The 278,258-nt window shown below is 49.9% G+C and overlaps 14 protein-coding genes, 6 long non-coding RNA genes and 1 pseudogene across 51 annotated transcripts; 13 read left to right on the plus strand and 8 right to left on the minus strand.

Annotated features, from left to right (window-relative positions):
* The first annotated feature begins 5,619 nt into the window (after nucleotides 1-5,619).
* On the plus strand, nucleotides 5,620-14,649 carry LOC103567263 (myeloid cell surface antigen CD33-like). 4 transcript variants are annotated; one of them, XM_008543902.2, is made up of 7 exons: nucleotides 5,620-5,786; nucleotides 5,854-6,234; nucleotides 6,442-6,720; nucleotides 6,948-6,995; nucleotides 8,284-8,380; nucleotides 8,667-8,748; nucleotides 14,164-14,649. In XM_008543902.2, exons 1-7 carry the CDS (start codon nucleotides 5,753-5,755, stop codon nucleotides 14,302-14,304), a joined length of 1,062 nt encoding a protein of 353 aa, XP_008542124.1. In that variant the 5' UTR covers nucleotides 5,620-5,752; the 3' UTR covers nucleotides 14,305-14,649. The 4 variants fall into 4 exon arrangements, with proteins under 4 accessions (XP_008542124.1, XP_070489415.1, XP_008542125.1 ...); XM_070633314.1 differs by lacking the exon at nucleotides 14,164-14,649 and adding an exon at nucleotides 9,653-14,155; XM_008543903.2 differs by lacking the exon at nucleotides 6,948-6,995.
* Nucleotides 14,650-30,332: 15,683 nt separating this feature from the next.
* LOC139073692 (myeloid cell surface antigen CD33-like) lies at nucleotides 30,333-39,024 on the plus strand (annotated as a pseudogene).
* An 8,862-nt stretch (nucleotides 39,025-47,886) lies between these two features.
* LOC103558380 (sialic acid-binding Ig-like lectin 10) lies at nucleotides 47,887-55,656 on the plus strand. The gene is given in 12 exon segments (XM_008531339.2): nucleotides 47,887-48,255; nucleotides 48,335-48,718; nucleotides 48,859-49,143; nucleotides 49,455-49,502; nucleotides 49,632-49,895; nucleotides 51,501-51,548; nucleotides 51,677-51,934; nucleotides 52,019-52,303; nucleotides 52,589-52,682; nucleotides 52,821-52,845; nucleotides 52,848-52,937; nucleotides 54,887-55,656. Coding segments are annotated over 12 exon segments (2,085 nt in total). The 5' UTR covers nucleotides 47,887-48,218; the 3' UTR covers nucleotides 55,154-55,656.
* Nucleotides 55,657-56,112: 456 nt separating this feature from the next.
* LOC139085520 (uncharacterized) lies at nucleotides 56,113-68,597 on the minus strand. The gene is made up of 2 exons (XR_011543871.1): nucleotides 67,559-68,597; nucleotides 56,113-60,013 (listed from the first exon to the last, which is right to left on the minus strand). It is a non-coding gene; the product is annotated as an uncharacterized lncRNA (long non-coding RNA).
* Nucleotides 68,598-70,048: 1,451 nt separating this feature from the next.
* C9H19orf84 (chromosome 9 C19orf84 homolog) lies at nucleotides 70,049-72,041 on the plus strand. Its single transcript, XM_008531341.2, has 2 exons — nucleotides 70,049-70,149; nucleotides 70,792-72,041. The coding sequence occupies exons 1-2, from the start codon at nucleotides 70,115-70,117 to the stop codon at nucleotides 71,339-71,341; spliced, it is 585 nt and encodes a 194-aa protein (XP_008529563.1). The 5' UTR covers nucleotides 70,049-70,114; the 3' UTR covers nucleotides 71,342-72,041.
* A 1,299-nt stretch (nucleotides 72,042-73,340) lies between these two features.
* Nucleotides 73,341-79,557, plus strand: LIM2 (lens intrinsic membrane protein 2). Its single transcript, XM_070633320.1, has 5 exons — nucleotides 73,341-73,574; nucleotides 73,607-73,673; nucleotides 77,765-77,914; nucleotides 79,010-79,144; nucleotides 79,360-79,557. The coding sequence occupies exons 1-5, from the start codon at nucleotides 73,341-73,343 to the stop codon at nucleotides 79,419-79,421; spliced, it is 648 nt and encodes a 215-aa protein (XP_070489421.1). The 3' UTR covers nucleotides 79,422-79,557.
* A 7,381-nt stretch (nucleotides 79,558-86,938) lies between these two features.
* NKG7 (natural killer cell granule protein 7) lies at nucleotides 86,939-88,065 on the plus strand. Its single transcript, XM_008531344.2, has 4 exons — nucleotides 86,939-87,295; nucleotides 87,386-87,532; nucleotides 87,619-87,753; nucleotides 87,848-88,065. The coding sequence occupies exons 1-4, from the start codon at nucleotides 87,133-87,135 to the stop codon at nucleotides 87,904-87,906; spliced, it is 504 nt and encodes a 167-aa protein (XP_008529566.1). The 5' UTR covers nucleotides 86,939-87,132; the 3' UTR covers nucleotides 87,907-88,065.
* Nucleotides 88,066-88,070: 5 nt separating this feature from the next.
* On the minus strand, nucleotides 88,071-91,548 carry LOC139085522 (uncharacterized). 2 transcript variants are annotated; one of them, XR_011543872.1, is made up of 3 exons: nucleotides 91,408-91,548; nucleotides 91,027-91,172; nucleotides 88,071-90,294 (listed from the first exon to the last, which is right to left on the minus strand). It is a non-coding gene; the product is annotated as an uncharacterized lncRNA (long non-coding RNA). The 2 variants fall into 2 exon arrangements; XR_011543873.1 differs by lacking the exon at nucleotides 88,071-90,294 and adding an exon at nucleotides 90,505-90,841.
* On the plus strand, nucleotides 90,134-91,538 carry CLDND2 (claudin domain containing 2). Of its 2 annotated transcripts, none has more exons than XM_070633318.1 (4): nucleotides 90,134-90,302; nucleotides 90,608-90,745; nucleotides 91,048-91,167; nucleotides 91,418-91,538. In XM_070633318.1, the coding sequence occupies exons 1-4, from the start codon at nucleotides 90,134-90,136 to the stop codon at nucleotides 91,489-91,491; spliced, it is 501 nt and encodes a 166-aa protein (XP_070489419.1). In that variant the 3' UTR covers nucleotides 91,492-91,538. The 2 variants fall into 2 exon arrangements, with proteins under 2 accessions (XP_070489419.1, XP_070489420.1); XM_070633319.1 differs by having other exon boundaries at nucleotides 91,075-91,167.
* A 700-nt stretch (nucleotides 91,549-92,248) lies between the features above and the next one.
* Nucleotides 92,249-107,446, plus strand: ETFB (electron transfer flavoprotein subunit beta). Its single transcript, XM_070633317.1, has 6 exons — nucleotides 92,249-92,442; nucleotides 100,382-100,540; nucleotides 101,049-101,207; nucleotides 103,230-103,292; nucleotides 105,714-105,872; nucleotides 107,233-107,446. Exons 1-6 carry the CDS (start codon nucleotides 92,386-92,388, stop codon nucleotides 107,401-107,403), a joined length of 768 nt encoding a protein of 255 aa, XP_070489418.1. The 5' UTR covers nucleotides 92,249-92,385; the 3' UTR covers nucleotides 107,404-107,446.
* A 2,653-nt stretch (nucleotides 107,447-110,099) lies between these two features.
* On the plus strand, nucleotides 110,100-119,328 carry VSIG10L (V-set and immunoglobulin domain containing 10 like). Of its 3 annotated transcripts, XR_011543874.1 has the most exons (11): nucleotides 110,100-110,264; nucleotides 110,347-111,186; nucleotides 111,582-111,875; nucleotides 112,017-112,301; nucleotides 113,016-113,270; nucleotides 113,742-114,020; nucleotides 114,873-115,169; nucleotides 115,324-115,516; nucleotides 116,835-116,948; nucleotides 117,174-117,328; nucleotides 118,125-119,205. XR_011543874.1 is itself a non-coding variant. In XM_070633322.1 (10 exons), the coding sequence occupies exons 1-10, from the start codon at nucleotides 110,225-110,227 to the stop codon at nucleotides 118,194-118,196; spliced, it is 2,631 nt and encodes an 876-aa protein (XP_070489423.1). In that variant the 5' UTR covers nucleotides 110,100-110,224; the 3' UTR covers nucleotides 118,197-119,328. The 3 variants fall into 3 exon arrangements, 2 of the variants coding, with proteins under 2 accessions (XP_070489423.1, XP_070489424.1); XM_070633322.1 differs by lacking the exon at nucleotides 115,324-115,516 and having other exon boundaries at nucleotides 118,125-119,328; XM_070633323.1 differs by lacking the exons at nucleotides 113,742-114,020; nucleotides 115,324-115,516 and having other exon boundaries at nucleotides 118,125-119,328.
* A 1,315-nt stretch (nucleotides 119,329-120,643) lies between these two features.
* On the minus strand, nucleotides 120,644-137,446 carry IGLON5 (IgLON family member 5). Its single transcript, XM_070633324.1, has 8 exons — nucleotides 137,244-137,446; nucleotides 128,777-128,855; nucleotides 127,595-127,827; nucleotides 126,076-126,195; nucleotides 124,688-124,822; nucleotides 124,372-124,492; nucleotides 123,687-123,841; nucleotides 120,644-122,254 (listed from the first exon to the last, which is right to left on the minus strand). The coding sequence occupies exons 1-8, from the start codon at nucleotides 137,320-137,322 to the stop codon at nucleotides 122,166-122,168; spliced, it is 1,011 nt and encodes a 336-aa protein (XP_070489425.1). The 5' UTR covers nucleotides 137,323-137,446; the 3' UTR covers nucleotides 120,644-122,165.
* Nucleotides 137,447-147,287: 9,841 nt separating this feature from the next.
* Nucleotides 147,288-164,095, minus strand: LOC103558386 (SIGLEC family-like protein 1). 14 transcript variants are annotated; one of them, XM_070633336.1, is made up of 10 exons: nucleotides 163,912-164,025; nucleotides 161,031-161,097; nucleotides 158,301-158,403; nucleotides 157,828-157,909; nucleotides 157,668-157,736; nucleotides 155,529-155,819; nucleotides 154,915-155,196; nucleotides 154,666-154,768; nucleotides 150,070-150,209; nucleotides 147,288-149,166 (listed from the first exon to the last, which is right to left on the minus strand). In XM_070633336.1, exons 6-10 carry the CDS (start codon nucleotides 155,548-155,550, stop codon nucleotides 149,117-149,119), a joined length of 597 nt encoding a protein of 198 aa, XP_070489437.1. In that variant the 5' UTR covers nucleotides 155,551-155,819; nucleotides 157,668-157,736; nucleotides 157,828-157,909; nucleotides 158,301-158,403; nucleotides 161,031-161,097; nucleotides 163,912-164,025; the 3' UTR covers nucleotides 147,288-149,116. The 14 variants fall into 14 exon arrangements, with proteins under 14 accessions (XP_070489437.1, XP_070489430.1, XP_070489435.1 ...); XM_070633329.1 differs by having other exon boundaries at nucleotides 163,811-163,951; XM_070633334.1 differs by lacking the exon at nucleotides 163,912-164,025 and adding an exon at nucleotides 163,650-163,817.
* On the minus strand, nucleotides 164,093-178,445 carry SIGLECL1 (SIGLEC family like 1). 3 transcript variants are annotated; one of them, XM_008531345.2, is made up of 6 exons: nucleotides 177,960-178,445; nucleotides 170,664-170,747; nucleotides 169,081-169,362; nucleotides 168,847-168,952; nucleotides 167,619-167,775; nucleotides 164,093-166,579 (listed from the first exon to the last, which is right to left on the minus strand). In XM_008531345.2, exons 2-6 carry the CDS (start codon nucleotides 170,686-170,688, stop codon nucleotides 166,460-166,462), a joined length of 690 nt encoding a protein of 229 aa, XP_008529567.1. In that variant the 5' UTR covers nucleotides 170,689-170,747; nucleotides 177,960-178,445; the 3' UTR covers nucleotides 164,093-166,459. The 3 variants fall into 3 exon arrangements, with proteins under 3 accessions (XP_008529567.1, XP_008529569.1, XP_070489427.1); XM_008531347.2 differs by having other exon boundaries at nucleotides 165,065-166,579; nucleotides 178,231-178,445; XM_070633326.1 differs by lacking the exon at nucleotides 170,664-170,747 and having other exon boundaries at nucleotides 165,065-166,579; nucleotides 177,960-178,383.
* On the plus strand, nucleotides 165,990-172,138 carry LOC139085523 (uncharacterized). 2 transcript variants are annotated; one of them, XR_011543876.1, is made up of 4 exons: nucleotides 166,681-166,842; nucleotides 170,218-171,091; nucleotides 171,678-171,808; nucleotides 171,930-172,138. It is a non-coding gene; the product is annotated as an uncharacterized lncRNA (long non-coding RNA). The 2 variants fall into 2 exon arrangements; XR_011543875.1 differs by lacking the exon at nucleotides 171,678-171,808 and having other exon boundaries at nucleotides 165,990-166,842.
* A 13,104-nt stretch (nucleotides 178,446-191,549) lies between the features above and the next one.
* Nucleotides 191,550-200,791, minus strand: LOC103558388 (sialic acid-binding Ig-like lectin 5). 2 transcript variants are annotated; one of them, XM_070633338.1, is made up of 9 exons: nucleotides 200,314-200,791; nucleotides 199,815-200,093; nucleotides 199,538-199,585; nucleotides 196,389-196,637; nucleotides 196,019-196,303; nucleotides 195,617-195,713; nucleotides 195,198-195,279; nucleotides 194,980-195,057; nucleotides 191,550-192,631 (listed from the first exon to the last, which is right to left on the minus strand). In XM_070633338.1, exons 1-9 carry the CDS (start codon nucleotides 200,789-200,791, stop codon nucleotides 192,449-192,451), a joined length of 1,779 nt encoding a protein of 592 aa, XP_070489439.1. In that variant the 3' UTR covers nucleotides 191,550-192,448. The 2 variants fall into 2 exon arrangements, with proteins under 2 accessions (XP_070489439.1, XP_008529577.2); XM_008531355.2 differs by lacking the exon at nucleotides 194,980-195,057.
* Nucleotides 199,638-201,233, plus strand: LOC103558387 (uncharacterized). The gene is made up of 2 exons (XR_546698.2): nucleotides 199,638-199,862; nucleotides 200,429-201,233. It is a non-coding gene; the product is annotated as an uncharacterized lncRNA (long non-coding RNA).
* A 7,587-nt stretch (nucleotides 201,234-208,820) lies between these two features.
* On the plus strand, nucleotides 208,821-212,101 carry LOC139085524 (uncharacterized). Of its 2 annotated transcripts, none has more exons than XR_011543878.1 (6): nucleotides 208,821-208,947; nucleotides 209,221-209,338; nucleotides 209,631-209,702; nucleotides 210,029-210,176; nucleotides 211,317-211,432; nucleotides 211,965-212,101. It is a non-coding gene; the product is annotated as an uncharacterized lncRNA (long non-coding RNA). The 2 variants fall into 2 exon arrangements; XR_011543877.1 differs by having other exon boundaries at nucleotides 211,929-212,066.
* Nucleotides 212,102-212,104: 3 nt separating this feature from the next.
* LOC103544532 (sialic acid-binding Ig-like lectin 14) lies at nucleotides 212,105-218,829 on the minus strand. The gene is made up of 8 exons (XM_008511358.2): nucleotides 218,313-218,829; nucleotides 217,814-218,092; nucleotides 217,537-217,584; nucleotides 214,368-214,625; nucleotides 214,052-214,099; nucleotides 212,680-212,937; nucleotides 212,438-212,573; nucleotides 212,105-212,311 (listed from the first exon to the last, which is right to left on the minus strand). Exons 1-8 carry the CDS (start codon nucleotides 218,785-218,787, stop codon nucleotides 212,269-212,271), a joined length of 1,545 nt encoding a protein of 514 aa, XP_008509580.1. The 5' UTR covers nucleotides 218,788-218,829; the 3' UTR covers nucleotides 212,105-212,268.
* LOC103544531 (uncharacterized) lies at nucleotides 216,960-218,565 on the plus strand. The gene is made up of 3 exons (XR_011543879.1): nucleotides 216,960-217,096; nucleotides 217,707-217,878; nucleotides 218,428-218,565. It is a non-coding gene; the product is annotated as an uncharacterized lncRNA (long non-coding RNA).
* Nucleotides 218,830-249,527: 30,698 nt separating the features above from the next.
* Nucleotides 249,528-255,540, minus strand: LOC103567268 (myeloid cell surface antigen CD33-like). Of its 7 annotated transcripts, none has more exons than XM_070633348.1 (8): nucleotides 255,394-255,540; nucleotides 254,950-255,327; nucleotides 254,468-254,746; nucleotides 254,195-254,242; nucleotides 252,777-252,873; nucleotides 252,416-252,485; nucleotides 251,091-251,261; nucleotides 249,528-250,042 (listed from the first exon to the last, which is right to left on the minus strand). In XM_070633348.1, the coding sequence occupies exons 1-8, from the start codon at nucleotides 255,431-255,433 to the stop codon at nucleotides 249,902-249,904; spliced, it is 1,224 nt and encodes a 407-aa protein (XP_070489449.1). In that variant the 5' UTR covers nucleotides 255,434-255,540; the 3' UTR covers nucleotides 249,528-249,901. The 7 variants fall into 7 exon arrangements, with proteins under 7 accessions (XP_070489449.1, XP_070489445.1, XP_070489444.1 ...); XM_070633344.1 differs by having other exon boundaries at nucleotides 251,091-251,258; nucleotides 252,407-252,485; XM_070633343.1 differs by having other exon boundaries at nucleotides 252,407-252,485.
* Nucleotides 255,541-278,258: the final 22,718 nt, after the last annotated feature.

Genomic DNA, 278,258 nt, shown 5'->3' on the forward strand with positions numbered 1-278,258 from the left:
TTTATTTAACTCATTAATTGGAGATACAGGCATAAATGGACGAAGCACAAATTTATGTGGAGTAAAAGGATGTTGAAATGAATTTGTGAATGCATGAGAAACTGGCTTGTTGGAGCGATTCAAGTGGCCCCCCAGTGGACAGAATGTGCATGTCTGTGCACATGAACTATTTGCACTATTAATTATCTACAAATTATAGCAGTGTAAAATAGTTCAAAGGCAATAAAATACTAGAATCAGATAACTCCGGAAGGGTGTGCTCTAAAGACGGCACTGTTTTCCATTGGAAACAGCCAATAATCTCATCTTGATTATTCTAAATTTCCTTACAATTCTTAAAGGAAATGTTTATTGGTTATGTGATGTATGCCAAACATCCTTCCAGGCAGAGTGGATTCAGCAGGAAGTGGAAGAGATATAAGATCCTTTGTGAAGCTTACATTTTAATGGTGGTAGAGACAGCAAAGAATAATTAAGTAGATTTAGTATTACATTGGCTGGTCATAGGAGTTTTGGAGAAAATCAAAACAAGAAAGACAGAGAATACGAGATAAACTATACTCTTTGATCTTTTGACCATGAACATTGCCGTCAAGAAACTGATATTTGAGTATGTACACGTATGCACACATGCAGTAAGCACCTAAGAGACGCACACACACAGGTCAGACAAGCACACACAGAGACCACAGGCACACATATAGATACACACACAGACACATATAGACTTCAAATATATACACAGATGCACCCACTTCAGACGCACACACAGGAACCTCAAACACAGGCACACACATATATACACAGACCAAAGAAACACATTCACACACCACAGACATACACATAAGAGACTACAGACACAAACACATGCATCTACACAGACCCACATACCACAGATACACAAAAGCCACAGCCACACTCACATCACAGCCACACAAAGTGAGGCGTCAACCTTTGGCTCCCTGGGAAGACTGGGGCCCTGGTTCTCAAGCCACCTAGAGCCAATGTCCCAGCAGGAGAGAAAGGTCAGGGATGCCCTGTGTCTCTGGGATACTTCCTACCATTTGCACAATCTTTTCATTCTCAAACCCACCTCGCCTGTCCACTGACATCCCCATTCACCTGTCCTTGCTGCCCATGGTCCAGTGGACCCCATGACCTCACAACCCTGGCTGCTGGCCTGTGTTCGGAGCAGCAGTTGCATCCACACTTAGGCTGACCACTAGGGAAAGGTCATGGAGGTGTGGTTATCTTTCTCCAGTCTTTGGAAAGACTGAGCCATGAAGCCAGGACAGGTGAGAAAGGAAATGAACTCACCTGTGAGGAGTGGGGAGTGAATAAGTAGGCGGCAAAGAGGAGTGGGCTCTGGGGTCACAGCCAGTGTGGAAGGCCCAGGTGCTAAGTGGCTTCTGTCCCTGAAGCTCCCCCTTGATCCTGCTCTGAGGATCCCATGGGGGTGTGAGTGGAAGTTATGGGAAACACAGGGAGCCCCTAAGAGGTGTCTGAAATGTCCTTCCCCTGCTCCTGGGCTCGTTCCAGCCCCGATGAAACATCCATTTAGATACTCCAGCCCCTGCCCAGACCCCAGGCTCCCTGAGGGAGCTCCTGAGATGCCCTCCTGGAAACTTGTATGTGGATGAAGGAACATGGGCAGGAGGGAACCAGGGTCCCCTGCAAGTGACTGCAAGGAGCAGTGTTAGCTGCAGAGCTTATCGGCTGGCCCAGTTACCATCCACTTCCCCAAAAGAGGAGGAGGAGGAGGAGATGTGTTGAAGGAGTCCAGACTCGAATTTCCTTGGACCCTGAATCTGAGAGGTCAAAGAACTGACTGAGGCAAAGGAACTGGCCAGGGGCTGCTGCCAGAGCTTCAGGGGACTCCCCGTCTACTCACACCATGCCTTTGGCTCTGGTCCTGCTCTCTGGAGGTATGAACTTACCTCCCAGACAACCGTGCTCCTCTTCCACTCCCAGAACACCTCTCCCACCCCCCCCCCAAAGAAATTCTTCACTCCCTCCTCTGTCTCCCATGGCCCTGTCTGTCCTCCATGCTGGGTCATCCCTGACCACATAGGCTGTGAATGTGTCTCTGTGCTCCCTACCGGCCCCAGCTGTTGCTCCTCCAGGATGGGCCTCATCTAGCCCAGCCCCCCAGGACACTCTGCTCAACAGATGGGAGACAGGTGCCCAGGGAGCAGGAACAGCAACAGGCTCAGCCAGCAAAGGGACCAGCACCAGCAGAGGCCTGTGGAGCCTGTCCTGTCCTGGGGAGAGGAGAGGAAGTGTGGTGGGGGTGAATTAAGAGCCCTGCAGAGTCCAGAGCTGGTGCACAGAGGAGCAGCAGAGCTTCTGCCAGTTACCAAAACTTTCTCTTCCCTTTTCCCCTCCCATCCTCACAGTGGCCCCATCCTGCAGACTGGCCACTGGCCACTGTGTGGTCTGTGTCCATGGTGAGTCAGACCAGGCTGCTCGGAGCACTTTACTAGTATGAACACGTTGAACCTTCTTGGTGACCCCACGTATTAGTCTGATCATGCTGCAATAACAAAATACCACTGATGGGGTGGCTTCAATAAGAGAAATGCACTTTCTCACAGCTCTAGAGGCTAGAAGTCTGAGGCCAAAGTCTCGGCAGGACCAGCTCCTTCTGAGACCTCTCTCCTTGTCTTGCACACAGCCACATTCCCCTCCCTGTGTCTTCACTTGGTCTTCCCTCTGTGCATGTCCTAATCTCCTCTTCTTATAAGGGCACCAGTTCCATTGGATTAGGGCCCACCATAATGACCTCATTTAGCTTAATTACGCATTTAAAGGCCCTATCAGACAGACAGTCCCATTCAGGGGTATTGGGGGTTAGGGCTTCAACATATGAATTTTGAGGGGGAGCACAATTCAGCCCATAATGCCATGTGAGCATAGTCACCTGGCTGTGCACAGAGTGGTTAAGCCCCTTCCCAAGGCAGCACAGCAAGTGTTAGGGAGCCAGTCTCAAGCCCAGGTCCATTCAGCGGCAGAACCCATACCCCTGACACCTTCACTGGAGGCCTCAGATGAGGAAGCCACAGGGAAATCTTGACCACCAGTTGCTTCTTAGTGAGGGTGGGACTCAGAACAACCACTGAGGAATGGGCAGGGCCAGACCCTTGATCTGCAGGATGGCCACAGCTGCATCTGCAGAAAATGCCCACTTCTGTCCTCGTATTGGATTCTCCCACAGACAAGGACCAAGGATTGGGATCCCTCCATGTGACCAATGAGAAAACTGAGGCTTGGAGGGGAAAAAGACCAGACCCCCTACCTCCAAAGCCAGGGTTTCCCTAAACTCATGCTGTGCTGTCATCTTGCTCCAAATGCCTTGTTGTCAGGCCTGGCCTGTGCAGTCTACACCAGGGGTGCCTGGAGCAGGGGGCTGTGATCAGGTCAGGAAGCCCCAGGACCATGTGTGGGGACACCTCATGCCCCCTTGGAAGCCTGATCCCGTTCACTGTGGCCATTTACACCTGGGAGCTCGCCTTCTGGCTGCACAGAGCAATAAGCTTCCTACAAGCCCCTGCCTGCACTTCCACCATCACACACTGTCCCAACAGGAGCTGGAAGGGCCTGGGGTTGCTCTGCCTCCTCAAGTGTTGGAGACGTTCTCAAGGACCGAGAGAAAGTCTATCCAATTGTCCCCTTTGACTCCACTCCCCTGAAAGGAGTAGATGCTTGAGATGCAGTTGTGTTCATTCATTGACTAATCATCACTTCTTTCACCCGGTGTTGGGGGCACTCTTCCCCATCTTTCTCACCTCAAGGTTCCCCTGCAGCCTCCTTCTGAGCCCCATACCTGGTGGGACTGAGCCAATGGGACATCTAGAAGGTGTAATTGGCCAGGTAGTGCTTGCTTTCCTGGGGTGGAATGTGGGGCACGAGGGACAGGCTGGTGAAAATCTCAAATGTCTGTCGATAAGTGAATAAATAAAAGATTACAGGATATCCACGTAATGGAATACTACTTAGTAATCAGACGCTATGAACTAAAGAACCGTGCAACTTGATCTATTTCAAAAATAGTATCTTGAGTGAGAGAATCTAAACACAAATGAGTACATTTCTAGGAAATTCTCAAATAGATAAAGTTAATTCACCAAGATAGAGAGTTTATCAGTGGTTACCAGGGGTGGACGTGGGGGCAATGAGCTGCACATAGGTGTGGGTTATCTTTTTTGGGGTAATGGAAACGTCTATCTCCTGATTGTGGGGTCATAATCTGGCTGTATATGTGTGTCAAAATCCATAAATGTAAATTTCAAGTGGGTACATTTTATTTTATGTAAATTATAAGGTTCCTTAAAGAAAAACAGTGAGAACTCACTGACCCTTCCAGTCCATGAATGTGGTATAACTTTCTTGACTGTGAAACCAGTTGTATTGGGGTTTCCATTATGTGCCACATTACTGCTTTTTTGATAACCTAGAACTAGTATTATTTGACTTACTGGAGACTCAATTCCTTACATATCAAATCAAAGTGCAAAATCTCTCTCTGTCAGTAAGTTTGAAGGAACAGTTATCTACTTACTACTGTATTTGAAAGGTTTTTACAAACAGATGGTGGCAAATGTATTTATGTCACAGGTGTCGAGGATTTCCCAGACGCACATGATACAGAGTGAGATGCAAACCACAGGAGCTGAACCTAAAATTTTAATTGTAGCTGTATCTATCTTCCACTCAAGGTCTTGGAAACATTTTGTCTTGTGAGCCACATGTAATCGTGAGAAGATGTTTATATGACAGGAAGTGCTCATCTGTATGATGAAGCTCTAAAAAAAATTCTCTCCAGTCCACAAATCACTGAACGGCCACTTTCAGGGAAAAGGAGTTTCCTCGGCACTGGCTCCTAGAACATGTGCTCTCGTTTTTGTTTTACATGAAGATGCTACATGTTTTTTATTTTGTAGATGCCACTGTAACTTCATGAATCAGCATACTAGAAGTGAAAAAATAAAATCCCATACTCACATTTTAGAAAATACTCAATATCCTACTGGCACACACAGGAAACTCACCAGGGGCTGTAGCTGTAAAGCCCAAGAAGACAGAGTGTCTAGGGAGGGAGTGACACCACCAGGTGGGGAGCATCTCCGGGGCATGGACCAGGTGGGTCATATTCCTTCTTATCTCCAACCATCCTAACACCGAGATGCTCACTAAGTGTTTGGGGAATGAATGAATGAATGATTGAATGATTGGCTGCTGCCTTCATGTCACCTGGAAACTCTTTCTTTCCTCTGTCCCAGACACTCACAGAGACCCTAAAGAACCCTACACCAGGCAGGACCAACCACCTGAGCTCTAGATGAGGCCAGACCCTCCAAGATCAGGCAAGAGGTGGCCAGCTTCTTGGTGTAGACCAGAGTGCTCAGAAAAGCACCCCAGATGGGAGGCCCCTAGAGTCACCGTGTCTCATCCTCAGATGTCCTCAGAGATCCTGGTCAGGCTCTGGGGCAGGAGGAACCCCCACATTGGGACAGGGTATAGGGTCTGCTCCTTGTCTGCTCCTCTCTGGGTGGGTCTTGGGTTGTCTGGGTCATGAGGTGTCTGCCTGCTCTGCAAAATAGGGGACAAGCTCCAGCCTGCACTTCCTCTTCTGGGAATGGCCAAGGTCACTGGCTCCTCCTGAGCTTCCTGTACGTCTCCCAGCAGTGCTGCCTCCAATTGCCTTCTTCTCCTTTCAGACCCAGGACTGACGTCCAGACCTTGCATCTCAGAGATGCTGCCACTGCTGCTGCCTCTGCTTTGGGCTGGTGAGTGGACTGAAGGGAGAGGGGGCAGGTGGGGAGGGGGCTGACGCTGACCCTTGCTTCCCCTCAGGGACCCTGGCTCAGCATGAAAACTACCAGTTGGAAGTGCAGGAATCCGTGACAGTGCAGGAGGGCCTGTGTGTCTCCGTGCCCTGCTCCTTCTCCTACCCCCAGGACAAGTGGAATAACTCTGCCCCAGCTCATGGCTACTGGTTCCAGGAAGGGGCAAATGTACAGCAGGATGCTCCTGTGGCTACCAACAACCCAGCTCGTAAAGTGCAAGAGGACACCCAGGGCCGATTCCACATCCTCGGGGACCCCCGGACCTACAACTGTTCTCTGGACATCAGAGACGCCAAGAGGAGGGACAATGGTAGATATTTTTTCAGGGTGGAGAGAGGAAAGGAAAAACGGAATTACAAATCTATCCATCTCTCTGTGTCTGTGACAGGTAAGAAGCAGGTCCCAGGAATCACCACAGGGGACAGACACAGGGGTCCCAGCGGAGGGATGGGATGCAAGCCGTCTTCGGGGAGGAGATGGGGATGCAGCATGTTCAGGGCTCAAAGAGAGGAGCTGGGCCACAGCCTGAAGCTTCTCTCAGAGCTGCACCTCAAACTCTCACTGCTTATCCCTGTGCCTCCCCTCTTCTTACCAGCCCTGACCTACACGCCCCACATCCTCATCCCGGGGACTCTGGAGTCTGGTCGCCCCAGCAGCCTGACCTGTTCTGTGCCCTGGGCCTGTGAGCGGGGTACACCCCCCATCTTATCCTGGACATCAGCTGCCCTCACCTCCCTGGGACCCAGGACCCACCTCTCCTCAGTGCTCACCCTCACCCCAAGGCCCCACGACCTTGGCACCAACCTCACCTGTCAGGTGCAGTTCCCTGCAGCTGGTGTGACTGTGGAGAGGACCATCCAGCTCAACGTCACCTGTGAGTGCTGGGCCAGGTCTCCTGGTCCCTGAGAGTGTGGGGGGGCAGGAAGGCCAGACTGGCAAAACTTGTTCTTTTATCTTTGGGGCCTGGCTAATTAGGGGACCTGAAAGGATGCAAATCCTGTCCCTCCTGCATTTCTGTGGCTCCTGGGGGTTGAGAGGACGCCTACACTTCTCTCATCCCACCCTCCCACGGGAGGGGGAAACACCCTCTTCTCATCTTAGGTCCTCCAGAGAACCCAGAGATGTGTGCCTGCCTGAGGGATGGCCCAGGTAGGAAGGAGCCCCCTCCCATGGGACCTTGACTGGGGTGGGGTCTCTGCCACGTTGGGTCAGAGCTGGGCTGTCAGAGCTCAGATCAGGGCTGGGGTTGGGAACTGTGGTTGGACTTGAGAAATGCCCATCGGGGTTCCTTCCTCAATATCCTCCAACTCCAGTCTTGCCAAGAAGACTTGCAACTTCCTCCTTCCCCATCAGAAATGTGCTCTTTATCTTCCTCCAGTCACTGAAAGCCTTGGGAGAATTTATTACTGACTTTATTTTTTTAGAGCTGTTTTAGGTTCACAGCAAAATAGAGAGGAAGTTAGAGAGTTTCCCTTGTACCCGCTGAAATTTCCCACACATGCACGGCCCCCCCACTATCAACATCCCCCACTAAAGGGTGCGTTTGTTACAACCAATGAATCTACATGGACACGTCATTATCACTCAAAGTCCATCTTGGTGGTGTACATTCTATGGATTTGGACAAATATGTAATGACACGCATCCACCATTGTAGTAGCATACAGAGTAATTGCATTGCCCCAAAATGGTCTTTGCGCCCTTTTTTGACTGTCAAACCCCAGCCCTCCCCTGATTTCTCTCTGGAACCCAGCTAGCCCTACTTCTTTATTCCCATGGGTAATGGCTTCTGGTCCCCTCACTGGACAGTGAATCCTATTAGGGCCTTCTCAGTGGTTCCCATCAAACTGTTGACAGGTGATACCCAAGGACACATCTCTTACCCTGGGTGTTGGGCTCCCAGGAGGCATGCCCAGGCAGTGTATGGAGAGGTATCAGGGTCTGACCCGAAGTTCTGAGAACTCCCTGCTTCCACCCCTTTCTGGTGTCGTGAAAGATGACCTTTGACCTGAGGGATGTGGCCAGTGGAAGAGAGCAGAGGAGATTTGGACACTCTCCCTGGAAGGAAGGAGGGACAAAGGCTTCTGTATCCTTTAGAGCTCTGTGTGTGTTTCTCCATTTTGAATTCCCCTGAGGCCCAGACCCTCACTCTCCTGCTGTGGCCAGGTCTGGGAGCTGTTGCAGAAAGACCCTGGGTGGAGAAGAATCTGGGTCTCGGAAGAGATGGAAGTTTCTGGACACGAATGTCAGGGCTGGATAAGAGGTGTTGCACAGACAGTGCCGTTATGGAGAAGGCTGAGGTCCTAATGGGTGGGAGAAGCTAGGGGCTGAGCTCTGCATGGGAGGGAATGTGGGCCCCTCTCTAAGTGCTGGAGAGGAGGGCACACATGTCTGTTTATAAAGATTGGAGTTCATCTAAATTTTCTCTTGCCCTCAGGGGAACTGGGGACCAGGGCAGGAGTGATTCAAGGGGCCATTGTAGGAGCTGGTGTCACCGCTCTGCTCGCTCTCTGCCTCTGCCTCATCTTCTTCATGTGAGCTGGGTTGGGTGTGGGCCAAGAGTTGGAGAAGAGGAGGGTTGTGTGGGACCAGAGCAAGGGCGGGGGTGCAGTGATGGTGAGAATCCAGCTGAAACTCTTTGAACCAAGCATGAGTGTGTTCCCAGCCCTGGTTCTGGAAATCCAGGAGCTACATAGGGTGGCTGGCTAAAAAGTCTTGTTATGAAGGCTCCTGGGCTCAGCCCATCCACAACCTGCCTTAGTCCCTCATGCCAGCCTCAAAAGAGTGACCTGTGTCAAAGACCCTGGTGTCTCCCACCAGAGTGAAGACCTGCAGGAAGAAAGCAGCCAGGACAGCAGTTGGAGTGGATGACATCCACCCTGCCATTGAAACATCTTCCCTGGTGAGTGACGTGGGCATCCTGGAATGCACATCTCCCTGGGTGGCCCACAGTCATGCTCCATTAGGCATGTCCAGAAAACAGTCCATCACCTTCCTGCTTGTTTGAAAATGTAAGTTTTATTATTACAGTCATCTGCCACATAACAATATTTCAGTCCACAATGAACCACACATACAATGGTGGTCCCATAAGATTAGTACCATACAGCCTAGAGGTGTAGTCGGCTATACCACCTAGCTTTGTGTAAGTACACTCTAGGATGTTTACACAATGATGGAATCACCTAAAGATGCATTTCTCAGAATGTATCCCAGTTAAGCAATGCATGACTGTATTCGCCTATGTGAGGCCAACAGATCAAGAGACAGTCATTATTCACAGTTCCCAAGAGGATGGGGAAATGCCACACCACACAGGGCCATGCAAGGAAGCACCAGGGTTAGTCAGGAGGCATAGGGAGCAAGGAGAAAATGTGGGCAGGAACCTTGATTGTGGTTTCCATGGGAAAGGCAAGGTGAAGACAAGTAGGTTTAGGACTGGCTGGTTTGAATAACTTCAGCAGACTCTGGGGTGCAGGTGCTGTCTCTAGTGTCTGGTACCTGGCCTGCAGTGATTAGGGTGGGAGGATAGTCTGGAGTTTAAGACTTGATCCAGGAAGTGGTTGGGGAGAAAGCTTTGGACTTGGTTTGCAATATGTGAGGCAAGCTTGGGGTGGGCCCTTTACCATTTTTAGCAATTGGCTAGCCCCAGCAGGGGCAGTTCCATGGTCAGAAAGCCTTAGATGTCAAAAATCAGGAACTCGTGGTTAACGTGCCTCAAAACATACGTATTCTGGGCTCTCCATCTCACCGATGGCACTCCTGTCCTTGGCCCCCAACCACAGACTTGGTCTCTTTCCCCCCAGTTCTCCATGACCTCTTCCTGGTCCTACAGGCTGCAAAGCGTGTCTGTGATTCTGTTGAATACAGCTTAACACAGCCACGGCCTTTGAGCAGAGCTCCCCTCTCAGTCTTTATCCTGCTGCAGCCCTCCCACCTCTCCACCCCAGCACAATGGCATTACCTCCATAATGAAATGCACCGCTTCTCCACACTGCCATACGACGAGCGTCCAAACAATTTGGTCTGGCATTTGGTGCAGGAAAACTAGAGTCACCTTCACTGCTTCACTCCTCCCACACGGGCTTGCTCACCTCACGCAGAGCAAGCTTTTTGCCTCTCAGAATCATTGCTCGGCTGTCCTCTCTTCCTCACGTGCCTATACCAACGTGTCCTACTTCTGCTCATCCTTTGAGCTCTGACTTTATGTATTTATTTAACTCTGACTAATGTGGACACAGCTACAGGATTTTTGAGCACATGGTCAAAATCACCTGAGCATTCATCTACTCATTCAGCAACGATCTCCCACTTGTCGATTGTTTTGTGGGATGCAGCAATACCTGTACTTTGAAAAATTCACAATTTACAAATGCAAAATGTACCTGCTGTCAAGGACTTACATTTATTGTGGATGGGATGTAAATAATGAACAAGGAAGTAGTGAAAATTTACAGGAAATAAGTGCTCCGGAGGGAAATGAAATGAGCGAATGGGGAGGGATGGTCTGGGGTCTGGAGCCTTTGAGAAAACACCTGCGGGAGGTGAAGGAGTGTGATGTGAGCCCTGAGAGAGGATCACTGAGGGCTCTAAACAGACAGAACAGCAAGTGCTAGGGCTCTGAAGTTGGGGCATCCCTAGTGTATTGGAGACATAGCAGGTAACACAGCGTTCCTAAAGTAGAGCTCTATGGGGTTGGGGAGGGAATGAGGATGGAGAGGCATGGAGGTTGCAAATATCACAGGGTTCTTCAGTTCACCATCATCACGTATGTATTTTGAGAAGATTGACAATTTCTGTGTGTGCCTCTGTTCGTACTCACACAAAACATTTCATTTCTGACACCCTGCGAGTGGAGGTTTTCCCCACACCAAGCAAATCGCAGTGCCATCAGCTGATCGTCATACAATTTAAGTCAATTGTGACACTGTCTACTAGGATATACCATCAGATTCCACAGGGTAAGAGCTCAATCCCACAAGATTGCCCTTCACCCCCACTTCAGATGTCAATCACAAGTCCAGGTCGTCACCTGTGCTTCTGACCAACTGGCTGTAAATTGCAGGTTCCTGCGACCCCTCCTTAGGTTCAATCAGTTTGCTAGAGTGGCTCAGAGATTTCAAGAAAACAGTTTACTTTCTGTGTATCAGCCTATTGTAAAAGGATATGAGAATGGATTTCGATGAACAGCCAGATGAAGAGATGCATAAGGCATGTTATATGAGAAGGGGCAAGGAGCTTTCATGCCTTCTCTGGGAGAGGTACCCTGTCAGCACTTCCACGTGTTCACCAACCTGGAAGCTCCCTGAATCTCACACTATTGGGATTTTTATGGAGGCTTCACCATGTAGACGTGAGAGAATATTAACTCCATCTCCAACCTCTCTCCTCTTTGTGGAGGATAAGTGATGGGGCTGTAACTTCCAAGCTTCTAATCATGGCTTGGTCTTTCTGGTGACCAACCCCCATCCACGGGTCATTCAGAGTCACTTCATTAGAACAAAAGGCACTCCTGTCACCCAGGAAATTCCAAGGGATTTCGGAGCTCTCTGTCAGGAACCAGAGTCAAAGACGAAACATTAAAACAGGAACTGGTGGCTTGCATATATATATATTCTATTATTTCACAGAAATGACCCGGCACTTATTTTAATGAGATCACTTTGGGTGCTGTGTTGAGAAGCTCTGTAGCAAGATAGAGTAAAAGACAGGAGAATAAATAAGGAAGACACTCAGATAATCTATGGAAGAGATGATGCAGACTGTATTAGTTTGCTGGGGTCGCCATAACAAAATATCCTAGACTGGGTTGCTTAAACCTCAGAGATTTATTTTCTTACAGTTCTGAAGGTTGGAATACAAGATCAAGGTGCCAGCAGGGTTGGTTTCTCCTGAAAACTCTCCTTGGCTTGCAGATGGCCACCTTCTTGCTATGGGCTCACCTGTCTTTTCTCTGTGCACCCACATTCCTAATATCTCTTCTTCTTCTTATAAGGATATAAGTCATTTTAGGCCTTACCCAAATGTCCTCTTTTATAATTAATTACCTTTTTAAAGGCCCTATCTCTACATAGAGTCACACTGGGGTTAGAGCTTCAACATGTGAAGATGAGGGAATGCAATTCAGTCTATAAAACAGACTTAGTCCAGGGTAACAATGATGAATCTGGTGTGAAGGACTCAGATTCTGGACACATTTTGAAGGAGGTGCCAACAGGATTTCTTAATGGGATGGTAGAGTACATGTGATCAAAGAGAGCTCACTGCCTATACCCCATCGATGTCAAAGATCAGTCCATAGATCTTCATAGAGGTCAGAGATGCCCATAGATGCTCTAGATGGCCATGATGTCAAACGTGAATCCACAGATATCTGCAATATTCATAGATGTTCCTAGATGTCAAAGATGACTTTATAGAAGTCATACTTGCCCATAGACATTAAAGATCTCCATAGATGTCAGAGATGACTCCATACATGTCATAGATGTTCATAGATGTCAAAGATCCATTGACATCCATAGACGTACATAGATAGCCATAGATGTCGATTAATGTCCATAGATACCAAAGATGACTCCAGCACAGTTACCTTGAGAAACTTAAAGAATTGAGCTGTCAATTCCTGAAATTTCTAATTCTGCAGGAGGAGCATATTTTCGGGAGATGATAAAATTTTTATCTTGTTACTATAAGTTTGAGGTACCTCTGAGACTTCCGAGTGAAGATGGAAAGTTGTTGGCAAAAGTTTGGAGCCCAGTAGAGGGGTCCAGGTGAGAGACACAGAGGTTTTGGAGTCCTCTGCATCAAGATCTGATAGTGGATGGAACCACAAAGAAGAGAAGGGGTCCACAGACAGAGTCCTGGGAACCACCAGCATTTAGAGTCAAGGACATAAGGTGAAAACAGCAAGAAGACCACTGAGAAAGAATAAATGACCAAGAGGGTGTAGGGTTGGGCCCTGGTGTCCAAGAGGAGATGGAGCTTCAAGGAGGAGAGAGTGCTCATTTGTTCCAAATGTTAAGAAGTCCAGTATTCTAGGGTCTGAGAAATAACCATTTAAATTTCTCTAAGTGGTATCACAGCTGATCCTAACAAAAGCAGATCTGGTGGCCTGGAGGAGGCAGATGTCCTGATTGGACTGAGTGTATGAGAGAATTGGAGGAGAGGAAATGGAAAGACACTTGAGAAATGTCGCAGTCAATCTAGAGCTGAGCAATGAGTCTGCAGCAGAACATGGTCGTCCTCCTACATCCCCTGGAATTTCCTGAGCGACAGCACTGTCTTTTGTTACAATGAGGTGACTCTTGGCGAGATCCTGGATAGAGATTTTCATCCCAGACTCCACTTCCAGTCACTGGAGAGGTACTGGAAAAGTAGTTAATGATTGATCTTGCCTTTGTGGAGAAGCCTCCATGAAAATCCCAAAAGTGTGGAGTTCAAGGAGCTTCCAAGTTCGTGAACACATGGAGGTGCTGGGAGGGTGGTGCTCCCAGAAAAGACATGGAAGCTCCATGTACCTTGTACCTTGCCCTATGCATCTCTTCCTCTGGCTGTTCATCTCTGCTCTTTATCATATCCTTTTATAATAAGCTGGTACACAGTAGGTAAACTGTTTTCCCTAACTCTCTGAGCCACTCTAGCAAATTAATTGAACCCAAGGAGGGGGCTGTGGAACCTTCAATTTATAGCCAGTTGGTCAGGAGCCCAGATGGCAACATGGACTGGTGGCTGGTCTCTGAAGTGCTGGGGGAGGCAGTCCTGTAGGACTGAGCCCTTAGCCAGTGGGATATGATGCTATCTTTTTATAGCCTCAGATTTTCAACTGTAGGACACCCAACTGGTGTCACAGAGCATTCCTTGTTGTGGGGAATAAAACCCCACACCTCTGGAGTCAGAAGAGTTGTGAGTGTGATAGTAGAGAGGGAAGGAGAGACACATAGGAGGAGTAGATTTTCATAAACACCTTCTTGTGTATCCAGCGCCCGGTGCATAGGAGAACTCAGCGAGACCATGATCAGTATCTGTGTGACCTTGGGAAGTACCTAGCCTCTCTGAGACTTAGCTTCTTGCTCTGTATAATAATAATATTTTCCACGTGAATCTGTGTGAGTGTTCAGAAGAATAGGAAAGCAACCAATAAGTGCTATACTTGTTGGATAATTATATTAATGGGATTTAAGAAATGTTTGATAAAAGGAAGGAAAAATGAATAAACGTTGTGTCAGAATCAAATTCACGTCACTGACCCTCTCTCTCTTCTCCCTGCCCCGCCCCCATTCCTGTGCTCTGACCACCTTTTTTCCTCTCCACACAGGGTCACCAGCAGGAGCCCAAGTCAGACAGCCCTGCTGACCCCAAGTGCTCCGCAGGGACCTCCTCCGCCTTGGAGATGGAGGAGGAGCCGCATTATGCCTCCTCCAGCTTTCACAGGGTGAATCTTCAGGAGGGCACCTAAAGGACCCAGTGAGGAACCAATGGGAGCATCAGGCTCAGCCAGAGCATCCATATCCCCTACAGGAAGTGGGGTCCAAATTCAGGTTCTTGGAAACTTAACATCCCCATAGGCAATAGGTTTATAAACTATTGTATGTTAGTCTCCTGCTATCCTGGAACTACTTCAGGCTTTGCAATCAGAGAGACCTGGGATCTAATCCATGCTCTCTTATTTATTAAGAGGAAAACATCAGGGAAGCCACCCTACCTTTCCACGTCTAGCTTTGCTGCTTTGTGAAATGGATGTAAGTCCTACCTCTCAGGGTTGCTGTGAGGATTAAATAAAAGTACATATGGGAAACACCCAGCAGAAGTCCTGGCACATTGTGAGAGTTGGGTGCATACTGGTCCCTTCTCCCTTGAACAGAAAGTCCATAGTGACATTTCAACCAGAGGTCGGGTGTGCTCTGTCCCAAACACCACATCAGCCACATGTCAGTTCACTCTCTACTCAAAGCCCTCCCGTGGATCCCCTCCCTGACTTGACCTCCAGCATCACCTCTCTCCACTCCTGAATCTTCCCTTTCTAGCCTCCCTGCCTCCTACTAGTCCTACAATGAGAAAAATCAGATATCAGTGTTTAGAAAATTTCCTAAAACTCACGGATGACTGTAATTAAAATACTTACCTATCTCCTCAGCTCAAAAGAATAATTTACAAGCTTCTCAGTTTGACATTCTAAGTCAGGGTCAGGAAACTTTTTTAAAAAGAATCTGGTAGCAAATATTTTGGGTTTTACAAGCTGTGTGGTCTCTATCACAGCTATTCAACTCCATGCTTTAGCACAAGAGCAGTCACAGAAGACTGCAAATAAATTAACGTGACTTTGTTCCAACAAAATTTTACATACAAAGAACAAAGCTGGAGGCATCACAATCCCTGACTTCAAAACATACTACAAAGCTACAGTCATCAAAACAGCATGGTATGGGTACAAAAACAGGTGCATAGATCAATGGAACAGAATTTAAAGACCAGAAATAAAACCACACATCCATGGACAGCTAATCTTCAACAAAGGAGCTGAGGGCATACAATCGAGAAAAGAAAGTCTTTTCAACAAATGGTGCTGGGAAAACTGGAAAGCCACATGTAAAAGAATGAAAATTGACCATTCTTTTTCACCATTCACAAAAATAAACTCAAAATGGATCAAAGACCTAAAGGTAAGACCTGAAACCATAAAGCTTCTAGAAGAAAATATAGGCAGTACACTTTGACATCAGTATTAAAAGGATTTTTTCAGATACCATGTCTTCTCAGACAAGGGACAAAATAGAAAGAATAAACAAATAAGACTTCATTGGCTAAAGAGCTTCTTCAAGGCAAGGGAAAGCAGGGTTGAAATAAAAAACAACCCACCGATTGGGAAAAATATTTGCAAGTCATATATACAACAAAGGGTTAATCTCCATATATAAAGAACTCACACAACTCAACAGCAAAAAATCAAACAACCCAATCAAAAAATGGGCAGGAGACATGAACAAACATTCCTCTAAAGAAGATATATGGATGGCCAATAGGCACATGAAAAGATGTTCATCATCACTGATCATCAGGGAAATGCAAATCAAAACTACACTAAGATATCACCTTACACCCATTAGAATGGCAAAAATAACCAAAGCAAATAGTAACAAATGTTGGAGAGGTTGTGAAGAAAAAGGAACCCTCATACACTGCTGGTGGGAATGCAAACTGGTGCAGCCACTATGGAAAACAGCATGGAGATTCCTCAAAAAATTAAAAATAGAACTACCATACGATCCAGCTATCCCACTACTGGGTATCTACCCAAAGAGCTTGAAGTCAGCAATTCCAAAAGTCCCATGCACCCCTATGTTCGTTGCAGCATTATTTACAATAGGCAAGATGTGGAAGCAACCTAAGTGCCCATCAATTGATGATTGGATAAAGAAGATATGGTGTGTGTATATATATTATATATATATATAATAGAATACTACTCAGCCATAAAAAAGAATAAAATCGTCCCATTTATAACAACACGGATGGACCTTGAGGGTATTATGCTAAGCGAAATGAGCCAGATAGAAAAGGACAATCTCTGTATGACTCCACTCACATGTGGAAGTTGAGCATGTGGACAAAGAGAACAGATTTAGCGGCTACCAGGGGAAAGGTGGGGTGGGGTGTGGGCACGAAGGGTGAAGTGGTGCACCTACAACAGGACTGACAAACAATAATGTACAACTGAAATTTCGCAAGGTTGTAAACTATCATAAACTCAATAAAAATTTAAAAATAAAATAAAATAAAAAATTTTATATACAAAGGTGGGCAACCCGTGGACTATAGTTTTCTGATATCTATTCTAGGTTGTTCTTTATCTCACCCTGCCTACTTCTCTGTTGCCATAGGTAACCCATAAATCCCTCAAGTCTTTCACTAAGTATATGTATTTTGATGAATTCCTCACTATCTTTGTGCATCCACGTCGTTCCTCCAGGAAGGCCCATCACCATGTTATCATCTGGCTAACACCTTCTTATCCTTCAAAATGAGTTGAGAAACATATGTCTTGGTTGTAAAGGTAAAGGGAAGCAGGAGCTCATATTCTTCCTCCCAGAAAAACCTAATATTTAATTTTAATAAAAATCAGTTGAAACGAAAAGAGCCCAAAATTCACTAACAGCATTCAACCTGTCACAGAGAGGAAACCTTATGACATAAGTTCATAAAAAGACACATATAAACAATACGGAGATTCTGATGTGGTGTAACACATGCCTGATGCTTAACTTCCTCCTGCCCTACATCCAGAAAGGAGAGGTGGGTCAGACTTCTGTTTATGACAATATCAGGGTGAGTCATATGTTTCAACCCATGTATTGAAAATGTTAAAAATTCACAGACCTACAATCCAGACCGCACGGCATCGACCCATTGTCCCCTGCTTTTCCCCTCTATTCACAACTGTAAATCCTGTAAATGGTGCAAGACATAACCAAAGGAGAATTCTGGAAGGTGGTAAGAAGGTGGTGAGCTGATTTAGGACCCCAGGACTGGAGGAACAATACAAGCAGGGCATCTCGGTCCCCCACCCAATAGAGTCAGGACACTCAGACTCACCGTTTCCCAAATACTGGCTGAGAAAAGGAGGCAGCCAGGCAGGCTCATCCCTCTCCTGGATGAAAGGATAACCCCTCTGACTATATCAGTTGAGTCCTACACCACCAGCGAGGGGGATCCATTGGAGCCAGAAATAAGTGTCCAGGAGGCAGTTACCTTCCCCTCATACCCGACACTATCCTCTCCTTCCCAGAGGCGCTGGGGCAGGTGGACAGAATGGAAGAAAGGGATCGAAGCACAGTGTCTGATACTCCTGACTCTGACACTCAGTATTCTCCTTGGTCCGATGTGAAGACTAGCCTCCTCACTCTCATAGTTCTTGTTTATTTTGTTTTGGTGAAGCTGGCATGAAGCAAGCTATTTAAAGTAGCAGTACAGATGTTGGTAAACAGAGCACCTGAGCAAGAACATCCCCTTGCCAAGAGGCTGAGCCAGGAATCAGATAGACATTGTCCACAGGAGGCACAATGCGTGAGAGGGGACAGGGGAGGTGGGAGAAGGAGCAGAGAGAGGAGACCAGCACCACCCACTCCTGATTGTCTGCTCCTCCCCTGGTTCCATCCATCCCCGACTTCTTTGCCCTCCTGGCCCCAAACTGGGACCATAAGCCGCTTCTCAGGCCCATCCGCAGAGCTGGGAACTACCTAAGCTCAATCAAGTCCCTGTTTCAGCACCACGGACAGCACCAGATCCCCGCAGCCTGGGTCTCCCCAGGGGTCACAGTGCCACCTGGTGGATGGAGCCTCGTGGGCGGCTAAACATTCACCAGCCACCCATGCAGAGTGGGAGGAGCTTGGGGAAGGATCCGGTCACTTCCTAGGTCAATGACGCTGGTCAGGGGTATGCAGGACCTTCCAGTGTGTGCCGCCATCCTCAGATTGAGGGATGGAGTGCTGTCCTGAGGTGAGGATGGTTTAGCCAGGAGTGTCCCCAGTAACTGGATGGAATAACAAAGCCAGTCCGAGGGCATCATTGATTAGAAAGCATTAATCCCTCACTTAGGGGGTCACTATGTTATTATACAGCTGTTGGAAGGCCTTAAGAGAAATAAGCATTCCTTTTAATTTTGTAGCTGTCCCCCTATCCAGCCTGAACAACTGCAGGAATGCTTTCTGTCTTTCTCCATCCGAGTTGATTTTCACTTTCAGTCTGGGACAGATTTTTCCTTTTTCCACGTTTTCTCACATTTCTGTCTGGAGCCTTCTGGTCTCTCACTAGTTGGTCTCAGCCTCTCCATGGCTCCCACCCTATATCTGACCAGACACTTCCTGCAGTTACTAGCCCAGGCTGTCCTGAGCCCCAGAGTCATGAAGCGGCAGGAAGTCTGCGTCCTAATACAGCTGGAAACAGGAACTTCACGCCCTCCCGAAATTCCCCTAATGTGTGCCCCTCTGTCAGTCCTGACCCTGCTCAGGTGTCCCCACTGGGAGCTGGCTTTCTCCTCCCCTGCGGCCTCTCCAGGATCTGCTACATCAGGCAATCAGAGTCCTCTCCAGGTAACCCCATATCTCAGTTTCCCAACACCAGAACATTGCTCGCCAGCTCATCACCCCCAAAGCCTGCATTCTTCAGGGCTCTGACCTCACTCCTGTTTTTTGTGGTAAGGTTGGGGCCTCAGAAAAGGAGGGATGAGAAAATCTTGAGCCCCATTACCCCTCTGGAAAGGGGAAGATCCTGCATATGGGAGCTCTAAAGGAAAGGGCATACATGGGGATACCATGATCATTGTCTACCAAACCTCTCTCCGCATCCCCAACGCACCCCTGCACATCAGGGAAGCACTTTGCTGAGCGGGCCCTGCCCCTACACAGAGAAACAAACTAACGAACTTGTTCACCTCTCACTTCCGGGCTCCCAAACTCTTCTCTGTGGTTGTGAGTGAAGAGATGGAGGGAGAGGAAAGATACATACACGTAAGTTTCTTTACCAAAATTAAAGCAATGCATTATGCAAGAGCCTGCTACTTGTGTATTTACCTGATGTAGACTTGGGAAGCCTGTCATTGGGCACATATCCATCCCCTGCTATGTAAGTTATCATTACTGTGTGCAAAGCAAGTCTACAGTGCTTGTGAGAGACGCACATTCTTGTCTCTAAGGACTCACTTTCTATAGTTGGAACTTAACTACACAGTTAAGGAGACTTGTCTTCTCACCTGCTCTCTGCCCAACTCCAGTCTGTTCTACACAGAGAAGCCAGAGTAAATTCTAAAAACCCAATGGTGTCCCTTTTCTGCTTCTAACTCTCCAGTGCCTCTCACTTGCTAAAATGGAAATAGCCCAAAGCCTTTAAATTGAGCCCAGGTGTTACATGGTCCTCCTTCTTTGATCCACAGGGACCTGTATCTAGTGCCTAGAACACACTGCAAACCAAAAAGCCAACACATGCTCAGAAGCACAAGTACACACAAATTTGTTCATTTATTTTATCAAAGGATAATTTTTTTAAAAGGTAACATCATGGCTCATACAGATATAAAATTAACGCGTGTTAAAGATTTTCTTATTGTGATATAAAAACACATAACATGGGACCTACACTCTCCAGTAACTTTTAAGTGTAGAGTGTCATTAACCATAGACACTGTGTTGTGCAGCAGAGCTCTAGAACCTTTTCCTCTTGCATGACTGAAATTTATATCCATTGAATGGAAATTCCCCATTTTATTTAACTCAAAAAGGGAAAACCAGACAGAAATGGAGGAAGCACAAATGTATACGGAGTAAAGGGATGTTGAATTGAATTTGCGAATGCATGTGAAACCGGCTAGGTGTGGGGATTCAAGTGGCCCCACAGCAGACAGAATGTGCATGTCTGTGGTCATGAACCATTTGCATTGCTATTAATTATCCACAAATTACAGCATTGCAAAATACTTCAAAGGCAATAAAATGCTAGAATCAGATAACTCTGGGAGGATGTGCTCTAAAGAATGCGCAGTTTTCCATGGAGACAGTCAGTCATTTCAGTTCGCTTATCCCAAATTTCCTTGCAATTCATAAAGCAAATATTTACTGATCACCTAATCTACGCCAAGCATTCTTCTATGCAAAGTGGCTTCAGCAGTAAATGGAAGATATACAAAATCCTTTGTGAAGCTTACATTTTAATGGTGGGAGAGACTGGCAAAGAATAATTAAGTAGATTATATGCTTATTATATTGACTGGTGATAAGGAGTCTGGAGATAAATGAAACAGGAAAGGTTATATAGGGAATATGGGATGGATCCTACTGTTCAATATGTTGTCCATGGCCATTACCACTGAGAAACTGACATTTGAGTATGCACACGTACGCACACACACAATAGGCATTTATACAGACACACATACACTCAGCTCAGACACACAAAGACCATAGACACACATATATACACACAGACACATAAACACTTCAAATATACACACAGACACACACCTCAGACAGGCACACAAAAACTACAAACACAGACACATACAGACAGACACACAGGCCAAAGAAACACACACACATGCATCGCAGACACACACACAGAAACAAAATGCAGACGCACACACCACAGATACACAAACTACAGACACAAACACACACATATACATAGACACACATGCCACAGACACACTCACACAATAGACACACAAAATGAGACATCGGCCATTGGCTCACTGGGAAGACTGGGGCCCTGGTTCTCAGACCAACTAGAACCAATGTCCCAGCAGAAGATGAAGGTCAGGGATGTCCCGTGACTCTGGGCCACTTTCTACAATTTGGGCGACGTTTTCAGTGTCATAACCCACCTGCCCTGTCCATTGCTGTCACCATCCATCTGCCCCTGCTGCCCATGCTCCAGTGGACCCTGTGGCCTCACCGTCCTGGCTGCTGACCCGTGCCTGGAGCAGCATTGTGTCCACACTCAGAGTGACCACTGGGGAACGGACAGGAAGGTGGGATTGTCGCTCGGCCTTTGGAAGGACTGAGACATGAAGGCAGGACAGATGAGAAGGGAAGTGAACTCACCTGAGAGGAGTGGGGAGCAAAGAAGCAGAGCAAAGAAGAGTGGGCTCTGGGGTGACAGCAGTGTGGGAGGCCCAGGTGCTAAGTGGCTTCTGTCCCTGGGGCTCCCCCTTGGCCCTGCTGTGAGGATCCCGTGGGGGTGGGAGTGGAGATCATGGGACACTAAGGGACCCCTCACAGGTGTCTGGAAAGCCCTTCCCCTGCTCCTGGGCTCGTCTCAGCCCCGATGGAACTTCCCTTTGGATACTCCAGCTCCCGTCTTATGACTCCCTCAGAATCCTAACACCACCCGTCCACTCTGCCATTTATATCGGGGAGCTCACCTTTTGGCCCCACAGAGCAACCAGGCCTCCTACAAGCCCCTGCCTGCACTTCCACCATCACACACTGTCCCAACAGGAGCTGGAATGGCCTGGGCTTTCTCTGCCTCCTCAGGCGTTAGAGAAGTTCGCAAAGACAGAGACAGAGTCTGACACCTTGTCCCCTTTGACTCTACTACCCCGCAAGGAGTAGATCCCCGAGATGTGGTTGTTGTGTTCATTCATTCATTAATCACCACCTCCCTCACACAGAGGTAGAGGGACACTTCCCCATTTTTCTTGCCCCAAGTTTCCCCTGGTGGCCCCTCCTGAGCCCCACACCTGGCGGGACTGGCCCTGTGGGGCGTCTAGAAGCTGTGATCGGCAGGGCAGTGCCTGCTTTCCCGGAGTGGACAGTGCTGTGGGAGCGACAGACCACGGACAAGGAACCAGAAGCAGTGGGTCGGGTCCTCCTTGCTGTGCAACCCTCATCGGGACCCCATCTGGAAAGTAGGAGTTGTAATTCTCCAAGGACCACACCAGCTCCAACAGCATGTGGGTTTCAAGTTCCTCTTCTGCTGTCAGTCACCTTTCTGACCTCAGCCTGGGCTTCCTGCTGGGGCTTCCTCTCAGTCCTGTGACACCAAGGCCCTGTGGCTCATCCACAAAGATGTTGCTGCCCCTGCTGTGGGCGGGTGAGTGGGTTGAGGGGAGAGGGAGTGGGTGGGGCAGGGGGCTTGAGCTGACCGTCATTTCCCCAGAGGGTCCCAAGCTCAGGATGGGAGATTCCAGCTGCAAGTGCAGGGGTCTGTGACGGTGCAGGAGGGCCTGTGCGTCCATGTGCCCTGCGCTGTCTTCCACCCCCAAGCCAATGACAGTAACACTGACCAAGCTTATGGCTGCTGGTTCTGAAAAGGGGCAAGTCCACACCAGGAAACGCCTGTGGCTACAGACAACCCAGATCGTGAAGTGCGGGAGGAGACTCAGGGCCAATTCCACCTTCTTGGAAACCCCCAGATCTACAACTGCTCCCTGGACATCAGAGATGCCAGGAGGAGTGACTCTGGGACATACTTTTTTAGGGTGGAGAGAGGGTCTTTTGTGACATATAGTTACAGAGAGAACCAGCTCTCTGTGCATGTGACAGGTAAGGAATGGCGTCAAGAAGAGGACACATGGATGGGTCTGAGGGCCCCCAGGACAGCGCTGGGAGGGAACCCCCTGCTCTTCATCCTGGGAGGGACCCAGAAGGACCCAGCAGGACAGGATGCTGAGGCTGGCTGGGGAGGAGATGGTTGGCCTGAAGTAGAGGTTGCTCTTAGGGTCACGCTTGGGGTCCCCTCCTCCAGGCCCTGGGTCTCTGTCTCTCCCCTCCTCAGCTCTGATACAGTCACCTGATGTTCACATCCAGGGAACCCTAGAATTTGGCCACCCCAAGAATGTTACCTGTACTGTGCCATGGACCTGTAAGAGGGGAATGCCCTCCACCTTCTCATAGGTCGGGGTCACCCTCACCTCCTGGGATCCCAAGACTCCTGCTCCTCAATGCTCACCGTCACCCCAGAGCCCCAGGACCACGGCACCAACCTCACCTGTTGAGTGACCTTACCCAGAGCTAGTGTGAGCACAGAGAGGAACAACCAGCTCAATGTGTCCTGTGAGTGCCAGGCCAGGACAGCCAGGTCCCTGAGGGCAGTGGGTGTGGGGGAGGGGAATGGGGACTCAAGGCCTGGGGTCGTGAGTGCTGGGTCCTGCAAGCTGGCTCTGGGGAGGAAGGAAAGAGGACACCCAAACCCACCTACTCTTATTTCTAAAGTTTTTGGGGAAAAGGTCAACTACCACCTTCCTGCCACTGAAAATGGAGCAATTATGTCTGTCTGTCCAGATGTGCCCCAGAACCTGACCATCAGCATGTTCCAGAGAGATGGGTGCAATCTCTCCTCTCTTGGGGCTGTGGTGGAAGTGGGATGGGTCTGTCTACTCCCTTCAGAGCGGAGCTGGGGTTCAGAACACAGACGGGAGAAAGGCTCAGGCCAGGTGTGGGGACAGCAGAGGTGGGAAGACCCCCACTTGCTCATCAACTTGCAAACTGGTCTCACCGCACCAATGACCCTGCTCTCAGGGGGTTTGCGTGGCCTCTTCCACGTCCAATGGATGTGCTGTCCCCATGCCAGGGACACATCCTTGCCCCAAAGCCAGCCTTCATTCTCCGTAGGATCTGGACCCCGCCTCTTCCTCCAGCCTCCCTGGATCATGTCAAGGCTAGTGTTTAAAATAGTAAGCATGAAGTGTGCCTTAGTCTGCTCAGGCTGCCATTACAAAATACCCCAGACTGTGTGGTTTATACAACAGGAATTTATTTCCCACAGTTCTGGAGGTTGGAAGTCCAAGACTAGGGTGCCTGCTATTTGGTTCCTGGTGAGGACACTCTTCCTGCCTTCTAAACAGCTACCTTCTGGCTGTGTCCTCACAGGGCTGAGAGCCAGCCCCCTGGTGTCTCTTTTTATAAGGGCACCAATGTCATCATGAGGGCCCCACTCTCATGACCTCATCTGACCCCAATCACCTCCCAAAGGCCCATCATCCAGATAGCTCCAAATACCATCACACTGGGAGTTAGGGTTTTGACATAAGAATTAGGTAGAAATGCAATTCACTCCCTAGCAAAACTAAGTAAGAATAAATCGGTATTCAGAACCCTGTGTACCTCCCTCTTGGTTATCATCCCAAATATGACCTATGCATATACACTTAAAATCACACACGTGGGGCCGGCCCCGTGGCCAAGTGGTTAAGTTTGTGCGCTCCACTTAGGCGGCCCCTGGTTTTGCTGGTTCGGATCCTGGGTGCGGAGGTAGCACCACTCATCAAGCCACGCTGAGGCAGCATCCCACAACTAGAAGGGCCCACAATTAAAAATATACAACTATGTGCCAGGGGGCTTTGGGGAGAAAAGGTAAGAATAAAATCTTAAAAAAAAATCACAGTCGTATGTACACGTCATACTATACGTGCTGCTTTGTATCTTTACTATTATTTTTAATAAGCTTTTCATACAGAATTTTGTATTTACGTAGTATAGGGAATTTCCTTAATCTTTTACCCAGCTTCTCTTGTTGTTAAAATCTGACATCACCTTAGTACATTTGTTACAACTGAGGAAGTGACATTGGTTCTATTCTATGAACGAAACTCGCCTTTTTCTCACACTCAGTCTGTCTTGGAGATCCTTCTGCATCAGTACATAGGAAACCTTCTCCATTCTTACTGATGACTCCATGGTTTTCCAATTGGAAGTTTATTATACTATAAGGTATTTAATTGGTCCCCCGTTGGTGAAAAATTATGGTATTTCCAGTCTTCTGCTCAGACAAATGATATTGTCATGAATAACTTGTACAAACATTCCTCACATGTGTGTGTGTCTGTCAGATAATTTTCCAGAGGAGAAAGTCTTGAATCAAAGGGTGTGTGTGTAATTTCTACAGATGTTGTCAAGTCCCACTGCATAGAGATGGTTCTGATGCATGCCCACCTGCAATGTGCCCACTTCCCTGATGAAGATGTGCAACCTCGCTGACATCCTAAGTGGATTCACTGTCATTTTAAGTTGCAATTTTATTTTATGCATTATGTTTAAGAATGATTTGTACTTCTTTGCTGTCTTTTTCTTAATTATTTGAAGAAGCTCTGTTCATATGAAGGCCATCAGCTGTGTTTTAGTTGAAATGATTGATTTCCGGTCTATTGATGGCATTTTGACTTAGCAAGTGGTGATTTTGCCAGGGAAAAACATACATTTTTCTTCTGAGTGGCTTTTAGTGGTGTAATGGTGTTGGCTCTGAAGGTTTGGCAAGAACTAATCGTGTCCATCTTTTCCCAAGTCTGGGTTCAGTGGCCTCAAACTGGGTGCTTGAAATGGGCCAAAGTGGGAGTATTTACACCAAGGAAATTGGTAAATGTTACAGGTCAGGACTCCCCCCACCCCCACCCTAAGTAAGCTGGCAGTTAAACATTTACGAGTAAACCACTGGTTGCATTTGTCAATATTTTCTTTCCTCCCTCTGACTTACCACCTTTCTAATCTGGTTTTTTAAATCTCCCATAATTTCTTCTGCTGGCCTCACATACGAACACTTCCCAACACACTCATTCTCTTAAACCTCACAGCACGAGTTATTTTCCCATGAGCATACATGGTCATTACACACCCCAGGTACAGTTGCAACCTTTTTTTAATTGAGATCATATTGGCTTGTAACGTTGTGTAAATTTAACGTGGGCATTAGTATTTATCAGTTTCTGTGTAGACCTCACCATGTTCACCACCACCTAGTTTGTATCCATTGTTATACATATGTACCCCTTTACCCCTTTTTCCCTCCACCCACTCCCTTCCCCTCTGCTAACCACTGATCTGTTCTTCTGTCCATGTGCTTGTTTATCTTCCATATATGAGTGAAATCATACAGTGTTTGTCTTTCTCTGTCTGGCTTATTTCACTTAACATAATACCCTCAAGGTCCATCCATGTTGCCACAAACGGTATGATTTTGTCTTTGGTGCTCTGTGTTAGGTGCATATATATTCATAAGTGTTATTTCCTCTTGGCGGAATGTCCCTTTTATCATTATATACCGCCCCTGTTTGTCTCTCATTCTCTTTTTCACCTTGAAGTCTGCTTTCTCTGATGCAAATATGGCAACACCTGCTTTCTTTTGCTTGCCATTTGCTTGGGGTATCATGTTCCATCCCTTCACTCCGAGCCTGTGTTTGTCTTTAGAGCTGAGATGTGTTTCCTGCAGGCAGCATATCGTTAGCTGTTGGTTTTTAACCCATCCGGCTACTCTGTGTCTTTTGATTGGAGAATTCGATCCATTTACACTTAGAGTGATTATTGATCTGTGAGTGCTCAATACTGCAGGCGCTCTCAATACTCGCCTCCCCCAGACCCTCCTGCGCCGTCACTGACTCCCGTAGTTGCAGCTGGAATATTCCACTCTGAGCCCCAGAACCTGCAGGGAATCGATGGTCAGACAGAGTCCCCACCCCACCGGCCCCCTCTGCCCTTGGCTCACTCACCTGCCCACAGCAGGGGCAGCAGCAGCATCTCTGAGATGGATGGTTCTGTGTGTGAAAAGAGAAATGGAAAGTGAGTGGGAGGGGATGTTTTGGGGACAGTGAGGAGCAACGCCAGCTGCAGAGCTCATCAAGCGGCTCAGGGTGGCCACCCCCTCCCCAAAAGAGGAGGAGGAAGAGGAGAGATGTTGGAGGAGTTCAGGCTTGGACTTCCTTGGACCTGGAGCTGAAGGTTGAAGAACCAGCTGACGCAGAGCCTCAGGGGCTGCAGCTGGAGCTACAGGGGACTCCCCATCTGCTCACACCAACATCTTTGGCTCTGGTCCTGCTCTCTGGACGTACAAACTTAGTTTCAAGACAACATTGCTCACCTTCCACCCTCTATGCACCAGTGCCATCCTCCAGGCACTTCCTCACTCCCTCCTCGGTCTCCCACAGCCCCGTCCTCCCCACAGGTCAGCCCTCACCACACTGGGCTGTGACTGTGTCTCTTGTTCCCACTCCTGACCCCAGCTGGTGCTCCTCCAGGGTCGGCCTCACCTCAGCCCAGCCTCCCAGGACACTCCACTCAACAGATGGGAGACAGGCACCCAGGGTGCCAGAGCAGCAACAGGCTCAGCCAACAAGGGGACCAGCCCCAGCAGAGGCCCGTAGAGCCTGTCCTGTCCTGGGGAGAGGAGAGGAGAGGAAGTGTGGCGGGGATGAATTAAGAGCCTGCAGAGTCCAGAGCTGGTGCACAGAGGAGCAGCAGAGGTTCCTCCAGTTGCCAAACCTTTCCCTTCCCTTTTCTCCTCCCATCCTCAGAGCAGTTCCATCCTGCAGACTGACCACTGGCCACTGGCCACTGCGTGGACTGTGTCCCCTGTGGGCCGGACCAGGCTGCCTGGAGCACTTCACTTGCATGAACAGACTGAATCTTCTTGGTGACCCCCTGCATTAATCTGCTCAGGCTGCCGTAACAGAACACCACTGACTGGGTGACTTAAATAACAGACATCGTGCTCGCGCAGTTCTGGAGGCTGCAGGGCCGAGATCAAGGACTCGGCAGGTCCGCTTTCTCCTGAGGCCTCTCTCCTCGGCTTCAGGTGACGCCTTCTCCTCCCTGTGTCTCTACACCGTCTTCCCTCTGTGCGTGTCTGTGTCCTAACCTCCTCTTCTAACAAGGACACCAGTCCTGCTGGATTATGGCCCAGAGTAACGATCTCATTTAACTTAATTACCTCTCCCCCATCTCCAAAGACAGGCACGTGCCGAGGTCCTGCGGATTAGGGCCTCACATATGAAGTATGAGGGTGATGCAGTTCAGGCTGTAACACCCCGTGTGCACGGGCACCTCACTATGCACAGCGCTTAAGCCCCTTCCCAAAGCAGCACAGTGGGCACGAGGGAGCCACACTCAAGCCCGGGGCCATCTGGATGCAGAGCCCCCACCCCGACCCCCTCGTTGGAGGCCTCAGATGAGTAAGCCGCAGGGCAGTGCTGACCACCAGGAGCTTCTTGCTGAGGGTGGAACTCAGAATGGCCACTGAGGAATGGGCAGGGCCAGACATGTCTGCAGAAAACATCGAGCTTTTTTCTCGTATTGGATTCTCCCACAGACGAGAGCTGAGAATTGTGATTCCTCCATGTGACAGATGAGAAAACTGAAGCTTGGAGGGGAGAAGGGCCAGAACCCCTGATTCCAAAACTGAGGCTTCCTCCCAACGCCATGCTGTGCTGTCATCTTGCTCCAAATGCCCGGCTCTCAGGCCTGACTTGTGCATTCAACACCAGGTGTGCCTGAAGCAGGGGGCTGTGAGCAGGTCAGGAAGCCCCAGGACCATGTGTGGGGGTTATATCCTGTGACACCCCCAGAATCCTGGCCCCGTCCACTCTGTCATTTATACCTGGGAGCTCACCTTCTGGCTGCACAGAGCAATCGGGTGTCCTACAAGCTCCTGCCTGCACTTCCACCATCACACACTGTCCCAACAGGAGCTGGAAGGGCTTGGGGTTTCTGTGCCTCCTCAGGTGTTAGAGACGTTCTCAAGGACAGAGAGAAAGTCTGTCACATTGTCCCTTTGACTCCACTCCCCTGAAAGGACTAGACACTCAAGATGTGGTTGTCGTGCTCAATCACTCATTAATCATCACTTCCTTTACCTGGAGATGGGGGGACCCTTTCCATCTTTCACACCTCGGGTTTCACCCACGGGCCCCTCCTGAGTCCCACACCTGGTGGAACTGACCCTCCGGGGCATCTAGAACCTGTGATTGGCCAGGCAGTGCCTGCTTTCCCGGTGTGGACAGCAGAGGGGAGGGACAGGCTGGTGAAAGTCTCAAATGTCTATCAATAGGAGAATAAATGAAAGATTACAGAATATCCACATAATAAAATGCTACTTAGTAATCAGACATTGTGAGCTACAGAAACATGCAACTTCATCCATTTCAAAAATCCTATGCTGAGTGAGAGAAGCTAGAGACAAATGAGTGCATTTCTAGGAAATTCTCAAATAGACAAAATTAATTCATCCAGACAGAGAGTATGTCAGTGGTTGCCTGGGGTGGAGGTGGACGTGGAGGTGATGAGCTGTGATAGTTGTGGGTTATCCTTTCGGGGTGGTGGAGACGTTCTGTCTCCTGATCATGGAGTCATAACTGGGTTGTATACATTTGTCAAAATCCACAGACATGTCACTTTCAAGTCGGTACATTTTGTATTATGTAAATTATAAAGTTTGTTAAAGAAAAACAATGAGAACTCACAGAACCTTCCAGTCCATGAACATGATTTAAGTTCCTTGACTGCGAAAGCAATTGTATCGGGTTTCCACTTTCTGCTACATTGTTACTCTTTTTGACAACCTAAAACTGGTGTTATTTTACTTAGGGGAGACTCACTTCCACATAGATCAAATGATGGTGCAAAATCTCTCTCTGCGAGGAAAGTCGAAGGAACAGTTCTCGAGACCCAACTGTATTTGAAAGATAATATGAATGGCGGCAAATGCAATTATGTCGCAGATGTCAAGGATTTGCCAGACCCGCAAGACACAGAGTGAGATGCAAAACCGCGTGACCTGAACCCAAAATTTTACCTGTGGTTGTAGGTTCCACTCATGTTTGCTGGAAATACTACACCTTGTGAGACACTTACAACTGTGAGAAGTTGGTTTTCACGACCGGACATGCTCATCTCTACGAGAAAGATCTAAGAAAATTTGCTCCAGTCCACACAACACTGAACAGCAGCATTCAGGGAAAAGAAGTTCCTCTGCACTGGCTCCTAGGACATCTGTTCTCCCTGAAGTTTTCCATGAAGATGCTGCACAGTTATAATTTTGAAGATGCCATTGCAATTTCACGAATCCACATACAATAAGTAAAAACAAAACTTTTCCATACTCCTATTTTTAGAAAATAACCAACATCCTACCAGGACACACAGCAGACTCCCCAGTGGCTGCAGCTCTGAAGCTCAACAGGACTGAGTGTTTGGGGAGGAAGTGACTCCACTGGGTGGGGAGCATCTCCTGGGCATGGAGCAGGTCAGTCAACTCCCTTCTTGTCTCCAGCCTCCCCAACACAGAGATGCTCACTAAGTGTTTGGAGAATGAATGAATGAATGAATGAATGAATGATTGTCTGCTACCTGCACGTCACCTAGGACCCCCTTCTTTTCCTTGGCCCTAGAGCATCACACAGACTGTAAGGAATCCTACACCTGGTAGGATCTGCTCCCTGGTGTAGACAACACTGCTCAGAAAAGCACCTCAGATGGGAGGTCGTTAGAGACTCACCGTGTCCCCATGCTAGAAGGAATCCCTGTGATTTTGGCAGGGCATGGGATCTGATCCTCATCTGCTCCCCTCTGGGTCGTCTCAAAGTGTCTGAGCTGTGGGCTGTCCACCCGCTCTGGCAGAGGGGGACAACCTCTGGCCTGCAGTTCCTCTTCTGTGAATGACCAAGGTTGTGGGCTCCTCCTGTTTCCTTGGGTCTCCCGACAGCATCCCCTCCCTCTCACCTATTTCTCTTTTTACACCCAGAATGGACATCCAGAACCCTCCAACTCAGAGATGCTGCTGCTGCTGCCCTTGCTGTTGGCAGATGAGTGGGCCGAGGGAAGAGGGGGTCAGTGGGGTGAGGTCTCTGCCTGCCCATCTTTTCCCTGCAAGGTCCTAGGCTCAGAGTGAAATATTTGGGCTGCAAGTACAGGAGTCAGTGACGGTGCAGGAAGGTCTGTGTGTCCGAGTGCCCTGCACTGTCTTCTATCCCCAGGAGGGCTGGAATGACTCTACCCCAGCTCATGGCTACTGGTTCTGGGAAGGGGAAAATCCATGCCGGGATGCTCCTGTGGCCACAAACAACCCAGATCATAAAGTGCAGGAGGAGACCCAGGGCCGATTCCAACTTTTGGGAGACCCCCAGCCCTACAATTGCTCCCTGGACATCAGAGATACTAGAACGAGGGATAATGGGAAATGCACTTTTCAGGTGGAGACAGAAAGAACAAAATGGAATTATAAATCTAACCCTCTCTGTGCATGTGACAGGTAAGGAGTGGGCTCCAGGTCACACTATCGGGGAAGGACCTGGGAGACACAGGGCAGAGCTGGGGTGGGACCCTGCTCATGACAGGATGTGGGGCTACAGTGTGTCAGAGCTTAGAGGGAGCAGCTGAACCAAAGTCTGAGGATTCTTTAAGGGCCACACCTAGGACCCTCCCTCCTAATCCCCATGTCTCCCCTTCTCCTCACCAGCCATGACCCACAGACTCCACATCCTCATCCTGGGGATCCTGGAGTCTGGCTGCCCCAGGAACATGACCTGCTCTGTGCCCTGGGCTTGTGAGCAGGGCACACCCCTCCTCTTCTCCTGGACATGGGCTTCCTCACCTCCCTGGGCCACAGGACCCTCCTTTCCTCGGTGCTTACCCTCACCCCACGGCCCCAGGACTTTGGCACCAACCTCACCTGTCAGGTGAAGTTCCCTGCTGCTGGTCTGACCTTGGAAAGGACCATCCAGCTCAACACCACCTGTGAGTTTGGGGCCAGGACACTCACATCCCTGAGGTGTTGGGGGCAGGAAGGCCATGCTGGGGACCTAGAAGACACAAGCTCTGCCCCTCCTGCATTTTTGTGGCTTCAAGTGGGGGGTGAACTTATCTCCCCCCATCCCTTCCTCTCACTGCAATGGGAATCCCCTTTTCTCATCCTAAGTTCCTCAGAGGACCCAGCAATCAGTGTCTGCCTAGGGGATGGCGCAGGTAGGAAGGAGCCCCCTCCTGGGCTATAAGGAGCAGGACCTTTTCCAGCTCAGGGGAGGGCGGGTCCCTGCCTCACCCTGGACTCACCCCGGTGACCAGAGAGCCCTTTGTGGGTGAACCCAGTGGTCCCTCCCACCCTCAGCCCCAGTGGCCTCTGTGAGCAGCTGTCCCCATCCGCCCCTCACTCCCCTCAGACTTCACCCCACCTCGGCTCCACAAGGAGAACAGGGCAACATTCCCATGGCAGAGCCTGCCTCTCAAGGCCCCTCATCTTCAATCTTTGGACAATTGCTCCATCCTCGACTTTTTATTTTCCCTAACAATCATTAATTTAAGTATTTTTGAACAAGTAACATAATCACCTGTCCAAAACTTCAAAATGCACAGCAGAGTCTGTCCTCAGATGCCCGGTCTCCTCCAGGGAAGTGACCAGTGTCCACAAGCTGCTCTCAACCTTGACTGCTTCCCCTACAGGATCTCAAGGGTCCTTTGGTGTTAACAGCACAGATGTCCTCATTCTTCTCCCTGACAGTGGAGTTTTCCGTGGTTTGGATGGATTCCGATTCTGCATCTTCTGTTCATGGGAAAATCATGGTGTTAAGTTTATTCAACCAACAGCAAGGCTGCAATCAGCAATCTCCTGTCTCCTGTCACACGTGTGCGTTATGTCTGTGGGATAAATTCCAACAGCGAAAGAGCTGGATCACGTGTTCTTTCTGTATCGAGACCTACGGCCGCGTTGTTCTCCAGCTAGGGCGGAAAAGTTTACATTCCCAACACGGAGAGCTGAAAGTGTGCTTTCAGCAACCCAGTATGGGGTAAAACCTTCACTTTTGGCAGTAGCAGGTGAAAATCAGTATCTCCCTATAGTTGTTTTTATTTATATGCATTATTTTATTATTGAGGAAAAATTCACTAAAATTAAAGTCACTATTTGATCCATTTGCAAGTGTAAAATAGTTGGTTTTCAGTACATTGACAATGATGTCCAACCATCACCTCTATCTACTTCCATCCATCAATGTTTTCATCACCACAAGGAGAAGCCCTGTGCCCGTGCCACTCTCCGTACTCCCCTCCCCCAGCCCCTGAAACCCCTACTCTGCATTCTGACTCCATGGATTTGCCTATTCTGGACATTTCATATAAGTGGACTAGTACAAAATGTGAGTTTTTGTGTCTGGCTTCTCTCACTTTACAAGAGTTTGAAGCTGGATCCATAAATCTTGTATCAGTAAATCTTTTTTTTTAATTTCATTTATTATTTTTTTTTTGAGGAAGATTAGCCCTGAGCTAACATCTGCTGCCAATCCTCCTCTTTTTGCTGAGGAAGACTGGTCCTGAGCTAACATCCGTGCCCATCTTCCTCTACTTTATACGTGGGACGCCTACCACAGCATGGCTTGCCAAGCGGTGCCATGTCCGCACCCGGGATCCAAACCTTCAAGCCCCGGGCCGCCGAAGCGGAACATGCACACTTAACTGCTGTGCCACTGAGCTGGCCCCTTTTTTAAAAAATTATTAGTTTATTTAATTTATTTATTATTGAGTTCATAATGGTGTACATCAATGTGAGATTTCAGTTGTACATTATTTCTTGACTGTCACCACATAAGTGCTCCCCTTCACCCCCTGTGCTCATCCCCACCCATTCCCCTGGTAACCACTGAACTGTTTTCTTTGTCCATGTGTTTGTTTATTCTCCACATATGAGTGGAATCATCTGGTGTTTGTCTTTCACAGACTGGCTTATTTCGCTTAGCATAATTCCCTCTAGGTCCTTCCATGTTATTACAAATGGGATGATTTTGTCTTTTTTATAGCTGAGTAGTATTCCATTGTATATATATATACCACATCTTCTTTATCCAATCATCGGTCGATGGGCACTTGGGTTGCTTCCATGTCTTGGCTATTGTGAGTAATGCTGCAGTGAACATAGGGGTGCAGGTGTTACTTTGGATTGCTGATTTCAAGTTGTTTTGGTAGATACCCAGTAGCAGGATAGCTGGATCATATGGTAGTTCTATTTTTAGTGTTTTGAGGAATCTCCATACTGTTTTCCATAGTGGCTGCACCAGTTTGCATTCCCACCAGCAGCGTATGATGCTTCCCTTCTCTCCACACGCTCTGCAATACTTGTTACTTTCAGTCTTAGTGATTATAGCCATTTTAACAGGTGTAAGGTGGTGTCTTAGTGCAGTTTTGATTTGCATTTCCCTGATGATTAGTGATGCTGAACATCTTTTCATGTGTTTATTGACCATCTGTATATCTTCTTTGGAAAAATGTCTGTTCATCTCCTCTGCCCATTTTTTGATTGGGCTGTTTTTTTTTTTATTGTTCATTTGTGTGAGTTCCTTCTATATTATGGAGATTAACCCCTTGTCAGATACATGATTTGCAAATATTTTCTTCCAATTGGTGGGTTGTCTCTTTGTTTTGATCCTAGTTTCTTTTGCCTTGGAGAAGCTCTTTAGTCTGATGAATTCCCACTTGCTTATTTTTTCTTTTGTTCCTCTTGTCTGAGAGGACATGGTATTTGAAAAGATCCTTTTTAGTTAGATGTCAAAGAGTGTACTACCTATATTGTCTTCCAGGAGTTTTATAGTTTCAGGACATATCTTCAAGTCTTTGATCCATTTTGAGTTTATTTTTGTGTATGGCATGAGATAGTGGTCTACCTTCATTCTTTTGCATGTGGCTGTTTAGTTTTCCCAACACCATTTATTGAAGAGACTATCTTTTCTCCATTGTATGTTCTTGGCACCTTTGTCCAAGATCAGCTGTCCGTAGGTGTGTGGGTGTATTTTTGGCCTTTCAGTTCTGTTCCATTGATCTGTGTGCCTGTTTTTGTACCCGTACCATGCCGTTTTGATCACTATGGCTTTGTAGTACATTTTGAAGTCAAAGATTGTGATACCTCCAGCTTTGTTCTTTTTTCTCAGGATTACCTTAGCAATTTGGGGACTTTGATTGCCCCATGTGAATTTTAGTATTCTTTGCTCTGTTTCCATGAAGAATGTCATTGGGATTCTGATAGGGATTGCCTTGAATCTGTAGATTGCTTTGTGTAGTATGGACATTTTAACTATGCTTATTCTTCCAATCCATGAGCAAGGAATCTCTCTCCATCTCTTTAAGGCATTATCAATTTCTCTCAGTAATGTCTTATAGTTTTCATTGTTTAAGTCCTTCACCTCCTTGGTTAAATTTATTCCTAGGTACTTTATTCTTTTAGTTGTGATTGCAAATGGAATTGTATTCCTGAGTTCTCTTTCTGTAAGTTCGTTAATGGAGTATAGAAAAGCAACTGATTTTTGTAAGTTGACTCTGTACCCTGCAACTTTACTGTAGTTGTTAATTATTTCTATTAGTTTTCTAATGGATTTTTTGGGGTTTTCTATATATAAGATTATGTCGTCTGCAAACAGCGAGAGTTTCACTTCTTCCCTCCCTGTTTGGATTCCTTTTCTTCCTTTCTCTTGACTAATTGCTCTGGCCAAAACCTCCAGTACTATATTGAATAGGAGTGGTGATAGTGGGCATCCTTGTCTTGTTCCTGTTCTCAGGGGGTGGCGCTCAGTTTTTGCCCATTGAGCGTGATGTTGGCTGTGGCTTTGTCATATACGGCCTTTATTATGTTAAGGTAATTTCCTTCTATCCCCATTTTGTTAGGAGTTTTTATCATAAATGGTTGTTGGATCTTGTCAAATGCTTTCTCTGCATCTATTGAGATGATCGCGTGGTTTTTATTCCTCAATTTGTTGATGTGGTGTATCACATTGATTGATTTGCGGATGTTGAACCATCCCCGTGTCCGTGGTTTGAATCCCACTTGATCCATGATGTATGGTCCTTTTGATGTATTGCTGAATTCAGTTTGCCAAAATTTTGTTGAGAATTTTTGCGTCTATGTTCATCAGCTATATTGGCCTGTGGTTTTCCTGTTTTGTGCTGTCCTTGTCAGGCTTTGGTATCAGAGTGATGTCAGCCTCGTAGAATGTGGTAGGACGTGTTCCATCCTCCCTAATTTTTTGGAATGGCTTGAAAAGGATAGGTATTAAGTCCTCTCTGAAAGTTTGGTAGAATTCTTCAGGAAAGCCATCTGGTCCTGAGGTTTTATTCTTTGGGATGCTTTTGATTGCTGTTTCAATCTCTTTCCTTGTGATTGGTCTATTCAGATCGTCTGTTTCTTCTTGACTCAGCTTTGGGAGGCTATAAGAGTCTAACAACTTATCCATTTCCTCTAGGTTATCCATTTTGCTGGCATATAATTTTTCGTAGTATTCTCTTATAATCCGTTGTATTTCTGCGGAGTCTGTTGCTATTTCTCCTCTTTCATTTCTGATTTTGTTTATTTGCGCTTTCTTTCTTTTTTTCTTTGTTAAGTCTGACTAGGGGTTTGTCAATTTTATTTATCTTCTCAAAGAACCAGCTCTTTGTTTCACTGATCCTTTCTACTTCCTTTTTTGTTTCAATGGCATTTATTTCTGCTCTGATTTTTATTATTCCTCTCCTTCTGCTGACTTTGGGCTTTGTTTGTTCTTCTTTTTCTAGTTCAGTTAGGTGTAATTTGAGATTGCTTATTTGGGATTTTTCTTGTTTGTTAAGCTGTGCCTGTATTGCGATGAATTTCCCTCTTAATACAGCTTTTGCTGTGTCCCATATGAGTTGGTATGGCGTGTTATCATTTTCATTTGTCTTCAGATTTTTTTATTTCTCCTTTAATTTCTTCAATGATCCATTGCTTGTTCAGTAGCATATTCTTTAGTCTCCACATCCTTGTGCCTTTCTCAGCTTTTTTCTTGTAATTAATTTCTAGCCTTATAGCATTATGATCAGAAAAGATGTTTGTTATTATTTCAATATTTTTAATTTGTAGAGGCTTGCCTTGTTTCCCAACATATGACCCATCCTTGAGAATGTTCTGTGTGCACTTAAGAAGAATGTGTATTCTGCTGTTTGTGGATGAAATGTTCTATATATGTCTATTAAGTCCAACTGTTTTAGCTTTTTGTTTAGCTCCACTGTTTTCTTGTTGACTTTCTGTCTGGATGATCTGTCCAATGATGTGAGTGCAGTGTTGAGGTCCCCTACTATTATTTTTGATATCTTATTTTAGGTTTGTTAATAGTTGCTTTGTGAACTTTGGTGCTCCTGACTTGGGTGCATAGATATTTATAAGCCTTATTCCTTCTTGATGTAGTGTCCCTTTGGTCATTATATACTGCCCCCTCTTTGTCTCTCTTTACTTCACTTATCTTGAAATCTACTTTGTCTGATATAAGTATTGTGACACCTGCTTTCTTTTTTTTGCCATTAGCTTGGAGTATCGTCTTCCACCCCTTCACTCTGAGCCTGAATTTGTCATTGGAGCTGAGATGTGTTTCCTGGAGGCAACATATTGTTGGATCTTGTTCTTTAATCCATCTTGCCACTCTGTGTCTTCTTATTGGAGAGTTCAATCTGTTTACATTGAGGGTGATTATTGATGTATGAGGGCTTAATGGTGTCATTCTGTCACTCGTTTTCCGGTTTTCCTGAATTTCCTTTGTCTCTCGTCCTGTGTGTTTTGGTCTACCCGTTAGCTTGTGCAGTTTCTTATGCTGTGCTTCTTAGTTTTTTCCTTATTTATTTTTTGTGTGTCTGTTCTGCTTTTTAGTTTTGGGCTACCCTGAAGTTTGTATTCAGAATCTCATGCATAACATAGTCCATTTTCTGATGGCCTCTTATTTATTTAGTCTAAACTGACTCTGTCCCTTTCCTCCTCCCCTCCTAAGTTATTACTCTCATATCTTATTCCAATTTGTGTTGTAAATTTGTGGTTAAAATGACAAGATTGTCTTTGTTTTTGGTATTTTCCTTCCCTTTAGCCTAATGCTATGCTTGAATATTTGCTATCCTATTCTGATTCTATCTGTCTCCTTACTCTGTGTTTTGTGGCCTCTTTCTCCCTTTTTGTTCTTTTTTCAGGTATGAGGGCCTTCTTGAGGATTTCTTGTGGCTACGAAGTCCCTTAGCTTTTGTTTGTCTGGGAAAGATTTAACTTCTCCCTCATATCTGAAGCATATTTTTGCTGGATAGAGTATTCTTGTCTGAAGATTTTTATTTTTTAAAGTTTTGAATATGTCATTCCATTCTCTCCTAGCTTGTAAGGTTTCTGCAGAGAAATCTGCTGAAAGTCTGATAGGAGTTCCTTTGCAGGTTATTTTCTTCTGCCTTGCTGCCCTGAGTATTCTTTCTTTGTCATTCATTTTTGCCAGTTTTACTGCTATATCCCTTGCAGTAGGTCTTTTTACATGGACAAATCTAGGAGATCTGAAAGTTTCCTCCACACACATTTCTCTCTCATTCCCTAGATTTGGGGAGTTCTCTGCTATTATTTCTTTGAGCACTTTCTGCTCCATTCTCCTTCTCTTCACCTTCTTGGATACCTATAATTCTTATGTTGCATTTCCTCATTGAACCAGATATTTCTCAGAGACTTTCTTCATTTATTTTTAGTCTCAGTTCTCTCTCCTCTTCTGTCTGGAGCATTTCAACCCGTCTATCTTTGATTACGCTGATTTGCTCCTCTACGATGTCCACACGAGCATTCAGGGAATCCGTATTTTGTTTTATCTCTTCCATTGTGTCTTTCATCTCTAGTATTTCTGATTGATTCTTCTTTATAGTTTCAGTCTCTTTTGTGAAGTAGCTCCAGAATTCATTGACTTGTTTGTCTATATTCTGTTTTACCTCATTGAGTTTTTTAAAGATAGTTATTCTGAATTCATTGTTGTTTAGTTTACTCATGTCTGAGTCCTCAGGACATAATTCTGGGTATTTATTGTTTTCCCTCTAGTCTGGAGTTTTAACGAACTGATTGAGGCTGGAAGTATGGGTTTCGCCCATTGTGCTATTATTCGGTTGCAGTTACAGCCTATCGCCACTGGGTGGGGGTCGAGAGCAGCGCATTCTGAGCCCTCTGCCTTCAGCCAAGATGGGGCAGCAAAGTGCAGGTCAGGGAGGCGGGGGTGTGCTTTCTCTTACACACAGTTCCAGGTTTCCAATCAGCTCTGGCTACCTGGTCTCCTGGGGTCTTGGCTTGATAAGGTCACCCCCCCCCACCCCGACCATGAAGCCTTTTGCCCTGTTAGAGGGCTTCCCTCGGCAGCGATCCCAGGCTTTAGGGGAGGGAGTCACGTTCTCTCTTACCCCATTCCAGCTACTCCAAAGGAGTCTCCAGCCTCTCCGCCCTCTGTCGTTTGGCTGCCGTGACTCTCCGAGGATTCCTGTGCTATTAGGATCTTTTCTGTTGGAATATGGTTGCTCCTGTTTGTTGTATGTTGGAGGGGAGAGAGTCCGCGGCAAGCTCACTCCATGACACTCTCAAAAACTCCAAGGAGTTTGCGTTTTTTCCTAAATATAATGAGAGGCCACTGAAATCTTTAAGTAAGAGAGTGACTTGGTCTGATTTATATTTTAAAAATAACTCTCTATAAACCAATGTTACCTCATTAAAAAATTAACTAAAAAAAAGAACTGTGGTGGCGTCTGTGTTGAGAATGCACTATGGAGGGAGCAGAAGCAGAATAAGGAGAATCATGGCTGGATGGCTGCTGTCGTGCAGAGAGTGATGCTGGTGGCTTGGACCTGGACCATAATTTCCAGTTGAGGGTGGGTTTTCTGTCCAGGGGGCAGGTGGAAATGTCAGAGGTGTATTTAATTGTCACAACTGGGACAGAAGGATGCTACTGGTGTCTAGTGGGTAGAGATCAAGGATGCTGTTCAACATTCTCTAACACTCAGGACGGCCCCACTGCCCAAGAATTATCTGACTCAAAATGTCTACAGTGCTGAGATTGAGAAATGTTGGATTACAGTAACGGTGGTGGAATTGGAGTAAGTGGATAGTTTATTTAATATTTAAAAAGTTGAACCGACGGGTCTTGGGGACAGGTTGTATATGGGAGTGAGGCAAAGGAAGACATCAGAATCATGCTGGGTAAGGGCAGATGTTGGTACCTCATAACAATGATATTCAGGCTGCTGAAGAGGAGGTTGAGGTGAGAAATAGAGAGGGCTGCACGTTCATGTGAAGCATGTTAGGTCTGAGATGTGCATTACCTATTCCCATACAGATGTCAAATAGACAGGGAAAGGTCAGGGCTGAAATATAATTTTATGAGTCGTCAGCATATTTCTTTAATGCTATTGTTGTGTGATTTGCGATCATTTGCTTTGGTTTGTTTTTTTAACTTTTTATTTTGAAGCAACTATATGCTTACAGGAGGTTGCAAAGAAATGAACAAGGAGCTCTCATGCACTCCAGCCTCCCCAACTGTTATCTTACACAACTATAGTACTATGTGGGAATCAAGGAGTTGACATCAGTAGTGCAATTCTGATTGCCAGTCCCAATTGGGGCAGGGGGTTTCCAACACCACCAGGCAATTCTCCAGACTCTAGCCAGGGGTTCTATAATTCGACTCAATTCCAACACTGTCTACTTGGAGATAGCATCAGATTCCACAGGTTAAAGGCTCAGTCCCACAAGACTGTCCTTCCCTTCCCCATTCAGACACCAATCTCAAATCCAGGTTGTCACCTGTGCTTCTGACCAACTGGCTGTAGATTGGAGGTTCCCACAATCCCCTCCTTCGGTATGATTAATTAGTTAGCATGGCTCACAGAACTCAGAGAAACATTTTACTTACCAGATTAGCGATTTATTATATAAAGATATAACTCAAGAACAGCTATGATACCAGTCAACACAAGGTTGACATAAGGGAAACCATAGTGTAGAAAAGAAACCATATTGTAACTTTGAATGACCTCTGATTAACTAAGCCACGCATGCTCTGTAGATTTTATGGACCCTCCCAGATGCTATAAGATGATAACTTTGTTCTTCTGAGTTCCTTAGGAATGTGATCACCTCCAGACAGAGAGTCTGTGCTGATGGCCATCATCAATGACAACTTAAAGATCAGGATATAGGCAACTGCTCCAGTCTCTGATGCATATCCAGTAAAACAAAAGACTGTCAGCAACTGAGACCAGATGTCTGCCCCGACCTGGAGATCTTATGGAGGCCCCACTGGGATCAGGTCTATTTTTCAGGGACTGTTAAAATTTGGGTTGTCTATACTCCTTATCCTTCTGATTGGACACTTGATTATAAAATGTGCTTTTTAGATGTTGAGAAAGACACAAAAGTCTAATAATACAAAGATGTCAACCTGAGGCCGGGAACAAGAGAATATTCCCAAATGAATGTTAAACCATGTCATTCCTCTAACCCAGATCTATGCCCAATTCAGCAGGAAGAAGCTAGATCAGTCGTCACCCCAAATCCATCAAGAATGAGGAATACCAAAGAATAAGGGGGATTGAAACGAACAGAGAGTTAGTCATTGATGATTAAATAGCTAGGAACTATAGGGTTTTTTTTCCTTTTTGCTTTTAGCTGTTTAACCTGCCCACTGTTAACTGTGCTGTTTAGGCAATATGCTATCTGAGTCCCACTAGGTTCCTATAGATAACTTCTCCCTGGAGCCTGGATCACCATGATAATGGGTGTGTCAGCTGTTCTTCAGGAATTAGGACCCCTTGTCCACTTCAGGCCAGTTGAGACCACCAACTCATCAACTGGGCCCACACAGATATCCAATAGGCGATCTTTTGATGTCAAGAAGCTAAAAACTCCAACCTCAGGTCATGCTAATGCCGCCATTTTGTGAACATGGCTCCTATGAAGAGGCATGGAGTCTGACTACGCTTGCACAGATCATCAATTACCGCACCTCTCCTCACCTCCAATCTTCTATCTCCACATTTCCGACCACCTTGCCCCCTATCCCATAAATAGCCCTGAGTCCCTATTTTTAGGGAGGCAAATTTGAGACTTGTTCTCACTTCCTTGCATGGTTGAGTTGTGATTAAACTCTGTTTCTTTTGCAATCTCATCATCTCAGTATTTGGCTTTCTAGGCAGCGAGCAAAAATGAACTTGGTGTGCTAACAGCTAGGTGGAAGAGACGTGTAGGGCAAAGTATGGGGAAAGGGAAAGCTTCCATGCTCTCTGTGGGAGCACCACTCTCCAACCCAGAGGCTCTCTGAACCCAGTCCTTTTGGGTTTTTATGGAGGCTTCATTACATAGCCATGATTGATTAAATCATTGGCCATTGGCAATTCATTCAACCTCCAGCCTCTTTCCTCTCCCCCTCCGTGGAGGCCAGGGGTGGGACTGAATGTTCTAACCCTCTAATCACATGGTTGGTTCCCCTGGCAACCAGCCCCCATCCTTAGGTACTTTCCAAAAGTCACCTTATTAACATAAACGCAGTTGTGGTGGAAAGGTGCTTGTTGTGAATAACAAAGCATCCATTTCACCTTTATGGTTCTGAAGTGATTTCAGGAACTGAGGACAAGAGACCAAATACTATAACAAAAGATGTTCCCATTGCTCTTATTGAAGCCTGGTACCTAGGGGTAGCGTAGATATTAAACCAATTTGCTGTTTTTCCTGTTTAACTTGAGGGGTGACTCAGGGGTGTTGAGGATTTGGGAGCTTGTTTTGCAGAATAAAGAGAGTGCCTTTGAAGAGGTTGGAATGGCCCTCAGCAGCTGTTGAAGCCCAGAAGTCAGATTGCCCAGGGGCATATTGGAAGCGACCCCTTTGTTTCCCTGAAGCTCCTCCTGCCACGCCCCTTAGCTCTATAAAACCCCCTTGCTTTCTGTTCTTGGGGAGGTGGATATGAGTGAACCCAGGCTCCCACCTACTCGTTTTGGCCTATTCAAATAAATCTTTCTCCATTTTTAAGCACCAATGTCTCAGTGTTTGGTTTCCTATGCATCAGGCACACACACTTGAGATTAAGAGGGTCAGTATCATTATTGCTCAGGAAATCTCAAGAATTTGGGGAAATGTGAGCCAGGAACCATGGACAAAGACCAAAATAAATATTTATTATAAACCCCAATATCACAGGCAGCATGTATTTTTAAAGTCATGGATGAAATAGGACATTGAGGAAAAGTGGTCCCGATGCATTCCAAGATTTAGGAGTCAGAGGAAGAGCCATGAAGGGAGATGAGGAAGTATGTCTAGAAAGATCATGGGAAAAGCGAGGAAGTGTGGTGTCCTCTGTACATTAAGTGCAGGCACCTTCACAAAGAATAAGTGGATGGTGCCCCAGGATGTGAGGAAGGTAGCAGTTCTAGGTGACATGGAAGCCAGACTGAAGCATTTCAAGAAGGAATTGTTACCGTACCAGGTTTGTTTTTCCCACCACCCAGAAAGCTAAACACCGAGACGACAAGATTGCAGAAGAGAGAGGATTTTAGTCACAAGGCAGCCATGTGAGGAAGCAAGAGCATGAGTCTCAAATCCACTTCTTCAAAAATGAGGGCTCAGGGATATTTATGAGGTAGGGGGGCAAAATGGTCTGAAATGTGGAGATAGATGATTAGACGTGAGGAGAGGTGAGGTAATTGATGATCTGTGCAAGCGTAGTCAAGCTTCATGGGTCTTCGTAGGACACATGTTCATAAAATGGTGGTGTTAGCATGATCTGAGGGTGAAATTTTTAGCCTCTTGATGTCAAAAAGTCACCTATTGGACGATTGCACAGGCCCAGTTGATGAGTTGGTGGTTTCAACCGGCCTGAAGTGGACAAGGGGTTCTAATTCCTGAAAAACAGCTCACACACCCATTACCATTGTAATCCAGGCTCCAGGGAGATGTTATCTGTAGAAACCTAGTGGGAGTCAGATAACATATTGCCTAAACAGTACAGTTAACAATGGGTGGTTAAACAGCTAAAAGCTACAATCAGTAATTGCAAAAAGGAACAAAAGCTTTAATTCCTAGCTGCTTGACCATCAATGTCTAACTGTTTTCCAGTTTCAATCCCATTATTGCTTGGTCATTCCTCATTCTTGAGGGATTCAGGGCAATGACCAATCTAGCTACTTCCTGCTGAATTCGGGCTTAGATCTGGGTTAGAGGAATGAAACTGTTTAGCAGTGATTTGGAAATACTCTCTTGTTCCTGACTTCAGGTTGACATTTAGCATTATCAGAATTTTGTACCTTGCTCAACAGTTTTGGAACAACATCTAAAGGCACATTTTATAATCAACTATCTGACCAGAAGGATAGGAAGTATAGACAACCCAAATTTTAACAGTCCCTGAAAAATAGACCTAATCCCAGTGGGGCCTCCATCAGATCTCCAGGTGGGGGCAGACATCTGGTCTCAGTTCCTGACAGTCTTTTGTTTTGCTGGATATGCATCAGAGACCAGAGCAACGGCCTATACCCTGATCTTTCAGTTGTCATTGATGATGGCTACTAGCATAGACTCTGCCTGGGGGTCATCACATTCCTAAGGAACTCAAAAGAACAAAGTTGTCAACTTAGGGCATCTGGGAGAATCCATAAAATCTACAGAGCATGCATGGATTAGTTAATCAGAGGTTATTTAAAGTTACCATATGGTTTCTTTTCCGTAATATGGCTTCCCTTATGTCAACCTTGTGTTGAGCACGTATCAGAATGGGTGACTGAGGGGCCGGCCCAGTGGTGCAGCGGGTTAAGTGTGCATGTTCCACTTCGGTGGCCCAGGGTTCACCAGTTCGGATCCCAGGTGCAGACACGGCACCACATGGCAAGCCATGCTGTGGCAGGCATCCCACATATAAAGTGGAGGAAGATGGGCTCAGATGTTAGGTCAGGGCCAGTTTTCCTGAGCACAAAGAGGAGGATTGGCAGCAATTAGCTCAGGGCTAATCTTCCTTAAAAAAAAAAAGCATGTCCCACCAGCATTTCTGTGTGCCAGCCTGTTCTCCCTAATCTCTTAAATTTTCCCCAAATCCTGAATCGGAGAGACAGGTCTGAGGGCACAAGCAGGTCAATCTCACAGAATAAAGCTGATCTCTTCCCCAAAGATGATGCAGTAATTAATTGGCTATTTATGCACATTGGGCAAGAGAACCCCATTTTGTGCGGTAACATCAGAATTCACCACCCCAAAATGTGTCCCATTGGCTAGATTTTTTTTTTGTTTTTTGAGGAAGATTAGCCCTGAGCTAACTTCTGCCAATACTTCCTCTGCTGAGGAAGACTGGCCCTGAGCTGACATCCATGCCCATCTTCCTCTACTTTATATGTGGGACTCCTGCCACAGCATGGCTTGCCAAGTGGTGCCATGTCCACACCCGGGATCCAAACTGGTGAACCCCATGCCACCAAAGCAGAATGTGCGAACTTAACCACTGCGCCACCAGGCTGGCCCCTGGCTTGATTATTTTTAAGAACTAAAAAACTCCAGAGGAAACTTTGGCCTTTCCTCTAACTGCCTAAAAGAATTTAAGATAGAAAGCCCATCCCAGGAAGGAACTATCACCATAGAGAACTCTAGGTGGTCAGACAGGAAGGCACCCGGCAAGGCCCATTTTTATCAAAGTTAGATGCCCCAGCAAACATTTGTTTACCAAATATTTGCTTTTACATCTCCATGTAAATTGCCTTCCTCCCCTTTGAAGTCCCAAACCCCTACCCCCAACATCCTCCTTTGTCTTTAACTGAAGATGGTATTTAAGGTGGTGGCTTTGGCCAGTTTGGTGAGTTACTCAGATTTCCTGGGTTTCTCCCCTGTATAAGTGTTATTAAACTTTGTTTAGGGGCCAGCCCCATGGCCGAGTGGTTGAGTTCACATGCTCCGTTTCAGCGGCCCAGAGTTTCACCAGATCAGATCCTGGGGGTGGACATGGCATTGCTCATCAAGCCATGCTAAGGTGGTGTCCCACATAGCAAAGCCAGAAGGACCTACAACTAGAATATACAACTATGTACTTGGGGAGTTTTGGGGAGAAGGAAAAGAAAAAAAAGATTGTCAAAAGATGTTAGCTCAGGTGCCAATCTAAAAAAATTTTTTAAATTAATTTAATTAAAAAAATAAACTTTGTTTGACTTTCTCCTGTTACTCTGTCTCATGTCAATTTAATTCTTAGATCAGCCAGAAGGACCTAGAAGGTAGAGGAATCGTTCTTCCTCCCCTACAGTTTCAAAGGGATCTCTAACCCTGAGGGTGGCCCACATTCTTATGAGGGGTTGTGGGGCCTCCAGGTGAGCCTGGAGAGCCCCAGGGAGTCAGGCTTGGCACCTTTCAGCCCCAGGATGGCAGAGGGTCCTTCCTCCCTTCTCCAGCGGAGGGGGCAACAGGGAAGAGTGGTGTGGACAGACCCACGGAAGGACCGAGATGTTGCCATTCTCCTGGCCCCCACCCCAATGGGTCCCACAGAGGGGTGGAAATGTTCAAAGGCACAGTGGAGCTGGGCCTAAGCTGGGGGGTGCTCAGTTCTCAGTGCATTCAAGGCAAGCCCCCAGCAGGACGCAGACTTCCACCCCTCCCTCTCCTCTGTGAGCTCCGCAGAGTGGAGGGGGTGATGTCTCTGACTCAAGGACTCCCCTAGGAGACGGGAACCCAGTCCCCTCGTAGGAAGCCCAGGTTGGGAGGTGGGGATCCAGGGATCAGAATGAAGAGGAAGGGGTATGTTATGGACTGAATGGTGTCTTCTCCCCTCAAAATTCCTATTTTGAAGTCTTAACCCCCAATACCTCAGAATGTGACTATTTTTGGAGGAAGGGTCTTTAAAGAGGTAATTTAGTTAAAATGAGGTCATAGGATGGGGCCTAATCCAATAGGATTGGTGTCCTCATAAGAAGAGGAGATTATAACACAGACACAAACACACAGGGAAGACCATGTGAGGACACGGGGAGGAGACAGTCATCTACAAGCCAAGGGGAGAGAGGCATCAGAGGGAAACAACCCAGCTGACACCTCCATCTTGGATTTTCAGCCTCCAGAAATGTGAGGAAACACATCTCTGTTGTTGAAGGCCCCCGATCTGTGGCGCTTTGTCGTGGCAGCCAGAACAAGCGAACACAGTGGACGTGAGGACAGGGGCAGCTGGCGTTACCTCCTCCAGGAGACTTCCCTGACTTCACCAGGAAGAAGTGACGCTCCCCTCCCCCAGACCATAATGAACACCTGTGGCAGCATGGGGGGAGGGACATCTACGAGCACATTGCCAGTGCTTTTCCATTGCTAAGGATCTCCCTTTAACAAACTGGGTCCCCTTGAGGTCAGACACTGTGTCTGACTTCCCTGCGTGTCCCCCGTATGCAGGATGGCGCCTGCCACACACGAGGTCCCAGGACATGGAGGTCGAATGGAAGACCTCAGTGTCTCTATGTGTCCAAAACAGAGTCATTTCAAGCCGAGGGGGGCAACGTCTGGGGGAGTCTATCCCCCTCACTCCACATCCCCCTCACCTCTGGGTGCAGGTGCTCTTCTCACAATGGGTGTTACAAGCGAGTGTGTCCCACTGCGTGGTGGCAGAAAAAGAAGGGGAACTTGGGAAGTGGACAAAGGTCTTGGGGGTGGGTGTTCCTGGGGGACGGAGGTCAGAGAGCCCACCAGGGAGGATGAAGGGGTCGGATGAGACGAGGCCTAGGGTTGCCAGATGTAGCAGATAAAAATGCAAGGTGTCCAGTTAAATTTGAACTTCAGATACAAAGAACGATTCACTTTTTCAGTATAAGTATGTCCTGTGCAATCTTTGGGATATACTTCTACTGAAAAACTTCTTCGTTGTTTATCTGAAGGTCAGCTTTAACTGGGCATCTTGCATCTTATCTGGCAAGACCAGCCCTGCCCCCTCCCTCCCCTGCACCCACCACCATCACCGGGGGCCCCTGTAAGAAGGCCTCACTGGGGACTTTCACTTCTGCTTCCTCAGTGACCCAGGCCCAGCGGGGGTTGCCCCTGCCCTCCACCGGCGCCACAGCCAGGCCCCAGGGCTAGACACACTCCTTCCGCTCCCTCCCCAGAGGTGCCTGGGGAGGGTCCAGCTGAGTGAGCCCAAACACAGGCCGGGCCTCCAGGAAAGACTGAGAGCCCAAGTGGGCGAGATAGGGGTGAGGAGATACGAGAAGAGGAGAGGACCTCCAGTGGGACTCCAATCAGAAGCTCACTTCATGCATCGGTGCTCCGGGGCTCAGCTTCCGCCCGCCCGCAGTGGCTTCTCCTTCTGCCCCTGAACAGCATCTGCTGAAGGAGCCTGTCTTGGGGCCGGGCCAAGTGCCTCCTAACGCAGAGATGCTCCTGTCGCTGCTCTTAGCCTGGCTGTGGGACGGTGAGTGGGCCCAGGGCCAGGAGGGGCCCGGGTGGAGGCCGGGGCTGGGGACGCAGATTGAGTCTCTGTCTCGCCTTAGGGTCTCGGGCTCAGGCTCCAGGATTCCACCTGCAAGTGCAGGAGTTGGTGACGGTGCAGGAGGGCCTGTGTGTGTCTGTGCCCTGCAGCGTCTCCTACCCCCAATTTGGCTGGACTGACTCTACTCCAGCTCACGGCTACTGGTTCGAAGAGAGGACCCACTCGGGCACTGGTTCTCCAGTGGCCACAAACGACCAGAATCGACAGGTGAAAACGAGGACCCAGGGCCGATTCCAGCTCGTGGGCAGTCCCCAGAACCAGGACTGCTCCCTGGTCATCAGAGATGCACAGAGAGAGGACAGCGCGGCGTACTTCTTTCGGATAGAGAGAGGCATTTATGTGCAATTCAATTTTTTGCAAAACAAATTCTATCTGGAAGTGACAGGTATGGAACTGGCTCCAGGTGGAATGGGGTGGGACCTCTCCTCCCTCCCCACCCCCTGTGTCTAATACTGGGCAGGGGCTGTGGGGCATGGACCATCGGTCACCCCCTGGGGCTAGGGTCATACCCTGTCTCTGTCCCAGCCCTGACACAGAAGCCAGATGTCTACGTCCCCAAGACCCTGGAGCCCGGGCGTCAGGTGGCACTCATCTGTGTGTTTAACCCAGCCTCTGAGGAATGCCTAGTCCCTACTTTCTCCTGGAAGGGCGCTGCCCTCTCCTCCCAAGAGACCAGTCCAAGAACCTCCCGCTTCTCAGTGCTCACCCTCACACCGAGACCCCAGGACCACAACACTGACCTCACCTGTCGAGTGGACTTCTCCCGAAAGGGTGTGAGCGCAGAGAGAACCGTCCGACTGAATGTGGCCTGTGAGTCTGGCCGAGGGCTGTCAGGGTCTGCAGGCAGGTGGGGCAGGCGGGAGAAGGGGAAAGACGCAGCTGGGCAGTGTGCAGCTCTCAGCGGGGCCACAGAGAGGGAGGTGTGGAGTCCTGGGACGCTGCCTCAGGCTGGGGAGCAGAGTGGGGATGCCAACTGGTCCTCCATGCACAAGTGTGTCTTTGGCACTCATTTGTCACTTGTCTTCTCCAAGGGTAGTCACACATTTTTTCTTCCCCGGGGTTCTCTCCAGCTGCGGGGACCCAACGCTCCTCCCCAATGTCAGCTCATAATCTCATTGCAGATGCCCCCAGAAACCTGGTTATCAGCATTTCCCAGGCCAACGCATCAGGTACTGAGAGCCTACTGGGGCAGGGCCAGGCCCGTCCTCTTTGGGGGATGAAAAGGTGTCAGGAGGGCAAGGGAAGCGGTGTTCCTCCCTGCAGCACTTCTCTTGTGCTCTCTCTCTCTCCCCTCACAGCCCTGAAGCCCCAAGGAAATACCCTGTATCTGGAAGCCCAGAAAGGCCAGTTCCTGCGGCTGCTGTGTGCTGCTGACAGCGAGCCCCCCGCCACACTGAGCTGGGCCCGGGACGACCAAGTCCTTTCTTGGTCCCACCCCTCAGGCTCCAGAACGCTGGAGCTGGTGATGCCCAGGGTGAAGCCTGAGGATGCCGGGCGCTACAGCTGCAGAGCGGAGAACGGGCTGGGCTCCCAGAGCCGCAGCCTGCACCTCTCTGTGCAGTGTGAGTGGGACCGACAGGTGCTTGGATTCTGGGAGGGGAGAAGGGTGAGGACGCAGGGGCTTGAGGTGGGGTCCCAGAGCTCTAAAGGGACCTTGAACCCCAGCCCTATGGGACTAAGGATTCCAATTCCAATTCCAACATGGGTTGGTTTTTTTCCCATACCACCAAGCAATTCTCTGTGACACCAGCTGGGTGCCCTACAATTCAACTCAATTCTGATGCTATCTACCTTGAGATTGCATCCGATCCCACGGGGCAAGGGCTCAGTCCCACAGGACTGCAACCATCCCTCACTCCAGACACCAATCTCAAGTCCAGGTTGTCGCCTCTGCTTCTGACCCATTGGCTATAGATCGGAGGTTCCCATGACTCTCTCCTCAGGTGCAATTTATTGCTACAGCAGCTCACAGAACTCAGAAAAACATTTTACTTTCTAGATCAGCAGTTTATTATAAAAAGATATAACTGGTGGCGCAGCGGTTAAGTTCACAAGTTCTGCTTCGGCAGCTCGGGTTCACCGGTTCGGATCCCGGGTGTGGACATGGCACCGCTCAGCAAGCCATGCTGTGGTAGGCATCTCACATATAAAGTAGAGGAAGATGGGCACGGATGTGAGCTCAGGGCCAGTCTTCCTCAGCAAAAAGAGGAGGATTGACAACAGATGTTAGCTCAGGGCTAATCTTCCTCAAAAAAAAAAAAAGATGTAACTGGGGAACAGCTGGATGATGCACAGGGCGAGGTATGGGGAAAGGGCACAGAGCTTATGTGCCCTTTCCAGGCAAGCCACTCTCCCCGAATCCCTCCGTGTTCACCAACCCGGAAGCTCTCCAAACCCCATCCTTTGGGTTTTTATGGAGGATTCCTTACGTAGGCAGGATTGATTAAATCATTGGCCGTTCATGATTGATTCAAGCCCCTCTCCCCTCCCTAGAGGTAAAGGGGGTAGGAGTGAAGGTTCCAGTCCTCTAATTATGTGGTTGGTTCCCCTGGCAACCAGCCCCCATCCTTACCTGACCTCCAAAAGTTGCCTCATTAATATAAACTCCGGTGTAGTTGAAAGGGGTTTATTATGAATATCAAGACACCATGGGGCCGGCCCCGTGGCCGAGTGGTCAAGTTCGCGCGCTCTGCTTCAGTGGCCCAGGCTTTCACTGGTTGGGATCCTGGGCACAGGACCACGCTGAGGTGGTGTCCCATATAGCACAACCAGAGGCACTCACAACTAGAATTTACAACTATGTACTGGGGGACTTTGGGGAGAAGAATAAAAAAAAAAAAGAAAAAAGATTGGTGACAGTTGTCAGCTCAGGTGCCAATCTTTAAAAAAAAAAAAGACACCTTTATGGCTTTTATCACTTAGAAAATTCCAAGGGTTTTAGAACTCTGCACCAGGGACGAAGACCAAATATATGTTTTTCTTATAAATCACAACGCCACAGGGACCAGCCTTTCTTCCCCATCTGTTCTCTTGAGAGGTTTGTGTCACTCAGTGGGGACCTCAGTATCCCCTCCCTGCCCCGCCCCCCCATCATCGCCAGGGACGGTTCCTTCTGCCCGAGCGAAGCCTCCGGCCGGTTGAGACCCCATGCTCTGTCTCTGTTGCAGATGCCCCAGAGAACCTGAGAGTGCTGGTCTCCTATGCAAACAGGACAGGTAGGAAAGGGGGACAGAGTCAGGGCCTCTGGGTGCCACAATGGGGGCCCAGGCATCTGGAATGTCAGCGTGCCAGTGGGTCCCTGTGCCCTCAGCTGTGCATCTGTCCTGCCTCTTCCCTCCCCTAGTCCTAGAAAGCTTCGGGAATGGCACGTCCCTCCCGGTCCTGGAGGGCCAAAGCCTGCGTCTGCTCTGTGTCACCCATAGCAACCCCCCAGCTGGGCTGAGCTGGGCCTGGGGGGGACAGACTCTGAGCCCCTCCCAGTCCTCAGACCCTGGGGTCCTGGAGCTGCCTCAGATCCAAATGGAGCATGAAGGCGAATTCACCTGCCGAGCTCAGAACCAGCTGGGCTCCCAGCACTTCTCTCTGAGCCTCTGTGTGCACTGTGAGTGAGGTGGGGTGGGGGGGTGCAGCACCTGAGTCCTGGGGAGGGGAGCAGCACCGCTGACCTTCTCATCCCTCCCCACAGACCCCCCACAGCTGCTCAGACCCTCCTGCTCCTGGGAGGACCAGGGTCTGCACTGTGGCTGCTCATCCCGAGCCCAGCCGGCCCCCTCCCTGCGCTGGCAGCTGGGGGAGGCTCTGCTGGAGGGGAACAGCAGCAACGCCTCCTTCACCATCACCTCCAGCTCCTCCGGGCCCTGGGCCAACAGCTCCCTGAGCCTCAGCGTGGGGCTCAGCTCTGGCCTCAGAGTCAGTTGCAAGGCCACGAACGTCCACGGGGCCCAGAGAGCCACTGTCCTGCTGCTGCCAGGTCAAGGGGCCAACTGCATGCCCCCTGGAGGGCGGGGGCTGAGTGGGGCAGGAAACAGGGTCCTGTGGTCAGAGCAGGAGCTGGGGATGTAGAGGGGGAAATCCACATTGGAAGGCCTGACCCCTGGGCCTGGGGTGCAGCAGGGTTTCCAAGAAGTACTTGGAAAAGAATTGCAGGTCAGGCACCTGGAATGAGAGCTGGAAGTCTGAGGGTCTAGCGGGGGTGGGCATGAAGACCCACGTTGATGGGACGGGCTCAGAGACGTCTGACGGTTTCCTCGTGCAGATAAGAAGGGGCTCATCTCCAAAGCATTCTCCCATGGAGTATTTCTGGGAATTGGCGTCACGGCCCTCCTTTTCCTGTGCGTCATCCCCATCATGTGAGTTCAGAGCAGGAGAGCGATGGGGTCTGGGCCCCGGGAACTGGGCTGGTGCCGGGGTACACACCAAGGTGGGCTGGTTTCCTCAGGGTGAAGACTCTGAGGAGGAAATGGACCCCGGCAGGGACTCGGCCCCAGGCAGAGGCTCAGACCCCGGCAGAGGCTCCAACCCAGGCGGAGGCTCGCAGGTTCAGGGCCTCGCGGAGGAGCACCATCCTGGATTACATCAATGTGGTCCCTAACGCTGCTGCCCTGGTGAGTGGCCAGGATGGGATCTGCTGCCTTTTCTTCCCCTCCCCTAAATCCTGCGCCCCATCTCCGATTCCTGCACACGCTCCTCCCCTTCCCTGTCCCAACCTTCGCCCGAGGGACGTCCAGGTGGAAGAAGCTTGGGCGTGGGATTCAGATCCTGACTCTTGAGACCTCTGCGAAATCGCTCACTCCCTTCGAGCCTCCGTTTCTTCCTCCGCTTCCTTTCGAGAGTTGGTTTGAGGGTTAGAACGCGTCCGCTGGCTCCATAGGTAGCAGCTGTTCCATTATTACCACCATCAATAACTGATATACTAATGATTAACATCCTTGAGAGGCAGGACGTCTAATGATCGAGACGGGACGCTCTGAAGTCATCCTGCCTGGGTTCAATCCTGCTTTTGTTGCTACGTGTTCTTGGACAAGTCATGGAACTTTTCTGTGCCTCAACTTCTTTAAGATAGGGAGAATAGTGGTACCTACTAACTAGGATCATTCTAGGTGTTCAATATGCTCATACGGTACCAGTAAAACTTTTAGAATCGTACCTGGGACCTAGTAAGCGTTCGGTAAATGCTGGATATTTTCAGAAGAGAACATCTGTACGCTGACGACTCCAAAATTTACATGTCCCAGACTCACCCCTGAACTGGAGACTCATATGCAGCTGTCTAGGCAGCATCTCCATTTGGATGTCTAACCAAACCCATGGCTAACTACATCAGTCATGCTTCTCCATCCTCCCCATCTCGGCAAATAGCACTATGTCCGCCCAGCTGCTCAAGCCAAAGCCCTGCAGCCATCTTTCCCTCCTCTCTTCTCTATCACCCCACAATCAACCCATGAGCAAATCTCCTCTACGGTACAGCCAAACCACTTCTCGCCCCACCTCCCCGGTCCATGCACTGACATCTCTCCCCCCACACACCCCCGCCACCTGCTGTGTGTCCTCTCTGCTTCCGCTCACCACCACCCCCCACACCCCACTCCCTGCCCCAGTCTACTGCTCTGTACATAATATCCTTTTAAAACCCAAAGAGGCGGGGGCCAGCCCCGTGGCCGAGTGGTTAAGTTCGCGAGCTCCGCTTCCCACGGCCCAGGGTTTTGCTGGTTCAGATCCTGGGCACGGACATGGCCCTGCTCGTCAGGCCATGTTGAGGCAGTGTCCCACGTACCACAACTAGAAGGACCTACAACTATAAACTCACAACTATGTGTTGGGGCATTTGGGGAGAAAAAAGCCGGAAAAAAAAAAGAGGATTGGCAACAGTTGTTAGCTCAGGTGCCAATCTTCAAAAGAAACCAAAGAGGGGGGCCAGCCCAGTGGTGCAACAGTTAAGCGCACACGTGCTGCTTCAGCGGCCTGGGGTTCACCGGTTCAGATCCCAGGTGGGGACATGGCACTACTTGGCACGCCATGCTGTGGTAGGCGTCCCACGTATAAAGTAGAGGAAGATGGGCATGGATGTTAGGGCCAGTCTTCCTCAGCAAAAAGAGGATTGGCAGCTGTTACCTCAGGGCTAATCTCAGGGCCAATCTTGTGGTGGTCTCCTGTGCGTGACAGCACGTATGTAACTGCACATTGATAAAACTGTAGAGATGGAGCACAGATCCATAGTGAGGGTGAGGGACGGGAGGTGATAAGAGGGACCATAAAGGGATAGCAAGAGGGAGATCTTTGCGGTGATGGACCAGCTCTGTATCTTGATGGTAGTGGCTGCGCACATCCACCTGTGTAAGTTTGCAAGGGCTGGCATAGCAAAAACCACAGACTGGGTGCCTTAGTGACAGACATTTCTTTATTGTTTGTTCTGCTCCAAGATGGGAGGCAAGCTCAGCGAGAGCAGACTTTTCCTCCCTAACGTAACCCCAGGTCCTCAGTCAGTGTCTGGCGCACGGTAGGTGCTCAAGTGTCTGTTGAATGAATGAAGGAAGGAAGGATGTTTTCCCCTTAGGCTCGGAATCGCAAGGACAAACCAAGCAGTCCTGCCCGGCCCCCACCTCCAGATGCTCACTGCCCGGAGCCCAGGAAGAAGCAGAAGGAGCTGCGTTTTGTTTCCCACGGTGGTCCAGGACCCAAATCAGCCACTCAAGCTCCAGAATCGGAGAACGACCAAAAGGAGCCCCACTATGCTGCCCTCAGCTTCCCAGGCTTCAGACCCTGGGCGCCCCGGGTGCCCAAAGACACCCGCTGGGAGTACGCAGAAGTCAAGTTCCACTGAGGAACTGGGGCTCACATCCGGGCTAGGGAGAAAGGCAGGGCGATGAGGATGAGGGAAAGAGTGCCAAAGCTCTCGCTCTCTTTTTAAAAAATCCCTCCAAGGATGGTTCATCCCATCCCAGACCTGAGCATCTGGCACAGCTCGATGAGTCTCTCTAGAGTGGCCTTCTCCGAATGCACTCTTCTGAGAAGCAAGGAAAAGCTCTTCCTCTGACCTACCGAGGCACCACCCTAGCCGATTACTCACAATCTCACAGCTTCTCAAAGGTGTGAGGGCCTTTAAAGATGCTTCAGCAGTCATCTGTGCGGTCAGCAAGCTAACCTCACGGGTCAAGCCTGGCCCCATACCTATTTTCGTACTACTCGTGAACTAAAAAACTTTTTACATTTGAAATACTTGGGGGCAGGGGAGGGGAATCAAAAGCAGAAGACTGCTTTGTGACTCGTGGAAAGGATACGAGATTCAAATGTCGGTGTCTGTAAATAAAGTTGTGTTGGAGCCCAGCCGTGCCCATCCTTTATGCACCTACCGTCTGTGGCTCATTTTATACAGGGTTGAGTCACCGGCCTGCAAAGCCTCAGATATTTAGCACCTGGGCTTCACAGGAAAAGTCTGCGGAATCCTAACCTAAAGGAAACTCACCCACTTCTTTCTACAGAAGAGGAAACAGAAGCAGAAGTCCAGAAAGAGTTCAAGAGTAGCCAAGGCAGGGGCTGGCCCGGTGGCGCAGCGGTTAAGTGAGCACGTTCTGCTTCGGCGGCCCAGGGTTCGCCGATTCAGATCCCAGGTGCGGACATGGCATTGCTTGTCAAGCCATGCTGTGACAGGTGTCCCACATATAAAGTGGAGGAAGATGGGCATGGATGTTAGCTCAGGGCCAGTCTTCCTCAGCAAAAAGAGGATTGGTGACAGATGTTAGCTCAGGGATAATCTTCCTCAAAAAAAAAAAAAAAAAAGAAAGAAAGAAAGAAGGAAAAAGAGTAGGGAAAAGAGTAGCCAAGTCAAAAATGACTAGCTATGCGACTAGATGGGAGGTTCCCAAGGGGAGGACCCCCAAGGCAGGGAGACCACACAGAGGGTGGGGGTGAAGGCGGCCTTGGACCCACAAATCCAAGAAAGAGCAAACACGTGGAGGCACAGAAGGGGCACATTTGCAAAATGGAAAGAATACGAACTGACAGCGCGCTCTGAGTCAGCCAGCTGGTGAACAGAAAGGGTGAGAGTCTATGTCTCAGGGCGGGACATGTCCCTTCTCCTGCCCCACCTCCTCCTTCCCCAGAGCTCAGACTTCTGACTGCTTCACAGAAAGCTTTCTCGGGGGACGGTTCCTACTTGTCAGGCAGAAACCGAAGGAGCCTGGAAAAGATGCTGGCTTTTGCATTAAAAAAAAAAAAGTGATAAATTACACAATTGGAAGACAGGAAGAGCTGGGGAAAAAAAACGGGTAAAGCAGGTCAGGTAGGGTTTTCTCAGGTCAGAGATCATCCCTAAGTGGCAGTATAAGATAAAGAGCACCCACCAGGATCACATTGGGAGCCGATATGTCTAGTAAAGAGCATCTCCATTGTGAAGATGTCTGAGACTCAGAGAGGTGAAGTAACTTACCTAAAGCCACCCAGGGGAAACCAGCAGAATTAGGAGTCCCGCCCGTGGCTGTCTGACTCTAAAACCGAAGCTTTCCCCTCTTTTTTGCAATCCCACCTGATGGGGCGCTCTTGAAAGGACTGAGAACAGCAGGCCGGCACCCGGGGCGCGTGGTTTGCTCCGTGGAGGAACTGAGACGTGAAGACCCCGTCTCTGACCTAAGTCAGAGTCAACAGGATCAAGATGCTACAGAGCAGGGGAAGGGTACGAAGGGAAGGGGTATCATTTTAAAAGGTGATGACTCAGACTGAGAGGAAAAAGTCAGTAGTGGACATGTTCACATTTTCCAAGAACGTGCAGAGGTGTCTGGCCGGGTGCTGAGGCATCCATCATGTCTGAGCGTGAGAATAGAGCGTGGTCACAGATAACACCCCCTTCAGCTAAACCCTCTCGAGTTCCAGAGCTGTTTGTTTGTGAAAATGTTTATAACACTGACTAAGGCATATTGAGCCCCTAACCCAGGCCCTGTCATTTAATGCTCATATCATCCCCCTTAATATTCACAAAAAGCCTTAAGGGCAATTTTGGCCAAACAGTGGGGAAATCTCCCTTCATCTTGCCAGGCCCTATTTAGCTGGTTCTTTTAATAAGGCTGCAGGAAAAGGTTCAGAACTTTAAGAGAGACAGATGTTAGTCCAGAAGAGTTCAACAGAACCTCTTTTTTTGTGTCTCTGAGGAAGATTGTCGCTGAGCTGACATCTGTGTCCATCTTGCTCTATTTTGTATGTGGGACGCTGCCTCAGCATGGCGTGATGAGCGGTGTGTAGGTCTGCAGCTGGCATCTGAACCCGCAAACCCTGGGCGGCGGAAGCTGAGAGCATGAATTTAACCACTAGCCACCAGGCTGGCCCTCAAGGAAACCTCTTAATTTGTCTACTTAAGATAATAGTCAATAATAATGAGCCATTTCCTGCACTGGCTTCTTAGTCACTTACTGACATCACTTCTTTATCTAATTGTGTTTATCCTTTTAAGGAGTAAAGACATCAACCCACCACACCCACACCCACCCCCGCCATCATCTCAGAAAGGCAGAAAAAAAAGCTCAATGGTGGCCAGCTCCATGGACGCAGCCTAGCCACTGCTTGCTCCTGAGATGAGGTGACCAGGTAGCCTCTCTTTGTGTCTGAGATGACTGACAGGCCCTATGTCCAAGCACAACTTTTCTTCTCATTAGAGGCACCAAGAGGCAGGTTCTGACTTTCCTCCAACATAAATATTACAAAGAAGTTGACATGTAAAACTTCTCATGACATAGAGCAGCTCATAATTTTATTCCTTTTACTAGTCATAGCTTATAAAAATTCCCAGCTGGGCAATTTGAAATCAACAATCCAAAGTAACATATGCAGCGCTACGTTCATTGCAGTGCTATTCACAATAGCCAAGACATGGAAACAACCCAAGTGCCCATTGGCTGATGATTGGATAAAGAAGCTGTGGTGTGTGTATATATATATAATGGAATACTACTCAGCCAGAAAAAAGACAAAAATCATCCCATTTGCAACAACATGGGGAGGACCTGGAGGGAATTATGCTAAGCAAAATAAGCCAGTCTGAGAAAGACAAACACCAGATGATTTCACTCATGTGTGGAATATAAACAAGCACATGGACAAAGGAAACAGTTCAGTGGTACCAGGGGAAGGGGGTGGGGGTGGGCACAGGGGGTGAAAGGGAAGCACCTATGTCGTGACAGACAAGAAATAATGTACAAGTGAAATTTCACATTGATGTGAACTGTTATGAACTCAATTAAAAAAAAAAAAGACAATTCCCAGTTGTGAATGAAATGGCCCAAGCTTTGTGGTATGGAGCTCTCCTGGTGACAGTCTAAGTCAGTCTGTTTCCCAGATGAAGATCACTCCACAGCAAATCGTCTCAAAGGAGGAGGAGCAGGAGAAGAAGAAAGAAGAGAAAGAAAAACAAGATTTTGAGTTGCAACTTTCCAAGAGTTCCTTTATGCAGATATTATCTCTATTATACAACTGAGCAAACTGAGGTGGAGAAAGGCTCCAAACATGCCCACACAATTAGTAAGATTCAACGCCAGGCAGTCTGACCCCAGAGCCAGAGCTCTTGGTCAAGACCCCATACTGGCCTCCTGGTGGATTGCTGAATGGAGGACATCTCAGCAAGAGGCGTGGCAGGTGCAGTATATGGAAAGGACAAAGCACTTGCACTGGTGTCCAGATGCCACCACTTCTTCCCAGAATAAGTGTGGGCAAGTGACTTTCTCTCTCTGAGCCTCGATTTCCCCACCTATTAAAATGAGGGTAATACCCCTATCTCAAAGGGGCGTCATCATGATTGAGGGAGAGAGCAAAGATGAAGGCTCTTTATAAACTGTAAACCAAAACCAGACATCATGTGATTCTCTGAGGATCAATAAGTACGATTATCTAAGCAGGGTGGGTATCCTTCTTTGACGCAGAACAGAGAATGTTCTCAAGATGCAAATCTTGCATTTGTTTAATGGCAACTATAATATTTTAAATTTTCCCAGCTTGTAGAAGGGGTTGATGCAAATAATCAATAATCAATCTATAGAAGAGAAAGATAGAGTGATATTTATCGAGCCTGATGTGAGGGCTAGCCCAGAAGCGGTCTCTTTCTCAGACAAGAAAGCACTGTGGGGAAGCGTGGTTTCCAGCACGGTTATAGACGTTTGAGAACAAAGAACATACATCACGCATGACAGGAACACAATTTTTTCCAGTCACAAGGCGATGTTTGCCACAGTTTAGCACATACACAGCAGGTCAGCTTGACCTTGGTTCTCTGGGAAGAAAAGCTCATCTTCAAAGAAGTCCTGGCATCAGCGTCAGGGAAAAAGAGACATTCATCCATCTCTGTAAAGAGGGCATTCTTCGTTTTGAGAAAATATTTGAAGCAGGTGGAGGATGCAGGTTTGGTGGGCCATAGTCAGGCTGCTCTGGGAAAAACAAGTTTTAAGCTGAATAGATTTAACCCACATACCTTGATATGTGAAAACTTCTTATTATTCTTCTTTTCATCAAAGGTATTAACTGGGGCCGGCCCCGTGGCCGAGTGGTTAAGTTTGCGCACTCCACTGCGGTGGCCCCGGGTTTCGCTGGTTTGGATCCTGGGCGCGGACATGGCACCGCTCATCAAGCCATCCTGAGGTGGCGTCCTACGTGCCACAACTAGAAGGACCCACAACTAAAAAATACACAACTATATACCAGGGGGCTTTGGGGAGAAAAAGGAAAAATTAAAAAATCTTTAAAAAAAAAAAGGTATTAACTAACTAACCCAGTTTAATTCGCCATGGCATGCCAGTCTGCAGGGGCATGCAAACAGCTTTGGAGGATAAGATGGAGAGCAAAAGACAGTGCCACGCTCGCTGTCTCCTTTGCTCTCTCTGTTCTCCCCCCGTCACCCTAGGAGCCCTGATGGGTAGTTCCCGGTAACTCATGACACGATATGGAGGCCCTCTCGGACACATTTTGCCTCCTAAGTGTACCAATGCCTCCGGGTGCTGAGTAACATTTAAAAAACTGAGTTAACTTCAAGGACTGATGTTGGCCACCGGAAGTCAGTCTACGCAGAACAATAGAATTGTCTGACCTGGGAAATTACAAGATTGTGTTGCTACAGCAACAACTTTGACCAGGGGTCAGTAACATTGAAATACTGTCTTTTAAGCCCCTGACTTCTGCCATAATGACGGGGACCTTGGAGGAGGTAGGGGAGGGTGTTGATATCCATTCCTCTCGGGGAAAGCGATGTTGTGTAAATGAGAACAGCAACAACAGGCTTAGAGTCAGAAGACCCAGCTCAGACTTTCTGCATTGCCAGATATTGGCTATAACCCGTTAATCGGAGACTATCAACTCCAGGAACTAGAAGTACACAGAGTTCTATGTTTCTCATCACTGACTCAACTGTGCTCCGTTAAAACTCTTTTTCTCGGCCCCTGACAGTGTCTCAGATGTTTTATAACTTTCCGGTCTGTTCTGATTATTAAAACTCAGCCTGGTCTTCAATCTTCACCTCAACCTCGATTTAAACCCCATCACCTCCTCTGTCCATCCAGCAGAGGTTTAAGCTGGGACTTGACGCCTTGGAGAAGAGCTGGAGACCACCTGTCCCCAACACACCTTTTCTCCATTCCCATTTCAAGCCCTGGTTCCTCAAAGTATTGGCGCTTAGAGGAAGGAGAGGTATGAGGACCATACTATGTGACTCCTGACCTAACTGGCCACAGCTGTGGCCTCTTGTTGGCTGACGCTGCTCTCTGGCCAACCCTGGCTGGCCCTCTGCGTGGCAGGTATCCAAACACTGGCTCTCTCATGGAGCAAAAGTGGACTAGGGTGGGCCAAGAAAGTTCCTTTCACTTCTGACCCCAGATGTGTGGATTTTCCACACATTGAGCAATTCATTGACACCAGCCGGGTGTCCTACAGTTTAACTCAGTTCTGGCACTATACACCCGGAGATGGCAGCAGAACCCACAGGTTAAGGGCTCAGTCCCACAAGACGGCCCCCCTCAACTTCAGGCGCCAATCACAAGATCAGGCTGTTACCTGTGCTTCCAATTCATCGGTTATAAATCGGGGTTTCCAGTACCCCCTCCTTGAGTTTGATAATTTGCTAGAATGACTCACAGAATTCAGGGGAACCCTTACTTACGTTTACCAGTTTATCGTAAAGGGATATTATTGTTCAGGAACAGCCAGACGGAAGAGATGCCCAGGGCGAGGTACGGGGAAGAGTGCAGAACTTCCATGCCCTTGCCGGATGCACCCCCCATCCTAGCACCTTCATGTGTTCACCAACCTGGAAGCTCCTCAGACCTCATACTGGTGGGATTTTCATGGCGGCCCCATCACAGAGGCGTGCTTGATCGTTAACTCCATTTCCAGCCCCTCCCCTTTTCCTGAAGGATTGTGGGTGGGGCTCAAAGTTCCAAGCTTCTAATCGTGGCTTAGTCTTTCTGGTGACCAGCCCCCATCGAGGAGCCCACCCAGAGGGGCTTCATTAGAACAAAATGCTCCTTTCACTCATGAAATTACAAGGGTTTTAGGAGCTCTGTGCCAGGAACCAGGGGCAGAGACCAATATATATATTTTCTATTATTTCACACACTTTCTCCAGTTCCAGCACTGGCAGACGCCACATGGCCCTCTTAGGTGAGGCACCTTCTAGCTGGCTGAAGCGTAGCTACCCTCCTGGGTGTCCTCTTGCCTCACACATCCTAACCATGCTGGACCATGGGGCCAGCTGCACCAGCCCTGCCCTCACATTCCACATCAGCGACAAGTTCAGAGATCCCAGGCCACCAGCACTTCTGAGCAACTGGCAACAACTTCGGGGGTTCCGACAACCTCCTCAGGTTCAGTAACTCGCTCTAACGGCTCAGAGAACTCAGGAAAGTGCTATCTATATGATCACAGCTTTATTATGAAGGATACAAATCAGGACAAGCCAAAAGAAGAGATGCACAGGGGGAGGTCAGGGAGGGTCCCAAAGGCAAAGCGCCATGTCCTCAAGATGCACCGCCTTCCTAGCACGTTGATGTGTGTCACCAACCACAAAGCTCACCTGAGCCCTGGTACGCAGAGTTTTTGGTGGGCTTTCTTCATGCAGGCATGATGGAACCACCGGACACGGGATGTGGGGGAACTCAATCTCCAGCCCCACTTCCCTCCCGTGAGGTCAGGCTGACATCACAAGACTCAAAGCCCTAACTACATGGTTGGTCCTTCCAGTTTCCGGCATGGACAGCCCCCTTCTTGGAAGCAGCTAGGGGTCCCCCATGGGATGCCTTCTTAGCATTAACTCAAGTGTGGACCGGGGGCCCCACCAGAAATAACACACACTCCTTTCACTCAGAATGTTCCAAGGGTCTAGAGGGTCTCTCCTAGGAGCCAGGGACAAAGGCCAGACAAATTCTTCATTACACAACAGAAGCCAACTATTTTTCACCCTAAATAACAGGTGTCCTGTTCCTCCTCCTCTGAGACTGCCCTCAATACTTTCTTCCCCAGAAGCCGTCACTACACCATCCACCTCATTCTTCACAGGTGGATCTCCACCTAATTTGTCACGTCAAAATTCCTTCATTTTCCTCAAGGCTCCAAGAGGATACAAAACCCAACGAGGAATGTAGCCAGAGCTGCTAAGAAAGGACACATATTTAGCTGTGTGGCCTTGGGCGAGTCCTTAACCTCTCTGTGCCTTGTTTCCTCATCCGTACAAGAATAATAATACCACCTCTCAGGGTTGTTGTGAGAATTCAATAAAAGCACTTAGAATAGAGTCTAATACCTTGTATGTCTTCAAAAATAGGTATTAGTTTATTTCTACTGTTATTATATCATCATCACCAGTTCTAGAATCCAGTATGTGGAAGAAGAAAAAGAAATCAAAATGACAGGTTCAATCCTGGCTGGTTTTGTTGCTTGTTTGCTAACATGACATGAGGAACTTCTCTGAGCCATTATTTATTGATCAGTAAAATGGGGGGGTTGCTCATCTAACCATCAGTGACCCCACAGCAAAAGTATTCTCAGGTCTAAGGAGCCGGATCTTTTCAGTTTTTCTAGATAAGGCCAAATTGTCCCCCAGGAAAATGCTGGGTTGTATTTTTTTTTGAGGAAGATTAGCCCTGAGCTAACATCTGCCACCAATCCTCCCCTTTTTGCTGAGGAAGACTGGCCCTGAGCTAACATCCGTGCCCATATTCCTCTACTTTATATGTGGGACACCTGCCACAGCATGGTGTGCCAAGCGGTGCCATGTCCGCACCTGGGATCTGAAAAAGTGAACCCCGGGCCGCTGAAGCGGAACGTGTGCAATTAACCGCTGCGCCACTGGGCCGGCCCCTGGGTTTTTTTTTTAAAGGTTATTATGACAAATGGGCAAGATGAGAATTTGAGGATTATAATATTCTGCATCTTGTTTATGGTGGTTACACGGCTCTATGCATTTCTCAAAACTCAGGGAGTGAATCTTACTGTATTATACGTAATACAAACACAAAATACGTTGAGCACTTTTTAAAAGATGAAATTTAAATAACGTAAGTGAAAGTGTCTACATGATCTTTCTTTTGGGGCCCCCTTGGCCTCCAGACCCCCACTGCCACGTCAGCAGATGCTTCTAGCAAATCCTGACGTTCAAGCAGTCTGAAAACCATTCGTGGCAGCCACATAAACCCAGAGAGACTCATTCCAGCTCAGACCTCAGCCCACAAGTCTGACCGCTAAAGTCACTCTCACGCCAACAGCCTCCAGCCAAGCAGCCCAGCCATTTCCCGCACAGGTGACAAAACTGCGTGGCTGGGAGGCTCCAGGGAGACTCGGGCCCAATGAGTGACTGCTGGCTAAAGGCTAAGCATGTTGGACTGGAGTCCAGCAATGTGGCCCCTCAGTTTCCTCATTCAAGCAGGAGAGCTCTCTCCATGTATCATTCGAAGGCGCAGGGAATCAGGAGCACAAATTAGAGTGTGGACCAGGCTGGGGAGGTGTTAGGGGAGGGTCGGGAATCCTGAAGTCAAGTGGATGATTGAGGGACTTCTGTGTGTGATGGCTGTAGAGAGAAGATTCTTGGGGGGCCCCAAAGTTGATTCTAGGGGAGGCGTTTGTGAGGGTAAGAGCAGGCCGGCCCAGATGTGGGGGAAAGGGAGAGCCCAAGAGGTTACGCTCCTGAGGGAGGAGGCACAGGAGAGCCTAAGAGTGATGGCCTGGATGCTGAGGATGACCCGGGGTGCCTGAGAGTGGGCGGCAATGACGGTGGAAATTGAAGAAGGGGGGCTTTTAGGAGAGTGACTGCGGGAGGAAGGGAAAACTGGCAGTTGGAAGAATGGGATGTCAAAGCAAATAACCCATAAGCAATCTATAAATCAAAATTGGAGTGAGTTTATTATGAGCCAGATCTGAGGACTAGCCTGGAACCTTCCTTCTCCAAGGAAGGAACGGTACAAAAGAAGTAGGGTGTACAGAGTGTTTGTATAGTCATGGAACAAAGAGCATACATCACATATGATAGGAATGTCCCTTTTACAACAGTCACGAGATTGCCCTGTAGATTGATGGGCACAGCAGGTAGCAGGTCTGCTGTCTCCAGCTGGGTGGTCACAGGTGAGCAGAGCAATGAGTCCCTAGCCCAGGGAGAGATGCTTATCCTTAAGGAAATGCCAGTGTGGGGGGAGTTACATCCTTATCTTAAGGGCATTTGTTCTTGTCTTTGGGACATAGCAAATCTTAAAGCAGATCTACAACACATGCTCCACAGCCATGGCAGGCCCTTTTGGGAAAACAAGGTCAGGCCGAATTAGTTTTACACCAAATGGCTTCCTCATATACACCAATATCTCCTATTGCTTGTCACTTATGTATCAGGGAGGAATCCAGAGGACTTGAAAGTGAAACTTTTGATCTAGAAGACGTTGGGTTTCCAGGAGCATGAGGGAGTCAGCAGGAAGAAAATTTCCCCTCAGAGTGGGGAAATTCGCAAGGCTGGGGGCAGCCCTGACAATCACCTTGTGAGCCTAGAAGGTAGTTTCTGCTCGCTGAGGGCTGCGGGGACCGTCTGGGTGTTGGGGAAGTGCTGTGTGCAAGTTCTCAAAATGTGAGGAAGCCCTGAAGGTGACTCCCTGAATACAGGGGACTCTGAAAAAAAAGATGACAATGAAAGGGATGATCCCAAATGTGTGTTAAAAGGGGAGAAGCAGCTCCAAAGGAGGGAGAAGACCTGAGGATAATCCCTGAATAGTCCTCTTGACAAATGGGGGCGGGGGCTAACCAGGAGAGGGCAGCCCCTAGGGAGGCAGAGCAGGGTTTACAGGGCAGGGCTGACCCCCCTTTATTATGAAGGACACCCTGCGGTACCCTGAGTGTGAAGGAGCTAGCAGTGAGGTGGGAGGCCTTAGGGAGACAGCAGGATGCCTAAGGGGCAGGGAATCCGGCAGGGGAGGAACTGGCAGAGAAGACCCCTAGCTGGCTTAAGTATGACCTGTCAAATTTCAAAAGTGTCAATAAAACACCTGAAAATTGAGGGTATTATGTTGAGTGAAATAAGCCGGACAGAGAAAGACGAACTCTGTATGACTCCACTCATAGGTGGTAGTTAACATATAGACAAAGAGAACTGATCGGTGGTTACGAGGGGAAAGGGGGGGCCAGGGGAGAGCACAAAGGGTGAAGTGGTGCACCTACAACATGACTAACAATAATGTACAACTGTAATTTCACAAGGTTGTTAACTATCATAATCTTAATAAAAAAAAATTTTAAAAACACCTGAAAAGATGGGGGTGGAGGAGGGGAGAACGGTAGTGAGGGTTAGGCCCTAAGGATTAGGAAAAGGAAGGGGAAAGAACATGGACCTGAAGGTGGAGGTTTCCCTGGAGACCACCTCCCCTGGATCCTGAAGGATGCCTGGGGCCTCCTGAAGGAGTGGGGGCCCCCAGCATGGCCACTCCCTAGAACTTGCAGGGTTCAAGGACTTCCCAAGGGAATAGTGGGCCTGGAACAAAGAGGAAAGGGGCTAAGAGGAGGGGAGGCTGGACTCCTGAAGGTGGGAGGTCGGGATCCACATCCCTAAGGGCCTAGAAATTGGAGGAGGGGGAGGGAGTGCACAAACAACAGGAAGTGTAGGAATCCTGACTCTGTGGGTCAGGGACCACTCCTTGGAGTCTGCAGGATTTTCCAGGTCCTCCAAGGGGATTGGGAGCTAGAAATAAGGGGTAGTTAGTGACAAGAGATTTTCACAAATTGAGGTATATGAGATAGCTATTCTGGTTCAAAACTGATTCAGCTCTAATTCAAAAAGCCTGATTTATGGCCTATCACACATACATTATACATCCGCTTTAATCATTAAAGAATTCACTAAACCTTATCTGAACGTAAAAGGCGCTCTAAAATAAGAAGGCATACTTCCCCTCCTTCGCCCACCAGTATCAGTAGCCCAGATTAGTACTACTGAAGATAAGTTCCCTTTCCTAGACATCAGGGTCTTGTTGACCTGCTAATTTGCAACTGAATACTTCTTTGAAACTTTGATGACTATGTATCCTGGGCCAGTTTAATGTACGTTCTTTGTTCTAAAAAAGGTTCGAAAACGTACTGAAAAACCATGCTTCTCCAGAATGCTTTCTCCCTTTGTTAGACTGCCTTCCCAGATTGTAGTCCTCAAGCCTACCTCTAGAGAATGGTTATTGGTTATTTTGCATCGACATTAGGAAGTATAACTCCTGGGTCAAAGTCTAAGGGTGACCCCTGGCCCTTGCAGGGGCTGGAGGGGATCAACGAAGTGAGAGCCTCCACAGGTGGAGAGATTCTCCAAGGAAGGGAGGCAAGGACGACCTCCTGGACCTGAGGGGTGGAGGGAGGATATAAGGGTCGGGGTGGCAGTGAGAGGAGCCCCCAAGACCAGGAGGCCCTGACACCCACCCTGCACTTGGAAGGGCCCCCAAGTTGGAGGGGTTGAATTAGTGGGTAAGGCTCGAGGGAGAGGGCGGCCCCCCCACGGCATCGCACAGTGTCCTGGAAGGGACAGAAGTGGCGGGGAGCGGGGCTTGGAATCCGCGAGCCCTGTGGGCTGGGGGCCCTGAAGGCCGGATTTGGGGACTTTGACAGTCCGAGGACTGCAGGGGGCAATGAAAGGAAGAGTCTGGTCCTACGGCGGGGACGGGGCAATGGAGTTCTTGGGCACGCCCAAAAGACCCCGACGTGGGATTCCCCTCTCAGCCCGGGGCCCCTCCCCCTTCCAGGCTTCGCTCGTCACCTCCAGATCCGGGCTGGGTCCCCGGGACGCCGCCGCTGCCACCCTGCCGGACCGCCGACCACACAAGCCTCTAAACGCCGGAGTAAACACGTCAGATACCGTCCCGAGAAGATGCGGGAAGGGAACGACCAATCAGAGGGCGAGACGGAGGCTCGCGCTCAGGAACGTAGCCAATCAAAGAGTGAGGGTGTTGGCTGGCTGTCCTCACGGCCGCAGGGAGGGCCTCGGCCGCAGCGCGAGCTCACCCGCCAATCAGAGCCGAGGAGGATGTCTCGCGCAGCTATACGTAACAGGGAGTGGGCGGGGCTCAAACCAACGGTCGCCCGAGTTCCTCCGCGATTCGGAAGCTTTGCTCCCCGCCCCCCCGAGACGCAGGAGTTGATTGGTCGCTTTTCCGAACTTGCCTGTCAATCTTGGGAGCTGGGCGAAAGGCATTTCCTTAGAGACGCAAGATCCCGCCTCCGCTCTCCCAGCGTGGCGGGGGAGGGTCTTAAAGGGCCAGGTACCTGGCGACTGATGAGGTTGGACCCTAGTCGCAAAAATAGAAGAAACAATGACAGAACAAAAACGGAAGCAATCCTTTTATGCTGGAATTGAGCGGTAAGCGCTCGAGATGAAACAGAGACTCGAAAAGCTGAAGCAACTTGGTCTAGGTCACGTGCTTGTAATTAGCGGGGCGGGGATTCGAACCCTGATTTCCGAGGCCTGTCTCGACCTAAGCTGCCTCTTTGGGATAACCAATTCAACGTAACCGATGAATGAGACCCAGATCCTAATCGTAGTCGTTAGGAAAGCCCCCCTTCTTGATAAAAGTCTTTCGATTCCAGCCACTTGGCCTTTGCTCACAGTGTCTTGTGCATCAAATACCCACTCACCCTAGAATTTGCCCCAAGGCCGTCTAATAAAGGAGCCTCCCCTCGAGGCCCTTGCCTGCAGGAAACAGTGTTTTCCTGGTCCTGACCTCACTCTCCACCCCTCCCCTCCAGGCAAGGTCCAGGCTCAGCCCCGTACCCCCCGTTGTCGTTTCCCGTGTCCCTGTCCTCCCCCTCCCGTTTTGTCCCTCCCAGTGTCTGGGCTTTGGTCACCCTAGAATGTTAGTGTCCATCTCTGTATCTGTTCCCCACCCCGCAAGACTGAGAGCCCTTCGAGGGCAGGTACTGGTTCTGCATGATAGGTGTCAGCAGCAGCATCCAGCACAGGACTGGATTCGAGAGGACTCAGAAAGTGAGAGCTAGTATCTGGGATTTCTCATCCATAAAGTGGGATGTTGTGACCTTCTTGGAAGAAAATTCATATTCAAAGAGCTCTGCTCAGGCTAAAAACTTTGCATCATCCCTGATTCCCCATTCCCGGCCCCCAGCAGTCCTGCAGCAAGTCCTGATGGTTTTTCCTCCAGAATACGTCTTAAAGCACAGACTCTGGAGCCAGGCTTCCTCGGGTTCAAATCCCAGTTGTGCCTCGTACACGCTCTGTGACCTTGAGTAACTTACTTAGCCTCTCTGAGGCATAGTTTGATCATGTGTGAAATCTGGATTAAATAAGTTACAATTATTAATTAAAATAGACCTCTGTTTTATAAAATAACTGACGAGCATCCTTCAAAACTGTCAAGGTTGGGAAAAACAAGGAAAAACTGAAACACTACAGGCCCGAGGAGACTTAGGAGCTGTGCTGACCTAAGGGTATCCTGCTCTGGATTCTGGAACAGAAAAAAGAGGACGTTAGTGTAAAAACTGGTGAAATCCAACTAAAGTCTGGAGTTTAGTTGAGAGTCATGTTGGTTTCAAACTTGTGACCAATGTACCACAGCGATGTAAGAAGATAACATGAGGGGAAGCTGGGGGCGGAGTATTTGGGAACGGTCTGTGTTATCTTTGCAACTTGCCTGTACATATAAGTTTTCCACAATAAAAAATTTATTTAAAGTAAAAAATGGACCTATGCCTCTCCGCTTAGCTCATTCCTTTCTAGCCCCTCAAACACTTGTTCCACCCTCTGTTCTCCCCACCGGGAATACTCAGTTCCCAGGTCTTCTGGCTCCTTCCCACAGAAGCCTTCCATATCCGTCTCACCTAAAATAAACCCATCTCCTTGCCCTGTCTTCACATCTTCGCAGTATTTATTCTTATAGGAAATGTACTATTTGTGTCTTGTCTGCCTCTCTCGCAGCAAGTAAGTTTCATAAGAGTAGGGGCCACATTTACCGTCCGGGGCTGGATCCCCAGCGCCGAGCCTGCAGCCTAGAATATAGCATGTAGGACTCCCGGGTCCGAGGGAGGAGGGGCTGGGGTTCTGGACTCCCGGGTCCGAGGGAGGAGGGGCTGGGGGCCTGGTCTCCTGGGTCTGAGGGAGGAGGGGCTGGGGGCCGGGAGAGTGGGGGCTGTGACTTGAGGTAGGTGGAGTTAAGGAATTAGATCCCCCGCGACCCGCCCCGCAGGCCCCGCCCCATTTCCGACAAAGTCCCGCCCACTTTCTTCCGGACCCCTCCCCGCCTCCCTGGGCTCTAGAGACTTCGAGGGGAAGGTGCTAGAAGAGACTTCGGAGACCCCTGTGAAGATGGAACAGCAGAAGGAAAGGACTGGGCCAGAGGGGTGAGAGACACAAGAACTCCCGTTGGGGGGAACAGACACCCAGAGAGAGTATCAAAAAAGAAAAAAAAAGTCTCAGGTGTCATCACGCAGAAACAGAATCTTAGAGAATCTTGGTGACACAGCTGAGCGAGATACTTAGAAATAAGGGGAGAGCTAGAAGCAGCTACTCGTGAAACACGGAGAAATTTCAAGAATGAACCAGGAGAATTTCAGATGCCAGCAACAGGCGTAGGGCTGGAGAAATAATAATAATAATTGTCCACGTTTCACTGAACGCTCTCCACACCTAACCCTTGAATACGCACCTTTGGTACCATCAAAAGCCATCTTTCGGTATGAGAAATTAAGGTTCAGGGTGGAAAAATGATTGGCCCAGAGACACACCGTGAGCGAGGCAGCCTGGAATTGGAACTGAGTTCTGTCTGACGCTGAAGCTCCTACAGAGCTGTGTGTCTCTCTGTAAAGAGAGACAGGAGGAAACTAATAGAGAGAGAAGGGGGTGAGGAGGTCAGAGGCGGACACAGAACTGAGCGCGGAGAGGGCTGGACTCCCTCCCAGGAGAGGCACAGAAGTAGTGAGGCTGCTGTAAGGAACGACTCATGCAGGTGGTGAGACCCACTGACCTGTCCTTTGTCATTCTAGGAACAACCTGTCCCCGCTGTCATCTGGGACTGAGTCGTCACCTGGCACTGAGTTGTGGCCCCCGGCACTTTTCCCAGCCCTGCCAGCTTCTCTCCTGGGCACCCCAGACCCAGCCCACCTGGGGCTCCCCGAGAGCCTGGCCTCTGTCACCATCCCCATCCGCCTGGATGCCCTCTCCTACCTCCTGCACAGCGCCCTGCTGGGGGCCTACACCCTTCAGCAGTCCTTGCCCTCCTGTCCCTGCTCCCACCAGGCGTGCTGCACCGGGCCAGGCACTGCCAAGAGGCCATCCAGGGGACGTGGGGGGTGGGAAGTCTGGCACAGGCCAGGCCGGGGCCGGGGCCAGGGCCAGCGCCGATGGGGACCTGGGAGGGCTGAGCGGCCAGAGAGGAGCTGGGCGGGGTACTCTGGGGCTGGCCCCAAGACCCCGCTGATGACGCCACCACCACCACCAACACCGCCTGCCCAGGATGCAAAGAGGGAAGCCCGCGGTCTGGAGACACCCCCGGACGGGCCACCTGCTGCTGAGGACTGGGAGGCAGAGTATTAGGAGCTCCGGAGTCCAGCACCCCGGACTCTGGAGAGGGCCCGTCGGGGTCACCAGGAGGGCTGTCCTAGAGCCCAGGGTGACTTCAGCCCTGTCAGAGATACCCCAAGAAGCATCATGTTCCCAGCCCTCTTCCCTCAAAACCATGGCCTCAGGAGTGAGGCCTGCAAATCACCTGGTGAAACCCGGACCTGACTTAGGATTCCAAGCCAGAAAAAACCCTGAACCTTATACCCAGGCCCAAATCCATGCCTCTCCAGGTTCCTGACACCATCCTCAGCAACAGTGACGACCCCACCCTCATTCTCACCCCCCAGGGCTCTTCCAACCCCAGCCCCAAAGCCATTCTCACCTCCCTCAGCAACCCCTGGGCCATGTCCACTCTCAGGACCATAGTCCCCATCCCGTGTATTCCCATTCATGTCCCCATCTCCACCCCAACCCACCTCATTCCCCACCTACCTCACGCCAGCCCTGCCCTCATCCTTCACTCAACCCCAAACCCAGCCCATCTTCAACCCCAGCCAGCCCCATCTCGTCCTCCACCTCCTTCCTGTCCCAGCTCCAACTGTCATGTGTCCTGTGACCCCACCCTGCAAAGAGCCCCCTGACCCGATACATCCAGACACCTGCAGCCCCCACCCCATCTCCTGCCCTTGGGGGTGAGGGGCCCTGGTTGGACAATAAATGGATGATTGTTTCTATGTCTTGTGTCTCTGTGTGTGCTTAAAGCTCAGGCTCACCCAGGGGGTGAGCAAGGCCTGGGAAGGGTGGTAGGGTCGTTGGGAGGGTCACAGAGAGAGGCCAGTGGGGCCAGGGGCTGCAGCGGGGGAGCGCCCAGATGCCTGCTTCAGCGAATTCCAGCTGGGGCCTCTGCCACCACTGCACTTCTGCCTGCTGGAAGCTGCTGGGACGAGGGGCCATTGTGTGGGGAGGCTTAAGGGATTTGGGGGAGCAGGGGAGCAGAGAGGCCAGCGGCCTGGCTCGGCTCAGTGTGCACAGAGGGGCCGAGGCAAACGGAGGGCTCAGGGCAGGCTCTGCCACTCAGGTAGGGACCAGGATGGGACCTGGGGTGCCCCTTCCTCCCCCAAGACCTAAGGGTCCAGTCCTCCAGCTCCTTCCTCTCCCAGGGACCTGGTGGGACCTAGCACCCTCCTCACCTAGGACCCAAGAGTCCAGGCTCCCAGCCCCCTCCTTTCCCAAGGACTCAGTGTCCCAGTGCCCAGTCCCCCCCGGCTTAGGACCTGGAAACCTAGGCCCCCAGCCCCTTTCTCAGCGACCAGGGGTCTAGGTCCTCTGTCCCTTCTCCCTCAGACTCAGGAGTCTGGAGTCCTAGCCGCACCCGACCTAAGATGGAGGAGTCTGGGCCCCCAGGCCCATCCTCCCCCAGAAGCCAGGAGCCCAGACCCCCAGCTCCTTCCTCTTCGAGGACCCTGGAGTCCAGGACCTCAGCCCCCTCCTCCCTCAGACTAGGAGTCCAAGCCCCCAGCCCCTCCTCCCTCAGACCCAGGAGTCCAGGCCCCAGCCCCTCCTCCCTCAGACCCAGGAGTCCAGGCCCCCAGCCCCTCCTTCCCCAGACCCAGGAGTCCAGGCCCCCAGCCCCTCCTCCCTCAGACCCAGGAGTCCAGGCCCCCAGCCCCTCCTCCCTCCGACCCGGGAGTCCAGCCCCCAGCCCCTCCTCCCTCCGACCCAGGAGTCCAGGCCCCCAGCCCCTCCTCCCTCCGACCCAGGGGTCCAGGCCCCAGCCCCTCCTCCTCCCTCAGACCCAGGAGTCCAGGCCCCCAGCCCCGCCTCCCTCAGACTTGGAGTCCGGGACTCTAGTCCACTCCTCCCCGGGACCCAGGAGTTCTGTCTTCTACCTCTTTCCTCTCCCAGGGACCTGGTGTCCTGGTATCCAGCTCCTTCCCACTCAGGCACAGGAGTCCAGGCCCCCAGTCCCCTCTTCTGCCAGGACTCAGGAGTCCAGCTCCTGCCCCGTCTCTCCCCTTCCCCACAGATCACCATGTACAGCTTCATGGGTGGCGGCCTCTTCTGTGCCTGGGTGGGGACCATCCTCCTGGTGGTGGCCACAGCGACAGACCACTGGATGCAGTACCGGCTGTCGGGGTCCTTCGCCCACCAGGGCCTGTGGCGGTATTGCCTGGGCAGCAAGTGCTACCTGCAGACGGACAGCATCGGTGAGGCTCTGGGGCAGGGTCTGGGCCACGCCTGGGGTCCGAGCCCCCACAGGTCAGGGGTCAGAGCCCCTCACAGGGCAGAACCTCACAGTCAAAGGGCCACCTGTTTTGCAGATGGAAAACACTGTGGCTCAGAGAGGGAAGGGGACAAGCCCAAGGTCACTCAGCGTGGAAGGAGCAGAATTGGGATTTCAGGTTTTCTAGTATGTACAATTACAGAACATACTGATTTAGGAGTTAAGTAGAGAGGTGACATTTCTTGGCAGGAATAGATGTCAGGTACAGCAGTTGGGGCTGGGGTTGTCAGAATAGTGTTTTTTATTTTTTGAAGATTTCGTTTTTCCCTTTCCTCCCAAAGCGCCCTGGTACATAGTTGTATATATTAGTTGTGGGTCCTTCTAGTTGTGGCATGTGGGATGCTGCCTTAACATGGCCTGATGAGCAGTGCCATGTCCACGCTCAGGATTCGAACTGGCGAAACCCTGGGCCGCCGAAGCAGAGCTTGTGAACCCAACCCCTCGGCCGTGGAGCTGGCCCGGTGGCGCAGCGGTTAAGTGCGCACATTCCACTTCAGTGGCCTGGGCTTTGCTGGTTCGGATCCTGGGTGCAGACATGGCACCACTTGGCAAGCCATGCTGTGGCAGGCGTCCTACATATAAAGGAGAGGAAGATGGGTACGGATGTTAGCTCAGGGCCAGTCTTCCTCAGCAAAAAGAGGAGGATTGGCAGCAGTTAGCTCAGGGCTAATCTTCCTAAAAAAAAAAAAAAAAAAAAAAGAGCTATGTTAGGTACTAGGGGAGACAGAAGCAACACGAACCCTAAATTTGCTAAATACTGGATGAGGTATTTTTAATCCTTGCTGCGTACCATGCCATGTAATGTACATGTGTGTATATATATGTGTGTATATATGTATATACATGTATAGATTACAATATATATTGTAAAAATGGGGATAAAATAGTACTTACACTATAGGGCTATTGCAACCTATATTATAATAATATATATATTCTATGTATCTCTATGTATCTCTTACCATATATATTTGCGTGTATTATACACATACATGTATATGGAAAGAGAGATACATAGATATATATATAGTATATTACATAATACATATTATACTATATACATTATACATTAATAAATTAATAATATATGGTATATTACATATTATATATCCAATAATAGTAGTAGTCATAATAATAATAATACCTGGCACTTGTTGAGTGTTACTGTGTGTTACATGATATTCTGAGTACATTCTGTGGATTAACTCCCTTCAGTCTCCCAAGAACACAAGAGGGCGGTTCCACTGTGTCTGGGAACAGACACGAGACTTGACCTCAAAAAGCCAAACATTGTCTTGAGGGGGTTTGAGAGGAGGAGCTGACCCTCCCTGAGCCCCACAACCTGACAGGCCCATGCCAGGAAATTTCACCTACCCCACCTCGCTGAACCTGCCCTGAGAGAGATGCAGCAGGTGCCCATTTGCCAGAGCGGTAAACTGAGGCAGGGAGTGGTGGAAAGACTTGCCCTGGGCCGCCAGCTTCAGAGCCCAGTCTGCCTGACTTTGTGCATCCTTTTCATTTCCGGCTGTCTCCTTTGTCTCATTTCGACCATCTCTCCTGCTTCAGACTAGGGACACCCCAAGGGACATCTCTGAGTCCCCTCTGCATCTTCTCTCTGCTGGGGAGGGGAGAGAGGGAGAGTGATGGAGATCCTCAAGTTCATTTGACACCAAAATCGAGAACCACGGGGCCATACCTCATTCCGATTGATCCTTGGGTATTTATCCAAACAGCTGGCTTAATCTGCTCATCAATGGTAATCTGCTCACCATAATTGGAGCAGAAATCCTGAGCCTGTTTCCCAGGGGCCGAACCCAGGCATGGATGTGTATGCAGAGTGTTTTTAAAGTTTCTAAAGTTGTTGCCAGGACTAAAAAATCTGGAGATTTTACATAAAAGTCTAGACTTGCAGATCTTTTTGAAAAATCCAATTTGGCGCGTCTCCCTCCTGGTCCACAGTGGTCAGCTGAGGATGAGCAACAGCTGTCCCCTTCAAACGGGGTGGACCAGTCAGAGTCCCTTCAGGAGGCAGAAACCACACAGTGCCTTGAATAGAGACGGTTTTCTGTAAAGTTGGAGCCGAGAGGCAGTAAGTGACCATTGGTACATGGGACATACTTGTCTGGTTCACGCAGTCTGCGGTCTCCCAGCACATCTTGCCCTTATTTGCAGCTGCAGTGAGGCCTCAGAGGCATTTGCGTTTTCCACCCCCGCATGAGCACAACCACAGGAAAGAAATAGGCTACAACGTACCCATAAGTCCTCCAGACTTTTTTTTTTTTTTGAGGAAGATTAGCCCTGAGCTAACTCCTGCCAGTCCTCCTCTTTTTGCTGAGGAAGACTGGCCCTGAGCTAACATCCATGCCCATCTTCCCCTGCTTTATATGTGGGACACCTACCACAGCATGGCTTGCCAAGCGGTGCCATGTCCGCACCCGGGATCTGAACCAGCAAACCCCAGGCTGCAGAAGCAGAATGTGCGCACTTAACCGCTGCGCCACCGGGCCGGCCCCAAGTCCTCCAGGCGTTTAAATACCCAGAGGCATCGCATTAATTTCCTGTGTTTCCATAACGAAGCAGCACATTGGGTGGCTTAAACAGAAATTTATTCTCACAGTCCTGGAGGCCGGAAGTCTACTATCAAGGTGTCGGCAAGGTCGGTTCCTTCTGAGGGTTCTGAGGACGTGTTCCAGGCCTCTCCCCTCGCTTGTGTGTCCATCTTTGGTGTTTCTTGTAGATGCATCACCCTGGTTTCTGTCCTCAAGTTCACATGGGGTTCTCTCTGTGTGCAAGTCTGTGTCCAGATTTCCCCTTTTATGAGGACATCAGTCATCTTGGATTAGGGGCCCACTCTACTCCAGTGTGACCTCATCTTCACTCATTATGTCTGCAACCGCCCTGTTTCCAATAAGGTCATATTCTAGGCACTGGGGTTAGAACCTCGACATATGAATGTAGGGGTGGGAGGAGACACAGTATAACCCATAACAGCATCCATGGAGAAATAGCCAGGGATTTTTCTCACTGAGGTTCGTGCAAGACAGAAGACTACATTTTGCAAAGATCTGAGACTTTCTTTTTTTTTTTTGAGGAATATTAGCTGCCAATCCTCCTCTTTTTTTTTTTTTTTTTTTGCTGAGGAAGACTGGTCCTGAGCTAACATCTGTGCCCATCTTCCTCTACTTTATATGTGGGACGCCTACCACAGCATGGTGTGCCAAGCAGTGCCATGTCCGCAGCTGGGACCCGAAGTGGCGAACCCCGGGCTGCCAAGAAGCAGAATGTGCACACCTAACCACTGCACCGCTGGGCTGGCCCGAGATCTGAGACTTTTTACTTTTCAATAAGAAAGTACTGGTCCTGGTGCTCTGAGGAACAGACTCACCATGCAGTTAAGAGTGAGGGCTTTGGAGCTTGGGTTTTAACGCCAGCCCCACTGCTAATTATGGGACCGTGGGCAAGTCGCTTCACCTCTCTGAGCCTCAGTTTCTTCACTTGAAAAATGGGGATAGGTGCCAGCCCAGTGGTGCAGTGGTTAAGTACGCACGTTCTGCTTTGGTGGCCCGGGGTTTGCCGTGGCAGGTGTCCCACATATAGAGTAGAGGAAGATGGGCATGGATGTTAGCTCAGGGCCAGTCTTCCTCAGCAAAAAAAGAAAAAGAAAAATAGGGATGAAAATAATGCTCACAGCATAGGCTCTTGGAAGAAACAAATAGGACTTTTTGAGATATGGGCAAGCAGTATGAAGGAAATGAAAGAGAGCAGAGGAGAGAGGATAGAGAGTGAATAGCAGGAGGATATGGGGAATCAGCATTCATTCAGTCATTCAGTCATCCAACAAACATTTCTCCACATGGAAACAACCCACTTCCTGTCCTCAGAGAGCAATCAGGTGGAGGGGCAGACAGATAAAGAGTGTTCCAACCCAGAGCAGGGAGTGAGGATGATACCTGGCAGGTGGAGGGATGTTTCCTAGGGGAGGGGACTTGGGAGCTGGGCTTTGGAGGATGAATAGGAGTTTGCCAGGTGAAGAGGAGGGCATTTGCAGAGAGGTGAAAGAGAAGCTGGGTCAGGCATATGGAGAGAGGCAAGGCACTCTGGCCCTCAGAGGTAGCAGCATTCACCACTGAGGGCAGGGGAGGCGTGAGAGTGACCGTGGGGTGTTCCCACAGCATACTGGAATGCCACCCGGGCCTTCATGATCCTGTCTTCCCTGTGTGCCACCTCCGGCATCATCATGGGCATCCTGGCCTTGGCTCAGCAGCCCTCCTTTGCCCGCCTCTCCCGGCCCTTCTCCGCGGGCATCATGTTTTTTGCCTCCAGTGAGTGGACCCCCTTAACCCTACCCCACTCCCCACCCCCAACTCCCTGCCCATCTCACACCCAACCCACCCCACCCCCACCCCTCTCATCCCCGACTCCTTCTCCCTCTCAACTTCGTCTTCACCCCCAGTGTGGACTCCAGGACTGTTTCTAATTCCGGCTTATTCTGACACCAGCCATGTGCTGCAATTCAATTCTGGTACGAACCACCCAGAATTGGCGTCAGATCCCACAGGTTTAAGGGCTCGGTTCCCAAGCCTGCCCCTACTTCAGCTGCAATGTGGGTCCCCAGGCCACCTGTGCTTCTGACCAACTGGCTACAGACTCCAGGGCTCCCCAGGACCCACTCAAGTTCAAAAATTTGCTACAACAGGTCACAGAACTCAGGAAAGCACCACACTTCCAATTACAGTTTTAGCATAAAGGATGCAACTCAGCACCAGCCAAATAAAGACATGCACAGGGAACAGCCAGAGAGGCGTGAATGCGGAGCTTCCGTGGCCTCTCCCGTGGGCTCAGGCTGCGTCGCCCTCCCGGCACATCGATGTGTTCACCAACCAGGAAGCTCCATGCGCTTCGGCATCCAGAGTTTCTATTGGAGTTTCATTACGAAGGCGTGACCGACTGAATCACTGGCCACGTAACTGAGCTCAAACGCCAGCTCCCTGCTCCTCCCCAGGGCTGGGCTGACATCCAGTGGCTCAAAGCCCCAACCCTCTGCTCTCACCGTTGGTCATTCCAGTGAGCAGCTCCTAACCTGAGTCATCTCAGCTCAGCAGCATAAACTCACATGTGATCCCAGAGGCTCTAGGATGATAAAGGCGCTCCTATGACTCAGGAAATCCCAAGGATTTATACTCTCCCTCCCAGGAAGGAGAGACAAAGACCAGTCAGATTCTTTATTACCTGGTGCAACCCCGCCCATGCCTGCCCGTCCCCATCCAACCTATGCCCCATTCATCACTACTCCTACTTCCAACTCAACTCCCGTCCTCACCCCAATCCCTACCCGTGCCCACCCCACCCCTTCCTCAGTCTCGCTCCCACCCCCACCTCCAAACCCAGCCCAGCCACACTCGCCCCTCTTTCCCCAGCCTTTTTCGTGCTGTTGGCCTTGGCCATCTACACTGGAGTCACCGTCAGCTTCCTCGGTCGCCGCTTCGGGGACTGGCGCTTTTCCTGGTCTTACATCGTGGGCTGGGTGGCCCTCCTCATGACTTTCTTTGCAGGTACGAGCGGGGCTTGTGGGTGGGAAGGTCAGCGGCAGTGGCAGAGTGGGCAGCGCTACAGAGGGCAAGACGATGGGGTGTCCCCCACGGGCAGAGCACTGAGCCGGAAGGCCGACTCCAGGGAGATGGGGAGTGGTGGGGTGGGGATTGGGGTGGGAGCAGGGGCTGGGAAGGCTTTTGAGGGGGGAAATCCATTGGGATCTCTTGTCTTGTAGGTATTTTCTACATGTGTGCCTACCGGATGCATGAATGCCGGCGCCTGTCCACTCCCCGCTGAGCCCACATCCATATGCATCCCGGACCCACCTGCATCTGGAAGTTATAATGAGGTCACTGAAGAGGAGAGGGAGGGTCCAGAGGCCTGGACTCTGGGTGGGGGCCCCGGACTCCTGTGTCCCAAGGGGGAAGGAGGAAGAATGGGGCCTGGTGGGCGGCAGTTGAGAGGACCCAAGGCCCCACCCATTGGGGGGGTGTTAGAGAAATGGAATGTGCGTTAGAGCGACTTTTTGGAGTCTAATAAAACCGTTGTGAAACTACTGAAGTGTGGTCCCCGAGGGGCTGGAGAGAAACAGGTGGGAGTCTGGTGGATGGGGTTGGGGGTCGTATTACGGCAACCCAACCTGCTCAGTTCTGTGGGCATGGGACGGAAGCAAATCCCACAGTCCCCGTCCAGGGGTTCATTACACTTCAACTTCAGGAAACTGACATGTAAGTCCAGTTCGGATCCCGATTCCGATGCGTGTGTGTGTTTAACCCCACACCACCAAGCAGTTAACTCAATTCTGATGCCATCTACCTGGAAATAGTGTCACATCCCACAGCTTCCAGGCTCAGTCCTACAAGACTGTCCCCCGCCCCCACTTCAGACACCAAACACAAGTCCAGGTTGTCACCTGTGCTTCTGACCGACCAGCTATAGATCAGAGGTTCCTACGACCCTCTCCTTGGGTTGATTAATTTACTAGAGTGGGTCACAGAACTGAGGGAAACATTTTACTTCCTAGAGCACTGTTTTATTATAAAAGGATATTATAACTCAGGAACAGCCAGTTGGAAGAGATGCATAGGGTGAGGTATGGGGACAGGGCGCAGAGCTTCCACGCTCCCTGAGCAGACCACACTCTCCAAACCTCCGCATGTTCACCAACCTGGAAGCTCTATGAACTTGGCCATTTTGGGTTTTTCTGGAGGCTTCATTACATAGGCAGGAGTGATTAAATCTTTGACAGTTGACCGATTCAACCTCCAGTTCCTCTCCCGTGGCCGGCCGGAGGTCAGGAAGTGGGACCTCTAATCACCGGGTTGGCTCCCTGGCAACCAGGCCCCACCCTTAGGTGCTTTCCCAAAGTCACCTCATTAACATAACAAGACATATTTACAGCTCTCATCACTTAGGAAATTCCAAGGGTTTTAGGAGCACTGTGCCGGCAACAGGGACAAAGACCAAACAGGTATTGCTTATTATTAATCATGATTTCACAGCAGGACAATCGGATGCCTGAAGAGACCTGTGATAAAGCCACTGCCCTGGCTCCTCACCCCATCTCTGGCCACATCTCCCAGCCTTCTCTTCCCCTCTCTGGTTCGGCCCCTCCAACAAGACGCATCAGAACTCTGACCTGCACCTCGGCCTCCAGCAACTGCCTCTGCACACGCCCTTCGTGACCTTGACCTTCTCTTCATTCACTCATTCATTAGTTCATTCAATAAACGGATGCCAACGGCCATGAGATTTACTGATGTCGATCATAAAATAATAAGACTGTTTAGCAAGGCCGATTCTATCAAGAAGAATATTTATTACAGCCTATGCTAATAACTTATATTAACAGAGGCTTACTCCCTAGAAATAATATTTATTGGGGGCCTCCTCAAATAACAGTAATGCCGTATTTATAGAGGCTTCCTGCATAATGGCAACTGAGGCCTTCTCTAATAATAATTTATTGAGGTCTATTTAAGTAGGAATATTTACTGAGGCTTATCCCAGTAATCATATTTATAGGGGCTTCCTCCAGCAAGAATAGGATGTTGTACTTGTAACTGCAGACTCATATCTCTAACTCCTTACTCAACATTCCCACTTGAAAAGAAGAGGCACCTCACATCTCTAACACTGAGTTCCTGATCTCTCACAACCCCACATCTGCTCCTCCCATGGTCTCCTGCATCTTAGTAAAGGATTCCATTTTTATCCAACTGCTCAACCCAAAAACGCTGGGAGCATCCTCAGCTGCTTTCTTTGTTTCATCCCACATCTGATTCATCAGCAAATACTGTTGGCTCTTCCTTTTTTTTTAAAAAAAAAAAGATCGGCACCTGAGCTAACAACTGTTTGTTGCCAATCTTTTTTTTTTTTTTTGCCAATCTTTTCTTTTTTTTTTTCTGCTTTTTCTCCCCAAATCTCCCCAGTACACAGTTGTATATTTTTTCAGTTGTGAGTCCTTCTAGTTGTGGTGTGTAGGGCACCTCCTCAGCATAACCTGATGAGCAGTGCCACGTCGACACCCAGGATCCAAACTGGTGAAACCCTGGGCCGCTGAAGCGGAGCACGCAAACTAAGCCACTGGGCCACGAAGCCGGCCCCCGTGTTGGCTCTTTCTTAAAACTATGTCTGGAAGTTGACTCCTTGCTCATCCACAGTCACCACGGAGATCCAAGTCACCATCATCTCTCAGCTGGCTTACTGCCACGGCCTCCTAACCAGCTCTGCCTCTGCCCTTACCCGCCCCCTGCCCACTGTGGTCCATTCTCTACACAGCATCCAGAGGGAGTTTTGTTAAAACGTGATTCAAATCCTGTCACTCCTCCGCTCTAAGCCCTCCAGTGGCTCCCATCTCAGATGAAAAGCTAAAGTCTGTCAAGGTCGTACAAAGTGCCATGTGTTCTGGACCCTGCTAATTCTCTGACTTGATCTGCCCTCCCTCACGGCAGTTCAGGGGTCCCCAAGACCAGCCTCGGGTTCTGACTCACTAGAAGGAGTCACAGATAAATAGAGAAGCTTCCTCTATTCTATATGTGGGATGCCGCCACAGCGTGGTTTGATGAGCAGTGTGCACGTCTGCGCCCAGGACCAAACCTGTGAACCCCGGGCTGCTGAAGCAGAGCTCGTGAACTTAACCACTATGCCACCAGGCCGGCCCAACAAAGACACTCTTATCAGGCAGGACAATCCAAGGACATAGAGGTTCCCTCCCAGGAGCTGGGCAAGGCTAACCCTTTCTTTGGTCAAGGTTAATGCTCTGCTCCTCACTCACTCTGCTCCAGCCTTGCCAGCCTCCGTGTTGGTCCAGGCATGCGCCCACCTCTGCCTGGACCACGCTTCCCAGATGTCTTTCAGGTCTTTGCCTCAAAGTTACCTTTTCACTGAGGTGTCTCTGGCCACCCCACCTATAATCACATCCCTCCCCTCCTTCTCTGCTTTTGCCTCCCCACAGCACTTTTCACAAACATACTACATATTTTTCTCAGATCTATCATATTGTCTGTCTCTCCAGCTGGAATGGTGATGCCACCAATGCAGAAATGTGGTTTTGGTCATCTCTACATCCTCAGTGCTTATAAGACGGCACCTGCACACGGTAATGACTCTAAAGAATATTTGTTGAAAACTAAATATTTATTCAGGCCCATTGATAATGATATTTAGGGGCTGGCCCTGTGGCCGAGTGATTAAGTTCTCACCCTCTGCTTTGGCAGCCTGGGGTTTACCAGTTTGGATCCTGGGTGCGGAACTAGCACTGCTCATCAAGCCATGCTCTGGTGGCTTCCCAGATAGCACAACCAGAAGCACCTACAACTAGGATATGCAACTATGTACCGGGGCTTTGAGTAGAAAAGAAAAAAAGAGGAAGGTTGGCAACAGATGTTAACTCAGGGCCAGTCTTCCTCACCGAAAGCATTGAAAAAAAATGATATTTATCTACTTAGATTATTTATTGGAGTTTACCCTAATGATATTTGATGAGGATTTTTAGGCTGCTTAATTTTAAAACGGTTTATGACGAGGATTTTTAGGCTGGTTACTTTTAAAACTACAGATAAGAAGCAGGCTCTGAGGAGTGGAATTTGTTTGCCCTTTGATCAGAGACAGTTGCATTTGTGAAGGAAATCTCCATGCCTCCCTCTCTGCGCCAGGAGGAAGAGGGGATGGCCTTATCTCTGGAAACTCTTAATGGGGAAGGCAAGAACTTAAGTTGTTTACTGTCTGGCAACCTCATGTAACTGACCCCCCACCCCAAAATCCTTTGTCTTTAGTTGAAGATAATATTTGAGCGGTGACTTCTGCCATTTACTCAATCCGGTTTGATTCTTATCTAAAAGTTGTGGGACCGCACAACGGCCAGACCCTACCGGCACTGGTACCATTTTAACTTTTTTTTCTTTGTCTCGTAAAGAGATAACTCACATACCTATGACTTAAATTTAGACCTAACCCTCAACTTGGGGCAGCAGCAGAGGCAGCAGCAGGAGCTGTGACTGCCCGTGGGTCCTGTCCCCACGCACCAGCTCTGACTGCCTGTGGGTCCTGTCCCCATGCCAGCGGGGGCAGCAGTAGGGGCTCTGCCTGCCCATGGGCCCTGTCCCCATGCCAGCGGGGTCAGCAGAAGCGGCGGCAGCAGAAGCTCTGACTGCCCATGGGTCCTGTCCCCATGCTATTCTATACTATTCTCTAAATAAAAGAGCACTACTGCCTGATGTGGATTAAGGCTGCCCCAGCTAGAGAAGCCTAAGGTGACCTGGCCTACATGCCAAACTATATGACCCAGTGGACTTTTTTTATGGTATGAATTAGGACTGCCCCAGGGAGAGAAGCCCAGGGCATCCTCACCTACATGCCGATCTATATGGCCAGATTCGTATCTAAAGTTATATGACCACACAATAGCCAGACCCCATCTGCACTGAAATCATTTAATGACTTTTTACATCATCTTTTCTTTTCTCCAGTAAAAATAAGTCACGTACCCATGCCTTATAAAATTAGCCCTAACCCTCAACTCGGGGCAGCAGCAGGAGTTCTGACTGCCCGTGGGTCCTGTCCCCACGCACCAGCTCTGCCTGCCCATGGGCTCTGTCCCCATGCCAGCGGCCGCAGCAGAAGCGGCGGCAGCAGAAGCTCTGACTGCCCATGGGTCCTGTCCCCATGCTATTCTATTCTCTAAATAAAAGAGCACTACTGCCAGATCTTAAGAGTCTAAGAAATCTTTCTTTTGACCCTCGGCTCACCAACCCCGCATCACTGCCAGATCTTAAGAGTCTAAGAAATCTTTCTTTCGACTCCTGGGCTCACCGACCCCGCATCAATATTCACTGAGATTTAATATATTTTTATCATCATAAGAGACCACATTAAATATTATTGAGTGGGCCTCAATAGAAATGATGGCACCTTCCATAATAACTGTTTATAAACAGCCATCACTTCTTTGCTCTAATAGAATGTAGGCTCAGTGAGGGCAAGTCTGGTGTGTCTTGTGCATTGCTGTGCCCCAGGGCCTAGCATAATGCCTGAACTATAAGAAGGGCTGGTTGAATTGAATATCTCCAGAGGCCTCCTATGGGCCAGATCCTATGCTGGGCCCTGGGGGCCCCCAAATTAATCAGATTTTGTTCCTGTCTTCAAGTTCTTGGGGTCTGGAGAATAAGAAGTGGTGGAAGGAGAGACACTGTGGATCAAGCCAATAAAGGAGGGCCGGAGAGATAATAATTTGGTTGGGGGTGTGCATTCAGTGCCCTGGACTGAGCATGGGGCCTTGGGACTGGGGGACCTCAGCTTGGAAGACAGAAACAACAGAATGGAGACCAGGTCCCCAGGTCATCAGGGAGCTTTACAACACCTTGCCAAGGACAGACATGGAGGTTCTGTGGGACAACTCCCTCTTCAGTGTCCTGTTCAGCTGCTGCTCCTTTGGGCTCTTCCTGGTGGCCTTTGTCTGCCCCTACTGGCTTGAGGTGTGTGAACCAGGGGGCACCAAGGACCTGGGCCTGTAGTCAGCCAGTGATGCCTATGCATGCAGAAGCCTGTGGGAGCCCGGCACAGGTCATGTATGTGCATGCATTTGTGTGTGCAATGGTGGTGGTGGGACTCAGGGAGATGAGAAACAGGGTTACAGCCTTGGACCTAGAGGTGGGACAAAGATGAAAATGGGGGTTTGGGGTGGGAATTATAGGGGGTGGGGAGAAGCACGAAGAAGGAAGTGAGCGTGGGACTGGGACTGGAAATGCAACCTGGCATGGGGATGGGAATGAAGACAGGGTTAAGTCTAGGGACGAGGATGGGTTTGGGTTTGGGGTTGAGTTTGGGCTTAGGTTTGTGAATAAGAATGGGCTTAGGTTGGACGGTGAGGGTGGGGTTAAATTAGAGGTTAGAGCTGGGGTTAAGGAATGGGTTATGTTTGGGTTTGGGGATGGGATTGAGTTTAGAGTTGAGTTTGGGAATGAGAATGGGGTTAGGTTTGGGAATTGGCATGGGTTGATTTTCGGATTGGAACTGGGGTTATGTTTGTGGTTGGGGATGGGGTTGAGGATAGGATTGGAGCTGGGGTTAAGGATGGGGTTGGGTTGGAGGGCAGGGATGGCGTTGGGTTCAACGAAAGGGATGGCTTTAAGGATCCCTTAGGGGTTGAGTTTGCGATGGGGTCAAGATCACACATGGGCTCTGTGATCTGACTGCCCCCTCACTACACACCCATGGCCCAGACTCCCTGAAGCCTGTCTGGCCAGAGCCAGAGCCGTGTCCACAGCCATTTTTGCGCCGGCTCCCTGCTGCTCAGGACCTGGATCCACCCCTGGCAGCCTGTCCTCATGAGCATGTTCTCAGCGTGGCCAGTTACCGCATTAGTGAGGGTGTGAGTGACAGATGGGGGGCCTGCAAGTTGGTCTCCACTAAAGGAAGAAGACCTGGCCTCTTGGGTCCCTCTGTTTTTTCCCCTTGCCGGTTGTCCAGGGACTGCTGACTCAGTTTGATTTCATGACAGAGGTCCTCTTTCGGGCCATTCTCTGTTTCATAGAGGTCAATTTTGCCTGGGTCTCTCCCTGGGCTGTGCCCCCTTCACCTTATATTTGCTCACATATCAGGTGACATTTTGCTCGGGACCTGATGCTGGTGCGGGAGGAGGGGTCTCGTGCTTGGAGGGCTGGAGGGTCCTGCACAGACACCCTTGTGCCACCTGCGCCCCCCAGGCTCTGATCTTGATGAGGAAGCCCACTACACTGGAGGCCCCACTCAAAGCAGCGCTGTGTGTGAACGCACTTATCAAATGAGGATGTGGGTGTCTTCCCCTCCACAAACTTTTAGAATTGTGATTCTCCACCATTTGCTGGCCCTGGGCATAACTTCAAGCAGGGATCCAGGAGTCTGAGTTCCCGACCTGCCTCTCCCTTCCTCCCTCAGGACCTGGAGTCCAGGCCTCCAGACCCTTCCGCCTTCAGCCCCAGGCATCTTGCCCTCCAGCGCCCTCCTTCTATGGAGACCCTAAAGTGGGTACCCCGCCCTCCTAGAACGGAAGGTGGCAGAACCCACAGCAAAACATGACACATCCCCCAACTATCTCCTCTGGCCACATTCCCCCTCCTATTTAACTCACACTCTGGCCTCATGCACCACCTTCCACCCCCGGGCCCCCAAGCTTTTCTCTCACTTCTTCCAGGAAGCCCCCTCTGGTGTTGAGGCCTCTAAGGTAGGCCGCAGACAGAGGCAAGTTCTGAACCAACACCCCCACCACCACTGATGATTGACACCCTCAGTGCAGTCCACACCACACACTGACAGGGGAACAACCTTGGGGGAGGGGAGGATGCTGTCAGCACAACCCAGGAAGGGAGGGTGTGAGACAAGTCAGCTACCGGGAACTGAGTGAAACCAAACCAGCCTGGGCTTCAGGAGCACTGGTGCCCACTGCTTGCTGGCTTCTCTTTCTTGAGCTCAGAGGACCCAGGAGTCTGGATCACCAGCCCCTTCATCGCCCTGGACCTGGAAACCCAGCATGCCCCCCATGGAACCCTGTCGGTCCCTGGCCCTCCTCTCTGGCTCCCTGGGCCTTCTATCTGTCCTGGTTGCTCTGAGCACGGATTTCTGGTTCGTGGCCATGGGGACCACATCATCTCACTCGGGCCTTTGGCCAAAAGAGCATCAGGACCCAGTAGCAGGTAACAGGGAGAGATCTCTCTTACGGGCCAGGGTTGGGTGGGGAGAATGACCAGACGGGACAGGCATTCAGAGGTCTTGTTTCTGAGCAGGCTACATCCACGTGACTCAGGCCTTCAGCATTCTGGCTTCCCTGGGGGGTTTGGTGTCCGTGAGCTTCCTGGTCCTGTCCTGCATCCCCTCACTGTCTGTCCCGGGCCGTGGGCCCCTGGTCTCGTCTGTCACAGCCTTTGCTGCAGGTAAGGGCTCTGGGCTGCCCTTGGGCACTGGGGACTGCCGAGTTCCTACAGAGGGGCTGAGCCGTCTCTCTCCTCTCCATCCTCAGCCTTCTTCGTGATGGTGGCCATGATGGTCTATACCATTGAGCGGTGGAACCAGCCTCTAAATCCCCAGATCCAGACGTTCTTCTCCTGGTCCTTCTACCTGGGCTGGGTTTCAGCCCTCTTCTGGGTCTGTGCAGGTAGGTGACTGCTGCCCTGGGAGCTCGGGAGGGCCAGCTGGGGGCTCTCAGGAAGCAGGGCGGGACAGGTGCTAACCTCTCTATGCCACCCCAGGTGCCCTGAGCCTGGGTGCTCACTGCAGCGCCCCCCTTCCTGGCTACGAAGCCGTGTGAGCTGAGGGCGAGAATAGCAGGACGGGTTTGGAGCACTGTTCTCTGAAGGCATCGCCAGGAACCATGGGATTACACGATGCCCCCTCCAGCCCTCACCCCCAGCCCTCCCGCAGCCCCCTGCATTTGTTTCTTCATCTATTCAACAAAAATTGGCCGAGATCTGGTTATTCCAAGATTAATTCAATCACGACATAAGCCAACCATACGCCAGCTCCATGGGAGGCGACACCAGAGGAGTCAAGCCTCCCGCCAGCCCTCAGGGTGCTCCCGGCCAGTGTGGGGACCAGTGTGGGGACCTGCGTGGACTCAGGCACTGCCCCAGGTCCATCTCCCTTCTCTGCCCTTGTCTCTCTCCCTGTCTCCATCTCTCTTCTTCGCCCTTCCTTCTCTTTTCCTCCCTGTCTTTCTCATTTTAGCTCTTTCCTTCCTGCTCCCTTGCTGATGTTGTCACCCTCGCTGATGTTGTCACCCTCGCCATCACCCTAGTCCTCCTTGCCCATTTCATTCATTCATTCATTCATTCCTTCAGTTGGTTTTTCCTGACCACATCCTTTCCACTGGGCCTTGCTGGGATGCGGACATGAGTCAGACCTGGGCCTTGCCCACCAGGGGCTAAAAGTCTGGTGGGGGCAGGTGGCTAATACAGGCCAGACAGCAGAAAGGGCGCGGGAGAAAGACTGACCCCGTCAAAGACGGTGGAGATGAGCTTTCTGGGGAGAGGGTGTTTAGCGACTTCTCGAGAGCCAAGGAAAGGTAATCCAGGCAGAGGGACCCAAAGGTGGAGGCGTGGAATGGCTGGAAGGTTTTGGAGGATGGAGAATGGCGCTTTGTGGCCGGAATGTAGAACAGGGGGTGGAGGAAAACGAGGATGGAGAGGTGGGGGGTGGGAGGGGCAGGGCCTCTAACACCACACTTGACTCTCTCCTAAGGGTAGTGGGGAGCTAGCAGAAGGTAGTGAGCAGGAAGAGAGTCAGCGTCAGCTCCAGATGCCAGAAAGACTCCTCTGGGACGTGCCGGGAGGCCAGAATGGAGAGAGAAGCTTGGCAATGCAATAGGTGGGACAGGAGACAGGAAAAGGCCTGACTTGGACCAGGGCACGGGATGGAAAAGAAGGAGTGAGCCAGAAAGATTTGGGGGCAGGAGGAAGCAGACTTGGGGATCCCAGGGCTTTGTGGGGGTGGCAGGAAGGAAGGGGGCAAGGATAGCGCCCAGGGTTCTGACCCGATGAACTGGGTGGGACGGTGGGGTCATCCCTGGCTTGGTGGAAGATGCTGAGCTCAGCTGGGAGGTGGTCTAGCGTCAGGCGTCTGGAAGACATTCAGAAGTGAGGACTCCAGTCTAAGGCTCGGGAGAGAGATCTGGGCTGGAGATGGAGTTTGGGATGCCACAGAGCATCAGTGACCCCCGGAGCTGCAGGAGCGAGGAGGCTCACCTGGCAAGAAGGTGGAGGATGGAGCCTCAAGGAAAACTGGCATTGAGAAGTAAAGGGAAGGAGGAGGAGGAGCTGGGAGGGCACAGTCAGAGAGGGAGGAGAAGCTTCTAGGACACGGTCTACCATGCCATGGCCCTCAGGCTCCCCACAGACCGGCTCCCATCCAACTCTCAGCTGTCACTTTGCTAGGAGAGCTGCCTCGGGGGGTGTGTGTGTGTGTGTGTGTGTGTGTGTGTGTGTGTATGGGTGGGTGGGTGGTTATCTCTTTAAACGGCTGCTGCGACAGACGGTTCTGGAACTCCTGCTGCCTCACAGAGACCCAGTCTCCCTTCCCCCACCCCTCTGTGCTCTGTGTCTAAGAGGCCCTGGGAGTTGGGTGTAAGTCACTTAGGTAGGTGTGTGTGGGGGTGGGGGTGGGGGTGGGGGGAGGGCACTGGACAGGCCAAAGGAACATCCCACTGGGGGATGGACGTCTCTGGAAGACTGGGAAGTTCCTTGGGAGAAGGTCTCCAAGTCCCCAGTAGGAGCACCAGGGCACGGGGGAAGGAGGTCTTGGGTTTGGGAGGGACCTAAGCGAGGGGTCCCCAGGCAGAGGTGCTGGGGGACGGGCCTGGAGCACGGGAGGACCTGAGGGAAAGGGGTCTCCAGATCCCCAGAAGTAGGGGCCCCAGGCAGGGGTCTGGGATATGGAGGGACAAGAGGGAGGGGGTCTGAAGGAGCTGGGAGACGGACCTGGGGTCGGGAGGGGTGTTGGCTAATCCGGCACGTGTGGCCCCTCGGCAGCAGCCTCTCTGGATGGGGGTGAAGCGGAGTCTTCAGAGCGGGGGCACCTTGCTGGGCCTCTTGGGCAACGTCTTGACGATTCTCTCCACTGCCACCAACTACTGGAACCACTCCACTGGGGGCCACAGCGGCCTGTGGCAGGAGTGTAACGGCAGCCTCTGCTCCAACATCCCCTGCCAGAGTGAGGCCCCGCTCGCCCAGATGTCAGACCCCCACTGGACAGACAGGCCCTAGCACTGACCACAGCTGGCCCCATCTCCTGACACAACCGCTGGGCACATCCTGCGGTGCCCCCACTCCCACCCATTCCACTCCAGTCTCAGATCCTCCTGCCGCGACATTAACAGCCCCTCATGACACAGTTTTCAAGCCCCGATGCAAACCTCTGACTCTGCTCCCAGTCCTGCACCGGCGGGTGTGTTGGGGCGGGGGTCGGGGGGGTCGGGACGGAGCCAGCGTGGGGCTGATGCGGCCCGCTCTCCCCAGCCATGCTGGCAGTGACTGGGGCGTGCATGGTGCTGGCCGCCGGCTGCGGCATCGTGGGGTTGGTGATGGGGCTGCGGATTCTGTGCCAGGAGGGCAACTCGCGGGGCCAGACCACGAGCGCCATCTTCTTCCTCTGCGGTGAGAGGCAGCGGGCCCCCAGGCATAGGGGGTTGGAGGGACCGGGACCCAGGGGTCGCGGCTGGAGGCACTGGAGACCCAGAGGAGGGGGCGGAGCTGGAAAAGCAGGGCCAGGGGCGGTGCTGGGACGATGGGCGTGGAGTGGCGGAGCAGGGACTGGGAGGGGGAGGCGGAGGCGTGGCCTGGTGGAGCAGGGACCTGCCGGGCCAGAAGGGAGCGTGGCTAGGGGCAGTGGGCGCGGTCTGCGTGGGGCCTGGTTGCAGCCCCCGGGCCAAGCTCACCTGGCGGGTGGGGCGACCCAGGCCTGCTGCTGCTGATCGCCTTGACAGGCTACACGGTGAAGAACGCGTGGAAAAACGACATCATCTTCTCCTGGTCCTATTTTTTGGGGTGGCTGGCCTTACCCTTCTCTGTTCTTGCGGGTAACCTGGACAGTGGGAAGAGGGTGGACAAAACTGCCTAGAGGACCCCCCTTCCCCGCAGAGACTCCCCAGCCCCCTACCAGGAAACCCCACAGTGACCCTCTAGGAACTCCCCAACACAGTCCTCTCCTGACTCCTGCAGACCCCGCAGAGATGCCCTTGAACCCCAAAGCCCAGTCCCCGGGGCCCTCCTGGTCATCCGCCCCAGGACCCACCCTCCTCCACCCGCCCTCCGCTTACCCCCCGCCAGGCTTCTGCTTTCTGCTGGCGGATATGATCGTGCAGGGCACGGATGCCATCAGTGGATTCCCCGTGTGCTTGTGACCGCAGCCTGCCTGGGGCAGAATAAAGGACGCGCTTCCGCCGCCGCAGCTCCGAGTGTCTTTCTGGGGACGTGAGGACGCGGGCACGGGCGACATGAACGGACGTGGGAACATGTACATGAACAGGGACTCGGGCACAGGGGTACATGGAGGCTCAGGGAGGAAGAACATAGGATATGAACCTATAGGGAACGTGGGGCCATGGGCGGGGGGGGGGGGGGGGCGGGCACGGGCAAGGAAACACGAGCATGGAGTGGACAAGGGACACGGATTTGGAGGGGAACGGGGACACGAGGGGAGTGGGGTCAGGAGGGGACATGTGCACATAGAAGGGATGTAGGGACACAGATATGAGGGAAAGTGGAGACACGGACAAGGGAGGACAGATATGGAGGGAGGTAGAGGCGTGATCATGGGACAAGGAACGTGGAGAAAATGGGGGGACACGGACACAGGAGGACTCAGAGGCGTGGGGACACGGGCACTGCGTCTTGGAGCGGCGAGGAGGAGGTAGGGAACTGGAGGAGCGGATAGGTCCGAGGGCGTTGGGAAAGGTCCAGGACAACCGGGAGCAGCTCCACTCCGGCGCCGCTTCCTTCCCCCGCCCGACCTTTCCCCTAGTTCGGGGTCACGCCCCCTTCACAAAGCCCGCTTCCCCTTTCCCCCGGGTCCCGCCTCTCTCCCCGGGATCCGCTCCCCATTGGTCTGCAACGGTTTGCCACACCTCCCTCCCTTCCGGCCTTCCGATTGGTCCTCTCTCGGGGCGGAGGCGGGCATTGCAGCGGTTGACTGGCTGGCGGCGTGCCGCGCAGGCGCAGAGAAGGACGGCGCCTGGGTGTCTGGACCCCGAGGCCGAGGCTGCGGACCGACCCGGCGAGGTGGCTGCGGCAGGAAGATGGCGGGGCTGCGCGCGCTCGTGGCTGTCAAGAGGGTGATCGACTTCGCCGTGAAGGTGACCGGGCCCCCTCCCACCTCCCTGTGTCCCGCGGCCGTGTGCGTCCAGGGTCACGAGCGCACACCGCATGCGGGGGTGTCTCCTCGTAACCTCTGATCTCTGTCGCTCTTCCCCCAAACATCAAAGTCACACCTGAGGGCAAAGGTCAAGGACTGAGAGTCTGCCCGCCTATCCCTCCTCACTCACACCCCGCCCCTCTGGAGTCATGGCCTCGTTCCCTCTCCCTAGTTCTGGACTCACTCTCTGGATCACTGGTGCAGGGCGAGTTACCTTCGCTATTTCTTACCTGCTGGGGGAGTCGTGGTCCCTGTTTAATACACGGAGAAACTGAGGCACAGAGGGGCCACTCAGCTGGGAAGGGGCAGAGCCGAGATTCCTATCCAGGTTCCTCTGACTCCTCCCTGCGAGTGCTTTGCACGCAAGCCGAGCTTTCACCTACTGGGCTGCATTGCACACTGTTGACTCCGCATAGGAACCAGCTATAAGGGAGGTCAGACAAGGCACTGCGGGAGCCCAGAGCCGTCTTTCATCCTATATAGATAGCCATAGGGTGAGCCAGGAGGCTTTAGCTAGAAAGGGACGGAGGCGTGGTTGCTAGAGATGAAAGCCAGTCTGATTGAGTTGGTGGACTGGTTCATGTGCTCCATGAGAAGGGTTGGGGACAGTGTCTCCGTGGCCTGGCTTGTCCCCGGAGAGAAGCTGGTCTGGACAGAGGTGAATCAGACACAGTCCCTCCACTTTCTCCCAATACTTACACCAGACAAGGTGGTGACTGTCTATCCATGTCTGTCCCCCATCAAACTGGGAGCCCACCTCCGTGTCCCCAGCCTTGCCCAGCAAGGGGCCTGGCATGCCCCGAGGCTTTGGGGTGGATGAATCCAGGGCTAGGAAGTTGATGCTGCTACTGCCCCTGCCGGCCTGCGGGGGTGGGATGAGGAGGAGGGCCCAGGAGCCAGACCCGGGCAGGAAAACTTCAGTGATCGATAACAGGTCTCCTTGAGTGGGTCCTCACTGTGCACCAGGCAGCCATCTAAGTCCTTGACAGAGATGAGCCCATTCAGTCCTTTCAATACCCTCTAGATATTAGTAATCCTGATGGACAGATGAGGAAACTGAGGCCCGAGGAGGGTCTTTTACCTGCCAGATCACCCAGTGAGGCCACGAGAGTCAGGATTGAAACGCACTCGAGTCCTGCTCTGGTCTCTGTGCCCCTCGCATCTCCACTCAACAGCCACTTGCCTCCTGACAGCTCTGGCGGGCGTATGGCAGGGCTGTGGGCTCCAGCCTTTTGGACACGTGCTCGTCTTGGGGTCCTGGGACCCAACTCTCCTGGTTGCCTCCCGCCTCCGACTTTTCCTTTGGGCTCCAGAGCCCCTGGGCCTCCCTCTGCCCTAGCCCTGGCCCCTGGCCTGAGATGTCTGGGGTGGTATCTGTTTCTCCCACCAGGTAGGCCCGTGTTCGACTCGGCTCTGGGTCCCAGCATTGCCCAGCGGGGGGCCTGGCACATGGGTGCCTCAGGGAGCATGAACGTGTCCTTTATGAGCTCCTATCTTGTCCCCAGGTTTCGGTGCTGCCTGCCCCTCCCACAGGGCCCCAGGGTGCCCTCTGTTACATCCTGTCCCACTGGTTGTGTCTGTGGACATCCCTTTCTCAACAACCAAATATTCAAACACTGCCAACCACCTAATCACCAGGCCAGGCCCGTGGCAGCACCTGCCCCTCCTCCCCTCACTGCCCACCACCTGTCCTTCCTCAGCCCCCTGCCTCCTGCCCTCTCCTCTCTCTGCCCTGTCCCCTCTTCTCCATCCTCATGGCCCCAACTGTTCAGGCCTCATCTCTCCCTCCTGGACTCTCGCCCTAGTCTCCTCCCTACCTTTCAGTCTCTCCCCTTCCAGTCCGACCCCTCCCAGCTTCAGGGGTCTTCCTGCACCCAGAGCAGACCCCGCCCCTCCCCTGCTCAGAGTCCTCCTGTGGCTCCCCAGCCCCTCAGCCTGGCGTTCGAGACCCTTCGTGGTCTGGCCCTGGCCCCCTGTTCAGCCATCCATGTTCCCCTGTCCCACCCTCACCTGGGTGCCTCCACTGCTCCCACTGGCTTGTGCTTTCCTCATAGAACAGGCCGCTTCTTGCTGTGGGCCTTTGCCCCTCCTGTGCCTTCTGCCTGGGTGCCCTTGCCGCTCCACCCTCCAACCTCTGCTTCTTATCCCTCCCTTTGGAGATTCTCTGGCATCACCTCCTCCAGGAAGCCCGCCGCCCCACCCCCTCAGGCTCCTGCAGCCCTCTGGGCTTGCCTGTCTCAGCTTCCCCTCATAGTGGATTGGGACCCTCTTTTTCCCAGATGTCACCCCTACCCCTAGACTGGCAGCTCCTTTTGGGGAGTGCAGGGTCTGACCCACCTCTGTGTTTCCAGCATCGCTTCCTCACCTCCTTCCAGTATTTACTCAAATGTCGCCTTCCCTGTGAGGCCTTCCCTGGATGCCTTCTTAAAATCACAGCACCCATGGTCCCTGTCCCCTTCCTTGCTGTATTTTCCCCCATACTCATCACTTTGTAACCCACAGCGTGATATACCCATCTATTGCTTTAGTGTCTGTCTCCCCCTCTGGAATTGGAGCTCCAGGATGGGGAGGAGAGTCTGTCTGATGCAGTGACTGCCGCCTTAGATGGTGGGTACACTGATAGAGCTGCTCGGAGCGGGGACTCCGAGCCCAGCCACCCGGATCTGCTTCCTGCTGTGTGCCCTTGGGGGAGTTGCTTAACCACTCTGAGCCTCATTTTCCTCCCCAGTACACTGGAGATAGTGGTAGTACCTCCTTTATTGGCTTGTAGTGAAGATTAAACAAGCTTTTAGAACAGTGCCTAAGGCCGGCCTGGTGGCACAGCGGTTAAGTGCGCACGTTCCGCTTCGGGGGGCCTGGCGTTCACCGGTTCGGATCCCTGGTGTGGACATGGCACCGCTTGGCAAAAGCCATGCTGTGGCAGGCATCCCACATATAAAGTAGGGGAAGATGGGCATAGATGTTAGCTCAGGGCCAGTCTTCCTCAGCAAAAAAAAAGGAGGAGGATTGGCAGCAGATGTTAGCTCAGGGCCAATCTTCCTCAAAAAAAAAAAGGAAAGAAAAAAAGAACAGTGCCTGGTACATAAGGGTTGGCTGGTCCTTGGTGAGTATTGTTATTATTGATAGTCATAGTAATGTAAGTTTATTTAGTCCTTTCTTCAAAACGTAACACATGTTCTGCCCAGTGTGTGTGTGGCTGCGTCTCTGGAGGTGTGTGTCTAGGACATTAATAGCCAATCTAGTGATAGCCAGCTCCGGCGGGGGGGCCCGTGTTCTGGGAGGCTGATGAAGCCGGCCCTTGACGGCTTCTTTGAAGCCCCGGGAGAGGCTGGAGCAGTTTTGCGTTCATAATTTAGTGTTCCTTTTCTTAAAGGGGTCTCTCCAAAGAATGGAAACTTCAGGCCCCAGAAACCCTATTTCCATCTCAGGGCCCAACCCCGGCCAGCCACCCCGTCTGTCGGTTCTGGGAGCACACGGCTTTTTCCCCTACTTACTCCTCCTGTTCTTGGCTTGGCTGGCACCTCTCCCTCAGGCCACACATGTCACCTCCGTGGGGATGTCGATCTTCTCCGTCTGCCCCAGATGAGGTCTCCTTTGGAAGGGTCTCCTCGCACTGACCACCGCCTTAGCCGTCTGTGGCTGGCATCGCTCCTGGCCGCCCTCTGCCTGTCTGGCCTTGGCTGACCTGGTAGCTCTGTGTCCTGGTCACTCTGCCCCAGCACACGCACAGTGACTCACCTGATAAAAAAGTCTAGAGGACAGAACTGACCAGAAATCCTTGAGCTGTGTCGGGGCTTCAAGAAGAGCTGTCAGAAATCACGTTATAAAAAGCCGCTTGGATAGAGTGGGCAACCAATGAAAAGACCGACTCTCTTACCTCCGAGGGCACATTTGGCATCCTGAAGAGACTCATGGTCCCCAAAACTGACCTGAGGTTACACCCTTGGTCTTGCCACTTCCTTGCTGTGTGACCTTGCTCAAGGCACTTGGCCTCTCTGTGCCTCAGTTGCCCCATCTTTTAAAATGAGGGTGGTCACGTCAGGAACCAACCTCCTGGGCTATTAGGACTGATCAATGAGTTCATGGATACGAAGCGCTGGGAGCGTTGCCCGTCAGGGCTGTGGCTGTTTCCGCAGAAGGTTAACACGTTGCATATTTGAGAGAAAGCCTGGGAGCTTCATGCGGAGTCCTCTGCCTCACTTTATAAAGCGTCATTATTAAAAAAAAAAAAAAAAGGACTGCTGCTGACTTTTCAGGCTACCCATTGTTTCCTGACTTATGTAATTTAACTAAACAGTGTTTCTGAAGCTTGAAAGCAACTCAAGCTTAAAAGGTCTTCATGGAGAAGAAACGCTGGCAGGTGTCCTTGGTGCCCGAGGGTTGTCGCCCCATCTCCTGGGACTCAGAGCCCAGGTCAAGAGTCCTCCAGAGCTGGAGCAGGCTTCGGCTCCCACAGCCCCGGGCTCACCCACACAGGCCTGTTATGGATTGGGGGCGGCCCTGCTGTTTCAAGGGGAAAGTCCTATCTTGGATTTTTTTTTTTTTCTTTTTTTTGAGGAAGATTAGCCCTGAGCTAACTACTGCCAATCCTCCTCTTTTTGCTGAGGAAGACTGGCCCTGAGCCAACATCCGTGCCCATCTTCCTCTACTTTCTATGTGGGCCGCCTGCCACAGAATGGCTTTTGCCAAGTGGTGCCATGTCCGCACCCAGGATCCGAACCGAAGCAGAACATGTGCACTTAACCGCTGCGCCACCGGGCCGGCCCCTAAAATGACTTTTTAAAAATGAAATATTGGTGATAAAAAATGATAGCTGCCCTTTTTCTCTTTCTCTTCCTCCTTTGAATGTTACCGGTCCATGAGACACAGCCAGACTGGGAAGCCCCTGCCGGAATCCCAGATTCCCAGCTCTGATTCTGTCCTGCTGATGGGAGGAACAGCCACACCCCCACAGCCCCACAGAGAAAGACGCAGGGAGATCGAAAGAGAGAGCGTCCCACTGTCCCCAGCTGGGCCAGGCCGTCACCTCGGGTCTGCTCTGGCCAAGCCGTTGGGTGGCAGCCACATGGGAGAAGAGAGTGGGGGCAGGTCCTGGGCCAGATCATGCAGGCGCCTCTGGGCTCGAACTCAGCATCTTCCCGGCTGTACTGAGACCAGAAGCAGGCGAGTCCTGCCTGGCTCTTCCCTCTCCCTCCCCCAGCCAAGCACCGAGTTCTGTCAGTTCCACCTCCAGAGACCTCCCCAGTCTGTCCCCCTCTGTCTCCCCGTCATCTCTTATTTCCATGACTAACAGCCGCCCGGCTCTCTCCTCACTTCCGCTCCTACCATTTTTCCAGTTTTCTCCACCAGGAATCCAGAAGGATCCTGTACAAACTTAAGTTGGATCCACCCCCGTCTTTAATTTTCGTTGTTATTCTTTGGCTCGAGAGCCGCTCCCCACCGTGGCCTCCTGGCCCCTGCAGAGTTGTATTACTCTCCTGTGGCTGCTGTCACTAGTTACCACAAACTTAGTGGCTTAAAACGACACAGATTTGTTCTTTTTACCGTTCTGGAGGTCAGACGTCTGAAATCAGTCTACTGGGCTGAGATCAAGGTGTCAGTAGGAGGCTGTTTCCTTCTGGAGGCTCCAGGGGAGAGTCTGTTTCCTGGCCTTTTCCAGTTTTTAGAGCCGCCTGCATCCCTCGGCTTGTGGCCCCTTCCTGCACCTTCAAAGCCGTCAGTGTAGCATCTTCAGTCGCTCTCTGAGCCTGACACTAACTCTCTCACCTCCCTGTTTCACTTAGAAAGACCCTTGCGGACCCACCCAGATAATCCAGGATAACCTCCCTCTCTCAAAATCCTTAACTTCATCACATTTGCAAAGTCCCTTTGCTATGTAGGTGACATTCACAGGTTCCAGGATTAGGATGTGGGCATCTTGAAGATCTGTTATTGTGCCCACCACAACTGTCCAGCCTCTGGTGGCCTCTCTGGCCTGAGGGCACAGTGGGCTCCTCTGGCCGATCCAGCCTCCTGAGATCCCTCAACCCCTCCCTGCTCCTTCTACCTCAGGGCCTTTGCACATGCTCCCCACCCAACACTTTTCCTCATGTTTTACCTACTCAACACCAGTTCATCATTTGGGCCTCAGCTAAGGTGCCACAGCTTTAGGGAAGCCCTCCCCGACAGCCTCCAACATCAGACTAGGTTGGGCCCCCATCGATCTGTGTCACAGCTCCCCAACTTCTCCAGGGAATTGCCAGGGGGGATAGCAGGGGACTTGAGTGCTTGGGGCCCGGAGTACCGCTGACTGGCCATGTGGCCTTGGGCCAGGTACTTCAATTCTTCAGCTGCCCACAGGGATGATGCCAGCGCCCCCCTCATCGGGCTGTCACCAGAATTAATGAGCTAGGATACGTGTAGTTGCTTAGAGCAGGGCCCCTACGTGCTGTTTCTTCAGTGCCCAGGGACCGTACCATCCCTGTTCACTACCGAGAGGACTGCGGTGGGCTGAGAAGTGGCCCCCCTGGGATATCCCGGCCCTGACCCCTGGAACCTGTGAATGGTGCTTTATTTGGAAACAAAGTCTTTGCAGACGTGATTAGGGATCTTTAGGTGGGGAGATTATCCTGGGTTCCCCCGAGTGGGCCCTAAATGCCGCCTCCAGGATCCTTGTAAGAGAGGCAGAGGGAGAGGGGACACGCACACTGAGAGGGCCCTGTGGAGACAGAGCGGAGACGGAGTTGAAGATGAAGGCAGGCAGCCCCCAGAAGCTGGAGGAGGCAAGAACGGACTCTCCCCACAGCCTCCGCTGGAGGGACCGCGGCCCTGTGACCCCTCGACAGCAGCGCTGAAACTGATTTGGGGCTTCTGGCCTCCGGGCCCGCGAGACACGAAGGCACCGAGTCTGCGGTCTTAGAGCAGCCACAGCAGCTCAGAGGAGGATAGTGTTCGCACCCGCCTTGCGCTAGAGGCTCCCGCCCCGGGCCTCTCTCCCCGCGGGTGGCGGGGTCCCCAGAGCACACCTCGGTGCCGGTGCCGGGGGGCGGGTGGGGGGAGGGAAGGGATGAGCCGGCTTGGCCTGCCCCCGCGCGCTGTTTGCCTGCCTGGCGGTGGGAGGCCTTTGGTACTGGTGTTCAGACTAGGTCGTGACCATGCGTTGGTCATGAAACGCACGTAGACGGCTGGCATTTAAAAGCAAAGAAGAGGGGCCGCCTGGTGGCGCAGCTGTTAAGTGCGCATGTCCCGCCTATTCGGCCCGGGGTTCGCCGGTTCGGATCTCGGGTGCGGACGCGGCACTGCTTGGCAAGCCATGCTGTGGTAGGCGTCCCACATGGAAAGTAGAGGAAGATGGGCACGGATGTTAGCTCAGGGCCAGTCTTCCTCAGCAAAAAGAGGAGGATTGGCAGTAGTTAGCTCAGGGCCAGTCTTCCCCAAAAAAAAAAAACAAACAAAAGAAGAGGAAATACCATGTCACGGTTCAGTGTATAAAGTCGGGGTAATAAGGTGTGCCGAACCTCGTGTTGCAGTGTATTTACATTGATGTGAAATATCGGTTATGTATTTATAATATACGCGGGGAGGTCATAAAATGTGTTTCTCGCTGTGGGTTATGGTAATCGGAAATCTGAGAGATACTATTTCAGGTCCAAGGACCAGTGACAGTAGGGACGAGCATGTCGCATGTCTCTGGTGCTCGGGGAATGTCTGGATGAGAAATGAGGGTGACTTTCCACCCGCCTGTCAACTCTAACCCTGCTGCGTCCCTGGAGCTGTGGGACCCCAGACAAGGCTGTGCCCCTTTCCGGGCCCCTGTGGTCCCATCGGCTGAGGGAGGGTTGGCGCCACGGCCCTTAACTTCTCGCCTGCTTCCCCCTGCCCCTTCCTGTCCTGGTGGGCAGATCCGGGTGAAGCCGGACAGGACCGGTGTGGTCACGGATGGCGTGAAGCACTCGATGAACCCCTTCTGCGAGATCGCGGTGGAGGAGGCCGTGCGGCTCAAGGAGAAGAAGCTGGTGAAGGAGATCATTGCTGTCAGCTGTGGGCCCGCCCAGTGCCAGGTGCTCCGGGGAGGGAAGCTGGGACCCAGAGTCCCAGGTCTGAGGGGGGAGGGGCTGGACTCCTGGGTCTGAGGGGGGAGGGGCTGGGGCTGGACTCCCGGGTCTGAGGGAGGAGGGGCTGGGGCCTGGACTCCTGGTCTGAGGGAGGAGGGGCTGGGGCTTGGACTCCTGGGTCTGAGGGAGGAGGGGCTGGGGGCCTGGACTCCTGGGTCTGAGGGAGGAGGGGCTGGGGGCCTGGACTCCTGGGTCTGAGGGAGGAGGGGCTGGGGGCCTGGACTCCTGGGTCTGAGGGAGGAGGGGCTGGGGCCTGGACTCCTGGGTCTGAGGGAGGAGAGGCTGGGGGCCTGGACTCCTGGGTCTGAGGGAGGAGGGGCTGGGGCTGGACCCCTGGGTCTGAGGGAGGAGGGGCTGGGCCTGGACTCCTGGTCTGAGGGAGGAGGGGCTGGGGCTGGACTCCTGGGTCCTCCTGGGGCTAGAATCCAAGTCAAGCGCCTCCCTTCCTTGGCAGGAGACCATCCGCACCGCTCTGGCCATGGGCGCAGACCGAGGCATCCACGTGGAGGTGCCAGCTGCAGAGGCGGATCGCCTGGGTCCCCTACAGGTGGCCCGGGTCCTGGCTAAGCTGGCAGAGAAGGAGAAGGTGGACCTGGTGCTGCTGGGGAAGCAGGTAGGTGTTGCCAGCCCCTCCCCAACCCCATCCCTGCTCCGGAGGTGGGGAGGGCGGGAGGTGAGACTGCCGGTGGCCCAGGCCTGGGGCGTCCAGACGTCCCAGGATGAGCATCTTGGGACTTCACTGTCACCCCTCTTAGAGAGCGTGAGCAGGGGAGGGCGGTGTCACTGTGGGCCTTAGAAAGACCCCTTGTGGTCCTGTGGGGTGAGATTGGAGCCCCGGAGGCCGTGCTGATGGTCCATGTGGGAGACACGGAGGCCTGGGCCGAGGCAGAAGGGACAGAGCAGAGAGACAGATGTGGCAGGAGGGACAGGCAGTGAGGTGGGGGGAGGGACAGTGCAGGGGTCTGGTTTGGAGGCGCAGAGGGGAGACTCTGCAAGAACAGGTCAGAGGGCAGCAGGGGACGTCGTGTGGGTTCAGGATGGAGGCCTGAGCTTGAAGCAGACTTGGGGCTTTGGAGACACTGGGGAGCAACAGGAGGGTTGTGCGCAGGGGCGACGGGGTCAGCTCTGGGTGCAGGAAGACCCCTGTGGGGCCGAGGAGGGGCCTGGAGGGAGAGAGACCAGAGGCTGGCCGTCTGGGGAGGACATTGAGGGCTAACAGAGCGAGCTGTGGCGAGGACTCAGCTAGAACCCTGCCCGCCGCACGGCACGCCCGGGTGACAGGCACGCGTTCCGGCTCAGCTGTCCCCTCAGGAGACCCGGGACACCCTTCCGGGAGGGTAGCTCCCCCACCCCAGCCCATTTGAGGACAGACCTCGTGGTGGCCTCACCCAGGGCAGGGGCAGAGGATGGCCATTGGAAGAGCCACAGACAGACAGGAGTGGAAAGGGAGGGATCAAGAGACAGGGGGTTAGGGACAGAGGCTGAGAAAGAAGGGCAGAGACTGCACAGTCAAACGGGGCACAGAGACAGGGCGTGGGAGCTGGAAGTGGGGCCCCAGCAGGGAGAGACAGATGGGGATTCTAGTGGGCTGGATTAGCCTCCTAGGGAGAGGAGGCGGCTGATGGGACCCATGTGGGCTATAGGAGGTAAACTGAGGCAGAGGGCCTAACCATAGAATACGCCAAAAAGTCACAGTCTGGCTCAGGCTTGGGGGGCCCAGTCTCACACCAGCTCCCCAGGGCACGGGTGCTGGTTGCATGGCCTAGTGAAGCCTCCTGCATTTGCTGGTGGGTCTCAGACTCTGCTGTCCTACCTGTGCTGGTTGTCAGGGACAGTTCCTAGGGCTAGGGCCTCCAGCTGGAGAGACGCCAGGTGAACTGGTCAGGACCTTCTTTGCTGTAGGTGACAGAATTACAATTCAAACTAGCTTATGCCAAAAATCGAATTTATAAGCTCATGTAAGGTGAGCTTCAGGCACAGCTTGGTCCAGGGTCACACATGAGCCCTAAGCTCTGCTCCTCTGTCTTGGCTTCAATCTCTGCATCTCCAGGCTCACATCCCACTGGGCTGGCGATCCCAGCAGAAAGAAAAGAGCCTCTTTTTCAAGAGTTCCAGCAAAGCTCCCAGGGCTAACTCTTCATTGATCCAGCTTGAGTCACGTGCCCATCCCTGAACTAATCCTTGGGATCAGGAAATAGAGCATTCTCCTTGGCCCAGATCCTGTTCATCCAGTTCCCGGGGCTTGGCTCATGGAAGTCTTCTATGAATATTTATACAGGGGCCCAAGATCTGACATTGTGGATGCCAGATGCCCTCACATGTCCCTGGATGAGTGACTGGCTGTTTCTGGGCCTAAGCGAGGGGATGGGATCATTCTAGAAGAGGAGTCAGCAAACTGTAGCCTGTGGCTACCACTGATTTTGTAAATAAAGCTTTATTGGCACCCCCACACCCATTCGTTTACGTAGACACGTATTGTCTGTGGCTGCTTGTATGCATAGCAGCAGAGCTGAGTAGCTGTGACACAGACCGTATGATACTTCCTGTCTGTTCCTGCATAGAAAACCTTTGCCTGTCTAGGCGAAGGTACATGCGAAGCCCCCTCATCATACGATCGTCTCTCTTCCCCACTCAGGCCATCGATGATGACTGTAACCAGACCGGGCAGATGACAGCCGGATTTCTGGACTGGCCTCAGGTGAGGCTGGAGTGGGGAGCATCTGTTGAGGACCAGGCCTGGGGGCTCAGGGCACAGCCACCCCTGTCCCTTCAGGAGGGAGGCAGGCATAAAGCGGGAAGGAAGGAGGAATGCACAGCTGGGGCACCAGGCCTCACCGGGGCCTTCATGTGCTCCCTGCGCACCAGCCCTGCTGTTCCTCAACCACACCAAGCTCATCTCTGCCTCAGGGCCTTTGCACTTGCTGTTCCCTCAGCCTGGAACACGGTTCCCTCACATTGCCTCATGGCTTGTCACTTTTTCCTTCAGGTGTCTGCTCAGAATCACCTCTTCAGAGAGGCCTTCCTTGCCCACCCCCCATATGAAATAGTCATGCCCTTCCACACTCCACACTCCTGAATCCACCCTGTGCCAGTCTAACAGAAATGCAAGCCACATAAGTTACGTAAAATTTTTGTTAGCCACGTTAAACAAGTAAAAAGAAAGAGGCAAAATTAATTTTTATAATATTTTATGTAACCCACTATATCTAAAATAGCACTTCAACAGGTAGTCAATATGAAAAATATGGAGCTATTTTACATTCTTTTTTCTTTTTGTACGAAGTCTTTGAAATCCAGCGTGTATTTTATATGTACAACACATCTCAATTCAGATGTGAAAGTTCCCTCAGAACTACTTAATTTAGATTCCTGAAATTCACAGTAGAAAAAGTAGTTGAAAAGTAGAAAAGCGGTCACACACCCAAGTTGTTCCAAACAGACTTAAATGTTTTCCAGTAACTACACTGTGTATCATTTTTTAACAGTTTTATTGAGATGTCACTGACCTACAATAAACTGCATTTATTTAAAATGTACAATTTGATAAACTTTGACACAGGTATACACACCCATGAAACCATCACCACCATCGTGATAATGTATCTCACTTATCAGGGCTTTTTTTAATTTTTATTTTTTGAGGAAGATTAGCCCCGAGCTAACACCTGCTGCCAATCCTCCTCTTTTTGCTGAGGAAGACTGGCCCTGAGCTAACATCCGTGCCCATCTTCCTCTACTTTATATGTGGGACACCTGCCACAGCATGGCGTGCCAAGTGGTACCGTGTCTGCACCTGGGATTCGAACCAGTGAACCCTGGGCCGCCGAAGTGGAACGAGCGCACTTGACTGCTGTGTCACCGGGCCAGCCCCCCACTTATCTGTTTTTCAATTTTAATTAAACAAAATGAGAAATGCCATCCCTCCCTCGATCGCACCAGCCACAGTTCATGTGCTCCGAAGCCACATGTGGCCGGGGGCGCCCATGTTCCTTGGTTACTGGTGGTCTTCCGTGAAAGCCGGGGCCTCGTTGGTCGTGCTCACAGTGTATTCCCGGAGCCAGGCTCATGGGGCCCCCGGATAAGACTGGGGATGATGCACGATTCCACCTCAGGCCTGAAAGGTTTGTCCAGTGAATAAGGGAACAGAGAGAAGAGATGGCTCAGACAAAGAGGGTGTAAGTATGTCAGGAAATGTTGATTCAGCTGAGGGGCGGGAGCCTCGGCCAGAGACAGGGCACTGGGTGGAGAAGATGGGGTCCCAGAGATGTTTCGAGGGTTGAGGTGAGCACACGAGACTGTTGTCAGCCCAGCAGAGGGGCCTTGAAGGGAGCTCTTGGGGACAGGATGGTGGGTGGGTGAGAGCAAGACCTGGAGCCCAGAACCAGACTGCCAGCTCTTGGATTTTCCACCTGTGGGTGACAGTGGGCACGTTTTTTTTTTTCTTTCTAAGATTGACACCTGAGCTAACATCTGTTGCCAATCTTATTTTTGTCCCCCCTTCTTTCTTCTCCCCAAAGCCCCCCAGCACATAGTCATATATTCTCGTTGTGGGTCCTTCTGGTTGTGGCATGTGGGACCCGCCTCAGCGTGGCTTGATGAGCGGTGCCATGTCCGTGCCCAGGATCCGAACCGGCGAAACCCTGGGCTGCTGACGTGGAGCACGCGAACCCAACCCCTCGGCCACGGGGCCGGCCCCAGTGGGCACGTTTTTGAGCCTCTCTCTCCCTCAGTTTTCCTCATCTGTAGAGTGGGGATAATAGCATTTGCTTCATAGAGTTCTTGTGAGGATCTGGTGACTTAATCTGAGTAAATTGCTTAGAATGGTGCCCAACACTCCACACCTGTTGCTTGTTACCAAGGTGGGGAGGCCCAGCCGGCAGGCTCAGGAGTTAGGACCTACACCGGGGCTCCCGGTGAAAGTAAAGAACCCCCCACCACCGCCCCGGATTTTTGAACCCCCCTTCTGTGGCTTCCTCCTGTTTTTGAGCTCAATGTCGTGGGGCTCTCCCTCTTCCGTCCCCTCATCCGTGCGTGCACTCAGCAGTGGCCCGTGGAGGACGGCTCTGTGCCTGCCCTGAATTAACCTCGCCCACTCTCCCCCCATGTCGCCCCTCCCCAGGGCACATTCGCCTCCCAGGTGACGCTGGAAGGGGACAAAGTGAAAGTGGAGCGAGAGATTGACGGGGGCCTGGAGACCCTGCGCCTGAAGCTGCCTGCCGTGGTGACCGCCGACCTGCGGCTCAACGAGCCCCGCTACGCCACGTTGCCCAACATCATGGTGAGCGCTTGGCAGATGGGTCCCTGAGGGCCTGGTTATGGGTGAGTGCTGCAGCCCCAGCGCCTGCCTAGTGGTCAGAAGGGAGGAGAGGATCCAAAGGACATCTCATCCCAAGGAAGGGGATCGTCTCTTGGTCATTTTGGCCAACAGAGAGTTCACTGGGTCATTTCTGCCAGTGGTGGGCATTCATGGGGGCTGCTTGGCCAACAGGGAGGGTTTGCTGGTTACTTCAGCCAACAGAAAGCCTTCACTGGACCATAAAAGGGTTCCCCTGTCCTTCCAACCAACGGGAGAGGTTCGTTGTGTACTCTTAGCCAAATAAGGATTCATTAGGTCGTCTTGGTTCATTAGGGAGCTGCCCCTGGTATTCTTTGCCAACAGGAAGGAATCATTTAGGCCATATGGCTAATTAGGAAGGGTTTGTGGTCTCTCTTGGCTAACAGGAAGAGTTCGCTGTGATGGCTAGTCGAATGGGCTCATTGGGTCATCTCAGACAATAGAAGGGTTCATCAGGTCATCTCAGCCAATAGGGAGGGTTCAGTGGGTCATCTTATCCAATAGGATGGGTTCAAGAGTCATCTCAGCTGTGAGGGAGGGTTTATTGGGTCATCTCAGCCAAGAGGGAGAGTTCAGTGGGTCATCTCAGCCAATAGGGAGAGTTCAGTGGGTCATCTCAGCCAATAGGGAGGGTTCAGTGGGTCATCTCAGCCAGTAGGGAGGGTTCAGTGGGTCATCTCAGCCAATAGGGAGAGTTCAGTGGGTCATCTCAGCCAATAGGGAGGGTTCAGTGGGTCATCTCAGCCAGTAGGGAGGGTTCAGCGGGTCATCTCAGCCAATAGGGAGAGTTCAGTGGGTCATCTCAGCCAATAGGGAGGGTTCAGTGGGTCATCTCAGCCAGTAGGAGGGTTCATTGGGTCATCTCAGCCAGTAGGGAGGGTTCATTGGATCATCTCAGCCAGTAGGGAGGGTTCATTGGGTCATCTCAGCCAGTAGGGAAGGTTCATTGGGTCCTCTCAGCCAACAGGGAGAGTTCAGTGGGTCATTTTGGCAATAGCCCATGGAGTTATGGCTGCCAGATGGATGAGTTTGCCAGTCTATTCCAGCCAGTGAAGGGCTTCCCAAGGAGGTTGACCATTGGAGGACTCCTGCAATAGGAGGCTTCCCAGGGCATCTCAGCCAGCAGGAATTGTCCATACCAAGTGTGGCCATCTAGGAGGTCACATGTGTCCTGGTCAGGGGGCAGGTCCCAAGGCTTCAGCCAGTGGGAATGGTTCTGCAGACGTGGCACCCATGGAAGCGGGCTGCAGGAGGCTGGGCCAGGGCCAGGGCAGCCCTGTGAACCGTGGCCTCCCGTGTGCAGAAAGCCAAGAAGAAGAAGATCGAGGTGATCAAGCCCGGGGACCTGGGCGTGGACCTGACCTCCAAGCTCTCAGTGGTTAGCGTGGAGGACCCGCCTGAGCGCACAGCTGGCGTCAAGGTGGAGACCACAGAGGACCTGGTGGCCAAGCTGAAGGAGGTTGGGCGAATTTGAGCCTCTTCCCTGAAACTTGGCAATAAAAGTGTGACGCTCCTGACGTCTGTCTCTGTTACCTCATTCCCTGGAGACCTGTTCTTTGATTCATTCAACAAATATTCACTTAAAGTGTCCTGTGTGCTGCGCTCTGGGCTGGGCAACGCCGGGGACCCAGGTGAGTCGCAGCCAGTCCCTGCCTTTGAGATGCTTCCATGTTGATGGGGGGACAGACATGGGCCAAGGTATGAGATGGGGTGCTGTCTGCTGTGAGCAGAGGCAGCTCTGGGCACTTGGGGCATCTGACCTGGCCTGTGGGGTCAGAGAGACTTCCCAGGGAGATGGCGCCTAAGTTGAGTCTGGGAAGACAGACATTGGTGAAGTAGGGGAGAATAGGGACTTTGATCCCCCAAGGGTTTGCTGGGGACTCCCGGGTGCCAGGCCCCCACCGAGAACTTGAGATGCAAGAAGGGATGAGGCCGGAAGCACAGACATTCAACACCCAGCGCGGGGATGAGGACCTGGGGCCTGGAGGCAGACTTCGTGATTTCAGACCCTCACTCCCACAGTTACCAGCTGTGAGGATGTGAGTGAGTTACTTCCCATCTCTGAGCTGCCGTTCGCTCATCTGGCAGATTGAAGGAGTAAGAACTTAGTGTAGTGTCTGGATCCCGAGGCCCCAGGTTCAGATCCCAGCCTGGCCAGACCCTGGCTCTGGGGGGAGCCTCGGCACCTTCCTGCTCTCTGAGCCTGGGCTTCCTCCTCCATCAGATGGCGTTAGTAATAATACCCGTGTTCTGGTTGTCTCTTGTGATCTAAAAAAATCACCCCAAAACTTGGTGGCTTAAACTAACAATCATTTATTTTGCTCATAAATCTGAAATTGGGGCTTGGCAGGGACACCTCGCTTCGCTCCTCCGAGCGGCATCAGTTGGGGTGGCTCACATGGGGCCGGACGATCCATCTCCAAGGTGGCTCAGTCACATGGCCTGCGAGCTGGCTGGGGCTGTTGGCTCGAGCTGGCCGTTGACCAGAGGCCGAGATTCCTCTCCGTGGGGCTGCTGGAGCTTCCTCTTAGCATGGCAGCTGGGTTCCAAGAGGATACGGAAAGTGGAATATGCCAGTCTCTCGAGGCTAAGATGCACAAACTGGCATGAGGTCACTTCCACTCTATTCTCTTGGTCTAGCAAACACAGAAACCACCCAGATCCAAGGGGAGGGGACATAGGCCCTACTCCTTAAAGGGAGGAGGGTCGAATTTGCAGCCGTCTTTAAACTACAACACCCCCCCAGAGGGTTTTGAAGGATTAATTAATGTAGCACCCCCCAGAAGCACAGCTAACACACAGAAAATGCTCGCTATATATTATTACATTATTATTAATAGCAGCCTGGCCAGAACTGTGCCTGGGTGAACTCAGAGGACTGGGAGCTGTGCAGGGGCCCTAAGCCTGGCATGAGGTGGTAGGAAGAGCTTTCAGAAGGAGGGAGCAGTCTGTCCTTTGCTGAAGCCCAGCTGCTCCCTCTGGCTGGGCAACCTCTGGTAGGTCCCTTGACCTCTCTGAGCCATAGTCCCCTGGCCTGTAAAATGAGGATAACCACGTAGCTCATAGGGTATCTGGATGGGTTGAGCCTGATAATGCCTGGGAAGCATTTTTCCTGGTTCCTGGCACATAATAAGTGGTAATTATTATTATGGTTCTTAATAAGGTGAGACCTGAATGACAGGTTGTGGTGTAGCCAGGATTGGGGGAGCGGGGCAAGGCGTGAGCAAGAGCATTCCAGGCAGAGGAAACTGTGCCTGCAAAGGCTGGGAGGGGAGAGATGGGGCATATGAATGGCAGCGTGTTCAGAGTAAGTGCTGGCAGCAGGGAGGGAGTGGGTGGGTCTAAGCTTGGCAGCTTGGATGTCTCCTGAGGGTGCTGGGGGACAGCTGTAAATGGGGGAGGGGCAGGGTCAGTTCTGGGGGCAGAAAGACTCAGAGGCCATGAGGGCATCCATGGCTGGAGGAGACTGGAGGCTGGAAGGAGGAGGCTAGTGAGGGGGCCTGTGCTGGGGCCTGGCCAGTGGGAACAGAGAGGAAGAGAGGGGGCAGAAGGGGTGGAATTCAGAGAATGACAGCAGAGAGGGGGAGGGCAGAGGGAGGAAGGCTCCCAGCCTCTGCATGGATGGTGGAGCCTGGGGGAAGTATGGGGTTAGAGGGAAGGCACTGGGTTTAGTGGGACGCAGGGCGTGTGGGGCCCTGGGGAGCACAGAGGCAGCTCTGGGTCTCAGGAGAGACTGGGTGGGAGAAAGCCAATTGACACTTGGTCTGCGGGCAACAGGGAGCCATGGGAGGGTTTGGAGCAGAGGAAAAGCAGGGTCAGACGCGGGTATCTGAGGCTGCAGGCAGGACAGAGTGGACCAGAGGCCAGGAGGCTGGGGAGGAGGAAGCCTGAGCTGAGACCAAGGCTGTCAGAGGTGGGGCTCTCTAAAAGGTCATCTCACACTCCTCCAGGAAGTCTTCCTGGCTTTGCTGGGGCTGCTGCCAAGTTTGCAGCTAAGACTCAGCTCTCACCATCTCCCCCCCTCCCCCCACCCCGGGCGTGGAACTGCAGGGGTCAGAAGCTGGATCTCCCCTCAGAAGGGACCAGCTGATGAGGATGAGTAGGGTGGGGCGAGCAGCTCTGCCACCAGACCTGGGTGGGGGATCCTGGCACCTCCCACTGGGTCTGGCTCCCTTCCCTGCCCAGGAAGCTACCAGTCCTGTCTGACTCGCCCGACCCAGGAGGTACGAGGGACAGGGAGGGACAGGTGCTGGCTCTGGGTCTCCTCCAGTGTCCTCCCGGGTGCGGCCAGCACCATGGACACCTCACGGGCTCTGCGGCTCCTCCTGCTCCTGGGTAAGCTCCCTGCTCAGCCCTTCCGCGCCAGTCCCCCTTCTCAGCAACGCCCCCCAACACCCTCCCCTCCTCTCCCCTGCAGCCTCTGGAGGAGGGGTCCTCGCCCTCAGAACCTCTTCTGGAGTTCAGCGGACCAATTTCTCCTCGGACTCAGAAGGCTCTTCCCGGGGCCCGGGTTCAAAACTTCCCACCATCAAACCCCCCAGCTGGAAATTTCCGGATCAGTCTCCAGATTCAAAAGCCTCGGCTGATATTCCCCATGCCGAATGGGTTCCCGGGGCCCTGAATTCGAGCTACGTGCCTGGGTCCTTCTGGTCAAATGTTTCTGCTGAGGCCCGAAATTGGACCCTGGATCCCACCTTCTCTGAAACCCCCGCCCCTGAAGTATCTTCTGATGTCTCGGGTTCTCAAGTTCCTGCCAAAGACACGGAGCCTTCCTTCTCTGTTAAGACCCCAGCTGCAAACATTTCTGCTCAAGATACTAAAGTATCTGTTGAGGCTGCAGTTTCAACGTCCTCCCCCGGGGATCTGGATCTTGACTTCTCCGCCCAGATCCCCGAATCTAAAGTTGCTGCGGAGGCCCGTCCAGCCTCCAGCTTCTCCCAGCAGGTGGGGGGGCCTCTCTCAGTGCTGGTGGGGGCCACCATCCAGCTGCCCCTGGTTCCAGTCCCCAGCCCTGGACCCCCTGCTCCTCTGGTGGTCTGGCGCAGGGGCTCCAAGGTGCTGGCAGCAGGGGGCCTGGGGCCAGGGGCCCCTCTGATCAGCCTGGACCCGGCAAACCGAGGCCGCCTACGATTTGACCAGGCCCGAGGGGGTCTGGAACTCACTTCTGCCCAGCTAGAGGATGCCGGGGTGTACACGGCTGAAGTCATCCGTGCCGGAGTCTCCCGGGAGATTCGGGAGTTCACGGTGGGTGTGTATGGTAAGTGGGAACTCTTCAGGCAGGACGCTGTTCTTCTGAGGATATGTTTAAACCCGCCCAGAGGAAGGGTCCCTGGTCAGGGGAGAGAGGACTTCTGGGTTGGAGGGAGGGAGGAGAAAAGGGGCTGAGGGCCAAGATAGGAATGCTTGAGGGAAGTTGGACCTGGGGATCAAGGCTCCTGGGGGCCCGGAGAGGAGAGAGCTAGGACCCAGACTCAATGGGTCTATGAGAAGAGGAGGCCTCTTGGGGCTAAGAGGGGCCCGCGGCTGGGTCCCAAGGTCCTGAGTGTAAGGGGTGGAAGGGGCTGGGGCTTGGAGTCCTGGACCTAAGGGACTGGAGGGGTGGGGGTGGGGGGAGGCTGGAGGCTGGTCCTGAGCTCGTTCCCCCTCTCCCAGAGCCCCTGCCCCAGCTGTCGGTGCAGCCCAAGACCCTGGAGACAGAGGAGGGGGCGGCCGAGCTCCGGCTGCGCTGCGTGGGGTGGGGACCGGGTCGCGGGGAGCTGAGCTGGAGCCGGGACGGGCGCGCCCTGGAGGCTGCGGATCCTGCGGGAGCCGAGCCGCCCCGGGTCCGGGCAGAGGGCAACCAGCTGCTCATCTCGCGCCCGGTGCGCAGCGACCACGCCCGCTACACGTGCCGAGTCCGCAGCCCCTTCGGCCACAGGGAGGCCTCGGCCGACGTCAGCGTCTTCTGTAAGTGGGGGGATCCGCGGGTCGGGGCAGGGATCTGGGGCCCGGGCTCTCGAGTCCCAGGAGAGGAGGGGCTGAAGGTCCAGCCCCCCCGGGTCCTGGAGGACTCCCGGTGACTGCGATTCCCGCTGTCCCTCCATGCAGACGGCCCGGACCCGCCGGTCATCACGGTCTCCTCGGACCGCAACGCCGCCCCCGCCCTCTATGTCACCGCGGGCAGCAACGTGACCCTGCGCTGCTCCGCCGCCTCGCGGCCTCCCGCCGACATCGCGTGGAGCTTGGCCGACCCGGCCGAGGCCGCGGTGCCCGCGGGCCCGCGCCTCCTGCTGCCTGCGGTCCGGCAGGGCCACGCCGGCGCCTACGCCTGCCTCGCCGCGAACCCGCGCACCGGCCGCCGGCGCCGCTCGCTGTTCAACCTCACGGTAGCAGGTGAGCGCGGCCGGGGCGGGGTGGAGGGGCGGGGCCAGCAAGGAAGGGCGGGGTTCCCAGAGAGGGCGGGGCCCGGAAGGAAGGGCGGGTACTCCCCATAAAAGGGGATGGGATGCTCAGGAGAAGGGACGGAACCAGCAAGGGCCAGATGGACGTGCGCGATGGGGCAGGATGGCTAGGAGAAGGGACGAGGCCAGCCCTGAGCGGGCAGAGATTCCTGGGCAAGGAGCAAGCACAACAAATTAAGCGGCAGAATTAAATGGCAAACAGTGGGAGCCAGAAAGGAAGGGGACTAAGTTGCTTGGGCCAAGTAAGTGGGATCAGCAAAGAAATTACCTGGAGAAGGGGGCGGAGTCGTAAGGGAAACGGGCAGGATCATTCTGGCGGGGGGTGGGGTCCACCATGAAGGGCGGAGATATCTGGCTAAAAGGGCCGAGTGACCGGCAGAAGGGGTGGAGCTAGCAAGGAAGGGGGCTGTTACATTTGGAAGGAAGGGGGTCCGTGTGCAAAGATGTAGTCTCCTTACTCAAGGCTGGCAGCGTGGCTGCGGCAGCCCACTGGGCCGGCGGGTTGCTGGGGAAAGAGAGCCAGATCAGCAAGAGAATTGGGGCGGGCTAGGTGAAGAAGGGGTGGGGTGAGCGAGCGGAGACCAGGCTAGAGGGGAGACAGTTTGGCTCCCACTGTTTGCCTTAGACCTCTGGCTTCGCTCCATAGATCTGCCCCCTGGGGCCCCACAGTGCTCAGTCGAAGGGGGTCCCGGGGACCGCAGCCTCCGCTTCCGCTGCTCGTGGCCCGGTGGGGTCCCTGCTGCCTCCCTGCAGTTCCAGGGTCTCCCCGAAGGTGTCCGCGCAGGCCCGGTACCCTCTGCGCTTCTGGCCGTTGTCCCCGCTCACCCCCGGCTCAGCGGCGTTCCCGTCACCTGCCACGCTCACCACCTGGTGACCACACGCACCTGCACCGTCACGCCAGGTGAGAACGGGTGGGACTTCTTTCCCGGTTCCCGAGGAGGAGGGGTTATTTCTCAGCTCCTTCAGGACATGAGAAAGGGGGAGCTCCTAACTCCAGGAACAGGGGTTTCCTTTTGCTTTAAGCCTGTAGTAGAACCAAGGTTTTTCCTATATCCCGAGGAAGGGCAGGGACAAAATTTCTTCCCTGGACCCAGGAAGAAGGCTGCCACCTTCCCACGTAAATGGGTGAAAATAGTGAGTTTCCCAGTACGGGACCCAGCCTGTAGTATGTACTCAATAAATCCTCGTTAAGGAAATCAGATAATGAATGAGTGAGTGAGTGGGTGGGTGAATGAGTGAATGGGCAGTACTTCCTCATCTGGCTAAGCTGCTGGGGCTTCACTGCTATTGGATTTACCGAAGGGCCCAGGACTTGCTCTTTGACTCCAGGGTAGGGGCTTGACTTTCTTGACCGGATTTCTTGCACCTGCAGAAGCCCCTCGAGAGGTGCTGCTGCATCCGATGGTGGCAGAGACACGGTCAGGGGAGGCAGAGGTGGCGCTGGAGGCCTCTGGCTGTCTCCCACCTTCGCGAGCATCCTGGGCCCGGGAAGGGCGCCCCCTGGCCCTGGGAGGTGGGGGACGCCTGCGGCTCAGTCAAGATGGGCGGAGGCTCCTCATTGGCAACTTCAGCCTGGATTGGGACCTGGGAAATTACTCCGTGTTGTGCAGTGGGGCGCTGGGTGCTGGGGGCGACCAGATCACCCTCATTGGTGAGTCCCATTGGTCCTCCATCCCTGTCTTCCCTCAGACCCGAGAGTCTGGAACCCCAGCCCCCTTCTCCCTCAGACCCGGGAGTCCATCCCCCGGCCCCTCCTCCCTCAGACCCAGGAGTCCAGGCCCCCGGCCCCTCCTCCCTCAGACCCAGGAGTCTGGAACCCCAGCCCCTCCTCCCTCAGACGCAGGAGTCTATAACCCCAGCCCCCTCCTCCCTCAGATCCTGGAGTCCAGGCCCAGCCCCTCCTCCCTCAGACCCAGCAGTCCAGGCCCAGCCCCTCCTCCCTCAGACCCGGGAGTCCAGTCCCCAGCCCCTCCTCCCTCAGACCCAGGAGTCTGGAACCCCAGCCCCTCCTCCCTCAGACGCAGGAGTCTGGAACCCCAGCCCCTCCTCCCTCAGACCCAGGAGTCCAGGCCCAGCCCCTCCTCCCTCAGACCCGGGAGTCCAGCCCCCAGCCCCTCCTCCCTCAGACCCAGGAGTCTGGAACCCCAGCCCCTCCTCCCTCAGACCCAGGAGTCTGGAACCCCAGCCCCTCCTCCCTCAGACCCAGGAGTCTGTAACCCCAGCCCCTCCTCCCTCAGACCCAGGAGTCTGTAACCCCAGCCCCTCCTCCCTCAGACCCAGGAGTCTGTAACCCCAGCCCCCTCCTTCCTCAGATCCTGGAGTCCAGCCCCAGCCCCTCCTCCCTCAGACCCAAGAATTCAGGTCCCCAGTCCCTTCCTCTTATAGACCGCAAAGTCTGGGTCTTCAGACCCTCTGTCCCTGGGACCTAGGAATCCAAGCTGCAGCCCCCTTCCCTTTCCCCTCAAGGACCCAACGATCCAGCCCTCCTCCTTGATCCCGGCAGGACCCTCCATCTCCTCATGGAGGCTGCAGAGAGCCCGCGACGCAGCAGTGCTGACTTGGGACGTGGAGCGCGGGGCCCTGATCAGCGGTTTTGAGATCCAGGCACAGTCAGAGCAGCCTGACCTGGGCAGAGCTACCCTCTACAAGGACTGGGTCTCCCTGCTCATCCTGGGGCCCCGGGAGCGGTCAGCGGTGGTGCCCCTCCCTTCTCAGAGCCCCAGGACCTGGGTCTTGCGTATCCTGCCCACCCTGGGGGGCCAGCCAGGGACCCCATCGCAAAGCCGAGTCTACAGGGCCGGTGAGTTGGGGCTGTCGGAGCTTTCTCCTGGGCCGCCTCCCTCAGTCTGTTTCGATGGCTCCTCCTCCTCTCTCTGTATTAGTTTTCTGGGGCCGCCATAACAAAGCACTATGAACTGAGGGTCTTGAAACAACAGAAGTGTATTCTCTCACAGCTCTGGAGGCCAGACGTCTGAAATCAAGGTGGCAGCAGGGCCGTGCTCCCTCTGAGACTCTGGGCAGAATCCTTGCTTGCCTCTTCCAGCTTCGGGCGATGGCCATCACTCCTTGGCTTGCAGCTGTATCACTCCAGTCTCTGCCTCCAGCTTCCCACAGCCTTCTCCTCCCTGTGCACCTCTCTGTCTTCTTGTAAGGATACCAGTCATATTGGAGTAGGCCCCTACCTAAGGACCTCATCTTGACTTGCTTACATCTGCAAAGACTCTGTTTGCAAATAACGTCACATTCACAGGTGCTGTGGGTTGGGACATCAATATATCTCTTTTGGACACAATTCAGCTCATAACACTCCCCAACTTCTAAGTATTGGCTGTGCCAGGGCTCAGGCCTCAGATCTCTTCTCTACCTATGTTTCTCCCCAGTGTGACCCTGTCCACGCTCATTGCCTTGAATATGAACGATCCCCAGCCCAACCCTCTCTTCTGAACTCCGGGCTTGAAAAGCCACCTCCCTACTTGACGCATTCACTATGGATGTCCAATCGGCAGCTCAAATTTCATATGTCTAAAATAGACCTCTTGATATTTTTTCCCCCCAACTGCACCCCCCCCCCAACTCTCCCATCCTCCCCGTCCTGGTCATTGGCACCATCCACATGCTTAAGTCACCTCCAACATCCCAAATACCAGGAAGCCTTGTCAATTTTCCTGACAAAATTCTTTCCCGATCCATCCACTTCTTTCCCTCTCCACTCCAACACCCTAGTGAGACACCACCGTCCTCTCTCTCCTGGACGGCAACGGCCATTCATCTGGTCTCTTTAGGCCCCCTCTTCCTCTCCTACAATCCATTCTCCAGGGAGAAGCCAAATTTATGCAAATCAGATCGCGACACTGTTGCCCTCCTTAAAGGCCTTTCATGAATTCCTACAAGACGCCCCCTAGGCTGTGGCCCCTGCTAACCCTTCTAACTTCATCCTCTACCTCTTCCCCCCTCATTCCATGTCCTCCACCCACTCTGGCCTTCATCGAACACAGAAAACTCTTCCCTACCTCTGAGCCTCTGCATTTTCTGTTCCCTCTGCTTAGAACACCCTTCCTTCCCTGGTATAGCATGCCTGGCCCCTTCCTTATTCTCCAGTCTTTGCTCAAATGTTACTTCCTCAGGGACCTTCCCTCACCACCCTTTCTGAATGTCACCTCCTCTCCCATTATTTCTATCATAGCACATTTATTTTTCGTCTTAGAGCAATCTGTAATTATGTTATTTATTTGCGCATTCATTTCTGATTTTTCTCCTAAAATTAATCCCCACGAGAGTGGGTATCTTGGTTTGATCACCAATGGATCTTCACCACCTGGTAGAATGCCAGGCACAACACAGTTGCTCAGTAAATGTTAAAGGAATTGAGTGCTGGGGTCCCAGATTCCTGGGTTTTGAAAGAGTGGGGGCAGGGGGCTTAGGAAACAGGTCCAGCGCTTATCCTCCTTCTCTTTGTCTGTTCCAGGCCCCACCCTGAGCCCCGGGGCCATCGCTGGCATCGTCCTGGGCTCCCTACTGGGCCTGGCGCTCCTGGCAGCACTTCTCCTCCTGTGCATCTGCTGCCTGTGCCGCTTTCGGGGTGAGTGAGGGACCAACTGGGAGGGCCCCTAGAAAGAGCCCCATTGGAACCTGACTGAACCAATCAGCACAGTGATAGGTCATCCATCCTGCCATTCTGCCTCCATATCAGCCAATTAGAGTAAGGCTCCACCTCTCTGACCAGCTTCCCTTACCATTGGCTGGGTCGCATATTGGAACAGCCAATCAGGTGTTTCTATTTCTCTTCCTCCTCCCTCTTTCCTAGGAGAGGCTCCTAAGAAAAAGAAGTGTCCCCCGGCCTTGACCCCTGTGGTGCCCCTACCTGAAAAGAAGATGCAGAGTGTGACCCCAGTGCGGACCCCACAGCCTCTGCCCCTCAAAGTCCCGCTAGAGGACTCTAGCCCAACCAGGGCCCACCAAGTGAGTGTGGGTGCCCCATTGTCCTCCTGGAACATGGGCGGGACTTTTTGTATTTTAGTCAGAGAGAGGGGATGGTTTGAATTCCCTTCCTCCAGCTTTACTTGTTGTTTTACAAAGTTGGTAAAATGACATCCTTTTTTTCTTTTTTGGTGAGGAAGATGGGCCCTGAGCTAACATCTGTTGCCAATTTTCCTCTCCTTTGCATGAGGAAGATTGCCATTGAGCTAACGTCTGTGCCAATCGTCCTCTATTTTATGTGGGATGCTGCCACAGCACGGCTGACTAGCAGTGCTAGGTCTGTGCCTGGGATCTGGGCCCGTGACCCTGGGCTGTGGAATCTGAGTGCATAAACTTAACCACTATGCCACTGGGCCAGCCCCCATTATACCCCTTTTTTATATATATATATAATATATAAAATTTGGACAGGACTTCCCATCCAACTTTTTTGTATATTAAAAGAAGAGTGCAATTCCAATTTCCCCCCAAGGAACAAAGCATTTATTAAGGTATTTTTAAAAAAAGTTAAGGTGGGACCTCCTTATTCTTTTCCATAAAAATTGACAAAACTTCCATTTTCTCTCCCAAGTGGGATGGAATGTCTTCTTCCCTGTAAAAGTTGGGTTGTTGCATGTCTTATCTCTCCCAAGGGTGGCTAGACATTTCTTCCCCCTGCAAATGGAGAGAACCCAGCTAATTTCTGAATGGTGTGCACTGGTGCTAGAAAAGGGCCAGTCATGTCACATCTGGGGTGACCCCTGAGGTCATCCTCCACCACCCCTCCTCTCTCTTCCAGGTCACCGACCCCAGTCCAGTCATCACTGCAGGTGGGGGCCGGAAGACTGTTCGAACAGCCACGCAGGTGTGACCAGGGCTGGGTGCCCGCTCCGTGCAGGACTTTTGGGGCGGGACTTCCTGTTTTGCCCCCTGCAGCAGGCAGGGCCTTCCTGTCCTGCTACCACTAAGGGTTGGCGCCAGAAGTGGGACTTCCTGGCTGCCTCTCAGCGCAGAGAAAGACTCTACCTGAATTTGTGCAACTAAGGAGATGGGACTCCTGGGCTGGGAGAGACTCCTGCCCATCTAACAGTGTGGTCTGCACAACCTCAAGCCATGCCGGCCCTGGGTGGACTGTGCTGCTCTGAGCCAGGGAGGGGCCCAGCCTACTTCTCTGCAATGGTCTTTGTCCATCCACTCTGCCTCCTCCAGGTCACGCCGCACCCGGCTCCCAGAGTCTTCCTCTTAAAACCGATCAGATCCATCTCTCTTCTCTTTAAACCCTCCTAGGGCTACCCATTGCCTTGCAGACATTGTCCAGACGTCTCCTGTGACTTTGAAAGCCCAGTAGTCTGGACTCTGTCAGCCTCTTGGATCTCCCCTTCCAGTACTTTTCCCCTCTGACACTCCAGTAGCACAGGCTGCCTCTCCACCACACTTTATTTTGCCCCCAGGCAGTGGCCCCTAGAGTTGACTCTGCCTGGAGCACGGCTCTTTCCCGTGTGTGGTTCATTTCTCAAGTGTGAGCCCAACCATTACTGTCTTTATTTTTTTCTTTTTTTCTGCTCTATTTCCCAACCGCGCCCCCCCCCCCCACCCCCCCCCCCCGGTACATAGTTGTATATCTTAGTTGCAGGTCCCTCTAGCTGCGGGATGCGGGACGCCATCTCAACGTGGCCTGACGAGTGGTGCCATGTCCGCGCCCAGGATCCGAACCCTGGGCCGCCACAGCGGAGCGCGTGAACTTAACCACTGGGCCACGGAGCCGGCCCCCAACCATGACTGTCTTAGGGACCCTTCCCTAACCCCTGCCTCGTCATGATTAGGTCCCAGAGTCCCTGAACATCCCGCTTCTCCTAAGTAAATACGTAATTATCGGTTTAGCCTCTGACTTCTTCTCTAAACTGAGAGCCTGGTGAAGGCAGAGACTGTGCCATTATCCCCAGCTCTTAACACAGAGCCTGACACACAGTAGGCAATCAATAAATACTGGTTGACTGATCAAATGTTTTGGCTGAGCTGGCTGTGGCTCTCTCCAGCACGTTGTCTTCCTTTTTAGCTGGGTTTCTCATTGGAAATTTAGAGAGTGTGTCAATGAAGATTCTTTTGGCTGCAAGGAACAAAATAAATAGTGGCAAGAAATCTGGAGGTGGGTGGTTTCAGGCTGGCTCAGCAACTTAGTGACCCCATCAAGGACTTGAAGTCTTTGCATCCTTCTGCTCTGCCACCCTCAGTGGGTTGGCATGTTGTCTCATGTAGCAAGATGGCTGCTGCAGCTCCAGGTATTACATCTCCATACAACTATATCTGAAGAGAAAAGGAAGGGAACAAGTTTCCTTTCCCCTCCCCCTCCCCTCAACCAACCTCATGAATGGGGAGAAAACTTTCCTGGAAGCCTTCCAGCAAACTTCCCTTGTGTCTCATTGACCAAAACCTGGCCACATTACTGCAAAGGAGGCTGGGAAACTAAATCTCTCAGCCTGTGTCATGGAAGGTGGGTCTGACAGCCAAGAAGAAAGAGGAAGCAAATGCTAAAGCATAGGCGACCACCATCCATCTCAGGGAGGAAAGGATATGAGGCATTCTGGTTAAAGATTGGGGTGAAAGAGGCCCTTGGGAAATAGAGCTCTTGGATCCTTTGAAAAAGTGAGGGCTGGGGTCCTGGGTACCTGGACCCTCTAAATCTCTTCTATAACATCAGAGTTTCATTTCGTTTTTAGTCACTAGAGACTGTGATTTACTATCATATTAGTGTCTAAAAGAACACCTAACACAAATCCACTTAAACATGCAGGGGACTTTATTGCTTATGTAAATGAAGGTGGCCATCAGGTAAGTTTTGATCCAGCTGCTCAAATGATGTCCTCAAGGACTCAGTTTTTCTAGACACTCCACTCTGCATTCCATGGTGTTTCTCTCATTCTCAGGCCCCAGATGCTGTCTTCCCCATCACTGCTGTCCCACAGACCCCAGACCTCTCCACGTGATGGAGAAAAGCAGCCCTGCAGATCTAGACCTCATGTCATTCAGCCACATTATCCAGCAGAGCATCTCCTTGTGCCTCCATACAACCCTGGTTGTCACTCTCTCATTGGCCTGACTGGGTCACGTGCCCACCACTGAACCCATCACTTTGGGAAATGGGCTATGTCGGGTGGCTTAAGCCAATCAGGGGCCACCCCTGCAATGGGTCAATGTCAAATCTACCAAGGAGAAATCGGAGAGGGTAGGAATGATGCTGGGGAGGCAACACCAAATGACCACGACTCTGCCCTCCACTCACCCAAATCCTCAATGACACTGACAGCTGCAGGCAGAGACTTTGGAAAAAGGCGTTTATTGGTGTGGTGGTCTCAACACTCCCCATGAATCGGAACACACGGCCCCCAGGGCCCCCCCGCCCCCTCCCTTGCATCCCTCCCCCTCCCGTCCCTGTCCCCCGGACCCTGGGAATGGAAGACGATGTGGGATGGGGCCCACGCCCCTGTCTGAGGTACAGTCACTGCCCCTTGCCCCAGCCCCTGCTCTGCCCTCGTGCCCCCCAAGCTCTGGGTGGTGTGGTTCCGGGTGGGTGATTATAGAGGGTCTCCTGGGAGTTGGAGCTGGTGCCTTGACATCTTGATCTGGGCTGGGGATGTCTGTGTGATGCCTCTCTCCCTCGCGTTGTGGGATGTGGTGTGGCCAGGGTGGGGTATTCCTACAATCAGAGCTGAGGTCGCAGCCTCTCAGCGCCCCCTCCCGATGACAGTTGCCCACCCTTGAGGGAACAACAGCTGGTCACCAGCTACAGGACAGCTGGAGCCAGGGGGCTATTGCTGGTCACAGTCGCTGGTGCGTGTGTGTGTGTGTCTATCTGAGTGTGTGTGAGGGCGGTCAGGTCAGCCTTTGCGAGGTACAGTTGGTGGAGAGGCAGGGGGTGGCAGGCCAGCAAGCCCACACCTGTGGGTCGGCTGCAGGGGCACTGAGGGCAGCTGGCTGGCGCTGCAGGTGGCGGGCGGAGTGGGGGGGTGTGGGCAGGGCAAAGCTCTGAGACAGACAGGTGACTACAGGCACCAGCCTGACAGTAAAATGGAAGCACCGATTGGCCCAGGAGGGGGCCAGAAAGTCCAGGGTCGGGGGACAGGGAAAGTGGGAAGGTCTCAGGCCGCTGAGCCAGTGATGGGGCCTCTGGCTGCAGGCAGCTGGTGGTTGACAGCAGGGAGGCCCGGAGCCAAGATGAGATCCCCCACCTGCTAGCAAAGGCTGAATGACAGCTCAACAGGGGAGCGTGACACCCCTCCCCAGTTGCCACCAGAGACACCCTCTCAACAGGGAGGGGCGGGGCGGTGTGCGTGCATATATCGGGAAAGCAGGGAGCCTGGAAACATCTCACAGCTTCTACCACGAAGCCCTTATACCTACCTCAGCCAGAGGTGAGAGGCAGCAGGGCTGGGAGTGGTGGACGTGGGGGCGTCGGGGGAGGGAAGATCGCTGAGCCCCCTTCCTTACCCACCCACCCACACACACAGACGCACACGTGCGGGCTCACGCTCACACACACCCACTACACACACGCGATCCGGTCGACAGCCTGAGCTAAGAGAGGGGTGTGGGGTGGCCGGGGGTGAGTCACAATCGGAAACGTGAAGGGTGGCGAGAATGGCTGTAGAAAGATGCATAATTTTGCGTTATCCCTCACAGTGATGGGTTCTCTAAAGATCTTTCTTCTTCCTCTTTCTCCTCTCTTCTTCCTCGGTGGCCGAGAGCTCTTCCGCCCCCTCGAGACCCACGGCGCTTGCTCCCCTATTCTCTCCCTCTCGGCCTCAGGCCCCCCGCAGCGGGAGGCAGCTGCTCTGGGTTCTTCCTACATCCTCCACCACAGCCAGCCCAGGGCGGAGAGGAGGGTCAGGGGCCCTGGGGGCCTCGGGGCCGAGTTCTCCAGGGATCCTGGGCCTGCGGAAAGAGAGAGGGTCACGGGAGGAGGCCCGGGAGGGGAGACGCCTTGTCTCTGTGGGTCTCGTCCGAGCCTTCCTCTCCAGGGGCCCCTCTGGGCCTCTCTCACTCAGCGTGCCTGCTCTTCTGACTGTTTTGAGTCTTAGCATCTCGCGGAGCATTTGTCTCTCTGCCGCTCAGTCTCACTTCTGTCTTTCTCACATCTTCTCCACCTCGTTTTCACGGTCTCAGCCTGGGGCTCTCGGTGTCTGTCTGTCTGTCGTACAGTTTCCGTCTGTCCAGCATTGCCAGCGCGCGTCTTAGAGTCAGCGCGTCCCCAACTGCACTCTTGACTTTTCTCCCCCAGACTGGCTACTGCTCTCCCCGCCCCCACCCAGTATTTCTCTGTTTCAACACTTCATAAATCCGCATCCACCCAGCCGCTCAAGCCAGAACTCTGGAAGCACCTCGACCCCACTTCCCTCTTCCCTCCACTTCCAGAACATCTCACGGATCCAGAGACCCTGTGCCACCCGCCACCGCTCCTGGCCTGGGGTTTGGGGCAGCCTCCTCTCTGGCCTCGCTGCCTTCCTCTCGCGCCCCCTACAGTCCACCCCTCAAATAGTAGTCTAAGTGATTCTCTTTAGAAGCGTCAACTGCGTGCCATTCTTCTGCTTAACAGCCTCCAGTGGCCTCGCCCTGCAGTAGAATACAATCCAAAATCCTTACCACGGCCCATGAGACTGGCTCTCCCTTCCTCTTTAACCTCAGGCTCCACGTGATCACTCTGCTGGGGTCCTGCTAGCCTCCTGGCTGTGCCTTTGCACACGCTGTTCCCTCTGCCCGCAGAGCTCTTCCCGCAAGTCTTGGCAAAGTGGGCTTCCTCTTACCGTTCTCGTCTCAGTTCAAATGTTACCTCTCCAGGAAGCTTTCTTGGAGCATCCCCAACCCTATTATTTATTTTCTCCGTAGCCCTTATCGATATCCAAAATTACTTTTTGCTTATTTATGTGGGTACGTATTTGTTTGCTTTTTATTTGATTTATGCCTACTTGTTTATTGCTTTCCTACTACTACTAGATTGTGAACTCTGCGAGTCCCCAGACCTTGTCTCATTTGTGCGTTGTGGTATCCCCCCAGCGCCCAACACCCGACCCTTAGTGGCGCTCAGTGAATCGATATTCATCCAAGCGATCGGTTTCTTGTTCAGTCGCATCGCTTGAGTCTCAGCGTCTGTCTCTTTCCTGAATTCGGGGTCGATCTGGGGCTGTCCCAGCGTCTCTGCTGCCCCGGCCTCACCCATTCTGCCCTGACCCCGCCCACTCCACATAGGCCCCGCCCACTCGGCCATGACCCCGCCCACTCGGCCCCGGGCTCCTCCCGCCGCCCCACCCCCCGCGCATTCTTCCCAGGCCCCGCCCCTCCCGCCACCCGGCCGCCTCGCTGGACGCACGCAGGAGCCGCATGGAGGCGCTGGACACTCCCAGCCGGTTGGCGGCGCGACACGTGTAGTTGCCGTAATGCCGGGCGCTCACGTTGGCGAAGAGAAGCATCGAGCGGGTGCGCTCCGTCTGCACCTTCAGGCCCTCGGCGGTGCCGCTGCTCAGCCTGCCGGGCACCTGGGTCAGGAACCGGACCCCCTCGGGGCGCAGAGCCCAACCCCTGACTCTTAGGCTCCCCGATTCTGCCCCCTACCCCAGCGACCCCTAGCCTCGGGTTCTGGCTCCCTGTGGACCCCGGGCCGCTCTCACCGACGCCCCTCTGCAGGTTCCCCAGCCCCTCAGGGGCACTGGATTCTCCCGGTCTGTGCCCCCAATCTCTAGAGGCTCCCAGACCCTGCTGGACCCCGACGCCAGATGTCCCCTAAACCTTCCCCGCCAGATCCACAGCATCGACCCCCGACCTTCTCCCTGAATAGCCCAAGGAACGTTCATGATGGCGGGACCCGAGTTTCCAGAAAGTCCCCACAATCTCGCCAGGGCCCAGCGGACCCCATCACCTGGAAGCTGGACCACCCCCCACCCACCCGCCAGTTCTGGAGACCTAGAACTCCGCTATCTTCCGCGCGCCCCCTCATCCCCCCAGCCCAAGGGACCAAGAACCGCACCCCCCCCTCCCCGGCCCCGTGCTGTCCTCACAGTCTGTCATCCTTGTACCACTGGAAGTCCGCGGGGGGCACCGCCATGGCTTCGCAGCGCAGGAGGGCGGCCCGGCCCAGGGCCGTGCGGGCGCTGGTCACATCCGTGATGGTTGGAGGATCTGCGGGGGTGAGAGTCAGCAGATTCTCCTAGCCAGGTGGGGACTGAGGGTCCTGGCCCCCGCCCTCTCCTGCCTCCTTCCCAAGAGTCCGGTCCCCAGCCCCTCCTCCCTCAGACCCTTCCTCCCCGCTCAGACCCTTCCTCTCCAGGGACCCGGGGCCCGCCTCCCCTTCGTGCGAGGTGCCGGGGGGCTCACAGTTGACTGTGACCAGCACGCGGCGGCTGTCGGGCGCCGAGTTAACCCCGTTGTGAGTCACACACTCATACTCCCCGGCCTGGCCCCGCTGGATGTCGGAAATCTCAAGGATCTCGCCCTCCGAGGTGAAGCCGTCTGTGGGGGGAGGGGAGGGCAGGGGGCAGGGCCGGACACAAACACTTAACACGGGACAACACGGCACAACACGGACACACATCAGCGGGGCGGGCACCGCAGGGCCTTGGGTGCCCGGGTCAGTGGGGGCCTCCTGGTAGGGGTGGGGCAGGGAGTGAGGTTCTGGGGCTTGGTAACTAGGACCCAGAGAGAGGGGCCCTAGAATTTGAGGGTCAGGGGATCCAGGGATCTGGGAGCTCATGACCCAGCTCACAGGGCTCAGAGGACCCAGTGGGGAGGATCCTAGGATCTTGGGACTCAGAAAGATCCGAGGAATACAGACCCAAAGGGGGAAGGTCCAGAGTTCTGGGATCTAGCTTGGGGGTTCCAGGGAATCAGGAATTGGTGATTGGGATCAGCGATCCAGCTATGTGGAGTCTTACGACAGATCTCCAGGCTCAGAAGACCCTTTGGCATTTAGGGCTTCTGGGGATCCAGGATCTCAAGAGCAGGATTGTGGGGCTCAGATGACTCAGTGGGGGAGGAGCCAGGGATCTGAGACCTAGGTATCAGGTTCAGGGGTCTCAGGGGATCCAGTGATTGGCACCTTTGGCCTCTGAAGACCCAGCGAATGATGATCTAGGGATCTGGGAACTGGTGGTGGGGATCCAGGTAAAAAGGGAAGTGGGAGAAGTCTGGGATCTGGGAGGTCATGTTCAGGGACCTTGGCCCCATGTTCGGGGGTAGACTAGAGCACTGGTGCTCCATCATCAGAATCTCCCAAAGGGCTTGTTAAAGCAGACTGTGGCCGTGGTGGAGGGGGCACTTCTGATTCATGAGGGCTGGGTAGGCCAAGAATGTGCATTTCCAGCAAGTTCCCAGTGGTGCTGATGCTGTGGGTCTGGGGACCACACTTTGAAAACCACTGGGCTGGTGCATCCAACAGAGGAGATAAAGTGATGCGACCAGGAGACTGGACCGTGGGCCGGGGCACTGGCTGTACCCTGGCTCAGCCATCTAGTGGTGGGGATCTGAGTCCGGGAGAATCCTGTGGGCTGTGGGGAGAGACTGGGATATTGGGGGTGGGGATGGGGGGCAAGCTGGGGTCTAGCTGGAGATCAGGGTGGGAGGGGGAAATCAAGTCATCACAAGGGTTGGGGGGATCAGGAATGGGGGAAGGGCGATTCTGGGAATCTAGCTAGGGATACAGGGAGTCGAGGGGCCCAAACTGTGGAGTCGGGGAAGGGGCTTTGGGTCAGGGGTGGGGTCCTCACCTCGGAGCTGCCTCCAGGTGACCGTGGGCTCTGGCCGCCCCACAGCCAGACAAAGCAAGTTCACATTGCCTCCCTCATTCACCGTCACAGGCGAGGAGATGTTCACGATGCGGGCGGGGACTGCAGGCCAGTGGGGGGAGAGGTCAGCCAGAGGTTGGATATGGGCTCCCAGGAACCAGAAGTCCAGGCCTCCAGCCCCTCCTCCCGCAGACCCAGGAGTCCAGCACATTCCCTATGTCTTTCTGTAAGAATTCCTCTGTTCTTCCTCTGGGTCTGGCTCCTTGTCTACCTGCTGGTCCTCTGTCTTTGTCATTCTTTCTCAGTTTCTGTCTCTCTCTCCACCTTCATCCTAGCTTGGTTTCTCTATCTTCTGGTCTGAATTCCTCCCTCCCCATCTCTATTTTTACTTATGTATTATCATTATTATTTTGAAAATTTAACAAATACACCTATGGTGCTTACTGGGTGGCAGACCCTGTTCTCAGTGTTTTATACAAATTAACTCGTTCAGCCCTCATTATCCCGCTCTGGGGTAGATGTTGCTATATTCATCAATTCTAAGACATCGGGGTGTTTTTCCCCCCATTTGAACATTTCTCCAATCAAGCTGGCCTTATAATGTAAGATGCCAGAGTTTAATTGATAGGGTTTTTTTTTTTTCCTTTTCTAGCAGAGCATAAAATAAAGGTGCCCCTTCCAGTTGACGATGTCTTGGGTTGGGTGCATGACAGCGTCATCCCATCTTGCAGATGAGGGGTCTGAGACTGCCCTGCTTGTTCAGGGTCCCTCGGCTGGTGACTGGTGGCACTGAGGTTGGAACCTGGGTGGCCTGGCCCACGCTGGGCTGTGTCTGGGCCCTGTGTCTCTGAGTGGCCCCTGCCCTCCAGACCCATTCTGATGCCATGGGAGGCAGCCTCCTGAGCTCGGTCCCCTCATCCCTCTCTGCCTGCTGCCCCGCTGTGGATCTCTGCAGCCCCGTCTCTCCTGCTCTGAATTCTGGCGCATCGAGCCAGAATTGTCCCTTGTCCATCGAGCCACAATTGTCCCTGCACACCTGACTCATTTTCTCCCCCAGCCCTTTCACGTGCTGTCCCTTTTCCTGTGCCAGCTCTGTGCCCAGCTGAAGGTCTCAGCTCGGACGTTATGTCTGGGAAGCCACTTCTCCTTGGAAAGTCACCTCCAAAGGGGCTGGGACAACCTGCCTGGCTCCGTCTCTATCCTCAGTGCCTTGAGCAATGCCTGTACACAGCAGGTGCTCAATAAATAGGGCTGAGCAAATGAATGTGGTCTTCCTCTGAGCACCCCCTCGCCTGCCCTAGAAGCTGTCACGTTGAAGGGTCACTATCTGTGGGACTGACCCTCCCTCTGCTTGTGAAACCCTCAAGGGCAGGGTGTGTCTGCCTTCCACACGGATGTGCCCCTGGGACTGGGGAGTAGGCACTTGGTGAATACACGTGAGTCCCCTCGATCCTGTGACCTCCACCCCCCCGGACCCCCAGGGCCTCTGCCGAGGGCTCACCGTGGACGATGAGGTAGACCTGAGTGGTGTACGGCTGATGGCGGGTCTGGAAGGAGCAGGTGTAGAGGCCCTCGTCGCCCAGCCCCACCTGCGTGATGAGGATGGAGAACTCCTCGGGCGTGTTAATGAGCAGCCGCACCCGCGGGTCACTGGTCCAGCGGTCATTGCCCGCATACAGGATGTTGGAGCGGTTCAGCCAGGCCACGCGGGTCACATGCTCGTCGATGAAGCAGCTGTTGGGGAGGACGAAGTGGGGAAGGTTCTTCTCTCCCCCATCCCAGCTGGCCCTCCAGGTTCCCCTGTTGCAGGACTGGGAAGGGGGGAGAGAAAGGCCCATACCTCTCCAGTTCCCACTGCAGCCCTGTGAGGCAGAGGTGACTCCCCCTCTACCCACTCAGGTGGGTAAACTGAGGCTCAGAGAGGGAAAGCCATGAGCCCAAGGCACAATGGAATGGTAGTTGATGGTTACTGAGTGATTGCTGTGTACCAGAGACCCGAGAAGAGGTGTCTGGGGCACTCTGAGAGAGAGGGACAGAGATGCAGAGAGAGGGGGACAGAGACCCAGAGAGAGGGGGACAGGGACCCAGAGAGAGGGGGACATGGACCCAGAGAGAGGGGGACATGGACCCAGAGAGAGGGTGACAGAGACCCAGAGAGAGGGTGACAGAGACCCAGAGAGAGGGGGACAGAGACCCAGAGAGAGGGGGACACGGACCCAGAGAGAGGGGGACGGGGACCCAGAGAGAGGGGGACACGGACCCAGAGAGAGGGGGACAGAGACCCAGGGAGAGGGGGACAGGGACCCAGAGAGAGGGGGACACGGACCCAGAGAGAGGGGGACAGCGACCGAGAGTGGGGAGAGGAGAGTCTGGGGGAATAATACTCCTGGCGTTCATGTATTAAGCTGTCACAGCCAAGGTCCCTAAGCTCGGGGGTTGTACAAACTCTTCAGTCCTCACAACAGCCCATGCAGTGGTTACCATTCCTCTGCCCATTTGACAGACGGGGACACTGAGGCCCGGGGGTTGAACCAGGCCGAGAGTCAGTGCCCCTAACCGCCTCTCTCCTGATGTGGGAGATGCCGGGCTGTGCCTGCAGCTCAGGGTTGTTTTCCCCTAAGGAAGGTGAGGAGCAGGACCGCAGTCTCCGGGAGATCTTCCGAGTCCCCGTGGTGGGAGGTACCTGAGGGTGGCGTTGTCGCCTTCGCACACCGTGTAGTTGTCTGCGGGAGAGCTGAACTCCAAGCTCTGGGACAGCAGCCCTGGGGACAGGAAGGGAGGGCCAGCTCAGCCTGGCAGCCCAGCAGGGACAGTACACGTGTGCACATGCGAGTGCACACGCACACACACTCTTGCACACACAGACATTTCCCACACCCACTGGCACACATGTTCACTGACGTTTCCAGAGACACACATGGCAGACCACTCAGAGCAGACACATGGACATGTACCTTCCCACAGGCCCTCAATGACTCAGACAGACTGGGACGCCCAAACCCACACACCTCCAGAGACACTCAGTCAACACTCCAATCACAGCACACAAACACACGTGTACATATGCACAGACACATGTGCACCAATACACACATACATGTATTAACACATAGACATATTCACAGATACTGTGTACAGAGACACACATACACGCGCTCAGATTCACAAGTACATAAACACACAGGTGCATATACATGCACAGACACACGTGTACACACACATGCATATGCACATATACATGTGTGCACACAGACACACATAATATTCACATAGTGTACACAGTTTCAAGAATACATAGCCACATATACATCCGCAGATGTGCACAGATACACATGCAATAAACACATGTATACAGATACACACAGATACACACAGGTACACGGGCACACATATGCACAGATTCATGAGTACATAGACACATACATGTGTGCACAGATACATGTACATATGCAACAAACGTGCACAGAGATACACACATGTACACATATTAATTCAGAAATATATCGAAAGCCGTACACACAAAGCCAGCTGCATGCAGATACTCCACACCCACATATGTGGACACAGACATACAGACACACAGATGCGGACACATGCACACAAACACAGATGCACGTCCACGCAGGCACACATCCATCACAGACGCACAGACACACCCTTAGGCGTGGTGTACAGCCACACACATCCTTTGCAGACAGACATGCCTACACAGACACACCCATGGGCCGTGCTCACCAGGGCACACTCTCGCAGGCGCACACCTACGCCTGCCCGCACACTCCAGAGCAGCTTGCAGGCCCCGTTGCCCAGCAGAGCCCCCACCCCCACCCCTTCATCTCTCTGTGGACTGTGGCCAGCGGGCTGGACCGGGGCCAAGGCGTGGGGGCTGGGCATGCGGAGGCGGCGGATGGAGACAGCACCAGGCCGGGGAGAGGAGAAGGCTGGATGACCTTGGACACCTGGGCTCTGCCCTGCCGCCCCGCCTGGGGATGAGGAGCTAATTAATCTAATGAATGAATTGCTCGTGCCGCCCCAATGCCTCCCGGGGGGCCCTCTCCATCACAGCCCCTCAGGACAGGGCTGGGGCAGAGCCAGGGTGGTGGGTCCCCCTGGTGCCCCAGGCTTTGAAGAGCCCTGGATGGAAGGAAGGGGCTCGCCTTCCATGAATTGTGCAGAGTGGACGCTGCCACACGCAGCCCTAGTAACAGCAGGAGACGGCCAGGGGCTGGACACACACACAGTCACAGGACCCCGGAAAGACGCATAGAGCCAGTACCAGCCCAGCAAACAGTCCCACGCACTCAGTCCCACACACGGCGTTGGGCCCTGCTCAGAAGGACAGGTGCACACACACTCAGGCTGGCGACACAGCCTGGCGACACACACCCAGCAGAAGGTCAGTTAGGGAGGACACCTCTCTCTCAGGAGCACTCTGCTGTCAGGTTCAGCCACAGAGGGACAGCTGTAGGCCAAACAGCCATTGTACACCGAGTCACCCCACTATATACAACCGGATCCACATGGTTACACTGACACCGACAGCCCCACACACGCAGGTGCAATGTCCACGCACAGTTACAGCCCTACCCAGAGGACCATCGCGCGCACACACATGTGTGCGTGCACACACACACGCTGGCCTAATCAGTCACTCTGACACTCCCAGCCTGAGGGCCGTGCTCATCCCCACCACCCACTTGGAAATTCATGCATGAAGCTGCAGCTATACCGTCACAGCCTCTCAGATACAAAGCGGCTGCCCTGGGCCAAGAATCGAGTGCACGCAGTCATGCTGTCACCTAGGATCAGATCACACACGCCCACATCCACACAACCCCCACGCAGGATTTGTCATCTTCCTGGTCACACACATTCTAGGCCAGGGCTTTGCAACCTTGGCACCATGACATTGGGGGCTGGAAGATTCTTGATTCTGGGGGTCTGTCTGTGCATTGCAGCATGCTCAGCAGCATCCCTGGTCTCCACTCTCTAGATGCCACTAGCTTCCCCCACCCCACAGTGGTGACAACCACAGATGCCTCCAGGCATTGCCAGATGCCCCATGGGGGCAAAACCACCGCCCCCTCCTCCTACCCACCCCGCAACAGCCACTATTCAAGATTAAGATCAAAGGAGGGGGACCCCCTCCTGGGCTGAGAAGGGATCTGTCCAAGGTGCCCCCAAAGCTTCAGGGACCCCAGGGCTCCTAGGCTCAGCCCGACTCCAACCAGGTGCCACCCACAGGAGCTGGGCCCACAAACCAGGGCCCTGGGTGAGGAGTAGACTCCACAGAGGCAGGCAGGACCCTCACCAAATGTCCTGGCAGACAGAAATACAGACACGCACCCCTTGCCAGAAGCACCTTTCTGACACTCAGAACTGCACCCTCCACTCCCGTAGGTCCCCGCCTCCCCCAGCGCTCAGCCAGGCCTCCTGGGCAATGGCGTCCCTCTGCTGCGCTCTCCCCTGGTGCTTGTGTGGCCCAGCTCTGGGTTACCCAGTTTTCTCCCCATCCTTCTGTCCCATAGTTTCCTGTCAAAATGCTTCTTCTCCAGGGACCTCGTAGAGTGGGGCCTCTCCTAGGAGAGACAGCTCAGCTGAGCCCATCTGAGCTCTCGTCCTGGCAGGGCGTGGCTCAGACCATCTGTGTCCCCAGCACACACAGTTTGGGGCCTGGCTCAGGGCAGTCCCAGGAGATGTGTGATAAAGGGTCCATGTCTCAAGTGAGTCTTTGATTCCTGATCTGTGTGTCTATAAATCTAGATGTCTCGGGTCTGCATATCTGTCTCACATAATTCCCAGACACCAGGATCGGGCGGCTCCTCCATGCTGTGTGACCTGGGCAAGTCCCTTCCCCTGTCTGGGCTTCAGGAAATGGGGATGGGGGTCAGGTTAGCCACTCCACCACCGCTCTGTCTCTGGGCCCGGCTCCTCCCTGTCTTGGTCCCAGTCTTCCTGGATTGTGTCTGGGTCTGCTTCCTTTGCCAGATGGGAGCCCCTCCAGGGTAGGGCCTGGGTCTGACCCACCTCCAAGGCTCCATCGGCCTTGGAGGAGCTCCCCCAGGAGGCCTCTAGAGATGTTTAATGAGGGCCGGCCCGGTGGCACAGCGGTTAAGTGCACACGTTCCGCTTCGGCGGCCCGGGGTTTGCCGTTTCGGATTCTGGGTGTGGACATGGCACCACTTGGCAAGCCATGCTGTGGTAGGCATCCCACATATAAAGTAGAGGAAGATGGGCACCGATGTTAGCTCAGGGCCAGTCTTCCTCAGCAAAAAGAGGAGGATTGGCAGCAGTTAGCTCAGGGCTAATCTTCCTCAAAAAAAAAAAAAAAAAAAAAGAGAGATGTTAAATGCATAAACAAAGAAGCTAGTGCACATGAGGGCCACTCTATAGTAGTTCTGCTTGGAAAACCGACTCAATTTTGGGATGCCCTCCCTGCCCCTTCCAGGCCTGATCTGAGTTCCCACAATGCCTGGACTACTTCCATTACAGCTCAGATCACACTGGTGACTGTCTCTCCCATCAGACTAGAAGTTTCTTGAGGGCAGAACCTGGGTCTGACTCAGGTCTGTGTCCCCAGCATCTTCCAGCACAGGGCCTGGCTGCTATGAGGACTTGGGAAATATCTGTTGTATGAACAAATGTAAATGGATGCCTATGACACGCTTCTCCAACTCTTGAACTTCTACTCATTCTTCAAGACCCAAACTCAAATGCCCCCTCCTCCAGGAGGACCTCCCTGATTGTTCAAGGCAGGGAGTCCCCACTCCCTCTTTTAGGCACCATCTGACTCAGCTGGGACAGTGTCCAGGGGTGCCTCCCCACCTGCCCAGGAGTTCCCCGAGGGTCTGAATCTTGGCTGTGTCCCCCCGAGCTGGGCTCAGCTCAGAGCAGGGAAGCGTTTGTAGAGGGAATGGATGATGTCTAGAGATTGGATAAGAAAGCCCTGAGGGGCCTGGCCTGGGAGATCAAATATCTGCTCCTCTATTTCCTGCCTGGGTGACCCCTGGACAGCCTGAGCCTCAGTTTCCCCATCTGTAAAAGGAGAAAAATAACAGTTCTTCCCTCTGAGGGTTTGTGTGAGGGATTCCGTGGGAACGTGCAAGCAAAACGTTTAGCTCAGCGCTTAGCATGCAGAAAGGGCCCAGTAAATGCCAGCTGTTCCTAACAGCACCTCCTTTTTTAAGAAACAGCCATTGCTCTCCCTGGCTCGGACTCGGTCTCCGGCAGCGTGGTGGGGGGAGGGCAGGGCAGGTCCGGGCTGTAGATTGCTCTCTGCCCAGCACCCACCCGAGTCAGCGGCTCAGGTACAGATGCCCACCAACATCCGCTCTCACACCACCAGGCCAGCACAACCAGGCCACTGGGAGGATGGACTGGGTAGCTGGGCTGCCTGGGTTCAAATCCCAGCTCTGCCATTGAGTTGCACAAGTTACTTCACCTCCCTGGGACTCAGTTTCCCCACCTGTAAGCGGGAAGATCACAGTGCCTCCCTCATCGGGTTGCAGGCGGAAGATGAAAAGAGGTCGTCCAAGTAACGGGTTAATACAGCGCCTGCTAGTTAAGTGTTTGCAAACAGCTGCACACGTGCTGGCTGAGCGGATGATTATGCGGCAGGTGCCAGCCTGTTCGGGGGTCCAGCGGTGGACCACAGGGTCTGACAGTCCAGACTAGTGGTCCTCATACCGTTCTGATAAATCACAGGATGAAGGTTGAAGGTAGGTGAATTCCCGTCCCTTAAGAGAAGAGGGGATTTCCAACGATGTGAGTTAGGGATAAGAACCCCCGGCTGCCCCTCAAAGGAACTTAGGTGAAGCTGGGACCCTCCAATGGGGGCATGCTTGGATTCCACAGTCCCAGAACCCACAGATGGGGAACCCGAGGCCCAGGAAGGAGTGTGGGCTTGTGGTGGTCACTCGGAGCTGGTGGCAGAAGCGTGGCTGGACTGAGGGAGGGGTGGGGCAACGCTGGGAAGGGAGTGTGGCTCTGGCACAGAAGAGCTGTGAGCAGGGGCTGGGCCTGGCCGTGCCGGCACTGAGGAGCCCCCAGACCTCTCTTCCTCTTTGCTGACCTCAGAAATCTAGGGACCTTTGAGTCACTGACGCCTGGAGCTCAGATGCTAAGAGCCCTGGAACTTTCCACAACACGTTGGCTGCGCCTTTCTGCTGTTCCCACCTCAGGGCCTTTGCCTCTGCTGTTCCCTTGGGATCTTTTATAGGCTGACTTCTCTCCTTTCAGTCTGAACTCCACTCTCAGCTGCTCAGAGACGACGCCCTCGACCCCCTGAGTGGCCCCTGAGTCCACATGGCCAAGTAGTCCCCGAGGTCGCTCTTATTTTCTTTACATTCCCCGTCATGTGCTGAAATTCCCTGTTTACTTGCTTGCTTGTTTTCAGGTTTTGTTTCAGTTTTTGGATCTCTCTGCCGCACTAGGATGTAAGCTCCGTGAGGGCAGTGATTTCATCTGGCTCCCTCACTGCTGTGCACATACAGACCCCCAGGGCCTAGAACAGCCGCTCTGTGCTCAGTGAATACGTGGCACACGAACCGATGAGGCAGAGCCCACGGCTGAGACAGACCAGGTGCACAGAGGGTGCGTGGAGAGTGGTCTGTGCTCCCGGGTTCACCCCGCCCCCTCTCCGCCAGCCACACCACGGGCCACGGAGCCACGGAGCAAAGGAACTGTTGCACTTGCTGCAGCTACTTTTGTAAGTGTATGTGTGTTGTGATGGCAGAAAGAATTAAAAAAAAATAAAGATAGAACAATATCTATGGATGCCGGGGAGGTGGAGTTAAGTGGAAAAAATCCAGTTGCAGAGAAATGGGTTTACTGTGTTTCTCCTTTGGGGAAAACATCAACAAACCAACCAGTCCCTTACAGATGCTGCGTGTCTGACTCTGCGTAAGTGAGAGAACGCTGTGGGAGGATGTGCTCGACTGAGAGTGGGTTTGGGGAGGGGCCGGGCAAGATGCGGTTTACTCTTGCGCATATTTGTAGTGGATTGTTCACTTTGGAAAACACCAAATGAATAAAAGAGAAGAGAGGAGAAGATGCAATTTTGTCTCTCTGGCCGTGGGCTTTTTCTCAGAGAGCCTGACTGTCAGTGGGTGGGGGGGGGTGGGTTCTCTCTCAGCCCCACTCCGGCCCCATCCCCTCCTGCCCAGTTCTCAGATGGGGAACCGAAGGCCCAGAGGTGGGAAAGGACTCGCCCTAGGTCACAGGCCAACTCCTGGCTGCGCTACGCTCCCAGCCCAGGAAGTGTGTACGACAAGTGATTTCTGGGGGCCTGGAGAGCCCAAGTGCAAAGCGGTAAGTTTTCTTGAGAGTAAAGAGAGAGAGGACGGGGGGAGGTGGAGAAAGAGCGGAAGGAGTGAGGGGAGGAGAGGCAGAAGGGAGAAGTCAAGAGACAAGGGAAGGACAAGGAGAAAAATGAGAGGTGCCCTGACTGATGGGACGTGGATTCCCAGAGGCGAATGGGGACCAAGGCTCTTGTGAGGGAACCAGGAAGAGACGGAGACACATGTGATGTGATAATGGGGTGATAATGGGGACCAGTTCCAGAGGCAGCGAGGGACAGATGTGAAATTGTGCTGAGACCAGCAGGGCTGGAGAGACGGAGACCCAGAGACAGAGACAAACGGAATGTCACCTAGAGCTAGGGAGCCTCCGGAAATGGCCGAGACGCTGCGAGACCTCAAGAGACAAGTGACAGAGACAGAGAGACACAGACAGACAGTCAGAAAGTCAGACAGCCATTCAGACAGGTCAGGAGGGAGGAGAGCTCAGACAGTCTGCACCAGGGAGGGACTGACGCTCCGACCCACAGGCCGGGCATCCTCTGCGTGTGCAGACGGGCGTCCTGCGTGCATGGGGCGGTGTTTGTGTGACTGGGTGTCTGCAGGTGCGGCTCAGGGTCAGACTCGGTGACTGCTGTTTATGTGGCTGTGCGTGACCCGGTACGTGTGTGGGCAGGAGGCGAAGAGTGGCTGCCTGGCTGAGACTGTTGGGGGCTCTAGATTGTCCCCGATTGAACGTGTGTCCCTGACTCTGATCCTTGGTTCAGGGTAGGGCCTGGGGGAGTCCTCCAGAAGCACTGAATTAACCCTGTTCCCTGCCTCCTGCCTCTTGCTCTCCCCTCCCCCTCCTTAGGGGGCATCTCTGGACCATCCCCAGCCTGCCAGCCTGCTGGGAAGACATAAGGTCCAGCTACACATCCTCCATCCAGAGACTGTCCAGTTCACCCTCTGACGCCCCTACTTTCTATTCTCCCTTCCTTGCTCCACAGACAAGCCCCCAGAATTTCCCCGACCAGGGCTTAGATTAACCCTTTGACCCTGTGTTAACCCATGCCTGCTCTCGGAGTGGACTCTCCCTTCTCAATCTGCTCATCTCTCAGCCCCTGTCCAGCCCGGGGAACCCACATATTCAGCCAGAGCTTCCCACATCTGAGTGCCCAGCCCAGCACCCCCAACTTCCTGGATCACCGGCTCCATTCCCCACATAACTGCAACCCCCCAATACCAACACTTTCCCCCAACCTAGAGGACCCAGCTGGGGAATTCCAGCCCCTTCCCAGCTGGGAGACCAGAACCCCCCTCCCCTTCTTTTCCTGGCCCTGGGACAGAAGTCTGTGGACACGCCTGCCCCCTCCTCTTACTGACCCTGGGAAGACACCATCCCCCCACCTTTGCCCAGAAACGCCTACCCCAGGCCTCAGGCCAGGACCCCCACAGGGACCCTCTCCATGTAGAGATGATGCCCCCGACAGGGCATCTCCCCCTTTCCCCCCAACACCCCAACTCAGTTCAGAGATCCTGCCTGGGATCTGATCCCCCTCATCTCATCCGGAGCCGCAGACTCCCGCCCCCAGGCCGGGACCAGGTGTCCTCGACCCCCTCGCCGCCCAGAGAAGCAGACCTCCACCCCTAGGCCCACGTTCGGGCGACAAGACGCGGAACCCCGCCCCCAGACAGGGATCCAGACGTCCGAGGACCCCCTTCCCAGCCAGGGGACGCAGCCCCCACCCCCGGGCCCAGACCTCGGCGTCCCGGGGCCTCGCCTTCCCCGCCCAGGATGCAGCCCCCCGCCCCCAATCCCTGCCCGGGACCCTGGCGTCCCGGCCGAGCCCCCCGTCCCCGGCGCTGCGGTACCTCGGCTGATGACGGCCAGGCCGGCCAGGGCGGCGGCGGCGAGAAGCCGGAGCCGGGCCCCGGGCGCAGGGGGGGGCATCGCGGCAGCGGCGGCGCGGAGGGGGAGGGGAAAGGGGGGGCCGGTCCGGGGCGCGCGAGGCTTGGGGGGAGAGGGGGAGGGGGAGGGGGACCCCGCCTGCGGCTGCACCGGCCCGGGGGGCGGCGGGGGCGGGGGGAGGGGGCCGGGGGGGCGCGACGAGGCGGCCGGAGCTGCTGCAGACCCGGGGAGGGGGGCGGCGCTGACGGGCAGGAAGACCGACCAATCAGGGGAGGCGGGGGGCCGGGGAGGCGGGGCCGAGGGGGGTGCCTGTTGGAGGGAGAGGCCTTTGTTACTGCGGCCCGGTCCCTACCCGCTCCCGCTCCGGGCGTCCCCACGTCTTCCAACCTCGGATCCCCAGAACCCCGCGTCTGGGACACTTCCTGGAGCCCACCTCCCTCCTGCTTCAGGTCTCAATCTCATCCTCCCTCAGACCCAGGAGTCCGGGCCCCCAGCCCTCCTCCCTCAGATGTAGGAGTCCAGGCCCCCAGCCCCCGCTTCCTGTGGAACACAGTTCAGCTTCTTCATCTACTTTCATGAATAACACTGACTTTTGGGGTGAAATTTCCTTCTTCCCTCCGCCCCAACCCTCATCCCCAGGATAATAAGGGAATAGGGAGGAATTGAGGGGTCTGATCTTGGCGATGGGAGTAGGGAGGACATGGTCATCCAGGTGCAAAACATCTCCACTCCCCATTCCTTACTTGGCTGTGTGACCTTGGACAGGTCACTTCTCTTCCCAGAACCTCAGCGTCTTCCCGCGCAAGATGGAATCATCTCTATTTCCCAAGGTTGTTGACAAAAATAAGAGAGGTCCCTGGGGGAGATGCTGGTTCTGCCCAGCGTCCCAACAACCTGTGGTTTGTTCTTTTTTCCTGGTCCCACTAGGCATCCATTTACTAAGGTCACCTTCCCTCCTGGCCCACCAGGTGAGATGTCCCTGTCCCCTGTCCCCTTGCCTGAGCCTACTGCCTGTCTGGGGCAGTTGGAGGCAGGAGTTTTTCAAGTCATCCCATAAAGGCCGTTCTACTTCAAAAGCAGATCCATCTTCCATACCTGCCTCTTCCCCCCACATCCAATCTGTCTGCAAGAGTGGCTGGCTCTGCCTCCAAAGTGGATCTCTGTGCTGTTCTCTCCTTCCCGCTCTGCCCTGGTCTAAGCTGCCTCCATCTCCCCCTGGACGGCTGCTCTGACTGCAGCAGTGACTGCCCTGGTCTCCTGGCCTCCACCTTTGCCTCCACCTTCAGATCGACAACCACTGAACACGTAAACTAGCTGAAGTGACTATCTTGCCTCAAAGGCTCACTCAGCTCCAGCTTCTCTGGCCTTCTTCCTGTTCCTTGAACAAGCCAAACTTGTTCCAGCCTCAGGGCCTTTGCACTTGCTGTTCCATTTGCTGGAATGCTTTTCCCACCAGAATGGCACAAGACTCTTTCTTATCATTTAGGTCTCGCCTTTAAGAAGCTTTTGTTGATCGTGCTATATCCAAAGCCACCCCCACTCCCAACACAAGAGCTCTCATACCTGTTGTGTTGTCTTCCTAGCCTTCACGATTCCCTTATTTCATGTGTTCACTGGTTTATTTTCAACCACTGCCTCCCTCCACCCCTTGACTCTAGAATGTAAGCTTTGTGAGGGTAGGGTTTGGGGCCTGCTTTTGCTCAAGGCTGTACCTCCAGAGCCTTGCCCCGTGACTGATACATAGGAGGTACTCAGTAAATATGTACTCATGGATGAGCCTCACCTGGACAGGTGGAGGGAGCCTAGATGCAGGGAGGGGAAGAGGCCCGCCTTTGTGAACACACCTGTGGTGTGAGTGCTCATGGTATGCTGCTGCTGGCTCCAACTGATTGTTAAATTTTCAGGAATTTTCTGAGCTGGGTGTTAAACCATTGTTAGCTTGAAATAGGCCACGGTGGGAGTATTTACACCATGGCAACTGGCAAACGCTACAACCAGGACTGTCTTTTTGGGAGAGCCGTTGTACCAGCATGCAGCTGTACAAAGTCCACTGTGACCCTGCCAACAGGCCATTCATTGCTCCCCTTTGAATTCAGGGCCGTTCAGACTTAGGAGGAAGACAGGAGCTCCCTCTTCCTGGAATCCCAGGCCCGATGACAATATGAGCACTTACTGCATGCAGGCGTCTTTCTGAGCACTTTTTACACATTATCTCCTTGAAGCCTCATGACATCCTTACGAGGTGTGTCTTATCTTTATCTCTACTTCACAGATGAGGACGCAGAGACATAGAGGAGCAAAAAAATGCCCAGAGCCATAGATATGGCTGAAGGTATTTGCCATTTGTGAATCTGATGACGAACTTGTAGCCAGAATATATAAAGAGCTCCTACAAATCAACAAAAAAGAGACAACTCAATTTTTCAAATGAGCGAAAGACTTGGACAAGCACTTCACCAAAAAAAAGGATATTCAATAATCACATGAAAAATACCCTGCCCCTTCCAGACCCAACACGACAAGTGGGTAAGAATGCTCCTTGGCTATTTATTGCCTCTCGGCTCCAAGCCCATCCTCCACTACCTGCTCTGCAAAAATGGAGCTGGAACCTCTAAACATTCCTCCTTCGCAATGTGTAGGGTGTTGAACTTTGTTGGTAGAGGAAGGCAGAGGGACACGGCTGGAGGGATGGGGCTTCTCTTCCTTGTTCTGGTTTTCCCTTGGGCTTCTTCTTGCTCCTGTCCTGTAGTTGCCAGTGACACATGTGGGGTAAGTCCAGTGGCACTCACCTCCATCGGGTTTCAGTGGCACCCATATGGATGTCTTCTCATCACGTTTCCATGGCATCTCACTTGATGGCTTCCCAGCCTCAGCCTGCCTGCACTTGGGAGGGGTGTTCTCGGCTTGCTCAGCATCCGTGGACCAGCTCTGGTCCGTGCAAGCCAACACAGTTCCCCACCATCCACGGAGCCACCACCGTGCCTCTTCCAACATGGGCTGAGTCCCAGCTTTGGGGGAAAGGGCCCTTTCCAAGTTTGTTCCTTCCTTGGGCATCCGCCCTGAGTCCTACAGTATTCTTTGCAATAATCTTTTATCCTTTTATAGATTGTTACCTGTTATGGTTGATAATTCCTTATGTTAAACTTTCCCCGTTCAAATTAAAAAAGAAAATACTTGGCAGGGCAAGCTCTTAACCTTCCTGTGCCTTCGTTTCTTCCTCCAAAAGACTGGGGGTCATGATAGCCCCTGCTTGCTAGAGCTGCTGTGAGAATGGAGGTCCCTACTATAAGAAAAGCACTGAGCCCAGCCTCGGGCCTGGACTGACGGTTCCTGGTGTGCTGGGTTTTCTCCATTTGCCACCTTCCCCACCTGCCTGAGCTTCCCAGGGCCGCTGTGACAACTTACCACAAACGTGGTAGCTCGAGACCACACACAGTTCTGGAGGCCGGAAGTCCAAAATCAACTTCACTGGGCGAAAATCTTGGGGGACAGAGGGAGAATCTGTTCCCTGCCTCTGTCAGCTTTCGGTGGCTGCCAGCATTCCTCGGCTTGTGGCCACATCACTCCCAGCTCTGCCTCTGTGTCGCAGGGCCTCTCCCTCTCCTGTCTGCAGTCAGATCTCCCTCATGTAAGGACATGCTGATTGTGTTTAGGGCCCACGTGGATCATGCAGGATAATCCCCTCATCTCAAAATCCTTAATGTAATCAGATCTGCAAATACCGTTTTTCCTTAATAAAGTAACAGTCCCAGGTCTCAGGGACTAGGGCCTGATATCTTTGGGGGCCCTTATTCAGCCTCCCACAGCATCCTCCTCCAGCCTGCTCTATGCCTAGAGGCTGACCTCTACTGACCACATCAGCAGATCCCTTGCCCTTTGACTTCAAGGTGGGTTTGGTCAAAGGGAGTCACAGGCTGGGCACTGGGGGGGGGGGGGGGCTGGGGAATGTTCTCCTCCCTGCCCGCTGCCCTGCCGTGGTGCCTGTCAGGCGGCTGGCGGTGTGGAGAAGCCAGAGCTGGCATACTGAATTGAGAATATGCAGATTATGACCCGCAGAATGAGGAGGCACAAGCAACTCGCACAGGGAGGCAGTGGCTCCCTCAGCATCCCAGCTCCTACTTTGGGGAAGTGAAGCCCACAGGGTCGTTTTTGATTGACGGTGCATGTTTTATACACCCACACAAAGAAAGCAGAGTCACAAGATTTTTTTTTTTTTTTTTTTTGTAACTTACAAATCCCAGAAGCAGGCGGGGGATGCAACAAGCCTGGGGAAGGGCGGTCCTCTGTCCCAGGTCACGAGGCAGCAGGAGATAGGGAGCAGGGTATTAAGCACTCGTTACTTATAAGATGGTTGGGGTGGAAGTCACTAACTTTATGCGAGCTCAACTCTAAGTCGTTATCCTAAAAGGTGCCCTAGGAAAGGCAAAGTGGGAACCTCTGGCAGGAATCCTAGACTCGGGTCCTTATCTAAATGTCCACACTCTGGGAGTGAGCAGGGTTATCGTGCTGTAAAATGCCTAGGCAGCAACTCAGGAAAACAAAGTTATTTTCCTCAAATGTGGTTTTTCTCATCAGATGGCCCCTCTGCCACGGCTCTGGTTCTCAGTTAGGCCTCAGTGACACCATTTCTCCCCGTTTCCTCCAGGTTGCAGCAGAATCTGGAAGGAACCCTTTCTTTCTGTTGCTGGTTCCTGGGAGCCCTAACCCTGCTCACACCTCTGTAAATGGCACCTCTAACAGAGAGGCTGTTTAGGAATCCCACTGGAGGAGCCGTCTCCCTCCGGCAATTTTTTTTTTAAAGACTTGCACCTGAGCTAACATCTGTGGCCAATCTTCTTTTCTTCCCCTCCCCCACCTCCTTCCCTTCTCCTCTCCTCCCCCTCCTCCTCTCCCTTTCCCCTCCTCCTCCTCCTTCTTTTTCTTCTCCCCAAAGCCTCCCAGTACATAGTTGTATATTCTAGTTGTAGGTCCTTCTGGTTGTGCTATGTGGAACGCCACCTCAGCATGGCTTGATGAGGCAAAAACCCTGGGGCGCCAAAGCAGAGTGCGTGAACTTAACCTCTCCGCCACAGGGCCGGCCTCTGCTAGGTGTTTTATAGTCAAGGCCCAAAGCCCACTGAAGATCATGCTTTGAAGTCTCAGGAGTGTGAAAGATGCTTAACTCACACCTAACAAGTGAGATACAATTTTTTTTTCTTTTTGGTGAAGAAGAGTGGCCCTGAGGTAACATCTGTGCCCATCTTCCTCTATTTTGTATGTGGGTTGCCACCACAGCATGGTCTGCACCTGGGATCTGAACCCACGAACCTGGGCTGCAGAAGTAGAGCATGCCAAACTTAACCACTATGCCACTGGGCTGGCCCCAAGTTACAAATTTTGATGGTCACAGATACCATTTTTTCATCCATTAGATGGGCAGAGTTCAAAGAACCCTGTAACACATCAGGTTGGCAACACTAGTTGTTGATGGGAGTGAAATCAATTCCCTTTCTATGGAGGGCAAGTTGGCATTATTCGTGAAAATTATGCACATGACCTCTGACCTTGCAAGTCCACATCTAGAGATTTCTCCTACAGGTACTCTTGTAGACGCCCAGAGGCAAAGGGGCAAGACATCAAGGTAGTGTTTGTGCTCAGAGGACAAACTACCTAAACGCTCAAGGAGGGGCTGGTTAGATACACGACAGGGTATTGATACGATGGACTCCTAGGCAGCTGTTGAAAAGAGAGGGCAATGATATGGATTCTATAATGTTCTGTGAGCAAAAAGAAGCAAAGTATGTAATGCTGAGTAATAACTTAAGAAATGAATATGCACACACATATGGTTGTATGTCCACCCTGTTCCTCCAGAATGGGGTTTCTCCGTCTTGGCATGACTGACATTCGGGGCCTGATGATTCTTTGTGGTGGGGGCTGTCCTGTGTGTCGTACGGTGTTGAGCAGCGTCCCGGGACTTGACCCACTAGATGTCAGTAGCCTTCCTGCAGTCAGAACGGCCCAAAGTGTCCCCTGGGAGGGACCACATGGCTCCCTGTTGAGAACCACACTAGGAACCAGGAACAGCGCTTGTCTCTGGGGAGCGAGACTGAGGCAGGGGTCTTGCACTTTTGTCTCATCCCCTTTCATAACTTGTTCATGCAAAGCCTCTTCGAAAATGAGTAATTCACTAAACCCAAAAGTCGGGAGTTAAGAATAGCAGGTGTTGACAGTGGCCCACGCTCGTGTTTGTGGATTTTCAAGGGGCTCTTGGTTGGGTCCCTGGAGAATCACTGCATTCTTCTGGAGAATTCTTTCATTAGCTCTTTCAGCTCTGTGGACACACGGGCACTGGGCCCCTGGGCCTTGACTCACCTCTGCCCTCTGCCCGGACCCTCTTCTCCCGAGACCTTCTAAGTCCCACCTCCCCAGCGAGGCATTCCGCAGCCACCCTGGCCAAGCAGGGATGCCCACTGTCTTTGTCGCTCTCTTACCTGCTGTGCATTCCCTTCATTTATTCGTGTCCGCTTCCTTGCTCCTTGTCTTTCTCCTCAGCTAAACTCTAAGCTCCCTGAGGGCAGGGACCACGTCTGTCTTATTTAGTGCTATGTCTTCAGTGCTGGGCACGCAGCTAGCACTCAATGTATTTCTGAAAGAATTAATGAGTCCCTTCCCTCTTCACTGGCTTCCTTCTCCAAGAAGAGGTCAGGCACGGTTACCCACTTTGCGATGGTGTTTCCTTATTCTTGCTGCTGTCCTGTCCCTGGAACGGTGCTGGGTGCTCATCACAGCACCTGAAGACAGTCACTGAGTGAGGTGGGAGTTGGGGGTCTCTGAGCACTGGCTCAGGTGTCTCTGTGTCCAGTCAGGCAGGATCCTTAACCTTTCTGAATCTCACTGTCCCTCTCTATAGGATCAGGATGATAATGGCTTCCAGCTTACAGGGCTGTGGTGGGGATCGAATGGTGGGACCGTGAGTTTTATGTGTCAGCTTAGTTAGGCCAGAGTCCCCGGTCCTTCAATCAAACATGAAGTAGTGAAGGCATTTGGGAGATGTGACTGACGCCTCTAAGTTGAGAGAATTCTCAGTAAGGTAGGTGGGCCTGATTTGATCAGTTGAAAGGCCTTAAGAGCAGAATGGAGGTTTCCCATAAGAAGAAGAAATTCTGCTAGTGGACAATAGCTTCAGCTGCTGCCCAAGAGTCTCCAGCCCACCTGTGCTGCCCGCCCACGCTCGGGAAGTCAGACCTGCCCAGCCAGCCCACCCCCTGGTCACACAAGCCAATTCCTTGAGATAAATCTCTTAATATGGATTGGCCACTGGTTCTGTTTCTCCGGTTGAACTCTGATGGGTGCAAATGAATCTATATAATGTTTAGAACATGGCCTGGGGCAGACAAAAAGTTCAATAGACGTGAGCTGCCCTTATGGTGCCCTTAATGCCATGCCGGGTGCTGGATAGCCATGAACACCTTTCTGCCTCACAGTGATGCAGGGTCTGTTATGCTCCCATTCTGCAGGTGAAGTTTGGGTTGGGGGACGTGACCCACATTCAGGGGCAGAGCCGGAACCCCAACACAGGTAGCTCAGCTCCACGAGCAGCGGCCGACCACAAAGGTTCGTGCTCCCGTGACCCTGCTGCAGTGGCCAGTGGGGGCCCCAGCCTGGAGAGGCAGGGGCACTGACAGCCCTATCATGGCCATTCTCCAAACCCAGCAGGGTGCAGGCATGCAAAGGATTAACTGCCTGAGAATGGAACTGGATGAGAGAGACAGACACAGGGGTGAGATGGGGGGCCTGGACTGGCTCCTCAGGCAGCAAAGCCTGCAGTGGCTGTGTGGCCCCAGACGGATCCTTTCCCCAGTCTGCGCTTCAGCCTCCCTGTCTCTGAGATGAGGAGAGGCGATCCTGGTGGACTTAGCTCCCAGGAACAGGCAGGAGAGGGCAGGGGCACCCACAACTAGCCTTGCCCCTCAGGCTGTGAGCCCCTGGGAAGGACCCTCCCCTTTCTGGCGGCTGGGGACTAGCTCCTGTCTCATAAGGTTGGGGTGTGACCTTAGGGGGGCTTCTTAACCTTCCCAGGCCTCAGTTTCCTCCTCTGTAAAATAAGCATGATGACCGGACTGGTTCCCGAGGGGCACTGGGTTAAGTGAGCGAAGGCACTCCGTCCTGGCGAGTGACATTATCACAGTTGTTTCCATCATCTCCTGAAGGAACAGAGGAGGTTTATACAAGTCCGTCTCCCCATGATCTCCTCCTTGGATCCAGAGAAGAAACGGCAAGATTTACTCAGCTACGTGACTGACTGTTGACCGGATAATCAGAGGACTAGGAGTTTGTCCCAGGGACTCAGACCCTCTCTTTGGCCCCGCTGGGGCATCCTGAGGAGACAGGAGTGAGCTGGGCCTGGATGGGGACAACAGCATCCTCCTTTGATGGATGATGGGTCTCTGCAGTTCAGGCCATTTAGCGCCCACTTCTAGCCTTGGTGGCCCCCCACTCACAGAGCCCCTCCCCGCTCCCCTCCCACCCCCACTGGGTTTATTGGTGTCCCGGTCTGGACAAGGAGTGGCTTGTCTCATCTCTGTGTCCCTGCAGTGCTCAGCACGGAGTGTGGCACATGGGGGCCATGGGGAAATGTTTGCTAGATGAGCAAATGAAGGAAGAATGAGAAACAGTAAGAGAGAGACAGAAAGGGAGGAACAGAAAGGGGGAGAGAGAAGAGGGGTGGCTGAGGTAGAGAATGATATGGAGGTGGAGACCAGGAGATAAACCAGATGGAGAGAAGGAGGAAGGTGGAGAGAGGGAGAAAAGAGAGATCCACAGAAGGAGAGAGAGCAAAAATAGTGGAAAGGAGAGACAAAGCCAGCCTGGGGAATGGACTGTGTGTGACAGACCTGCAAGGGCACAGTGGGATCCCCAGCACCACCCAGCCCAGCCTGGCCTCAGAAAGCCTTGGGACAGGTTTGCTGAATGAATGAATGAGAGCGTGTGTCTCTTTGTCTGGAAGTCCTGCTCCTCCCGTCTGCCTGGGGAACCACGACGCTTCCTACAGGACTCAGCTCAGGCCTCTCTCTGTGAGCCCCGACCTGCCATGCTGCCTCCACCACCACGTGTCCTGCTCTGTCCTGGGCCGTCTGGATCTGCTGCTCCTGCCGTTCACGGCTGACTCGCCTGCATCTCCTGCACCCCCAGCCCCGGAGCTGGCACCAGACAGCTGTGCAATGGAGGATTAACTCAGCGGGCCTGGGTTGTCCAAACTCTGTCCCTTCCAGAAAAAGGGGTCTCTCCCTTGACCAAATCCTGGGAGGGACCCTCTAAGCCCTTGGAATATTCTGCCTGATAAGAGAGTCTTTGTTTATCTGAGGACCTTGGGACACACCAGATAGTCAATGCTAACAGTGTGATTTACGGGGGAGGCCTTGGGTCATGTGGTGCCACTTGACCTCTGTGTGGGCTGGAAACTAATGTCTAGGTAACCACCCCCAATAAAACCCTGGACACAAAAGCTCAGGCACCTTCCTTGGTTGACAACACTCTGCATGTGCTGTCACACGTGGTTGCTGGGAGACTCAAACGCCGTCTGCACGACTCCACCGGGAGATGCTGGAAGCCCGCTCCTGGTCTCTTGGGGACCCTGCACTGTGTGCCTCTTCCCGTTGCTGACTTTAGTAATAAACCCTAGTGGTGAGTAGAACAGCTTTGCTGAGTTGGTGTTTCTAGTGAATTGTCAAACCCGAGCGTGGTCTTGGGGACCCCCAACACAGGAGACATCAGTAAATGTCCGCTGAGGAGGGGAGGAGCTGTGGGCTCCTCTGAGTCCTCTGCATGGGATCTCCCCATGAGCTTCATGACTGCCCTTCAAGCTTTTGATGCTTAGCCCGGTTCAGAGAGGCTAAGTGACTGGCCCAAGGTCGCACAGCCTGGGGCTGGAGCCGTGTCTGTCTGACCCCTTACTGCCCTCTCATGCCTCTCCCTTGACTCTGGAGAAAGAAGTCAGCCCTGTAACCACTTTTTGGAAGATGATCCACTTTCCAATCTTATCTTTATTTGTGGAGCTGCTGTTGGCTCCCTGCCACTCCCACCCCACTGCCCACCCATGGGGACATCACTTTTTCCTGAAGTAGGTCTCCCTGTCTCCATGATCCCCTAAACAATGAGGCATTGGGCCTCTGAAGTCTAACTCAAGGATGCTGTCACTGCCATGTGTGTCCCTCATGGGGAGGGGGAGCCGCCCAGGCATCGGGCCCTCTTGCTTCTCTGAGAGAGGGTCAGGTGACCATTGAGGCCTGTTTGCAGGGGAGCTTCACCGGGCCCAGCCTGTGGCATCTTGTCTGGCTCATTTCTCCCTGTCGCCTGCCCTTGCTGGAGTGCTCTGGGCCCCCCACGTGCCTCCTGCTTTAGGCCTGCAATGCCACCACCCCTCCCAGCATGTCTGCCCAGCTCAGGTGGCCATGCCCCGGCTCCCCAGGAGAGACCGAGCCCCGCCTTCCCCAGTGCTGGGCCCTCGCCCCTCCCAGATGCTCCCTCTGCACAGCCCTGGCCATGCAGGCTGCGACAACCCGGAGATCCTTGAGGGCACAACCCGGATCTGACTCATCTCTGTATCTCCAACCCAGGGCCTGGCACAGGGGCGGCTTCAGGGGATGTTTGCGGCCCCACGAGGAAATGAACACCTGGAACATCCTCCTCCACCTGGGAAAGTCTTCCCCATCCTTCCAGACCCAAGGCTCTTCCTAGTGCCCAGGATTCTGCTGCACTTGGCAAGGTTTACCATCTGAAGAACGACACCTCCTTCTGGCGGAAGACGCATTTAGAAAAAGGGTGTCCCCTCTACGTCTATGCTTCTGATTACATTTGCAAACGAGAGGTCCACATATGGCTTTTCTTAGACTCATGCTGCTTTTTAAAAACATGGTCTCAATTAGTAACGTGTTCGAATCCAGAAATTTCACAGTGAAATCTAGACCTCCGGATTCTTCTAAAAATAAACCCAGAAGACCTGGCAATAGAAATGTCATTTCTGCTCAGAGGTGGGAGAAGGAGATGGTGGCGGAGCGGAGTTCACTGGCGCTAGCGCCCCCTTTGGGCGGCACCTGCTCTCCAGAGGGAGGCGGGCCCCCCAGGCCTCTGCGCTCATTGTGTCTCCTGCTGAGCCCCTGGGGGCTTCTGAGTCTGTCACCCCTGCACTAGAGTTTTATAAGGTCAGGAGAAAAAGCCAGGGGCAGGAACAGCTGCTCCAGGCACCAAGGCCCCTGGGATTCAGGGGTCCTGAGGAGGGCATAGTCTTGCGGTGTGGCCTGAGGCACTTTGAGCCTCAGTTTCCCTGTTTGTGATGTGGGGATGTGGAGGGTGGGGCCTCACGATCCCCAATGTCCCTGCAGAGAGACTTTGGGGACTTCCTTAATATTTCAGTTGCTTCCCTCCTACGGTCTCAGTTTCTCTCTTGGTAGGATGCTGGGGCTGGATTGGGTTGTTGGTGCCCCTGAGGCTGCAGGAGGGTCGCTGTCACTCTGGGCTCACAGTGCCCGTGTGGCCTCTGCATTAGCAGCAGTCCACCTCCTAGTGCCGCCTCCCTGCAGTGTGCTCTGTGTGTCGTCTGTGCCCCAGGGGTCGGCCTGCCTGTGCAGACGGCCTGCTCCTCAAGGGCAGGGAGCAGGAGTGTCCCCAGAGCGCGCTGATGAGAGGCCAGGCACGCAGAGGCCTCGGGGGACATCTGCCGAGTGAGTGACTGGGTGAGGGCTGAGCTGTGGCCTCTGGTCTGAGAGTCTGAGATGGAGTCGTGGCTCCTGCTCTGCAGATTTGCGCAGGTCTGACTGGGCCGGCGGATCCACACGTCTGCGATGCCATGTGTTTGTCACAATCCATCTGGAGTTCGAGCCGCCACGGTCTTCGTTCTCAAGAGCCCTAGACCGCGGGAAAACCAGATCCTGCCGTTCCCCTGCCGTGGGCAGACCCTTCCCCCCTGGGTCTCCCACAAATGGAGGGATCCAAGTAGCTCCTTGAAGCCTCTCTTCTGAACTGGGTCCCCCCTAATTCCCACGCTGAAGCCCTAATCCCAGTACCTCAGAATGCGAGTGCATTTGGAGACAGACCTTTAAAGAGGTGATTAAGGTAAAAAACGAGGGCCTCAGGGTGGGCTCTAATCCAGTGTGACCGCTGTCCTCAGAGGAAGAGGAGATTAGGACACAGACACACAGAGGGAAGGCCATGCGAGGACACGAAGAGAAGACAGCCGTCTACAAGCCAAGGAGCGAGGCCTCAGAAGGGCCCAATGCTATTGGCCGGCACCTTGATCCCAGACTTCCAGTCTCCAGAATCGTGAGCAAATACATTTCTGTTGTTTAAGCTGCTCAGGCCGCGGTACTGTGTTATGGCAGCCCAAGCAGACCAGTAAAGCCCCCTTTCTAGTACTTCCTGTCTTTTCTGGCAGAGTGGTGGCGGCCTGTGGCGGAGTCTGCCTCCCCTGTTGGGGCAGGGGCTGGGTCTGGCATCCCTCGGGTTCTCACTGTCTATGGTGCAGGGCTCCCTGCTGCTGGAAGGGGGCCTCGGCTTGAAGAATCAGACAGATGCTCAGTGAAGGCCCAGCCCGGGTTCTCTGTGCTGGCGGCCATGCATCGTAGTGAGCTGGGGAGAGTGCCGCAAGCGCAGACCCTCTGGGCTCCCGCCCTCTGCAGGGGGGCCCCGGGAATCTTTGTTGATAACGAGTGCTCCCTGGTATTCCCAACAGGCAGTGGGTGAGCGCTGGCCTCAGCTGTGCGGCAGCCTGGCTGGTGGACGGCCCGGGCTCGGACTGGCCTAGGGACTTACCTCCAACTGAAGCCCACGGGGTTTCAGCTTCAGACTCCTTGGGTGTTTCTGGTTCCTCCAGCGGCTCTGGTTCCTTGAGGATCAGGGCCTCTTTGGCCTTGGGGATTTGAGTCTCCTCCCACCATTTAAGGATCTTCATTCTAAGGCAATGAGCCCTGTGGTTAATGCTGTGCTCAGTGGCCCCGGTTCCCAGAGGGAGGCTTAGGCTCGGGGTCAGAAGACCGCATCTCCCTCCATTGGCTGGTTCTGTGACCAGTACTCCCCTCCCCTCAGCAAAAAGGGGTATGAATCCGCACTCTCTTGGCCTGGACCCTCTTCCCAGCCTCTTTCTAGTCTGTCTCCATGCAGCCCTAGCGCTGGCCCTGCCCCTGCCCTGCTCGCAGCCCTCCCATGGCTCCCCAGCATCCCCAGAGTCCCAGCCCTCTGGCCCACTGGCCCTTCATGACTGTGCCTTTCCTCTGCTTCTTTCCCAACCCCGTAATGTTTGGATACGTATACATTTTTTTTTTCTGGACAGATCTTTTTTGCACCTTTCTTCTTTTTTCAGAGCTGTGTAGTGCTCTGCTCAGTGAGTGAACCGAAGACTAGATAACCAGTCCCTTTCTCTCTTGCCCTGGCAACTGCAAGGGCCTGTTTGCTGGTCCCCTGCTTTGCCTGGTCTGGCTCTTCCCAAGCAGTTTCAAAATGTACCTGGAATTGTGTTTGCATTCAGGTGTGGTGAAGCCAACAGATCAGGGGACAACTACCATTGAAAAGACAGTTTGTTACTCAAAGTTCCAAGAAGAGGGGGCATGCCATAGCGTGCGGGGCCACACAGTGAAGCCCCAGGTTGTCAGGAGGTGGAAGGAGTGAGGGAGATGCATCGCTAGGAGCTTTTACTGTGGTTTCTGTGGGAATGGACCCAGCAGGGTAAGCAGACTTAGGATTGGCTCATCGAAGTACCTTGCCCACCTGGACTCGGCCATTGGTCCAGGTCGGGCCTGTGGCTCAAGCAGGGACAGTCAGAGTCTTCTCTGGGACTGATCTATCACTACGAGGAAGACACGTTCTCTTTTAGCTAAAGTTGCTGAGGTAGGAGGGTGTGAACTTGGGGCTGCTGCTGGTCACCTTGCCCACTAGGTGGAGTGAGCTCCCAGAGATCAAGCTAACACAGAATGAGGCAGAGCCAAGGACAGGGACAGACAGACTCCTGATGACATCATTTGTGTGCCTGGATCCAGTCATGCCTGAAGTGTAGATATTCAAGTTATGAGCTGAATTGTGTTCCGCCCTTTCATATGCTGAAGTTCTAACACCCAGTACCTCAGAATGTAACTGTATTTGGAGACAGGGCCATTAAAGAGGTAATTAAGGTAAAATTAGGTTATATGGGTGGGCCCTAATCCATGCGACTTTACTTGCAGATAGGGCCTTCAAAGAAGTGATTAAGTTAAACTAAGGCTGTTAGGTGGGGCCCTAATTCCATATGACTAGTGTTCTTGTAAGAAGAGGAAAAGAAATTAGGGGTGTGTGTGCACAAAGTGACGACCATGTGAAGAGGCAGCAAGAGAGTGGCCATCTCCAGGCTCAGGAGAGAGGCCTCAGGAGAAACCAACACCACTGATTCCTTGATCTTGGACTTCCAGCCTCTAGGATTATGAGAAAACAAATCTTCATTGTTTAAGTCTGAGACTTAATAGATGGTCAATATGTGGCAGATTAAGGATGGCTGCAAATTTTTGGCACTCTTCCCATGGAGAGGCAGGGTCTATTTCCTCTCCCCTTGATGCTTGGCTAGTCTATGACTTGCTCTAAGGGAATATGGCAGACATGACACTCTGTCAATTCCATGCCTAGCCTTAAAAAGGACTGGCAACTTCTGTCTTGGAAGAGATGAGAGGCCATGCGACTCCACGGAAAGGGAGAGGGGCTCAGCTGAGTCAATCCTAAGCACGTGAGTGAAGGCATTTTGGATCCTCCAGCCCAGCCCAGTTGCTAGCGGAATACCACCAAGTGACCTCAATGGATGTGTCAGGAAGCAAAAGAATCATCCAGCTGAGTCATACCCAAATTCCTGACTCATGAAACTGCAAGATATACTCAAATGACCATTGTTTAAAGTCACTAAGTTTTGGGTGGTAGTGACATAGCAACAGATAACTAGAACTGTTTCCTTTTTCCTTGAACTTGTTGAGTTCAGCTCTTGTCACCCATAATTGGAAGAGTCTTGACTAATGTGACTCATCTCTCTTAGCTACCAGGGGTCCATTATCCTCCCAAACTTTTCTACCTGTGAAAATTTAAATCCCACCACCTCATGCTCTGCTGGTTCTTCCGTTCCGTCCAGCTTTCTCATGCTCTCATTCTAATCACATGTTACTCTTCTTGGATCTCACGGGTGGAAGCCTCAGTTCCAAGACATCACATTCTCTAGCATCTGGAAAGACTCTCTTGGTTTCTCTTCCTTCTTTCCCTACCCAATTGGGTACAAACAGCAACCCGCTTGAAGTGCTCTCTCCCTCCAGCCTCTTCACCTCCCTTGTCTCCCACCTCATCACCCTTCCATGGCATCCTGTCTACAAAGACCCAAACCTAGATCAATGCTCCCATCTACTTTCTCTTCCAATGACCACTGCTGGGAGGAACACCACACAGCAATGACACTTGATGCCATTAACAATGAATAATCTCCAGTCACTGTTGGGCCTTTGCTGCTGCTCACCAATTGTTTTCCTTGTCCCTGTACACATCCCATTCATTCTCCTCAGTGGCTATTCCAGCCACCCCTAATACCATCCCCACTGTCCTTAGTTCCCTTCCCCGACCCCTGCTCCTACCCACGTCACTTTCAGCAGATGGCCTTGCCATGTTCCTTCACTATGAAAAGAAGCCACTGGGTAGAAAGGCCTCTCTCCGCCCACCCAAATCATAACCACCACCTCAAGATGAACAGGAAAAACACAGAACATCTGCCACTGGATTTTGAGAATAAGGATAACTGGTTGCTTTAGACACTGTTGTTTCAGTGGCATGGTGCTGGAGAGCAAGTTGTAGTGGGTTGAAAAAGGTAAGGGTGATGAGAATCAGGAATCGGTGTAAGCTATTCTCTCAAAAAAAATGTTGGGTGGTACAGAGAAGGAGTTTGTGGGCTGAGATGGGAGAGATTTGGGCATGTTTATATCCTTCAGAGAACGAGCCAGTACAGAAAGAATGACTGGAAATTTAGGAGACAGAAAGGATGATTAATGGAATGTGGAGAAGATGGATTCCCAAGCACAAGAGGTGGGGCTAACCTTGGGCAGGAAGAGGGATGCCTCTTTCCCTGAAAAAGGTAAGGATTAAATCATCAGTGCCGGTGATAACTTTGTAGGTGTTGGGGAGTTGCTTTTTTCCTGTGAAGCGGGTAAACCTTATTGCTGAGAGTGAGAAAGGAGGAGATAAGATAGTTGGGGAAAAAGGAAATCATTTGTAATAGTGACAAAGTACTATGTTGGAGAGGGCTCTCTAGAGGTAGGCTGAAGGGTTTCTGGTCAGCACTGATGCCCACTGACCCCAAGGATGGAGATGCTGAAGGGGTAGGGTTCCCTTAGTATTTTCCTTGTACAGACCTCTAACCTAGCACTTGCTTATTTGTCTATATCCCTAGAAAATACAGGATACAGGGTAAGAGGCAGAAAGAAAAAAAATAAAATTTGACAAATATTGAATAAGAGCCTCATAGTGAAAAGAAAGGGCAGAGGCAATATATGAATCAATGGTTGAGAATTTTCCAGAGTTGATAAAAGACACCAAAGCATAGATTAAAGAGGCCAAAGAAATATAAATAACAGCAAACAAAAAAAGATATACACACTTAGTCACATCAGAGTGAAATCACTAATGCTAATTCCCCAAAGCCCAGATGGCTATGGGAGCTCTGAAAAGGCACCCAGTCGGTGCCAGGGAAGGTTTCCTAGAGCACATGACTGAAGTCCTAAATGATGAGGAAACATCAGCTAGGTGTGAGAGGGGCACAGGGCTGGGAGATGAAGTGTAGAGAAGGGCGCCAAGCAGAAGTCACAGCACAACTAGAGAAAATTTAAACAACATGATTAATGAACTCAATTTAAAGGCTATATATATGTAGAACACTGCATTCAACAAGTGTAGAATACACATTCTTTTCAAGCCCACATGGAATATTTATAAAAACTAAACAAAAATTGTGCCACAAAGAAAATAAAGAACTGAAACCAAGCATAGTATATTCTCTGACCTTATTTGATTTAAGCCAGAAATAAAGAGGATTATTAGAAAATATTGATGTGTCTAAGAAAACCCTCATGGGTTAAGAAATCATGATGAAACTCAGAAATATTTTAACCAAATGATAATAAAATACTTTATATTAAAATCTGTGAAATGCAGCTAAAGTCATGGCTACAGGGAAATTCATAGCCTTAAATGCAAATAAAGGAAAAGAAGAATGGCTGAAATTTACTGATACAAGAGACCATATCAAGAGGGCAGAAAAAGAAGAATAAACTGGGAAGAATTATAAGGAAGGAAATAAAGAACATAAATAAATGTAGTAGGCTTTAGGAAAGGCTTGCTGATGAATTTTAACTTGATACTCACGTAAGAAGGACAAAGAAGAAGCAGAGTAGTGCTGACGCAATGGATCCATATACAACGCCCTGGATCAGCCCTTTCATGAACACATTGGAAACTGAATTCTTATCTGGAATCAGAGAGAAGCAAGAGTAGTTTTCCTCCTAAGGCTGCAAAGTTCGGGCTACTACTCTTTCCAGTGGCCCGGTGCCCATCCTCATCCTGGTCCTTAGGTGGTGTTGCTCTAGCCCAGTCACTAGACCTCCGTACACTCACGTGGGATGAGGAAGATGCTTGAAGTGTGGATTCCATATTCATTCTTCCCCTCACAGTGGAGTTTTGTGACTATTTCTGGATCCCCAGTGAGGCTGATGGTGCTGTTGGCCCAGGGCACAGATACGCTTGAAGTCATGTGGAGGATGTTACTCATGCTGTTCACACTCACGGGAACACGGTCCATCAACCACTGCACGGAGGGTGTAGGGATCCCCTGGAAGGAACAGCTGCACTGCAGAGTCTTCTTCAAGGAACAAGAGGAATAGAGCAGCCTGGGAGGTGCTGTGGGGAGGGAGGGTCAGGAGTCAGCAAGGCACCCTGATGTCCCTTCTCTGCTTCCTCTAGGTCCCAGCCTTCTCCTTATTGGTGATTCACAGGGAGCTTCAGAAAGACTTTCCAGAAGCCCAGAGGGACTGGGACTCCGAGCAGCTCCCCTTCACCCTCTCTTCCCATCTGACTGGGCTCAGTTTTTACCTCTGGCCTTTCAGCCCCAGAAACCAGGGGAAGATGTGACTGCTTCCCAGACTTCTCCACCCTCTCTCCCGGGACTCAGGAATTTCTCTTGGGCCCATTTCTCCCAGACTCTGAACGTTCCCTGACCCACCAGCACTCACAGACTGCCTGGAGCTTGAGCATGCTACTTTTGGTCAAGTTAGCTAGAGAGAAGTTCAAATGACATCTGATAGTGGTGCCATGGTCCTCAGGCTTCTAGCTGACGTGCAGCACTGAGGAGGAGGTGGAGGAGTTGCTGGAGCTGTCTGTGTTGGAGGGTGTGGTGGGCTCTTTCCAGGAGAGGAGTGGGGCTTTGGTTTCTTTGCAGGTGCCTTTGAAGGTACAGGTCAAGGTCACAGGCTCCTCAGCCACAAGAATCTCAGGAATGTGAAGCTCCGGTTTCTGGATCAGGTCTGGAGGAGAGAGACAGATTGCATTCAGACCTTGGAGACAGGGGACCCGCGTGGACACTTCACTGATGCACAGTGTTTCCAGGTTACAGAGTGCTTTCCCACCCATTAGCTCACTTGGTACCCCTCCCCCACTCCGACGACCTCATGGAACCTGGGATTGTTATTGTTGGTTGGCTTCTCACAAGCGTATTTGTGTGGAAGGGGCACCCCCATTGTCTAGATGAGCAAACTGAAGAGACTTGCTTAAGGTGGCAGCGCTTGAACCAGACCCTGGACTTTCAAGACCGAGGGTGAGTGAATTTCCTGTGTCTACATTGCCTAACATCCCTTACCTGTCTCCCAGCCTAGACTTCCTAGGCCAGCTCCTATTCTGCCTCCCTCTCTCCCAGTCCAACTCTCCTCTTAGGCTCTGCCCCTTCCCAGCTGATTTGCGATTATTTACGCCTCCATCTCTTACCGGCTGGATGCTGCTGGGCAAGTCTCTTCCCCTCTTTGCCATTTCTATGTAGAAAAATACTTATCAACTGTACTTATCGCATTGTATTATTGTTGTAAAAATGAAATACCTATGGTTTTGTAAAGCCCAGTGCCTAGTGAAATAAAAACCACACAATTACCATGACCCCTTCTGGAGTTTCTTGTTTCCATAGCACCCATCGCATGAGACTGAATGTCACCTGAGACGGAAAGTTCAATATTCTCCCTCAGGAAAGCTCTCTTGTGTTCTCCTAGATCTGCATAGAATAAATATGCTGTCCCTTTTGAGTATATTGTAGACCAGCTGGGTATAGTCTTTTTCCTCAAGATTCCAAATAATGTGGAATCTCTCCGTGGTATTATCGACCATGGTAGCACTGGTTGATTTGTGTCTACTGGGGAGGTGGTATTTTTATTGAGCCAGTAGGCCAAGATCATGGAACTGCTTGGGGATTCTTCAGGAAATTCAAATATGCCAGAGATTGTAGTGCATGGGCCCTCTTCCATTGATATCTTCTTGACTTTCATCAAAACATGAGAAAGCAACCCTGTGGGGATTCAAGTTGAAAAACAGACTCAGCTAGTGTGCCCCAGTATCCCACTGGTGCATTAAAGGATTAACCTTACCCTAGAAAGGTTTGGCCCTTGTCCAGCTCCTGGAAGGTAGCCTCTAGGCTCTTGAAATATCCTGCCTCGTAAGAGTGTCTTTGTTTACCTGGGGCCTTGGGCCACCAGATAGCCTATGTAACAATGTGATTGATGGTGGGACCTTGGGCCACATGATATCAGCTTGACCTCTGGAAGGGCTGGAGACTAAGGTGAGACGTGGGCGTGATCAGCCATGCCCACAGGACCAGACCCCCAGTAAAAACCCTGGACACCAAGGCTTGGTGAGTGTACCTGCTTGGCAATACTATGCGTGTTGCCACACGTTGTTGCTGGGAGAAGTAGGCACTGTCTGCACAATGCCACTGGGAGAGACAACTGGAAGCTCATGCCTGGTCTCTCCTAGACCCTGCCTTATGTGCCTCTTCCCTCTACTGATTTTAATCTCTATTCTTGTGCTATAATAAATTCTATGAAAATAACTGTTCTGCTGAGTTCTGTAGGTACTTTTTGTGAATCATTGAACCTAGGGTATCTTGGGGACTCCTAAATTGCACCACCCCAATCTAGACTGCCGGGTTTTCCACTGTTCTTGTTACTGGTAGTAATTGCATCTTTTGACCTTGGCTATGTTGCATCATTTCTGAATCTCAGCTTCTCAACCAGAAAAAGGGGTACGATAATACCAAAGCTGCAATGTTGTGAGAATTAAAGATATTAACTACAGAGGCACATGGCGCTCGTGATGATAATTGCAGACTGTACCTTAGCTGTTGGCTCTTAGTGAACAATTCTTTCTTTTCCTTCCTTCTCCATTTCCTAGGCAGCAACTCTCTCAGGTACAAAATGGAGATACTGGTAAACTTTCTGGTTCCTGAGGCCACTTCTAGTAATGATATTCTAAAATGACTCTCGTAACACCAACCTGTGTAAACGTTTATAGATTTCCAAACACCTTCACAGAAATCAGCTTAAGTCATTCTCATAATGGTTTTGTTATTACTCCCCTAGACAGATGGGAACAGTGAGGTTCAGAGAGATTAAAAGGCCCTGCCCCAGGTTATGGAGAAAAGAGTAACAGATCAGGCAAATTTCTAGTGACTTTGAGCAAGTTGCTTAATTCCCCAAAGCCTATTTCCTCATCCGTGAAATGGGGATAACAATTCCTCAGGGAGTTTTTGGGTTGATGAAATGGAACACATGGTGGGTCACAATGCCAATCACAGAATGTGCACATGCAAGGTGTGTATTATTTATTAGTTATCAAGTACTTAATTCTTTAGGTCCTCACCTCTTCACTTACTTCAGTCTTGCCCATCTTCCACTCCCACTCACACCCATCTTAGCCCTCTCATGGCTTCCACAGACACCTCCCACCCTGTCTCTCATCCCACTTACCCAACCACAACAGTGGTAGTGCCATCAGCACCAACAGGATCTCAGGGACAAGAGAGGACCAGGACCTACACTGCTGCTAACTCTGACCTCAGATCTGTACGTCCTGGAGAAAAGGATTTGGAATGGATGAGGAGAGGGGCAGAAGTAAGAGGCATGGGATGGGGGTAGAAATAAATTCACTGCTTACTAGGGGCTATTGTCTCTTCCACCACCCTTAAGGTCTGTTCGTCTTGCAAATAGGAGCTTCGTGGGACCAGCAGCTAGTAGCTTCAGGAACAGAAGAGTGTCCCCATGACCCTCTGCGGAGCCCTAACACCATGTCTGCTTTCTTCTCTCCCCCATAGTCTTCACTCAGCCCCTTACCCCTTTAAAGGGCCTCAAATACCAGGCTGAGGAGCTTGGGCTCTCTCCCAAGTCGATGAGGAAGTCATGGAAATCACGGAAAGGTTTTGATCCATGGGGGAACAGTTTTGGGCATTAAAAAGGTCCCTCCGGGTCTGCACTGAGGAAGTGAGAGTTCAGGAGAAAGACGATGTGGCCTGTGCTGGAACAGTGGCTATGGGGGAAGGAGAGGCTGGGATTTATTTAAGAGATATTTGACCAATAAAAGATTTTTATGGTTGACAGAATAAATTCTAAACTGCCTTGCCTCGCATTAGAGGCTCTCCATGAATTTGCCCCTCACTTGCCCTATTTCCACTGCCCCCTTCCCTAAGCCTCCGCCATTCCTTGCATGCCAAAGAGGAAAAGGTACCTTTCTACATATGCTCCATACATTCCTACCTCTGCATGTTTATTGAGGCCACTAGCCTTTTAGCGGCATCCTTCCACAACTCTCTCCTCTGCCCCCATACAGATCCTACCTCTCTTTCCAAGTCCTGGTCAGATGTAATTTTCTTCTGGTACCCTTCCAGGATCTTCACAACCAGCAAGCAGCCTCCTTTCTCACACTCTCTTCCGCACTCCTATCTGTCCATCTCTTTTAGGGCAATGTCTCAGGCAGACCCCGAGAGTTGCTTACGTGATACCCACCCTCCTGCGTCTTCTTAGTATTTCAAATTTGTTCAGGTGATCAAGTCCCCAGTTAAATGAGAAAAACTCTATTTCTCTGCCTCCTTAATATCTCAGGGATGCCATGTAACAGTTCTGGCCAATGAGCCAAGTACAAGAACAATGCTATTAAATTATTATCAGCAAATAAAAGCCTATTCAGACTTTACCCCATTTTTTTTTTGCCATCACAATTGAACTCTGAAGGTCTGGGGTGTTTTTGTATATAACACTAACTAATGAAATTCCAAATCCTGGTTAAAAAAAAACGTTTTCATAATAAAGGAAACAAGTGTCAGAAAGAATTGAAGGAGATGTTCCCTTCCCCTGCAGCTATAAATCAAAAGATATAGTTCTGGGGCCGGCCCGGTGGCACAGCGGTTAAGTGCGCACATTCCACTTCAGTGGCCCGGGGTCACTGGTTCAGATCCCGGGTGCAGACATGGCACCGATTGGCAAGCCATGCTGTGGCAGGCGTCTCACATATACAGTAGAGGAAGATGGTCACAGGCGTTAGTTCAGGGCCAGTCTTCCTGAGCAAAAAGGGGAGGATTGGCAGCAGATCTTAGCTCAGGGCTAATTTTCCTCAAAAAAAAAAAAAAAGGAAAAAAAAGATATTGTTCTGTGTTATAAAAGGGTTCAAGGAATCTGATTTGATATTGTGCAAAACTGAGAATGTTTATAAGAATATAACTTATGTTCCCCTCTACAATATAGTTTTATATGAATATTCACGACTGTTACTGACTTGCTCTGTTCTCTGTTAATACAAATTTTCCCTTGGAAAAACAATTTGAACAAAGTGGTCTTATGACACTCCAAAGACATTAGAAATTATTCCATGTCTTGTGAAAATGATATTCAAGTAGAATGACATTCTCACTCGTGGTCTGACTTGATAGTTTCTTGCTCTGCTAACAATGACATTGTAATTGACATCTCTATTTTCCTAAATTGTATACTTGTCTGTATTCTTCTCTTTTCCCACATGAACAATGCAAAAATAAACATCTTGGACTCTGCTAGATTTATTATTAAGTAAAGACTTTTGAGAGACTGTCTACTTAAAATATCAAACATATGAGGCTATCTGCTGGAGACTTTTGGGACTTCTGTTTTTCTGATTGGCACCACTCTTTCTCCTTGTTGCTTTCTTCTTCCCCAGAATATGCATGTGATACTGGAGCGGGAGCAACCGTCTGGCAACCATGAGGATCAAAGCCACAGACTGACACCAGTATGGAGATCCTGGTTCTCTGACAGCCATGCGCAGCTGCTATATCCACCCTGCACAGCCCACTGCCGTGTGTCGTCTTTATTTGGTGGTTGTTCTAGCCAGGAAACCGGTGAAACATCCTATGAGGGAATCTACCCAAGAGTGAGCTCCTCGAGAGAAGGCTCTGCCTCAAACAGACCTTTGTGTCCTCCACAGGGCTTAGAAAGGTTCTTGTCTGATAAGTATTTGTTGAAAAAAAATATACAAGCACAAGTCTCTCCTTTCCGGGTACTCTTTTTCCTGGTTTTTGAAGAGAGTTTGCCTGGAACTGGGACGCCTGACTTTGAGCCTCAGCTGTTCATTGTACCTGGCACCACTTTCTTGCTGACCCACTGGACATCCCCAACCACGCTATCTCTTTCTGGCACCAGCATAAGGGACAGAAATAAAGAATACTTGCTTACCTAGCTTCCCTTGCAGCACATAACATAGTTCTGATCAACGTGATGCAAATAGAAATCTGCTGGGGATCTGAAAATATTTTAAAAAATCATCCTATTGAGGTATAGTTTACATCAAATAAAAGGTATCCATTTTATCTAGGGTCCAATGAGTTTTGACAAACATGTGCACACACTTAATGACTACCCCAGTCAAACTATAGAATGCTTTTATCAGCCTTTTTTTTTTTTGAGCTAGTACAAAGAAATCAAATCGGTTTTTGTATGTCTCCTGGAACTCTCTTAAACTCACTCATAAAATCAAGTAGATTTTTTTTTTTGCAGATTCTTTGGGATTTTCTATGTAGACAATCATGTTATCTGTGAATAAGGACAGTTTTATTTCTTCCTTCTCAATATGTATGACATTTCTTTCCTTTTTTTTGAGGAAGATTAGCCCTGAGCTAACATCTGCTGCCAATCCTCCTCTTTTTGCTGAGGAAGGCTGGCCCTGAGCTAACATCCGTGCCCATCTTCCTCTACTTTATATGTGGGATGCCTGTCACAGCATGGCTTGCCACGTAGTGCCATGTCTGCACCTGGGATCCAAACTGGAGAACCCCGGGCTGCCAAAGCAGAACGTGCGCACTTAACTGCTGTGCCACCAGGCCAGCCCCTGGAGTATTATTGACAAAAACATTTCTAACTACAAACGCAATTTCTGTGATAGTATAAGGTTCTTCAGGCTATCTATTTTTTCTTGAATGAAATATGGTCATTTTTATCTTTCAAGGAATTGCATCCTAAGTTATCAAATTTGTTGGCATAAAGTTACTCATATATTACCTTACTATCGTTTAAATGTCTTTAGGATCTGTGGTTATAGCCACTCTTTCATTCCTGATATTTATAATTTGTGTCTTCTTTTTTCTCTTGATCAGTTTACTCAAGATTTATCAACTGAATGCTTTTTAAAGAACAAGCTTTTGATTTCATTGATTTTTATGTATTACTTCTGTTTTTAATTTTGTTGATTTCTACTTTTTACTACTTCTTTCCTTCTGCTTGCTTCAGGTTTATTTTCTTTTCTTTCAGTTTCTTAAAGTGGCAACTTACCATGGATTTGAGCCCTTGCTTCTTTTCTAATCTAAGCACTGCTTTAGTGACATCTCAAAACTTTCGATATATTGTGTTTTAAAGTATATTCAAATCTAATATTTTCTAATTTCTCTTGTGCTAGGGGTTGAATCGTGCCCCCAAGAAAAGATAATGCTGAAGCCCTATTCCCACATACTTGTGAATGTGACCTAATTTGAAACAGGGCCTTGCGCTGTACCTTTGCAATCAGGTTAAGGGTGGGCCCTAATGCAATACAATTGGTGTCCTTATAAGAAGAGGAAAATTTGGATGCAGAAACACACAAGAAGGTGGTAATTTGAAGACGAGGCAGAATGGGAGTGATGGATCTACGAGCCAAGGAAAACCAAGGATTGCCAGTCATCACCAGGATCCAGGAGGGAGGCACGGAATGTGCTCTCCCTTGGAGCCCTCAGAAAGAATCAACCCTGCCAACACCTTAATTTTGGACTTGCAGCCTCCAGAACCATAAGACAATACATTTCTGTTGTCTTAAGCCACTCAATTTGCAGAACTTTGTTATGGCAGCCCTAGAAAACTAAGACACCTTGTGATGTTATTTCTTTGATCCATTAGTTGCTTAGAAGTGCCTTGCTTAATTTCCAGATATTTGTTGTTTTTTTAGCTGTTATTAATTTCTAGTTTAATTCCATTGTGGTTAGAGAACATACTTCATATGATTTCAATTCTTTTAAATTTGTTGAGACTTGTTTTACAGCCCAGAATATGTTCTATGTTGGTAAGCGTTCCACAAACCCTTGAATGTGTATCCCACTACTGATGGGTGAAACATTCTCTAAATGTCACTTAAGTCAGTTTGGTTGATACTATTCTATATCTACACCAATTTTTTCATCTATTTGCTCAATTACTGAGAGGGGTGAGTTGCTGTGTCTAGTTCTCCTGTTAGTTAGCTTAGTTTTTTTTTTTTTTCCTTTTTCTCCCAAAGCCCCCTGGGGTACATAGTTGTGTCTTTTTAGTTGTGGGTCCTGCTAGTTGTGGCATGTGGGACGCTGCCTCAGTGTGGCCTGATGAGCGGGGCCATGTCTGCACCCAGGATCTGAACCTGTGAAACCCTGGGCCACCTAAGCAGAGCGCACCAACTTAACCACTCGGCCACCGGGCTGGCCCCTAGATTAGATTTTTAAAAAATTTTTGAAGTAAAAATTTTAGTTAGTAATTAATTCTCAGAATCTAATTGTTTCAGAGAATACACTGATTTATTTACAACCTCAAATTGAAGACTGAGAAGAGCCCTGGGGTGCCAGCCAGGGTTTTGCCAGTAACGCCCTTTAGGCAAGCGCTGTCCCCTCTCTGGTTTCCCCTCCTTTTCCTCATCCGTAAACCGAGAGGGTTTTTTGCCCAGTGTTTAACGGTCCTGCAGACTTTAACTCTGATCTCTTCCCAGCCTCAATGCCCTCCCAGGCCTTGGCGCACCCACGGGTCATCTCCACAGGCGACCTCCTTCCCCTCCCTCTAAACCATCATTTCCTTTTCCGAATTTACCCCTTCTTCTCGGGTTGCGACAGTTCCAGCCTGGCCCTTCCTCAGCACGTCTCCACCCGGCTGTTTCCTTGAAACTTAACGTTCTCCTCGATTTTTGCTGAGCGCATCAAGTGACGGGCTGGCTGACTTACTCCTATAGAAACAGTGACTGGAGAACTTACTGTCCAGAGGGACGACTCGGACCGGATTTAACGTCTCACGACCAGCCGGATGAACTGATGATCCCTGGAACAAGCGTATGCACCACGGCCGAGTGACTCACCGAGAAGCGATTACGGCAGAGGACGGTTAACTGACTGGCTGGCTCACAACCAGCTCAGGAGGCCGCCTGGGAGTCCCCGAGCCTCACCAAGGTCCCAAAAGCCAGAGGTCACACGAGGACAGAACGCCCGCCCGCTGCGAAACCCTGCCCCACAGGCGCTCCAAGGAGCATGCGCGAGTCCGTCGGAGCCAATCAGGGCCTGACGATGCGCGCGCGAGCTGCTGGGACCTCGGGCGGGGTTGGTTCTCGAACTCGTGGGTCACCAGAGCCTGAGCCAGTCCAGAGCAACCGTTACTATAAGGCTCCCTGGGCTCTTGCGGGGCCTCCCTGGCCCCCTCGGGAGAATCGTCTTTCTTGACCAGGCGTTTCTAGACCCCTGCTAGACCTCAAGACCCCGGGCTAATTAACCCAGTACTTGTGGGCAAACAGATGATGGGCAGATTGGAAGCCATTGATCAAGGAATAAAATGCCAAGTGCGCGACCCTCAGTAACCCCAGAGAATCAGAAGGCACCTTGGTACCCCCATTTCCTGTCCTGCAACCAAGGCACCATCATAGACAAAGCAAGACACACGAAGACCCAGCTCTTCATTCTCATGCCAAAAATCCATCCCTGAGCTACCCCAACCCATTTCCCATCCTCTGCCCCATTCCTCTTCTAGATCTCAATCTCTTCTCCCCGAGACCTACCCACCTTCCCTCTCCCCATCCTCGTACGCCTCTCCCTAATAGAGGATTTGTTTCTTTGATAGATTATCGAGGCTTCTACTCTCACCTCAGAAGCTCTGTGGCACAAGATTCTCACAGATAAGGGCCTGATGAATAGGAGTCCACTTTCCAAAATTACAAAGCACAAGACGAAATAGCCCTCTGTGAGTGAAGATAAAACTTCAGCTTCTCACCAGAGCCCCTGAGGTCCTGAAGGCTCTGGCCCCCTCGGGAGCTCGTCCCTCAGTCTGAGCTCCAGCCGCACAGACTTCCTCTGGGCTCTTGAACTCACCAGACCTTCCTCATCTCGGAGCCTAGAATCCTTTGTTCCCTCTAACTAGCTCCTAATAATCCCTTAGGTCTCAGCACAAATGTCGCTTTCTCAGAGAGGCCTTCTCTGACTCTCTAATCCAAACTAGGTGCCTCCTCTTATACTTTCTCAGTATTGCCTTTTTTAAAAAAAAAAAAGATTTTATTTTTCCTTTTTTTCCCCAAAGCCCCCTGGTACATAGTTGTGTATTTTTAGTTGTGGGTCCTTCTAGTTGTGGTCATTCCGTCCTTTTTATTCCTGGCACTCATCCACATTTTAAGCTGTAGTTTTGTATTTATTTCTTCGTTGTCTGTGTACCCACATAGATCATGAGCTCCGTGGAGGCAGGGCCTGTGTCTGGCTTGTTTGCCTCATTATCTGGCACATGGTGGATGCTCCTATTTATGTGGAATGTGTGAACGGCACACATACGTGTGAGGCTTATATAAACATCTTCCTCAATCACAGAATGCCCCCTCACTGGTGCTGGATGGAGAACTAGTGGATTAACTCACAAATAATGCCCCAGGGAAGAGATGAGCTTTTCCTCAACTGCTGAAAGTTCCCAGCATCTGGCTCCAGAAAGGAGGCTGTCATGCATTCTGAAGGGAATACTACACAGCTGGGGTCCATTCTCATGCCAGAATCTCACTCTTATTCCTTGCATGCTTGCCTTCTATTCCTTGCATGCCTGCTTTTCTGGCCAAGGAATATTGCAATAATCTTCTAACTAGGCTCTTTGCCTCCAGGCTTACCTCTTCTAAATACATCAATAACTGCTAGAATGTCCTTTCACTGTGTATGTGGTCACTCTACTTTGCTTCAAATCTTTCAACAGCTTATAATTCATTCAGTTATTTGACAAACATTTTTGAGAGCCTATTGTATTTTAGAAACCATTCTAGGTGCTGGTGATACAAGTAGAAAATAAGACAGACAAGATCCCCGTTCTTGTAGAACTCACAGTCTAAGGGAGTCAGGATAAGTTCCCACCAGATAAAGTTCCAAAGCCTTCTCTTGGCATTTAGGGCCCATCTTTGTGTCTTTTCTCTGCCTACAGCTCTGGATGACACTTTTCAATCACTCTTCACCCTGGTACACCTCAAGTGAGGATACTGAAGCTCAAAGTTGGGGGTGCGGAAGTCTTATTCAAAGACATCTAACCACTAAGCATTGAAGCTGGGATTCAATGCATATATGATGGCTCCAAAGCCTGGTGCTGCGGTATGTATATTCCAGGTACTGGGCACACAGTAGGGCTCAAAAGCTACTTCTTGATGGACCTATTTCCTAGCTTCACATTTATTTTTCCTTCCTTTGACACCATCTCAGGACGAGGCATATTTCTTCTGGCTAACTCAAACAACAGATCATAGAATTTGCTTCCAAAGGTTCCGAGACCAGGTCCAAGAGTAACCCTGTTCAGCGGAGAGCCGGTGTGAGGGACAGGTGGGGCTTGAGAGGGCTCTGCGAGCCGAGGAGACTCGGGGGGCTTCAGGTTTGTTACCGACTCCTGGGTTTCTGGGGTCTCTAAGGATTCTGTAGACTTTTGTAATTGCCGGGAGAGTGGGAACTCCAGGTATGAGTCAGGTATGAGGCTGCGTCAGCTCCAGTTTTTCTTGCTTTGCTGGAAGTTGAAGGTATTGGGTGCTGCAGAGCAAGGCAAAGAAAGAAGGATGTTGAAACAGGTCTATAGGTGAGATATCCAAATCTGAAAAAGGACAGAATTCTGTCCCTCCCTTTGAGCACAGAATTAAGGCAACGTGGAACAGGCAGTGGCTTCACCTCGCAATGCCACAGTTGGAGCCTGCAACCCTGTCTTCTCCCGCTGGTCGTCCCTGTGCATCCCCAGCACCAGGAGCCACCTGACTGTTCCCCAGACTCCCCTGGGAAGTTTCGCCTGACTTCTCCAGGTAGGTTCATTCCCTCCCTCCTCTAGGCAACCATAACCCCTGGCTCAGCCCCGTTACTGTGAGGGTGCCCTCCCCGCCAGCCTGGTTGCTCGAGGGCAGGGCCTGTGTCTGATCCATGTCTGAGACCCCAGCATTGCCCAGGGTGGAGACTTGGAATCCTGCAGGGAATGCTGGTGGAATTTGACAGGTGCGTGATTTACCCACAAAGGGACACCAGCTCCGAGCACAGGGTGTAGGGAGGGCAGCAGGGCCCTTCTGGTCTTAGAGAATCGTAAAGGGTAAACAACAGTGAGGCACAGTGACCTCAGGCACTGTCCCCTCCAAGCCTGCTGAGGATATGGAGTGTGGGGTAAATGAAGGGGTGACCTGGGCTTGGCCTGGTCTCCAAGCACTTCGGGCTGACTTGGGCCTGTGGCCCTTACAGACTGTGCTGATGGCAGCCGCCAAACACTCAGAGACCAAACCCTTTGGTTTCCGCTCTGATGCTACAACCCCCGAGGGATTCTTCCAAGCCTCTTCTCAATGGGGACTCAGTGTGTGGGTGTGTGTATACTTTGCTGATTCTAATTATCCTTTAGGTTATTTCTCTTAATTTTCTTTCCCTCTCTGGGACATAGCTTCATTATCTGTAAGATGATCTGCAAGCATATGTGGGCACTCGAGATGTCCTATAGGACTAAGGACGATAATTCCTTTAGACCCTGCATGTGCCTCTCCTCATGGGTGTTATTACCATTATCCCGATGGACTAGATTCGAAAAACAACAGGTACCCACCAATATCTGGCTCTTCGAAGATGGGGTGACTGTGGCTTTTTCTGGCTCCTCAGGCTTCAGAGACGTCTTGGGATCTTGGCATGCTCTGGCTTTAGGGCTCTTTTCTGGTTCGACTGCTGCAGTTTTCTTTGCCTGCTTCATTCTGACACGTTTCACTCTAAGGAAATGATCCTCCTGATCAGTTCTGGCTCTCCACCTCCCTGTACCCCTAAATGGGCTCTGGTCTTGATCAGAAGTTCTGGTTTAGAGCTCAACAACACTAAGAGCTTGCCGTGTTATCTAGGGCGAGCTACACAACTCTCTGGGAATTGGTTTCATACTCTGTACTAGGGGGACACCTTGCTTATCAGGCTGTGGGCTCAGATGAGGTCAGCTAGGGAAGGACTTTGCAACTGACAGGATTGTTGTTGGTCTTTATGTTCAGCTGACACTGAAAATAGCTTCCCAGTTTGCCTTGCCATCGGCTCCTCTTCTTTTTCATCCCCAATGGTCGGTCACTCCTGAGTCCCACCTCTCTGACTGACCCTCATCACTTGCCCCGGCTCAGGCCTCCTCGCTCTTGCCTTCTGGTCTGTGTCCTACCCCAAAGTCATGCTTTCCTTCCAAGCTTAGCACTCTTCCATGGCTCCCAACAGGATTAAGCCCAAGACATCTGGACTGGCCAGAGGCACCCCTGTCGAACTCTCTGGCCTGATCTCTGGCTACTCTGCTCTTCTCACTCTAGGCTTCTAGATAATACATTTAGCCAAGTTTCAAGAGTTTTTATGAACCAACACCAAAAACCTTTTCCACTTTTATTTTTAGTCATTAATGCCACTCTCAATGCACCTGACACCGCACAAAGCTATTGGAAATTCCTCAGAGGTGTCCCTAGGGCCTGCATATACTACTTTCCACCAAACAAATGAGGGCTCAGCTCTCTGGGCCCACTTCAGACAGCACCCTGGGGACTCTGCTGGTGTCCCCAGGGCTGTCGCTTCCTCTTTTGCTTTCTCGTTTATGAAATTCTCTGAAAGCCTGTGTCTTTGGGCCTGTTTTGTGGCCCAGCACAGTCCTGATGGTCCTGGATTGTGGTGATCTTGTTTGGTGCCTCTTCCCTTGCCAGACCCTGAGCTCCACAAGGGCAGGGGCCCTGTTTTTGCCCTCTCTGTGCCAGCATCACAGCTGGGGCCTGCGGGGAGCAGACTCTGGGACAGGCTTACGGGTGAATTTTGCCGCCGGTACTCACATGAGAGGGACGAGGCAGAGGGAGAGCAGTGCTACCACAATGGCTCCATAGACAACGCCCTCGATCAGCCCTTTCAGGAAAGCCTGGGCAACCAAAGAACTCCTTTCTGGAAGCAAAGGGCATGTGAGAAAAGCTCCTCTCCAAAGACCTTGGAATTGGAGCCAAAGCTCTGCTCCCTCCTCCATCCCAGTGCCCGTCCCCATCCCTTCATCACTGGGTCCCCTCCACCCTCACTTGACATCAGTAGAATGGTCAGAGCGTGGGTTCCATTTGGGTTCTTCCCCTCACAGAGAAGGCTCGTGCCCACTTCTGGCTGTTCAGTCAGATTGATGGTGCTGTTGATCCAGTGGCCAGTTATGGTGGAAGTCACCTGGATGCCGTCATCTGTGCTGTTCACACCTGTGGGAGCACCTCCTATCCACCACTGCACAGAGGGCCTGGGGATCCCATGGAAGAGACAGATGCACTTCAGAGTCTTCTCCAAGGAACAAGAGGAATAGAGCAGCCTGGGAGGTGCTGTGGGGAGGGAGGGTCAGGAGTCAGCAAGGCATCCTGACGTCCCTTCTCCACTTCCTCCAGGACCAGCCTTCTCCTTAATCCTTATTCACAAGGAGCTTTGGAAAGACTTTCTGGAAGCTGAGAGGAGTTGAGCCTCACAGATCAGTTTCCCTTCATCCTCTCTCCTTATCTGGGCTGAACCTGAACACGTCACCTTCTAGACTGATGGCAAGGGAACCGTCTGAGGATCCACATTATCTATGATCCCTTATCTACCCCCTCAGGCTAGACTCTCAAGCCTGGGCTCCTACTTCCTCTCTCTTCCTCCCACTGCCAGCACTCCCCTTGGGCTCTGCCCCTTCCCAGCTCCATCCGTGATCAGTTTCTCCCTCCATCGCTTACTGTCTGCAAGTTACTTTCCCTCTCTTTGCTCTTTCCTAGTCTGGAAAATAGGCACATTCACTGAACCTGTGTCATACTATCATTGCATTGAATGCCCTCAGGTTTGCAGTATTCCTAGCTCAGTGCACGGTCAAGTATTACCCATTCAATAAACAGAATGCCTTTCTAGATTTTTTTCTTCCCAATCCCAAGTGGCCTTTGATTGATCATTCATCCTAAGTAGAGACTGCGAGGCCATTTTCTGGGTAAGAACATTTGGAACTTTCTCGTTGTACAAAGAATAGGTGGGACATGTTGTCCATCTGGTGAATATCACGGATTACTAAGGAACAGACCTTCAAGGTCTCTAATAGTAAGGAATTGGTCCTTAGTGTTTTAAAGTACTTTTTTTATTGGAGTTGTTTGAGGTTACTGGTACAAAGGGGTAATTTCCCCCTGAACAGTAGCCCTTGATCTTGGTCTTTTTATCAGGGTCACCTGGAGTGGCGGATGAGGAATTTGCAGGGGACCGTGATGCACAGCCTCTCCTCCACTTCCGTCCTCTGGATTATTTACTTTTACCATCTGGGAAAGCACGCCCGCGGAGAGTGACCGACAGGCGCTGAAACCCTGACAAACCTTGGAGCCTCCAGCGTGTGCTGGTGATATCTGAAACAGCTCCCGTGCCCTCATACCTTCACGCCACCCTGACTGAGCTCCCACCCGCACCCCAACTCCACTCCCTGGCCCAGTCTGCTATTTTCCCCAGACACCCCCAGCCCTGCCAGAACCTGGCACACCAATGTCTAATTCATATTGGTTATTTGGTACCCTACACCCTTATGTTCTCTCTTCAGACCCCCACAGCCCAACCCACGCCTGGCCCTGGAGCCTCGGCCTCCTCAGACACCTCGAGCCCTGCTTCCCATCCCACTCACTCGGCAGTGGCCGTGGCAGCCCCATCTGCAGCAGCAGTGGTTCTCAGGAACAGGAGGGGCCCAGGGCCTTTGCCACGGCTGGCTCTGTGGTTCAGAAGAGATGAGATGATGAGTAACTGAAGGAGGCCATGGGGGTGGGGAGAACAGAAGGTCTTCTAGCAAGCCAGGGGCTTCAGTCTCTTTGGTCATCCTGAAGCCCTGTTCACCCTGAGAAGCGGGAATTTCCTGGGACGAGATGCTCAAGAGCGTCGAGGGCCCGCCATCCCTGTGAAGCCCCAATGTCATGTCTCCTTTCTTCTCTCTCCTCTAGTCTTTCACTCCCAGTCTCAGGCCCCTTGCAAGGGACTCACTGACCAGGTCCTTTGGGTTCTCTGTCAAAGCTCATGGGATCCACGGAAGGGTTGTGTACCACAGAGAGACAGCATCAGGTCTGGGTTTTCACATACCCCATTGGGGCCCACAGGAGAGATGGCCTGGACGGGGAGTGCCTGCAGCCCAGGGGCCAGGGACAAGACCGGTGTGTGGTCCAGGATGAACGACATGCTTGAGTTGGCACATGGGCTGCGAGGGATGGAGGGGCAGGACCAATTTAACAGATCTTTGGGAGAACAAAAATGGACAGGAATTCCTACTGCTGACAGGAAAAGTTCCCAACTTCCTTGCTTTGCAAAGGAGGTTCCGCACAATTTTGCCTCACCCTTGCCTCGTATCCCCCGTGCCTTTGCCGATATTTTCCATGCCGAAGGGAAAATGCTGCCCTTTCTAGATTTTGCTCTAACCACACCTCTCCTGTCACTCAGGGGATTCCCCCTCTCACAGCTTGTCATCTTGCGACTCCCCTCTGCCCACATTCCAATCCTACTTCAATTTCAAAGCTGAGTTCAATGCCACTTCCTACATGCAGCCTTTCCTGATCTCCCTACCCAGTCAGAAGTGGGTAACTGCTCCCCTCCCAGAGTTAAAGGCATTTTATTTGTTCTTTTCTGGGGAAATAACCATTTTTTTCCCCCATAGAGTTATTTGTTTCTGTCCAAGCGCCAGACATCAGTCGTTACCTGTCCTGCACTCCATTACTAACGTATCCAAGTTTGTTTATGGGCACAACGTTGCGGACTAAAGCACGCCTTTGTCTAGCTTCCTATGCAGTTAAGGGCAACCATGTGACCTTGTTTTAGTGGAAGTGAGCAGGGGATTCCTGGGAACGTCTTGCTTTCCTGATGTTGTCCTTTCCTTCTTCCTCATCACTTCCATCTCCCTTCTCCCTAGACTATGGATGTGACACTGGAGGTGGAGCAGCCTTTTGGCAACCATGAGGTAAACCATGAGGATGAAAGACACTCACGAGGATGCTGTAGCACAACAATTCAAGGAGCCTGGTTCCCTGATGGCCTGTGGAGCTGCTCCACCTACCCTGCACAGCCTACCTCTGTACATCTCCTTACATGACGAAAATAAACTCTCACTTGGTTAAGTCACTTTAGTTGGGAAACTAATGAAATAATCTTACCAGAGACTCTGCTTGAGAGTGAGCTCTTTAAGGGAAGGCCCTACATCAAACAGACCTTTGTGTCCCCTGCAGAGCTTGGAATGACCTTGTTTGATAAATACTTACTGATAAAATGTTCAAATGTCAGCCTCACCTTTCTTGAAATGATCTTCCTTCTACTATTTTCTTTTTGAAAAGCATTGACTTAAGAGCAGAAGCCCCGGCAAACCCAGCACAGATTATGTAAGCTGTCACTGATTCACTGGAGGACCATAGACAATCCTTTTCCTCTCTGGGCTACGGGTCCCTCATCTCTGCATCAATGTTTGGGAAAAAAGCAGGATGAAAGGGTGTGCTCTCAGTCTATAATATTTTGTAGCAGACACTGCTGGCTGTCAGACCTAACAGGTATCCCATTACCATTATCCCTCTTGCCTCCACTACAGAGCCTGCAAATAACAAATATTAATGTTCCCAGATACCCTTACATGTCCTGGTGGTCAGGTGACGCAATTGTGATCAAAGAATCATCAGTATACTTTAAAAAATAACTTTTCAACCGTATCGATATTTTACTGTTCAAAAAGTCCAATTAAACCTAGAAGTGGAAAAAAAAAGGCAAACCCTAAAGTTGAACAAAAACAGAACTGAGTGAAAAAATGAAAATAATGATAACATAACCACTCTGGAAAAATACCCATTTCAAGTAACCTCTGAACACAGTGCTCTGACTCTACTGTCTTAAGGGAGACATACTCGAGGGACAAAGAAAACTTCATCTTCACTAGTACGTTTACTATCAGTAACATTGGTATTGTAATTTTGAAACTATGTTTTAAAGATTTTCACAGTAAGGAAAAAGACAAAAAGTATAAAATATAGTAATTTACGGAAAGGAAGTAGAGTTTAATTTTAATTGGCAATATAAATAGAAACCCTTGGTTTAGAAAACGAATTCTATTTCCGTATTCTGTTCACAGAAAGAACCTAGAAGCCGTGACCCACCAATGTCCACAGCAATAAACACAGCTCACACCTACATCTTGGTTTCTAACTAATATTCATGAGTGTGCTGGGGCCCGAGTAAACCAGCTTGTAAGAGCTAATTATTAAATTTTCAAGAATGCTGCAGCCATTATTAAAAATTAAATTATATAAACCTTTAAAGTTATATTAAAAACAAAGTTTATAATTACTTAAAACTGATTACTTCCTAATTTTTCTGAATACATTTTACTGTTATCTATGTTCTTGAGGTTATTTACATCTTTTGTATCCAGATGATGGAAATACTACAGAATGCTGTTCTACTGTGTCTCTTCCTAGCTTGAAATTGACTATGGTGAGAGTATTTACAAAGTGGAAGTTGGCAATACTCCAATTCAGGGCTTTATTTTTCCCTGTGGAGATCTGGTTATTAAATATTTACCAGTACACCAAAACTAATATTTCCCACTCAAAGGAACCCATTCATCTCGGAACTGCCCATCCATAAGCCAAGCCCCTCTTTGTTGGTCAATTGGGAGCTATTCATTGGCACCACCCATTCACTGGCAATAGGACCTGGCAGCTCCTCAGGTGGTCCCAAAGTTGGTGGTGGTGGGAAACAGGCCACCTGCTCATGAATACGATGAGCATCTCCTCGAATTCCTGTGGTAGCATGCTCATCTATAAACCATTTCCATTTTATTATAGAACTCTTCTGGGCATGGCCTTCTTTATTAGCGTGTTTGCCCAACATTACCAAAGACGTCATGAGGATTTCAGGTTTCAGGGTATTTCATGTCCTTCCGTCATAGGGGCCATTTCAATTAAAGCCCAATAACCAGCTAATTGTCTCTCTATTGGAAATTTTCTGCTTAAAAATCCCATTGGTCGCCACTGGGTGATGCTCACTGGCTTTGCCAAAAGCTCCAGTCTGCAGAAGGATCCCAAGACTTTTTTCCAGTAGTTTTACAGATAGGGCTGGGAATATTCCCAGAGACAGAATATGTGTCTTCCCAAATCCAAACAAACCAATCCAACACTGGGCTTCTAGCACATTTTTTCGACCAGATATCCTGTACTTTGCAAGTTTACAACCTTCGTGGGCTTGGGCAATCTTATTGGGTCCCAATTAGCATGTCCAATCAATAATGATTGAAGGGGGGATTTATGTGCCTCCTGTTTCATAATATTAGGAAGGGGAGATGTTCCACAGTCAGACACACTATCTATTTACATTCAGGTAAAGGAGGAGACATGATGACCTCACATACAATCTGTTCCAACATTTTCATCCAAACCTTCACCTTAATCCTGTCAATCTTTGCATTCCCATATCTTCCCAATCTAACTATAACCCCCCTTAGGTATCACCAACAGGTTTTAGAATCACAATGCATGGGCTCCCATGTTAAGGAGTCCTAGAAACATCTCTTCCCCTGACCATTTTACCACTAAAGTGCATATGGCTTTGAGTCCCCAGCTAGGAATGGGGCCAAGGAACCCAGGCCCTTTTATGGATCTTTATTGTGATTAGATTAAGGGATATCATCTCAGGCGATTTGAAGTCAGGTTTCTCACTGTCGTATTTGCCTTCTGGCTTTTTAAAATTCCTCTAAACTAGGGTAAAGAGGCCAAATTCAAGGTAGCAGTTATCTCTAGGTTTGAGTGGGAGATTATTTGGGGAAGGGGTACACAGGGGTAGTGTTTTAAATTTTAAGCTGGGTGGCAGGTACATGCTCTTATTGTACCATTTTTATATCTTTATGTCTGAATTATTTCATAATATTTAAATGAAATTTGATCATTTGTCATTTATGTAAAAACTTTATATATGTGTATCACATGTAAATATATATGCTCATATATAATAGTTATATGTTAATATATATATATATATAACACACAGATGAATAAAACAAAGGTCTGGAAAGATCCACAAGAAGATAGTACCAGTACTTAGGGAAAAAGATAAATTAAGATTTTCATTTTTTATTCCATACCTGTTGGTATTGTTTGATGTATAAATTAATATTCGTGTATTACATTGGTGAATAAATTCTTTTTGTAAAGGTGGATTAGTAAAAGAAAACAAAGAAAGGACTACATAATTAGGCCATAATAAAATTTCTTAAATCTTTAACTCAAACTAATATTTATTTATTGTTTGCTATATGCCTGTCAATTCCATACATCTCATTTTTATTCCCCCCAAGAACCTGAGAGACTGAATATATAAACAGACAATGGCCGGACCATATATGACCCTCAAGCCTCAACTCTATGACGTACATGACTCTGATCCTCACTTGGCAGCAACCAGTCCAAGAAGCCAAACCACGACCTCTGCAGCAATTGGCCCAGAACAGTCAGAACTTGATAAATGGGTACCAGCTTCCCTAATTATTGCCCCTGCTTCCAGCTCAGAATCAATGAAGTAAAGACAAGTATGTCCCCCAGTCCAATCACTTAAGATGTCCCCACTTCTAATTAGCCAACCTCCAGCTTCCCCATGCCCGCAGTCTCCGATCAGACACTGTCTGAAGCTCCTTCTCTTTTTCTCACTGTAAAGATTTCCCACTCCCCTGCCTGCCTTTGAGTCTTTGCCGAATGCAAGTGATGGTGGCTGACTCTTGCTATAGCATGCACTGAATAAATAACCTGCCTGTTCTCAAACAGGTGGTCTTCGTTTATTTCCACAAGAACTGTGGAATTAAGTCTTAAGATTTCCTCTTTATAGCGGAGGAAACTGAAGCTCAGAGAAATAAGTGATTTTCCCAGGATCGTTGAGAAAGTATAGTTAGAGGTGAATTCAAAACTCAGGTTCTTCTTTCTCCACACCAACTTTCAAGAGAGTAGAAGTTTTATAAGCTACTCCCATTCTCTGAGGATAGGCAATACAGTAAGAGTAAAATTAATATTAGAAGTTTAAACCCCCTTGCCCTCATCTCAGAAAAAGGAAAAAGTCAATCACCTAAAACTTAGGAAACACGTCTCTAAATCAAATAAAATCACGCTCAGGGAGAAACCAAGAGTCAAAATTTGAAGTCCTCTTTGTCTACTCTCTTTTCTCTTGTGTCCCACATCCAATCTGTCAGAAAATCCTGTTGGCACTGCTTTCAAAATATATTCAAAATCTCACCACTACTAATCACCTCCACTGCGACCACCCCGGCCCACGCCACCACGCTGTCACCCAGAAGGCTGTAGTAAGCTTGTCACTGGCCTCGCTGCTTTACCTTCCTCCCTCAGCATTCTATTCCCCACGTAGCAGCCAGAAGGATTCTATCAACACCTCATAAGATCCTGCCCCTTCTCTGCTCGAAACTCTCCAATGGCTCTCATCTCAGAGTAAAAGCCCAAGTTGCGCACAACATGGCCCTGTCCCTTTATCTCTCCGGTCTCACCTCCTGCCACCCTATAGAGGCTCGCCACTACAAAGAGCAGTCTGCTTCGCTAACGAGTCTCTCTCGAAGCACATTCCTGCACACAGATGGCCAACAGGCACATGGAAAGATGTTCACCATCACTGATGATTAGGGAAACGCAAAGCAAAACTAGAATGAAACATCACCTCACTCCCACGCCAGGAACTGTTTCAGGGATAAGACAGAAAACAAGAATGACACAATCCCTGTCCTCATTCTAGCATGGAGGCTGGAACATAGTCTCCAACAAATACCACTGGTAAAAGAACAGTTTCTGATTGGGAGTTGCGTTTTAGCCTTGGTTCTGCTGGTAACCACATTTTTTATAATTAATTTTTTTATTGAGAAATAATTGACATGCCATAAAATTCACTCTTTTTTAAAGAGTACAGGAGTTTTCAGTATATTTGCAAAGATGTACGTACAACCATCACCATTACCCAATTCCAGAACATTTTCATCACTCTCAAAAGAAACCCAGTATCCATTAAAATTCACTCCATCTCCCCTAACTCCTATTCTCTTCCCCATCCCCTGTCTTAGGCAACCATTAACCTGCTTTCCTCAGCCTCTGTCCCAGGGGCTCCAAGACGCTCTGGGTCCCCGGCACGCCCCTGCCCGGGATGCTCTCGATCCTCCCCACGCCCCCGCCCGAGATGCTCTCGGTCCTCCCCACGCCTCCGCTGGTACGCTCTGGGTCCTCGGCACGCCTCGCCCCGGGACGCTCTCGGTCCTCCGCACGCCCCCACCCGGGATGCTCTCGGTCCTCCGCACGCCCCAACCCGGGACGCTCTCGGTCCTCCCCACGCCCCCGCCCCAGGATGCTCTCCGTCCTCCGCACGCCCCCACCCGGGACGCTCTCGGTCCTCCGCACGCCCCCGCCCCGGGACGCTCTCCGTCCTCCGCACGCCCCCACCCGGGACGCTCTCGGTCCTCCGCACGCCCCCACCCGGGACGCTCTCGGTCCTCCGCACGCCCCCGCCCCGGGACGCTCTCCGTCCTCCGCACGCCCCCACCCGGGACGCTCTCGGTCCTCCGCACGCCCCCGCCCAGGGACGCTCTCCGTCCTCCGCACGCCCCCGTCCGGGACGGTCTCGGTCCTCCGCACGCCTCGGCCCTCCTGCTCCCTGTTTCCCTCAGCAGAGCCGAAGGGCCGCGAAGGGCTCCCCGCCTCGCTGGGAAGGGCGGCCTCCGGGGTGGCTGCCCTACTTCAGCCGACCGACTGGAAAGCGGGTTTCCTGGGGACACCAAGGACTCGCAGTGAGACAGGCGGACACGTGGGATGACTGTGCGACGGACGACGGTGCCTTCACGGGGATTAACCACCTAAGAAGGTGACTGAAGGCGCCTGACTAACCGACGCGCAGGGCGGGTGATGGGTGGACCAGGGGGACTGACCTGACCAGGATGACACACTGCTTGGTGGTCTTAGGCCGGTGACCCCCGGCTGCCCTTCAGGCGCACCGGTGACCCCCTTGGTGACCGCCTGACGAATACAGGAGGGGCCCCCGGTGGGCTGACGGTCTGGTCGTGGACCGGCCGTCAGGGAGCCTCGCCTCCGAATGACCGAGAAGCGGCCTCGGTCCGACTGGGCCTCTCAGGCACGAGGGCCGCCCTGGCGCCCAACGGCCCTCGTGATTGTCTGCCGCCCCAGCTCGCGCTCACTGACCGACTGCCTGACTGACAGAAGCCCCGCTTTCAGGAAGCGCAGTCCGGGCAGGCCCAACACCGGTCCCGCACTCAGCCACGGCCAGGAGAGCCAATAGGCCCCTCGCGGCCCGGGAGACGAGCCACCGCCCGTCTGTGGTGGCCCCGGAAAGACGGTGCGACGGGGCACAGAAGTCGCCCTGGGTCCAGCCTGCGTGCCTTGCGTCGTGCGCGTCTATCTCGCAGCCAATGAGTGGCTACAAAGGCCTATTCTGCAGCCAATCAGCAGCTGCAAGGGCCTATTCTGCAGCCAATCAGCACCTGCATAAGCTATTACTCTGCAGCCAATCAGTGAGGCAGATGAAGCTTTCCGCTTCTTGAGGGCTTGAGCCAGTCATAGCAGTGGGCGATGCCATGGAAATTTGGGCGCCAATTTTCTTCTCGGAGAGGCCATTCTTCACTATGTTAATGAAAACCACTCCTCGCTTTGACTCCAATGGCTCCATTCCTCATGATTAACCCTGTTTTATTTTTCTTACGCTGTGGTCATTAAACGCTTCCCTACCCATTAAACATGTACAAGCCACTTACTACTTCTAAATTACATTCTTGCTGATGGTTTGGCTACCCAACTCGAATGTAAGCTCACTTTGGGCAGGGTTGTTTTGGTTTTTTTTTCACTGCTATTTCCTGTAGTCCTGAAATAGTGAGGGTTCTTTGTATTCATGAATAAATATTCATTTAATCGTGGACAGTCGGAGGGGGCAGGGCCTCAGAGTTTCATGTAGGCATATGTTTAGCTTTTTCAGATCCCGCCAAAGACTTTCCAAAGTGGATGAACCCGTTTACACTTCCACCAGCAACATATGTGAGTCCAAGATGCTCCACATCCTTGCGAACACGTGATAGCAACTAATCTTTAATTTTAGCTATTCTGGTGTTTGTGTGGTGGTATCTCATTGTGGTTTTAATTTGCATTCCCCTGAGTTGGTAACGTTATTGTCATATTCTTATTAACCATTTGGAAATACTTTTTTTTGGTGAAGTGCCCATGTAAACTCTTTTTATTTATTAAAATTTGGTTGGTGGGTTTTTTTAAACTGTTTCGAAGCAGTTATTTGTATATTCTGGATATTTATATCATATATAGACACCTAACAGATATCTTCTTCAAGGCTTTGCCTGCTTTTCACTCTCTTAATGGTATTTATGATTAAGAGAAGTTCTTAATTTCAGTGAAACTCAATTTATCATTTTAAAAATTTTATGGTTAGTGATATTTCTGTCCTGTTTAAGAATTATTCGGCACAGGGCCAGCCCAGTGGCGCAGCGGTTAAGTTCGAACGCTCCACTTTTCAGTGGCCCCAGGGTTCACCAGTTCGGATCCTGGGTGCAGACATGGCACCGCTTGGCAAAAGCCATGCTGTGGTAGGCACCCCACATATAAAGTAGAGGAAGATGGGCACGGATGTTAGCTCAGGGCCAGCCTTCCTCAGCAAAAAGAGGAGGATTGGCAGTAGTTAGCTCAGGGCTAATCTTTCTCAAAAAAAAAAAAAAATTGTCGGAATAGAGGGCGATTCTAAGTTTTGTTATCAAACTCTTCCTTTATCTTGCCAATATCGGACTCAGATGTTTTCCCATACTTTTCTAGTCCTACCTACTTGTTCTACTCCATTGTTTGGGCGAGACTTAATGAAAAAATTAGGAATCCACTTTATTCTAACACGTGAGGAGGACAGCTTATTTGCGGATCTCTCTCCAAGCTCTGTTGTTTCCCAGATGCTCTCTAATATTCCACCCCATATATGGGAAGCAGTTGATCCCCAGGTTTGGGACTGCTCCCTTCCAGGAAGAGCTATAATGGCACAGCCAGTCTCTATTACCCTGCGGGACTCTTCTCTTGTACCCCATAAGAATACCCTTTAAAACCAGAGGCAATTGAAGGATTACAACCCCTTATATTAAAATTCCTCAGTCACGGCCTCCTTAAATAATGACGTCCACCTCCCTATGATACTCCTATCTTACCTGTAAAGAAGCCAAATGGAGATTATCATTTGGTCCAGGACCTCCGCATAATTAATAAGGCCACTGCTCCTATCCACCCCATCATGCCTAACCCATGTACTATACTTTCCCAGATCCCAGAAAACTCTAATTGGTTTACAGTCCTGAACTTAAAGGGTGCTTTCTTTTGTACTCCTCTGGATGAAACTTCCCAACCTTTATTCGCCTTTGAATGGAAATTTCCTAATGAAGCTCTTCCTACCCAATTGACAAGGACAGTCCTCCTTCAAGGTTTTCAGGATAGTCCCCATTTGTTTGGCAGTGCCCTAGGCAAGGTTCTGCGGGATGTCCAACTCCCTGTCGGTGGTTTAATACAATATGTTGATGATATTCTTATTGGTAGTCCCACAAAGGAGGATTCTGATCACAACGCTGTCCTTGTCCTTAATTTCTTAGCCCCACGGGGATATCGAGTGTCCCCACAAAAGGCACAAATTTCACAACAGCAGGTGTCCTATTTGGCCTATGATTTAACCCCAGGACACCGGGTGCTTTCTATAAATAGGAAAAAGGCTATCCTCAAACTTGGACCACCAAAGACAAAAAAACAACTTCACTCTTTCCTGGGTATGGCAGGATTCTGTTGTTTATGGCTTCCTCACTTTGGGATAATAGCAAAGACTTTTTTTTTTTTTGAGGAAGATTAGCCCTGAGCTAACATCCGCTGCCAGTCCTCCTCTTTTTTCTGAGGAGGACTGGCCCTAAGCTAACATCCGTGGCCATCTTCCTCTACTTTATATGTGGGACGCCTACCACAGCATGGCTTGCCAAGCGGCGCCGTGTCCGCACCGGGACCTGAACCGGTGAACTCCGGGCCACCGAAGGGGAAAGTGCGAACTTAACCTCTGCGCCACCAGGCTGACCCCTAGCAAAGCCTTTACATGAAGCAACCAGAGGACCTGATACAGAACCTCTGGAATGGACACAAAAGGAAGACAAGACATTCCAACAGCAATTTTCCTCCGCCCCAGCCCTGGCCTCTGCCTAATATCAACAAGCCTTTTACTCTTTATGTTGCTGAAAAGCAGGGCCAAGCCCTCAGTACCCTCACTCAAAGACTCGACGCAGAGACCCAAGTTGGATATTTCTCAAAAACTCTAGACTCGGTGGCTTTGGAATGCCCAGCCTGCTTAAGGGCTGTAGCAGCTACAGCTCTATTAGTTGAGGAGGCCTCTAAATTAACGGTGGGACAACCTTTAACAGTCATGACTCCCCGTCAGGTACAAGTTTTACAAACTAAGGGACATCAATGGATGACTGACTGGAGGGCGTCTAACTAAATATCAGGCCATCCTCCTAGATGCCCCTGAGATCATCCTCAAGGTGTGTCAAACGATTAACTCAGCAGACTTTACGCCCGGTCCTGACTACCGGGTCCAGGATTTGGAGCACACATGCTCTGAAGTCATAGGACAAGTGTACTCTAGCAGGTCTGACCTGCTGGATTCCCCCATAGATAATGTGGATGACACCTGGTTTATAGATAGCAGTAGTGTCATAGAACAGGGCCTACGCAAAGGCAGGGCTATGCTATAGTAAATGCCTTGCTCATCATCGAGGCACAAGCCTTTGCAGCCAATGCATCTGCCCAAAAGGCTGAACTCATCACTCTTACCCGAGCCCTTCACCTGGCGAAGGATACGGTTATTAATATTCACACTGACTCAAAATATGCCTTCTTGGTCCTACATGCACATGGGGCCATATGGAAGGAAAGGGGTTTACTCAATACAAAGAACTCCCCTGTCAAACACGGAGCAGAGATTTTGGCTCTTTTAAACTCTGTGCTTCTTCCAAAGCAAGTGGCTGTGGTCCATTGCTGGGGGCATCAGAAGGATTTGTCCCTTGAGAGCAAGAGTAATAACTTTGCTGACTGGGGAGCTAAATGGGCAGCTAAACAAAGTAATCTTTTAAGCTTACTCCCCATTCCCCCTGCTTTAGGCCTTATTAGTCCTATTTATACAAATCAAGAGATAACCCTGGCTCAAGAAAAGGAGATATACCCAGGAAACAAAGCAGTCTTGGCTAATTAATGACCAGGGAAAAATTTTCCTATCTAAAAGTCTTCAATGGAAATTAGTTAATGGAATTCATCAGGCTGCCCATTTTGGCAAACAATCATTGACTCAGCTACTATCTAAATCCTTTGATGGACATACTTGTCATGCCACCATTAGGCAGGTCTGCGGCTCTTGTGCTACTTGTGCTCAAGTAAATCTAGAGGGGACAGCTAAACCACCTCCTTTGTGACAAATAGAAATGGCAAGCAATAGGATATATTGGCGTATATGAGGAATTGGCGTAAATTTATAATTTGGTGTAAACCTAATTTGGCCTGACTTTGTTTTTTCCAAAAGGGCCTGACTGTGGCCATTGAGCATGCATTGTATATCTGCTTTAAACATTTACTATGGCAAGAACAAATGGCCTTAAGATAAAGGTGCAACTTCCCCTCACATTGGTGTTTCCTTAAGGATAAGCATCTTTCCTTAGACTAGGAACCAATTGCTGTGCTCACCTTTGACCACCCAGCTCACCTGGGACCACCCAGCTCGAGACAGCAGACCTGCCACCCTGCTGTGTTCACTGACACAGCAGACCTACTTGCTGTTTCCATCAATCACTGTGCCGACAGAGCAGTCTCACGACTATTGTAAGAGGGACATTTCAATCCTATGTGAAACATCCTCTTTGGGGGTATATAACCACTCTGTGCACCCCACTTCTTTGGTGCCCTTTCTTCCTATGGGAAGAAAGGCCCTGGGCCATGGTCCTCACATTTTAGCTCAGAACAAACTCACCCAAATTTTCATTTATAGATTGGTTATGGATTATTTTTGTCGACATTTGTTATGGCCTGTACGATGGGGCACCTATCTGGGGGACGATTGGCAACTGAATTTTACCCAAATGCCTTCATGTCATGGCTATAAATATCTTTTGGTATTTGTCCATACCTTTACAGGCTGGATTGAGACCTTTCCTTGTCAAAGTGGACAGGCAGTCAAAGTAACAAAGGCCCTTTTAAGGGAAATTATCCCACGCTTTGGCTTGCCTAAGACCTTACAGAGTGACAACGGCCCCTCTTTCATAGCTCAAATAACACAACAGATTTCTTCAACTTTGCAAATTAAATACTATTTGCATTTGGCCTCCCACCCACAATCCTCTGGGAAAGTGGAAAAAGCAAACCATACTCTAAAATGACTTCTCTCCAAATTAAGTCTCGAAACTCTGGAAACTTGGATTACAGTCTTACCTATTGGCCTCCTACGGATGAGAACTACACCTGAGAATAGTTTAGGGTTCAGCCCTTATGAAATCCTGTATGGAAGGCCCTTTCTACACACCGATGTAGTATTAGACTCTGATTACCACCAACTATATCGATATTCCATTGAGGCTGGTCTAATGTGAAAGGAACTAAATGACTATGTTGATAATCATTTACCTAAACCAGAACCATTGTTGATATACCTTGCCAGGTAAATCATGGAGATATGGTATATTTAAAAGATTGGAAAACACATTCTGATGGGTTAAGCCCAAAATGGAAAGGACCGTATCAAGTCATTCTAAGTACCCCCACAGCTGTAAAATTAAAAGATGATACTTCTTGGACTCATATTTCCTGAATAAAACCTATGACTTCTTTTCAGGACAAAGCTGATCCAGATCCTGCTGTTCAACTGGACGACTCTTGTGAACAAACCCATGACTTAAAACTACTTTTTAAGAACAAAATGAACCCTATCTTGATTATTTTCTTCTTACCTCCTTTGTAATTACAGGCAATTCTTTTTTAAAATGGGCTCAACATTATGCCAAGCTCTGGTAACCAAACCACGCATTGGGTTTTTGAACTCTTGCCTCTGTCTAGTACCTCTGGCCTCCCCTGGTGGGTCTCTCACCTCCAGGGTACTGATTGGTGTGCAATACTTCTCTTCACTACACAATGTATTTCTAGCTCTTCTCTTCTACAAGATTCATCTATTACTAATCATAATGTCTCCTTGTGGCCATCCGTCTCTGATACCTGGGAGCTCCCTGGCCACAATCAAACCTTTTCCTTCAACTCTACTGCCCAAATACTAACTAGATTTGCCTTGTCACAGGTGGGTCACAAACAACACGTTCCAAAGGTAAAGTCCCCAACCTATCGATACACACAGGATGGACTATATCAAATTTTGGATGAATATATTTGGCTCACTCTACTAATGGTCAACTCAGTCAAAAGGCCACTTTATGTTGGGAACAAACCAATCACACCTGTGATACATGGCCTAATAGCACCCAACCCATGGGACACATTCCCCGTTATATGCGTTCTCATATCATAGCCTTAAGAGATACTGATTGGGGTGGGACTGACTGGAATAGACACCCCAGCATACATTGGTTAGCCCCTAATGGCACTCAATGGTTATGTGGCTCCAACTTAGGGCCTTGGCTGCCACTTGGATGGATTGGACTATGTACCCTAGGCTTCATCTGGATACAGGGTAGAACTACATTTACTATATCTCCTCCTGCTGACCTACCCAACCTACGACAATGCTGGAGCCATTCTGTCTTCCACTGGTATGATCACCTTGCCTCAATTTTCCTTCCCCAATTAGGAATCAAAAGTGTCATCTGGCACATGGAAGCCCTAAACAAATTTACCATGAAGGCATTAAATGATACACAACACAGCCTTTCGCTGCTCGATTTAGAAGTATCCCAAATGCGTAAGGCTGTCCTCCAAAACTGAATGGCACTGGATGTCTTGACAGCAGCACACTTGTGCTATTATAAAAACCGAATGTTGGGGCTGGCCCCGTGGCTGAGTGGTTAAGTTCGCGCGCTCCGCTGCAGGTGGCCCAGTGTTTCGTTGGTTCGAATCCTGGGCGCGGACATGGCACTGCTCATCAAACCACACTGAGGCAGCGTCCCATATGCCACAACTAGAAGGACCCACAACGAAGAATATACAACTATGTACTGGGGGGCTTTGGGGAGAAAAAGGAAAAAAAATAAAAATCTTTAAAAAAAAAACCCGAATGTTGTGTCTATATTCCTGACTACCGTCAAAGTATCTCTGGCTTCCTATCTGATATGAGCCACCAAGTTAAATCCATGTCTGACCCTACTCTATCCCTAAACGATTGGTTGGACTCCTGGTCAGGACCAGGTCTCTGGACTACTGTCAAAGTCTTATTCATTGGGTTAATCATCTTGCTTGTATTTCTTATTATAATTTGTTGTCTATTTCATTGTTTGTCTTCCACATGTCAATAAAATTTTGCCTCCTGGACCACTTCTCGTCAAATGATTATCTCCTCTCCAGAGGGTCTGTATACCTTGTCAGCCTTGGGCTCTGCAGGCGCAACCTTCCAGTCCACTGAACTTCCTGCCTGTACCCCTGTGGCCCCATTTAGGGATGGCTCTATGACCTTGTACAGCCGAAGTAGTTACAGAAGACTGACCATCGTCCATATCCCTAAAGATTTTGGGGCCAAATGGGTTTGGGGGGAGGTTTATGATGAGGATCAAGCCTGCCCCAGGGAGAGAAGCCCAAGGCATCCTGCCCTACATACTGATCTATATCATCCTCTGGGAAGCATAGGACATCCTGACCTGCTCCAACCTGATTATTATCTAAGTTATAGGACCACTCAATAACCAGACCCCACCTACACTGATACCATTTTAATGACTTTTTTAACATAATCTTTCCTTTGTCTTATAAAGAGATAACTCACAAAGCTATGCCTTAAATTTAGCCCTACCCTCAATCCATGTTTGCAGCTCTTCACTGCCCGTGGGTCCTGTCCCCATGCTATTCTCTGAATAAAAGAGCACTTCTACCAGACCTTGAGAGCCCAGGAAATCTTTCTTTCGACTCCTCAGCTCACTGAGCCCGCATCACCCCTATGCCAATCCCATTCAGAGGGAGGTAACCAGACAGACAATAACGACCTTGTTCCCATTACCAACATATGATTATGCTGGGTTACAACTGGCAGTGGGGAGTTTTGGGAACTACTCACATAAACAGTAATCTTTAATATACATGTGAAAGATTTTGTTCTAGTTATTTTTAAACTAAATCAGGATATAGGGCATTGCTCCAGTCTCTGATGCCTATTCAGTAAAACAAAAGATTTCTGGAACTAAGACTAGATGGGGGGGCCAGGACCAGCCCCCTATATAACTGCCCTACAGTCTTTGTTCTGTAAGATGTTTCTTTCAGACTACTCAGCCATCTTCCCCTTTGCTAGCAAGCTGTAATAAAACCCTTTGTCTCCTACCACCTTGCCTCTCAACTATTACCATGTCTTATGGTGAGTAGATCACCCTCCTTGGGTGGTAACAATTCTTTTTTTTTTTTTTTTTTGAGGAAGATTAGCCCTGAGCTAACTGCTGCCAATCCTCCTCTTTTTGCTGAGGAAGACTGGCCCTGAGCTAACATCCATGCCCATCTTCCTCTACTTTATATGTGGGATGGCTACCACAGCATGGCGCACCTGGGATCGGAACCAGCTAATCCCGGGCCACTGAAGGGGAACGTGGGAACTTAACCGCTACGCCCCCAGGCTGGCCCCAACAATTCTTTTTAAGAAACAGCAGATATAGGGAAAAGCTCTGAAAACCTGGTAGAAGTTACTCATTTGTAAGGGAAATTTACCTTTATAAGAGAAATCCCCCATTTGTAAGGGAGCCTTCCTCTCTGTGCTAGGGAGGAGAGGATGACTAATCTCTAGAAACCGCTTACCAATCGAGAAGCAATGACTTGAATCTACATAATAACTTTACCTCGTTTGCTGTCTGCCCTCATCTTAACAACGGAATGTTAAAGCTACTTTTCAGGGACGGTGAGCCAGCCAGGAACATACACAGAAGAGAAAATTTTGATCTGCCAATGGAAACTCATCATGCCAGTGCTTCTGCATACCAGCCTGGCCTCCCTGACCCCTTAAATCTTAATCCATACCCTGGATCTGGGAGACAGAGTTGAGAGCTTGTCTTTCTGTGTCCTTACCAATCGATTGTCTAAGAAACTTTCTTCCCTCGAAGACTGGTGACCATTGTATCCGCTCCCGTGCACACGGGTGGACAGAGCCCTTGCTTGGTAACAGTATTTTCTACTTTTTCTTATTTCTTCTTTGCCCTGCTGTTTGTTTAAGAGCATGTTATTTAATTTCCTCATATGTGTGAGTTTTACAGCTTCCCTTCTGCTATTTCTAGTTTCATTCCACTGTGATCGGAAGAGATGCTTTGCATGATTTACAACTTCTTAAATTTATTAAGACTTTGTGGCAAAGAGGAGTCCTTTTTCCCTTGTTGCAACAATTCCCCTCCGCCCATTGCAACAATTCCAGTCCCCTTATTGCAATAATCCTTTTGAATAAAGTCTTTCCTTATCTAAATTCAGCTTTGTTTTTGACATGACAGACTGAAGGATGAGGTCCAGCCAGGCTTTCTAAGATGTGACCTCCTTTGGTCTCTTTTATCCCAGATTCCAGCTATCACACACTTACCGCTCTTGCTTAAACAGCTGCCAGGCCCTCTCCTTGATTTGTGCCTAATGTTACCACAACCTGGTCTGCTTTTCCTCCATTCTCTGCTTGGCCCACCCCTGCTTTCCTCTCAAGGTACAGCTGGAAACAAGCCTTGTCTAGCTCCCTTCTCATCCCTGAGGCAGAGATCAGCGCTCTTACCCTTGGGCTTCCGGACGTGGGAAGCCTATCGCACTGTTTTAGAAGGTTGCATATTGCTGTCCCTTCCCCAAGCCCCACCCCATGAACTTGAGTTCCCCTGAGACAGGAACTGTATTTTCTTCCTCTTAGTGTTTCCAGCAAAGAGAGGACATACGACAAAAGTTTGGAGAACAAAGAAATGGTAAGAAAGCGTAAGGATTTCTCAAGGTTCCCCTCAAGAATGCGCGGCAAAGGAACTGAAACGCACTTAATAGTTTTGAAACTAAACCAGGAGTGAGGTAACGGTGTTTGTGGTGACCTTGAAAGAAGAACTGGAGAATTTGTCATTCTGTTGAAGTATCTGAGGGAACACGGTGGAGGAAGGCTCTAACATAGTGGTTTTCAACCAGGGGCCTTTTTGTACCCCACAGACATTTGGCAGTGTATGGAGACATTTTTGTTTGTCAAAACTGGTCAAGTGGGGCTGGAACGGTGGCGCAGCGGTTAAGTGCACACGTTCCCCTTTGGCGGCCCGGGTTTGCCAGTTAAGATCCCAAGTGCAGACGTGGCACCGCTTGGCAAGCCATGCTGTGGTAGGCATCCCACATATAAAGTAGAGGAAGATGGGCACGGATGTTAGCTCAGGGCCGATCTTCCTCAGCAAAAAGAGGAGGATTGGCAGCAGTTAGCTCAGGGCTAATCTTCCTTAAAAAAAGAAAAGAAAGCTCCCTGGGCTGCTGCTGTTAGAGATGGGTTAGATGAGGTGAGCCTGGAGCTCAGAGGCTGGGAGGAGGCTGTTATGATGATCTCAGGGAGAAAGGTCAGGCTGGGACCTGATCTGGGGTTGGAGAGTAGGGGACAGATCAAGGATTAGGCGACTCATGGAAATAGGCGATGAGGGAAGAGGGAAATGAAACAAAACCCTGGCCATGAAGACCTGAAATAGACCTGACACTTCTCCTTTGTTAACTTGCACATCAGCAGCCTTTCCCTGTAACCACAGGGATGTCCACTGATCAGGGTACAAGTGTAGAGCCTGGCACCATATGTTTACAGCTTGAAACCTAGAGGTCATTTAGCTAACTGAAGGATTCCCTCAGCAGCATTTGGCCCTTGGCTGAGTGCACTTTGACCCGCCACCCAGACCTGACCATGACTGGGGGTTCACCATCCTCTGGACACTGTGCCATGCCTGTGTGTATTAATTCACTGAATTCTCAAAACAACCACACAAGCTAAGGAATATTGTCCTCATTTAACAGATGAGCAAGTGGAAGTAGCAAGAGATTGAGTGGTGAAGCAGGTGTCTGAATCCTGGCAGAATGACTATAAGAGATTAATTATTATTTTTTTTAGTGAATGGGGATATTCATGTAACGTAAAATTAACCACTTTTGGGGCTGGCCCGGTGGCGCAGCAGTTAAGTTCGCACGTTCTACCTCAGTGGCCCAGGTTCGCTGGTTCAGATCCCTGGTGTGGACGTGGCACCACTTGGCAAAGCCATGCTGTGGTAGGCGTCCCACATACAAAGTGGAGGAAAATGGGCCCAGATGTGAGCTCAGGGCCAGTCTTCCTCAGCAAAAAGAGGAGGATTGGCAGCAGTTGGCTCAGAGCTAATCTTCCTCAAAAATAAAAAAAATTAACCACTTTAAAAAGAACAATTTAGTGGCATTTAGCACATTCACAGTGCTATGTAACCACCACCTCTACCTAGTTCCAAAACATTTTTCATCACCCCAAAAAAGAAACCTCATACCCATTAAACAATTAGTCTCCATTCTTTCCCCCTGGCAACCACTGGCAGCCCTTAATCTGCTTTCCGTCTCTATGGATTTACGTATTTTGAATGTTTTGTATAAATGGAATCATATAATATGTGACCATTTGCATCTGGTGTCTTTCATTCAGCAAGTGTTTGAGGTCCATCCGTGTTGTGGCAGGTATCAGTGCTTCAGTATTTTCATGGCGGGATGGTAGCCCATTGTATGCATCTACCACATTTTGTTTATCCATTCCTTCCTTGATGGACATTTGGGTTGCTTCTGCCTTTTGGCTATTAGGAAGGGGCTTAAAATTTTAACCACTGGCCTTTACTGCCTTCACTAAGACAGTTTAGGAAGTCTCTAGGCCCTGTCGTTAAAGGTATGGTGGAGAGATGAATGAGGTCTGTGGGGTTCCTGAGGAGAGAGTTCCAGAATCTTCTCCAGGACAGCAGGAAGGGGTTGAAGAAAGCTTCTGCTGGAAGCTGGGCCTTGAGTACTATTGGACTTTGTTGTTGAGCCTTGAAGCACTTTATACTGTGGCCAGGGGGAGCTCAAAGCCCCCAGGTGGGTGGGGAAGATGCAGCCTCACCAGATTCGGGAAGTGGTTCAGACAGTGGCTTCTTAGAGGATGAAGCAGAAAGGAACCTAAACTGGGACCTGAGAGATTGGGGAAGAAGAGGAGACCTGTTTCATAAGATCCAGGGAGCGTCACACCAGAAACTGTGTCCTGGTGGGAAGTTGCAGCTAGTCGAGGCAAGGAGCGTGATGCTCTCGTTGCCCGGATGGCGGGAATCAGGTAGCATGCTGGAGGACGGACACTCTCACAGCCTGGATGGAGGACTGCAGGGAGAACCAGGCTTGAGGGAAGCTGTGCAGTCCAGTTTGAGATGCAAGGAAAGTGAGGAGACTGTGGTCATTCAGGGAGAGATGTCCAGGACGACATAGGGATTTAGAGCTTAGGAGAGAGGCCTGGGCTGGAAACACAACCTGGGCGGTCTCAGCAGAGCCCAGCCAGGTTGTCTCCTTGAACTTGTGTTCAAGTCATTTCAAAGGTTGACCGAGTTCACTTTATGTGCTTTGTCCAAGCCCAGGCTCTGAAAATACAGGGCTGGACATATTACTGTCCTTGCCCTGGGGGAGTTTATTATTTGGTGGAAATCAGAGTTAGATACTTACAGGGATAATCTTTTAAAAAGCTTAATGTCAACTTTTTTGAAGAGTCACATTGCATACAGAAAAGAGCAGAAATCACAAGTGTTTCACTCAAATACCTTTCATAGAGTGAATACATCTGAGCAGTTAATGCTGGATCAAGAAACACATCCTCACTGGAACCCCCAGGAGGTCCTTACTGGCCCCTTCCAGTCACTACCCCTCAAGGATAACCAATATCTGAACTTCTAATACTAAAGATTAGTGTTGTCTGTTTCTAAACCTTACATCAAGGATGTCACATAGTATGCACTCTTGGTGTCTAGGTTCTTTCACCCAACATTATGCTTGTAAGATTCATGGACATTGCGTGGAGATTTGCTTCTTCTGCTGCATGAACACTCTGCAATCTATTTACCTGTCTTACTGTTGAAGAGCATTTGGGCTGGTCCCATTTTTCAGCCATTACAATGCTGCTGTGAACATTCCTGTATACATTTGGTGAACATTTGTATCTACTGCTGTAGGGTACCCACCTGGGAGTGGAATTGCTGGCTCATATGCTCGGAGTTAGCAGAGTGCCAAACATTTTTCCAAGCGTTTGCACCAATTCTCACTTCCAACAGCAGTTTATGAGAGTTCCAGTTGCTCCACATCTTCACCAACACTTGATATTCTTTAAGAATTTTATTTTATTGTGGTAAAGTATACAGAACATAAAATTTACTGTTTTAACCGTTTTTTAAATGTGCAATTCAGAGGCATTAAGTACATTCACATTGTGCAACCATCACCACTATCTATCTCTAGACCCTTTCCATCATCCTAAATTGAAATTCTACACCCAATAAACACTAATTCCCCACTCTCTCCCTTAATCCCCAGCTCCTGGTGACCACTGCATATTACTTTTTTTTTTTTTTTTGAGGAAGATTAGCCCTGAGCTAACATCTGCTGCCAATCCTCCTCTTTTCGCTGAGGAATACTGGCCCTGAGCTAACATCTGTGCTCATCTTCCTCTACTTTATATGTGGGACGCCTGCCACAGCATGGTGTACCCGGGATCCGAACCCGTGAACCCCAGGCCACCGAAGCGGAACGTGTGCACTTGACTGCACCACCAGGCTGGCCCCTACTTTTTTTTTATCATGGAAAAAAATAACATAAAATTTACCATATTAACCATTTTTAAGTGTTTGGTACAGTAGTGTTAACTGTATGTACATTGCTGTGCATCAGATCTCTAGAACATTCTCATCTTGCAAAACCGAAACTCTATACCTAGTGAATAGCAACTTCCTATTTCCCTCTCCCCTGAGCCCTCTACCTTCTCTTTCTAAGAGTTGGATTACTTTAGATACCTTATATAAGTGGAATCACGCAGAATTTCTCTCTTTGTGACTGGCTTATTTCACTTCATGTAATGTGCAAGGAACTTCACATTCTCATTTATAAACTTTGGCTCAGAGGGCTGTCAACTTTCCAAGAATCAGTGCCTGGCACATATTTTCCTCAGAGATGCATTTTCTGGGCTCCAGACAACTCAGGGGGGTTGGGGAGGGGGGTGGGGTCATCATTTCTGGATCTTGATCTCTGAGTACTCGGTGGTCTCCTGTTCCTGAAAGGTGCGTGATGTCGTCCTCTGGAAACTGAGGGAGGCGTAATGGAGTTCCTGCTCCTCCTCTGAGGTGGAGGCAGTGGCAGCTGGGGCTGGGTGGTCTGAGGGTCTGTCTGACCCGGGTTCTTTCAGGTGACCCTGAGTGGGAGGAGAGAAGAGCATCAGAACTGGCCTTTGGAGTCTGGAGAAAGGAAATTGGGGCTTGAGCGGGCATTGACGCATTTACCCATTTCACACCCATTTCCTGAGGATTCGCTCGTTCATTCATTCGCTCACTCACTGACTCATTCATTCATACTTTTAACAAACTTAATCATAATGGTCTTCTCTTATTACTAATCTCGCTGAATCCTTACAACTTCCCTCCATGGATGATATAACTATTATTCCCGTTTTACAGATAGGAAAACAGACTGGGTGAGCAAGGTCAAGTAGCTAATTCTTCAGCAGAAGAGATCTCTGACCTCGGACAGTCTATCAGGGCAAGGAGACAGGACCAGATTGGCACACACATGCACAAAAACATATCAAATTGCAAACTGTAATCTGGTGAACAGCAGCAGGGTGTCGTGGTGAGAATGACAGGGGTCTGCGGTAGACCTGCCCCTGCCCTCACAGTATGCTGGGGACAGGCCTGCGATGCTACAGGGATGCAAGATGACGGTCTGCCTGGCACAGGGCAGGGGAATATTTGAATTGGAGCATGAAAGACAATTAGGGGCCTGACCAGTGCAAAAGGGGGAGGGACAGAAAGAATCACCCAGGCAAAGCCACAAAGGAGCAGAAGAGTGAGCCCTGCCTGGGGGTGGAAGGATTCTGGAACCAATTACAACGTGGAGGTGGGTTCCACACCAACAAGCAAGTCTCCAAGACCAGCTGGGTGTCTTACAATTCAACTCAATTCTGACACTCTCTGCCTGGAGATGGCGTCAGATCCCGTAGGTTAAGGACTCAATCCTACAAGACCATTACATGCCACCCCCCACTGCCCAACTTCAGATGCTGATTACAAGTCCAGGTTGTCACCTGTGCTTCTGATCAAATGGCTGCAGATCAGAGGTTCTCACGACCCCCGCCTCTGGTTCGATTAATTTGCTAGAGCAGCTCACAGAACTCAGAGAAACATTTTACTTACTACATCACCAGTTTTTTTATAAAAGGATATAACTCAGGAGCAGCCAGATGGAAGAGATGCGTAGAGCGAGGTATGGGGAAGGGGCACAGAGCTTCCACGCTCTCCAATTGTGCCACTTTCCATGAATCTCCATCCTTTCACCAACCTAGAAGCTCTCCAAACTCCGTCCTTTTGGGTTTTATGGAGGCTTCACTACACAGGCGGGATTGACTAAACCATTGACTATTGGTGATTGATTCAACTTCCGGGCCCTCTCCCTTCCCTGGAGGTCAGGGGGCGGGGCAGAAAGTTACAGCCCTGTAATCACGTGGTTAGTTCCCCTGGCAACCAGCCCCCATCCCATAGGTGCTTTCCCCAAATCACTTCAGTAACATAGCAAAAGATACCTTTATCACTCCCATCACAGGAAATTCCAAGGGTCCTAGGAGCTCATTGCCAGGAATTGGGACAAAAACCAAATATGTATATTTCTTACTATAAATCACAATATCACAGTATACAGTAAGCTCATGTTGTGGGGAGAGACGGGAAGCAGACTGGAAAACATGGCAGGGGACACATTACAGAACACCGGACTGAAGAATCTTGACTTGATTCCCTAGGCCTGTGCTGTCCAATAAGGTAGCCCCTGGCCACACGTGGCTATTGAGCACATGAAATGTGGTGAGTCAGACTGGAGATGAGCTGTAAGTTTAAAACAAACACTGGATTCCAAAGACTTTGTACCAAAAAGAAAAAAGGAAAAAGAATATAAAGTGTCCAGTTAGTAATCTATATATTGATTATTGATGGTATGCTGCTGAAGTGGTCATTTTTGGGTATGATGGGTTAAATAAAACGTTATATTAGGGGCCGGCCCTGTGGCTGAGCGGGCTCCGCTTCGGCAGCCCAGGGTTTCACCAGTTCAAATCCTGGGCATGGACATGGCACCGCTCATCAAGCCATGCTGAGGCAGTGTCCCACATGCTACAACCAGAAGGACCCACAACCAAAAAAATAAAATACCCAACTATGTACTGGGGGAGCTTTGGGGAGAAAAAGAAAAAACAAAATCTTTAAAAAAATATTATATTAAAATTGATCTCATGTTTCTTTCTATCTTTTCAATGTGGCTAAGTGTTGAATTAAATACATGGCTCATGTCATATTTCTGTCGGACTTTGCTGACCTAGGTGGCAGGGAGGAAGCAGAGGGTGACAGCATGTCAGCTGTATGGGGAATTTCTTGCCAAAACCTTCTTCTGGGAGAAGAGATGGAGTCAGTGACCCAGGAGAGACAGTGAGGGCTCAACAGAAAAGGGCCCAATGGAGAAAAACTTTGCTAAAAGGGAAAAAGGACAGGACTTGCTCACTGATCGGCTCTGGGAGGTGAAGGAGAGGAAAGAGGAGAGGCTGGTTCTCAGGTCTCTGAGTTGAGTGCAGCAGGAAATCTGAGGGGAGGAAAAAATTGGGGAGCAGATGAAGAGCTAATTTTTGATGAGCTGAGTAAGCTACCTGTCAACATGCCTACCCCACACCTGGAGCTGTGTCCAGATGGGACCCTGGATGGAAAGATGCCCACATCACTCACCCAGGAGACGGTACTCTCTGCAAAATGGACACCATGCCCACTCGCTGCCTTCTCCGCTGATTTCTTCTTGTAGATCTTCACTCTGAGGGGATTGACCAGGACTTTTCAGCCTGGTTGACTCACTGTCAGAAGCCTAGAGGGGCTGACTGAGGCAGGGCATGGAGGGGCTGCCTCGCTGCAGAGACTATAATGAGAACACTTGTTCCCTCCTCCTGGACGGCTGAAACCATACACTTGGCCAAGATGTCAGGAGGCTGAGCTCCTGATGCCATTTCAACTAATTGTGGTCCCCCCCTGGCTTCATCACCTTGCTTGGTCCTCCAGCTCGGGGCTTCAAGTTTTGGAGATTTGTTGAATCCACCCACCCTCCCATATCACCACCTCAGGAGGCCTTCACCCAAACTGGGGCCACCACTCACACGAAAAAGATGAGGCAGAGGCAGAGAGCAAGCAGGGCTGTGACACCAGCTCCCCCGAGGGCCCCCACAACCTCACCTGTCCTGGGTCCTGGTGTCCCTGCAGAAAAGAGAGATCCGGGGTAAACTGCAGGCCCCCTAAGCAGGCACCTGAGCATCCCTCTTTCGCAAACCCATGACCCACGAGTGCACCCACTTCTATCCAGGACTCTCTCCTTTGTCCCACACCCCTCTATATTGCAGCCTCCTGTTCCCCCGACCTCCTCCCCAGCCAACTGACAAAAGACTCTGAACTCGATTCCCTCTTCACCCTGAATCAGACTCATTTCTCTCCCTCTCAGTGTCTTCTAGGATCCAGGCTTATGAATCCCCATCTCCTGGGCATCACCCTTCATAGCCCCTGACCTGGGAGCAGCAGGACAGTCACGCTCTGTTTCCCATAAGGATTTTGGGCCTCACATCTGAGCCTGAGGCTGGAGCAGAGCTCCCTGCCCAAGCTCAGGGAGCTGTTGGTCCAGGGCCCGGTGGAGCTGGAAGTGACAGTGAAGGAGGCGTTGCTGTAGTTCCCCTCCACCAGTTCTTCCCTCAGCCACCAGTACAGGGAGGGGGCTGGCAGGCCTCGAGCAGAGCAGCTGCAGCGCAGACCCTCATTCTCCCAGGAGCAGGAGGGCTCAAACAGCTGTGGGGGGTCTGTGGGGAGAGAGGAGCGGAATCAAAGGAGCCTCTCTCCCCTCAAGGACCCAGGCATCCTTTTCCCAGGTGTGTTCCAACTCACTGGTCACGAAGAGGCTCAAGGAGGCTTCCAGGGAGCCCAACAGGTGCTGAGCTCGGCAGACATATGTCCCTTGGTGCCCCAACTCCACCCAGGGCAGCTCCAGGACCCCGGGGTTTGAGGAGCTCAGGATCTGGCTCCCCCGGGTCCAGGTTATCGTGGCGGGAGGGTTGCTGTCGGCAACACAGACCAGGCGCAGGGACTGGCCCTCCTGCACTAGAAGAGATGAGCCGTTGCCCAGAGCTTCAGGTCCTGGAAAGACAGAGAGAACGCTGAGCCCAGACCCTCATTAGGGGCTCTCTCTGTTTCTCTTTTCCTTTCATCATGTGGGTCCGTTTCTCCTGTTCCATTGCCTGATGGGTTCATAGCATTTGCACTCAGCCCCAAGGGGACAGGGCTGGAAGCAGGAATTGCAGCCTTTCCAAATGGCCGTTGTGCATTTTCCTGAACCGCCTTGGTCCCCACACCTCCCGTCTTGGCCATCTGTGCTGACCCAGATCCCAGATTTGCCTCTATGAGCCTTGCCATTTTGTCTTTCAATAAAGGTTCACTAAGACCAGTCTAATTTAGCTATGTCTGAGAGCTCACAGTCTCGTGGGCGAGATACCCAAAAGCAGGTACTCACAGAACAATATGACAGGTTTGGTGCTGGGGACAAATCGGGCTGAGGGAGCCCTGAGCAGGGGAGTGTGTTGAGACTGTCAGGACAGGCAGGGCTTTCTGGAGGAGGAGAGGCTAAAGCAGAGCATGAGAGTGGGTGGGAGCCAGCTGGAGGATGATGCTGATGGAAGAACCTTGTGGAGGAAGGTACAAGAGGTACAACTACAGCAGAGGTGTGAAATGACCTGCATGCTCAGGGAAAAGGAAATAGTTCTGCAAGGCTTGAGGGAATGGGTGTGTTTGGGAGTGTTTACATATGAGGCTACCAGAAAAAATTATGGGAGATTTAAATATAATATTAGCATCATAGTCAGTGAAAAGTCAGAGACACGAAAGAAAATATTGGTAAATGCAACCAGTGGTTTGCTAGTAAATCTTTAACAACCTGCTCATTGCGGTGAGAAAAAAACCGCCCTGATTTGTGTATTTGCCAATTTCCTAGGTGTGAATACTCCCTTCTTGGCCAATTCCAAGCACCCAATTTGAAGTCACTGAACCCAGAATTTGGAAAAGATGGACATAACTGGCTCTTGCCAACTTTAAGAGCCAAGACCAGTACACCACTAAATGTGACTCAAAAAAAAAAAAAAAATTCCAGGGGCTGACCCGGTGGCGCAGTGGTTAAGTTCACTTGTTCCACTTCTCGGCGGCCCGGGGTTGGCCAGTTTGGATCGCGGGTGCGGACATGGCACCGTTTGGCAAGTCATGCTGTGGCAGGCGTCCCACGTATAAAGAAGAGGAAGATGGGCACGGATGTGAGCTCAGGGCCAGCCTTCCTCAGCAAAAAAGGAGGAGGACTGGCAGTAGCTGGCTCAGGGCTAATCTTCCTCAAAAAAAAAAATTCCCCATTTTCGCCTGATGAAGTCACCGTACACTAAGTCAAAAGGCCATCAAAAGACTAGAAATAAATCAACTAACACATAGCTGATGTCTGTAATATGAAAAGAGCTTCTTCAAATCATTAAGAAAATGTCCACAAAGAAATACAAATGGTTCTTAAACATAATGAAAGATCTCAACCTAGTCACAAAATGCAAGTTAACACAACCGTGAGTCCACTTAGGATCAGCGAGGACGGACACGCTCAGCAGGGCAGGGGGCACACTGCACGTGGGAGGAGAAGCAGAACCACCTCCGTGCAGTGGGATTGGCAACATCTGTAGAAATTACACACACACCCTCTGATCCAGGACTTTCCTCTCTAGAAAATTATCTGACAGACACAGTCACAGATGTGGGGAATGTTTGTACAAGTCATTCTGTGCAGTATTATTTGTCTCAGAAGACCGGAAATGCCATAGTTTTCCACCAGCAGCGGACCAATTAAGTACTTTCTAGTATAATACACTTCCAATTGGAAAACGATGGAGTCACCAATAAGCATAAAGACGGTGTCCCATGTACTGATACAGAAGAATCTGCACGATAGACTAAGTTTGAGAAAAAGGCAAGTTCAGTTCACAGAAATGTATCAATGTCAGTTCCTTAGTCGTGACAAAAGTGCCAAGGTGATGGGAGATTTCAACAATGAGGGGTGCTGGGAGAGGGGTTATGGAAACTCTCGGTACCATGTAAATCTAAAATTGCTCCACACGAAAAATTTACTAAAAATAATAAAGATGCAGAGCAGTGTGAATAGTATGATGTGTACATATGTGTGTATGTGTTTAAATGTATATGCGTAGGTTATATTTGGGAAGATAACCAAGAGGGAGGTACACAGCATCCTGAATATTGTTTTATTCCCACTAAATTTTGCTAGGGACTGAATTGTGTTCACCCTAATTCATGTGTTGAAGCCGTAACCCCCAGTGTGATGTGTTTGGAGGTACCTGGATGGGCCTTTGGGAGGTGATTGGGGTCAGATGAGGTCATGAGAGTGGGGCTCTCATGATGACATTAGTGCCCTTAGAAGGAGAGACACCAGAGAGCTGGCTCTCTCAGCCCTGTGAGGACATGGCCAGAAGGCAGCCGTCTACAAGGCAGGAAGAGAATCCTCACCAGGAACCTAATGGCTGACACCTTGATCTTGGACTTCCAGCCTCCAGAACTGTGAGAAATAAATTCCTGTTGTTTAAGCCGCCCAGCCTGGAGTATTTGGTTATGGAGGCCCGAGCAGACTGAGGCACATTTGATGCTTCCTGTTTTAGACACTAACATTAAGATGATCCAGGGAGGCTGGAGAAGGAGGCAGGGTCCAGATCTTAGGGAGAATGAGGGCAGGATTTGGGATGAGGATGTGTCCCTGGCATGGGGACAGCACATCTATTGGACATGGAAGAGGCCATGCAAACCCCCTGAGAGCAGGGTCAGGGGTAGTGTGAGACCAGGTTGTAAGCTGATGATCGAGTTGGGGGCTTCCCCCATCTGCTGAGCCCACACCTGGCCTGAGCCTTTCTCCCATCTGAGCTCTGAACCTCAGCTCTGCTCTGAAGGGAGGAGACAGACCCCGCTTCCATCACAGGCCCTGAAGAGGAGAGGTTGCACCCTACCTGTGCCTTCTTTCTGGAACATGCTGATGGTCAGGTTCTGGGGTGCATCTGGACAGACAGACATAATTGTTCCCTTTTCAAGGACAGGAAAGTGGGTGTTGGCCCTTTCCCCACAGAACTTGAGAAATAAGAGCGGATGGAGTCGGTTATGCTCTTTCCTTCCTCCCCAGAGCCAGCTTGCAGGACCCAGCACCCACGATCCTGGGCTCTGCCTCCCCGTTCCCCTCCCCAACACCCACTGCCCTCAGGGACCCGGCCACCCTGGCCTGACACTCACAGGACACGTTGAGCTGGATGGTTCTCTCTGCGCTCACATCAGCTCCGGGTAAGGTCACTTGACAGGTGAGGTTGCTGCCATGGTCCTGGGGCTGTGGGGTGAGGGTGAGCACCGAGGTACGGGGAATCTTGGGGCCCTGGGAGGTGAGGGCCACCCCGACCCAGGAGAAGGTGGGAGGCGTCCCCCTCTCACAGGCCCATGGTGCAGTACAGGTAATGTTCTTGGGGTTGCCTGCTTCTAGGGTCTCCTGGATGTGGATGTCAGGTGTCTCTGTCAGAGCTGAGCAGGAGAGAGACAGAGACCAGGCCTGGAGGTGGGGCCCCCAAGGGTGACCCTAAGAACAACCTCTGCCTCAGGGCAACTGTCTCCTCCCCACCCAGCCTCAGCATCCTGTCCCCCTGGGTCCCTTCCAGGATGAGGAGCAGGGGTTCTCTCTCAGCCCCACCCTGGGGGCTCTCAGAACCCATCCACGTGTCCTCTCCTTGTCCCCATTCCTTACCTGGCACAATCACAGAGAGTTGGTTCTCTCTGTAATTATATTTCACACGAGGCCCTCTTTCCACCCTAAAGAAGTATTTCCCCTCATCTCCTCTCTGTACGTCTCTGATGTCCAGGGAGCAGCTGTAGTTCCTAATGTCCTGGAGGAGGTGGAATCGTCCCTGGGTCTTCGCCTCCACTTCACGATATGGGTGGTTTGTGGCCACAGGAGCACCAAGGTCTGTATTTGTACCTTCTCGGAACCAGTAGCCGTAAGCTGGGTGAGCATCAGTCCATTCGTCCGGAGGATAGGAGAAGGTACAGGCCACAGAGACACACAGGCCCGCTTGCACCGTCACAGACTTCTGCACTCGCAGCTGGTATCTCAGGTCACGAGCCCGGGGCCCTGGCCACCCGTCCCAGCTCTCTTTGCCCCACTCTGCTGCCCACAGCAGGGGCGGCCACAGCAGCAGCAGCAGCAGCAGCAGCAGCAGCGGCATCTTTGGGCGGACGAGCCACAGGGCCTTGGTGTCACAGGACTGAGAGGAAGCCCCACCAGGAAGCCCAGGCTGTAGTCAGAAAGGTGACTGACCGCAGAAGAGGAACTTGACACTCACGTGCTGTTGGAGCTGGTGTGCTCCTTGGAGAATAAACAGTTCTACTTTCCAGATGGGGACCCAGTGGGGGTCGCAAAGAGCAAGGAGGACCCAACTCTCGCCTCCTGGCTCCCTCCCTGTGACCTGTCTCTCTCGCACAGCTGTCCACAACAGGAAAGCAGGCACTGCCTGGACAATCACAGCCTCTAGATGAGGGGCCGTCCCTCCAGGAGTGGGACGCAGGAGGGGCGGGTGGTGGAACCTCAAGGGGAGAAAGAGGGAAGGGGTCCCCCATCCCCGGGTGAGGGAGGTGGTGATTGATGAATAAATGAACACGACCATCGCATCTTGAGCATCTACTCCTTTCAGGGGGGCGGCGTCAAAGGGACAATGGGACAGACTTTGGCTCTGTCCTGGAGAACGTCTCTAACACCTGAGGAGGCAGGGCAACCCCAGGCCCTTCCAGCTCCCGTCAGTACGGTGTGTGATGGTGGAAGCACAGGCAGCGGCTCGTAGGAAACACGGTTGCTCTGTGCAGCCAGAAAGTGAGCTCCCAGGTGTAAATGGCCGGAGTGGCGAGATCAGCTCACAAGGTGACCCCCAAGCGTGGTCCGGGGGCTTTCTGAGCTGCCCGCAGCCCCCTGCTCCTGGCATCCTGGTGTTGACCACACGGGCCAGGCCTGAGATCCAGGTATCTGGAGCAAGATGACAGCACAGCATGACGTTGACGGGAAGCTGCAGCTTTGGAGTCAAGGGGCCTGGCCCTGCTCCCCTCTAGGCCTCACTTTCCTCACTTGTCACGTGGAGGGGTCCCCATTCTCAGCCGTCGTCGGTGAGAGAATCCAGTATGATGACGGACGTGGGCAGTCCTGCAGGTCAGTGTGTGGCCCTGCCCATTCCTCAGTGGACATTCTGAGTCGAAGCCTCAGTGAGAAGCTCCAATGGTCACCAGCGCCCTGGGACTTCCTTTTCTGAGGCGTCCAATGAGGGGTCAGAGGCATGGACTCTGCAACCAGATGGCCCAGGCTTTAGCCTGGCTCCATAATGCTTGCTGTGCTGACTTGGGAAGGGGCTTAACCACTTTGTGCATAGTCCAGTACCTGTGCTCACAGGGTGTTATGGGCCGCATCGTGTCACCTCCAAAATTCAGATGTTGAAGCCCTAAACCGCAATACTTCCAAAGGTGACTGTGTTTGGAGACAAGCCTTTAAGGAGGTAATTAAAGTAAATGAGGTCATTAGGAAAGGCCCTAGTTGAATAGGACAGGTGCCATTACGAGAAGAGTAGATTAGGGTGCAGACATATACAGAAGGAAGACCATGGAAAGACACAGGGAGGAGCAGGCGGCCGTCGGCAAGTCAAAGAGAGAGGTCTCAGCAGGAAGAAACCCTGCCAACACTTTGACCTTGGACTTTGAGCCTTCAGAACTGGGAGAAAATGAGTTTCTGTTCTTTTAGTCATCTGGTCTGTGGTACTTTGCTACGTCATCCCGAGCAAACTGTTACATGGGGTCCCCAAGGAGATAAATGTGTTTGTGCAAGTGAAGTGCTCTGAGTACCCTGCTCTGGCCCACAGGGAACACAGTCCACTCAGCGGCCAGACGCCAGTCTGTAGGGTGGGGCCATATTGAGGATGGGAGGAGAAAAGGAAGCGGAAAGTTCTGGCAACTGGAGGAACCTCTGCTTCTCCTCAGTGAACCAGCTCTGAGCTCCAGAGTGCCCTTACTTCACCCCGGCCACACTTTCCCCCCTCCTCAGGATGGGCCGGGCTCCACAGGCCTCTGCTGGGGCTGGTCCCTTTGCTGGCTGAGGCTGTTGCTGCTACTGTACCCTGGGGCCTGTCTCTCATCTAAGCAGAGTGTCCTAGGACACTGGGCTGAGGTGACCCTCACTCTGGAGGGGCTGCAGGAGACTGAGGAGGGAGTGAAGATGTCCCTGGAGGATGGGACAAGTGTGCTGGGAGGTGGGAGGTGAACAAGGTTGTCAGGGAGGTAAGTTCATCCCTCCAGAGAGCAGGACCAGAGCCAAAGATGCTGATGTGGGCAGACAGGGAGTCCACCGCAGTCCACTGGCCAGTCCCTTTTCTGTAGTCGGTTCTTCAGCTTCTCAGCTCCAAGGTCCAAGGAAATCTAAGTCTGAACTCTCCAAGGAAATCTACTTCTGAACTCCTCCAAAGCATTTCTTCTTCCTCCCCTTACTTTGTGGAAGCACGTGGTAACTGAGACACCCAATTGATGCAGGCTCGGTGAGTCGAGGAGTCGAAAGAAAGATCTCTTGAACTCTCAAGGTCTGGCAGTAGTGCTCTTTTATTCAGAGAATAGGATGGGGACAGGACCTATGGGCAGTAAGATCTGTCATGTATTGGGGGTTAGAGCTAAATTTAGAAGGCATAGGTATGTGAGCTATTTCTTTACAAGACAAAGGAAAGATCATGAAAAAAGTCATTAAAATGGTATCAGTGCAGGTGGGGTCTGGTTGTTGGGTGTTCCTGTAACTTTGGATAGAAATCAGAGTGGACTAAGTCAGGATGTCCTATGCTTTCCGAGGGTGATATAGATCAGTATGTAGGGCAGGATGTCTTGGGCTTCTCCCTGGGGCAGGGGCAGCCTTGATCCTCATCACAATGAGCTCTGTAGCTAATGCTGCTCCTTGCTGCCCATGCAGGGGACCCTGGTTCTCTCCTGCCCAGGTCCCTTCATCAACATCAAGTTTCCAGGAAGCCATCTCAGGAGCTTCTTTAGGCAAGAGCTGAAGTATCCAAAGGAATGTTCCATTGGGGCTGGAATGAGTCCAAGAGCATGGGAAGAACTTTCCGGACACCTCTGAGGGGCTCCCAGTACATCCCATGAACTCCATTCACACCTCCATGGGATCCTCAGAGGTGGACCAAGGGGGAGTCCAAGGAAAGAAGCTGCTTAGCACCTGGGCCTCCCACACTGTTGTGACCCCAGAGCCCACTCTTCTTTGCCCCCTGCTTCTTTGCTCCCCACTCCTCTCTGGTGAGTCCACTTCCCTTGCACCTGTCCCTGCTTCATGTCTCAGTCTTTCCAAAGACCAAGTGATGAACCCACCTTCCTGTCCATTCCCTGGTGGTCAGTCTGAGTGTGGACACAATGCTGCTCCAGGCACGGGTCAGCAGCCAGGGTGGTGAGGCCATGGGGTTTTCTGGACCACGCACAGCAGGGACACGTGGATGGTAATACCATTGGGCAGGGGAGGTGGGTTCTGAGAATGAAAAGGTCACCTAAATGGCAGAAAGTGGCCCAGAGTCACAGAGCACCCCTGACCTTTATCTCCCGCTGGGACGTTGGATCTAGTTGGCCCGAGAACAAGGCCCCAGTCTTCGCAGGGGGCCGATGGCTGATGCCTTGTTTTGTGTGTCTGTGGTGTGTCTGTGTATATGCATGTGTGTTTGTGTCTGTAGTCTTTATGTGAGTGTCTGTTGTGTGTGTGTGTGTTTCTTTGGTCTGTTTGCATATGTGTGTGTGTGTGTTTGGGGTTTCTCTGTGAGCGTCTGAGGTGTGTGTGTCTGTACCTATTTTTGAAGCGTCTATCTGTTGCTGCCCAATAGGGGTCGTCTGCTCGCCTCAGGACACACCAATAGTCAGGAGGCAAGGTGGTAGGAGAGAAAGGACTTTATTACAGCTTGCTAGCAAGAGGGAAGATGGCCGACTCATATCCAAAAGAAACATCTTCCCGAACAAAGACTACAGGCCCATCACAGAAGGAGCTATTCTCCAGGTGGGGGAGGTGGCTTGTCTCAGCATGGGGGCAGACATCTGGTCCCAGTTCCTGATAGTCCTTTGTTTTACTGGATACGCATCAGAATGGAGAAATGCCCTACATCCTGATCTTTCACTTGTCCTTGATGATGGCTATCAGCATAGGCTCTCTGCCCTGGGCTCCTCACATTCCTAAGGAACTCAAAAGAACAGTTAGCAACTTAGAACAGCTGAGAGGGGCCACAAAATCTACAGAGCATGTCTGGCGCTAGGCAGTCAGAGGACACTTAAAGTTACAATATGGTTTCCTTTCTACAATATGGCTTCTCTTATGTCAACCTTGAGTTGAGCCGTATCACATGTGCCTCTGTGTGCATATATATGTGCATCTGTGGTGTTTCTGTGTGCATGTCTAAGCTGTATGTGTCTGTGTAAAGTGCCTACTGTGTGTGAGCATATGTGTACATACTCAAATGTCAGTTTCTCAATGTTAATGTCCAAGGAACATACTGAAGAGTATAATCTTTCCCATATTCCCTATATTATCTTTCATGTTTCATTTTTGTCCAAACTCCTTATCACCAGTCAATATAATCTATATAATCGACATAATTATTCTTTGGCTGTCTCTCCTGCCATTAAAATGTAAGCTTTACAAAGGATCTTGTATCTCTTCCATTCACTGCGGAATCTATTCTGCCTAGAAAACTGCTTGGCATATATTAGATGATCAATAAATATTTGATTTAAGATTTTTAAGTAAATTCAGAAGAAGCAAGATGAGATGACTGGCTGTCTTCAATGGAAAACTATGCGTTCTTTAGAGCATTCTCTTCTGGAGTTATTTGATTTTAGCATTTTATTGCCTTTGACCTGTTTTACAATGCTAAAATTTGTGTATAATTAATAGCAATGCAAATAGCTCATGGCCACAGACATGCACATTCTGTTCACTGGGAGGCTGCTTGAATCCCCCCACCATGCCAATTTCACATGCATTCACAAATTCATTTCAACACTACTTTACTCCATATACATATGCACACCTTCCGTTTCTGCCTGGTTCTCCCATTAGTGAGTTATATAAAATGAGTTGCTGTTCAATGAGTATAAATTTCAGTCATGGAAGGGGAAAAATTTCTAGAGATCCACTGTACCATATAGTGACTATAGCTAACACTATCACACATGTAAAAATTGTTGAAGAGCGTAGATCTCAAGTTATGTGGTGTTTTTCCCACCATAAAAAAATCTTTAGCACGTGTTCATTTTATATCTATGTGACAGTCATGATTTTACCTTTTAATAAAATTATCCTTTGATAGAATAAATGAACAGATTTGTGTGTACCTCTGTGCATGTGTTGGCATTTGGTTTGTGATGTGTTCTAGTCATTAGAAAGAGGTCCCCCTAGGCCAAATAAGATGGACCGTGTGACACCTTGGGCTCATCTTAAAGGATTTGGGCTGTTTCTGTTTGGCAGCTGGGAGCCACTGGAGGGTTGGAAGCATAAAAGAGACATCATTGGGTTTTTTGAATTCATTTTGGCTTCTGTTTGGAGACAGATTGGAGGTGAGCAGAGAGCAGGCGGGAAGACAAGTTTCTTTAACCATGTATTTAAGTTTCAACCTTAGAAAGTGAGTCCTTGGAGGCAAGACTGTGCATCTCACGTAAGTGCTGTAGACTGGCCTTGCATCCTAATGATAAATTACACCGCAGGTGATGAGTATGTGCCCAATGACAGGCTTCCGAAATCTACATACAGGTAAATACACAAGTAGCAGAGTTTTGGATCAAGTATTGCTTTAATTCTGGTAAAAAAAATTATGTATATATGTCTTTCCTCTCCCTGTCTCTACTCCCTCATAGCCATAGGGAATAGTTTGGAAGAGTAGAAGTGAGAGGTAAATAAGTTTGCTCATTTGTTTCTCTGCGTAGTGTCAGGGTCAACTCAGCAAAGTGATTCCCTAAAGTGCACGGTTATGTTAGGGATGGGGAGAGAGGTCTGGGAGACAGTGATCATGGTGTCCCCGTGTCTGTCCATTCCTTTCAGGCTTCCGTGTCCAGCACCTTCTCCTGTCCTGAGGGGAAAAGGAGCTCAAGTTTTCCTCATCCCTCATATTCCAAAGGCCCCCTACATTGCCAGGAAAAACAGGAGTGAGGTCAGAGTCTTGTAGAATGCTGGCTCTGGAGGTGACAAGCTGGTGAACCATGTTCTGGTGTTTGGGGGACTCAAGTAGGGGGTTACCTGGAGAGGTCCCTGATGGCCTGATGTAGCAGATCCTGGAGAGGCCGTAGGGCAGGAGGAAGCCCGGCCCCAGTGGGCACTCCTGAGCAAGGGGAGGAAGGACAGAGAGGCACATGTAGGAGAAAGTTGGCAAGATATGATGTTCCTGTTTCCACTCCTTTTAGGATGCAGACTTCCAGCTGTTTCATGACTCTGGGGCTCCGGACAGCCTGGGCTAGAAACCACAGGAAGTGTCTGGGCACACTTGGAGTGTGAGCCCTGGAGTGGTTGAGAACACCTAACAAGAGACCAGAGGGCTCCAGACAGAAATGTGAGAAAACCTGGAAAGGGGAAAAACCTGTCTCAGACTGAAAAGGTGAAAATCAGCTCAGACAGAGAAAGACAGAAAGCATTCCTGCAGGGATGGGTGGGGTTCAGGCTGGGTGAGTACAAGTACAGAATTAAAAGGAATGTTTAGGGGCCAGCCCAGTGGCACAGCAGTTAAGTGCGCACGTTCCGCTTCTCAGCAGCCTGGGGTCCCCAGGTTGGGATCCCGGGTGTGGACATGGCACAACTTGGCAAGCCATGCTGTGGCAGGAGTCCCACATATAAAGTAGAGGAAGATGGGCACGGATGTTAGCTCAGAGCCAGGCTTCCTCAGCAAAAAGAGGAGGATTGGCAGCAGATGTTAGCTCAGGGCTAACCTTCCTCAATAAAATAAAATAAAAGGAATGTTTATTTCGCCCATTGTCTTGCAACAGTTGTAAAATACCATAAGGACTTCCTCTTTGAGTGGTTAACGCTTTCTTATCCATAACGATCCAAGGCTAACTTTGTAATTCCGTCTAATTACTGGGGACACCCTTGGCTAAACCAACCTCACCTCAGGACAACAACCAATCCCTAGTTAACACCATGGAATATCCTGGACACCCCTGACCAGTATCATTGACCTAAGATGTCACCAGACCCTTCCCCAGGCTACTTCCACTCTGCACCAGTGGCTGGTAAGTGGGCAGTGCTCGGGGTGGTGGTGGGGGGGGGGGCTCCATCCACCAGGAGGCACTCTGAACCCTGGGGAGACCCAGGCGAGGGAGCCGGTTCTGTCCGTGGTGCTGAAACAGGGTCAGGGTTGGAGCTCAGGAACCTCTGCAGAAGGGTCTGAGCTGAGGGTCATGGTTTGGGTTTGGGGCCAGGAGGGCAAAGAGGTGGGGATGGATGGAGCCAGGGGAGAAGGTGACAATCAGAAGTGGACCTGGCCTCCTCTCTCTGCTCCTTCTCCCACTTCTCCTGTTCCCTCTCAAGCATTGTCTTTCCTCAGGGTGATGTCTGTCTGCTCCACCTGGCTGAGCCACAGGTCAAGGGGATGTTCTTGCTAAGACTCTGTATACTGGCCTCTGTATTGCTCCTTTAAGTAGTTTACTTCATGCAAGCTGCACCAAATGAAACAAAAAAACAACTCTGAAGGTGAGAAGGCTAGTCCTCACATTTGACAAAGGGGAAAACTGAGTGTCAGGGTCAGCACTATCAGACACTATGCCTGGATCCCTTTTCTCCCATTCTGTCCACCTGTTCCAGTGCCTCTGGGCAGGAGAGGATGGTCTCAGCCCTGATGGGGAAGGTAAGAGCCTCCTGGACACTTTTTTCTGGTTCCAGCTTGTGTCCTTCTAGGTTCCCTACTCAGCCAGGCCCTCAGACAAAGGCCCTGTGGGAAAATGAGGATCAGCTACAGCCCCCACCCTGCTTGCTCACTCTCCCCTAGACCCACTCACCTGCCCACAGCAGGTGCAGCAGCAGCTGCAGCATCTCTGAGATGGAGGATTCTGGACATCTGTCCTGTGTCTGAAAAGAGAAGGAGAAGGTTATTGGGAGAGGAGGTTGCGGGCAAACCCATGGGAAGCTGGGGAGGAGCACACAACCTCGGTTCTTCACAGAAGAGGAACCGCAGGCCTGAGCTTGCCCCACCTCTGCACTGCATGGATGGACACTCCACGGCCCAGAGACCCTGACATCCTCTTAGAGGGGAGCAGACAAGGAGCAGACCCCGTGTCCTGCCCCCATCTTGGGGCTTCCCTCCTGCACCAGAGCCTGGACCAGGACCTCTGAGGACATGTGAGGAATGGGACACAGCGAGTCTGTAAGGGCTTCCCATCTGAGTTGCATTTCTGAGTCCTGTTGTCTACATCAGGGAGCTGCTGAGCTTCTGCTTGACCTCAGTGGGTCACAACCTCATCTAGAGCTTGGATGGTGGGTCCTGCCAGATGGGGGATTCTTTAGAGTCTGCGTGAGTGTCTGGGGCAGAGGAAAAGAAGTGGGTCCTAGATGAGGTGACAGGGGCAATCATTTATTCCTCAAACACTGAGTGAGCATCTCTGTGTCAGGAAGGCTGGAGACACGAAAGGAGTCGACTGACCTGGTCCATGCCCATGAGATATTCCCACCCAGTGGAGTCACTTCCTCCCCAAACACTCAATCCTGTCTGGCTTTAATGCTGCAGTCACTGGTGAGTTTGCTATGTGTCCTGGTACCACACTGGGTATTTTCTACAATAGGAGTACGGGATTTTTTTGACATCTAGTCAAAAAAACAAAGCAACAAGTCTTTCCGAGTTGCGCAAATTGAAACTCTATTCCCATTAAGCAGAAACTCCCCATTTCCCTCCACCTCCCAGCCCCTAGCAACCACCATCCCATTGTGTGTCTCTAGGAATGTGACTACTTTAGATACTTCCCATAAGTGTTATAATCAGATAGTTTTTGCCCTTTTTGTGACTGATTTATTTCACTTACCCTAAGGTTCTCAAGCTTCATCCATGTGGCAGCACATGTCAGGACTCCTTCCTCTTTAATACTGAAGAATATTCCACGGTAGGTATACATCACATTGTGTTTATCCACCCATCCATTCAGACTGGGTTGCTTGCACCATTAAGCAGTTGTGAACAACGCTGCTGTGAGCATGGGTGTGCAAATATCTGTTTGAGTCCTTGCTCTCAAATCTTTTGGATGAATACCCGGAAGTGGAATTGCCAGGTTATATGGTGATTCTATCTTTAATATTTTGAAGAATTACCATTCTCTTATCATACCCTTCTTGGTTTTTTGCCTCATCTTTTGTCATCACTTTACCTGGGCTATACGTTTTCACATCTTCACCCTGGACATCTCTCCTACCTCCAAACATTCATATCCAGCTGCAAAGGGGTTCCTGGACCCAAACCCAATGTGTGTGTGTGGAGGGCTTCTGCATACCATCACGTGGATCTCAGAAGTCAGCAGGGCATCTGAGACTTCAGCTCAACTCTGACACGGTCTACCTGGAGACAGAATCAGATTCTACAGGTAAAAAGCTCAGTCCCACAAGACCACCCTTCACCTAGACACCAGCCGTAAGTCCAGGTTGTCACCTGTACTTCAGATCACCTGGCTACAAACTGTGATTGCCCACGGCCCACTCTTTGGGTTGGATTAATTTGCTCAAACAGCTCACAGAACTCAGGGTAACACTTAGGTTTACCAGTTTATTAGAGCATATGATCAAGGATACAGATGAACATCTAGAGGGAAGAGATGTCTAGGGTGAGGTATGAGGGGAGGGGTGCAGAGTTGCCAGGCCCTCTCTGGATGTGTCATCCTCCGAGGACCATCATGTGTCCACCAAACCAGAAGCTTTCTGAAATGCCCTGCCCTGAGGGCCTTGTGGGTTTTTAGGGAGGCTTCATTGTGTAGTCATGGTTGACCGAGTCATTGGCCATGGGTGATTGATTCAACCTCAAGCCCCCTCCCCTCCCTGGAAATCAGGGGGTGGGACAGAAAGTTCCAATCCTCTGATCACATGGCTGGTTCTCCTGGCAACCAGCCCCCACCTTTGGGTAGGGTTCAAAAGTCACCTTTATTAACATGAACTAGAAATTCCAAGGGTTTTGGGAGCTGTGAGCCAGAAACTGTGGAGGAAGACCACACATCTACGAGAAATATATATTTTAGTCATCTGAAGGACCAAACATATTTCTTGTAAATCACAGTACTCCAGGAGGCAAGTGGCTTGTCCAAGTAAGGCAGCAAAGGAGGATGAGAGCCTCTAAGCCTTGCTTCCTGGGCTCATACACAATCGTCTGCACTGCAAAAGCAGGTCCCACATGGCCAGCTCCCAGAGAATCAAGGCCTTGGGACCCTCCTGGAGGTGGCCTGCTAGAGGTGGGTCTCAGGGTGGCCTGTATGGGCGCCAGAGGCAGAAATGGTTCAGATACGGCAGGAAAAGCAACACACACTTTCACTCATTTCATGCACTCATTCCTTCATCCATTCACAAACTAACATAAAATATGATCTTTGAATCAGTTTTGACCTTCAACTAGTTCCAGCTGTGGGGAAGACAGACAAACTTGAGCTTTATCTGAGGGCAATGGGAAGCCATGGAAAGTTTTTGAGCAGGAAAGGAGCAGGGTCTTATAGATATCAACATGCTTCCTCCGAGCTCAGTGTAGGGAAGAGCTGGAAGCCAGAGACTGGAGGACAAGAGGCCACAGAAGAAACTGTTGGGATCGTTCAGGAGGGAGACCGCAGCCTGGGTGAAGACAGCAGCCTTGGTGATGGAGGTAAGAAGGGATTTCAGACAATTTCAGGGGGGGGGAAATTTGAACGGAGGTGTGGAGGGGGAGGGAGGGAGGTGGCTAGAGTGACTCCCAGAGCCCTGACTCTAGGAACTAACAGGGATGGAGGTGCCATTGTCCAGAGCAGGAGAGATGTGCAGGGCTGGGCGGGAAGAAGGTGGTAGAGAAGGCAGCATGGTCGGCCCTGGAGGTGGACGCCTTCACCAAGGGGGAACAGAGGGCTTGGGTGGAGCTGTGGGAGCACGCACACACACACACACACACACACACACACACACACACCTCCCACACCAAGGCCCACATACTCAAACCATTTAAACGCAGGAAAAAAGAGAAAATATTCAAACCAGTCAAAGAAAAAGACAACCGCAAAGAAGGATGAACATTACAGTAGAATTCTCTTAAGAAACTAGGCAAGCCAAAGAATTGGAAGAACCGGAAGGGGAAAACGTTAACCTAGAATTCCTGGTCCAATAAACAGATCTTTCCAAAGCTGATGTAAGTGAACATTTTCCAGACCAACAACACCCGAGGCCGTTCATCCCCAGCGCACCTGCGCTAGCAGAAATATAAGAAAAGATCTTCAGGCAAAAGGAAAGTGATATAATGGAGACATTGGAATGTAGAAAAGGAATGAAGAGCCGTTGAAATGGTTAATATGTGGATCCATATTAAAGAGTTTATTTTCTCATTAAAAATATCTCTTTAAAATAAACTTGTAAAAATAAAATATCATGGGATTTATAACAATATGTTAACCACATGAAGGTAAGCAGACAAGAGCAACATATTACATGAACTGTAATTCGATTTAAGGGGGCTCAGTCACGCCTTGAAGCACTGTCCCCTTGGGAGCCTCTGAACCTGTGGGGGAAACACAGTTCTGCAATGAGAGACTGATGCCGTGGAGAGTTTGTTCTGGAGAGGACAAGATGGGTGAAGCCACGCAAGGTCCCCAAGGTGTAGGACACCTTGAGAAGGGTTTCTCACCTGGTGTAGTAGATCCAGGTGAGGCCATAGGTGAGAAGGAAGCCAGCCCCCATTAGGACCCCCCTGAGCAGGGTGAGGACTAGAGGCCAGGTGCCCCGCTGCTCCCCAGAGATGTGGGGGCAGGAGCAGGAGATACCTGTGGGAGAAAAGGGGGGAGAAGGATGGAGGGATGAGTTCCCTAAAGTCCACACCTGAGCCTGCTCACGGCCCCACCTAGAACGCAGGTGTCCTGCTGTACTCACCCTGAACAACCAGGGTCACAGAGCTGTGGTAGGAGCCCCAAGGGTGCTGAGCTCGGCAGGTGAATTCTCCTCCATCCCCTAAGACCACCCGGGGCAGCTCCAGGACCCCGGGATCCAAAGGCTGCGTGGGGATCAGAGTCAGGCTTCCCCGGGACCAGCTCAGCCTGGCAGGGTAGTTGCCGTCAGTGTCACAGACCAGGCGAAGAGACTGGCCCTCCTGGACTCGCAGGGAGGTGGTATTGCCCAGGACCTCTGGGACTAGGGAGACAGAGAGAGCCATAGGGCAGGGCTGAGAAGCCCTCTCTCCCTCTGCCCTCCCACAGACACAGGAATGGAGAATAGTGTTCCTGAGACAGCATTGCAAGCAAGGGCTGAGCAGGGTGAAGATCGTGAAGTGAGGTGGGGGAAGGAGAGGCAACTGGAGGATGCAGGATGGGAAATGGACGTCTGAGGAAGAGTTGGCCATGTCTAGACACAGGAGGGACCATCCCAGGAGGAGGACCTTGATGTGTGAACCATGCAGGGGGCTGACACGCATAGGTCTGACCACCTGGAGGCTTCCACAAGATGATGCTCTCAGCCTCTCCCCTAAGGTTCACAGGGGGCCCTGGGAGGGTTCTGATCGGGGAAGTAAGAGGGTCAGGTCTGGGGTCCAAATTCTGGCAGGTGGAGGAGGAGAAAATGGAAGCTGCCAGTCCAGAGAGGGGGCTGGTCCTGTCCAGGTCTCACTCATTCCAGGTGAGAGCAAGAATGGAGGCCTAAGGTGGGGCTGCAGCCATGGGGATGGAGGAAGAGAGGGATTTGAGACATTTTCAGGAATTCAAGTTTTCAAAACTCACCAAGTCATGGGAAGTGTGGGGTGACATACAGAGATGTCTGAAGTCACTTCCAGCATATTGACTCAGGTGACTTGGGTGGGAGTGGCCTGGGAAGGGGGAGAGCAGGACACTCAGGACCATCTGGATCTGACAGGGATTTGTGACTGTCTTCAAGGCGGAGGTTGGATTGCAAGCACCAGCGTGGATGAGCTGAGCTGTAGGGTGATGCAGAAAGCAGCCAGAGGCTGGTACAGAGTTCTGGGGACTCAGTCTCCTTGTGTGAGATGGAGATGGCACAGTCAGAGAAGAGGAAAGGAATCAGGGAAAAGATGTCATGGGACCAAGAGGGGAGAGGGAAGGTCGGGAGAGAGAAGCAACTAGAGGTGACGGTGAAGGATCAAGTAGGAATTCCCAGTGACCCTGCCAGGGGATGGGAGGGGGGAGGACAGAGGCGGAACTAGAGAAGGGATGAAGAGTGAGTGCATTCTGTCCAACCTCCACTCTGTCCCCTGAATAGACTTCTGAGACCTCACTTCCACCCAGGCCTCTCCTACCTGTGCTGTTTCCCCGGAAGGCGTGGACGGTCAGGTTCTGTGGAGCACCTGGAACAGAAATAAATAAGGGGCCTCCTGCAGTAGGATGGGGTGGCCATGAGCCAGGTGGTGAAGTGTGAGTGTTCTCTCCATCTCAACACTGGCCATGTCTCTAAGAACAGTCCCCAGTACGCCACCCAGACCCTGCCTCCCCCTCCCAGGAGCAGGAGGGACTGAACAGCTGTAGGGGTCTGTGGGGAGAGAGAGCAGTGGGATCAGAAGAGCCTCTCTCCTCCCAAGGACCCAGGCATCCTTCCCCAGGTGTGTTCCCACTCACTGGTAACAAAGAGGCTCAAGGAGGCTTGCAGGGAGCCCAACAGGTGCTGAGCTCGGCAGACGTATTTCCCATGGTGCCCCAGCTCCACCCGGGGCAGCTCCAGGACCCCAGGGTTCGAGGGTGAGGAAGAGCTCAGGCGCAGGCTCCCCCGGGTCCAGCTCAACATGGCAGAAGGGTTGCTGTTGGCGACACAGACCAGGCGCAGGGACTGGCCCTCCTGGACTGGAAGAGAGGAGCCGTTGCCCAGAGTTTCAGGTCCTGGCAAGAGAGAAAGAACGCTGAGCCCAGGATCTCATTAGAGGCTCTCTCTCTCTCTTTCTCTCGCTCTCTTTCCTTGCATCATGTAGATCTGTTTCTTCTCTTCCACTGCCCGATGGTCTCATAGCACCTGCAGTCAGCCCCCAAGGGGACAGTGCTAGGAGCCTTTCCAAGTGGCTGTTGTGCATTCTCCTGAACAACTTTGGTCCCCACGCCTCCCGTCTTGGACATCTGTGCTGATGCAGATCCCAGATTTGCCTCTACGAGCCTTGCCGTTTTGTCTTTCAACAAAGGTTCACTAAGATCTATCTAATTTAGCTGTGTCTGACAACTCACAGTCTTGTGAGCGAGATACCCAAAAGCTGGTACTCACAGAGCAATCTGATATGGTTTATGATGGGGACAAATCAGGCTGAGGGAGCCCTGAGGACAGGTGTGCGTTGAGACTTTCAGGATATGGAGGGCTTCCTGGAGGAGGAGAGCCTAAACCAGAGCATGAGAATGCGTTGGAACTGGCCAGAGGATGATGCTGATCGAAGGACCTTGTGGAGGGAGGTACAAGAGGTGCAACTACGGCTGAGGTGTGAAATGACCTGCATGCTCAGGGAAACAAATACTTCTGCAAGGCTTGAGTGAGTGGGTGTGTTTGGGAGTGTTTATATATGAGGCTGCTAGAAAAAAATGATAGGAGATTTAAATATAATATTAACCTCATATTCAGGCAAAAGTCAGAGGCATGAATGAAAATATTGGTAAATGCCACCAGTGGTTTACTAGTAAATGTTTAACAGCCTGTTCATTAAGGGGAGGAAAAAAGCTCTGATTTGTGTATTTGCCAATTTCCTTGGTGTAAATACTCCCATTTTGGCCAATTCAAAGCAACCAATTTGAAGTCACTGAACCTAGAATTTGGAAAAGATGGACGTATCTGGCTCTTGCCAACTATAAGAGCCAACATCAGTACACCACTAAATGCGACTCAAAAAAGATTGCCCATTTTCACCTGATAAAGTCACCTTACACTAAGTCAAAAGGCCATCAAAAGACTAGAAATAAATCCTCTCAACTAACACTCAGCTGATGTCTTTAATACAAAAAGAACTTCTTCATATCATTAAAAAAATGTCCACAAAGAAATACAAATGTTCTCAAACATAATGAAAGATCTCAACCTAGTCACAAAATGCAAGTTAACACGACCGTGAGTCCACTTAGGATCAGCGAGGACGGACACGCTCAGCAGGGCAGGGGGCACACTGCAGGTGGGAGGAGAAGCAGAACCACCTCCGTGCAGTGGGATTGGCAACATCTGTAGAAATTACACACACACCCTTTGATCCAGGACTTTCCTCTCTACAAAATTATCTGACAGACACAGGCACAGATGTGGGGAATGTTCGTACAAGTCATTCTGTGCAGTATTATTTGTCTCAGAAGACCAGAAATGCCATAGTTTTCCACCAACAGGGGACCAATTAAGTACTTTCTACTATAATATTCTTCCAACTGGAAAACCATGAGTCACCAGTAAGAATGAAGACGGTTTCCCATGTACTGATACAGGAGAATCTGCACGATAGACTAAGTTTGAGAAAAAGGCAAGTTCAGTTCACAGAAATGTATCAATGTCAGTTCCTTAGTCGTGACAAAAGTGCCAAGGTGATGGGAGATTTCAACAATGAGGGGTGCTGGGAGAGGGGTTATGGAAACTCTCTGTACCATGTAAATCTAAAGTTAATCCACACGAAAAATTTATTACAAATAATAAAGATGCAGAGCAGTGTGAATAGTATGATGTGTACATATGCGTATGTGTTTAAATGTGTATGCGTAGGGCCAGCCTGGTGGTGCAGCGGTTAAGTGCGCACGTTCCACTTTGGCGGCCCGGGGTTCACCGGTTCAGATGTTGGGTGTGCACATGGCACCGCTTGGCATGCCATGCTGTGGTAGGCATCCCACATATAAAGTAGAGGAAGAAGAGTAAAGTAAAGTAGAAGACGGATGTTAGCTCAGAGCCAGGCTTCCTCAGCAAAAAGAGGAGGACTGGCAGCAGATGTTAGCTCAGGGCTAATCTTCCTCAAAAAAAAAAATGTATATGCGTAGGTTATATTTGGGAAGATAACCAAGAGGGACGTACGCAGGTTCTGAATACTGTTTTATTCCTACTAAATTTTGCTAAGGACTGAATTGAATTTCCCCCAAATTCATGTGTCAAAGCCCTAACCCCCAGTGTGATGGTATTTGGAGGTATCTGGAGGGATCTTTGGGAGGTTATTGGGGTCAGACGAGGTCATGCTAATGGGGCTCTTATGATGACATCGGTGCCCTTATAAGAAGAGACGCCAGGGAACTGACTCTCTCAGGCCTGTGAGGACACAGCCAGGAGGTGGCCGTCTACAAGGCACGAAGAGAGCCCTCACCAGGAACCTAAAGGCTGACACCTTGATCTTGGACTTCCAACCGCCAGAACTGTGAGAAATAAATTCCTGTTGTTTAAGCCCCCCTAGTCTGTGGCATATTGTAATGGCGGCCCGAGCAGACTGAGGCACATTTTATGCTTCCTGTTTTAGACACTAACATTAAAATGATCCAGGGAAGGTGGAGAGGAGGCAGGGTCCAGACCCTAAGGGGAATGAGGGCAGGATTTTGGAAGAGGAAGCGTCCCTGGCATGGGGACAGCACATCCATTGGACATGGAAGAGGCCATGCAAACCCCCTGAGAGCAGGGTCAGGGGTAGTGTGAGACCAGGTTGTAAGCTGATGATCGAGTCGGGGGCTTCCCCCATCTGCTGAGCCCACACCTGGCCTGAGCCTTTCTCCCATCTGAGCTCTGAACCTCAGCTCTGCTCTGAAGGGAGGAGACAGACCCCGCTTCCATCACAGGCCCTGAAGAGGAGAGGTTGCACCGTACCTGTGCCTTCTTTCCGGAACACGCTGATGGTCAGGCTCTGGGGTGCATCTGGACAGACAGACATAATTGTTCCCTTTTCAAGGACAGGAAAGTGGGTGTTGGCCCTTTCCCCACAGAACTTGAGAAATAAGAGCGGATGGAGTCGGTTATGCTCTTTCCTTCCTCCCCAGAGCCAGCTTGCAGGACCCAGCACCCACTATCCTGGGTTCTGCCTCCCCGTTCCCCTCCCCAACACCCACTGCCCTCAGGGACCCGGCCACCCTGGCCTGACACTCACAGGACACGTTGAGCTGGATGGTTCTCTCTGTGCTCACATCAGCTCCGGGTAAGGTCACTCGACAGGTGAGGTTGCTGCCATGGTCCTGGGGCTGTGGGGTGAGGGTGAGCACCGAGGTACGGGGAATCTTGGGGCCCTGGGAGGTGAGGGCCACCCCGACCCAGGAGAAGGTGGGAGGCGTCCCCCTCTCACAGGCCCATGGTGCAGTACAGGTAATGTTCTTGGGGTTGCCTGCTTCTAGGGTCCCCTGGATGTGAACGTCAGGTGTCTCTGTCAGAGCTGAGCAGGAGAGAGACAGAGACCAGGCCTGGAGGTGGGGCCCCCAAGGGTGACCCTAAGAACAACCTCTGCCTCAGGGCAACTGTCTCCTCCCCACCCAGCCTCAGCATCCTGTCCCCCTGGGTCCCTTCCAGGATGAGGAGCTGGGGTTCTCTCTCAGCCCCATCCTAGGGGCTCTCAGAACCCATCCATGTGTCCTCTCCTTGTCCCCATTCCTTACCTGGCACAATCACAGAGAGCTGGTTCTCTCTGTAATTATATTTCACACGAGGCCCTCTTTCCACCCTAAAGAAGTATTTCCCCTCATCTCCTCTCTGTACGTCTCTGATGTCCAGGGAGCAGCTGTAGTTCCTAATGTCCTGGAGGAGGTGGAATCGTCCCTGGGTCTTCGCCTCCACTTCACGATATGGGTGGTTTGTGGCCACAGGAGCACCAAGGTCTGTATTTGTACCTTCTCGGAACCAGTAGCCGTAAGCTGGGTGAGCATCAGTCCATTCGTTCGAAGGATAGGAGAAGGTGCAGGCCACAGAGACACACAGGCCCGCTTGCACCGTCACAGACTCCTGCACTCGCAGCTGGTATCTCAGGTCACGAGCCCGGGGCCCTGGCCACCTGTCCCAGCTCTCTTTGCCCCACTCTGCTGCCCACAGCAGGGGCGGCCACAGCAGCAGCAGCAGCAGCAGCAGCGGCGGCATCTTTGGGGGGACGAGCCACAGGGCCTTGGTGTCACAGGACTGAGAGGAAGCCCCACCAGGAAGCCCAGGCTGTAGTCAGAAAGGTGACTGACCGCAGAAGAGGAACTTGACACTCACGTGCTGTTGGAGCTGGTGTGGTCCTTGGAGAATAAACAGTTCTACTTTCCAGATGGGGACCCAGAGGGGGTCGCAAAGAGCAAGGAGGACCCAACTCTCGCCTCCTGGCTCCCTCCCTGTGACCTGTCTCTCTTGCACAGCTGTCCACAACAGGAAAGCAGGCACTGCCTGGACAATCACAGCCTCTAGATGAGGGGCCGTCCCTCCAGGAGTGGGACGCAGGAGGGGCGGGTGGTGGAACCTCAAGGGGAGAGAGAGGGGAGGGGTCCCCCACCCCCGGGTGAGGGAGGTGGTGATTGATGAATAAATGAACACGACCATCGCATCTTGAGCATCTACTCCTTTCAGGGGGGCGGCGTCAAAGGGACAATGGGACAGACTTTGTCTCTGTCCTGGAGAACTTCTCTAACACCCGGGGAGGCAGAGCAAACCCAGGCCCTTCCAGCTCCCGTCAGTACCGTGTGTGATGGTGGAAACACAGGCAGGGGCTCGTATGAAACGCAATTGCTCTGTGCAGCCAGAAGGTGAGCTCCCAGGTATAAATGGCCGGAGTGGCGAGATCAGCTCACAAGGTGACCCCCATGCTTGGTCCCGGGGCTTTCTGAGCTGCCCGCAGCCCCCTGCTCCTGGCATCCTGGTGTTGACTGCACAGGCCAGGCCTGAGATCCAGGTATCTGGAGCAAGATGACAGCACAGCATGACGTTGACGGGAAGCTGCAGCTTTGGAGTCAAGGGGCCTGGCCCTGCTCCCCTCTAGGCCTCACTTTCCTCACTTGTTACATGGAGGGGTCCCCATTCTCAGCCGTCGTCGGTGAGAGAATCCAGTATGATGATGGACGTGGGAAGTCCTGCAGGTCAGTGTGTGGCCCTGCCCATTCCTCAGTGGACATTCTGAGTCGAAGCCTCAGCAAGAAGCTCTGATGGTCACCAGCGCACTGGGACTTCCTTTTCTGAGGCGTCCAATGAGGGGTCAGAGGCATGGACTCTGCAACCAGATGGCACAGGCTTTAGCCTGGCTCCATAATGCTTGCTGTGCTGACTTGGGAAGGGGCTTAACCACTCTGTGCATAGTCCAGCACCTGTGCTCACAGGGTGTTATGGGCAGCATCGTGTCACCTCCAAAATTCAGATGTTGAAGCCCTAAACCGCAATACTTCCAAAGGTGACTGTGTTTGGAGACAAGCCTTTAAGGAGGTAATTAAAGTAAATGAGGTCATTAGGAAAGGCCCTAGTTGAATAGGACAGGTGCCATTATGAGAAGAGTAGATTAGGGTGCAGACATATACAGAAGGAAGACCATGGAAAGACACAGGGAGGAGCAGGCGGCCGTCGGCAAGTCAAAGAGAGAGGTCTCAGAAGGAAGAAACCCTGCCAACACTTTGACCTTGGACTTTGAGCCTTCAGAACTGGGAGAAAATGAGCTTCTGTTCTTTTAGTCATCTGGTCTGTGGTACTTTGCTACGTCATCCCGAGCAAACTATTACATGGGGTCCCCAAGGAGATAAATGTGTTTGTGCAAGTGAAGTGCTCTGAGTACCCTGCTCTGGCCCACAGGGGACACAGTCCACTCAGCGGCCAGACGCCAGTCTGTAGGGTGGGGCCATATTGAGGATGGGAGGAGAAAAGGAAGCGGAAAGTTCTGGCAACTGGAGGAACCTCTGCTTCTCCTCAGTGAACCAGCTCTGAGCTCCAGAGTGCCCTTACTTCACCCTGGCCACACTTTCCCCCCTCCTCAGGATGGGCCGGGCTCCACAGGCCTCTGCTGGGGCTGGTCCCTTTGCTGGCTGAGGCTGTTGCTGCTACTGTACCCTGGGGCCTGTCTCTCATCTAAGCAGAGTGTCCTAGTGCACTGGGCTGAGGTGACCCTCACTCTGGAGGGGCTGCAGGAGACTGAGGAGGGAGTGAAGATGTTCCTGGAGGATGGGACAAGTGTGCTGGGAGGTGGGAGGTGAGCAAGGTTGTCAGGGAGGTAAGTTCATCCCTCCAGAGAGCAGGACCAGAGCCAAAGACGCTGATGTGGGCAGACAGGGAGTCCACCGCAGTCCACTGGCCAGTCCCTTTTCTGTAGTCGGTTCTTCAGCTTCTCAGCTCCAAGGTCCAAGGAAATCTAAGTCTGAACTCTCCAAGGAAATCTACTTCTGAACTCCTCCAAAGCATTTCTTCTTCCTCCCCTTACTTTATGGAAGCACGTGGTAACTGAGACACCCAATTGATGCAGGCTTGGTGAGTCGAGGAGTCGAAAGAAAGATCTCTTGAACTCTCAAGGTCTGGCAGTAGTGCTCTTTTATTCAGAGAATAGGATGGGGACAGGACCTATGGGCAGTAAGAGCTGTCATGTATTGGGGGTTAGAGCTAAATTTAGAAGGCATAGGTATGTGAGCTATTTCTTTACAAGACAAAGGAAAGATCATGAAAAAAGTCATTAAAATGGTATCAGTGCAGGTGGGGTCTGGTTGTTGGGTGTTCCTGTAACTTTGGATGGAAATCAGAGTGGATTAAGTCAGGATGTCCTATGCTTTCCGAGGGTGATATAGATCAGTATGTAGGGCAGGATGTCTTGGGCTTCTCCCTGGGGCAGGGGCAGCCTTGATCCTCATCACAATGAGCTCTGTAGCTAATGCTGCTCCTTGCTGCCCATGCAGGGGACCCTGGTTCTCTCCTGCCCAGGTCCCTTCATCAACATCAAGTTTCCAGGAAGCCATCTCAGGAGCTTCTTTAGGCAAGAGCTGGAGTATCCAAAGGGATGTTCCATTGGGGCTGGAATGAGTCCAAGAGCATGGGAAGAACTTTCCAGACACCTCTGAAGGGCTCTCAGTACATCCCATGAACTCCATTCACACCTCCATGGGATCCTCAGAGGTGGACCAAGGGGGAGTCCAAGGAAAGAAGCTGCTTAGCACCTGGGCCTCCCACACTGTTGTGACCCCAGAGCCCACTCTTCTTTGCCCCCTGCTTCTTTGCTCCCCACTCCTCTCTGGTGAGTCCACTTCCCTTGCACCTGTCCCTGCTTCATGTCTCAGTCTTTCCAAAGACCAAGTGATGAACCCACCTTCCTGTCCATTCCCTGGTGGTCAGTCTGAGTGTGGACACAATGCTGCTCCAGGCACGGGTCAGCAGCCAGGGTGGTGAGGCCATGGGGTTTTCTGGACCACGCACAGCAGGGACACGTGGATGGTAATGCCATTGGGCAGGGGAGGTGGGTTCTGAGAATGAAAAGGTCACCTAAATGGCAGAAAGTGGCCCAGAGTCACAGAGCATCCCTGACCTTTATCTCCTGCTGGGACGTTGGATCTAGTTGGCCTGAGACCAAGGGCCCCAGTCTTCGCAGGTGGCCAATGGCTGATGCCTTGTTTTGTGTGTCTGTGGTGTGTCTGTGTATATGCATGTGTGTTTGTGTCTGTAGTCTTTATGTGAGTGTCTGTGGTGTGTGTGTGTGTTTCTTTGGTCTGTTTGCATATGTGTGTGTGTGTGTTTGGGGTTTCTCTGTGAGCGTCTGAGGTGTGTGTGTCTGTACCTATTTTTGAAGTGTATATCTGTTACTGCCCAATGTGGGTCGTCTGCTCACCTCAGGACACACCAATAGTCAGGAGGCAAGGTGGTAGGAGAGAAAGGACTTTATTACAGCTTGCTAGCAAGAGGGAAGATGGCTGACTCATATCCAAAGGAAACATCTTCCCGACAAAGACTACAGGCCCATCACAGAAGGAGCTATTCTCCATGTGGGGGAGGCGTCTTGTCTCAGCATGGGGGCAGACATCTGGTCCCAGTTCCTGATAGTCCTTTGTTTTACTGGATACGCATCAGAATGGAGAAATGCCCTACATCCTGATCTTTCACTTGTCCTTGATGATGGCTATCAGCATAGGCTCTCTGCCCTGGGCTCCTCACATTCCTAAGGAACTCAAAAGAACAGTTAGCAATGTAAAACAGCTGGGAGGGGCCACAAAATCTATAGAACATTTCTGGGCTAGGCAGTCAGAGGTCACTTAAAGTTACAATATGGTTTCCTTTCTACAGTATGGCTTCTCTTACGTCAACCTTATGTTGAGCCCGCATCATATGTGCCTCTGTGTGCATATATACGTGCATCTGTGATCTTTTCTTTGTGCATGTCTAAGCTGTGTGTGTCTGTGTAAAGTGTCTATTGTGTGTGCGTGTATGTGTACATACTCAAATGTCAGTTTCTCAATGTTAATGTCCACAGAACATACTGAAGAGTATAATCCTTCCCATATTCCCTATATTATCTTTCCTGTTTCATTTTTCTCCAAACTCCTTATCACTGATGCGGGGTCAGTGAGCCAAGGAGTCGAAAGAAAGATTTCTTAGACTCTCAAGATCTGGCAGTAGTGCTCTTTTATTTAGAGAATAGTGTGGAATAGCATGGGGACAGGACCCATGGGCAGGCAGAGCTCCTGCTGCTGCCACTGCTGCTGCCCCCGCTGGCATGGGGACAGGACCCATGGGCAGGCAGAGCTCCTGCTGCTGCCGCTTCTGCTTCCCCTGCTGGCATGGGGACAGGACTCATGGGCAGGCAGAGCTGGTGCGTGGGGACAGGACCCACGGGCGGTCAGAGCTCCTGCTGCTGCCCCTGCTGGCATGGGGACAGGACCCATGGGCAGGCAGAGCTCCTGCTGCTGCCGCTTCTGCTGCCCCTGCTGGCATGGGGACAGGACCCATGGGCAGGCAGAGCTCTCTCTGCTGCTGCCCCCGCTGGCATGGGGACAGGACCTATGGGCAGGCAGAGCTGGTGTGTGGGGACAAGACCCATAGGCAGTCAGAGCTCCTGCTGCTGCCGCATGGGGACAGGACCCATGGGCAGGCAGAGCTGGTGCGTGGGGACAGGACCCACGGGCAGTCAGAGCTCCTGCTGCTGCCTCTGCATGGGGACAGGTCCCATGGGCAGGCAGAGCTAGTGTGTGGGGACAAGACCCACGGGCAGTCAGAGCTCCTGCTGCTGCCGCTGCTGCTGCCCCCGCTGGCATGGGGACAGGACCCATGGGCAGGCAGAGCTGGTTCGTGGGGACAGGACCCACGGGCAGTCAGAGCTCCTGCTGCTGCCGCTTCTGCTGCCCCCGCTGGCATGGGGACAGGTCCCATGGGCAGGCAGAGCTAGTGTGTGGGGACAAGACCCACAGGCAGTCAGAGCTCCTGCTGCTGCCCCGAGTTGAGGGTTAGGGCTAATTTTATAAGGCATGGGTACGTGACTTATTTTTACTGGAGAAAAGAAAAGATGATGTAAAAAGTCATTAAATGATTTCAGTGCAGATGGGGTCTGGTTATTGTGCGGTCATATAACTTTAGATACGAATCTGGCCATATAGATCGGCATGTAGGTGAGGATGCCCTGGGCTTCTCTCCCTGGGGCAGTCCTAATTCATACCATAAAAAAAGTCCACTGGGTCATATAGTTTGGCATGTAAGCCAGGTCACCTTGGGCTTCTCTAGCTGGGGCAGCCTTAATCCACATCAATCACCAGTCACTATAATATACATAATCTGCATAATTATTCTTTGACTGTCTCTCCTGCCTTTAAAATGTAACCTTCACAAAGGATCTTGTGTCTCTTCCATTCACTGCAGGATCCATTCTGCCTATAAAGATGCTTGGCAAATATTAGATGATCGATAAATATTTGCTTTAAGATTTGTAAGTAAATTTGGAAGAAGATGAGATGACTGGCTATCTCCAATGAAAAACTATGCATTTTTTTAGCGCACCCTTCCGGAGTTATTTGATTTTAACATTTTATTGCCTTTGAACTATTTCACAGTGCTACCTGCCTGTCTTCTGTTTCTTGGTCTGGATTTGAGAAATGGTGAGTCTGATGATCCTTACTCTGTTGGGTGGGGGACCGAGATGCCCTGCCTCTATATTCTTTCTCCAGTCCTGGGGTCCTAAACTAGCTCGCCTTCTTCTTATCACCTTCCAGAATTCTCCTCTGGGTGCCTCTTGCACCATTTACAGGATTTATAGTTGTGACTAGAGGGGAGAAGCAAGAAACAATGTGGCAATAACATCTTGTCTGGATTGTAAGTCTAACAGTCAGTTTTTAATGTTTTCAACAGACAAGTTGATCCATATGACCCACCCTGACATTATCACAAATAGAAATCAGACTCTACTCCCTCTTCTGGATGTAGGGCAGGCCAAAGGCAGATTAGGGATCAGCCTTTTTTACACAATATCAGAATCTTCCATTTGTTGATTTAAGAATCAGTTAATGAACTTTATGGCACTATGCTTTGTTTCTGTCATGGTTTGGGTGCTGCTGGCAAAGTTTGGACTATTTTTGTTTAAACTGATTTTTATTAAAATTAAAATATTCTCTTTTTTTTTTTTAGGAGGAAGTCTATGAGCTCCTGCTTCCCTCCACCTTCTCAGCCCTGAAATATATTTCTGAGCTCATTTTGAAGCATAAGAAGATGCCAGATGATGACATGGTAATGGGCCTTCCTGGAGGAGGGATGTGGAAATGATGCGGGGTCGGTGAGCCGAGGAGTTGAAAGAAAGATTTCTTGGACTCTCAAGATCTGGCAGTAGTGCTCTTTTATTTAGAGAATAGTAAGGAATAGCATGGGGACAGGACCCATGGGCAGTCAGGGCTGCTGCGTGGGGACGGGACCCACGGGCAGTCAGAGATGCTGCTGGCATGGGGAGCTGCTGCTGCCCCTGCTACTGCTGCCAACCTGGGTGGAGAGTGAGGCTAAATTTAAGGCATAGGTATGTGAGTTATCTCTTTACAAGACAAAAAAAGTTAAAATGGTACCAGTGCTGGTAGGGTCCAGCCATTGGGCAGTCCCACAACTTTTAGATAAGAATCAAACCAGATTGAGTAAATGGCAGAAGCCACCGCTTAGATATTATCCTCAGCCAAAGACAAAGGAGGATTTTGGGGTGGGGGAGTCAGTTACGTGAGGTTGCCAGACAGTAAACAACTTAAGTTCTTGCCTTCCCCTTTAAGAGTTTCCATAGCTAAGGCCATCCCCCCTTCCTCCTGGTGCAGAGAGGGAGGCATGGAGATTTCCTTCACAAACGCAACTGTCTCTCATCAAAGGGAAAGCAAATTCCACTCCTTGGAGTCTGCTTCTCATCTGCAGTTTTAAAATTAACCAGCCTAAAATCCTCATCAGAAGCACAAAGACAGTGAGGAATGCAACAGAACATGAGTACCTAGAGAATGACTCGAGGGGTTGATGGGTTAGGATATGGCAATGGAGAAGTAGACAGGGTGAGATTAAGAACAGTCTAGAACAGAGGTCAGAAATCCACAGTCCGTGGGCTGCCTGCTTTTGTAAATAAAAGTTTGTTGCAACGCAGCCACGTTAATTCACTTGCAGATTGTCCATGGCTGCTTTTGTGCTGCAAACAGGGAGGTGAATAGTTGCAACAAGGGACATACAACTTGCAAAGCCTGAAATATTTGCTACTTGGCCCTTTACCAAAAAAATGTTCCTGATCCTTGACTTAGAACGTCAAGTTGAGAAGCTTGTAAATTATTCATTTGGGCTGAGGAGATGGAGAATTTTGACGATGGTCACTTCTGAGTTTTAGGAAATTTTCTGAATGTTAATATCTGATTGTGCCCATAGTAGGGCTAGTAGGAGGCGGGCAGGATGGAAAGGGAAGATTCAGGAGTGGAGGGAGATGATGCTGGAGGCCCAGTCAGGTCAGGGGTCCATGGGAGGGCTTCCAGCAGACAGTGAACTGACGTGTTGTGATGTGGTGTCTGGGACAGAGCACACCCAGCCTCTGGGAGAAATGTCACTAAGGTCTCTCTGTTCAAGGGAGAAGGAACCAGTAGGCACCCAACTCTCACAGTGTAAGAGGACTTTTGCTATGTCTGTTCCATATGTGCCTTTATTTAATGCTCACAGCAACCCTTCCAGGTAGAAATTCTCTTTTTTTTTTGTCTTCATACATCATTTTATTTTTTTCCAGTAATTTTATTGAGATCATAATGGTTTATAACATTGTATAATTTTGCGTGTACACTATTATTTATCAATTTCTGAATAAACTTTATGTGCTCACCCCCAGCAGTCTAATTTTTGTCAATCACCATACGTATGTGCCCCTTTACCCCTTTCGCCCACCCCTCTAACCCCTTCCCCCATGATAACCACTAATCTGTTCTCTTTATCTGTATATGTGTTATCTTCCACACATGAGAGAAATCATGCAGTATTTGTCTTTCTCTTTCTGGCTTATTTTGGTTGGTGAATGCATGGAAGTGCTGAGAAAGTGGTGCTCCCAGAGAAGGCATGTGAGCCCCAGCCCCTTGCCACATACCTTGCCCTATGCATCTCTTCATCTGGATGTTCATCTGTATCCTTTATCTTAGCCATTTAAAGTAAGCCGGTATACAGCAAGCAAACTGTTGTCCTGAATTATCTGATTATCTGAGCCATTCTAGCAAATTAACTGAACCCATTCAGGGATTTGTAGGAACTTCCAATTTATAGCTGTTGCTCAGAAGCACAGGAGGCTGCCTGGACTTGAGATTGGCGTCTGAAGTGGGGAGGGGGAGACAGAATTGTGGGACTGAGCCCTTACCATGTGAAACCAGATGCTATCTCCAAGCAGATAGTGTTATAATTGAGTTAAATTGTAGGACCCCCAATTGGTGTTGCAGAGAATTTCTTGGTGTGGGGAATCCCCCCTCCCCCACCCCACATCTGGTGTCAGAAGTGAAGTGTTCTGTGTGAATAGTGAAGGAGGCACACACAGAAACACAAGCAATGGATGGCACAAAATGCATAAGTAATGACGGTGAACTGCAGGACCCTGTGATATTTGCAGCCTCCATGCCTCTCCATCCTCGTTCCCTCCCCACCATTACCCACTCCCCACCCCAACATAGCTCTGCTTTAGGAACACTGTCTCATTTGCTGTTTCTCCAACACATCAGGGATTCCCCAGCCTCAGAGTCCTAGCACTTGCTGCTCCATCTGTTGAGAGCCCTCAGTGATCCTCTCTCAAAGCTCCCACCGCACTCTTTCACCTCCTGAAGATGTTTTCTCAAAGACTCAAGTCCCCGGGACCATCCCTCCCCATTCACCCAATTCATTTCCCTCCAGGGCACTTATTTCTTGTATATTTTCACTTCTTATTTGTTCATTATATTCATCCCTCTCCCCAGTAAATGTAAGTGCTTGGCAGCAGGGATATTTTATATTTGTAACATATGTATTTGTAAAAATATAGATATTACCCAAGCTCTCGGAACAACTGAGAAAAGGAAGATCATGGCTGGAGGGGTAGATGAATACATGGGTGATTGCTGACCAAGCGCTCAAAACTCTCACAGCAGTGTCCACACTAGTCAGTTTAATAAATAAATGGAAGTCAAAGATCAAAGGGTGAGCAGGAGTAGGGCAGGTTGATATGGAAATGTGAGTAATTGGGGACAGCCAAGCAATGATTCTGAGATATAAAAATCTTCCTCCGCTTGAGCTGAGCGGGCAGGCCAGTGTAGGAGGAGTGAAGCACTGAAGGTGACTCTGGTTTTCCTGCCCCAAATGCCGGACCAAGTTGTTTGGTTGCTCATCTTTTGGCAGTGTGGACAAGCAGTGCATTTCATCATGGAGGTAATGCTAATGTGCTGGGGAGGAGAGATGGGAGGGCTGCGGCAGGATAAGGACTAAGAGGGGAGCTCAGCTGAAAGAGAGTGGCTGTATTAACCTATAGTCAGATGGAGCACAAACAAGCTTTCCAGCACATGGGAGTGGGAAGAGGTGATGGAGAACTGGGGTTGGACAGAGCTAAGTCTCTTGTTGGGTACCAGAGACCCAGGAACAAGAGGGTCATTGGGGAGATGGAGAACCCAGCAGGAGAAGTATGTTTGGAGGTGTATTAACCACGTGTTCTTGATTTTTTTTATTTGGAAAAATCTAGCAGTTTATCATAATGTTTACTTTTTAAAATTGAGTTCATAATAGTTTACAACATTGTGAAATTTCAGTTGTACATTATTACTTGTCCGTCACCATACAAGTGCTCCCCTTCATCCCCTGTGCCCGTCCCCCAGCCCCCTTCCCCTGGTAACCACTGGACTGTTCTCTTTGTCCACGTGTTTGTTTCTCTTCCACATGTGAGTGAAATCATATGATGTTTGTCTTTCTCTGTCTGGCTTATTTTGCTTAACATAATACCCTCCAGGTCCATCCATATTGTTGTGAATGGGATGATTTTGTCTTTTTTCATGGCTGAGTAGTATTCCATTTTATATGTATACCACATCTTCTTTAGCAAATCATTGGCCAATGGGAACTTGGGTTGCTTCCACGTCTTGGCTGTTGTGAATAATGCTGCAATGAAGATAGGGGTGCATAAGTCTCTTTGAATTGTTGATTTTGAGTTCTATGGATAGATACCCAGTAATGTGATAGCTGGGTCATATGGTAGTTCTATTTTTAGTTTTTTGAGGAATCTGCATACTGTTTTCCATAGTGGCTGACCCAGTTTGCATTCCCACCAGCAGTGGATGAGGGTTCTCTTCTCTCCACATCTCCAACTCTTGCTATTTTTGGTCTTAGTGATGATAACCATTTTAATGGCTGAAAGGTGCTATTTTAGTGTGGTTTTTATTCCTTCATGATTAGTGATGTTGAACATCTTTTCATGTGCCTATTGGCCATCTATATATCTTATTTGGAGAAATGTTCATATCCTCTGCCCATTTTTTGAGGTTCAGTTGTGAGAGTTCTTTATATATTATGGAAAATTAACCCCTTGTTGGATATACGATTTGCAAATATTTTCTTCCCATAGGCAGGTCATCCTTTTGTTTTGTCCTGGTTTCCTTTGCCTTGCAGAAGCTCTTTAGTCTGATGAAGTCCCACTTGTTTATTTTTTCTTTTGTTTCCCTTGTCTGAGAAGACATGGTATTGGAAAAGATGCTTTTAAGTTCGATGTCAAAGAGTGTACTACCTATATTATCTTCCAGGAGTTTTATAGTTTCAGGACTTATCTTCAAGTCTTTGATCCATTTTGAGTTTATTTTTGTATATGGCATGAAATAATGGTTTGCTTTCATTATTTTGCCTGTGGCTGCCCAGTTTTCCCAGCACCATTTATTGAAGAGACTATCTTTTCTCCATTGTATGTTCTTGGTACCTTTGTCGAAGATTAGCTGTCCATAGATGTGTGGTCTTTTCACTGGGCTTTCAGTTCTGTTCCATTGATCCATGTGCCTGTTTTTGTACCAGTACCATGCCGTTTGGATCACTATGGCTTTGTAGTATGTTTTGAAGTCAGGGATTGTGATACCTCCAGCTTTGTTCTTTTTTCTCAAGATTTCTTTAGCAATTTGGAGCCTTTGGTTGCCCCATATGAATTTTAGGATTCTTTGCTCTATCTCCATGAAGAATGTCATTGGGATTTTGATTGGTATTGCATTGAATCTGTAGATTGCTTTGGGTAGTATGGACATTTTAACTAAGCTTATTCTTCCAGTCTATATGCATGGAATCTCTTTCCATCTCTTTATGTCATCATCTATTTCTTTCAATATTGTCTTATAGTTTTCATTGTATAAATCCTTCACCTCCTTGGTTAACTTTATTCCTAGATACTTTTTATTCTTTTTGTTTTGATGGAAATTGAATTGTGTTCTTGAGTTCTCTTTCTGTCACTTCATTATTGGAGTATAGAAAAGCAACTGATCTTTGCAAGTTGATTCTGTACCCTGCAACTTTACTGTAGTTGTTAATTATTTCTATTAGTTTTCCAATGGATTTTTTTTGGGGGTTTCTATGTATAAGATCATGTCATCTGCAAACAGTGAGAGTTTCACTTCTTCCTTGCCTATTTGGATTCCTTTTATTCCTTTCTCTTGCCTCGTTGCTCTGGCCCAAACCTCCAGTACTATGTTGAATAAAAGCAGAGAGAGTGGGCATCCTTGTCTTGTTCCTGTTCTCAGAGGGATTGCGTTCAGTTTATCCCTATTGAGTATGATGTTACCTGTGAGTTTGTCATATATAGCCTTTATTACGTTGAGGTAATTTCCTTTTATTCCCATTTTGTTAAGAGTTTTTATCATAAATGGCTGTTGGATCTTGGCAAATGCCTTCTCTGCATCTATTGAGATGATCATGTGGCTTTTATTCCCCCATTATGTTAATGCGGTGTATCACATTGATTGATTGGCGAATGCTGAACCATCCCTGTGTCCCTGGTATAAATCCCAATTGATCATGATGTATTATCTTTATGGTGTACTTCTGTATTCAGGTTGCTAATATTTTGTTGAGGATTTTTGAATCTGTGTTCACCAGTGATGTTGGCCTGTAGCTCTCCCTTTTTGTGTTGTCTTTCTCAGGCTTTGGTATCAGAGTGATTTTGGCATCAAGGAATGTGTGAGGAAGCATTCCATCTTCCCTATTTTTTTTGGAATAGCTTGGGAAGGATGGGTATTAAATCTTCTCTGAAAGTTTGGTAGGATTCTCCAGGGAATCTGTCTAGTCCTGGGCTTTTATTTTTGAGGATGCTTTTGATTACTGTTTCAACCTCTTTACTTGTGATTGGTCTATTCAGATGATCTATTTCTTCTTGATTAACTTTGGGAGGTGGGAAGAGTCTAAGAATTTATCCATTTCCTCTAGATTGTCCATTTTGTTGGCATATAGCTTTTTGTGGTATTCTCCTTTAATCTGTTGTATTTCTGTGGAGTCTGTTGTTATTTCTCCTCTTTCATTTCTAATTTTATTTATCTGAACTTTCTGTCTTTTGTTTCTATGTAAATCTGGCTAGGAGGTTGTCAATTTTGTTTGTCTTCTCAAAGAACCAACTCTTTGTTTCATTGATCCTTTCTACTGCCTTTTTTGTTTCAATAGCATTTATTTCTGCTCAGATTTTTATTATGTCTCTCCTTCTGCTGACTTTAGACTTTATTTGTTCTTCTTTTTCTAATTCAGTTAGGCGTAATTTGAGATTGCTTGTTTGGGGTTTTTCTTGTTTGTTAAGGTGTGCCTGTATTGCAACGAATTTCCCTCTTAAAACGGTTTTTGCTGCATCCCATATGAGTTGGTATGGTATGTTTTCATTTTAATTTGTCTCCATATAATTTTTGATTTCTTCTTTAATTTTTTCAATGATCCATTGGTTGTTCAATAGCCTGTCATTTAGTCTCCACATCTTTGTCTCTTTCTCAGCTTTTTTCTTGTAATTAATTTCTAGCTTCATAGCATTGTGATTGAAAAAGTTGCTTGTTATTATTTCAATTTTCTTAAATTTATAGGGGCTTGCCTTGTTTCCCAACATCTGACCTATCCTTCAGAATATTCCATGTGCACTTGAGAATAATGTGTACTCTGCTGTTTTTGGATGGAGTGTCTTATATATGTGTATTAAGTCCAACTGATCTAGCTTGTCACTTAATTCCACTGTTTCCTTATTGATTTTCTGTCTGGATGATCGATCCATTGATGTGATTGGAGTGTTGAAGTCCCCTACTATCATTGAGTTATTATGAATATCTTCTTTTAGGTTTGTTAATAGTTACTTCAAGTACTTAGGTGCTCCTGTGTTGGGTGCATAGATATTTGTGTGTTATGTCTTCTTGGTGGAGTGTCACTTTAATCATCATATACTACCCCTCTTTGTCTCTCTTTACCTGTCTTATCTTGAAGTCTGCTTTGTCTGATATAAGTATTGTGACACCTGCTGTCTTTTGTTTGCCATTAGGTTGGAGTATCATCTTCCACTTCTTCACTCTGAGCCTGTGTTTGTCATTGGAGCTGAGATGTGTTTGCTGGAGGCAGCATATTGTTGGGTCTTATTCTTTAATCCATCTTGCCACTCTGTGTCTTTTTATTGGAGAATTCAATTCATTTATGTTTAGGGTGATTATCGACATATGAGGGCTTAACTCTGCCATTTTACCACTCATTTTCCATTTCTCTTGAATTCCCTTTTCTCATCCTGTGTATTTTGGCCTACCGATTGAGCCCTGTAGTTTTTTATGTTGTGTTTCTTTCTCTTATCTTTATTTATTACTTGTGTCTCTGTTCTGCTTTTTTGTTTAGTGGTTGCCATGAGCTCTATATTCAAAATTGTATAGATAAGATAGTCCATTTTCTGATGGCCTCTTATTTCCTTACAATAAACTCATTCGGTCCCTTTCATTTCCCCCTGATAAGTTGTTTTTCTCACATCTTATTCCATCTTGTGTTGTGAGTTTGTGAGTAAGATGACAAGATTATCTTTGTTTTTGGTATTTTCATTCCCTTTATCTTTAATGATATTCTTGAGTATTTGCTAACCTGTTCTGGTTACAGCTACAATTTTCTGATTTTGTCTGCCTATTTATCTCTTTACACCATGATTTGTAACCCCTTTCTCTCTTTTTGTTTTTCAGGTATGAGGGCCTTCTTGAGGATTTCTTGTAGGGGTGGTCTCATGACTATGATCTCCCTTAGCTTTTGTTTATCTTGGAAAGTTTTCATTTCTTCATTATATCTGAAGGATATTTTCACTGGCTAGAGTATTCTTGGCTGAAAGTTTTTGTCCTTCAAAGATTTGAATATGTCATTCCAGTCTCTCCTAGGCTGTAAGGTTTACACAGAGAAATCTGCTTAAAGCCTGATAGGGGTTCCTTTATAGGCTATTTTATTCTGCCTTGCTGCCCTTAGTATTTTTTCTTTGTCATTCACTTTTGCCAATTTCACTACTATATGCCTAACAGTAGTTTTTTTCACACTGACATATTTAGGATGTCTGATAGCCTCTTCCACATGGATTTCCATCTTCTTCCCTATGTTTGGGAAGTTCTCTGCTATTATTTCTTTGCACAAGCTTTCTGCTCCATTCTCCTTCTCTTCTCCCTCTGGTTTCCCTATAATTCTTATGTTGCATTTCCTAATTCAGTCGGATATTTCTCAGAGACTTTCTTCATTTAGTTTTAGTCTTAGTTCTCTCTCCTCCTCTATCTGGAGCATTTCAACATGTCTATCCTCCATTATGCTGGTTTGCTCAACTGTGATGTCAGTTCGAGTATTTGAGGAATCCATATTTTGTTTTATCTCCTTTGTTGTGTCTTTCATCTCCAATATTTCTGATTGATTCTTCTTTATAGCTTTGATCTCTTTTGTGACGTAACTCCTGAACTTGTTAAATTGTTTCTCTATATTCTCTTTTAATTCCCTGAGTTTTTTGCTGATAGCTATTTTGAATTCTCTGTCATTTCGATTACATATTTCTGTGTCCTCAAGATTGATTTCTGGGTAATTTTTGATATTTATAATTTTTGATATTGCTAGAGGGCATGGCTCTGTTTCTGTGCATCATGGTATTATTTGGTGGCAATTCCTGCCTATTGCCACTGGGTGGGGATCAACAGCTGTGTATTCTGAACCCTCTGTGTTCTGCCAACATTCCAGGCACTGGAGCTAGTGCTGAGCAGGTGGAAGGGAGGGACACTTTCTTCTTCATGCTGTCGGAATTTCCTCAATCTGCCCTAACTATCTGCTCTCCTGAGGTCTTGGCTTGATGAGGTCACCTCCGAGTTAGCTTTCACCTTATTATGGGCTTTCCCCTAGGCTGTGAGTGTCCTCAGGGATCTTTGATGTTCCCACGAACCAACATCCTCTACCATGTTTCTTCCCTCTCAAAGGCCACCAGTGGTCCTGGAACCCAGTCTTTTGGGGAGGGAGCAAAGTTTTCTCTTATCCCATTCCACCTCCTCTGAGTGGGGCTCCAGCCTCTCTGCTCTCCATCATATGGCTGTGTGGGCCTCTCAGATGTCTTTTGTGTTGTGTTTGGATGTCCTCTGTTGGAGTATGAATGTGTTTTTCATTGTATGGTGGAGAGGAGAGATTACTGGGAAAGCTCTCTCTGCCATGATGCTGATCCTCTATTTTTAATTTTTTGAATCACTTTCATTCTCTTATTATCCCCTCTTTTTTTTTTTAATCTCATCTATAGTCATCACCTTACGCTGGCTATACATTTTAACATCTGCAGTCTGGGCCTCTCTCCTGATCTCCAGACATTCTTATCCAGATCTCTAGCTGACATCCCCAGTTGGTTTTCAAGTCACTTCTCAGAATGGTTAGCACCCTTCCAAATCCTTCTCTCTGATGTTGTCCGTTGGACACAACTTCATCCTTCTAGTTACTCAGGGGTAAGATTTCAGCACCATCCTTGCTCTTCTCTTTCCCCCACTTACCACGTACATTAGAAGATTCAGTCAGCTTGACTTTCAAAATGTTTCCCAAATGTATCCTCCCTACCTACACAATGCCCCGGGTACAGGACACCATCAGCAGTTGCCTGGAGTGCCCAGTAGTGACATGCCACATTTATTTTTTGCTGCCCTTGAATCGCTCTGGACAATTCTGAATATAGCAACCATTGGGACCCTGCTAACTCTTGGGCCTAGTCATCCATCTGCTCCCCTCAAAGGCTTCCAGAATCATGCATTGGCCTGCAATGATCTTCCATGGGGTCTGCACCATCCTTTCTGTGCTGTCACACATTTGTCTCTTGTTTCCACCATACCACATCTGCTTCTGCCTCAGCACCATGACTCTCACTCCTGCCCCTTTTCCATCTTACTGGCATACTTTTCTCTTAGGGAAACACAGAGCCTCCTTCCTACTTGCTTGCAAGTCCTTGTTTAAACATCACCTCCCTCACATCACACCCTCCAATGCAGAAAACCCACCCCGTTATGTCACAGTCTCTGTTCCCTGAGTGATTTCCTCCAAACACGTGTAGAGATCTGACATGCTCTGCTTTTATTTATTGTTTATTCTTCTCTCCACAATGATAGCATCTTGATGACAGGAATGCTTCTTGTTTCCTTTGTTTTACTGTGGTAAAATATCCCTAAAATAAAACTTGATGTTTTTAACATTTATATGGTTCAGTCAGTGATACCAGGTAAACTCACAATATTGTGCAACCATCACCACTCTCTATTTCCTGAACACTTCTGTCATCCCAAACAGTAACTCTGCACAGTTACACAACAACTCCCCAACCCTCATCCCCTAGTCCAAGCAGCTTCCACTCTACTTTCTGTTTCTATGAATTTGTCTTTGTAGGTGGCTCACATAAGCAGTGTCATGCAATTTTTGTTCTTTTATGTCTGGCTTGTTTCATTTGCCATATTGTTGTCAATGTTCATCTATGTGGTAGCATGTGTCAGAATTTCATTCCTTCCTCTTTAAGGCTGAATGATATTCCAGTGTATGTATATACCACATTTGGTTCATCCATTCTTCAGTTGATGAACTCTAGGGTTAGATCCATTGCTACTGGGAATGATGCTGCTATGAACAATGGCATGCAGGTATCCACTGCACCCATGCTTTCAATTCCTTTGAGTACATATCTAGAAGTGGAAGTGCTGGGTCATGTGCTGATTCTATCTTTAACTTTTGGAGGAAATTCCAAAGGATTTTCCATGAGGCTACATCATTTTTCATGCCCACAGCAATGTATGAGTGTTCCAATTTGCCTGCATCATCACCAACATTTGTGATTTTCTGTTTTTAAAAAATATATATGTAGCTGTCCTAACAGGTGTGAAGTCATATTTCATTGTGGTTTTGATTTGCCTTTCTCTAATGATTAATGATGTTTACCATATTTTCCTGGGCTCCTTGGTCATTTATGTGTCTTCTTTGCATAAATGTCTCTTCAAATCCTTTGGATGCCACTAAGTCTTGAAGTTGTGTCGCCAATGCACCTCCAACACCTATGACAATGATGGCCCTTTGGAAGTGTGCAATAACACTTGTTAAATGAGTCTATGAATAAATGACTGAATGTCACTCTGTTCAGAACTTTCCAATGACACACACACACTTGTTGACATTTATGACTGAGCCTGAGGGATGAGCAGGACTTGGAGAGGCAGGAATGAGGAAGGAAGGGCATTTCAGGAGAATGATCTGCACGTGCAAAGTCTCAGAGCCTTGGCCCAGCTGGGGGTGGACACATTGCCAGATACAGGAAGAGGGAAGGATCTCGAGGAGAGTCTAGCAGGGGACAGTCCACACCAGGCCTTCAAATCCAGCCTGAGGGGATTGAAGCTATGTATCTGGCCATGGAGAGGATACATAGCTGTTCATTGTCCAGGACAAAGATGGTCTCTGAAAACCCAGTCTAGAGGCCTGTGTTGAGGACAGAGGTGGAAGCAGAGGTGAGGTGGGTTGAGAGACCAAGGGAAGAGATGAGGCCCCAGAACTGACCAGGGTCGGGATGGGGAGAAGATGGGAAGCAAAATGAGATGTGATTAGGATGAAGGATGGAAAAGACTTTATGATTTATTAGATCACACAGAAAGGAGGGAGGTGAAATGGAGAGCCACATGCTGCTTTTGGCCTTGGAGATGGGGACCACGCTGTCATCAGTGTGTGAGAGGATCCAGCAGAGAAGTCGCCCTGGAGGGGAAGATGGTAGCTCTACTTTGGCCATACTGAATGGAGCACTCATGGGAACCATCCCTGGGGAGGTGTGCAGTGGGAAGTTGGGAGGTGAGACACCTGTGTCACTCACCTGAGGGATTAATCCAGGATGGTTTTTGTCCCACATGCCACTTGTGAGAAATGCCTTGATCCTCCTTCAGGACTTCGTTTTGAGGGAAGAGACCAGAATCTTTCAGTCTAGTCAGATCCTGCTGTAGCGGGCAGCAGAATCACCTCTTCCTCCCTATACAGAGGCTGGAAGGGTGACTGAGGTGGGAGAGCACAAGTCTGGATCCACAGGCTGTCTTGTCCACACAGTGACCTCCCATCTTGGACACTCAAGTGGGCCTGATGGCTGCCAGTATGGATCCTCACCCCAAACAGCCCCAGTCATCCTCCTGCATTCCTTGCCCCCTGACCCAGCACCCTTTGGCACTGGTTCTGGAACTCATCCAAGTGCCTCCTGCTCCCCCATGCCTCCCATTCTCCCGGGGGAAGTGCTCACTTGAGGAAGATGAAGCAGAGGAGGAGGAGCAGGGTCTTCATAGCTGCTTTCCCAGTGGCCACCAGAACCACCTCCACCATGGGCCCTGATCTCCCTGTGGGAAAGTGGGACCAGGACAGATTCACCTGTTCCACCCCAATCCTGTGTCCTTCTGCTACCAGCAGGACTCTGGACATTGGCTCTCCAGGCCCTCCTCCATCACTGGATGTGGGACCACCCACACCCAGGCCTCATCCCACTCCACACTTTGGCCTTGCAGCACTTGGACAGAGGGCTCTGGGGCCACCTGCTCAGGGACCAGTGAGCTGAAGGGCATTGTGGGGTTTAAGTCCAGTGTGCAGCTCAAGGACACTCACTCTGCAGAGAGGCTCAGAGAGAAGTGCTGGATCCCATAGGGTTCTGAGCTTGGCATATGCATTCCCCATCATCTCAGATGTGCACTCAAGGAAGCTTCAGCACCCCAGGGTTTGAGGGCTGTGAGGAACTCAGGATCTGGCTCTCCTGGGCCCAGCTCACTCTGGCAGATGAGTTGCTGTTGACAACACAGACCAGACAAAAGGACTTGTAGTCCAGGACTGAAAGAGATGAGCCACTCTCCAGGACTGTGGGTGCTGGAGAAAAAGAGACAGAAGATGGGAGAGACAAAGAGATCAAGATAAAGAGGAAAGATACAGATGGAGATTGGCTGAGAGGGACAGACTCAGACACACAGACAGAGACTGACAGAGGCCCAGAGTCTGAGAGGGACCCAGAGAGAGGAAGTGAGCAGGAGCCCAGGTCACTGCTTAGGCCCCATCTTTCTCTGCATTCAATAATGTAGATTCATCTCTGCTCTGATGGACTGTCTTCCTGGATTCAGGTCCCAGAAACCACAGAAGGGGGGTTTTGGGCTTCTTTAGATGTCCATACAGGTTGTCAGCCCTAACTCAGATCTATGTTCCATTCAATCAGAACCCAGATTGACTCTGAAAACTTTTTCATCATTTCTGCTTTCACTTGACACCAGTTGACTGACTTAATGAGATATCTCTGAGGGGGCTCACTGTTAGAAACTCACAATCTGGTGGGGAGTGGGGACTTGGGAACAGGTGCTAACAACACTGCAGGATACATGTGATTGTGGTGACACTGGGCTGCAGGATCTCTGAGGATAGCAATCTAAATGAGACTAGCAGGGCCAGGAGGGCTTCCTGGAGGGGACAGCATGTGAAGTCGAGTGTGAGGGGTATGCAGGGGCAGAAAGATGATATGGGTGGAAGGGAATTGTAGGAAGGAGGAACAGAGAGCACAAAGAGGAACAAGGCCTGTGCATGTCCAGGGAAAAGCAAATAGATCTGCAGGGTTGGAGGGAATGGGGTGGAGGTGGGGTGGTCCTACAGAGATGAAGCCACAGGAGGAAAAGCAAGTGTTTGTCTTTATAAACTCAAAGTGGGTAAAGCAGAAGCCACAGAAAAGAGATTGGTAATTGTGACCACAGACATAAATAGATCCCTAAACATTACAACAATTAATGACCACCAAGAAACTGCAACAGCATACTGAGTAAAGGCATCACAACCTCAATGACAGAGCAATGGCTGATTCCTCTCACTTGAAAAAAGTTTCCAAGAATGAATACTAAAATGTCAAGTCACAGAGTGACATGGCAGAGTGAACTGTTCCCTTTCTCTCTCCTGCCTTGAACTGCAATTAAATGGACATTTGTTGACCAATGAAGGATGCTCACACAGCATTACAAGATGACCCATGGAGCTGTACATCTGCAGGTGGATGGACTGGCTATCCAGGAAGTAGTGGAGACAGGTGAGCACTCCCTCACCTTTCCCCAGCAGCCCTGTGTGCATGCACAAATGCTTTCTCATCGAGGAGCACCCATAGTGACACCGAGGTTGTGCAAGTCAGAACCCACCTTGGTGTGACTGTAAGAAGAGGAGGTGGCAGCCCTGAGCTCCCCTATGAATGTTTCTTCAGCCAAGGGAAGCACCTATTGTACCTAACAAGTTTCAGGAAGTGGGGTGGGATCAGCACCACAGCTCCTGACTCCCCCCACTGGTAACAGATGGAATGTGCAAACTGATGTAACTACAAATGCACTGGCAAAGGATTAGTTCATCAAACGCCAGGAGAAACTGCAGCACAAGTCAGAGCAGAAGGAAAATGACAAGTCTGCAGACACCAACCATGAAGTCGCAGAAATTTACAACCTAAATGACAGAGAATTCAAAATAGCTGTCATAAAGAAACTCAATGAGTTACAAGAAAACTCAAAAAGACAGTTCAATGAGCTCAGAAATAAAATTAATAAGAAGAAGGAATACTTAACCAAAAAATTGAACGTATAAAAAGAAAGCAGCAATTCTGAATATGAAGAACACAATTAACAAGATAAAAAATCACCTAGAATCCTAAAAAAATAGAGCTGATATTATAGAGGAAAGAATTAGTGGCTTAGAGGATAGACATATAGAAACACTTCGGATGGAGGAGGAGAGAGAAATAAGATCTTTAAAAAGTGAAAGAATTCTTTGAGAAATATCAACTCAATTAGGAAAAGCAAGATAAAGATTGTAGACATTCCAGAGGGAGAAGCGAGGGAGAAAGAAGCAGAGAGCTTGTTCAAAGAAATAATACCTGAGAACTTCACAAACCTGGGGAAGAAACCAGACTTACAAATACAGGAAACAAATTGAATTCCTAATTACATCAATGGTAAAAGACCTTCCCCAAGGCATATAATCGTAAAACTGGCAAAAGTTAATGAAAAATTAAAAAATACTAAGGGCAGCAAGGCAGAAGAAAATAATCTGCAAAGGAGCTCTTGTCTCTCTTTCAGTGAATTTTCTAGCAGAAACCTTATAGGCTAAGAGAGAATGGAATGATATATTTTAAATAATAAAGACAAAATCTTTCAGCTAATAATACTCTATCCAGTGAAATTTTCCATCAGACATAATAGAGAAATAAAAGCTTTTCCAGATAAACAAAAGCTGAGGAGGTTTATCACCACTACACCTCCCTTACAAGGAATGTTGAAGGAAGCTCTCCTACCTGAAACAAAAAGATGAAAGTCTACAAAGCTTTAAGCAAGGAGATAAAAAAAGACAGACAAAATCAGAAAACCACAGCCCTCTTTCAGAACAAGGTAGCAAATACTTAATTATAACTTAAAAGACAAAAGGAAGGAAAACATCAAAAGTAACTATAAACACCTCAACTTAGACACCAACTCACAACACAAAACAGAATAAATTGTGACCATAACTCAGAAGGGGAAGAGGATAGCGATGGAACCTACTTAGGCTAATGGAGATAAGAGGCTATCAGAAAATGAACTCTCTCATTTACAGGATGTCTTATACAAACCTCGTGGTAATCGATAAAAAAAATCCAAGCAGAGCCACAATTCATGAAAAAAGAGAAATCAACCACAGAAAACTACCAAAATGAAATGGCAGTCAGAAATACAAGGGAAGAGAAACAATGGTTATATAGAACAATTGGAAAACAAGAGATAAAATGATAGTATTAAACTCTCATATATCAGCAATCACTCTAAATGTAAAAGGATTAAATTCTCCAGTCAAGAGACACAGAAGCTGGATGGATTAAAAAACAATATGCAAAAATATGATAGCTCCAGGAAACACATCTCAGCTCTAAACACAGACACAGGCTGAGGTGAAGGAATGGAAGACAATACTCCAAGTAAATGGAAAACCAAAGAAAGCAGGTGTTGCCACACTTATATGAGACAAAGTCGACTTCAAGATAAAAAAGACAAGGAGAGACAAAGAGGGGCAGTATAAAATAATAAAAGGGACATTACAGCAAGAGGGCATAACACTTATGAGTATATATGCATCTAACACAGGGGCACCGAAGTATATAAAACAACTATTACAACTCTTATCAGAATGAAAAGGAGAAGTTAACAGCAACCCAGTAATAGTGGTTGACCTCACCCCCCCACTTTCAGCAATAGATAGATCATCCAGACAGATTGTCCACAAGGAAACAGTGGATTTAAATGAAACTTGATCAAATCGAGTTAATAGATATATATAGAGCATGTCATCCAAAAGCAACTGAATACACATTCTTCTCAAGTGCACGTGGAACATTCTCAAACATAGACAATATGTTGGGAAACAAGGCAAGCCTCAATAAAATTAAGAATATGAAGACCATTTCAAGCATCTTTTCTGACCACAGTGCTATGAAACTAGAAATCAACTACAAGAAAATAGCTGGGAAAGCCACAAATATGTGAGACTAAACAACATGCAACCAAAAAAACCATTGGATAAATGAAGAAATCAAAGGAGAAATTAAAAATACGTGGGGACCAATGAAAATACAGCATACCAACTCTTATGGGATACAACAAAAGCAGTTCTAAGAAGGAAATTCATAGCAATGTGGGCCCACCACAACAAACAAAAAAAATCTCATTAAGTACCAGTTGGCTTCTCCGGAGAACTCTACCAAACATTCAAAGAAGATTTAATTCCTATCATTCTCAAACTATTCCAAAATTTGAAGAAGATGGACCTCTTCCCTACTCATTCTATGAAGCCAACCTCACCCGGATACCAAAACCAGACAAGGACAGTACAAAGAAGGAAAATTACAGGTCAATATTGCTGATGAACATAGATGCAAATATCCTCAATAAAATATTGACAAACTGAATACAACAATACATTAGAAAGATCATACACCATGATCAAGTGGGATTTATTCCAGGGACACAGGGATGGTTCAACACCCACAAATCAATCAACGTGATACACCCCATTAACATTATGAGGAATAAAACTCACATGATCATCTCAACAGATGCAGAGGAAGTATTTGACAAGATCTAACTTGCATTTCTGAAAAACAATTCTCAATAAAATGTTTCTAGAAGGAAAATACCTCAACATAACAAAGGCCATCTATGACGAACCCACAGCCAACATCATACTTAATGGTAAAAACTAAAGGCCATTCCTCTGAGAACAGGAAGAAGAGAAGGGTGCCCACTCTCACCACTCCTATTCAACACAGTATTGAAGGTTATGACCAGCGAAACTGGACAAAAAGTGAAATAAGTTGCTTGTAAATAGGAAAGGTAAAAATGAAACTCTTACTGATTGCAGATGACATGATTCTATTTATTGATAACCCTAAAAATCATCAGAAAACTATTGGAAATAATCAACTACTACAGCAAAATTGCAGGGTACAAAATCAGCTTATAAAAATCAGTTGCGTTTCTATACACTAACAGTTAATGAGCAGAAAGAGAAGTCAGGAATACAATCTCATTTACAATCACAACAGAAAGAATGAAATATCTAGGAATAAATTTAACCAAGAAGATGAAGGACCTCTACATGGAAACTGCTATTGAAAGAAATTGGAGAAGAGAAAAAAGAAATTGGAAGATAATCCATGCTCGTGGATCAGAAGAATAAACATTGTTAAAAGGCCCATATTACCTAAAGCAATCTACTGATTCAATGCAATCCCAATCAGAATCCCAGTGACAATCTTCATTGAAGTAGAACAAAGAATCCTAAATTTATATGGAACTCAAATAGCCAAAGCAATCCTGAGAAAAAAGAACAAAGCTAGAGGCATCACAACCCCAGACTTCAAAATATACTGCAAAGCTATAGTAATCAACACAGCATGGTACTGGCACAAAAACAGATACACAGATCAATGGATCAGAATTGAAATCCCACAAATAAAACCACACAGCTATGGTCAGTTACTCTTCAACAAAGGAGCCAAGAACATACAATGGAAAAAGAAAAGTCTCTTCAATAAACGGTGTTGGGAAAACTGGACAACCACATGCAAAGAAAGAAAATAGACCATTTTCCTGTGCCATACATAAAAATTAACTCAAAATGGATTAAAGACTTAAGGTAAGACCTGAAACCATGAAACTCCTAGAAGAAAATATTGGCAGTACACTTTTTGACATCAGTCTTAGCAGCATCTTTTTGAATACCATATCTACTTAGGCAAGGGAAACAAAATAAAAACTTAAATAGGACTACATCAGACTAAAAGGCTTTTGCAAAGCAGGGAAACCATGAACAAAATGAAAAGACAGCCCATCAACTGGGAGAAAATATTTGGAAATCATGTATCTGACAAGGGGTTAATTTCCAAAATATATAAACAACTCATACAACTCAACAACAACAAAACAAACAACCTGATCAAAAATTGGCAGAGGATGTGAACAGACATTTTCCAAGGAAGACATACAGATGGCCAACAGATACATGCAAAGGTGCTCAACATCACTAATTGCTAGGGAAATGCAAATCAAAACCACAATGAGATGTCACCACATGCCCCTCAGAATGGCTATCATTAGCAAGACAAAAAACAACAAACATCAGCGAGGGTGTGGAGAAAAGAGAACCCCCATACACTGCTGGTGGGAATGCAAACAGGTGCAGCCACTACGGAAAAAAGTATGAGGATTTCTCAAAAAATCAAAACCAAAAATACCATACAATCCAGCCATCCCAATCTTGAGTGTCTATCCAAAGAACTCTAACTCAACAATCCAAAGATATTTATGCACCCCTGTGTTCATTGCAGCATTATTCATAATAGAAAATGCCGTGTGTGTGTATGAGTATGTATATATATATATATAAAATATATACACAATGGAATACTACTCAGCCATAAAAAAGACAAAATTGTCCCATTTGCAACAACATACATGGACCTTGAAAGGTCTGATGTTAAGTGAAATAAGCCTTATTTTGAATAAGTGAAATAGAGAAAGACAAATACTACGTGATTTCACTCATATTTGGAAGGTAAACAAACACAGGGATAAAGAGAACAGATTTGTGATTACCAGAGGGGACAGGGTCTAGGGGGAGATTGAAAGAGATAAAGAGACACATAAGTATGGTGACAGATAAAAATTAGACTACTGGTGGTGAGCACGATGCAGTCCATACAGAAACTGATAAATAATAATGTACACCTGGATTATACAATGTTGTAAATCTTTATGATTTTAATAAAATAATGAAAAAAAGAATTATAAGGCAATTTAGAATAAGAAAAATGAGATGACTGACTATCTCCAATGCAAAACTATGCATTCTGTAGAGCACACTCTTCTGAAGTTATCTGATGGTAGCATTTTATTGCCTTTGACCTGTTTTACAATGCTTTAATTTGTAGATAATTAATAGCAATGCAAATACTTCAGGTTCATGGAAATGCATATTCTGTCTGCTGGGGGGCACTTGAAACCCCCCACCAAGCCAGTTTCACATACATTCACAAATTCATTTTAGCATTCCTTTACTCCATGTAAATGTGTGCTTCTTTCATTTCCACCTTGTTCTCCGACTAATGAGTTAAATAAAATGTAGAGTTGCTGTTCAATGGGTATAAATTTCAGTCGTGCAAGAGGAAAAAGTTCTAGAGATCTGCTGTATGACATAGCGCCTGCAGTTAACAACCCTGCACACTTATAACTGGTTAGGGGGCAGGTCCCACGGCCGTGGTTAAAGTTCTGCACGCTTCACTTCAGCAGCCCAGGTTCATGGGTTTGGATCCTGGGTGCGGACCCACTCCACTCATTGACCATGCTGTGGAGATGTCCCACATGCAAAGTAGAGGAAGATTGGCACAGATGTTAGTTCAGGGCTAATCTTCCTCCAGCAAAAAAGAAAAAAGTACAGGAGGATTGGCAACGGATGTTAGCTCAGGGCAAATAGTCTTCACAAAAAATAAAAAATAAAATTAAATAAATTGCCCACGTTCCATCCCCCCTTCCCCCCAAAAATTGGCTAAGAGGGTAGGTCTCATGTTATGTGTCTTTTTACAACAATAAAAAATATTATTTTTTGTTTAATTTTATAACTATATGAGAGTCATAATTTTATGATATAATAAATGAATAAATTTGTGTTTGCCTTGTGTGTGTGTCGGCTTTTTGTTTTGTTGCGTGTTCTAGGCATTACAAATAGGTGCCCCTGGGCAAAATAAGATGGACTGTGTAACACCTTGGGGTCATCTTAAAGGATTTGGCTGTTTCTATTAGGCAATTGGGAGCCGCTGGAGGGATAGAAGCAGAAAAGGGACACCACTGGGTTTTTAGAATTCACTGTGGCTTCTCCATGGAGAACAGACTGGAGGTGGGTAGAGAGCAGTTGAGAAGACGAGTCTCCTTAACTGTGTACCTAAGTTCCAACTATAGAAAGTGAGTCCTTGGAGGCAAGAATGTGTATCTCTCACAACCACTGTGGACTTGCTTTGAGCACAGTAAGGACAAATTACATAGCAGGTTTTGGATATGTGCCAAATGACAGGCTTCCCAAATCTATCTGAAGGTAAAATGGAAGTTGCAACTCTCACATAAAGCATTGCTTTAATTTTGGTAAAGAAACGTACATGTACATATCTTTCCTTTCCATCCATCTCCTCACAACCACAGGGGAGGGACAGTTTGGGAGCCCGGAAGTGAGAGGTGAACAAGTTTGTCTGTTTGTTTTTCTGTGTAGGGGCGGGACCCAGTCATGAAAGTGGTTTCCTAATGTGCAGAGGTGAGGTGGGGGTGGGGAGACAGATTTGAGAGGCAATGATCATGATCATGATGTCCCCGTGTCTTGTCCTTCCTCCTGGGCTCTTGAGTCCAGGACCTTCTCCTGTCCAGAGTGGCAAAGGAGCTCAAGTTTTCCTCATCCCTCCTTTCTAGCCCCCAACACTGCCAGAAAAACAGGAGTGAGGTCAGAGTCCTATGGAATGCTGGCTCTGAGGGGGATGAGCTGGTGAGCCCTGTTCTGGTGTTTGGGGGACTCAGATAAGAGGTTCCCTGGGGAGGGCCCTATGACCTGATGTAGCAGATCCTGGAAAGGTCATAAGGGAGGAGGAAGCCAGACCTCAGGGGTCACTGCTGAGCAGGGTGAGGACCGACAGAGGGGCACATGTAGGGGAACGTTGGGAGGGCTTGAAGTTCCTGTTTCCAACCCTATCAGGCCCTAGACTTCCTGCCTCTTCACGACTCTGGGGCTCTGCATAGCTGGGGTCAGTAACAGCGGGAAGTGTCTGGGCAGAGTTGGATGGGAGACCTGGAGAGTCTGAGACCACCTAGCGAGAGACCAGAAGGCTCTAGACAGAAATGTGAGAAAATGCAGAAAGAGGAACAACCTGTGGCAGAGTGAAAGTGAAAATCAGCTCAGATAGAGAAAGACAGAGAGCGTTCCTGCAGGGATGGGTGGGGCTCAGGCTGGGTGGGGGCCAGCTACAAAATTTAAAGGAAAGTTTATTTCTCTCAAGGTCTTACAACAACTACAAAATGGCATAAGGTCTCCTTTGAATGATTAATACTTTCTTATCAATAATGCCCAAAGAGTGGTTTGTTATTCTACCTAGTTACCTGGGACGCCCCTGGCTAAACCATCCTCACCTCAGTACAGCACCCAATCCGTAGCTAACAACTCTAGAGGATGAAGAACACAAGTCTGGGGATGGCAGCACACCCTGGAAGGTCCTGGACACTCCTGACCAGCATCATTGACCTAGGATGTCACCAGAACCATCCCCAGGCTCCTCCCACTCTACACTGGGGGCTGGTAAATGGTTGGGCCCCCAGGATGCTCCATCCACCATGGGACACTCTGGTCCTTGGGGAGACCCAGGCAAGGAAACTGGTGCTGTCTCTGGTGCTGATGCAGAGTAAGGATTGGAGACCAGGTATCTCCCAGCTCTGAAGAAGGGTCTAAGGTAAGGTTTATGGTCCCAGTTTGGGGCCAAGAGGGCAAACAGGTGGGGCTGGATGGAGCCAGGGGAGGAGCAGAAAATCAGGAGTGCATGGTACTGGTCTCCGCTCTCTGCTTCTTCTCCCACCTCTCCTGTTCACTCTCAGGCATTGTCCCTCCTGTGGACGATGTCTGCCCGCCCCACCTGGCTGAGCCAAGGTCAAGGGGATGTTCTTGCTCAGGCTCTGTGTTTACTGGCCTCTGTCCTGCTCCTTTAAATAGCTTACTTCATGCCAGCTGCACCAAATTAATCAAAAATAACTCTGAAAGTGAGGAGGCTAGCCTTCACATTGACAAAGGAGAAAACTGAGTGTCAGGGTCAGAACTATCAGACACTATGCCTGCATCCCTTTCTCTCATTCTGTCCACCTGTCTCAATGTCTCACGGAAGGAGAGGATAGTCTCAGGTCTGATGGGGAAGGTAAGCGCTTCCTAGACACTTATTTCTTACTCTAATGGATCCCCTTGCTGGTGGTGTGGACTCCCTTGATATTGTTAAAGGGGCTCCCCTTCCATCCAGGAGAGGGATGAGCCTACCTGGCTGCCTCCTGTTTCTCAGTCGGAATTTGGGAAACAGTGAATCTGTGTGTCCTTACTCTGTTGAGTGGGGAACAGAGATGCCCTGCCTCTGTATTGTTCCTCCAGTCTTGGGGCCCTGAACCAGCTCGTCTTCTCTTACCACCTTCCAGGGTTCTCCTTTGGTTGCCTCTTGCACCATTTACAGGATTTACGTCAATAGGGGGGAAAAGCAGGCAACAATGTGTTGATGCCATCCTGTTTGGATTCAAGTCTACCACCAATTTTTAATGTTTTCAACAGACTGGTTGACCCATAGGACCCACCCTGACATTATCGTAAACAGAAGTCTGACCCAACTCTCCCTTCTGGATGTCGGGCAGGAGGAAGTTAGGGGTCAGGCATTCTTTACACCACAGTAGAATCTTCCATTTGTTTATTTAAGGATTACTTTATGAACTTAAGGCATAACACTTTATCCCTCTCGTGGCTTGGGTGTTGCTGGTGAATTTGGGGCTATTTTTGTTTAAAGTGTTTTTTATAAAAATTAAAATATTACTGTTTGTTTAGCAGAAAGATTATGAGCTCCTGCTTCCCTCCACCTTCTCAACCCAGATATATTTTTGAGCTCATTTCGAAGGATAAGGAGGTGTTAGCCAGATGATGACTTGATGATGGGCCTTCCTGCAGGAGGGAGGAGGTACGTGGATGCACAAAGACAGTGAGAAATGCGTCCTAATGCAGGTCCTTAGAGGACGACTGGAGGGATTGATGGGTAAGCATGTGGTGATGGAGAAGTAGGCAGAATGAGATGAAGAACAACCTAGAAGAGAGGTCAGAAAACCACAGCACTTGAGCTGCCTGCTTTTGTAATAACATATGGTTGGAACGCAGCCATGTTAATTCATTTGCACATTGTCTATGGCTGCTTTTGGCTACAGACACGGAGTTGCATAAATGCATTGGAGACCACACAGCTTGCAAATCTAAACTATTTGCTATCTGGCCCTTTAGAAGAAAAGTTTCCTGACGCTTAACTTAGAATGTCAAGTTGAGAAGCTTATAAATTATTCTTTTGAGCTGAGGAGATAGAGAAGTATTTTGAGTATGGTCAGCTCTGAGCTTTAGGAAATTTCCTAAATGGTATCTGATTGTGCTTATAACAGGACTAGTAGGAGGCAGGCAGGATGGAAAGGGAAGATTCAGGAGTGGAGCGAGATGATGCTAGAGGCCATGTCAGGCAGGGATCCATGAGAGGGCTTTGAGAAGAGAGTGAACTGACATTTTGCTAATGTGGTGTCTGGGAGAGAGCACACCCAGCCTCTGGGTGAAATGTCACTAAGGCTGCTTTGTTCAAGGGAGAAGGAACTAGCATGCACCCAATCTCACAATGTAAGAGGATTTATTCTGGGTGTTTTCCATATGTACTTTTATTTAATAATCTTCACAGCAACTCTGTGAGGTAAGTCTTCTTACTCCCATTTTACAAAGCAGGAAGCCAAGACATGGAAGGGTAAGATGGCTCACCTGATGTCATAGTCTTAGCAAATAAGAGAGAATGGATTGGATCCCAGGTCTCTCTGGTTGCAAAGCCTAATATAGTTCCAGTACAGCAGGAAACTCACATGCAATAGTTTATAAACCCATTGTCTATGGGGATGTGAAGCCTCCAAGAATCAGCCTTTTGGCCCTGCTTCCTGTAGGGGATATGGACGCTCTGGCTGAGCCTGATGCTCCCGTTGGTTCCTCAGTGGGTCCTTTAGGTGTGCTCCTGAGGATTCACCCTGTTAAAGCTGAGGGATGCATAATGCAGCTCCTGCTCCATCTCCAAGGGGGAGGCGGTGCCTGCAGAACTTGTGGGGTCAGTGGGGCTGTCTAACTTAGACTCCTGCTGGTGATCCTGTGTGGAGACCAGAGAAGAGGGTCAGAGCAGTGGAGGAGGAGAGGAGAAGGCTGAGAGGCTTCAATGAAGTGAATTTGATTCTGACATGACATTTATTCTTTCTTTTATCAAACATTTTTAGTACCCACTTATTCAGTTATCTAACAAATAGAGCACTTATTGGTTTCTTTCCAATTCTACTTAACACTCACACAGACCTATGTGGAAAATATTATTATTTGACAGAGAAAGAAGCTCAGTCTCAGAGAGGTTACGTGCTTCCCAAGGTCACACAGCTACTGATCATGGTCTGTCTGAGATTTCATATGTGCTGGGTACTGGATACACGAGAAGGTGTTTATTAAAATCTACTCCTCCTCCTGTGTGTCTCTCCTTTACTCTCACACTACTGTCACACTCACAACTCTTATGACACCAGATGTGTGGGTTTTTTTCCCCCCACAACAGGCAATTCTTTGTGACACCAGTTGTGTGTCTTACAATTGAACTCAGTTCTGACACTATCTACTTTGAGATGGCGTCAGATCCCACAAGCTAAGGGTTCAGTCCCACGAGATTGCCCCCTCCACAGAAGCCAATCTCAAGTCCAAGTTGTCACCTGTGCTTCTGCCCAACCGACTATAAATTGGAGGTTCCCATGGACTCCTCATTGGATTCAATTAATTTGTTATGGTGGCTCAGAGAATTCAGGAAAACAATTTACCTACTTTATGCCAGCTTATTTTAAAAGGGAATGATAGAGGATACAGATGAACACCCAGAGGGAAGAGGTGAATAGGGGAAAGTAGGTGGGAAGAGGCTTGGAGCTTCCATATTCTCTCTGAGCGCATCACCCTTTCAGCAACTCCATGTGTTCACCAAATTGGATGCTCCCCAAACCCCATGCTTTTGGGATTTTTATGAAGGCTTCCTCACATAGGCATGATCAATTATTAACCGCATTTCCAGACCCTCTCAAGTCTATGAAGATGGATTCAGAGATCAAAATCCCCATCCAAGAGCTAACCAAGAGTCACCACATTAAAACAAAACATAGTGCTCTCACCCAGGAAGCTCCGGAGGATTTAGGAGTAGAAGCATTTTCTGCTGCAGACTGGGTTCTCAGCTCTAGATTAACAGCAACATTTTCCAAAGAGTCGTTCCACTTCCTCTCCTCCCATTCTCTCCTGAAGTCACTCTGGTCAGGATATCTGCCCCCATCAGGCCTCCAGATCTGCTTTTGTGAAGACCAGCTGTGATATCACTTAGCTAAACTTAAATGGTCATTTCTCAGACACTAGCTTACTGGAATTATTAGCATATGAAACAAATGAGTACTCTGTCCTCCTTGAAGCTCCATCTCCCCTTGGCCACCAGGACCCAACCCTACACCCTCCTGGTTGTTTATTCTTCTTCAGTGGTCTTCTTACTGTTTCCACCTTATCTCCCTGATTCCAAACGCTGGAGGGTCCCAGGGCTCTGTCTGTGGACCCCTTCTCTTCTTTGTGGTTCCATCCACTGTCAGACCTTGATGTGAAGGACCCCCAAACCTCTGTGTCTCCCACCTGGACCCCTCTCCTGAGCTCAAAAATTTTGCCAACTACTTGTCATCTTCACTTGGGTGTCTCAGAGGTACCTCAAACTTTTATAGTAACTACAATAAAGGTTGATGTCATCTTGAAAATATACTCAACCTTCAGAGTTGCTAATTTCAGGAATTGACAATTCAATTCTTTAAGTTGCTCAAGGCAACCACATTGGAGTCCTCTTTGGTGTCTATGGACATACACCGACATCTACAATATCTATGGCTATCTGTGGCTATCCATGGACATCTATGGAGTTGTCTTTGGCATATATGAACATCTATGGCTTCTATGAACATCTATATATCTATGGAGTCATATTTGATATCTATGGACATCTATGATATCAATAGACATCTACGACATCTATGGAGTCATTTTTGACATATACGGACATCTATAGAATCACCTTTGACATCTGTGGACATCTGTGACATCTATGAATATCTATGACATCTATGGAGTTATTGCTGACAACTATGGACATCTATGAGATCTTTGGAGCCATATTTGACATTTATGGACATCTATATCATTTATGCATATCTAAGACTTTGGTTGACATCTATGGAGACATCATTGACAGATATGACACCTATGAGGTACACACAGTGAGCTAACTTTGATCATGGTCCACAAGTACTCTATCACTCCAATAACAATTCCTATTGGCTCCACCTTCAAAATGTATCTAGAATCTAACTTCTGACACCAGATTCATCATTGTTGCCCCAGAGCATTACCGTGGGCCACCTCTAGAAGAGGTGGCAGGCAGACAGAATGCCAGGATACTCACATCACTCACCAGGGAAGCTGATCTGCTGTCATCCACACTCACCACTGTCCTGGGTGCTTTCGTCCTACAGGTCTTCACTCTGATGGGAGACACCAGGGTCTCTGACACATGGTCACTCTTTTGAGGCTGTAGTGAGTGACCAAGGCAGGTCGAGGGTGCGGTGAGCCCAGGATGCTTCATAACTAGACTTTGTAACAAGGTACTCACACTCCAGGATGTCTGGAAGCAGGGCCGGGAACACACTCTTGCCTGGCTCAGGGGCTACCAGCTGGATTCTCACCACCACCATACCCCGACCCTTGATCTGGGCCCTCACAACCCCACCAGGTCCCTCTCGTCCAACTTTTGGCCCACACCCAAACCAGCTCACATGAAGAAGATGAGGCAGAGGCAGAGAGCAAGCAGTGCAGTGACACCAGCTCCCCCGATGGCCCCCAGAAGCACTCCTGTCCTTGTCACCAGTTCCCCTGCAGCTAAGAGAGACTTTGGGTGAACTCCAATCTTGATGAACAAACACATGTCTTCTCTTCTTCAACACATAGTGAAGGGCACACTTCCTCTCTTATCTAGGATTTAGCCAATGGGTCTTGCCACCCGTCATAGGACTTCAGCCTTCTCCAGAAGGACACAGTCCATGTGACACCTCCTGTCCAGTACCCATACTCCTGTCCAACAAACTCCATCTCTTCCATGATGCAAGTTCTTCTCCACTCAGGGTCTCTCTGCGGCAGCCCGTAGACCTGGCTGCAGCAGGACCATGAGGCTCTGGGCCCCATAGGAATTCCAGAGAGAGAGAGAAATACAACATAGAGAGCCCTATGGATGCTGAAAGGTTTTGTCTCTCCTTCCTTCCAGGGAGGGTGTCTGAATCTCCTCTCTTATCCTCCACTGACCCAGACCATGAGGGTCAAAGGTGATCTTTCATATCTCCAGAAGGGGGTGGAACCTGAGAATTCTCAGACCTTCATGTCAGATCCAGACAGCTTTCCTGGCCCTGCCTGGCCATGTGTCCTGGGAACCCAACACCCAGGGTGAGGGATGTGTCTCTGGGCATCACCCGTCAACAGTTTGATGGGCACTGCTGTGAAAGCCCTAGTAGGGCTCACTGTCCAGTGAGGGGACCAGATGCCATTACCCATGGGAATAGAGCATTGGAGGGAGCTGAGCTCCAGAGAGAGGTCAGGATGAGGGCAGGAGACTGGCAATCAAAAAATGGCCCAAAGAGATTTTGAGGGCAATGAAACTACTCTGTATGATACTACAATGATGGATACATGTCAATACACATTTGCCCAAACCTATAGAAGGTAGAACACCACAAGTGAACCCTAATGTCAACTGTAGACTTTGGGTGATAATGACGTGTCCATGTAGATGCACGGGTTGTAACAAACGTACGCTCTGGTGGGCGATGTTGAAATTGTGGAGGCTGTGCATGTATGGGAAAGTGCAGCGGGTATAGGGGAAATCTCTCTAAGTTCCTCTCAATTTTGCTGTGTACCTAAAACCACTCTAAAAAATAAAGTCCAGCAAAAAATTTCCCCAAGGCCTTCAGTGACTGGAGGAAGATAAAGAACGGACTTAGGATGGACAGGGAAGAGATTGTGGGTCATGCAGGCAAAATTGATGTGGGAGAATATAGGAGGATGAGGCCTGAGGGGTCCTCTCATGTCTAACTGCAGCCCCCAACCCCAGCCCCAGCATGTGAGCTCTGAGAGTCCAGCTCTGACCTGACCTGGCAGAGACTCCAACCCAGTCAATGCCCCATGGGAGGTGGCTCCTTCTCACCTGTGCCATCCCCTTGGCAGTCACCGATGGCTGGGTTCTCTGGAGCACCTAGGATGAGAAGAGGGGATTTCCCTTCTCACTGGAGAGGGTTGGGGGAGATAAGCATGGGCGTCCCCTCACCCTGAAGCCACGAAACTGCAGGAAGGACGGGACTTGTGTCTTTCTAGGTCCTTTACTCAGCCAGGGCCCCAGGACAAAAGAACTGAGAGTCCACAGCTTGGCCCTCTGCCCCCTACATTCTCAGGGACCCAGGTATCCTAGCTCAGCACTCACAGGTGACGTCGAGCTGGATGGTCCTTTCCACAGTCACACCAGCTGCAGGGAACTGCACCTGACAGGTGAGGTTGGTGCCATGGTCCTGGGGCCGTGGGGTGAGGGTGAGCATAGAGGAGAGGTGGGTCCTAGGACCCAGGGAGGTGAGGGCAGCTGATGTCCAGGAGAAGATGGGGGGTGTGCCCCGCTCACAGGCCCAGGGCACAGAGCAGGTCAGGTTCCTGGGGTGTCCACACTCCAGCGTACCCGGGCTGAGGATGTGGGGCGTGTGGGTCAGGGCTGGTGAGGAGATGGGGAGACACGGGGATCAGAAGGGACAGTCCAAGGTGCGGCTCTGAGAGGGGCCTCAGGCTTTCATCCAGCTCCTCCCACTAAGCCCTGAAGGGTACCCCAACCCTTCCCAGAAGAGGGGTCCCATCCCAGCCCTCCCCTGAGACCCCCATGTCCTTCCCCTGTGGTGATTCCTGGATCCCGCTCCTTACCCATCACACGCACGGAGAGGTTAGACTTGTAATTCCGTTTTTCCTTTCCTCTCTCCACGCGAAAAAAGTATTTTCTGTTGTCACTCCTCCTGGCATCTCTGATGTCCAGGGAGCAGTTGTAGGTCTGGGGGTCTCCAAGGAGGTGGAATCGGCCCTGAGTCTCCTCTTGCACTTTTCGATCTGGGTTGTTTGTGGCCACAGGAGCATCACGGTATATATTTGCCCCTTCCCAGAACCAGTAGCCGTGAGCTGGGACAGTGTCAGTCAAGGAGTTCCAGGGATAGGTGAAGGTGCAGGGCACAGAGACGCACAGGCCCTCTTGCACAGACACGGATTCTTGCACTAGCAGCTGGAATCTCCCATCCTTAGCCAGGGACCCTGCAGGGAAACAAGGGTCAACTGCAGCCCTATCCCACCCACTCCCTCTCCCCTTGACCCACTCACCTGCCCACAGCAGAGGCAGCAGCAGCAGCAGCTGTAACATCTCTGAGATAGAGGGTTCTGGGCATCAGCTCTGTGTCTGAAAGGAGAATGAGAATGCAAGTAGGAGAGGACGCTGCTGGGGGACCTAGAGGAAGCTGGGGAGGAGCACGCGACCTCAGCCTTTCACAGAAGAGGAACTGCAGGCTGCAGCTTTTTCCTCCTCTGCATAGACATGGTGGACATCCCACAACCAAGAGACCCTGATACCCACCCAGGGGGGAGCAGACAAGGAGCCGACCCAGTGTGCTGCCCTGATCTTGGAACTTCCCTCTAGCCCTGGAGCCTGGACCAAGAACTCTGAGGAAACCAGAGGCTTGGGACATTGTGAGTCTAAGCACTTCCCATCTGAGGTCATTTCAGAGCCCTGTTGTCCACACTAGGGAGCTCGTCAGCTCCAGCTGGACCACGGAAGGCCAAGCCTCATCTAGACCTCAACTGGTCAGTCCTGTCAGGTGTAGGATTCTTTAGGGTCTGCATGAGTATCTGGGACAGAGGAAAGAAGGGGGTCCTAAGTGACGTGAAAGTAGCAGCCATTCATTCATTCTTTCATTCATTCCCCAAACACCAAGTGAGCATCTCTGTGTTGCGGAGGCTGGCGACAAGAAGAGAGTTGACTGACCTGGTCCGTGCCTGTGAGATGCTCCCACCCAGTGGCATCACTTCCTCCCCAAACACTCAGTCCTGTTGGGCTTTAGAGCTGCAGCCACTGGTGACTTTGCTGTGTGTCTTGACAGCACGCTGGGTATTTTCTAAAATATGATTATAGGATTTTTTTTCTTTTTACTTGTATGCTGATTCGTGAAGTTACAATGGCATCTCCAAAATAAAGACCATGCTGCATCTTCGTGTTAAACAAAAGGGAGAACACGTGTTCTAGGAGCCAATGCAGATGAAACTTATTTTCCCTGAATGGTGTCCTTCAGTGTTGTGTGCACTGCAATACATTTTTATAGATTCTCATTATAAGGTTAGCATTTCCTGTGATGGAAAACATCTTCTTTCATGGTTACATGTGGGTCAGAAGGTATAATATTTCTAGAAAATGTGAGTGGAATCTATAGCTACAAATAAAATTTTAGGTTCAACTCACGTGGTTTTGCATCTCACTCTGTTGTATGCATCTGGGAAATCCTTGACATCTGTGACATAATAGCATTTGTCACCATTGATTTGTAAAATCATTGAAATACATTAGTATCTAGATAACTCTTTCTTCAACCTTACTAACAGAGGGAGATTAGCACCCTCATTTGACACGTAAGGAATTGAGTCCCCAATAAGTGAAATAATACTAGTTCCAGATTATTTTAAAAAATGAGAATGTGGCACATAATGGAAACCCCAATGCGATTGGTTTCACAGTCAAGAAAGGAATACCAGATTCACGGGTTGGAAGTTTCAGTGAATTCTCATTGTTTTTCTTTAATGAACCTTATAATTTACAAAAAATAAAATGTACTCGCTTGAAACTTACATTTCTATGGATTTTGACAAATGTATACAGCCCTGGTAGACTCCACGATCAAGAGATAGAACGTTTCCACAACCCCAAAATGTTTTCCCACACCTATTTGCAGCTCATCTCTCCCACCTCTGCCCCATGTAACCATTGATACACTCTCTACCTTGGGGAATTAACTGTGCCAATTTGAGATTTTCCAAGAAATTTACTCATTTGTGTCTAGATTCTCTCATTCAACATAGTATTTTTGAAATGGATCCAGGTTGTATGTTTCTGTAGTTCACGATGTTGGATGACTAAGTAGTATTCCACTATGTGGATGTACTGTAATCTTTTATGTATTCACATATTGACCGACATTTGAGATTTTTGAATTTTGGGGAATAAATATCAAGGAGTAAATCTTTTCATGGACGTATTTTTCTCCTCATGAGTACACACAAGAGGTGGAATTATTGGATCAAAGAGTAGCCACATGTTTAAGTTTAGTAGAAATTTTGGACGTGTTGTCCAGAATGGTTTTAACCTTTACACACCTGTCTGTAAAGTGCCAGAATTCTAGCAGCTTCACATGATCGTTAACACTTGGTATTCTCAGGTTTTTCAATTTTAATGGTTCTAGTGGGAGTATAGTGCTGTCTCATTGTGGTTTTAATTTTTAATTTATTTTAAATTTAGGTTGAGTTAGATTCATTTTTTTCTCATATACAGTTCTGTGAGGTTTGACAGATGCATATCGGTATGTAACCACAACCACAGTCAAGAGACTGAAAAGAGCCATTACCCAAGACGTTCCCTCGTGCTGTCTCTGGGGAGTCAAGTGCTCCCTCCACCCATGACCCCTGAATAGTGCTGATCTGTTCTCCATCCCTCTTGTCTTGCTGTTTACAGAATGTCGTAGCAATGAAATCAGACAAAATGTAGTCTTCAAAGCCTGGCTTCATTCACCTGGCATAATGCATTTGACGGTTCTCGGGTTATTGGGTACATGTATCAATAATTTGTTCTATTTAATTGCTGCCTGGTGTCTCATTGTTTCAACATACCCCGTTTTGTATACACTTACCAGCTGAAGAACATTTGGGCTGTTTCCTGGTTTGGAGTGACTGTGAATAAAGCTGCTATAAACAGTCACATGTAGGTTTTGTGGGAACATACATTTTTATTTCCCTTGGGTAAATATCTAGGAGTCAGATTACTCAGTCCTACGGTAAGTGTAGCTATAGCTTTGTATGAAATTGCCAAACTGTTCTCCAAAGTGACTGTACCATCGTTGTCCCCACCAGCAATGTGTGTGAGTTTTGGCAGCTCAGAATTTGGTATTGTCAGAGTTTCTTCTTTGTTTTTTTCTAGTTATTCTAATAGGTGTATATCTCATCCAGGGTTTAATCTGTATTTTCCTAATAACAAATGTTGAGCATGTTTTCATGTGTTTATTTGTTCTCTATTTCTCTTCTTTGGTGAAGTGGCTGATTAAATCTTTGGTTGCTTTTTTAAAATTATCATTATGATAAAATATACATATCAAAACATTACCATTTTAGCCTTTTTAATCCAGTCAGTGGCATTAAGTACATTCACATTGTTGTACAACCATCACCACCATTTAACTCCAGAACTTTTTTCATCTTCCCAAATTGAAACTTTGTGCCCATTATATGAATAACTCTCTATCTGCCCCCTGCCTACGACCCAGGCTACCACCATTCCATTTTCTGTGTGTCTGTGAATTTGCCTACTCCAGATGCATCATTTAAGTGGAATCCACAGTATTTGTGCTTTTGCGACTGGTTTATTTTACTTAATGTGATGTCTTCAATTCACGTTGCAGCATGTTGCAGAATTTCCTTCCTTTATATGGCTGAATAATATTCCATGTGTTTTCTACATTTAGTGAATCCATTTTTCTGGTGATGGACCCCTGCTTTGCTTCCACCTTTTTTTCTTTTTTCGAGGAAGATCAGCCCTGAGCTAACATCTGCCAACCCTCATCTTTTTTCTGAGGAAGACTGGCCCTGAGCTAACATCCGTGCCCATCTTCCTCTACTTTCTATGTGGGATGCCTACCACAGCATGGCTTGCCACATGGTGCCATGTCTGCACCCGGGATCCAAACCAGTGAACCCTGGGTCGCCAAAGAGGAATGTGTGCACTTAACCACTGCGCCACCAGGCCAGCCCCCCACCTTTTTGTTATTGTGAATAATGTTGCTAAGAACATAGGTGTACAGATAACTATTCAAGTTCTTGCTTTCGATTCTTTGTGCACACGCCCAGAAGAGAAATTTATGGATCATATGGCAATTCTATCTTTAATCTTTTTAGAAGTGCCATTCTGTTATCAAAAGCAGATGCGCCATTTTACAATCTCAAAAGGGAAGCGCAGGAGTACCACTCTCTCCACATCCTCACCAACACTTCTTATTTCTCTTATCTTTCATTTTTTAAGTAGTCACCCTAATGGGTGTGAAGGGTACCTCACTGTGTGGTTATAATTTGCATTTTCCAAGTATTAATAATGTTGATCATGTTTCCAAGGGAATTTTTATATCTTTGAAGAAATGTTGATTCAAATTCTTGGCTAATTTTTTTTATTTTAATTTTTATAGCAGTAACATGGGATTATAACATTATATAACTTTCAGATGACCATCATAATATATTTCGGATTCTGTGTAGATTACATCATGTTCACCACCCAAAGACTAATTATAATCCATCACCACACATGTGCCTAATCACCTCTTTTGCCCTCTTCCCTCCTCCATTCCCCTCTGGTAACCACCAATCCAATCTCTGTTGCTATGTGTTTGTTTGTCGTTATTTTTATCTTTTACTTAGAAGGGAGATCATATGGTATTTGACTTTCTCCCTCTGACTTGTTTCAATTAGCAGAATATCCTCAAGGTCCATCCATGTTGTCACAAGTTCCTTGGCCAATTTTTATATAGGGGAGTTTGTTTTGTTGTTGAATAGCCGGTTGTTTTAATATATATAAAACTGGGTTCTTCTCTTTATTTATGTTTTGTTTGAGCGTCCTTGATATATTCTAGATAGAAGTCATCCATCAGATCCATATTTGCAGGTATTTTCTCCCAGTCTCTTACTTTTGGTGTCTTTGTAGTGGCTTTTACAGAACAGCAGGTCCCCATTTCCCAAGGCATGCGTTACCCATGAAGTGACCCATTAGTGTGTCAGGACATGGAGGGAAGAGCAAAGAAGATTAAAAGGGGGAATATCTGGAGTCCAGATGGGGGCATTCGGGGTGCAAAGGGTCACGTGAGAAGTGCAACCACCCAGAGATACGCAGGTCTTCATCCCTGGACCTTGTAAATGTTCTCTTTTAAGGAAGAAGAGTCTTTGCAGATGTCATTAAGGTAAGGATCTTGAACTGTGGAGATGATCCTAGATTATCTGGGTTGGTTCCTAAATCTAGTCACAAGTGTCCTTCTAAGAGAGAAGTAGAGGGTAGTATTCTACACACAGAGGAGGATGGGCACTGTGACCACAGACACAGTGTTGTGGCCACAAGTCAAGGAATGCTGGCAGCAAAATCATCTGGGAGAAGTAAGAGGAAGATTCTCTCCTTGAGCCACTGAGGGACTGTGACCTATGAACAACGTGGTTTCTGCCCAGCATAACTGAGTTTGGATGATGGGGTTCAGGACACCTTATCCCAAGCTGTGGCACCTTTGCCTATTGACTATTTCAAGCTGGAGGAATTTGAGAAATGAATGTGCAGGAAGGACTTTCTGACCTTCTCTTGAAGTGGGTCATAAACTTTCATTGAAAGGTGCCCTCCCTGTACCTGGAGAAAAGGAGCATCTTATCTCCTAAGATCAAGGGCCGCAGAGAGGAATCTGAAGGAACAGGCCTTGCTACGTTCATCCCAGTTTACTCCACTGAGCTCACACTATTTGTCCTATCATATCTCTTCACGGTTTTCCTCTTTGCATCAAATCTAGCAGGAAAATACTCAGGTTTAACCACAAGTTCCAAGTCTTCATTTCCTTCTGAAGGCTCCTGTGCCATACATTAACTATATTTGTATGCATTTCATTTGCCAATCTATAGTGTGTTCCAGGGGTCTCAGTCAAGAACTTATAAGGGCAGAGGGAATATGTTTTTCCTCCTCTCTATGGATTTCTGGCCTCTAGCACTGTGAGAGAATACATTTCCTTTTATTATGACACACCACGTGTGTGGTCATTTGTGACAGTTGCCCCAGGAGCTAATCAGAAAGATCCTATGTCCAGGGAGAATGCAGAGAATGACGGATAAAGGCCTCTTCACAGACCCATTCCTTTTCTCCTTTTTGCAGCCATATTCCTCAAAGGGTTGTCTGTATCCACTCTTCCCATCTCCCCACCACAAATTCTCTCCTGAACTTGCTCCAATCAAGTTGGCACCTCTTTCCTGCCTGTACTTTGAAACTGCTGTGTGGGGATCACCAAGGACAAATGTGTTTCCTTGTGCCCTTCTCTGCTCTGTGTGCTGTATGTTCCTGTTTGCCTCACCTATTGTCATCACTTACATGGATCTTCGTTCTCACATCTCCAGTCTGAACCCCTCTCCTGATCTCCCGACATTCATATCCAGCTCTCTTGGTGACGTCCTCAGTTGGATGTCAAGTGGCTTCTCAGAATGAGAATCCTCCTTCTAAACTATACTCTCTGACGTCCTCCATGGAACACAGCTCCAGCCTTCCAGTTGCTCAGGGAGAACATTTGGGCATCATCCTTTCTCCTCTCCCTCCCTCACTCCCCACATCCATTAGAAAACCCTGTTAGTTCCATCTTCATAATACATTTAAACATATATCCTCCCTTTCCATCCCACCTTCCCGGGTCAAGTCACCGTCACCTGCTGCCTGAAGAACTCAGCAATACCTTCTCAGTCTCCGTGTTGCTGCTGTGGACCCACTCGGGCCTTTTCTGAACAGAACACCATGGAGACCCTCTAAAAATGAAAGTTCAATCACATCCTCCACGGCTTCCAGATTCTTGCGTTTCCTGCAGGGCCCCACATGCTCTGCACCAGCACGTGGTCTGCACCGTCCTCCCAGCTTCTCCCCTCCCTTTACCTCCCTCTGCTGTCAAACTTCTTCCTCCTGTGTCCCCAACACACCAGGCGTGCTTCTGCCTCAGACTATTCCACTCGCTGTCTATTCTCTCCTCTGTTTTCCTGAGATAATTTTCTCTCAGGCAAACACAGAACCTGCTTTCTTACCATCTTAAGTTTTTGCTCCAACATAACTCCTCACACTCTCAGATATGGAAAATTGTCCACAACATGTCATATCCTCCTTTCCCTGCATGAGTTTTCTCCAAACACATATTGCCATCCAACAGGCTCCAGTGTTATTTCTTATTTATTTATCTTGATTTCTATGATTCTTTGGGCCAGAAGGACAGAGTCTGGATGACAGGGGTTTTCGATGCTGCTTTCACCAATGCACCCCCAGCACCTACAACAATGTTGGCACATAGTGGGTGTTCAGTAATACTTGCTCAGAGTCTATAAATAAATGGCTGAATGTCGCTCTGCTCAGAACCATACAAGAATCACACACAAACACACACTGCATGAAATTTATGACTGAACCTGAGGGATGAGCAGGACTTGGAGAGACTGGAATGGGGAGGGAAGGGCATTTCAGGATAAGGAACTGCACATGCAAAGTCTCAGAGTCACAGAGGCCTTGGCCCAGCTGGGGGTGGAGATGTTGTCAGATGCAGGGAGAGGGAGGAATCTGGGGGAGAGTCCACCAGGGGACCGACCACATCAGGCCTTCAAACCCAGCCTGTGGCGTTTGCAGCTCAGTCTCTGACTATGGAGAGGACATGTAGCTGTTCATACTGTGCAGGGTGTGGACGATGATGGTCTCTGGAAACACAGTCTGGAAGCCTGTGTTGAGGACAGAGATGGAGGCAGGAGGTAGATTCAGAGACCTGGGAAAGAGATGAGGTGGCAGGAACCACCAGGGTCAGGATAGGGAGGAGACAGGCAGCAAGATGAGCTGTGTAGGGGAAGGATGGGCAAGACTTATGGATGGATGGATAGAGGAGAAGGGAGGGAGGTAAAGTGGAGAACTCTACCCAAGTTCTGGCCTTAGAGATGGGGGCTGTGGTGTCATCACTATGATGGGAAACTGAGCAGAGAAGTAGGTATTGGGAGGAAGCTGGCCGCTAACCTTTGACATGCTGAGCCAAGCAATCCTGGGGGAGATGTGCTGGATGTTGGGTGGTGAGACAGCCATGTCACTCACTTGAGGGATTAACTCAGATGGTTTGCTTCCTCCTGTGGGCCTCATCACCTTCTCCTGCAGGACCTCACTCTGTGAGAAGAGACCAGGGTCCTTCACTCTCAGATTGTGATGCAGTGGGCAGCAGGCTCACACTTTCCTTCCAGTTCAAGGGTTGGAGGGGTGCTTGAGGGGATGAGGGCAGGTCTGGCTCCACAGAGGGTCTCGAGCACACAGGTAGCTGTCATCCTGGGCACTCGGGAGGTGGGGCATGAAGGTTGTAGTGTGGATCCCACACCCCCACCCTGCCCCCTGACCCACCCAACCCCTCCAGCACTGGTTCTGGGACACAGACAACTGCCCCCTGCCCTCCTCACGGCTCCCCTTCCCCCTGAGACAATGCTCACATGAGGAAGATGAGGCAGAGGAAGAGGAGCTGGGTCTTCATAGCCACTTGCGTGATGACCACCAGAACCACCCCTGCCATGGGCGCTGACCTCCTTGCGGGAAAGTAGGATGAAGATGAATTCACCCATCCACCTGCAATCCTGTGTCCTTGCACTCCCAGCAGGACCCGGATGTTGGTCCTCCAGGCCCTCCTGCATCACCAGATGTGGGACCACCTGAGCCCAGGGCTTACCCAGCCCCATGTCCTGACTGTCCAGAAATTGGACAGAGATGAAGTGTATAAGCTGGACTTCATCAAAATGACAAACTTCTGTTTATCAACCGACACTATTGAGAAAGTGAAAAGCCAACACATTTAATGTGAGAAATTATTTGCAAGTTGTAGATTTGACAAAGGTGTGGAATCCAGCATACGCAAAGAACTTTTACAACTCAAATACAATCAACCCATTCAAATAATGGGGCAAAGAACTTGAAAAAAATTCTCCAAAGAAGATATACAAATGGCCAATAGTCCCTGAAAAAACTAACAACATATTAGTCCTTAAATAAATGCAAACCAAAACCAGTCAATTCTGACTGTCAGTGACCTTGTGTGCATCAGAGCGAGCCCTACTTGGTCATTTGGTGCCATCCTCTTGTCTTCTGTGCTGTATCAGACAGCGTTCCACTGCTATCCATAGGGTTTTCATGGCCAATTTTCTTTTTACAATTGGGTGGCCAAGTCCTGCTTCCTGGTCTGTCTTAGTCTGGAAGCTCCACTGAAACCTGTCCACCATGGGTGACCCTGCTGGTATTTGAAACACCGGTGACATAGCTGTCAGCATCAAAACAGCATGCAGCTGCCACAGTACAACAATGACAGACAGGCAGTGTGGTTCCATGACTGGGAAATGAACACAGGCCACAGCAGTGAGGTGCTGAATGTTAAGTACTAGACCACTAAGGCTGGTGCTTCACATCCAAGAGGAAGCTATAATTTAAAAAAAAAAAAGCCTGGGAGAATCATGTTGTCAAGGATGTGGAAAAATTGGAACCCTTGTATGCTGCTGGTAGGAACGTAAAATGAACCTGACTCTGTGAAAAACAATCTGGCATTCACTCAAAAATTCAATCATAGAAAGTATCATTTGACCCAGCGATTTCACTCCTAGTTATATCCCCCAGAAAACTGAAAACCACGTTTGAACAAAAGTGTGTATACCAGGCCACCCGGTGCCATAGTGGTTAAGTTCATGTGCTCCACTTCAGTGGCACGGGTTCACAGGTTTGGATCCTGGATACAGACCTAACACTGCTCGTCAAGCTGTGCTTTGGCAGCATCTCACATAAAATAGAGGAAGATTGGCACAGATGTAATTTCAGGGCAAATCTTCCTCACACACACAAAAAGTGCGTATACCAATGTTTATAGCAACATTATTCACAAGAGCCAAAATGTGGAAACAACCCAAATGTCCATCAATTGATCAATGGATGAACAAAATGTGGTACATCCATACAATGGAACATTATTCAGACAGAGAAGAGAGAATTACTGGTGGTGATGTCAGCATCATGGCAGAGTGAACATGCTTGGGACTCTCTCTCCTCCAATATACAACAAAAAATAAGCAACCACTGGGGCCGGCCCTGTGGTGCAGCGGTTAAGTGCGCATGTTCTGCTTTGGTGGCCTGGGGTTCACTGGTTCAGATCCCAGGTGCGGACATGGCACCGCTTGGTATGCCATGCTGTGGTAGGCGTCCCACATACAAAATAGAGGAAGATGGGCACAGATGTTAGCTCAGGGCCAGTCTCCCTCAGCAAAAAGAGGAGGATTGGCAGATGTTAGCTCAGGGCTAGTCTTCCTCAAAAAAAAAAAAAAAAAAAAGCAAAGGAGCACTCCAACAGAAATATCCGTACTCCAACAGAAAATATCTTAACAACACAGAAATCTCAGAGAGATATGCAGCCACACAATGGAGGGTGGAGAGGCTAGAGTACACCTTGGAGGAGCTGGAATGGGGTAAGAGAGAACTTCACTCCCTCCCCTGAACACTGCGGTCACTGCCACAGGAGGATCCCTGAGGGAAGGAGTAGGGGTGTGGTCATGAATCTGAGGGATCACCCAGGACTCCCTAGGGCCCTTGCAGCCTAGAGGGAAGCCCTCTAACAGGGCAAAAGCTTTTGCACAGGGTGACCTCCTCAAGCCAAGACTCCAGGAGACCAGACAGCGAGAACTGATCAAGAAACTCCAGACTACACACAGGAGAAAGCGCCCCTCCCCCGACCCACCCAGCGCCATCTCTGCTGAAGACAGAGGGCTCAGAATATGCAGCTCTAGATCCCCATCCAGTGGCGATACGCTGTAACTGCAACCAAATAATATCAGAATGAGGAAGAGCCCACCTTCCAACATCAGACGCTTCATCAGATCTCCAGACCAGAGAGGAAAAAACAGGCACCCAGAACTCAGTCCTGAGGACACAGAAATATGTAAACTAAATGGCAATGAATTCAAGATAGCTATCATCAAAAAACTCAATGAGGAAAAAGAGAAAATAGAGAAACAATTCAACGAGTTCAGGAGCTACTTCACAAAATGGATTGAAACTGTAAAGAATCAATCAAATACACTAGAAATGAAAGACACAATGGAAGAGATAAAACAAAATACGGATTCCCTGAATGCTCGAGTGGACATCATAGAGGAGCAAAAAAGCGTAATCGAAGATAGACATGTTGAAATGCTCCAGACAGGGGAGGAGAGAGAACTGAAACTAAAAAGAAATGAAGAAAGTCTCTGAGAAGTATCCAACTCAATGAGGAAATGCAACATAAGAAATATAGGTATTCAAGAAGGTGAAGAGAAGGAGAATGGAACAGAAAATGCTCAAAGAAATAATAGCAGAGAACTTCCCAAATCTAGGGAATGAGAGGGAAATATGTGTGGAGAAATCTTCCAGGTCTCCTAGATTTGTCAGTGTAAAAAGACCTACTGCAAGGGATATAGCAGTAAAACTGGCAAAAATGAAAGACAAAGAAAGAATACTCAGGGCAGCAAGGCAGAAGAAAATAACCTACAAAGGAACCCCTATCAGACTTTCAGCAGATTTCTCTGAAGAAACCTTACAAGTTAGGAGAGAATGGAATGACATATTCAAAACTTTAGAAGATAAAAATCTTCAGCCAAGAACACTCTATCCAGTAAAAATATCCTTCAGATATGAGGGAGAAATTAAATCTTTCCCAGACAAACAAAAGCTAAGGGACTTTGTAGCCATGAGACCACCTCCTACAAGAAATCCTCAAGAAGGCCCTCATACCTGAACAAAGAAAAAAAGGGAGAAAGGGTTCACAAAACACAGAGTAAGGAGACAAATAGATAGAATCAGAATAGGGTAGCAAATATTCAACTATTGGATAAAGGGAAGGAAAATACCAAAAACAAAGGCAATCTTGTGACTTTAACCACAAACTCACAACACAAGTTGGAATAAGATATGAGAATAACAGGAGGGAAGGAGGAAAGGGACTGAGTCAGTTTAGACTAAGCAAATAAGAGGCCATCAGAAAATGGACTATGTTATGCATGAGATTCTGAATACAAACTTCAGGATAAGCCCAAAACTGAAAAGCAGAACAGAGACACAAAAAATAAATAAGGAAAAAACAAAGAAACACATCATAAAAAACTACATAATTCAACGGGTAGACCAAAACACACAGGACAAGAAACAAAGGAAATGCTGGAAAACGAGTGACATAATGACAGCATTAAGCCCCCATATTTCAATAATCACCCTAAATGTAAATGATTGAATTCTCCAATAAAAAGACACAGAATGGCAAGATGGATTAAAGAAGAAGATCCAACAGTTTGCTGCCTCCAGGAAACACGTCTCAGCTCCAATGACAAACACAGGCTCAGAGTGAAGGGATGGAAGATGATACTCCAAGCTAATGGCAAAAAAAGAAAGCAGGTGTCACAATACTCATATCAGACAAAGTAGACTTCAAGATAAGACAGGTAAAGAGAGACAAAGAGGGGCAGTATATAATGACCAAAGGGACACTCCACCAAGAAGAAATAATGCTTATAAATATCTATGCACCCAACACAGGAGCACCAAAGTTCATAAAGCAACTATTAACAAAGACGTAGAGACTAAACAATATGCTACTGAACAAGCAATGGATCACTGAAGAAATTAAAGGAGAAATAAAAAAATATCTGGAGACAAATGAAAATGATAACATGCCATACCAACTCATATGGGATGCAGCAAAAGCTGTATTGAGGGAAATTCATCACAATACAGGCACACCTTAACAAACAAGAAAAATCCCAAATAAGCAATCTCAAATTACACCTAACTGAACTAGAAAAAGAAGAACAAATAAAGCCCAAAGTCAGAAGAAGGAGAGAAATAATAAAAATCAGAGCAGAAATACATGCTATTGAAACAAAAAAGGCAGTAGAAAGGATCAGTGAAACAAAGAGCTGGTTCTTTGAGAAGATAGATAAAACTGACAAACCCCTAGCCAGACTTACAAAGAAAAAAAGAGAGAAAGCTCAAATAAACAAAATCAGAAATGAAAGAGGAGAAATAACAGCAGACTCCACAGAAATACAACGGATTACAAGAGCATACTATGAAAAACTATATGCCAACAAAATGGATAACCTAAAGGAAACAGATAAATTCTTAGACTCTTATGACCTCCAAATGCTGAGTCAAGAAGAAACATACAATCTGAATAGACCAATCACAAGGAAAGAGATTGAAACAGCAATCAAAAGCATCCCAAAGAATAAAACCCCAGGACCAGATGGCTTTCCTGGGGAATTCTACCAAACTTTCAGAGAGGACTTAATACCTATCCTTTTCAAGCAATTCCAAAAAATTAGGGAGGATGAAACACTTCCTAACACATGAGGCCAACATCACTCTGATACCAAAACTTGACAAGGGCAGCACAAAAAAAGGAGAACTACAGGCCAATATCGTTGATGAACATAGATGCAAAAATTCTCAACAAAATTTTGGCAACCCAAATTCAGCAATACATCAAAAGGATCATACATCATGATCAAGTGGGATTCATACCAGGTACACAGGGATGTTTCAACATCCACAAATCTATCAACATGATACATCACATTAACAAACTGAGGAATAAAAACCACATGATCATCTCAATAGATGCAGAGAAAGCATTTGACAAGATCCAACAGCCATTTATGATAAAAACTCTTAACAAAATGGGAATCGATGGAAATTACCTCAACATAGTAAAGGCCATATATGACAAGCCCACAGCCAACATCATACTCAATGGGCAAAAACTGAGCGCAAGCCCTGAGAATAGGAATGAGACAAGGATGCCCACTATCACCACTCTTATTCAACATAGTACTGGAGGTTTTGGCCAGAGCAATGAGGCAAGAGGAAGGAATAAAAGGAATCCAAATAGGGAGGGAAGAAGTGAAACTCTCACTGCTTGCAGATGACATGATCTCATATATAGAAAACCCCCCAAAATCCATCAGAAAACTAATAGAAATAATTAACAACTACAGTAAAGTTGCAGGGTACAGAATCAAGTTACAAGAATCAGTTGCTTTTCTATACTCCAATAACAAGCTTACAGAAAGAGAACTCAAGACTACAATTCTATTTGCAACCACAACTAAAAGAATAAAGTACCTAGGAATAAAGCTAACCAAGGAGGTGAAGGACTTATACAATGAAAACTATAAGACATTCCTGAGAGAAATTGATAATGACTTAAAGAGATGGAAAGAGATTCCTTTCTCATGAATTGGAAGAATACACGTAGTTAAAATGCCCATACTACCCAAAGTAATCTACAGATTCAATGCAATCCCTATCAGAAACCCAGTGACATTCTTCACAGAAATACAGCAAAGAATACTAAAATTCACATGCAGCAATCAAAGACCCCGAATTGTTAAGGCAATCCTGAGAAAAAAGAACAAAGCTGGAGGTATCACAATCCCTGACTTCAAAATATACTACAAATCCACAGTGACCCAAACAGCAAGGTACTGGTACAAAAACAGGCACACAGATCAATGGAACAGAACTGAAAGCCCAGAGATAAAACCACACATCTGTGGATGGTTAATCTTCGACAAAGGTGCCAAGAACATATAATGGATAAAGAAAAGTCTCTTCCATAAACGGTGTTGGGAAAACTAGACAACTACATGCAAAAGAATGAAGGTAGACCACTATCTCACACCATACAGAAAAATAAACTCAAAATGGATCAAAGACTTGAAGATACGTCCTGAAACTATAAAACTCCTGGAAGGCAATATTGGTAGTACACTCTTTGACATCAAACTAAAAAGGATCTTTTCAAATACCATGGCCTCTCAGACAAGGGAAACAAAAGAAAAAATAAACAAGTGGGAATTCATCAGAGTAAAGAGCTTCTGCAACGCAAAAGAAACTAGGATCAAAACAAAGAGACAACCCACCAATTGGGAGAAAATATTTGCAAATCATATATCTGACAAGGGGTTAATCTCCTTAATGTATAAGGAACTCACACAACTGAACAATAAGAAAGCAAACAACCTGATCAAAAAGTGGGCAGAGGAGATGAACAGACATTTTTCCAAAGAAGATATACAGATGGCCAATAAACACATGAAAAGATGTTCAACATCACTAATCATCAGGGAAATGCAAATCAAAACTGCACTAAGATATCACCTTATGCCTGTTAAAATGGCTATAATCACTAAGACTAAAAATAACAAATGTTGCAGAGGGTGTGGAGAGAAGGGAACTCTCATATACTGCTGGTGGGAATGCAAACTGGTGCAGCCACTATGGAAAACAGTATGGAGATCCCTCAGAAAACTAAAAATAGAACTACCGTACGATCCAGCTATCCCACTACTGGGTATCTACCTAAACAACCTGAAATCAACAATCCAAAGTAACATATGCACCCCTATGTTCATTGCAGGACTATTCACAATAGCCAAGACATGGAAGCAACCCAACTGCCCATCAAATGATGATTGGATAAAGAAGATGTGGTATATATACACAATGGAATACTACTCAGCAAGAAAAAAAGACAAATTCATCCCATTTGGAATAACATGGAAGGACTTAGAGGGACTTATGCTAAGCGAAATAAGCCAGTCTGAGAAAGACAAACACCAGATGATTCCACTTGTATGTGGAGAATAAACAAACACATGGACAAAGAAAACAGTTCAGTGGTTACCAGGGGAATGGGGGTTGGGGGCGCACAGGAGGTGAAGGGGAGCACTTATGTGGTGACAGTCAAGAAATAATGTACAACTGAAATCTCACATTGACGTACACTATTATGAACTCAATAATAAATAAATAAATAAATAAATAAATAAAAGGGACCGGCCCGGTGGCGTAGCAGTTAAGTGCGCACGTTCCACTTCAGTGGCCCAAGGCTCGAAGGTTTGGATCCCCGGTGCAGACATGGCACTGCTTGGCAAGCCATGCTGTGGTAGGCGTCCCACACATAAAGTAGAGGAAGATGGGTATGGATGTTAGCTCAGGGCCAGTCTTCCTCAGCAAAAAAGAGGAAGATTGGCAGCAGATGTAAGCTCAGGGCTAATCTTCCTCAAAAAAATAAAAAATAAATGAAATAAAAAAAGAGACTTACTGATACAAGATTTATGGATCCAGCTTCAAGCTGTTCTGTGAAGTGAGAGAAGCCAGACATGAAAGGCCACATTTTGTACTATTCCACTTACGTGAAATGTCCAGAATAGGCAAATCCATGGAGTCAGAATGCAGAGTAGGGGTTGCAGGGGCCGGGGGAGGGGAGTACGGAGAGTGGCACGGGCACAGAGCTTCTCTTTGTGGTGATGAAAACATTGATGGATGGAACTAGATAGAGGTGATGGTTGGGCATCATTGTGAATGTACTAAAAACCAAGCATTTTACACTTGCAAATGGGTCAAATAGTGACTTTAATTTTAGTGAATTTTTCCTCAATAACAAACTAATACATATAAAAAACCCCAACTATATGGAGATACTGATTTTCACCTGCTACTGCCCAAAGTGAAGTTTTTACCCCATACTGGGTTGCTGAAAGCACACTTTCAGCTCTCCGTGTTGGGAATGTAAACTTTTCCGCCCTAGCTGGAGAACAACGCGGCCGTAGGTCTCGATACAGAAAGAACACGTGATCCAGCTCTTTCGCTGTTGGAATTTATCCCACAGACATAATGCACACGTGTGACAGGAGACAGGAGATTGCTGATTGCAGCCTTGCTGTTGGTTGAATAAACTTAACACCATGATTTTCCCATGAACAGAAGATGCAGAATCGGAATCCATCCAAACCATGGAAAACTCCACTGTCAGGGAGAAGAATGAGGACATCTGTGCTGTTAACACCAAAGGACCCTTGAGATCCTGTAGGTGAACCACTCAAGGTTGAGAGCAGCTTGCGGACACTGGTCACTTCCCGGGAGGAGACTGGGCATCTGAGGACAGACTCTGCTGTGCATTTTGAAGTTTTGGACAGGTGAATATGTTACTTGTTCAAAAATACTTAAATTAATGATTGTTAGGGAAAATAAAAAGTGGAAGATGGAGGAATCATCCGAAGGTTGAAGATGAGGGGCCTTGAGAGGCAGGCTCTGCCATGGGAATGTTGCCCTGTTCTCCTTGTGGAGCTGAGGTGGGGTGAAGTCTGAGGGGAGTGAGGGGTGGATGAGGACAGCTGCTCACAGAGGCCACTGGGGCTGAGGGTGGGAGGGATCACTGGGTTCACACACAAGGGGCTGTCTGGTCACCAGGGTGAGTCCAGGGTGAGGCAGGGACCTGACCCTGCCCTGAGCTGAAAGAGGTTCTGCTCCCTACAGCCCAGGGGGAGCTCTTCCCTACCTGTGCTATCCCCTAGGCAAACACTGATTGCTGGGTTTTCTGAGGAACTTAGGATGAGAAAAGGGGATTCCCATTGCAGTGACAGGAAGGGATGGGGGGAGATAAGTTCACCCCCCACTTGAAGCCACAAAAATGCAGGAGGGACAGGGCTTGTGTCTTCTAGGTCCCCAGCATGGCCTTCCTGCCCCCAACACCTCAGGGACGTGGGTGTCCTGGCCCCAAACTCACAGGTGATGTTGAGCTGGATGGTCCTTTCCACAGTCACACCAGTTGCAGGGAACTTCATCTGACAGGTGAGGTTGGCACCATGGTCCTGGGCCCTGGTGGTGAGGGTGAGCGCTGAGGAAAGGAGGGTCCTGGGGCCCAGAGAGGTGAGGGCAGCTGATGTCCAGGAGAAGATAGGGGGCATGCCCTGGTCACAGACCCAGGGCACAGAGCAGGTCAGGTCCCTGGGGCACCAGACTCCAGGATCCCCAGGATGATGATGTGGGATGTATGGGTCATGGTTGGTGAGGAGAAGGGGAGACACGGGGATCAGGAGGAAGGGTCCCAGGTGTGGCCCTTAAAGAAGCCTCAGACTTTGGTTCATCTGCTCCCTCTAAGCCCTGACACACTGTACCCCCAAATCTTGCCACGAGCAGGGTCCCATCCCTGCTCTGCCCCATGTCCCCCATGTCCTTCCCCTATGGCATGACCTGGAGGCCACTCCTTCCTGTCACACACACAGAGAGGGTTAGATTTATAATTCCATTTTGTTCTATTTGTCTCCACCTGAAAAGTGCATTTCCCATTGTCCCTCCTCCTCTGATGTCCAGGAAGCAATTGTAGGGCTGGGGGTCTCCCAAAAGTTGGAATCGGCCCTGGGTCTCTGCCTGCACTTTATGATCTGGGTCATTTGTGGCCACAGGAGCATCCTCACATGGATTTGCCCCTTCCTGGAACCAGTAGCCGTGAGCTGGGGTTGAGTCATTCCAGCCCTCCTGGGGGTAGAAGACAGTGCAGGGCACTCGGACACACAGACCTTCCTGCACCATCACTGAGTCCTGTACTTGCAGTCCAAATATTTTGCTCTGAGCCCAGGAACTCGCAGGGAAATGATGGTCCCCACCCAATCAGCCCCCTCTCCGCTTGGTGCACTCACCTGCCTACAGGAAGGGCAGCAGCATCTCCGAGTTGGAGAGTTCTGGATGTCCATTCCATGAGTGAAAAGAGAAATGGAAGGCGAGTGGGAGAGGATGCTGTTGTGAGACCCAAGGGAAACGGGAGGAGCCCACAACACTGGCCGTTCACAGAAGAGGAACTGCAGGCAAGACCTCATCCCTCTGCAGGAGTGAGTGGACAGCCCACAGCTCAGACACCCCGAGACCCACCCAGAGGGGAGCAGATGAGGATCAGATCCCATGCCCTTCCAGAATCACAGGAATCCCTTCTAACACAGGGACATGGTGAGTCTCTAAGGACCTACCATCTGAGGTGCTTTTCTGAGCAGTGTTGTCTACACCAGGGAGCAGATCCTACCAGGTGTAGGATTCCTTACAGTCCGTGTCATAGTCTTGGGCAGAGGAAAAGAAGGGGGTCCTAGGTGACATGAAGGTAGCAGACAATCATTCATTCATTCATTCATTCATTCTCCAAACACTTAGTGAGCATCTCTGTGTTGGGGAGGTTGGAGAAAAGAAGGGAGATGACTGACCTGGTCCAAGCCCATGAGATGCTCCCCCCACAGTGGAGTCACTTCCCCCCCAAACACTCAGTCCTGTTGGGCTTCAGAGCTGCAGCCACTGGTGAGTTTGCCGTGTGACCTGAAAGCATAGTGGGTATTTTCTAAAATACTAGTTGGGAATTTTTTCACATGTAGACCAAAAATAAAAAGGAAACTCTCTTCAAGTTACACAACTTGAAACTCTATTCCCATTAAACAAAAATGTCCCATTTCTCTCCATCCCCCAGCCCCTAGCAAACACCGTCCCATTTTCTGTCTCTAGGAATTTTCTCCTACTTTAGATCTTTCATGTAAGTGGCATCACAAAGTGTTTGTCTTTTCTGTGACTGTCTTATTTCACTCACATCATGTCCTCAAGCTTCATCCATGTGGGAGCGTGTGTCAGAATTCTCTCCTTGTTAAGGCTGAATAACATTCCATGGTAGGTATACACCACGTTGTGTTTATCTATCCATCTGATGAGGGACATTTGGGTTTTTTTCCCCCCTTTGGCTGTTGTGATCAATGCTGCTGTGCAGAAGTGGAATTGCCAGGTAATATGGTAAATCTATGTTTAATTTACTGAGGACTCCTCATTCTCTCAGCATCCCTCTTGTTTTTCTTTATCTTGTTGATTGTCATCATCTTACACTGGCTGTCCATTTTAACATCTCCAGTCGGGACAGCTTTCATGATCTCCAGTCATTCATAGCCATCTGCAGAGTGGTGCCTGGACCCAGTTCCAACGTGCGTGTGTGGAGGCTTCTGCACACCAACAAGCAGGTCTCGGATGCCAGCAGGGCGTCCGAGAGTTCAACTCAACTCTGACACTGTCTACTCAGAGATAGAATCAGATTCCACAGGTAAAGGGTTCAATCCCACAAGACCACTCTCCACTTCAGACCAGCAATAAGTCCAGGTTGTTACCTGTACTTCTGATCAACCGGCTACAAACTGGGGGTTCACATGGCCTCCTCCTTTTGTTTGATTTATTTGTTAGAACGACACACAGAACTCAGGGAAACACTTGCTCAGGTTTGCCAGTTTATTAAGGATATGATCAAGGATACAGATGAGCATCCAGAGGGAAGAGATGGGTAGGGCAAGGTATGAAGGGAGGGGCACAGAGCTTCCATGCCCTCTCTGGGTGTGTCACCCTCCAAGAACCCTGACACGTTCACCAACCCGCAAGCTCTCTGAAAAAGACTGCCCAGCTGTCCTTGTGGGCTTTCATGGAGGCTTCATTATGTAGTCACGATTGACCGAGTCATTGGCCTTGATTCAACCTCAAGCCCTCTAGCCTCCCTGGAAATCAGGGGGTGCTACCAAGTTCCAATCCTCTGATAACATGGCTGGTCCCCCTGGCAACAGCCCCCACCATTGGCTAGGATCCAAAAGTCACCTTAATTAGCACAAACTAGAAATTCCAAAGGTTTTTGGGAGCTGTGAGCTGGGAACTGTGGATGGAGTCCACATATATGAGAGAAATATATATTGGTCACCTGAATGACAAAATTCATATTTCTCATAAATTGCAATATTGCAGGAGGCAAGAGGCTTGCCCAAGTAAGGCAACAAAGAAGGACATCAGCCCCCAAGTCCTGTCTTCTGGGCTCACACAGAGTTGTCTGCACTGGAGAAGCAGGTCCGACCTGGCCAGCTACCAGAGAGCCAAGGTCTTGGGACCCGCCTGGAAGTGGCCCACTAGAGCTGGGTCTCAGGACGGCCTATATGGGCACCAGAGACAGAATAGGGTCCATACTCTCTGTCTGGATGAATTAATTTTGTCTATTTGAGAATTTCCTAGAAATGCACTCATTTGTCTCTAGATTCTCTCACTCAGCATAGGATTTTTGAAATGGATGAAGTTACATATTTCTGTAGCTCATAATGTCTGATTACTAAGTAGCATTCTATTATGTGGATATTCTGTAATCTTTCATTTATTCTCCTATTGATAGACATTTGAGACTTTCACTAGCCTGTCCCTCCCCTCTGCCGTCCACACCGGGAAAGCAGGCACTGCCTGGCCAATCACAGGTTCTAGATGCCCCAGAGGGTCAGTTCCACCAGGTGTGGGACTCAGGAGGGGCCCGTGGGTGAAACCTGAGGTGTGAAAGACGGAAAGGGTCCCCCCATCTCCAGGTAAAGGAAGCGATGATTAATGAATGATGAGCACGACAACCACATCTTGGAGTCAATGGGACAATGTGACAGACTTTCTCTCTGTCCTTCAGAACGTCTCTAACACCTGAGGAGGCAGAGCAACCCCAGGCCCTTCCAGCTCCTGTTGGGACAGTGTGTGATGGTGGAAGCACAGGCAGGGGCTTGTAGGACGCCTGATTGCTCTGTGCAGCCAGAAGGTGAGCTCCCAGGTATAAATGACAGAGTGGACAGGGCCAGGATTCTGCGGATGTCGCAGGATATAACCCCTACACATGGCCCTGGGGCTTCCTGACCTGCTCACAGCCCCCTGCTTCAGGCACACCTGGTGTTGAATGCACAAGTCAGGCCTGAGAGCCGGGCATTTGGAGCAAGATGACAGCACAGCATGGCGTTGGGAGGAAGCCTCAGTTTTGGAATCAGGGGTTCTGGCCCTTCTCCCCTCCAAGCTCCAGTTTCCTCATCTGTCACATGGAGGGATCACAATTCTCAGCTCTCGTCTGTGGGAGAATCCAATACGAGAAAAAAGCTCGATGTTTTCTGCAGACATGTCTGGCCCTGCCCATTCCTCAGTGGCCATTCTGAGTTCTACCCTCAGCAAGAAGCTCCTGGTGGTCAGCACTGCCCTGCGGCTTACTCATCTGAGGCCTCCAACGAGGGGGTTGGGGTGGGGGCTCTGCATCCAGATGGCCCCGGGCTTGAGTGTGGCTCCCTCATGCCTGCTGTGCTGCTTTGGGAAGGAGCTTAAGCACTGTGCATAGTGAGGTGCCAATGCACACGGGGTGTTATGTCCTGAACTGCGTCACCCTCAAACTTCATATGTGAGACCCTAATCCGCAGGACCTCGGCACGTGCCTGTCTTTGGAGATGGGGGAGAGGTAATTAAGTTAAATGAGATCGTTACTCTGGGCCATAATCCAGCAGGACTGGTGTCCTTGTTAGAAGAGGAGGTTAGAACACAGACACGCAGAGAGGGAAGACGGTGTAGAGACACAGGGAGGAGAAGGCGTCACCTGAAGCCGAGGAGAGAGGCCTCAGGAGAAAGCGGACCTGCCGAGTCCTTGATCTCGGCCCTGCAGCCTCCAGAACTGCGCGAGCACGAATGTCTGTGATTTAAGTCACCCAGTCAGTGGTGTTCTGTTACGGCAGCCTGAGCAGATTAATGCAGGGGGTCACCAAGAAGATTCAGTCTGTTCATGCAAGTGAAGTGCTCCAGGCAGCCTGGTCCGGCCCACAGGGGACACAGTCCACGCAGTGGCCAGTGGCCAGTGGTCAGTCTGCAGGATGGAACTCTCTGAGGATGGGAGGAGAAAAGGGAAGGGAAAGGTTTGGCAACTGGAGGAAGCCTCTGCTGTTCCTCCGTGCACCAGCTCTGGACTCTGCAGGCTCTTAATTCATCCCCGCCACACTTCCTCTCCTCTCCTCTCCCCAGCACAGGACAGGCTCCACAGGCCTCTGCTGGGGCTGGTCCCCTTGTTGGCTGAGCCTGTTGCTGCTCTGGCACCCTGGGTGCCTGTCTCCCATCTGTTGAGTGGAGTGTCCTGGGGGGCTGGGCTGAGGTGAGACCGACCCTGGAGGAGCACCAGCTGGGGTCAGGAGTGGGAACAAGAGACACAGTCACAGCCCGGTGTGGTGAGGGCTGACCTGTGGGGAGGACGGGGCTGTGGGAGACCGAGGAGGGAGTGAGGAAGTGCCTGGAGGATGGCACTGGTGTATAGAGGGTGGAAGGTGAGCAATGTTGTCTTGAAACTAAGTTTGTACGTCCAGAGAGCAGGACCAGAGCCAAAGATGTTGGTGTGAGCAGATGGGGAGTCCCCTGTAGCTCCAGCTGCAGCCCCTGAGGCTCTGCGTCAGCTGGTTCTTCAACCTTCAGCTCCAGGTCCAAGGAAGTCCAAGCCTGAACTCCTCCAACACCTCTCCTCTTCCTCCTCCTCTTT

This window comes from Equus przewalskii, chromosome 9 (genome assembly GCF_037783145.1).
Source record: "Equus przewalskii isolate Varuska chromosome 9, EquPr2, whole genome shotgun sequence".
In the NCBI taxonomy this organism is placed as follows: Eukaryota; Metazoa; Chordata; class Mammalia; order Perissodactyla; family Equidae; genus Equus; species Equus przewalskii.

Bases quoted from the DNA above. Each gene is read 5' to 3' on its own strand.
- LOC103567263 (XM_008543902.2), top strand. From the start codon at position 5,753: ATGCTGCCACTGCTGCTGCCTCTGCTTTGGGCTG. The intron at 6,235-6,441 runs GTAAGAAGCAGG...TCTTCTTACCAG, and splicing joins TCTCTCTGTGTCTGTGACAG to CCCTGACCTACACGCCCCAC. The intron at 6,721-6,947 runs GTGAGTGCTGGG...TTCTCATCTTAG, and splicing joins CATCCAGCTCAACGTCACCT to GTCCTCCAGAGAACCCAGAG.
- C9H19orf84 (XM_008531341.2), top strand. From the start codon at position 70,115: ATGGAACAGCAGAAGGAAAGGACTGGGCCAGAGGG. The intron at 70,150-70,791 runs GTGAGAGACACA...TTGTCATTCTAG, and splicing joins GAAAGGACTGGGCCAGAGGG to GAACAACCTGTCCCCGCTGT.
- LIM2 (XM_070633320.1), top strand. From the start codon at position 73,341: ATGTACAGCTTCATGGGTGGCGGCCTCTTCTGTGCCTGGGTGGGGACC. The intron at 73,575-73,606 runs GTCAGAGCCCCT...AGAACCTCACAG, and splicing joins CGAGCCCCCACAGGTCAGGG to TCAAAGGGCCACCTGTTTTG. The intron at 77,915-79,009 runs GTGAGTGGACCC...CTCTTTCCCCAG, and splicing joins CATCATGTTTTTTGCCTCCA to CCTTTTTCGTGCTGTTGGCC.
- NKG7 (XM_008531344.2), top strand. From the start codon at position 87,133: ATGCCCCCCATGGAACCCTGTCGGTCCCTGGCCCTCCTCTCTGGCTCC. The intron at 87,533-87,618 runs GTAAGGGCTCTG...CTCCATCCTCAG, and splicing joins TGTCACAGCCTTTGCTGCAG to CCTTCTTCGTGATGGTGGCC. The intron at 87,754-87,847 runs GTAGGTGACTGC...ATGCCACCCCAG, and splicing joins CCTCTTCTGGGTCTGTGCAG to GTGCCCTGAGCCTGGGTGCT.
- CLDND2 (XM_070633318.1), top strand. From the start codon at position 90,134: ATGGGGGTGAAGCGGAGTCTTCAGAGCGGGGGCACCTTGCTGGGCCTC. The intron at 90,303-90,607 runs GTGAGGCCCCGC...CGCTCTCCCCAG, and splicing joins CTCCAACATCCCCTGCCAGA to CCATGCTGGCAGTGACTGGG. The intron at 91,168-91,417 runs GTAACCTGGACA...ACCCCCCGCCAG, and splicing joins ACCCTTCTCTGTTCTTGCGG to GCTTCTGCTTTCTGCTGGCG.
- ETFB (XM_070633317.1), top strand. From the start codon at position 92,386: ATGGCGGGGCTGCGCGCGCTCGTGGCTGTCAAGAGGGTGATCGACTTC. The intron at 92,443-100,381 runs GTGACCGGGCCC...CCTGGTGGGCAG, and splicing joins TGATCGACTTCGCCGTGAAG to ATCCGGGTGAAGCCGGACAG. The intron at 100,541-101,048 runs GTGCTCCGGGGA...CTTCCTTGGCAG, and splicing joins GTGGGCCCGCCCAGTGCCAG to GAGACCATCCGCACCGCTCT.
- VSIG10L (XM_070633322.1), top strand. From the start codon at position 110,225: ATGGACACCTCACGGGCTCTGCGGCTCCTCCTGCTCCTGG. The intron at 114,021-114,872 runs GTGAGTCCCATT...TGATCCCGGCAG, and splicing joins CGACCAGATCACCCTCATTG to GACCCTCCATCTCCTCATGG. The intron at 116,949-117,173 runs GTGAGTGAGGGA...CCTCTTTCCTAG, and splicing joins CTGCCTGTGCCGCTTTCGGG to GAGAGGCTCCTAAGAAAAAG.
- IGLON5 (XM_070633324.1), bottom strand. From the start codon at position 137,322: ATGCCCCCCCCTGCGCCCGGGGCCCGGCTCCGGCTTCTCGCCGCCGCC. The intron at 128,856-137,243 runs GTACCGCAGCGC...TCCTGTCCCCAG, and splicing joins CCTGGCCGTCATCAGCCGAG to GGCTGCTGTCCCAGAGCTTG. The intron at 127,828-128,776 runs GTACCTCCCACC...CCTCCCCAACAG, and splicing joins GGCGACAACGCCACCCTCAG to CTGCTTCATCGACGAGCATG.
- LOC103558386 (XM_008531353.2), bottom strand. From the start codon at position 155,550: ATGCTCAAGCTCCAGGCAGTCT. The intron at 154,769-154,914 runs GTGAGTGTACGG...CTCTGATTCCAG, and splicing joins AAGCATCTTCCTCATCCCAC to ATAAGAATTCAGTTTCCAAT. The intron at 149,167-150,069 runs GTAAGTCCCTAG...CCCGCGGTCTAG, and splicing joins CCCGTGGGCTTCAGTTGGAG to GGCTCTTGAGAACGAAGACC.
- SIGLECL1 (XM_008531345.2), bottom strand. From the start codon at position 170,688: ATGGGGCTGCCACGGCCACTGCCGA. The intron at 169,363-170,663 runs GTGAGTGGGATG...CCCTCCCCACAG, and splicing joins GCTGCCACGGCCACTGCCGA to CACCTCCCAGGCTGCTCTAT. The intron at 166,580-167,618 runs GTGGGTACCTGT...CTTGCTCTGCAG, and splicing joins CTTCGAAGAGCCAGATATTG to CACCCAATACCTTCAACTTC.
- LOC103558388 (XM_070633338.1), bottom strand. From the start codon at position 200,791: ATGCCGCTGCTGCTGCTGCTGCTGCTGCTGCTGCTGTGGCCGCCCCTG. The intron at 196,304-196,388 runs GTGAGTTGGAAC...CTCTCCCCACAG, and splicing joins CTTGAGCCTCTTCGTGACCA to ACCCCCCACAGCTGTTTGAG. The intron at 195,714-196,018 runs GTCAGGGGCTAT...TCTTTTCTGCAG, and splicing joins GACTGTCCTGCTGCTCCCAG to GGACACCAGGACCCAGGACA.
- LOC103544532 (XM_008511358.2), bottom strand. From the start codon at position 218,787: ATGCCGCCGCTGCTGCTGCTGCTGCTGCTGCTGTGGCCGCCCCTGCTG. The intron at 218,093-218,312 runs GTAAGGAATGGG...TCTCCTGCTCAG, and splicing joins GCTCTCTGTGATTGTGCCAG to CTCTGACAGAGACACCTGAC. The intron at 217,585-217,813 runs GTGAGTGTCAGG...CTGTCTGTCCAG, and splicing joins CATCCAGCTCAACGTGTCCT to ATGCACCCCAGAGCCTGACC.
- LOC103567268 (XM_070633341.1), bottom strand. From the start codon at position 255,433: ATGTTACAGCTGCTGCTGCTGCTGCCTCTGCTGTGGGCAG. The intron at 255,328-255,393 runs GTGAGTGGGTCA...GTTTCCCTGCAG, and splicing joins GCTGCCTCTGCTGTGGGCAG to GGTCCCTGGCTAAGGATGGG. The intron at 254,747-254,949 runs GTAAGGAGCGGG...TCTCCTCACCAG, and splicing joins CCTCTCCGTGCGTGTGATGG to CCCTGACCCACACGCCCCAC.